The following is a 248,130-nucleotide window of genomic DNA, read 5'->3' as shown; positions in this document are numbered from 1 at the left end:
CATGCAAAATCACCTTGCTGTCGGTGGGGCTGTGGCTGTGGCCACATCTGACTGATGGTCTTTCAGCTGAACCAGGAGAGTGGTGTCAGTGATGGGTCCCTGAAGCCATGGAGGAACAATCTGCAGTTCAAACTCTGTGAGGAGCAGCGGTGAGTTTTCCCAGTGATGATTAAAATTAGAGATGTGAGCAGGGGGATCTCCCTGTGTAATAAATCCAAGCAGATCAAATATATGAATAGACACCAGAAAGAGCAGGGAAGTGAGAGATGGTAACAAGGTGGGGGTGGTCTCTTCTCCCAGGTTACAAGAAATAGGACAAGAAGAAATGTCCTTAAGTTGTGTCAGAGGAGGCTTACATTGGATATGAGGGAATAATTCTTCACTGAAAAGGTGGTCAGGCATTGAAACAGGCTTCCCAGGGAAGTGGTGGAATCACCATCCCTGAAAGTGTTCAAAAAAATGTGTGGATGTGGCACTTGGGGATATGATTTAGTGGTGAGCACAGCAGTGCTGGGTTAATGGTTGGACTCATTAATCTTAGAGGTCTTTTCCAACCTTACTGGTTCTATATATTCTGTGCAATGAGTGACAAGGTCTGGATCACTTACACTGCGCTTCGGAAGGAAAAACAACCACAGGTTTGAGAAAACAAACCATTGCCAAAAAAATCCCCATCTCTTTTGAGGAATATATTCAAAAGGGGAGCTATATAAAAACTGGGAACTGAGTGCTGCTGCTCCACTGGATGCCAGAGAGACTTTGCTCAGAGCTGTGGTCAGTGCCAGTGTGTCCTAAGGCAGAAATTAGAGATGAAGTGGGCTGGGAGTGCCACAGAGGGGAGAGTATGGAAAGCACAGTGGAAGAAAAGAAGAACACAGAGAGAGGCTCTTCTCTATTCTGATGTCCCTGCCCATGGCAGGGGGCTTGGAACTAGACAATCCTTAAGGTCCCTTCCAACCCAAACCGTTCTAAGATTCTAGAAGAGGGAGAAAGTTGTTACCAGGATAAATGTCTGGTTTTGAGCAGGAAGTCTGATTTGTGTCACATTGAAAAGAGGGATTAATTTTCAACCCAAAAAAAAAAAAAGATTTCAGCAATGTATTAGGACTATCATAGGTATGAGAGCACACGATGCAGTTGGATGATCATTGTAGATCCTTTCCAACTGAATTCTTCTCCTCTTCTCTTCTCTTCTCTTCTCTTCTCTTCTCTTCTCTTCTCTTCTCTTCTCTTCTCTTCTCTTCTCTTCTCTTCTCTTCTCTTCTCTTCTCTTCTCTTCTCTTCTCTTCTCTTCTCTTCTCTTCTCTTCTCTTCTCTTCTCTTCTCTTCTCTTCTCTTCTCTTCTCTTCTCTTCTCTTCTCTTCCCTTCTCTTCTCTTCTCTCTGAACTCCTTTTAGTGGAAATATCGAACAACAAATCCAGCAGCACATGGGTCTACAGACTCCAAATGTGGCTGAACATGAGCTGTGTGGAATATTCAGAATCCTTCACACTTTCTATGTCCCTTGGGCAAGTGGGGACACCCCCTGTGTAGGCAAACAGAGCACACTCCCTGTCACCATCACTGTGCTGCAGGCAAGGCTTCTTTCCCTTGGCCACCCCTGCATCCCTGGGACCACAGGGACATCTGCAGCTGGAATTTTCTGGCACGAATGCATCTAGACTCATCTTCAGAAGGAAATGTTGTGGAAACTCCCAGCGGCCAGGCAGGAGGCTGATCTGCTGCTGCTCTGCTCCCAGGGAGTGTGAGGTGCAAAGCACCCCAGTGAAGCAGCGTTGGAGGAGACTTTGGGAAGTGTGATCCAGCTGGGAGGGCTGGATTAGGAGAGAAGAAAGGGGATGTAAGGAAATAACTTCAGGCCTGCGTCACAGGAGATTTGAAGTTGTTTGGATTTGGCTGGAATGGCTGAGAACTGGGGCGTGGGGTTTTGTTGAATAATCGCCACTTTCTGTGTAAAGGGGAAAATGTTCCTGAGAAATCTGATTTTACAGTCATTCAGACCATGCACTTCCTGCGTGTGAAGCGTGGTCCTTTACAAAATGGCAGGTCCTTTTCTCCCCAAGCAGGTTATCCCAGCAGCAATCCCCGTGGTCCTCGCAGTTCCCACCGAGGGAGCAAAGGCTGCAGCTGCCAGGACCAGCAGAGATGTGCAAACACGCACATTGCTCAGTCCTAACTGCTCTCCTTGGGCTTCACTCAACTGCCTGAAACTTGGAAACCAGTCCAGCCTGTTCCAATCCCCTCCCTCAACTGGTTCCTGGCCTTCAGTTCATTAAAGATGGGCTCTTCCCTTGTGGGACTGGAAAATGATTCATCCACCAGCCCAGGAATGCAACCCTGGAGGCATCATTTGCAGTCCTCTCCCAAAATGCTCTTCTGGAGCTGGATTTCTGTGTGGAAGGAATGTGGTTTGGAAAAATCCTCCCCAGTCAATCTTTGAGCAAAGAGGAGTCGAGTCCCAGTCTCACTCTTATCCCCGGTCTCATCCGGATCGTTGACGAGGAGAGAAAACATCCTAAATCCAAAAGTGGGTGCAGCAGATCTGCCTGGAGGGCCAGGACTCACTTCCTGCTCAGGTGTGAGTGCCCTGCCCTTTGCTCCTCCCCAGGCTGGTGAGCCTCGGTCTCACCCTCCTCCTCCTCCCTGTTTGCAGAGGGGGTGATGCTCCTGTCTCCAGGGGAGGCAGAACCCGTGCAGGCACAGGGGAGAGCCCACGTGTGAGTGCACATTGATGCCACCACGTGCACAGTGATGTCACTGTCACCACTGTCCCCAGGCAGTTTTGGTGAGCAGTGAAATTGCCTGTTGTGTTGTGTGGATGCCTGTGGATCGAGCTGGTGCCCACTCACTCCGTTGGATAATGTGTTTAATCCAAATCAGCCAAGCCCTGGGCGTAAGGGAGGCAGTTCCGTGACTCCTGTTGCTTTCCCTTCATGCCAAAAACAGGTAAGATAACACTGCCCTTTGCAGGACAAGCTCTTTGTGTGAGTGCTGCTGTTCAGAAAAGCCAGGAAAAATAGGAAGGAGAAACAAGAAACTGGCCAATTCCTGCACAGGGGGAGTGGCACAGGGATGCCCCAAGCACAACCTCTCGCTTGTGTTAGAAGGAGTCCTGTCCCACACGGAAGTAACGTGGGTTTCTTGTTTGGTGGTCAAACAGTAACCAGAACTGCCTGGGAAAAGGCTCCTGGCTCACCTGAGCTCCTCCCTGGTGCCATTGCTCCAACCCATTAACAGCGAGTGGTGTCAGTGTTTGCAGGGACTACCCCCAAGAAGGAAGAATTTGGAGTATCAGCCTCATGGCAAGGCTTTACCTGGTAATTAAAAGGTTTCAGGCAGCACTGCTGTTCCTCACCAGCCTTTCATGCACAGATTGGTGGTGGCTGGGGGACACCATTCCTTGCTGGCACCCAGGGCTTGTAGCCAGATTTTTAGCTCCACGTGCAGCAGAGAAGGACATGTGGCTCAGCAGGTACCACAGGGGATAAAGGAGACAGGGATTTCAGCCCTGGCTTTAACTTTCTGGAGTCATCATTTTTGGTAAGGCAACTCTAAGAAACAGCTGCTTGAATTCTTCAGTCATTTAAGAGCTGTAATAACACAAATCAAGTTGTTTCCCTCAAATTGCCCTTCATCTTGGGGATATGGTTTGGTGGCGAACATGGCAGTGCTGGGTTAACAGTTGGACTTGTTGATCTTGGAAGTCTTTTCCAGCCTTAACTATTCTATGATTCTATCTTCCATTTTTGAGAAGGGGGTTCTAGTTAATCCAGCTCTCTTCAGCCCACCCAACACATGGTCTCCTGCTTGTGACCCTTGAGCTGGCCTACAAGAAGGAGGTGGAGAGGATGTGCAGGAGTCCTTAAGCCACACAGGGAGGTTTGTACAGCACCCAGTGAAGGGCCTGGTCCTCGTTCCTCAGCTGAGCCAAGCCTGTGATGAGTATCAGTGGTACTGGAGCTCCTTCCAGCAGTGTGATGTGACCAACATCTGATATGGGGGGGTAATGGACCAAGGAAGCACGTCAGGCACAGACAGTGCTCTGCTCCCTTTGGGGACTGTGGAAAGCAGGGAGGGGCCACATGCAGGAGGGTGACAGTTTCCCAGCCTTTAGGGTGGTTGATTTTTCCTGCTCTTTCCTGGTTGGCACAGGCAGGGCTGCATTCCTGCGGACAATAGGTCTTGCCTGGCCACCCCCAGCGAGGGCTGCCTGCTGTACCCCTGGTCATACAGGCATGATCTCAGCTCTGCCTGCTCAGATCTCAGCTCTTCCCAGGCTCAGTAGTATGCAGGATTTGTCCTCTCACCCCTACACCTCCTCAGAGTTGAAATTCATGAGCTCTGTTTAGCAGAGGTGAACAAGAGGAGGTGGTGAACTTAGCTCAACAACCAAACTACCTGTCCTGGGGAAATCTGTGCTCTATTTTGGGGGAAGACTTGGGGAACAAACTTAAAAATCCCTGAGAAAAATCCAGATCCCTTCCCAGGGCACAGTTCCCATCTGGCAAAGTACAAGGACGTCTCCTACGCTCTCCATGTCTGGGCACCACAGACTGGCAGCTACTCTGACTCTGATAATTTCATGGGGAAGGCTGGTGTGTGTTGGCAGGGGCAGGGCTTCAGGATTTCATCCCCCCTCCCATCCCTGAGCACAGGATGACTTTCCGTAGTCACACGTGCAGCCTGGTCACTGAAATGAGACAGGTTAAAAACAACCCCCAGTTGTGAAAAATATTGGTCTGCCTGAGTGCTAAAAACAGAAACAAACAGTGAGAGCTCCAGCCACCTTCACCAGTAAAGCCAGCATGTTCTGCAGCTACCTCAGTGATCCCGACCCACAGTAAAACCATGGGACCAGTTGGCTTCACTGAGTAATAAAGGACCACAGGAGAGAAACCCAGGCCCCATCTGCAAGTGGGGATGATCTGTGGGGGACCTGAGTCGACTTTCTGGTTCCTGCACAGACATCCCATGTAATCTTGTCCAAAAGGCATAAATAACCTCTGTTTGCCTCAGCTCCCACGTGAGAACAGGGTGTTAATCCCTCATCTCGCTTGTTCACAGTGTGATTCCCATGAAAGGACAGTCCCAGGGAACCTGGGCCTCAGGGGGTGTCACTGCCATGGCACAAGGGAGTTCCTGCTCTGCCACCCCCAGGATGCCACGGGATGACCTTTGCCAGGCTCACACACCCATTGACCAGCGCTGAGCCTCCCCTGCCTGTGAAATGGCTCCTTTCTGCCGGATTCAGATGATGCTGGAAAAGGCAGAGGCTCTGCTTGATGACCCTGACCAAAGTGTGCTGGAATTTGCTGGGTTTCATAAGGTTTTCATTAGGGCTGCGAGGGAGCCCCTGAGGTTTTGTGAAACTCTTAAACTATCTGTGCAGTGATTTGCAAAAACCATCCTCTTTGTGGGGATGTTTGTTTTCGCTGGTCCTCTCTGCTTTTTTAATTCCTCTCCTCATTGTCTTCCTCTTCAAGGTGTACATGTTGTTTTATCTAGGGGAAACACCTGCTCCATAAAATGGCTTAAAAGATTGTTAGGTATTGAAACAGGCTGCCCAGGGGAGTGGTGGAATTACCATTCTTGGAAGTGTTCAAAAACGACAAAGACATAGCCCCTGGGGACATGGTTTGGTGGTGGACTTGTCAGTACTGGGTTAATGGTTGGACTCAATGAACTGAGAGGTCTTTTCCAACCTTAATGATTCCACGGCTGAGGACTGAGGACAGGGTGGCAATAGGATGCTGAGGAGAGGGTTGGTTGCCAATAACAAGTTGCCAGGCTCTTGCTTGGGTGATCTGGGTTTGTTCCTCTCTTTCTTACCCAGTTCCTGCAGTGATCCTCAGCAGGAAACCTCCATGTGTATCCTGTGCTCCCTCCCTGGTATCATCCCTATAACAGCAAGCAATGATCCCTGCTATCATCTTAAAACAGACAGGTAAACACCTCAGTGCAAGGCTCCCACGATGCCTTACCTGGGGTTAAGTACTGAATCAGGATTTAAGATCTCTAGAAGATTGTAATCTAATAGCAGGAATCAGCAGCTGATAGGCCAGATCCTCAGCTCAGCTGTTTGTGGTTTATATAAAGATGAGGAAAACAGGGACTGGAAAATCATTGTTTTGTTTTCCTGCACATGGTTACTCTGTGAAGCCACCACGCTGCAGTGAAGCTCACCCCATCAGACTCCCCATCTCCTTGCCTAAAGGATCAGCTCCAGCTGAGTCTGCATGGCCACCAGGTGCTTTCCTAAAGCTTCTTGGTGCTCTGGAAATGCAGACTAATTTTCTGAAATAGTAGCAAATCTAAGCTTTTTATCCTCATCCATCCTAGTCGATCCAACCTGAAGAATATCAGGTGCCCAGACTCTGGCAGCAGCATTAAGAGAAGGGTTTGACAGTGACCTGGGGGTGATGGGTCTGGGGGACTCGGGTCCTTCTGGAGGTTTCCCCGGATGAAACAACAGTCTGGATACATCCAGATCTGCACAGGGGCCTCTGTGCCACATTCCTCCTCTGGCTGGAAGGCTGCCAGGGCGGCTGTTTGCCCAAGCCACGTCATGGTCTCACCTCGGCTGTCCTGTTTTCTCAGTGCACCTGCTAATTCCTGGCAGTGGCGGGCGAGATTAAACGGGGAGAGGTGCAGAGGAACCCACACCCACAGTGCACACAGGCAGGGCAGCCACCCCTGGGGATTGTCACCTCCCCGCTGACCTGTGCCCAGCCAGGTGCAGATTAACCTCCCGAGAGGGGACAGCAGCTCTTTTACTCCAAGACAGGAGTTTTTCACCTGCAGAAGTCTGGAATAACTGTCCTCCCTGAGATCTGGAAGGATGTAATTCTCCCAAACATAATTCTGGAAAACAGGTTGCTGTACATCCCTCTGCAAAACCATCAGGAGCAGCCAGAGCTGGCACAGACAGACCGAGGGAGGTCGGGCATGGTACAACTGTTTCCATCAGTGTTGTTATGTCCCATCATTGTATCAGTGCAGTTACATTTACTGAGGTATTTCTCCTGGCTAGCAGAGACTTAGACTTGTGCCTCCCACCATCAGAGATGGGTTATAGATACTTCAGGACACAGAAGAGGAGTTTGAGACTGACCAGAAGCCCTGGTATCTCCTGCTGTTGTGCTGCAAGGTGTCATCATTTCTGGACCTCCCTCCTGTTCTTTCACAAGAGGGTGCTTTTCCCCATAAGCCTGAGGAAACACGAGCCCCATATTCCCAAAGCACAACTCAGAATAGCTGGATAAAATGGGGTTTACACTAACGTTGAGAGGCAATAAATTGGAGCAACAGCTACAGGTTTGATCAGCCCCAATGTTGTAAACCCTGTGGACAGAGTGCTCCTGCCTTATCCTGCTGCGAGCTGTTGGCTCTGAGAAGGTACCAAGAGGTGGGAAGAGCTCTCTAGAGCTCTCACCAAAGCTCTTCCTGCCCAAAATCAGTGTTTACCCTCGTGTCCTTGGCTTGCCAAGGCCACTCCTTTCTGCAGAACTGGGGCCTGTCCTGCCCCTGCCTCCACAGGATCCACCATTCCCAGGGCTCCGTGTGCAGCAATGCCCCAGAGCTGTGCTGGGAGGGCTTGTTGGAAGGACCGAGGCCTCTCTGTGTGCTGAGAGCCATCGAGTGGCATGAGCTGAGCAGAGCAGGATGCAGAGATTCCTTATGGCTCAGGATGGCTGTGCCTGTGACAGAGCACGGCCGTGCACTGTGGCACTGTGACACAGCAGCGCTCCTCACCCGAATGCCCAGGCACCTTCTCCTGTCCCAAGACATTTCCATTTGCTGCTGTTAACCATTAACCAGCACTCTGCTACCTGTCAGGGGCAGCTCTGTGATGCCTGGTCAGCTGGTGCCCACAGAGCTCTGCCCTACAAAGCCATTCTCACACAAGGTCCCCACCTCCACCAGACTGAGCCCGCCAGGACAAAGAGCAAAGCTGTGTTCACTTTTCTGCATCAAACCACCCCTTTGCAGGCAGCTGGACCAACCCCTGAGGTTGGTTTTTGCTCAGTCCCTTGTGGCTGCTGTTCATCCCTGCCTTGCTCACGGGTTAGATGCTGTGGCTGCCTGAGATGTACTTCACGAGGGGTCCTTTGCTTCATCAAGTTGTAAGTTCAAACAAGTGAGGTCCTCACATTGTAGAATAGAATCATTTAGGTTGGAAAAAGACCTATAAGATCAAGTCCAGCCATCAATCCAGCGCTGCCAAGGCCACCACTAAACCATGTCCCTAAATGCCCCATCTACACGTCTTTTAAATCCCTCCAGGGATGGTGACTCCAGCACTTCCCTGGGCAGCCTGCTCCAATACCTGACAACCCTTTTGGTTAAGAAACTTTTCCTAATATCCAATCTAAACCTCCCCTGGCACAACTTGAGGCCATTTCCTCCCATTTCCACCTGGCTACAACTTCCTTTCAGGTAGTTGGAAAGAACAAGGTGGTTTTCCCTGAGAGATGATCTTACAGCTGACATACATACTTTTGTATTGCTTTCTCATCGTTTTCCCCACACCCAGGAGCACAGCAGGTGAGGGAGCACTAAGTTATAGCCCAGTCCTCCTCTCAGTAGGTAGACCTGTGAGAGGCACTATATAGATTTTCATCTGGACATAATGATTTTGTAGGGCAGAGAAGTGCCTGAGCAAGGCTACGTGAGGGATGGGCAGTAAAATGTCACATGCTTTGGTTGTGGGTCAAGGAAAGCTCTCCTGAAAACTTCTCAGAAATTCATGCAATGCTTTGGCCATTACAGGTCAGGACATTCAACATCATATAAGTAGCAAAGGATATTTTCACTAGCTGCTCAAGCACCTTGTGGGGGTTTTTTGCCTCCTTCCCTTGCTTTTCCAAAGCATGAGGCCCCTGCTGTGTTATCTCATCTGCAGGGTTTGGCCCTTCCCTCTTCCTCCCGGAGCTCCATACCCAAAAGCGGGGTGGAAATACCTTTGCAACGTGTCATTTTGCAAATACATCCTTGGCAGAGCCTGTTTCCCCATGCACAATGTTCACCTTGTCCACAGGCACGCAGGATGGTCAAGGCTGAGGCAGATGTGGGCCATCCCACTGCCAAACCTTGAGTTTGCACTTCTGGACTCTTCCTCCCAGCAGATTCTGGTTTTACCCCAGTGTGGACCTATGACAATGTCTTCAGTGTCTTGGGCTCACACTGGGACACTGAAAACAGCCTCATCTGACATCTGTATGCATGAAAAAAATATTAAACCATAAGGCCTTTGAGCTCTGGGAATACCAGGTCAAGGCTTAGGTCCAGGATACGAGAGCACCAAGTTGTGCACATGGGAAGAACAGCTGGACAGGAACATCTCAGATCATGTTTCAGTTATGAAAGTCAGGCTATTCTGTTTTCCACCAGTACTGAGTTAAACTGCTTGGAAATAATGTTTTCTGCTCTATAACCTCATGGCATGACCAGAATTAGCAGGAAGCAAAAGTGCCTACAGCTCAGCACCAAATGAGCCTGTGCTTTATGACAAACATCTTTTCCCTCAGCATTGCCTGTTCTAAACTGCTTTATATATATATAAAGCATATATATATATATATGCAGATATATATATATATATATATATATATATATATATATATATCTGCAGTTTTAGTCTCCTTAAAAACTCACCAGGATTTATTTACTACTTTTTCACTGTGCTGATGGAAAGGAGTGGGGACAGGCAGCTCAAGCATCACCTCTGCATGAGCCTGAAGTGCATCACCCAAGCTGTGGGTAAAGGAATAGCAGGCTTCACCCCTGAGCTCAAATTCGTGTAGCCACCACCATGGATTGGTGGGTTGCTCTACAACAGCATACATCAGCACCAAAAAGGACCCAGACACACAGCAGTTATTAACTAAACTATTGGTGCTGGGGATAATGAGTTTAGGTGGCTAAAAAAGAACCAGAGCACAGTGGAGCTTGGTGCTTGGAGATATCCTCACTCCATCTTCCAACGCCTCCCACCAGAGCTGTTGGTGTGTGACCCTCACCACTGGGCCAGCAGTGGGCTCGGGGTGGCCTCCAAAGATAAAAGCAAACCCTGTTGCAGGGCCCCATCTTCTGTGGACTGGAGGGAGACACTCAGGCAAAACGAAAAGAATGAAAAATGAAAGGTGAAGGCTGTTACGGGTTTTATGAGCTGTAGCCTGCAGACATTAAGGGAGAAATCACTTGCTAAGAGGCAGTTTTGCATCTTTAACCATGAATTAAGATCTCTGCAGTGTTCCTCTCAGATATGGGCACACCCAGGCTGAATAAGCAGGTCCAAGCCCCGCCCTGTGGTTGGTGGCAAACCGGTCTGTAGTTAATGTCACCGGTGTTTTGGGCATTCTTCCCACCACAGGTCCCACAGGTATAAGAGTGGTCAGTGCACAAGGTCTGTGGAAACTGCGGTTTAAACCTGTTCAGACACCTGGTTTGGCTGGTGAGGTGACTCATATTTATTTTCAGATTGTGTGGGTTAATCTAGAAAATTAGGGAAGTGACAAGAGAAGCTCAATGTGCAGTAAGGAAAGGACTTGGACGGTTCCCAGTCCTGAGAGGTCACGTAGTCTCCATTCTTGGAGACATTCAAAACACAGATGGACACAGTCCCGGGCCCCCCAAAGGCAGAGCTGATGGCTGGTGACAGGGTAGCAAGTGGTGCCTCCTCCCCTCTCCAGAGGGGGATGTTCCCTCCATCAGCAGTGAGCAGCACCATGGATATGCCAGGCAGGAACAGCAGGGAATGACAGGACATGGTTTATCTTCAGGTCACCCACAGCCAGTGGCATCAGGGCAGCTTCCAGTGGCTGCGTGTTACAGCCATCCTTCACAGGTAACTTTTTCTCAGCAATGAGCTACAAGTATCCACAGACACAGCTTCCTGCTGCCAAAGGTGGCTCTGGCAAACACTGCTGGGGCTGTCTGGTTTATCATTACTTTTCTCCTGGGAGGGCAGCCCGGTTAAACACTCCAATGCTCTGTTACATTCCCATTTCAGTCACTAATCTTGACGGCACTCAAGCCCCTGAATGCACCCAGGGCTCCAGCTGCAAGCACAGGGAGACCCAGCTCGGCCTTGCAGGGACCTGAGGAGCAGGAACCTTCCCTGAGCACTTTCCCCCTCGGAACAGCTTTGCCAAAATTCGGGACAGTTGGAGCCAGAGACTGGAGGCAGAACTCTTAGTCCCAAAAGTTACGGTGGCACTGAGCAGCACCGCACCTTGCTTTGTCCAGCAGAGACTGAGAAAAGGAGGGGGGGGGAATTCCTCCTGTGCCCTTTTAAATCTGGACTAAACAGGTTTTTAATGAAAGCAGCACTTAATCATTACTGCCCTGTGAATTCAGAGCTGGTGGATATTTGATGCAAACAGAGAGTTGGTTGAAACTCTCCCGTACCGGCTCCCTCTTTGTCCCCCCTTGAGCCTGGGAATGGGTGTGATCTCCGAGTAGGAGTGTCTCTGCGGTTAAGTAGAGGATTGAATTACCGAACACTGCTGTTCCCGAGCTGACAAGGTAGCAGAGCAGCGAACAAAAAGCGCCTTGAAACTAGGCAAAGAGGAGAGAAGGCGCTGGGTTTGGTGGAGAAGGGAGACCTGTGAGGACACTGTGCACTTTCCAGCAAGGTAAGCAGCCTCCCTGCACCCCTGTCAGTTTTAATAAGGCCAGGACTGTTTAATGACTTTTGTTCAGTGGAATAGTAGGAAAAAAAAGAAAAAAAAAAAAAAAGAAGTAATAAGTTTCATATTTTTAAAAAAATATCTCCCCTGGTGTAAGCCAGGATGTCTCTACTGAAATGAGCCCACGCTGATTTACATCGTTTGGGGTTGGAACGAGCAGCTTGCCAAGCTTGCCAAGAACCCATCCAGGCTCCATATCAGCTCTGAGGACACATGCTTTTCGTTTAGCTCTCTGCACAGACCAGCTTTGATTTCGTGCAACGACCAATTAACGGCGTTGTTTTGGGCCTGGATTGTTTTATGCTTTGCTGCCGTGGGGATTTGCTGGAAGCTCGTCTGCCTTTCGGCACAGTTTTGGGTCCAGGCGGACACAGAAAGTCTTTGCAAGTTCTCATCGATAGGTTTTATTGTCATCTAATCAATAGATTACTAATGGCTGAGCTGCTGGGCTGCTTTGCTCTGTAAATAGAGTGTTTTCTCGTCCTGCTGGTTTGAGATGCAAGTTGCACTGAGATAAAATTGAGTTGTAGTGGAGTTGAGCTGCAGGCTTTACTTGCCAGTATTTTTCTTAGGCGTGCCTATTAGAAACATAAATATTTAACACAAAGGAGAGCTGATATGAATTAGCATCTGTGGGAGGCTCACGCTCATTCGAGGCTGCCCTGGCACTGATGTAAACAAGTGTTACGGCAGCCGAAGCAAACTGGCCCCGCCAGAGCAGCACTTAGAGGGTGAATCATCCAGGTGCTCTTTACACACCGCAGCTAAAAGGGCCGATTAGAGCCTGCAGAGTAGAGATTAGACACTCACAGGGCATTGGCCTTCCTCTTCCGCGGGGTTTCACCGTTCCCCCGAGGTGCCAGGTGGGAGGCAATGCCAGGACAGACAGGAGCCGGAGTGGTGCAGATCAGAACAGCCCCAACTGCCCTCCCTCACCTTCCTCCTGGCACAGCCAGGTAAGCCTCCCCTCCTCCTCCTCCTCCCTGCACAAACAGGATGCCCTTGTCCTCCTCCAGCTCCCTTTCCACCAGCAAACACATGGGTCTCATGATGTTATTTCCAAGGCAGGACTTTGTGTCAGCAGTTGCCAAGTTCTCCCAGCTGGGAGCAAAGGTTTTGTGCCATGGCTGAAAGCGATGTCACCCTGATCTCCTGCCTCCTCCTGCGATCTTGGGACTCCTCATTGGGTTGAGTCAATAAATCCCTGCTCTTTCATAGCCAGGGATGCTGAAGATGTTCATGGTGCCTCTTGGCCTTTTCCACGGAGCTGTTTTTCTGGACTTTGAGCCTGGAGGTTGTTATCTTTTCTGCTATGGGCTCCCCTGGGGAGATGTGGGACATGTGACATGGAAGAGATGCACTGTGGGCTCTGTGACCTCAGGCTGGATCTGTCCTGCAGCCTGGTCCTCCAGAACCACCCATCCTGTGCTCATTCCATCCCCAGCTGAGGAGGAGATCAGCTCAGACACCTGCCCCAGCTCTGTGCTGGGAGCATCTCACTTGACCACAAGCCTTTCCTCAGTTTTAATAGAGCTAAATACAAGGTGGCCCACTTGGAAGCAGAGCCCTGAAATGCCCTGTGCAGTGAAGGGAGCTCAGGGCACAGCCAAAGCCTTGGTGCCACCCTGGTGTCTCCTGCCCCAGCTGCATTTTTGCCATCCTTGACCATCCTGTGCCACCACTGACCTTCCTCAAAGTCCCTCCTTTGTCGCAGGGAATGGGCTCTTCTGCAGCCTTCTGAAATTTGCTCTGGAACAACAAACCCACAGATTGGGCTTTCCATATATGAAAAGTCCACCTTCACAAGGAAGGACTCCAGTGTGGACACACCCAAAATATCTTGGCTCCAGCTCTCTGTTTATTCATGTATATTCTTTAGTTTCTGTTGACCCCTCAGAGAAAATAATCATTCAGTCACAAGGGGATACACTCTCCCACAACTCACTAAAACCTTGCTTTTCCTGAGCTCTGTCTCCATATAATACAGCCCTGGAAATGAGCCTAATTGTGGTTTATCTTGGATGATTATACATTTCTACTGTATTTCCACCTATTCTGGATGTAAGAGGAATGCAAAAAGGGGTGAATATTGTCACTAAGTCTCTGGTATCCTTCAGTCTGAAAAGTCCTGTGCAATGTAATGTTAATTTCCAGCATTGGATGATGTGCATCTTGATTTCCATCTGCCTTGATTTCCAGGGGCCTCTGCTTGAAACAGAAACCCTGCCATTTTTTATCCATCTTTATCTGAACCTATTCAGACTTATCTGAGGCAGTGCTGGGTAGAGTAACAGTGGAACTTGTTATTACCTTATATCCACGTCAAAGACGTGAGGCGTGGGGGATGCTAAATTGCATGGTTGAGCTCCATCCTGGGCAGTTCCTTGTGGAATGAGCTATTCAGAGCAGTCGACCTCTTCTACCTAAAAATGTCCTGTTGCCATGCCCTGGCATGAAAGAATAGGTTTGTGTCTGGCCCTTTATTTAAAACTGCTCTTACAGAAACGGCTGAACAGGATAAGACACAGGCAGTGCTAGAAAACATGTTCTTTTTTGGGTTATAGGGACTACCTAGATACCCACCTTCCCTTTGGGAGTGTGCTGGAGCCTGAATTACTGTACTTTGTTGCTATGGAATATCTGTCTGGATATGAGCTGATCCCACCCATCCCAGTGTTTCAGATGCCTGGTTCCCTTCCCAGTGCTCAGACACAACTTCCATTGGCAGCTCCGGGTGCAAGAGTCAGTCCTGGAGGAATGACTATTTCTGAGGCTGTTTGCAGTATTTCCAGGGGTGTTTTATTCGTTTGGCTTTGTGCAGGTGACATGCTGCTCTCTCTGCTTTCATTTCCTCACACTGGCTGTCATTTCTGCCCAGGGGGGGATTGCACACCCTTCCTATGCCCACATGCTGTGGTCCTGTGTGGACTTGGTTTCACTTTTTATGCCAAGCAAGTGGCAGATGCACATCTTGGGAGTGAGGCTCAATGATCCTCGTGGGTCTTTCAGACTCAGGATAATCTATGATTCTATGACTGTCAGATCTCCACGGGCTGGGACTTTGCTGCAGGAGCCCCAGAGCTGGGCAGTACAGGGTTTGGCTCACAAACTGGTGATGTACCAACACCACCCATCACACAGGGGCAAAGTTACACCTCCTTATTGCCCCATGTCCCTCTTCCCATCATTCCCAGTCATCCACCCCACCTCCATTTGCCCCATTGTTTCCCTGGATCCTTTTCCTACCACAACAGAGAAGAGCCACTGAAAACCATCTTGGGAAGGATGTGCTCCTCAAGGAGCAGTCACTTAGAGTGAGGAGAGGCAGGTGGAGGCTGAGTGGCACCCCCAAAATCACAGGACGACCAAGAGCGACCTCACAGCCCATCCTGATTGGAAGGGCTGGATGAAACAGTGATAAACACACCATGTGCATGGTGCTGAACACAGGCCTAGAGGATAACACCAGTATGGGTGACTGCTACCAAAAAGGCATGTGGTGCTGGTGTTGCATTGAGAGGAGATCCTGTGAAGGGCTATCTCTTTTTCCATGGCCTTAAAGCTCATTTAAAGCAACTCATATCTTGGCTCAGCACCCTGTCCCAGTGGAAGCTTGGGTTGAGTTGGTTGGTCCCCACTTGTCTTGACACCAGTCAGGTGTCTTTCATCAGAGATGTGTCAGCCAACATACACAACGAGTGAGTGGCCCTTTGCAGCTCAAGAAACAAACCTTCTCCCTAAAAAAATCCTTTAGATCTCACCGAGCCAGCAATGGAAATGCAGACTTGCCTGTGGAGCACCCTGCTTAGGTTCAGGTCATTTCGTTTGCAATCCAGAATGGAAACCTGCTTGCTTTTTTTTTTTTCCCAAAAGTCTTGGTTTTCTCTTCCCAAGTTTTATGTCACACTTGCAGGTCTGAACTGGAACAAAAGTGAAACAGTCCCTTCCTTTCTGTAGTTAATATTAATTTTGCTGCTTTCCACTGGAAAGCCAATGTTCTGGAGAGTAGTTCTCTGGCTGGTCTGAAGGGAGCCAGAGCAGCACCCCTGCTCCATCACCATCAAACAAAGGTCCTGAGAGAAAGGGTTTATTCAACTGCACTCATTAAACCATGCAACAGGAAAAGCTGTTCTTTATCTTGCACACATACACGTGTGCACATATATACATGTGTGAATTCTTACAATAAATAGGAAAGTGTTATGTGCAGCAGCAAAAATTGTAACTCTTGGACTTGTTTTTTGAGAAGGATAGGCCAGGTGGGCACCGGTACTTGGGTTTAATTGAGGTTTTATTTGAGGTATTTGTCTCAGTTCACAATGACAGATCTGTCCAGAAAAATCTTGGGGCACAGTGGGTGGGACTGAGCCCCCACACTCTGAGAGAGCTGGAGGGCAGCGTGGCCAACTGGGCTCTCCATCCAGAGTTTCCCTCAGGGACCAAGAGTCACTGGATCTGCCCTAGACCAACCATCAGGATGAGGGAAACCCCCCAGAGGCAGTCCTCCTCAGACTAAAGCACCTGAAACTGGGTTGGATGAATCCCAGCCTCTAATCCCCCTCTCCTGCCCCTCCTCCAGGCTCTTTTAAATCTGCAGAGGAAGCAGTGGCCTTTCCTCAGTTTCAGCTGAGAAAATGCCTTCATTTGAGAGTTTCACCTCAACTTCCAGCTGTCACGTACTTCCTGTGAGCTTTTGAAGTGCAGGTGCTCCCCAGGGCTCAGGAAGGCCTTGCACAGGTGAACAAACACACATTCTCTCCTCCCTGATGCCTCAGCTCTGGTTTTCCTTACCTGCAGCCATGAGGTTAAATAATGCTCTGTTAAAGTGCTGATGTGGGAGAGGATCATAACTTTTTTTCTTGGAAGTGGTGGGTAATTAGAACTTAGTTAGAGAGAACCTGAACCACTTCCCTGGAAGCCAGGAAGAGGAATTAAAATGGCTTCAGCTTTGTTTTCCTTCTGCGTGCGTCTCCTGCCCTCCCCGTGGCACGAAGCCCTGCCTTCGGATGCAGCGCTGGTCCTGAGCCAGGAATCTCTCCCTTTCACTAGGGGAGAAAGAACTGAAAGAGAGGAGAGATTTGTTCCTGATGAATTGGCAAGCTACCTGCTCACCTTTCCCTTGGGATGGCTCCGTGCTGTTGCTGACTCGAAGACCTCACGGAGAGGAGCTGGAGGCGCAGTGGATACCTCTGAAGTAGTTGTGCACCAAGCTGGAGTTTATTATTTGACAAAAGAGCACCTGGCAGCACACCAGGGCAATGCTGCTGCAAGGGGATTGTGTGCAGAGGGCTTTTAACAGCTTCCCGTGCCTCTATTTTTATCTCACGGGGCTTCAGAGAGAGGTGGGTTTGCACTGAGGGAGTTTGTTATTGGTCACAGGGACTGATCTGGGGGAGAAGTTACTGTAGCTCAGCCTCTGCTGCTGCTTCTGAGAGCTCTGAGTCTGTCGGGGCTGCCCTCACCCTGCAGAGATGCTGCCTGCCTGGGAGAGCCTGCTGCTTTCAAAGACATCCTGGGAAGGAGGACTTCAAGAAACCAGTCAGTCAAGAACTGTGTGGGTGCCCTGACCTTCTCTGTAGGACACCAAGGGCTGCTGTCCCCCACCTTCAGCCAATTTGCTCTGCCCTTTCCAGAGCCAGTCGCTGCTGAGCACTGGGCTCTGCATCCAGAGTGATGAATGTGGAAACTCAGACCACATGACTTGGGAGCTGTGGCTGGCTCCCTGATTTAATTGTCAGGACATTGTTCTTACATTGTGAGAAGTTTCCTGGGACAATGTGGCTCCACCGTTCCCAGGAAAAATAGTGGGTTGTTAGAACTTCAGAGGGAGGACTCAGAAATAGCAACAGTTTGGGAAAAAAAAAACAAACCTGCTCCTACAAATCAGTTTCCCAAGACCATCTGCTTGAAGATCAGGCTGCTGGAATGCTACCAGCAGTGAGATAAACAGAGAGGGACAAGGGGGATCATAAAGAGAGGTGTGGAGAGATGAGCAAGATTTCCTGAATGGAGCGAGGTGTTGAACTAGAATTTATGGCAGGTGGAAATGCAGCTGCAGGGACTAGTCAGACTGAGAGGAGATAAATCATGAGATGCCTTCCCTTCTAAATCAGATGTCCTCTGAGGAATCCAAAGAGGCAGATGAGATACAGGCTGAGGGCTGTTGCAACTGGGAAGGGGGGTATTTCCCAGTAACCTGGTATTTCCTTGTGTTCTTTGCTTTTATGTAAGGATCAATGGAAGGACTGGGGGATTAGTGTTAAGTCCACCTGCCTGTTGCTCACAATGAGCTGAAAGGTAAAGCTCACAGCCCCAGTGGCTTTCTGGGAATGACTTAGTATCAGCTACTAAGCCAGAGGTGCCAGAAATGGACAGGAGGTGAAGGCACAGGTTATAAGAAGACACACTAAGATGAAAGTGTGTTTCTTCATAATGCCTAGGATGGTAGTTGGAGATGGGGTAAGTTTCTATGATTCAAGAGACAGCAGCTGGGTCCAGGGAACACTGGTCAGCTTTTGTCAGACAGGGGAGAATGATTATTGGTCTTTCAGAACCCGAGAAATTACTTGGCTAGGTGAATCCAGGTTTCTGCATCCTTTGAATTTACTGAATAGGGAATTCAAACCTCTCTCGGGCTGTAGAGCACTTACAGTTTGAGAGCCCATCATTAACATAAAATCCTCTCAGTGGTTCTTTTCATCCCAGGCTCTTAATTCTTCACTCACATTAATCCTAAACCGACTTTATCATCTCAGTCCTCAGCCCTTGCCCCATGAGCAAAGAACAGAAAACACCAGTCACCTGTGATGCCAGGTAGCTGCTTGGATGACATGTGGTGTGGTGATCCCTGGCAGCCATTCATGGAAAAAGGGAAAACCTGCCCACCTGAAACCACTGAGGTTCCTTCTTGTCTCCAGAGCCATTGACCCTGAGAAGGTGAGCACAGTCTTAGTTCATCCCATCCAATACTGCATCTCAAGTTTTAATCCAGTGTTACTTAAGAGAAATCCAAGAAAGCCCTTCAACCCGTTTCATGATCCACCCAGATGATTTGGTAGCATGGATGGGGGAACTTTTCTGACCAGTGGAGGTGGCTGAAGCACGAGGGCCAATCCCTGTTACTGCCTTAATGCCAAACTGATGAGAGGGAGCATCTTGCTGGAAGTGCAGCATCTGAGCAGGGGCTCGTGGTCACAGACCCCGAGGAGCTGAGCCCAGAGAGCACATCCTGGCCGTTTAGCCATCTCATTTTAAAGACATTAAGTAAAGACAAGCCTTCCAGCTTCCCTAATAAGCTGTTCCAATGTTTAATTGCCCACCATGATCAGAAATAGCATCTTATTTCAAGGCCTGTTTTACGTAAGTTTAGCTGCCAGGCAACAGCTCTTTCCAACAAGGCTGAAGTGCTCTCTGTGGTCAGCCAGGCATGTCTGTGCAGAGCTTTCTCCTTGTCATGTCAGCCATACCGAGGTCCTGAACTTGGACCTCACTGGACTTGGAGGAGGAGGATGAGCTGACTGGGCTTTTTCCTTTTTTTGCCACCCCCCACAACACATATCCCATTCCCTGCCTCATCACCACATTCCAAAACATCCAGCATGGGTTGGAGGAGGGTATTACCGCTCTGACTGTGTGACAACATGAGACAGGAGACAAGCCCCACTGCTGGATCTCCCTGCCTGTCACTTCCATGTGAGGTACAAGCTGCTTTTTCTCCTCCCGCAACGGAAGAATAAAAGACAACTTGCACAGGTTGAATGCTGTACTCTGGACAGTCACTTGCTAGAGACAGTCACTGTTCCCAAGCTGTAGCTGGTGAGCCACACAAGATAATTCAACACTGAATTTCATTCCTCTGGGCAGGACAAGAGTTAACCACTCTCTGCTCTGCAAACAAAACATGGCACCTACTTGGGCCCAGATGCCCAACTATAATGGAGACAATGAAAGCAATTCAGCAGCCCTGGTTTACCTCATCTAATGCCAGTCCAAGTATTCCCAATAATTAGGCCTTTCAGCCTGGAAAGGCTGGAGCCACAGCTGCTTCCTATTTTCCCCAAAGCTGTACAGAGCATTAGTCATTTCACTGGGGTTTTTTATTACCGTGACTACAGCCCCGTAAGTGTGCCGCCAAAACCCAGACAAGCCAAACCAGCCTGGATTCAGAACGTACTTTGGGAGCTCGAAATGTTCTCCTGTCCCCCTTTCTGAGTCCTGGTTTTCCCTCCCCACCCAAACAGCCGGAGTCTGCCTGAAGAAATGTCCTGCTAGGTCTGGGCTCCGTACACAGGCCGGGCTGACCAGAATGAAGCACTGATTGCTGGCACTTCCATCCCAACTATTAATCATTAACCAGCCTTGGGAGTGACCTTGACACTTAATTAGTCATCTAGTCCTTCCTGAAGGCAAAGCTTTTCCCCACACTGTGCTGGTGGGAGAGGGGATAGGGACTGTGTTTAGCAAGCAGGAGTGTTGCTGTGATTTTGGCAGTGCATGGAGGGGAGTGGGTGTAACAGAGACACACCTGCCCTCATGCACCAGCTTTTTTTGCCTAAGTTGTCATATGGAAGGCTTTGCTTTTAGCTCTGGAGGCTCCAGGTTGCCCTGACAGTGGCATCCAGTCAAGAGGCCAGCCACTGATGTTTTGTTTTCAAGTCCTCTGCCCTCAGTCAACAGCAGCATTTGTTCTTTGCAGCTTAATTTGTAGCATCTTAACCAAGGGGTGATGACCCAGCAGATCAGCTGCAAGCCAGAAGTCACCTTTGCTACACAGTGGCCACCTATCAGCCGACCTCCATGGTGTGAACTTTTCTCCTCTTTCCATGGAGAGAGTCCCTGGAAATGGTGGCAGTAGGACAGCTGGTCCTGGAAGTGGAAATGGTATAGCTGAGTGTCACTAATGTGGAGGCAAAGAGGTGAACTACCCGTGCCTCTCCTCCCTTCACAGGTGAAGCTGTGTCTGTGTACAAGGAAGCAAATGTCCATCCCCATAACCAGTTATTTTCCCCTGTGAATTCCTGCCCCAGAGGTGGTTGACTCACACTTCTCGCCAAATTGCATTTCACCCAGTGCTGGGCAAAACTGGTTTGACCGAGGCAAGAACTGCCCCAGACAGTGAACCTTCCAAACCTCTTAACGGCCCCTTTTTTACTTTTCTCTTTTTAAATTAGAAAAGTGTCTGCCCTTCCTGGTTTCAGAACAGATGGGAAGTTTTCACTCCATTAATACTGGATTTTATGTCTGGACAGGAGTTGAATTATGGGATCATCTGATTAAAAACCCACATTAAATCATTAATGAAATGAGCTGCTCGATTATATAAGTCATATTCCTATTATTTCTGACTTGGCCACCGGCCGAAAGAAGCTGGAAAGTCCAAAGAAACAGCCAACCTTGACTGTGATTCACACTCCCCCAGCTAAATTGCTAAGGAGGAAGGGAGGGTCAGCATTTCCCAGAAAAGTGAGGACCAACACTAATGGGCAAGTCTGAGACGGAGGAAGGAGCCCCAGGAGCCAGGGAGATCCAAGGTCCCCGTTTTGAGTCAGAAGGGTTTGATTGGGAACCTGCTGGCTGCTTTTCAGAGAGTTTTGTCCAACACAGCTGCCTGTGGTCAGAGGAATCCCAGCATCCTCCGGGTTAACTTTTCCAGGAGAGGCTGGGGTGCTGGGGGAAGCAGGGATATCCAGCTGTGTCTCACAGCTGGCCAGCTGCCGCTTCCCTGCGCTGTTCCCAAGCAGGACGCCTGCTCCTTCCACAGGGAGCAGTGTCGGTGTGGCTGAAAAACTTCACTCCCTCAAGTGTAAACGTCTTCTTCACTGGCTTTGTTTTCAGGTTCTGCCTGTTTTGACGCTGGAAGGAAAAACCCTAAATAAATTAAAAAGATAGCTGAGGGGAGGAGGCTTCGCTTGGGTTTTTCTTTGATAGGGACCTTTTGAATGCAACATTAAAAGAAAGGAGAGGTCTTTTGGTTAAGGGTCTGAACTGAGGTCATGTTTCTGGCTTCTGTTCCTGATAGCCCTGGACTCCATAGTAGGTGAGTCAGGATGCCATCCAGAACACTGTATATCTCATCTCCTCTGTGGACACTGAAATATCTTCCTGGATCTGATATGTAATCTGTGTGGGTCTCAATTACCTTTCTGGGAACTGAGGCAAAAAATGTCTTTTTTTTGTCCTTGCTATTTGTTTTCTTGCCTGGAAGGTATCTGGAGGACCTGAGAGGGAGATGAAAGTTGCTGAATGTGCCCCTGCTAGGGACACAAGGCTACATAGATTCAGTCTTCAAAAGTCCTGCAGACCTATCTGTGTTCAGGAAGGAGTGAGCATGTCTGACTCTTGTTACCAGTGCTGCCAGACTGTGGCTCCCTGCTCAGTTAACAGAGAGGTGTTGGGGTTGTCCTCAAAACATCCCTGGAAATCCCTGCATCTTCCCACTGCCTGTGCAAGGAGCCAGGATGTGGCAACTCTGGGCTGTGGAAGATCTGGATGGACCAATATTCCTACGTAGAACAGCAATTTTTGTGCTCTTACTTAGTGTGCAAACTCTTCAGGGCAGCCAACACTGCTTATGGCTTATGGTGCCAAGTGCAGCACATCTCTCCCTTCCCTTGTAAAACAAACAATAAACACTCCTTCTGGCAGGGGACCATCTGTCTCTGTCCTTTCCCTCCTTTGGAAGAAGCTGCTTCCATGGCTTTGTGCAATAGCTTCCTTTATCTTCCATCTCACCGTGGCTCAGTGGCTGTGCCACGTTGGGCAGCCATGGATAGCTCTGTTCCTTCTTGTGGGTAGCTTCCTACAGCAGAGCAGAGGAGAGCAGGAGAGGCCATGCCCCACAGTCAGTGCAGCCTTTTCATCCCAGGACAGAGCAGAAAACGCAGTCAATCGAGTTGTTGTTTTTGTTTTTAACACAGCACAATCGTTCGGTCTGTCATGAGCAAATGCAAGTCGAGGGCACTGACAAATGAATGCAAGGCACAGGGATCAGTGAGCCGTGTGTTCTCTCGAGGCTGGGCCTTGATTTGTGAGCAGGATTGACTCACAAGGGAAAGGCTGGTATGGGTCTTGCCCTTATGCAAACACAGCCTGTCCCGTGGCTGCTGCAGCAGAGCTGAGCTGCTCGGGGGGCACCGGCCATGCCCTGTGGGACAGCCAGCTCTGTTAGGATACAACTCCATGTCTTCATGTACATTGGTTTGGGATTTGATTTGCTTCAGGAGGTTGTTGTGTAAACAAGCTGGGTTCAGAAGTTGTTTCTTGAGCAAAAGCTCAGCAGTAGGAACAGGGGGCATAGCTAAGGGTGGTCCTCTTTTCTTTTCTCTGCTGGAAGATATGAGGATGGATGGGAGACCTCCACGCACGAGAGAGGCACCAAAACCATCTCAAATGTTCCCAGACACCCTTGTGTGGGCAACCTGAAACCTACCTCTTCCCCATACAGGCAGCAGAGCTTAGGAATCTGCAGAGCTACCTGTAAAATAGACATCTTGGTCACGGACTGGGGCACTCCATGTGCTCTGCTGACTGTGCTGGCGGTGTCTCCACTGACCTTCATGGAGCTGAGGGCCTGGTGCCCTGCCCTGAGATACCTGAGATACCTGAGATACCTGTCTTAATGTAGACCTGAATCTCGTCCTGAAGAAGAAAGGTTACATTCCCCGGATTCCCAGTGCCCCAGGGCCAGGAACCTGCCCTGACCTCCAGCCACTGGTCCAGGAGGTCTCCTGGAGGGCCGCTGTTGTCTTCTCCTGTCACAGGAGAGGGGAAGGCTTAGACAAAGTTTTAAAAAGCAGAGCCTTGCCAGTGAGTCTCGAGGTGCAGAAAGGATTCCCTTGCTTTCTAAACTCCTTCTCAGGGAAGGGTTTAGGTCCGGCTGAATCCCATCTTAGCCCCGGACTGCTTTAACGGTTTAAATTTAAAGGAATTATAGAGGTGTGATTAAACCACTTTGTCCCACAGGTTTTAATGAAGGCAAAACAGAAATTGATTTATATAAATGAATTATTTATTATGACAAATTAACAAACAGGTGAACAGACAAAAGATCCTAATCAGAATTATTTACTACGCAGTGTGAAAGCAAAAAAAAAAACCACCTCAAAATCTACTAGTAAAGTGTTATGTAACAAAGTAATATAGTGCACTGTAAAACAATTATATTAAAGCAATTGTATTGAAGCTAGCAAAAGAAACAATCATTAAGTAGAGATTGATATAACTCACCATATGGGATAGCGGGCAGATCTCTCTCTCTTAACCCCTGGGGAGTAACCATGAAGAGGCAGGAGAGGCTCCACACTTCAAGGAAGTATGTGGAAGAATCTGCTATATGGAAGTTTTATAGTTGTGATGATGGACTGGTAGCTCTCAGACTCGCTTATCTGTCACATCTTGTTTCAAAAAAGGATGCATATTCTAAGTCTGGTGAATCAGGATGGTCTTAGCATAATTTAACACCAAGACAGTGACCTGAGCCTGGTGCCAGCAGCTGAACTTGTGTGGTAGCTTGCATGATGGCCTGCATGATGGCTTGCATAGTATGCACTATTGGATTTTAGGTCTGTCCAGGGTGGACTATCCTGCCACACCTCCATCCCTCATGCCATGGTGGGAACAAAGCAGTACTGAGGTCAAGTCCAGCACTCTGGTGAATCCTTTCTGCCTATTCACATTGGAGGAAAATAATCCCCCACCAAAACAGCAGCATCCTATCCAATCTTTCCTGGGCCCCCCATGAGCATGGATAGCCTGGGAATGGGGGTTCATCCCACTTAACTGTTGATAGTCATCAGAGAGAAAAAGACACATCGAGGTGTGAGTGATCTGTATTAAACCTCCAGTGAGTCAGAGGAGCCCAGCTGACCAGCACACCTACTGCTGTATCCAATTATATAGTTATTTTGGTTTTTCTTCTTCCTTTGCCTTCCAGCTCAGACCGCAGGATGACAGACAGTGACACAAATCTCCCAACCATCGAGAGGAAGCTGGGACTGCAGATATGGGGCATAGAGGTATGACAAGGGGCAGTGATGGCACATGTCCTCTGCATGTCTGGGGGGTGTTTTATGGAAGAGGTATTCTTGAAGTAATCTGTGTGGGAAAAGAGGGTCTTACAGATAAGATACAGTGGGAAATAGAAGACCCAATGTCTCCCTATGAAACTTTCCACATGTTATTGTTTTGGTTTCCTGCTCTGTAAAACGGGGATGATAACATTGACTAAGGAAACAGGAATGTGGTGGGACTGAAACTCTTCCTCCAGCACCAGAGGGCTTTTCTTGCTTCTTTTGGGAACCAATGCAAGACTGCTTTAGCACACCAGAAATTCCCTGTTTCACCAAGAAGATGGGTTATCCGTAGGTAGCCTTAGTCGATACCAGCAGCTGCCACGGGGAAGACACTTATTTTTGTGACAAAGGCATTCCATGGTACCTCTTTTTACATCATTCTTGTCTTCCTTACTCTGGGTCACTGCAAGGAGAAATCCTGCAACCTCTGAGTGCACCTTCTGGTTGTGGAGGTGTTTGATTTTGGATTGGAGCTGGGCTGTGCTCAATTCTGCCTCTCTCTGTCCTAATTCACCAAGAACATTGGAACCATTAACCTGCAATGAGAGTGGGTATAGACTGAGGTGCAAAGTCCACTCAGGGGAACAGTGGGAAGGGGATCCAACACATTTCAAAATGGGAGTTCCAACTGTGTTCCAAATGTCACAATCTTTGCCTTTCCATTTCTCTCCAAAGCGCTGCACTAAGCTGCTTTCCAGAGGATCTGTAATTAGAGCCATGTGGGTTCACAAGGGTCAAGCTGGTATGCTGGGAAACAAGTCAGGACACCAGAAGAATGCATATCTCTAATTTCAGGGAACCACAGGGCCAGTTCCAGCCCAGGAGCTGAGCGTGGACTAGTGGGTGGCACATCCAGGCACCTGCACTGGGCAGGCATGGCTGGATAATTATGCACTTGAGCCAGAGGAAGTGTGCAATTAGGGTCTGGAGGGGTGAGAGGCACATCAGTGTCCTCAATTCTGCCTTTCCTCAGCACTGCTGGTTCATCCTTCTCCAAACCCTGATTGTCACCTGAGTGTTTTGGGCACCTCAGCTATCCTGTTTCACACACATCAGCTTCTGGCTCTTAAGTTCCAGCAATGACCCAAACATTAATTTCCTTACAGAATATGAAGATGGTTCCTGTACCTGAAAAGGCTTATGGGACCTTTTTTGAAGGAGACTGTTACATCATTCTGCATGTAAGTAAGACTAGCAAACACTGGTCTGTGTTAGGCAGCTGGTCCAACCCTTTTTCTTTAGCTCTGACTTGGTTCCTAGGTACCCTCTCTGATGGCAAAAGCACTGTGGGTTAAAGTGGTTGTGCACCTGTGTTCACCATCTAATCATGGATATGAACTGAACGTGGCTGTTGCAACAACACTGTCTGTTTAGTAAACCAGAAGTCCAGGGGAACCATTAACTTAGCAGTTCATTAAAAGTGTTTATCTTCTAATCAACTCAGTCATGCCCAGGCATGGAAGAATGGCCAGTGCATTCCTGGCAAACTGAATCAAGGCCCACATTTGCATGATTTATGGGAGTCTTCTGGGGATGTGAGAGGTGGCCAGCTGGAGGGTCTCATTTTCAGCAGGTGATGTGAGATATGAAGGTGCTCCATGTCGTGTGTCATGTAAGTAGCAGAGAGGCTCTACAGCCCTTCTCACGTCCCCAGTAGGACATGTCATCAGTCCCACACAAATTTGGTCCAGACCTGCTTGCAACCAGCTGAACCCAGGTTAGGCAGAAGCATGAGGGACTTCTGAGAACCAACCCTGCTCTGTGGGCTGTGCAAACTGCCTTGTGTTCCCGAAGTTAGGTGGGAGGATGATGTATTACACCCACCTCCTAGGATTCCTTCCAAATCTCTTCATCTGCACAGAGCAATCCAGATCCCACTGTATCAAAAAAACATCCACATGGTGGAAACCAGAAGCATTTCCCACTTCCTGGGTCTGAGTGTTTCTCCTGCAAACATCCCCTGTCAGTGAAGAGACAGCAAGGCCTCCACTATCCCACAATAACCAAGTGCACATCCGCCGTATGTCAGGCTGGGATGGCACCACAGGATGATCTCCTGCTCAAATTCACCGTGCACATGCCTTTATGATACCTTTTGAGTGCTAAATCAATTTGGTTGCAGCCACCCAAAGACATGCTTAGAGCAGGATATGGGTGTCCTTGCAAGGAGCTGTTGATGCTCACAGGCTCAGCTTCTGTTGCAACAGCTTCCCCAGGTAGAAGAGCCCTTAATTAGCCCAATAGCCTCCTTTACCCCTGAAGACAGGAAGGTAAAAATACTCATCTGTGAATTCTGCTTCTTCACTGGAGTCTCTCCAAATAAGGATTGTCCTCAGGACAATGGGACTTTGATCGTCTTCAATAGCAATGTATTGAACGGAGCAATTTTTCCGCAAATTAATTATCTATGCCTGAGGAACTGAGCTGTATTTTATTTAAGTTCTTCTGCTGTGTTTCACTGTGTGCACAAAGCAAATAAACAGAACTCGGTGTCAAATCCAGCTTACAAAATGAGCTTTTATTGCCTTTCCCAGGCATCCACGATGGGGTTTAACACAGTAGGCGCTGAAAAATAACTGGCACAGCTCATGTAACACTAAGCACACCTGTTCCTCAGCCCCCTTGCCTCCTTTTTCTAGGCTGTTGGGTTTTTCTGTAATAAGATGAATCTCAGCATGCACACACCAGCTCAGCTTCGTTTGGAGTTGTGTCTGTTTTGCAAGTCAGCAGGAATTCCGATGCAGTTTGTCTTGCTACGTCGTGTGATACATGAGAAAGACAACAGGAAAGAAAGGGTAGTATCTCCAGGCAAATAAATAGGAGTGTGCATTACATTTCAAAAGGTGATCCATGAGAAGAATCTGCTCTAAGTTTTAGTATAAAACTCCACAAAAGTGGGACAGGTTGAACGCATTAATTTTTGTAGTTGCACAGGTCCTCGGTTTTCCTCGATAAAGAGCTATGAAAGAATATCAGACAGAAACATCCTTCGGTTCAATATGTACCCAAAATCCATAAATGCTCTCCTAATTAAGGAGAGCTCCAGGCCGAGCTCCCAAGGAATATCTGAGGCTCCATCCTCTCTCCCCTTGCCCAGGAGAAGGGCACAAGTAGGAAAGAGCTCTGTGGTCACTTGGTTCTGTCAGGTCTCCCTGGCCAGTGATATTTGAGACACACATATGTGGACTGTGAGTTCATCCTGACTTGTCTTTCCCACCTCTCCCAGACCAAAAGAACCTCTCGTGGCACTGCTGTGGATTTGCATTACTGGATTGGGAAGGATTCCTCCCAGGATGAGCAGGGGGCTGCAGCCGTGTACGTCACCCAGCTGGACAACGCGCTCGGGGGGAGCCCTGTGCAGCACCGGGAGGTCCAGGGACATGAGTCTGAGACCTTCCAGAGCTATTTCCGCAACGGCATCATGTGAGTAGCTCAAAATACCCTGCAGCGAGGTGGGTTGTGGCTTTTCTACATCTCAGAGACATCAGCATTTCAAAAAAACCTGAAAAAAAGGGTATCGGCACCGAAGCTGGTTAAAATTCAGAACAAAAGTTTCCCGTTTTCCAACAATTGTTCGTAACATTGAGTCTGGAATCATGTCTCTACTGGTCATTTTCCCAGATATTTGCAGTAATTGCATCTTAACCTCCCTCTTGTTCACCTTGGGGTCTTCCTTCCTCTCCTCTCACATTTTGGATTAAAGTGCCCATTCAGGGCACTTCAGACTAATATCCACCTTGAAGTGAAGTGCTGATTTGGCTCATACTGGGAGTAATACTCCTGCAGTGGAAGGAAAGTTTGACTCTGAACTTCTGTAATCTAAAAGAATCTAATCTTGTGGTCTTTGTTCATGCTGGGGTTGTTGGAAGAACTCCAATAGCTCTCCTCCAGAAGGGTCTTCTTTGGCAATAAACAGCCTAAGTACCTTGATTTTAAACAGCTGAAAAAAATTCAGATGAAAACCCATCCCGAGTCAATACCTCTATCCCAGTCTGGCTTTTGAGATACCTCTGCTTTGTGGATTTCTACAACCTCTCATGAGTTTCCTCAGAACTTTTCTGAGACAGAAAAGTGCTTTTAACCTCGTCTAGGGATGAGTAAGGAACAATGAAGGACTGAAATTCAGACCTTCATAAACAGTCTATTTTGAAACCTGTCTGCCTCTGAAACAATTATAATTTGGACTTCATCTTGGTCTAAACCACATCCCTATGGTCAACCAGGAAGTCTGAGGCAGAATGAGAAATTAAAGCAAGCTCTTCTCTTTCCACATCTTGGCAGGTGGACTAATAACCAGAGCATCCTTCTGTGGATATCTATCAAGTCTAAAGTGCTGTGAATCACTCACATGGCTGACCATATTTGCCAGTCTCTCCCAAGCTGTGATAAAATACATATATTACCCACATGGCAAAAACTATAAACAGCAATTGTCTCTTTTTCTCCCATAAATGGCAATGACATCATGTCAATGATTACTCTAGTATGAACAATGGATCTGTTTTCTAAAAGGGTCTAGCATATGTGGAAGTGGGTTAGACTTGCCCAAAATCCATTATAAAGGCTCTGGGACTTCCCTGGGGAGTTGTGTCCTCTCAGGGTGTGAAAGTTGCACAGAAGGGAGGGGATGGCATCATGCAGTGATGTGATACAGTGCTAACAGTGGCTGTTGCAAGGTGTGTGTTCAAAGATGGAAGAAAGAATTTGGGGGATAAAGTCTGAGAGAAAGACAGAACCCTGTACCTGTTTAATATTTTGTTCTGCTTATGGTAGCAGTTTCCTATCTAAGTTACTTTTAATAGAATAACTATTTTGGAGAAAACCAAATGTTAACAGAAAGTTTGTTTTCTGCAAAGTCTGCTTCATATTTTAATTGAAAGTTTATGGAATATTTTCAATTTTGAGTTGCCACTGCCATGGTTTTAATAGGATTTTCAGTTTGGTTGTGTTATGCTACCACTGCCAGCCCTCACCTACTTGTTGATCTTCTCCCAGGATGTTTACTGGTTGGAATCAATGATCTTAGAAGTCTTGTCCAACCCAAGCAATTCTATGATTCTATAATTCCACGCAGAGCAGCAACACAAGACCCATAAGAGGCAGATGGACACTGTGAGAAGTCGTGGTCTGACCACACAGCATTTCACAGTCCATTTTTTAGGACTTTGAGGTTATTTTTGCTCTAGATTTTTTAGTTGTCACCAAAAGCTTGGGATGTTCTGAGAGGACAGAGGGGAAGGTATTTTCTAACCAGCTCTAACTCTTTATTCTCTGCTACAAAACAGCTACAAGAAGGGAGGAGTGGCTTCAGGATTTAAGCATGTGGAGACCAACATGTACAACATCAAGCGCCTTCTCCATGTCAAGGGGAAGAAGCACGTGTCAGCCACAGAGGTAAGAAGAAAACCCTTCTCTTCTTATGGATCATTTCTCCTTGCCTCTCCTCCTACACCCATTTTCAGCCAGGTTTTCCTGCTGGATATCTCATCCCTGCCCCAGGACTTCTACTCCAGGATAGTTTTCAAGACCTCACCCAGGGGTTTGGTATTACATGAGAGAAGCCAGTGGGCTCAGCCAGTAGCTGAGCGGCAGAAGGATGAGCCTGTCATTGCAAACCTGTTCTTACATCCCAGGGACAGGTTTGCAATGGTTGTGATTTGTCACCTGCAGCTCTTGTCCTCCTCAGTTTGCCAAATGGTTTCATTTCCTCGTGACAGGTAGCGCTTTCCTGGGACAGTTTCAATAAGGGCGATGTTTTCTTGCTGGACCTTGGGAAAGTGCTGATTCAGTGGAATGGACCCAGCTGCAGCATTGCTGAGAAATCCAGGGTGAGTACAGGCCGAAGCCACTTAGTTTACTGGTGGTACTTTTCAATGCCAGGAGACAAAAAAAATAGGGAAAAAATGCTCAGTGTTTGCGCAGTGAAAATCTTACTAAGAGCAGCAGTGTTGAGATGATTGGGTATTGGGAAGAAAATTATTGGATATTAGGAAGAAATTTTTTACAGAGAGAGTAATCAGACATTGGATTGGGCTGCCCAGGGAGGTGGTGGATTCACCATCCCTGTAGGTTTTTAAGATGAGACTGGATGTGGCATCAGTGCCATGGTCTGGTAACCACGGTGGGGTTGGATCAAGGATTGAACCTAATGATCTCAGAGGTCTTTTCCAACTTGGTTGATTCTACGATTCTGTGAACAGAGAAAATAATGATAAAACTTCTACTTCCTCATCTACTCGTTTTAGAGGCCCATGGAAGTGCTTTCTTCTGGTTCAGACCTCAGCTTGGTTTCACAGGCAGTTGTGGGCCCATCATTAGCTCTCTCCCCGGAAAGTCATCCAGCTTCCTCTGGGGAGGTCTATTTCCATCCCTCTGTGCCCTATAGTTTGCATGCTGTAGGATTAGAAAGTCAGCAACACCAGCAGGTTTAGCTGCAGTGACTACCCCCAGGGCAGATTAGTTTTAATTTTTTGTTTACAGTGTCACAAGGAATTCTGGCTTGGTCAGTATGAGACAAGTAGGAATACATAACCCAGGTGCTCATAGGTCAGATCCATAGCTCTTGAGGCACTTTGCAAAGGGATCATTATCCTTATTTTACTGATAGAGGAACCAAGATACAGAGATGTAACACAGCAAGATATATCAGTGGGCCATCAGCAAGGCTGGTGGCCAAACTCATAGCTTGTCATTATAACATTTAAAGGCAGGTGGGTCTGCTCTGCACGTGGTGTCCCCTGATGAGCTAAGAGAGGGGGAAGCTTCACAGGGAATGTGGTTTTTCAGGGCTCCGTGGCTAAAGGAGAAGATCCTGTGGGTAATGTAGAAGAGATAAAGCAACGCTGAACAGAGGAGGGGGAGCAGGTAGAGGGATGGCCACTGGGTTCATCTCAGGCCGCGAGCAGGTGATTTCCTATGTCTAATAAACAGAGGTACCTTTCAAAGCTGTTGCAGTAAGAGTCGTGGGGAAAAAAAAATAATTTAATGGAAAATGGGGATTTCAGCCTAATTAGTTGCTTGACATTTCACGCTGCTTTTTTCACAGAAGACATCCGTGTTTTTTGAACACTTGAAGCATTTAAATGTAAAATGTCACTGCGGGGCACCCAGGGTCCCGCAGCTCTGCAGCATCCTGCCTCACTGTCCTCAGCATGTGTGTGCATCTCTCTCCCAGACCATCCCACAAGACCATTGGACCTGCTGATGTGCAGTCACACACACAGGCAACGCCTGCTGTGGCTCCCACACGCCTGTGCCCTGCGGGAGCAACATCCAGCGACTATAATAAGCAATATTTTCCTAAGAGTTAGTTAATAATCAGACACTACAGACACATCTGCTTTTTTAATAGCTAAATTTGGAGGGCACTAGAAGCTTCGGAGAGCTGTGGTGATGTGGCTTGGGCTCAGTCTTTGCTGCAGGTCTGGGGCAGTGAGTTTGTTGTCTGTGTCAGGACTTACCCCTCTGATCCGTGTGCAGGGTCTGGCGCTGGCTCGCAGCATCAGGGACAGCGAGAGGGGTGGCCGTGCTCAGATTGGCATCATTGACAACGAGAAGGACTCCCCAGACCTGATGCAGATCATGAGGATGGTGCTGGGAGAGAGGCGTGGGGAGCTCCGAGATGCCATCCCGGACACGAAGGCGGACGAGCTGCAGAAAGCGAACGTGCGGCTCTACCAGTAAGTCCAGGGATGTGCCCCAAACCCTTTCCTTCCTCACAGCGAGCACTGTGAGGGCTGACTCTGCTCGGTGACTGTGTCTTTCAGCGTCTATGAGAAGGACAACGACCTGGTGGTACAGGAGATCGCCACCCGGCCCCTGACACAGGATCTGCTCCAGCACGAGGTGAGAGCCAGAGGCTTTTACTGAGGGAAAAGGGTGCTGTGGCTCACTTTGTTTTCAGCTGAGCACCTGTTGCAGTGGGATACCCTGTTTCCTTCCATCATTAGAACAGCTCAGCCCCACTCAGGGACATCATTAGGACAGCTCAGCAGCCAGAGATAGGTGGTGCATTGGAGCTGTTCCAACCGGAGATGGCAAATTGATGCTCTCAGCCAAGGATTATACTGGCTTGGCAATCAGAGTGAAGGAGAGCTGCCTACCAGGAGTAAATTCCAGATGGAATTAAAGCTTCTTAATACCTGATGTTCAGGGATAGCCTTCCCTCTGCTGAATCCAGAGCAGATAAATACTCTGCTTAGAAAACCAGGGAGATATGTTTTCCTGCTGTAGCAAGTGGCTGGTGTCAGTCACCCACCCTGGAAGGAGATTCCTTACAGCCCCTCTGTGCAAACACTTTCAGAAGACAGAGACTTTCCTTCTGACTAAAATTTGGTAGAGAACTGCTCACCCTTAATTCTCTGCAGTGCAAACCAGCCTATTCCAAAACATGATTGTGCTGTGAGGTTCCCCCTCCCTCATTCCCCCTGGTGTCAACCTTGTTAAATCTCAGTCTCCCTTTGCAGACATACGGACCCTTCGTTTTTCTTTTCAAAGTTCAGTCTGAAAAATGAGAAGCCTTTGGTCACACAGCGTGTTTGGAGCACCAGCACTCTGCAGATGGGCTGCTCAGCAGACATCTCATCCCCTTTGGGTTTGGGATTCTGCTGCCTTCACATCAATGCAACAGTTTTAGCTCCAGATCAGGGACACAAAATAGTCAAGCAGAAGAGGTTTACTGGACTTTTCCTGCTCCTTTAGTAGCAGATTTGGCATAAACAAGCACCACCAGCAGCAGTGCTGAAGCACAGCAGGTTGAGGGTGATATTTCAGCATGCACCTCTCCTGCTGCTCCCTTTTAGGGTTGGTGTTTCTGTTGGTCTGAGAACATCACCTGTGAGACAGTTATAGCCAGCTTGGAGCAACGCCTAAAAAAAAATACATATATTAACTCATTACAATTAGAAGTCACCTGGGTCAGGTGTGCTTGCAAAGTCAGTGTACCTGTGAACCCCTGCCCTGTGGGGTTGGTGGTAGCTGTAGTCCATTTATGAACCACAACAAATCCATCCTCTGTTACCTCTGCTAATGGTTGCACCAGGGTTAGGGCTCTGCAAGGCAGGGAAATGAGCCAGATTTGCATCTAACCCAAATCTTCAAGAAGGATCCAGCCTGAGCAGGCTACAAATGATGGCCTTTGCCTGCGCAGAGCTTTTCACGTCTGTTTTTTTCTGTTTCCTGTTTTTCACGTTTCACCTCAGGACTGCTACATTTTAGACCAAGGTGGTTTCAAAATTTACGTCTGGAGAGGAAAAGCCTCCAGCCCAGAAGAGAAAAAAGCAGCCTTCACCCGAGCTGTGGTGAGTTGTAATACTGTGCAAACAATGTCGTGGGAGGTTAATATGTGCTGATCTGGATCTGGCCACTAATTACAATTAAGTGTAGGTCTTGGGGAGCTGGCCTGTGTAATAACAGAGGCAGAATTTATGTGTCTAAGGGAGGCATGATGACGCAAACACAAAATTGTTAGTCATCAATTGTGCTGGGACTAAAACCTGACACTAAAACTAGGAAGAAATCGGTTAAAGAAAAAAAGTATCGAAGAGAATACTTTGTTGTGTGGTAAATAGTGAACTTCTGGAATTTGTTGATTCAAGAGATGGTGGAGTCAGGGAATATCAGCAGAGTTGAGATGGGATTAGACAAATTCATGGTCAAAAGGTGCATGGAAAGATATTAAAGGGGTTCTTGTATCCTCTCTAAGATCCATGGCCCAATATTGTGGATGCTGGGGAGAGAGAAGGGGTCACGCTGGAGGACATGAGCCACTGAGCTCATGTTTGCTCACTGAACAGCATTTCCTAGTGCCACTGTCCCAGGCAGCACAGAACACTGCTCTGACCCCAAAAGGCATCTCCTGTGTTCCAACCAAGAGTAGTGCCTTGAGCAAGTCACTGGGGAACTCCCTTACTTGGAGTCTCTGGAAAAGCCAGACCTTTTATATATAGGCCTCATTTGCAATTCCATTACAGCTCACAACTGTTCCACAGCACCAGTGGGGCTGGGCCCAGGTTCTGTGTGTGAATTTGGAGGTGATGTGGGGCTCTTCCACTGGGGAGAGAGAGATCTGCTATTAGCAGCTGTTAATTCAGATTGGTCAACCTGAGGCTCAGGACCAGGGCTCATGACAGGGTAGAATACACCAGCCTAGTGCCCTGGTTCCTCCAGATGAGCTGCCATGTGGTTATTTTCTGGCAGATCATGCCTCAACTCCTCCTTTCAGAAAAAAAATAGCCTTGAGGGAGCCTGAGCAAGCAAGACATTTGGTATTTTTTTACAAGTTGGCATGTTGAAGTGAAGGCTACAAAGAAACTTAGCTTTTGATTATCTGTTTACTTATGGGAAGACCATAAATGGCTTCATCTTAAATGAGATCTAACCAGGAGATACTGAACCTCATGGTTCCACATTCAATAAGGCCCTACCTGGAGACACCCAGCTTCAATACAGATTGCACCTATTGTCTCAGAGAAGAAAAGCTTAAAAAAACTTTGCCTCAGGACTTGTTTCACTGTCCTCTGTGCTCCTTAACTCAAACCCTTTTTAGTAGGCAATGAGCTCTGCAAACTCTGGCCCTGAGCTACACACACAGAACAAAAGATATCTCTTTCTCTCTGTATGGCAGGTGGGAGGGTTGGGAGGACCATCTGCTCTGCTTTTCCCTGGGGGTAGTGTGTGGCTGCAGTATTTACAGCAGAAGATGAATGCTCAGAAAGCCACAGTCAGGCTCCTTCCCTGAACCACGGCTGTCAGCACTGCACGTTTGGTCATCCTAGAGCCTGCTGAGATAAACACAAGAGCAGTTCCCAAAACTGAACAAGGATTTTGGCATTGTGGCAGAACACAGACAATTTTCTTCCTTCTCTTGTGTCTTCTTGTATCAAGCACCTCTGTTGAAGCGGTCTTTTAACTCAGTAGTAGCACTATTGCAAAGAAATAATGTGGGTTTAGGGGGAAAAAAATTAAGAAAAAAGATTTTTGAGTGTTCAGCCCCTTCAGAACACACCTCTGGGGTGCTGAGCTGCTTCCATCCCTTCTCTCCCTTGGCATGCATGCTCTCTGTCATGTACCAATCTTCCTGGTTTGGAGAGGGACAAAAAGTTTGGAGAAAAGCAAAGAACTGAACTAGGCTCTTGGATCATGGGTACATGCCATCACTGCTCCTTCCCCTCCACTCCCAGATCCATCACCAGAAGCCATCTATGGAGCTGTCTGAGATAGAGGAGGAGGCTTTCCATTACACCCATTGAGTGAGATTTTCTTCAAGACTAAGGAGCCATGTAGAGATTAATTTTAGGATGTGATCCAAGTGGTCAGGCTGTAGGGGTAGGGTTCAGTGCTCTAAAGACAGAAACAAACATGGATACTACAGTGAGAGCTTGCAGTCACCTCTGTAACTCTGAATGCAAGTTTTGGGGTGAATCCTGCCCTTGGTCAAGCCACTGTGTTCAGTGAGGGACATTCCCTCTTCAGGCTGGTTTGGGTCCACATCCCTCTTCTCATGTCTGTAAGAAGCTTGCTGTGTGCCCACTGATGACCTTTCTCAACCCCACCAGGGTTTTATCCAAGCCAAAGGCTATCCTTCATCCACCAACGTGGAAGTGATCAATGACGGGGCGGAGTCAGCCATGTTCAAACAGCTCTTCCAGAGGTGGACGGAAAAGAACGAAACACAGGGGCTGGGAAAAGTCTACACTACTGGAAAAATTGGTGAGCATGTTGGTCCTGCATTTGTCTTTCCTACCTGTGCTAAGCAGCAGCCAAGGGAACATCATTCACACTGTCTCCTGCCTTCGGTATCTTGAAAATCTGGTGCACATTCTTCTCGTGCCTCGTGTCTTCCATCTTCTGCAGCAGATGCAGAGGATTCATCAGCTGACATTCAGAGCTGCTGAGGCTTCTTGTATGAGCCAACCTGCCACTTATTCTAAGTGTAAATGTTGGCAGACGGTCACTCCCTCTGAAAAATCGTGCACAAAATTTCACACTTGCAGGACATCCCCGTTTTCATTGTGAAGGGCTAATGCTGACCCTGGTAAGGAACTGCTGAACAACATTCTGATTTCGTTTGCACTGGCATCTATCCAAGACTCTCCTGACGTCAGGGGATTGATGCTGTATTTACACGGGGTGTAAACGATGTATTTATCACACTGCTGAAGTGAATATTACAATGCATTAACCCCAGAGAGCAAACAATACCAAAGAGAAGGAACTTATTGATGAGTGATGGGAAGATGACAGTGATGCTGAACGTCTCCATCAATAACAGCTTGAGAGCTGCAAATCTTTTTCCCTTCCAAGTTCTCTCTTTTCTCTCCACCTCTGTTTCTTTCTGTGCTGTCCATAAATACTCTGTCTCTTTTATCACAAGCCAGAGGAATGTAGGCATTTTATTTCTGAAACCAATGTTTTGAAAGGAGGAAAATATTTATAGTTTTGGAGAACAATTATCAGTTTTCAGTCAGGAGACAACTAATTTTTACCAGCCAGTCATCACTGGAACACACTATCTGGCCAATTCCAGCCTGTAACAGGTCAGCACTGGAGTATGTGAGCTCTTGCATATTCAAAAATCAACACTGGTTTATACTGGTGGCTTCTTGCAACCCTGGACCATTTTTTTCTTGCATGTATGATAGTTGTGTGTGAGGGTGATGTGGGGGGTTTGTCTGTTATTGTGCATTCACTGGGTTCTTGTTTTTGTTCTGCTGGTACACACAGCCAAGGTGGAGCAGGTGAAGTTTGACACCACTCAGCTCCATGCCAGGCCAGAGCTGGCTGCTGAGCAGAGGATGGTCGATGACGCCTCTGGGGAGATCGAGGTGAGAGAGCTCCTTTTTCTGACAGAGGGTGCAATGATCAGTGTGTTACCAAACATCACTTGGCCTAGATAAAGGGAAACTAAGGATAGACCTCATGGTAGTCTACAGCTTCCTCACAAGGGGAAGGGGAAGGGCAGGCACTGATCTCTTCTTTCTGGTGACCAGTGACAGGAGCTGAGGGAATAGCCTGAATCTTCAGGAGTCTGTTAGCAACAGGGCTGTGCTCTGTCTTCACCTTGACTCCGCTGCTGCTCACCAAGATGTTTCTTTTACCAGGTGTGGAGGATTGAGGACTTGCAAATGCAGCCAGTGAATCCCAAGACATACGGGCAGTTCTACGGGGGCGATTGCTACCTGGTCCTGTACACCTACCTGAGATCAGGCAGGCCCCACTATGTCCTCTACATGTGGCAGGTAGGTCAAACCAGAGCAGAAGGGACTGTCCTGTGTCTGCTATAGAAGCCTAAAGCTGAAGGAAGCAGTTGCACAGAAAAATCCCAACCCAAGCATCCGGAAGAATTCAGGTACCCTTTGCTTGTCAGTTGTCCATTTCAAATGTCTCAAGCTGAGCTTTGTAGGCAGCATGGACACTGATCCCAGGCTGGCATCAGGCTGAGAGCCAGCAAAGTCAGAGTGAAGGATTATGGGGCTTACAATGCTCAGGTCAAACTTTGGAGTCTACCTCTCCCTTAAAGCCTCAGTTCCTGGAGTTATGTGGGTATATGAACATCTCTGCTTTCCTTTTTTAAATATTATTTCGTGGAATGCAGAAAGAAACTTGAAAAATGGGATGCTAAAGTCTGCAAAACCAGAATGTGAGGGAAATTTAAATACCTGGAAGTTTTAACTCTGACATTCCACACTTGGAACTGGCAAGACGTTCCTTTGTGTCACCTCTAATCCCACGAGTCACCTCTCTGTTCCCCAGGGCCGCCACGCCTCTGTGGATGAAATCACTGCCTGTGCCCTCAATGCCATCGAGCTGGACAAGAAATACGGGGACGAGGCCGTGCAGGTGCGGGTGACGATGGGCAAGGAGCCCAGACACTTCCTGGCCATCTTCAAGGGCAAGCTGGTCATCTACGAGGTAACGTGGCTTTGTGAGTGTGGGCAAAGGGAAGCACCAGCGATGGCTTGGCAGCTGCAATGGAAATAATCCAGAAAAAAATGGGCTGATACTCAGGAAAGGAGCTTGCCAGGTCTGCACAGGCTGGCAGATGGAACGGTGGAACATTCCTAGTACTTCCCGAGTAGTGTGAACACTGTTTGTGTAAACACAGTCCTGGACTGACCCAGACTCCACTGTCCACCCCTGACCTCCAGCACTGATGTGTGTAGTTCTTTCTAACTCTACCCCAAAATACTCTGCAGAGTTAATGTAAGGCAATCATCCTGTGATTTACAGAGAGTGCCATCCAGAGAGGGTCCTCCAAAATATCCTACAGTCATGATTTGACAATTCAAATTGTCCCTCACTGAATTATATCACATTAACTACCAACCCACTTCCCTAGCTCCTGTGGCTGCTGGCAGCTGTGGTGGAGACACTGCAAGTGTCTTTGGAGGAGGGGGATTACCTCAGCTCTCAGTGCTGGTCCCACTGTACAGTTTCCATGGTGGGTGTTGAGCTAAGCTGAGCACAGCTGGAAATCAGAGTCCAGCTGCCTTGCCCACTCTGCATGGCAAATGCTTTACAGAAACTAAGATCTGCTCACATGGAGTTTCAGCATCTTGATGGGAGCTGATCAAGGCTCCGTAATCAGGGAGAAATGTGGAAGTTTTGCCATGTGGGTTTCATTCTGACCTGGGACCAGAATGTGTTTGGATTTCCTCACAGGAGCATGATCCATCATTGCAGCAGTGGGGAAGGGCTGTGAGCACAAAAGCCTTCATTGAATCAGTGGCACCCTGGATCTGTGTGTCCTCCTCACTTCCCAGCACCATCCTTCCCTCTGTTCCCCTGCAGGGTGGCACCAGCCGGGCTCAGAAAAGCGCTCCCGAGCCAGCGATCCGCCTCTTCCAGGTGAGGGGCACGGATGAGGTGAACACAAAGGCCACAGAGGTGCCAGCCAGAGCCTCCTCCCTCAACTCCAATGACGTCTTCCTGCTGACCACCAGCCAAGTCTGCTACCTGTGGTGTGGGAAGGTGAGGCTGCAGAGACACCAGGGGAGATGGCTGAAGGAAATCTGAAACTGCTGATGTGGGGCTTGAGTCTCCTCCCTCCACTGAGTTGTGGAGGTGAACCCTTGGACAGGTGGCCAAGGGCTGGAGAAATGGCCTCCTTGAGTTGCGTCAGGGAAGGTTTAGATTAGATATTATGAGAAACTTCTTCACAAAAGGGGTTGACAGGGAAGTGGGGGAGTTACCATTCCTGGAAGTATTCAAAAAAATATATGGATGTGGCATGCAAAGACATGGTTTAGTGGTGAACACGGTGGTTTTGGGCTCATGGTTGGACTTGATGATCTTTGAGGTCTTTTCCAACCTTAGTGACTCTGTGGTTCTATGAGAAAGGTGCACCCAGGAGGCTCCAGAGGCTCCATCTGTGGAGGATCAGGAGGAACACAACCTTCTCTACAAAGACAACTTAAGTTGCAGTTCACCTCACCTTAATTTAGATGTTCATACAGCTTTCAGATGAATAAATCACCCCAGATTTTCCAACTGTAAGAAATAAGCCAGGATGTTCATTTATCCTGTTTTAGTCACACATTTCAAGATGAGGTGGTGGATCAAACTGAAGCAGAAGGGTTGCTCGGAGTGGTTGTGGCTGCCCCATCCCTGGAGGTGTTCAAGGCCAGGTTGGATGGGGATATGAGCAACCTGGTCTAGTGAAAGGTGTCCCTGCCTATGACAGGGGGTGGGAACAAGATAATCTTTAAGGTACTTTACAACACAAACCATTTTGGCATTTTGTGACTTTTGCTCTAGGCTGTACTGAATGTCCCTTCAAGGACTAGAAATGGGTTCTGAGTGTCCAGCTCAAAAGCTTTCAAGCAGGTCTGAAACTCTCCAGAGGACCAAGCCAGCTTTTCCCCACAGATCAGTTTTGCCAGTCTGACCCTAATTCCACCTCAATCTTACGTTCTGCACACAGGGATGCAGCGGAGACGAGCGGGAGATGGCAAAGATGGTAGCTGACATCGTTTCCCGACGGGACAAGCACACCATTTTGGAAGGACAAGAGCCAGCAGAGTTCTGGGAAGCTCTGGGAGGCAAAGCACCTTATGCCAGTGAAAAGAGGTAAGAGTGACCTGTTTGTTCCTCTGGGCCTCGCCAGGGAACTTTAAGCCGGCGATCAAAACTTGGCAGGAAAGTGAGTACTTTGATACTGTGTCCTCACTAAAGGTCACACAAGGTCAGAATATCACCAAAAGCTTGGTCAGAAACCACACTGAGATGACTCTTCCCTAGATTTTGGTTCAGGCCTTCTGTGTAGTAGGAGCTGTAGATCCAAACCCTGCAGAGAAGGATGTGCTACATCCTCCTTTCCCCACAGCAAACCCACCCCATATCTCATCATAAGGGCTACAGGAACCACATGCTCCATTTCCAGCCATCATTGGGGAAGCCCCAGAAGATTCATGAGACTAAAGCCTGCCTCTGAAAAACCTGGATTTCTCCAGCCTTCAGGGCAGGTGATGGGTTCCTTTGCAACCAGGTGATCTGATGTGGGTTTCACCTGACATCAGGTTCATCTCCACAATGAGAGAAGGGCTCTGCTTTTGCCCTCTTTGGGTGGAGAAACAGTTACCTTTAAAAATCATTAAAATGGTCCAAGAATCCCCTTGAGACCTGACTTTCAGGACCTCAGATGGCTGTTGCAATGTTCCGCCCCTTCCTCCAAGGCCACGTCAAGTAGCATCAGGGCCCTGCAGGAGGCCACGAGGGAAAAATTTCCATCTCTCTCGGTTTTTCTTCCCCTGCCATGCATGAGGAAGGTTCCAAGAGCAGATCACACACTACCAGCCTCGCCTCTTCGAGTGCTCCAACCAGACGGGCCGGTTCATCATGACAGAGGTGGTGGGCTTCTGCCAGGAGGACCTGGATGAAGATGATGTCATGCTGCTGGACACATGGGAAGAGGTCAGCACGGGTCCCAGTCCCCTTCTCTCCAGAGGTATTTTCAAACAGGTTATGGCTTTAATTGGTTTGAGTCCATCACTCAGTGTGAAACCAAGGTCCTTCTCATCCAGGGACAGCACAGGTGAGGGAGGCAGCATTACCAGACCTCTTTCAGAAAAGTGAAAACTGAGACACTTGGTCCATGCCTTCCTCCAAGGTGAGAAGAGCTGGACCTGCTCTGGTCTTTTCCAGATTATACAAGGAGGTGGCACCCAAAAACGCTCCCCCTCACTTCCCAGCACCTGTGGTGATGACTTGCTTTAGGCTATGGAAAGCTGTCTCCAGGAGTTTTCTTTCTGAAGTGGATCTATGGAAGGACAGGGTTCAGCTACCTTGAAACACGCCAGAGCTGTTACCTGAAATATTTATGCTTTGTGCCCATCTCAGAAGCAAAATCTTTCTTGGCTGGAATTAAATCTGGAATCAAAGTCACAAGGGACTATTGGGAAAGCACGTTTCCAATCTTATCTCTGCTGCCATTGGCAGGGGAGAACAAACAACCCTATCTGCACAGGTCCCAAGGACTCACTGAGCTCCAGCACCTTCTCTCCTTGCAGATTTTCCTTTGGGTTGGCAAAGCCTCCAACGAATACGAGAGGAAGGAGGCCATTGCCTCAGCTAAGGAGTATCTCAAGACCCATCCGGCAGGGAGAGACTTGGCAACCCCGATAATCCTGGTGAAGCAGGGCTACGAACCCCTCAACTTCACAGGGTGGTTCAACGCTTGGGACCCCTACAAATGGAGCGTAAGTTGCTGGAAAAGCCCTGTGGTGCCCGTGCACACGGGCTCAGCAGTGCTTAAAGGGCATTCTTCTCAGTGTATGTATGATACAGGGAGTGAAACCTCACTAGGACATGTCCTGAGCTTCACAGAGTCACAGAATGGCTTGGGTTGGAAAGGACCTTAAAGCTCACCTAGTTCCAAGCCCCCCCACCATGGGCAGAGACACGAGTTCCTGGTGCCTGAGCAGCAGGTTCCTGGCTCCTGAGCGGCTTCTCCTGCCCCTTCATCGGCAAAAAGTACCTGTTTGGTGAAACTGAGGCTTTTTCAGATATGTGTGCTTGAATTCACAATATTCACATTTTTATTTTAAAAAAGATCATGTTCCAAATCGTGTTTGTGATTTCGGCCAAAAAGGGGTCAGGGCTGTGAGTGTTAAAATGAAGTTCAGAGTGAAGACAGAAGCTTCCCCCCCCCCCCATCATAAAGAAAATGGGGGAAAAAAATGTTCATTTCTCAAAATGCAGCCACAGAGTAAAATTTATGACCCAGCTTTAAGGGCGAATTGTGGTGAAATGAAAGATGTGAGCAGACAGGTCTCATGTTCAGGTTTGTGGAATGCCCATCACAGCCCAGGAGCTCCTGAGCAAGGTCACCCTTGGTCCCTACACGCGAGCCTTCCTCTCAAACCCTGATGTACAAATACCAGCTCTTTGCTACATAGAAATGGCAACCTGCCCCAGGAGATGCCTGGGAATTAAAAAAAAGAGTACTTTCTCTCCTCTTTCAAACACATGGGCTTCGAATAATTTTAGGAGCATAATGTGGAGCAGGGATTTGCTCATAGGGCCCATGCTTAAAGCCTCACCAGGACCCTGGTTGGTGAGAGGAAGGAGCAATGCACTGGGACAGTGTGGAGGCCCCCAGGACTTCATACTGCAGGAAAACTCTTACAGGGATATTTTATTTCCTGCATCTGGGTTTGCATCTTCTTTCTTAGTGGTAGTAGAGAGCCTGTCTTGACAGCTGGATCTGCACAGATAAGACAGCAACTCCCAGAGCAATGACCCTTAAAACAATGCTGATGCTTAGAACAAAGGTCAAAACTTGTGGGTTTGGTTTGTTGGTGTTCTTTTTTTTCTGAGGAACTGCTGAAAAACAAGGATGCAGCTCATAAAATATGTGCCTCTAAAAATATCCCCTGTAGGCAGATTCAGCAACTACAGACAAGTCATCCAAACTGTTGACATCCCAGAAACATCTGGCGTATGTTCATTGCTCAGTTTTGGGTCTAAATCTGTTTTCTCTGCAGTCCATGTGTTCATGTTGTTTGTTCTTGTTGGGAAACTTTGTTGGATGATTCTGTTAAGAACTGACATCTCCTGGCTGCTTAGGAAAACACAGTCATGAGCTTTGCCAATATATCCAGTATATTCCTTTCTTTTTTTTTTCCAGTAAATACCAGGTAGCTCATAATACACGGCACCGAATTATAAAAAGTCAGGGACTGAGGCTTTGAAAAATCCGTCAATTTAGATAAATGATTCAAGGAAGGGGGAAAAAAGGAATAACATTTGATCCCTAGTTTTCACGCATTGCAAGATTCATTTAAAATGTAAGAGATTTAAACCCAGCTGTAAATATGATTTCTCTTCATTTGCCCTCTGCTGTCTAAACCCTTTTAAATTTCCTGTTTTCACCTGTTATTGTAAAGCTGCAAAGGCTAAAGTCTGTTTGTTTCTTTGTTTTCAAGGGAAAGCTCAGGCCCTGACATAGTCTCCTGAGTCCAGGGGCTGAGGTTTGCAGAGCTGCCACCTCAGTGAGCACCTCTGGACTTCAAAATTCATCATCTCCTGACCTTGTTAGAGACCAGGAGGGTGAGATAAATGCAGCCCACGCTTCTTACAACTCTCTTTCCCTTTAGGATGGCAAGTCCTATGAGGAGATGAAGAACAGCTTGGGAGACGTGTCGGCTATATCTGAGATCAAAGTGGTGAGTTGTGTTGGGAACACCTGGAGCACCACCACGTCCCCCAGCCTGCTCTCATGAAGGAGAGGACATCAGGGTCAGAGCAGGGATGGGGACCTCAGGCCTCCAGGGTCAGAGCTGTGCACCTCTGTGGTAAAGCAGATGGAGATGTGATAAATAACACATAAATACACCCAGACCTCCTGGGCCTTTTCCAGACCTGTCTGGAGGCATCTGTGAGCAGAACATTGCCCAGCTGCTTTAATGCAGAACAAATACAGGTGTGTGCAGCTGTAAGAGTGGGCAGTGAAATGTTGTGTGAGTAGTTGGCAGTGGTGGAGCCCCTGAGACTTCAGGTAAGGGCCCCCTGGTCAAGAAGGGCATAGCCCAGTGGAGTATCCTCCAAAGCACAGAGGAAATGAGGTCCCAGCAGTCCCAAATGCAAATGTCACACGGGTCAGTTCTTCCCTGGGCACGGTCAGGATGAAGGCTGGAAGGAAGTGGCAGGTTTGGATGAGGAGAGATGGCCCATCAAGGACGGGTATGCAGGTAGTTTCGAGGTTTTAGACATGGTAGACATCTAATCTCACCTTCTGTCCTCCCACATGTACCTTCCCCTGATGTTATCTTGAGAAGAATGAGACTGCTGTAAGTATCCTCAGCTATTTCTAAGAGCTCTCATTAGTGTGTGCTTTTAGCAGTCCTAACATCAAGGTGTAGCATTTGTGGAGGTGCTGGACTAATGCTTTAGTTGGGCCTTTCTCCTCGCTGCTTTGGAGCTACAGATAGTCTGTGCCAGAAATAGTCCCCCACAACCCCAATGGAGAGAAATATCCTGGGATAATCCCCAACTTGCTCTGCCAGAGCATCTTGTCTTGACATGTTTTCCTCCGTTTGGCAGGACCTTAACAACATCAGCCTGAACAAGAGGACCCTCAGCGTGACCAACTTGGCCAGTTCAAGCAATCCAAATGCTTCCTCGGAGTATAAATCCCACTTCAACCACAGTGACAGCAACAGCTACAGCAACAGCAGCAACTACAACAGCAACAGCAGCCCTTCCCTGATGCCCAATGGTGAAGGAGTTTACTCCCGAGAGGTGCTGATGAACAGGACGGTGGATGAACTTCCAGAGGGCGTGGATCCCACTAGAAAAGAGGTGACAGCATTGCTGGTTTGATGCCTTTGTAGCTTAACCTGGAGTTTACTCGTTGGATAAGTGTAGCAGTGCTTTAGAATAAAAAGTCCTGCTTCAGACTCAAGGAGATACTGGCTGGACACACAGGCCTCATCAAGAGGAGGAGCTTCACATGAGAGGAAATTCACAGACTCACAGAACGGCCTGGGTTGGAAGGGACCTTAAAGATCCCCCAGTTCCAACCTCCCTGCCGTGGACAGGGACACCTTGTGGTGGTTTTACCCTAAAATGAAGTAATTCTATTTTTTTATGGTCCAAAAATGAATTTTAAATAGCAATTTTTTAAAAAGAAAATATAAAATGCTTTCTTCTGGTAGGGTTGTTTTGCTCTGTCCTTGGAGGAATCTAAAGTAGGATTCCTGTGGGACAAGCTGACACAGCTGAGAACGAAGCCAGGATTTGCATTTTGCTTGGGCTGCAGGTGAATATTTTCATTTGAAACTCCTTCCAGAAGGGATATTTTTCCTCTTCTTTCTTTTTTTTTTAATTTTTTTTTCTTTTTTAATTTTGTCAGAAACCTTGCATCTCAGCAATTTGCAGTTTCAGGAGAAATGACACATCTCAGATTTCCCATCAGCCCAAGGATTTTGGCAATGTCTGTAGCTGGGTCCAAGCAAGCTGATGGGAGAGACACGGGGTTGATTTCCTCTACTCCCTGCAACCCATCTTTGACCCATATCTTGCCCAACAGATCTGGCAAAGGCCAACACCCACAGCTAGAGACACAAATCTACAACTGGGCTGTAGATGAGCTCTTTCTTCTGCCCAAAATGCCAGGAAAAAACTCAGCCTCCACTTCCCACAGGGTCTTTCTTGGTATTCCTGATGACCCTGCTATCTGCAACCCATCTGTCTTTCCAGAAATGGGAGTGAACATTTCCAATGGAATATTTGAGGGGAGGGAACTTAGTGAGAGGGAGATGCTTTCACTGTGAATCACTTGCTAAGAAACCACCTAAAACTTTGGCCAGCAGAACTTCTCTGATGGACTATAAATTGTCCTGGCCACAGAATGATTAGCAGGGACTGAATTCCAGCCACAAGCATGCTAAATCCTCAAAACCAGAGCATCCCTTTGGGCTGGTGGGCTTTTATTCCCCTGGTGCTTTGGGAAGTGGGATGAGGAAAGTTGCTGGGATGTTCCACTTCCCAGCACAAGAACAGGCAGCTGGACAGGAGCTGCTGGCCTGGAGTCAGAGATCAGCACTGGCATGGTGAGGAAGGGATGCAGCCTATGGAGGTGTCCCAGCCTCTACAAAAGCCAAAGCTGACCTCTCCTTGCTCTCTCCTCCCGCTGCAGTTCTATCTCTCCGATGCCGATTTCCACGACATCTTCGGGAAGTCCAAGGAGGAGTTCTACCAGATGCCCAAATGGAAGCAGCAGAACGAGAAGAAACAGTGTGGACTCTTCTGAGACCACAGGGGCCATCCAGCATCCAGTGACTCTGGGACCAACCCTCGCCCTCTTAGGAGCTGCAGGGAAGAAGTGCAGGCATTTGCTCAGCGAACCCAGGCCCAGCTCCAACGCAGTTATCCCAGCAGCCACTGCTCAGGGGATGGCTCCTTCCTGCAAACCCAGAATGCCAGGAGGCGAAACCTTTTGCTGGAACAGCTTGGCAGGATGTTTTTGCCTCTTCCCGACACTTTATTGCTGATAGCCACGAAGACAAGTGTGTGCCACACAACTGTATTGTAGCCTCTTCTTTCGTTTCCCTTTTGCAAATCGCCACGTGCACAAGGTCGTGATATCCCTTCCTTTGTAGAAGTTTAAAATTAGGCAAGACAAAGGCCATTTGCAGCTGCTGTGTAAATGCTGGGTGGGGAAAGGAGGGGGAAGCCCTAAGAGGATAGAGGGGGGAGCCTTGAGGCTGGGAAAAAGGTAATGGAGTAGCCAGATGTCCAATGGAGTAGTCCATGGAGTGACACCAGACAGTTCTTTCCCTTCTCACCTTGTAGAAAAACTACCCACCAAAGAACAGCAAGAATCAGTTGTAGACTAACAAGCATAGATACCCCAGGGTAGGTAAAACACATGGGAACCTGGTCTGGAAAAAAAAAGCACTTATTACAAATATATTTATTAGCTGATCTATTTCAAGGGCTAGGCACAAATGCTGATTTTGTCTGCCATGCAAGACTCTATCTACTTTTTCCTCATTCAGACAGCATCTGCAATCTCACCTGGCCTCCCTGAGCACAGCCAGGTGAATGTGAGAGTCCACCTGCCCAAAGACCAGAGGCTTGAGGAAGCCAGGAGGGTTTTGGGTACATCCTGAGGCAGAGCATGTCCTGCTGAAGGTTTTATCAGGGCTCCATCCCTGTGATGCCCATGGGGCTGAGGGGTGCCTGGTCCACACTGTGGGCTCTGACTAGGGAGGGCGGCAGGAAATGTGAGAGTGATCAGTGATTAAGGGATACAACTGTAACCTAAAGGAAGAAACATCTGTTTAAAAACTCAGTGTGGTTTTGCAGCTTTACTCCATTTCCAGCCTGACCAGTGATTCCAAATAAACATCCAGCAGCAGCACTTTTAAGTGTCCTTGATCAGCGTGTGGGGTAGGATGGCAGTAGATAAAAGCTCTGCAGTGCTACAGGTCCTTCAGACACCTGGTCATCAATGGAATTCTGGATTTTTTTGAAAAGAAAAGAACTGAGGAAATGGGGCCCCTTCTGTTCCCAGACACCACACCCAGGACAGTTTGTCTCCCCATGCCCGTGCCTTCTCCTGAAGCCTCCCATTGCCCATGAGCAGCAGTGCCTGACTGCCCACCCCTGCTGTGGGGGTGTGGGGATGGAGCTGAGGAGCTGCAGGCTCCTCATTGAGGAGGAGTAAAGAGCTCTTACTCAAAACCCCGGACCATTGCACTGAAGTGTCACCATCTGGCTGGGCTGGAGCTGGGGCCTCCAGGTGATGAGGTCTTCTGGACAGATCTCTGTGCTTAAGAATTGGCAGTTACTTCATATAAGCCCCAACCCCATCATTACCTCTGTGTTCCTGCCACCACTTTTGCCCATTTCTGCGTGAGGGTTCAGCCCAAAACCCATTGAAACTGCCTGTGCAGAGTAAGTTAAGCACCAAGCAGAGACACAAATCAGCCGAATTACCTGTGTGATTGCTCCTGTTGTGCTCACATGAGGTGCAATCAGGGCACATTATCCATGTTCCAGCCTCCATTGCCACTGCTGGAAGCAGCAATATTTGCCTCACCCCGCTGTGCCACACTCCTGCCAGGTCCTAAATTAAGGAATTGCATGTGCTCCTCAATAAGTTGCAGGAGTGCCACCCACCTACCAGCCCCGACTGTGGGCCTAACGAGCTTCACACAACCAAATGAAGAGCAGCCAAAATATAGTCAGATTAGGGAGATTAGGTTAGTGTGCTACAAATTGCTTTAATTCCTGCAGCCACAGTGCTCACCAACACGAGCGGAGCACTCCTGCCAGCAGTAGGAAACCTGCATGGGATTTTACAGACCATAGATCCATCTGACACTTGGGCCTGATGGAAACTACTGCTGTTCTCCTCTTCTCATGGCAGAGTGGTTTTTACTCTCTGCCTCTGATTTCTAAAGGAAAGATCCTCATCCACATCCTCCTTTTCACGCCGTTTGCTGCTTTTGCTGTGGCATCTGGTGGGCCATGACCTGTTTCTGCTGCTCTTTTCCTCAAAGCTCCCCTACAGTGGGGCTCCAACACTTTCTAATATGCTCAGAGATGAGGTTCCTTGATAATGACATGGACCACATCCCTTCCTTTTGGGAAGGAGACCTCATAGAATTGTCCATCGTACTCTGCTCCGTCCCATCTCCATCTCAGCTACGTTCCCATCTGGTTCCAGTATTTTCCCCCAACTGTTCCTACCTGATGAGGGGTGTTTTCTCTTCCCAGGGATCTTACCTGACTTTATTTAAGTGTGCAACAGGCAGAGGAAAACCCAGCCTCTCTGTGATCCACCTAAGCCCACCCAGGCCCTGGATGGTGTGGTCCTGCCCCCACACCTCTCCCAACACCCTCTCCCCCACTTTTCTATTGCTGGCCACAGCAGGCAAGTGAGGGCTTTAACTCAAATAATCCAACTGAAATCTAATCCTGCAACCCAAAAAATGCAAATAATGTGTTTGCAGCCAACCCAGTGGGTTGATATGACTTCACAGAATAACAATCACAGAATGGTTTGGGTTGGGAGGGACCTTAAAGATCATCCAGTTCCAACCCCCCTGCCATGGGCAGGGACACCTTCCACTAGACCAGTTTGCTCCAAGCCCCATCCACCCCGGCCTTGAACATTTCCAGGGATGGGGCATCCACAACTCCTCTGGGAAACCTGTACAAGTCCCTCGCCATCCTCACAGGGAAGAATTTCTTTCTAACCTGCCCCACAAGAGCTGGTGCTGACACAAGGGAGGGGGGCAGGAACATTTCTGACCACCCCTGCTCTCCCACTGCATGGTGCAAGCTCCCTGCGTGGCACAGGGCAGTCCTGGGTGTCCTTTGTCCATGCTTTTTATCCCACTGCTCCTTAAAACAAAATGCTGAGAGCACACTGAAAGCAGGGACTGTGAACACTGGCTGTCCCTGGGCGGGAGTCAAGGCCTGGCTCCAGCCCTGGCCTTCAAATGTGCCTCCAACAACATGCCCCCATCCCAGAGGTGAGTTAAGAGAGCCCATGTCACTGCAGAACATTCTGGTCTGCCTCTCTGGCCTCTCCACTCCTGGACTCTCCCACCCACTGGCTGTTAACGCAATACGAGCCTTTGAGGTGTGGATATAATTCACATTTAATTTGGCAACAGTTTACAACATCTCACAATATTGTAGTGAAGAGGAAAAATCAATGTGTCCAGCAATGATTACTGAAGCATAACAAACTCCACAGAGGAGTAAAAGAAACCCAGCTTCACAGCAGGCCCAAGGATCACTAAATCCAGGCTATTTTGGACTCAAAAAATAAGTTGACTGGAGCAGGTTTAAAAAGACATTAACATTTTTGGTATCAGCCCGTCCTCTCCACCACCAGGGACTGAAAACCCCAGAAAGCCTGATAACTTAAGAAATTAAGCAGATCTATCTCCAAATTCATGTGTGCTGCATTCAAGTAGGACAAAGAGGCAAATAGTGACAACTAACTGGACTCTTCCAGAATTTTTTTTAAATTTTTAATAGTCTAACGCATTGTTAGTAACATAGCTGGCATTTCAAAATATATATTATTTTATTTCAACAATATTCCCTTAACTCTGTAGTTCTACTGGAAGAAATAAAAAAAAATCACTCGCCATAAATACTGAGTTGCTGTTCAAAACACTCCTGTGTGTTTGTGCTGGGTTACCTCTACAGTGCAACTGGGACTGGCTAACATTTACAACATCCACTGCCACTTCCTCTGTGTTTAAAAAATGACATTTTTCTATAAAAACACACAGTTTTATTACATTAAAAAAAAAAAATCCCTACTGTCAGTCGAGTGTGTTTCTACGTGTCACCGGTAAAGGTGTTCTCTGAGGTCCCTTTTGAGTGGGGTTTCACTTTGGGTTAGAGGGAAATCTGCCACTCAGCAGCTCCTTTCTCCTTCACAGGGTGAGAGCCAGGCTTTGAATGCAAAGCAGCCTGGCTGGGAGCCAGGCACACAGGCAGGGTAGTGTTCATGTATTTTTCATTACAACACAAAAGGAAAGCCGAGTTACATAACACGGGCCTTTGTAGTGCAGCTTTCTTTTTTAATCTGTAACAGGGAAGGGGGGAATCGTGTCCCCATTTAAGACTTCATATGGTGAAAGATGGCTGACACCTGCAGCTGCAAGAAGTCACCTGGCACCTGGCCACTGATTGCAGTGCCAAGGATGGACTTTTCTTCTGGCACAGATGTTGGGTGTTTTGTCCAGATGTCTGTCTGAACCCAACCCAAGAGCTGTACTTCACTAAAAAGGAGTCTCTATCCTCTCGCTAAAAGCAACATTAAAAAAATCTAAATAAAGTGAACTAAAAACACGGCTGGGTTGGTCGAACAGGTACAAAAGGATTCATCTCAACAGCAGCAGTGGGATGTTTCCAGCACGCAGAAGGGAGAAGGTCGATGGTTGTTTCACATCGGGGTCCTACGGAGCACCGTGTGCTGCTCCAGGGAAGGTGCTGGGGATTGGCAGGACCCTGACATTGGCAGAGTTCACACAATTAATTCCTTCCAGGTCTGTAACGAGGTTCACTGTGCCCTGAAGGAGCCGAGCTGCTAATCACAGTCCTGGATATTGATGTACACAAAGAGGGTGGAGGAGGAGTACGGGTCTCCGTTCTTGGTTAGAAGATGGATGTGGCGATAACCTGGAAGCAGAGGCACAGATGGAAAGTGGCCTTTTGTCCAGCTGGAAAAACATTTGCTGACATTTGCCAAGACCCTGCAAAAACATCTCCCTTTCTCAGAGTGTTTTGCTCCCTGTATCCCACAGAACAGGCAGATCCAAGAGGCTTTGATATGCCCAAAGCCACTGGGGACAAGGGGGGCCCTTCCCTAGAGACAGTGTTATCAGCTGCCCAAACAATCTGTTCTGACCTGAGGTATGATGAATATGGAATACTCAGGACACTGGAACTTCCCAAAGGGTTCAGTGGTTGTGAGGAACAGGGAGCAGGGCCTTACCTTGCTTCAGGCTCGTGAAGGGAAGGGTGTACTGCCCGATGAAGTCGTTCTTGGTCGACATGTCAAAGTCTTCCACCACAAACCGGACCAGGGCGAGTGCAGGGATCTCTATGTCAAATGTAAACTCCTCGTCCCATTTCGGGTTAAAGCCTGGACAACACAGACAAGGATATCAGAGATGTTGGCAGGTAAGGATGGTGGTCAGAGGTGTTGCAAATCAGTGGAGACTCTGCCTGAAAGCCAACCTAATCTGACCCAGGCCAGGGGGCTTAGGAGGTGCCAAGAGCCTTGTTCCCAGCTCCAATACTCATTTGCTTCCTGGTATTAATAAATCCTTCAGCTCAGGCTGCTCGCTGCAGACCTCAGCACCATTGTCCCAGAAGGCAGTGAGGAGCAGGAGGGAGGGGAACTCAGCTCTGCTCCATATACCATCTGGTACATGGATGTCTTTGCTTGCCATTGGACCAGTTGCATATTTTTACAGCCCTAAACCAGGGGAGAGCAGAGAGGAGAGCTCTGTCTTTGTGTTATGACAGACTCCTGAGGCCTTAAGCCTCTCCAGCTTCTTGAGATACACCCATCTAACCACCATCTGTGCCTCATTTCCCCTGTCTGCAAGAAAGGTTAAAGAGGAGTGTCTGATTACAGAAACCATCATCAAGTTTGATAAGGATCATGTGGTCCAGACTCAAAGCAAACAAAACCAAGACCATCACATCAGATAAGAGGTGGAGAGCAAGCTCAGTGCTCTCTCTCCAGGTCACAGGAGGTGCAGTTCCAACAAACCACTCCCCAGAAGCAAACAGGAGGAGAGGACATTCTGTTGGAAAACCTGCTGCCATCGGCAGAGCCTGTGCAGAGCAGAGACCAAGGACAGCAAAACGTCCCTGCTGGTCATGAAGGGTTTGTGGGGGATTCAGTAGGAGACAGGGATCCTTCAGCTGGCCCTGGAGGGGTGCTGAGAGGGGCCTGGGGACTGTGCCATAGCACAATACCTGTGCTGCATTGGTGTACTTTATTTGGACCCTTCTATGATTAAATCAACTGGACTGTTCACACAAAACACATCTGCTCCAGACTCTTCATCCTTGGGGAAAAAAAACTGTTGCTGAACAAAGTGTTGCTCATTCCATGGGAGCAGAAATCATGAAAGCTGAGGGAGAGTCACTGGCCCTGAGACAGTAGGCTTCACTCTTGTGGAATCTGTGGGGGATTCTCAACCCATCTCAGAGCCACAGTAAGATAGAGATGCTGAGCCAGCAGGTTCCTACAGCCTCTTGAGCTCCATGATCTGCGTCCTGATCATGCTGTGTCCCGATCTGTCCCACAGCCCCTGCTTCAGTCCCAACAACACAGAATAATAGAATCATTCAGGTTGGAAAAGACCTTTAAGACCATCGAGTCCAGCTGTAAACATCAAACCAGGTGAGCCGTTGAAGTGTGATCACACATCTGAAACCTCAGCCCATGAAATGCAAACCCCTCTCTGCAGCTGCCTCTTTCCAACATGGATGTTTTCATTGTTTGACTCACTTTCCACTGGGCAACACTCCCTCCAGTATCACTCCACCATCATTCCAGTATTGCTCCAGCCAGCCAAGGGCTGGCCACAGGACTGGGAATGCTGAGCAGCCTTGAGGAAAAGGCCTGGCAGTTCTGAAATGTTCCCTACACAACTTTCACTTGACAGGCTATAAGAATTATTGTAGGTGACGGAAATGGCCGTGAGCTTTAGGAGCCAGGCCAGATTTACTCAAACAGGAAAGAGGAAAAGGGAAACATTGTTAGCAGGGAGGAAAATCTGCATCAGCTTTCTAGCATTTGGCTCTTACTCCAGGCAGAAAATCAGAATGTGTGTGTGTATGTGTTTGTGCAGGAGGCCATAATGTTCAGACCCTCCCTGCACAGAGGGAAGTCACAGCCACACTTGAAATGGTCCTCCATCTTTTGAGATATTCAAAATTCATCCAGGCAATATCCTGAGAAACTTGAGTAAACTTTGAGTATGGTCCTGCTTTAGGCAGGGGCTGGAACAGACACACCCAAAGTCCCATGCAACCTCGATCTTTCATGACGTTGTGACACTTTCAGGATAAAATCAGCCCCACAAGATATTCCCCACAGGGAATATCGTGGTGGGACCCCCCACAGCCCAGGTCAAACCCAACTCTGTGGAGGTAAAGAGCACTTCCAAAGCTCTAGCTCTGCAAACCTGGCAGCCAGCCTCAAACAACTCAATATGGCTGATGTCGTTTTACAGGGAATTTCTGTCTCCAAACGTCTTAGAGAGAGAAGAGAGGGAAGAACCTCTCAAAGTCCAACAGCACCTCATGTATCTGCTTAGTGTGGGCTGGCTTGCATGCAACCTGGGCAGGGCTGGTCACAGGGCAGCAGCCTTGGCAAGGAACACTCTGCTACATGACATGGAAGAGTTACTATCCCATGGGAGCACAGCTCGGAAGAAAACCCCTTACCATTGTTTTCAATGACTTTGGTCTGTTTCTTGTTGTTATCCTGTTGGACACCATGGATCTCTATCGTCACCTTGGGATCAACAATGGAGTTTTTGCTTTTGTTCACCTTGGGCAGCTGCTGACCAGAGATGATCTGAGGAGGAAACAGAGAAAGAGGTTAGGAACTCATCAGGAGAGGGGGCTCCCTGGAAAATTCCCTCTCCTTCTCCGGGAGCACAGGATCTGCTGTGACAAGCTGGTGCTGCTCTTTCAGAGCCAGTGCTGCTTTTTCAGAGCCGGTGCTGTGACATCCTTCAGAGGAAGCTGTCATGAGCCAAAGCACCTAAGGAACACTGCTCCAGCCCAGCCAGCTGGCTGGGGGACAGGCAACTTTTCTAACTGTCCCCACAGTGACCAGGTGACACTTGGGAACAGCAGAGGTGACTGTTGATTGCACGTCTGCCTGTACGTCTCTGTAACGACAGTGAATATTGTCATTAACCTCTTCTACTGCCCAGCACTAAACACGTGAGTGGGCCCCTGGAGGATCAAAGTCCATGAGAGACCCCAGAGGTGGGAAATCAGTAGGGTTACGACAACATTGCCCAGGTGGGACCAGAAGAAGGAGAAGGTACAACCTACACGCCCCCCCCGAAGGTGGATGCTACTGAGACGATTCCCGACTTCTATTCTTACTTTAAGCAGGAGCTTCTTCTTTGTCCCCCATGTTCCTTCTGTGATGGATTTTGGATTGAATTTGGTTTGCTCATCCCGGAGGAATTCCGGCTTTAAGACATACCCAGAAAACCCATTGTCCTGGAACCGACCCTGGTAGACATCCATTTCTGTGCCTGCTGTCTGGAAATTCAGGGCAACTGCAACATAAATAAATAAATTCAGCGACTCTCAGACAAATCAATGGGAAACTTTTTATACCAATTCTGTTCACATGAAGTTGCACTTCATGGACATAAACATTGGATTTTCCACGCTTCAAAGAGCAGGGATAAACTTTCACCCTCACAGCCTGCTGCCCCTGAGGATTTCTTGCATTCAGAGATGACAGAGAGGAGAGGAGCCATTACAGCCATTCTGCTTTCTGCAGGATCAAAAAGTGTCCTGCATGGAATTTATGCCATCTAGTTGAGCAACTGCATCTTTTAGATTAACCTCCTCATTTCTATGCTGAAGGAGTTCTCTCCTGCAGTGAAGCCAGAAAATCCTTCTCAGATCATTTCTCTGGCTACTCAGCCTCATTATAAAACCTCCTTTCCAGCCCAGATCTGCCTATTTTCATTTGCCATCCCGAGGGGCATTGATGCCTCTGTTGGTTAGACCAGAGAGCTCCTCACACTCTGAACTCCTCAGGTAGGAGTACAGCAGCCACAATTAAATCACCTCTTTATTGTCTCCTACCCAAAATAGATCAAGCCTCACTGGTGTCCTAACACCAGGCAGATTTCTTGTATTCTTCCCAATTTGTCGATATCTTTTTTAAAAGCACTGATGTCAAATTTGGAACAGTCTCTGTGAACAGTCTCGCTAACACCACACAGACCCCAGCAGCTCCTCAGTGCTCTGTTGATTTCTCAAGGATGATTTTAACTTCTTTAGCAACATCTAAGACATCTCTTAAGACACAGCAATTTATCCTGGTGCTGGGTCCTTCATACCCTGTCATACATGAAGGCCAAAAGCATTTTAAGGCACTCCCTTATTTTTCCACCTGCAGCAAGACTTTGGTAACTGCAGTGTATTGGTTTCACTGGGAGTGCAAGTACTCAGGTCTTCTGAAAAATCTAATTTAGAGTGCCCAAATACTGCATTCAGGTCAGATAAGGCATGCAGGTCTCGCCTTACTGTACCCCAAGGGAACTGATGCTGCCTCCCAAAGACTCTCCTGAAGGTCAGACAGGCCAATGGGTGACACTGTGCCTCCATGGGGCCTGCAGGACCCATCAAGTTCAAATGCTGCCAGGCACATCCAGCCCATGTGGGTCTACACAGCTGGAGGCCAGGGTGCCCTACACCTGCAGCTTCTCTTGTCTGGATGGGCCGCAACTGGGACACCTCCAACATCCAAGAGAGCCAAGCATGCCATCACCAGCCTGCCCATTTACCACTGCACCGGGTTTCCTGGGTGAGAGCTACAACAGAATTCACTTGACAGGCACGGGGTCTTTTATTTTCATCTAAGTTACAAACACACTGTCAGAGGCCTCAACCCCCTGGGAGTATTTATGATGAGCTGCTCTGCCTACAGGGAACAGCTCAGGACATGGCTTGGCCCTTATGGTTACAGCCTTGCTGAAGGGCTCAAGAGAGCTGAGCTCTGCCAGAGATTTTCAGCACATCTTCCAGCAAGAGACTCTTCACTCCTGGCTCCCTCTTCCTTTGTGAAATGGCAGCAACTCCACTAACAGTGAAATTGCAGGAACATGCACACTAATGTGCAGGAAAGACTCTCCTAATGGACTTGTGGTGAGCCAGAAAATGTCTGTGGAAAGTCACTGAGCATTGGCTGCAAAAGGCTTGAGATTGCACATCCACCTCAACTGAAGCCCCTCCACAGACAGTTCATCTGTGACTTAGCCAGCCTGACCCTCTCCAACCTCCCAGCTGCACCCACCAATCTGGCAGCCAACATTCCACAAGTCCACGGGGTTGTAGTTGGAAGAGTCTGTCCTCCAGCCTGCAGGGTAGATCCGGCTCAGGTGCCTGATGTTGTGATGAATAAAACTGGTTCCTATAGAAAAAAAAAAAAAAAAAAGAAGAAAACGGACCTTTCAGTGATAGGGGCTACTTTTATCTCTTCTTGATGCTGCTGTGTATCCTCCTCCTCTGCCTAGCAAGTCTGGCTGAATGGGAACTACCTGTATAAATGCCTTTCTTGGTAACAGCCTCCATGATAGTAAGTTTTTCCCTCTGTTTCTCAGTGACATGCATTACCAAAGAGATCATAACCCATGTCTTGCAGAACACCATTTCCTCATGCTTAACCACCACTAGCTGTCCCTTTCTGGGGGACTGGGACAGAGGATGGCCTTTTGTCAGGGCAGAACACACATACCAGACTCCTGGGCCAGTTTCAGAGCTTTGCTCTCTGAGAATGACGACATCTCGTAGAAAGCCCGAGGATGGCTGGGGTCATCAAAGCCTTCAAAATGGACACTCTTGCAGTAGACAACTGTGTCTGACAGCTCCTTGGCCAGCTTCAAAGTATCACTCTGAAAAACAGGAGAGCAAGAGGTTTGCAGGGAGTTTCTGCAGCCAAAAGTAATAGTTGTGTTTTCTCTAGGACCCCTGGGGCTTCCCTTCTCCACCGTCTTCACAGGGAAAGGATGCACACTTCCAACACTCAGTGGTGTCCCTATGGAGAGAGGGGGTGGAAAAGGATTCTCCCTTTGTTGGTGTGATACCCTCCCTGCTGCTCTCTGCATGATCACTTGTATTTCAGCACCAATGCCTGTCTCCAGGTGCTAAACTTTGTAACAGAGCCCTAGCAATGACTTTTCTGCACTGTCCTGGTCCCAGGACAGCAAACCCAGGAATGCAAACCCAGGAATAAAGGGAAGAGAAGGATGTTTTGGCCTCCACAGAGCTTGGGCTTTTTTTTTTCCCCCTCAAACTAGAAAGTTCTCACAGTGCTTTGATGCCTCCTACTCCACAGCCACCTTCATTAGTGTAAGGATGAAGTGAGAGCCACCAGCTCCCATCAGAGGCAAGAAAAGAAAGGGACAGACTTCAAAATCATGCACATTACTTTACACAGTTCAGAGAAAGAAGTAAGACCCTTGAAGAGTGAGCAAATCAGCCAGGGGAAGCACAGACCAGACCAGACCCAGAGGCAGCTTTGTCATCAGTGGAGACTGAACATATCTGTGTCACCTCTGAGCCTGCTCCCCAAGGGATATGGCCTTCACAAGGACCTGCAGTCTGGAAACTGAATATCCTCACACGAGGGAGCAAAACACTGGTGTAAAGGTCAGCATTTTCTCCCCAGAAATAGCCGTGCAAATTGCTGTAGGAACTGGCCACCCCTTCCCCACAAATCCATAGCTCTTCTCTCCCTCCCTCCCCCAGGTCAGAAACACACAGACCATGAGGGTGCAGGTACATCCCAAAATGTGACTAGAAAGGCACCAAACGAAGTCACGACGGTCCCATAACAAACAGATTTCTGGAAATCAGGCAGACAGATTGAACATGTGCCCTTCCACTGCCTCCATAAATGCTACATGGTCTGTACCAGCTGCAGGGTCCTCCGGCCTCATTTTAGAGGAAGAAGCCAACCTTCCTGCTTGGCTGGCTCTGCAATCTCTGTTTGTGCCTGGGACAGAGATCATTAAGCTGAGCAAGCACCAGGATCCTCAGCTCCAGCAATTTCAACAATTCACACGTACAAATCCCCAGCTGAGCAGCTGAAACCACACTGAGAACTGTCTTAGCTGGGAACATATTAGAAGTATATTTCAATGGCTTTTCCTTTTTTATTTCTTTAGGCACGGTACAAAATCCATCTAAAAAGTGGCTTCCCAGCATGAGTCATGGGACAGGCTAACAAGATGGGATTTCCTGATAAAGGACTTCAGAGCCCTCTGCAATAGGCAAAGGTTTAAAGCTTTTCTGTCTCTCCAGATCTGACCCTTTCCAGCACTGTTACTTCTCTTACTTACCTTCCCCTTCTGCTGTACTTCAGTCTTCACAGATTCATCTTCAATTTCAGCTGCTTCATCTTCATCAGAGACATCCTCAGCCTCCAGGTTGTTGTTCCCATTTGTGGGGTCCTCCTGCCTGCTCAGCTTCTTGCCTTTCACAAGGATCTTCCCTTTCAATTGCTGCACAAGGAAAAGGGGAAAAAATAGCTGGTGAGTAGAAAAGGTTCTAGTCCACCCTGAAGAAGCTCCTCAGCTGCAACCAGGGCCTTTTAGAGCTGCATCAGTCAGTGGTTATTATCCATAGATACAGGTAAAAATAAGTCTGTTTCTTCACTCAGGCTCTGCCCAGCCTCTGAGACCTCAAGCCATGAGTCTGAATATCCCAGAATGCCCACTCTGAAATAGAGCTGACCATCCCCTCAACTAGACAACTAAAACAGTTGTGCAGTTAAAGGCAATCAAAATATACTTTTTTTTCCAAGACTAAATGTGGCTCAGCAAACAGGGTCAAGCTTGGAGGTCAGGGCTCATGGGAGCTCTTTGTGACACTGTTTCTGCCCCTCTGTTTGGTCTGCTATTTAATCTACCCCACAGTCAGCAATGTATGGTTATAAACACAATGTATGTTTACAAGCACAGTCTAGGAAACTTTATGAGATCCGAGGAGGGACTGAAGCAGTTCAGCCCTCTGTTCCAGCAGATATTTTGATGGGGAGAGAAGTCCATTAAGTTCTGGACAGGTGTTTCATGCACAGCAGACATGGAATTTTAATAGGTAAGGATTTTGCAGGTGAAGCCTTAGGATGCTGACAGCCTAAGGAAGAGTTCCCAGACCCTTTCCAATGACACCTCCTCTTCTGCAAACAGCTTCTCCTGTGACTGCTGCCACGGTACAACACTGATCACAACCAGTAGCATGTGCCAGTGTAACACAGCTGGCTGCTGAGTGAATCCAAGGAGCACATCCCTTGTGCTGATCGATTCTCTCCAGCCTCTTTCAAGGTTCACATAAAACCCTCAGGTGAATGAACACACCAGCAGGTCATAGTCACTCACAGACCACCACACCACTGAAGTATCTCTTGTGGGAAGAAGGCTGGAGCCTGGAGAGGGATGAATTTGAGCCCAAATGAGGCAGCAGCAATGCTGGCAGCAGGGAGAAGTACTGAGAAGGGTGTCTGAGGGCAATCTCTAAGTGAGCAGGTTATGCCTTAAAATCAGGAGCACCACGAGATCCTGCAGCTTCCAGAGAAGTCAGCAGGAGATTTGCTGCCACCTGGATGTGTTTGGTACTCCTGGCTTTGGAGTGTGCTAGTTATTCCAGAAAAATTCAATCTTGGAATTAGCCAATACGGTCCCTCAGTCTGTGTAGCACATTCCCCTTTCCTCAACAACACCCTGTATTTGCCTTTTCCGCAACAGCAAAAGCAACAAACATCACCACACTCAAATGACAGGACTTTGGAAAACCAAGGACCTTTTATAAAGCAACACAGGCATTCTCAAAGGACACAATTTCCCCCCCTTTGCGCCCTTTGTGGGTGCAAGAAAATCGCATCACATCTTTACAGAGACCAGCCCAATTCCTCACCACCCAGTGAAGCCGTGGATGAGGCTTGGTTGGAGCAGAAATTTGACACTGGCATCTGAGGCAGCAGCCAAGAGCGTTTTTATTCAGCTACCACAAATGTTCTGTTTACACTGGGGCACTTTCCCTGTCACTCAAAAGCTACACTCAAAAGCAGATGGAAGGAATGTACCAGTTATTTGGAATAAAAGGTCCAAAGGAGCAGTCAGAGCATGGCAGTATTGTCCTTCCCATCCCCAGACAATCCTCCCAGCTCTCATCCCTCTTCCAGGCAGAGCTGTGACCTGCTTCTTTGCATCCATGGCTGGGAGATGAGTCGGCTCATCTTCAGACTCTCACTTCAGTCTGCTGCTCCCATGACTCTTCTCACCCTCCTACCTCAACATCCAGCTCTACACTCTTCTTCCACAACAAAATCCAGTTCTGTGTCAGTTTTTAGGCTCTAGTCAACACTTGGAATGGACAATTCTGGAAGGATTGCACTGGGGACAGTAAGCAGGGTCTGAGGGCAGTCCCTCTTGTCCTTTGCAGGCTGCAGATACTAACCTGATACTTCATATATATTATTTGCCTCTGCTTTCTATTGACCCATAAGAAACATTACCACCTTATCTCACAACTAGTAGAGAACAAGGATAAGGAATTCAGGGCAGATATCTTGATTCTTAATTATCAGTAGGTAATTAAGCTTTTTAAGCTTATGCCATTCAGGACAGCAAATGGGAGGTGTGATTTCTGGTACAGACTCATCCTACAAGGCTGAATAACATCAACAGCAAAGGCACAGGAACACAGCCTCCACCATCCTCAACACACCCTGTGCCAGGGCTGCTGTTATCCTGTCTAGCCTGTGGTTATTCTGGGAAACCCTGGATATGCTGCAGATGCTCCCCATGGGCACAGGGACACTGGTTCCTCCCCATTGTATCCCCCCAGGCAGGTAATTTCCACTGTGCCTACAGGGGAGAGCAGCCCATGTGCCACCTAACTCAGAGGAGATGCATTTGCTTGTTGGTCCACAACAGGAGGTGAGATTCACCCCAAAACAGAGCATTTTCATTCCCATTCCATGAAAAAGGTGCTATTTTACAGTAGCACTGCACTGAATCCATCCTGCAGAAGCTGCCAGTCTTCCTTCAATTAATATGGGTGCTATGAAGCAAAGTCCCAAATCTGAGTTTATCTTCTTTAATAAGGTTTTAAATAAGCTGATACACACAGACACAAACACACAATGCCTTTGCTTCATTTCTCTTGGTTCCCCTCCATGTAGTATTAAGTATTTCTAGCCTGAGGCAAAAGACACTCAGCTCATCAGTTCAACTCTGTTGAGCAGATCCCTTGTCTTAGGAGGAAGCATTAGCTGAAATACTCAATAAATATTCTCCAAGTAGACCATAAAGCTATTCCAACTGTGTCTGGCAAGCCCAAGGTTGAGTACAACCTAAGGAAAGGGTACAAGGACACTGGATTCCACTGAGAACGTGCAGTGGAGTGGTTGCTGGAATAAATGCAACTCTTGCCCTTTTTCACAGTCCCTATAAATGGCACTGTCTTATTTCTCCACAGGTGGAGCTCCCCTGCTCTCCCACCTTTTCACTGCATGCTGAACAAGCTCAGCTCTGCAAGTGAAATGATTCTGACATGTGGTATTGCTTCCTTTTGGGAGTCTGTGGATTGGCACATGGTAGCCAAGGAAGCACTGCTGATTTTATCAGCAGCAGCAGAGCTGTAATGAGCATAGAATTCTAAAAGATATGCATACACATGTTTATCCCACCTGAAAGTTCCCTACCCCCCAATAGCAACCTGAAAGCCAGAGCAAGGTCTGAGTTCAGTTTTCATCTCAGTGGGAATGGAGGATTTGTAAGGTGATCCACCTCATCAAACTCTCTGGGCTTTCAACACCTCCTTCAGAGTCAACAGAGAGAACCAAACACTCCCAGGGTGTGATTCTTCTCATCTATTTGGACAAACACTTGCGAGGAGGTGGACCACACCTCCAGCTCCCTCTGACTGTATTAACTGTTTCTCAAAGGAGCCCTAAGTAAAGTGCTCACACACACATGAATATGCAGGGTCTGAGCATTGCTACCTTACATCCCATTCTCAGGGTGAGGATACCCATCTCTCCAGACTTCTGAGAAGCTATGAGGAATAACACATTCACATTCATGAGGAGACACACCTTATACACTGAGGAGCTGCCTGCAGCACTGGGAGCTGTTTTAGTCTCGTTCCAGGACTGGGGCTTTGCAGCATTTCTAGCTGGGATGCAGGGATAAGGGGAAGGGGCCGGGCAGAGCCCTGTGCAGATCAGGGACGGGGCAGAAGGGCAACAAGGAACACAGACTGGATCAGCTCCTCCCTACAACCCTGGCACTGCCTGGAGCTTTTATGTGGCTTTTGGCCTTTCATCCTATAGCCTTTAATTTACTATTGGGACCTAAAGACAGCAGCTTGAGGGAGATATTTAGACAGGCTGTGTAGCCCAACGCTGTTCCTGAATGGAGCCTAATAAATCAGGTTCCTGCCTCGGGCTGTGGAATGAATCGTTAGCACAAATCCAAACCGCGTCAATCTCCCTTTAATTACTGACATTGCCCTGCTAACACAACCGGCAGCAATCCTTCCACTGTTTGTATTTACAGCCTTTCAGCCCTCTTCCCAGTGACAGATCCCCCCCTTTTTCTGATATAAAAAGTACCATGTTGTCCCAGGCTTCCTCACATCAACTTTCATGAGGGAGTGGAAAAGCCAAGAGGCTTCTGGTTTATTGGTTTAGGTTTTTGTCCTTAATGTTTCAGTTTCAACGTATTTTTCACCAAAAAAAATCAGCATTTCAGCCCTTTGCACTCTCCTAGTTCACACAGCAAGAAGGCAGAGGAAAAGTATCAGAGAGAAAAGGACAGGTCTTGATACATTGGCAATTTTTCTCCAATTAAAACTAAACGGATCAATCCCTCCAATGGAGCATATTGGCCCAAATCCATTCACTAAGGTAGATCTGGGCCATTGTGTTCCAGCTGGGGCCACGTGTCTGTTTGGGCAATCAAAGCAGAAGGTTGGATGAACATAGGAATGGGAAAAACATCTTTGGGAAGCTGGGGTCGTCCCCTTACACACACAAATCACACTTTTCTTTCCCAGGTGTTTCTCCTTTCTTTTATCATATCATTGCCCTGGTCATAAGGCAAGAGTTGTGAAAAGCCATCAGCAGCTCTCCTGATGGCTGCACCAGGATAAACAGCAAGTCAGGAGGAGACAATGAAGATACTTATTTTTCCAAGTCAGTAACAGCTTGCAGAGACCTGTCTCCATGCTGGGTGTACCTCACCTGGCAGTCACTTCTCTCAATGGAGTCACCTTGTCTGTGCCAGAGTTGAGGTCCTGCTGAAGCAGCAGCATTAAAAATCATGATTCATCCTAATTTATTGCCCTGGTGCTTAGGGACCAGCCCAGATCAGCTTCCCTCTGTGCTGGGCATTGTATCAAATGAGGCATGACACTCCCAAACAAAAGGGGAAAGTTGGAAAAGGAAAACAGATAAAGGAAGACGGAGAACAAATAGAAGATATTTTGGGTGTATGGTTTTCCTCTCCTTTCTCCCCTGATGACTGCCAGCCTTATCCCACTCACAAACTCCTTCCAGCTCTGGGTAGGCAAGCTCATCCAACTTTTGTCAAATGATTTCTTTAGCAAAGAAATGCAATTTAAAGGGAACTGCAGCTACCCACACAAACTTTGCCTGTTTCTGCAAGGTGCTTGAGAGAAAAGGAGGAAAAGAGGAAGGAAAGAAGGAAACAAAGAAACAAAGTAACAAGGAAAGAAAACACAAACCAAAGGGCAGATGAATATTTCATTTGGCTTCTGTTTTGGAAACTTTTTTTTCCATATTAAGATTTCATTTTCATTTCTCCCTAATTATCAGCTAATGATTTTAAAGTGGTGGCCCACTGTTGAGGGCTGTGTATCTCCTTCCCCTTGCAAGGTCAGGGCTCAGCTCCCAGCTTGACAGCTGCCCTGATTCATGGGAATGAATCATGGGAATGAAAGCAGGCAGCCTCCTGCTTTCCCTTGTCCTTCATGGACATCTCCATCCCCACCACCCCAGGCCACTCTCAGTGCTTGATACAGTTTTAGGCTACTTTTACTGGTTTTCCCCTTGAGTTTTGAGCTTTGCACTCAGCAAGAACACAAATTTCCCTTCTTGTCCCACCTTCGGAAGGCAGTGCTAGAGTGACTTTGCTTACCTCTGGGGAGGGGAACTGGGATTTGTTTCCATCCACTGGGGCAACCAAGAGCATGTCCTGGAAGATTGTTGTCATGTGCTGAGCCATGACCTTCTGCTGGTCGACACTGCAGTGGTTCTCCAGGGAGATGATGACAGGGTATGGTGAGGTCTAGGACAAGACAGCAACACACACCATCAGTGAACTCTGCAATACCACCAGTCTGTAGCAATTGGTGTAAACCTCAGCGCTGTTTTCTCAGGAAATGAGTGTCAACTGTAGGGTCTAAATTCTGCTAAAATGAAGATTTGTTAAAAATGGACAAATTTAACAACGCAGTAGCTACTCAGATCTCTGCTGATGCCTTCCAGAGATGATGATCCAATGGACAGGGCACCAGGGCAGGTCAGGATGCCTCCCACAGACTTTCTGGGGCACTTTGGTGAAGCTCCCTTTGCCTCCATTCTCCACTTGCACTGTGGGTCCGAGCACCTTCCTACCTCAGAGGAAAGACTGGGGAAGGGGGCTTTGAAATCACGGGGTTTGCTCAAATCCTGAGGTGACATGAATCCTTCCTCCATCCCTGCATAGGCCTGATCTGGTTCCCTGTGCTCCCCAAGGCATTCTGTGTGCTGAAGGCATTGGCATTATTGTCACTGTCACTCCTTTACAGCCCCAAAGGAAACTTGCTGCCAGCTCCCAAGTGCACTGAAGGAAAATAGCAGAAAGCCCAGTGAGTCTGTACAGACCCAAGGTTTTTCTGAAGGCTGCTGACCCAGCACTGCCATACAAGACTCCAGACCTGCTCATTCCTTTTAAAGCAGAGTAGAAGCAGTCCTTCACATCTAAAGTGTGGGTTCCCCTAAACTAGAAACAGACTCTAAGACATCAAAGCCACATAAATTATGGGCTTGTTTGCCTTTCCCACCAGGTAGGGTCAAGATATTGGGTATCACTTTCATTGCAGTGGGGTCCAGGATGCAGCTGTGCTGGTACACATTCAGATTCATCCTTGGATATGCTCTGCCTGACCAGCAACTCCCAGGAATGGATCTCTGCAGGAAGCACAGCACGGATGCCTGGACAGGACACATCTTGTCCCCATGAGAAATAAGGTGAAGCCTTCATTGTTTCTGCTCTCTGCTGGGAGGGCAGAGATCTACTGTCAGTCCTGGACTGTGCAGCATGAGAAATCTTAGAGGGTGCCTCGTCCTTACTTTGAAAGCATAGTTCTTGATGGCCTTAATGACATCACTGAAGAGGATCTTGGAGGTGAGGGTGTAGCCGTGATAAATGACGGGCTCTGAGTTGGGGCCATCCCAGCAATCCAGCTCCACACAGCGGCAGCCTTTGGTGAGGGCTCTGGAAACAAAGAAGGGACCTGGTTGGGTTCTAAACCTTCTGCTCCGTCTCAAAATGAGGGTACATCAGGCACAGGTACTGCCTGGGAAGACTGACAGGAAGTTTGGGGAGCAAGGGAGGAAAAAAGGAGCTTGGAAAAACAGGAAAGCAGAGAGAGAAAGGATGGGATCAGAAGAGCTCAGTGTCACCAAAGATAGCTCAAGGTTGAGTAAGGAAAGCACAGTAGGATCTGAGAAAGGAGGCAGTGGAAGTCCAAGCTAGAAATATCCAAAAGGCAAGACAAAGCGAGTGCCAGATGAGAAAGGACACTCATGACTGTGCCCCAAGTCTTTCCCTAAAGACGGTGAAGAGAAGAGAAAACCAAGAGTGGTTGCATTGGAAGAATGACAGTAAGACAGTCAGCCTTAGAAGCCAGGTCACAAAGCCTGGATGATGTGAGTTCTTCATCTAGATCTGATACAACATGAGAGATGAATCCTCAGAGCTGTGAGGGAGGGAGCTGTGGGAACTCCACCATAGCTGGGAAGACTGCTGAGGACCAGTTTCCCAAGCTGAGTCTATAGACTGAATTTCCACTGGAAATTCCCACCTCTACATATCCATACTTTCATTTTAATTCACTTTCAAATGCAGGTTCCCCCCTTACCTGTCTAGGAGGTAATGTCATCTCTTTTACAGTAACTCCCTAAGCATTTCAGATTACACAACTCATTTCACTCTTCGCAATAGAATCATACAATACAAGAGTGGTTTGGGTTAGGAGGGATCTCATCCCGTTCCAACTCTCTGTCACAAACAGGGACACCTTCCACTAAATCAGGTTGCTCAGAGCCCCATCCAACCTGGGCTTGAACACTTCCAGGGATGGGGCATTCACAGCTTCTCTGGGAAACCAGTTCCAGAATAATGGGATTTTTATTTATTTTTTTTTTTTTACAACCAAAACGTACATCTATAATTTTAAGATACTATAAGAGGAATTCAAACAGCTATTGGAAAGCAACTTTTTCCAGATTTCACTCCATACAGTTTTGGCCTCTTGAGTCTAGACAGTCATTGCTCCTGAGAATCAGGTAAGTCATAAACAAAGACAGAATTGCAGTAATTGAGTTGCTTGTAAGGAAACACTGTCTCACCTGATAAAAGCAGGTCACAGCAGATGTAAGGTGGTTGTGCAGGTTAGTAAAGGTCACTGCACTCATCAAGCCATGAGACATCTGATAACAGATGTTGTTAAAGGCAGAAGGAGACAACACCTAATGTTCTGTCCAAGGATGCTGTGGGAACATCTGAGATGCTAGAGAGGGACCAGGCATAAGTTTTCTGGCTCCTTCCAGTCCCTACACTGCAGTTCTATGCCAGAAATGTTTGCATCCTGTAAGTTCCTTGCAATCTCATGTGCCATATTCTGGGGAATGCAACATACCCCCTCAGCACCATGCTTTGAAAACACTGTGCCAGAGGGCTGCAATCCAGCCCCCACATGGCTGCAGATATTTTAAACTCCCCTCAAAATGTAGTAATTATACATCTCACAGTCAGGAGGACACCACATGGGGCCCAGCAGAGACCCAGGTCAAAGTGTTATGAAAAGGGGGGGGCCCAGCTCACCCTGGTGTGAACATGGGTCAGTCCACATTACCTGGTCTCAAGGTGTGAAGTTGCTTCTTGATCCTCTTGCATCTAGCAGTATAAATGCACCATATGTCTTCTATAAGAACGAGGACAACCTCCCCCACACACATAAACACACACACGCACACACATACTGTACCTGATATAGGCTTCTGTGCTGCTCGGACCTGTGATCTGGTCTTCCATGAGATAGGTATTGTGTGAGGACGACACCAAGTAGTGACTGAGAGGTTGGGTCATGTCCTGGTACACTTTACGGTGGGAGGAGTTGAATATATCCCCCTCATCAGACAGCAGGTACATCAGGAAGCCGTCTTTGGTCATGGCGTTACCCCTCTTGGCTGCCAGACAAACAGACAGAAACCCCTCACTGAAAATCTGACACCGCCAGGTTGTGCCGTCATCTCCACCGCGATTCCTGCTGCTCTCCAGGGGATGTCAAAGGCAAAAATGTGCTCCCTGGGCATCCAGCTAATAGCAGAGGTACTGATGCTGCTCACAGGACAACGACAGCTTCATCTGCCTGAAAATGCTTTTAAAACCCATTCACAAGCATGGCTTTTTATGACACTGTCCTTGATAATGTCTCAGAAGTGTCAAAGACAGTCCTTACCTCATCTGTCTCTAGGGACTTACAGTATAAAAATCTCCATTTGAGCATTTCAAGGTTTCTCTGAACCCAGAGAACTTGTCAGATGTCTAAACACAGCCAGATAAATCTTGTCTAGATTATCCAATGAATACATGACTTGCAAACACAAAATTATCCCCAACTTTAGTGTGGAATTGATTTCTCCCCATCTTGAGGGACTGAGAGAGATCTCAGCCTAATCCTAAAGTCTGACAGTTCCAAAGCCTTGTCCCTCTCCTGAAGGAACACCAGGGTAGTGCAAAAACAGCCCATGATCCTGAGTTGGCTCCCTGAACATGTCCTCAAAGGTGCCCCAGACTGATGATTCACCTACATTCTGAGCAGACAGACAGTTCTGTGATTGCCTCCCCTAAACAGCTGCCATATCCTTGGCCCTCAAGTCACAGATCTCATCACTTATTGGCTTTTCAGGTGCCCATGTTTAAGACCATCTGCCTCCATTCCAGCTTCTGGAGAACAGAAATGTTGCTACATCCTCAACCTTGAAAAGCCACATGAGGTCTTGACATTTGAATAACCCATCCAAGTCTTTCCCTTGGGATCTTTATCACCCTCTGGCCAACTCTGTACCAATCCCTCTCCAGCTGCACAGTGTACCCAAACTAAAACTGAAGAGAGCTATTTCCCAGGCATTGCTCTGCCTTCCTCTCCTAGAACTGCTAATGTTGTTCCCCTAAGAGACTGGTGTTATAGAAGCAGCTGTGAGGAGAAAATAATGCACGCAATCGCAGAAGAAAGGGGTAGTAACACCACTCATAGTTCATCAAAAAAGCCAGATTTTGAACCAAACCAGCCAAGGTTATCAACCTACCTCTTTCATTGGGCTCATATCTCTGAATTAAGGCAGGGGCAGCAACAACAGCATCTTCTTCCTGCTGCGTCTCATAGAGGAACCTCACCAGGTTCTGGCAGGACATGAACCCGTCTGCATCTGAGTACATTTGGAAGATGTTGTCTATCTCCCTCCTCTCAGTCAGTATCTTGTAAAATTCCTCTATCTCATCATCCTCCAGAGCCTCTGTTTTGGACTTGTCACAGTGCTGTAAACGTAGAGGGGAGAAGGAGTGAAAACCTTCTTTCCTTCTGGCATACGCCAGCCGTAATCTGCACCAGGGCTACACAACGCAGAACACAAAATAATTGGAGACAGTTACTGCCCAGTGAACGAGAAGCACTTGGTCAATGACAAATGGCTCTCACTGACAAGGCCAACAGTCATACAACAGTTACAATTGTTAGTATTTACTCATATTATCAGTGTGACCAAAAGCCCCAGGCGTGGCCCTGAGTTCCATCGCACAGGGTGCTGCGCAAACCTTAAGTCAGAAGGACAGCTCAAGATAATTAAAGCACAGATCAAGGTTCAAGAGAAATGTAACTCTTGATCTCAGCTCTCCTAAACTATGGATAGAGATTGTGGCCTAAAATCCAGTAAGTGAAGTGAAAAGGACCTTGACCTTAGTGGGTCTGAGCTCAGGGCTCAGGAGGTGGCCAAGTAGTAGGGCTGGTTGTAAAGATGGCATCAAAACCAACTTAAAAAAAAAACAAAACCAAAACAAAACAAAAAAACCAAACTACTAAATATGCATATTTAGGTATGAAAAAAAATCCATCTTTCCATGGGCATTTTCCATTCTCATCGAAAACCCACCAAGTAACAAACTCTCCAGAAAATTTCAAATCAGATACCATCCTGGCAAGGAGCTGTAATTCAAATTCTCCATGCCCCCATGTTCCTCTGAGGTTTGAAACTTTCCTCTAGATAAAAGCTCTGACAGAGCACCATAGCCAAGGACTTGATTGGCCATGAATGACTAGGAGCTTGGGATATGCATTTTAGTGTCTCTGTGAAGGACAACAGCTTTTCCAATAACAAGTATTTCCAGCTTGTGTAAAATACTCCCAGGTTCAATTTTTCATTAGAAAATGACAATTCTTTTTCTGTGGCAAATCCTGATATTAATTTTGTTGTTTGTTCCTAGCAGAATTCTTCAACTTGTCAAACCAGAGGAATTAAACTGCTTTCCATCTTTGATCCCTTGTGACAGACTGAGTTGTTTTCCTGGCTTTTATGGCCAAAATGCTTGTCTCAGTTTAACCAGTCATGATACTAATCTCATCCTAGCTCTGCCAATGATCTCAGTGGTGGCCACGGTGGCTTTGGCAGCACCCCCAGCAAGATGATGAGGGACTTTCATCCTCTGCAAATCCTCCACTGCAGTCCTTCACTATCTGTTTAGGTAGCATATATAAACCCAAAGAAAATTATCATGATGCCCAGCATTTCACAAACTGAAGTGACAGAAAAAAAAAAAAAAAAGAGTTCAACTTGTCCTGACTTCAGAATCTGCTGAATAGAAGCTACGGGCTCATTTCAGGGATGGGACAACCTGTGACATGCTCAGTACTACCTTCAAATTATGTTTGAGAGTCCAGGAACTGCCTTTTCCTTGCTGCCTTCCATGTCTGTGCTCCTGTGCTGTGGCCTTGGCTGATCTCTCGAGCTAAGCTGAGCATGATGCTCAGCAATTGCAACAGGAATATAAAGAGGGAGAGCACCTGGTAGAGACTGTGGGGATGTGAATTACAGATGTTCTTTGTGTTAAGACATGAAAGGGAAAATGACAGGATATTACTTCTACAAAACTGGCATTTTAAGTGATCTGCCTTGGGAATTTTGTTCATGAGTGGCTATTAAAGGTTGTGATGAAAAGAGGACAATAGGGTTGGCATCATAATCAAATGCCAGGATAGATCAGATGAAAACAAGATCAAATTCTAGGACAGATCAGATGCATGGTATAAAAGTGGGTTCCTTCTGCTTTGGCTGCAAGCTCTCCTAATTAGAAAGAGACCCTCAACCCAAAATCCTGTGTTTTGCCTCACATGTCTGTATCATGAACTGTAAGTACTGAATGATCCTCAGCCTGCCACAAAAAGCACCTTCCTGATGCACCAGAGTGAATATTCAGGTTGAAATGGAGTGAGCAATGAGAGGAGCTTTCCACAGTTTCTGGTTGCATTGCATATGTCTTACTCAGGTGTGTTTCAAACCCAGATGTGGACACATTATGTGATGGAGGGCAAGAATAATGTGCAAACTTGCCCTGTAGCCCTCTCTTGAAGTTCTGATCACCCTTCCTTCCTGTGACTAAATGAAGAAAAACTCGCCAAGGCAGAAAAGACCACCCTGTTAATAGGCTCTAATGTCTCAGCCCATCTAAGCTGAGGCAGGATGTAAACTGAAAATGTAATTGCTTTAGGAGCAAGGCAGACTCTTCCTGGAGGCAAATCAGCCCTCAGGAGATCTGAATTAACCTCCAAAGAGCCTCTCTTTCCAGTGGCTATACAGGAAACTTAACAATTACGTGCCTAATGGTGGAACCTCAATGAGCTGTCTGCATTTTGAGGGGTTGAATCAAGGTTTAGCAATTACCTGGAGTCCTTAAGCAAAAAGAATTGAACTTCATCAAGTTTCTTCTCCTAAAGCTCCCTTATAACTATTGTTACAGCAAAAGAGGTTCATTAAATGAGAGGCAACTGTGCCTCTAAAATAAAGGTTTGGTGGGGTTTTCTTTATGTTTAAAGATGTAGGGATTGATTCATCTCACATAAGTGAGATGTATCCTTTAGGATGAGGTGAATCACACCCTGGTCTCTGCTGGCTTCACCTACACAGACTCTAAGGCAGTGTTAGGTGTTGGTGCTAACATCTCCACTGGAGACATACAACTCAATCAGAGGGTTCTTAGCCTTACTGCTATCCTTCCAGGGTCTTCCTGAGCAGGGAATAAAGGATGGGATACACCAACCAGAGCAGGCAGTACAATTGGAAGATTTTGCAAGCAGAAATCCTTTAAGATCTGCTGATGACCTTCCCCCCAGTTCCTGCAGAGCTACCAGAGAGAGACACCTCCATAAAGGAAGGATTATGAAACTTGAACCTCCTTTGGTGGAAGGTTATTTGTTCACAGGAAGGAGGAGCAGAACTACTGCCTGGTGCCCAAAACCACCCACGTGTTTACCAGTGATCAGAAGAAAGCATTTCTGAAACTGCACACCCACTAATTCAAATCCTGCTTCAGACAGGATGGAAGTTTTGGAAATAATCCAGATGTTTTATCTCACCTCAGCAGGATGGATTCTTTAGAGAGAAACCAAAGGCTTAACAAGTGAGAATTTTTCATCCCTTTCTTATCTTCTGATAGGCTCAGCCTGCAAGCCAAATCTTGAGAATTTAGAAGTGCACCTCCCTGACCAGATTAAATATCCCTTGGGAGTATTAAATCAATCAGACTGGTCCAGGCTTGGGTGCAATGTTACGTATCTATCACAAATCTGGCAAGGTTTTTTTTCTTAATTTGCACTTTCTTTTTGCTTATACGTGTCACTTGGCACCCTCCCCCTCTGAGAGGGTGAGGATCTGGGTTCACAATTGCAACCAAATAGCCAGACTTAGGCACTGACGTGGTCATGGCACACAGAACTCCTGAATCACTTGGGACTCAAAGTGTATTTGAACTTTGCTTTTCCTTTTTTCTCACATTATCCATGTTTGCATCTCATCTTCTGCACTGTGGCAAAATTGGGCATCAATCATGAAGGTCTTAACACACCTTCATCAAAAACATTGTTCTGGCCTAACTTAGTGGGAATCTGCTGAGCACCAAAAACTGAAAGTCCCTCCTTGGTACAAGAAAAGAAGCCCAGAGTTCACTTTAGGGTAGGTCTCCAACCCAAGGTGAAAGCTGTGGGAGATCTTGACCTCAACCAACAGCAAACACTTTATCTGCTTGCTCCCATTACCTGGAAAATCTTCTTGGCATGATAGTCATCGACCTCAATGTTCACTTCTTTCAGGAAATCTTTGAGCTCTTTCAAGCTCATCTTGTTGTCTTTGTTTTTATCAGCTTTCCGCAGGCAGGTGTGAATCCAGCTGCAGGATGATGTAAGGAAATCTTTCCAGGTCAGTGCCTAGCCTAAATATCACCCTTCTGCTGCACATGCCAGGGGGGAAATCCTCTTCTGAAGGCTCTGAACCACCCCTCCAGCTGCTGCAAATCAGCACAGTCCCCCTGAACAGCTGAAATCATCTCACCTTCTGCTCCAACAGAGCAGAACGGTGCTTTGGCAGAAGGAAAATGTGCTGTGATACAAGGAATCATGACCTGGGAGAAGCTTTTCACCATCTGGCCAAGGCTGGATCAGCTCTCTTTACCCTGTAGGAGTTTCTGGCCACGGCCAGAAACAGCCTGATTTCTCTTTTATGACAGAAAGTACATTCTGCTCCAGACAGTTAAAAGGGGAGAAAGGAAAGAATGAAAAGAGCTCCCAAGAGGAGCTTGGTAAACTCATTGTTACAGATTTGGTCAATATTCAGTATATCACAGGGAACACTGAACTCCAAAAACAGCAGTAATATTAATTTTTGAACTCACCTTCAGCTTCTCTACGTTTTTAGGGATTTCTACCTATCTGTCCTAAGAACTTTGTTGTGGGGCAGAATTAAGCCAAACTTTGTGGGTCTTGGCTTCTCCTGATGAAAGCACAGTGTCTATTTCTGTGTTGTACTGTGATAATAGCTCATAAGAGCTTGGGTTTCAATCACTTTAGTATATCTACGGATCTGAAGTAATTGCTAGAAAAATGAGCTTTTTAATGTGATGTTGTAATTTAAACTGGGTCTCCCATTTTCTCTCAGTCTCTTGGGAAAATAGTGTTAGAGAGCCGAGATACACCGCAGTTTTAAACAACAAAAAACATGCTTTTTGCATCATGGAACTGACTGTCTACTTTGCTTTACTATCAAATAAGAAAGGTCATCCCAAAAAATATCTACTTTTCAGTAGGAAAAATGATCAAAGTAAAAATTTGATCTCCATGAATGTAACCTCCCACATTTTGCATTGCTTCAAACCCATTCTAGAAAAACTTCAAAAAAATGCCCAACCTGAATGTCAATCAGAGTAAAGCTGAGGATTAGCAAATATCAGCAGAGGGATATAGTCCCATAACATTTTAACTGGGCCTTTCAAAATGACCCCAAAAAAGGGCACCAACAGCCTTAGGGGCTGTAGACAGAACCTGAAACAAAGTTCACCACAGCTTCCACTGCATTCAAATATTTCCTAGCAATGGAGATATGTGTAAACTGTTTGTAAGTATTGTTTGTCTCATGGAAAGTTGAACTTTCTGACTTTAAAAATCTTGGCAGGTGCTAAGCAATGACCTCACCCCGCATCCGTCTTAGCCTGGTAATATTAATACTCCCCTTCTTTAGGCATGGAAACCAAAATAAAGACAGGCTACGTTTTCCCAGCTCCCAGGGACACTCCAGGGCCCTGAACCAGGCTCTGGCTTGGACTGATTCTTCCCAGAAAACCAAGTTTGAGTCATGAAGCTCCCAAGAGCAGAGGATGCTCTGCTGGGAGCACACCACATCCACCCTGGGGTGCAGGACACCCCCTCCACCAGCTGTGCTCCAAAGAGGGTCTGCTCAGACTGGGAACATGGTGCTCTCAGTGGTGCCACCCATTCACATCCAACCCTGCACCTCAGCTCCCCTTCACAGCCTTCCCTAAAAACAACAGGCAGGAGCATGGCCCAACTCCAGCCAGCCAAGAGGAAACCCAGTCTGCCATGGCCAGAGGGGAGCAGCAGGGTGGGATAACACTGACTGTGCATAGAAACTATGCTTTTTGTGCCAACCACTGCAAAAATCCACCTTATTTTAAAAGCCTGCATCACTTCCACTGGTCATGAGCACCCAAGACCATGCACATACCCAAAGTCCTCTCTGGAAGGCAATATGTGGGCAGTAAATGCATCTGCAGTAGTGTATGCCCAGGTCCCACCTGGGAATGGAGGATGCTTTCCTGTGAGATCCCTTCCCAGGAGGCTGAGAAATGCAGGAAGGAAATCAGAGAGCCCAGGAAGAGCCCAGACACACAGTGGGCCCTCACACTGCAAGGGCAAGCAGCAAAGAGAGAAAAAGGAGAGTACAGACAACTGGGGCTTCAGCCTGTTGTGTCAGCAAGTATTTTTGCAGCATTCTAACCCAAAAACACCCAAACTCCCCATCTGTCTGTATCCCCTCAACTTTGGGAGAGCTTAGAGGAGCCGGATCGACTAATCGCTTCAAGTCAAATTCTTCCCATCTGATACAAACAACATTTTTCAGCCCTGGCTGTGGGTCTTTCTTTCACCTTATGTGGGCCTGTGTGGACTAGGAAAAAGCTGCTCCCATTCCTGTATACATCCAGAGTGAGCCTGCTTCCCACCTCTTGTTTTGAAAGGATATGCCAGCTCCAGGGCTACCATTTTTCTTTTAGAAACCAAAGGGGGGGTGACTGAAACTATCTGGCAGATATCCCGTGAATGTGCTCAGAACAGAAAATGCTGCAGAACTTCTGGTAAGTGCTTTCAAACCAGAAGAAAAGCTCATACATAAACCCCAGAACTGGAGCAGACAGTGCCACCCTGCTCAAATGAAAAGTCCTCTGTGTTTTCTGGCCTAAAGCCTTCCCTGCACACATACCTGCAATATTTGCTAAATAACCCATGCCAGCTTGCTGCAGGGTTGAATCTGAGGCTTAACAGAGCATAACTGTCTGTATAAGAACATCAGAAATGCTCACCAAGCATGTGGGAGTGTTATCTGGGCAGGAATGTAGGACTGGAAAGACACATAAGACACTCAATCAAGTCCCTTTCTACCACAGGCAACTCCACTGTATTATAAGCAGAACAATCCCCACCTGAAACTAGCAGGGTTTTTGCTTTCAATACGTGTTTTCAAAAACTTGCACATTCCTTACTTGATTTGCAAGGCTTTGTGAGGCTGGAAAAGACACAGTGCAAGTCAGCTCTCCAGTCATGGGGGACAGGCAGGGGACACAACACTTCCTCTCATCTCCTGACCCTTCCCCTTCTGTGCTCACAGATGCAAAGAACACTCCTGAGGTTTAAGGAAGATCTGAGTAAGCCCACACTGCCAAGCAAACCCGGTGAAGGCAGACTAAATTTAAAATCCCAGGCTTTAATTAAACATCATCAAATTTCAAATGAGAAATCATGCTGTTCTGTAATTCCAGGTTACGTTAAATGGCCTGAGACAATCCCAGATTGGAAGCCAGCACTGCACGGTAATTACTCTTCCAGAAATATGGTTTGCCTACCCACCCTATTTAGCTTCAATTCTGCTTTCCAAAGACAGAGAGGCACTTTTCCATGCTGGAAATTTACAGCCTTCTTCCCTTGCAAATATCATTGTTATTTTTCCCCCCTTAGCAATCTTGTCTCTTCCTATGGGGAAGTTTTTCAGCAATATATTCAACTTGAAGTGCTCCAGGGACAGCTTCGTGTTACCCAGACTTTCCCCTACACACTGTGGGGTGGTTGAGGAGTGACCTTACAGCCCAGAGCTTAAAAAAACATCCAAAAAGATGCTCATAGTGCAGGAGATAAACACAGCATCCCATCCCAGGCACATCAGAACTAATGGAGTCTGATTCCTCTAAACAAACAGCACTGTGGTTGTGCAAGTGCTTATTAGACTTTAGAGAATCCACAGAAGGGTAAAGCTTGATCAAAGCTCAGCATTTATGCACCATCTCCTTCACCATCAGTACATTATTACCCAGCAGAGAACCCACATGGGGTGAAGCCTTTACTGAGGGCAAGACTCCCTATTGCCTGCTTATGCTCATACTCCAGCTCTGGGATTTTCCCCAGCTGAGGATTTTGGGTCTCCCCTCCCCTCTGCAGATGCTTTGATGCTGAACAAGCCATGAAGCTCACGCAGCCTTCTCACACCAAGAGAGAGATCTGCTTTCCTCTCTGATAGCTGGATTCCTATCTTTGGGAAGCTTAAAGGAATTTAATATTTTATGACTGTCTCTGTCAAATCAGGCTGAAACCAGCCAACAGGTTCATATGTCACGGTCAGGGTCTCAGACACACAGGGACTGCAGAAAATCCACCCACAGATATTCTCTCTTTTTACATGTGAGACCTGTGGTCATAAAGCAACTTACTGAGTGAAATGCAGCCCCAGGGAGGATTCCCTGTGAATTCAGCAGAGCCAAGATCTCACCCAATAACTAACTCTCTCCCCATTTCATAAGGAATTCACTCTCCTTTCCTGCTCTGCTCCTTTTCCTTTCCGATCTCTGCACTGTCAACAGAGCAACTGCAAATTTTCTCAGGGTAAAACCTCCTCCCATGCTGAGGCAAATAAGGAGTAATTTCACTGAAGTCAGCAGAGCTACCCCAGAGTAAATTTGGCAGTGAGAAAAATCAGTTCCCTTGCCTTGTATTACCAAGAAACATGATAAACAGTATGGGCTTTTCATGCCTTGCCAAGAAGTGCCTGTCCTGGAGTTCACTGCAATGCAAGTGAAACAGACCCCTGAAGAACACAAAAAGTAATGATTGTTTTATCTGGAGCTCCATGAAAGAGGCAATTCTTTGCTTAAGGAGCTACATTAAGCCTGAATCCACTCTTGCTGGTATCACCGTAAAACAGGAGGAAAAAGCACTGGAAACCAGGGAGTTTGCCTGGGTGCAAAAGTCAGTGTGAGAGAAAACTCAGTGCCCAGGGCCAGCAGGGAAAAAAAGGAGGTTAGTCTACTATCTCCACCCACGGGGAAAGACAAGTGCATCTTTGTCTGTGATTAATCATTTTATAAGGCAAAGGATACTGTTGGAGTTTCTGTTTCTGGTTCATGGAGTTGCTGTGGGCTATGATTTTCCCAAGGCCGGAGATCCAGTGGTTGGCATCATCCTCTGAACTCGCAATGAGGTCCAGGTTTTTCCGCTGGTCTTTGAAGATGATGGAAAAGCAGCGATACTCTGGGACATCCTTGGCGTATTTTTCCATACCTTCTGTTTTATGGCCTGACCTCACATCCCGAATATCTTCAATGGAGACTGTGGAAAGAAAGCAGAGCCTGCTGTCAGCAGGGGTTCAGTCAGCCTTATCTCTACTTGGTGAGGGATATTAAGGAATTACTCTTTCTCCTTTTCCTGAAGCCTCTGGAGGGTTCTCTTCCCATTCCTCCCTTCCCCAAACTTTGGTACTAAAGAAAGCTCAAATCAAAAGGACCAGAAAGAGCAAGAGATTTTAAAAAGGAAAACTCTTTCCCCATGTTCTTTACTTAACAAAGAAGCAGAATATGCACAATACTGTGATATCCTGCTTGTGAGATACAAATCACTGCCAAGAGTTTGGTTCCAAGTCTTTGGAGCATCCCTGACTTGAGCACCCCTTGACTCATCACCCATAAGAATGGGGAGAGTGGGGATGTGCCTTCCTGTGAACATCACCCACAGGAAAATTCTGTAATCACAGAATGGTTGGTGTTGGAAGGGACCTTAAAAATCATCTTGTTCCAAGCCCCCTGCCACAGGCAGGGACACCTTCCACTAAACCAGGTTACTCAGAGCCCTGTCCAACCTGGCCTTGGATACTTCCAGGGATGGAGAGTCCAAAACCTCTCTGGGCAAAATGAGAGGTGACTTCAGTAAGATGACAGCAGGGACCAAAACAGTCTTTCTTTAGGTTGCAAAAAAAAAATGAGAAGGTAAAATTTAAAATCCCATCTATTCTTCTCAGACATCCTAGTGCAAATTAGGGAGACAAAGACCAAAGCTTCTGAGCAGTCTGGTGTCACTCATACTCCATCCTTGGTCCTGTCAAGGGCAGACTTAGTCCTCCTTGCTGTAAGAAAGGAAAACACTGTTTTCCACATCATCTTTCCCCCCATTCCCATCTGGGCCACTCAGCTGGTGGAAATGAGCCCTGAAGTTGCACCAGGTTTGCAAAATGCACACACAAGGCAATCCAGAAGGAGCAGTTTACTAAGAGACTATTTTATTCAACAAACGTAAGTAATGCAGACACCCCCACATTGCCCCGAGAGCATTCAGGTGCCCTCAAACTGGGTTATAATCAGGCAAGCTCCTGACAGCAACCACAGCCTCTTTTTGTTCTTCATGGTCCACTTAATACACACACAAAGCCCTGGCACAGGTTGCCCAGAGAAGCTGTGGCTGCCCCATCCCTGGAAGTGTTCAAGGCCAGGTTGGACAGGGCTTGGAGCAACCTGGGATAGTGGAAGGTGTCCCTGCCCACGGCAGGGGGGTGGAACTGGATGGTCTTTAAGGTCCCTTCCCACCCAAACCATTTTAGGATTCTCTGATTCCATGAAAGGGCTGAGAGGAAAGGACAGAAACTTCTTAACCACACAGAAACTTAACGTTGAAGTAGGGATGGCACCTACACACAAAAAATGGCAAAAATGTTTGCAAAGTGCTGGATTTCACAACCAAAAAAATCTCATGGCATTTTCTTTGGTAGGAGACAGACTAGGTACATTTTCCAAACATCTACCAATACCTGGGCACACCTAGAAAAAACAACACACCTGAGAGATATTCAGCCTATAACAAGCTTGCAAAAAAACCAGACACAATCACGGGAAATGGGAAAAAAAGTGCTTAGCTTCTACTCTGCCTCAAATTGTAAAGTAGAGTTAAAAATTATTTCCTCTGTCAGAGTTGTGTGAGAACAATTTTATTTGAGCTTATCTTGAAGGAGCTTTGTTGAAAAGCAGTGTGTGAGTGTAAAATATCTCCACGGTTTAGCTGAATAGGAAAAACTTGCCTTTAAACAGCCATTTCACCATTAAAATACCCAGTTCATTCAAATTCAACACTGCAGAAAAACCCAGCTCAGTATCAACACTGCACGTTTTTAGCATGGCTGCCCTGGGATCATCCACAATTCATCAGATGCTCACTAGAGTTTGAAAACTCTTTTTTTTCCCCAGAGCAGTCATGATAATGCTCAGCTGCTGGGGAAAAAGAAAAAAAAAAAGAAAAACCCCAAAATTTCAGTCTTCAAAAATCACTGACTTTCCAAAACCAACACTTCACATTCGCTTCAAATCCTCACCAGATGTTGGGGTGGTCAAACATCTGCCACAGCACTTTGCTGGTTTGGTTCCTATGGAAGAACACACCATGAGGAGCTTCCTAGAGCTGGCAAAGCTCCTCCCTGACAATTATGAGCCATTATCTTTGTGTGGTCTTTGATTATCACTTGGTAAAGGGCAACAGTTGAGCAGCTGAGGGGAGGGGAGGGGAGGAAAAGGTTGGGTTGGGATGGGCTACTGTGGAATTGTGTTATCTGGCCAATTTACCTTTGAGCAAAAGTTTGAGTACTAAAGCCTGGTGATTTTGCCCTTTAACTGGGACATTGACCAAACGATAGTGGCTGTGCCTCGGGTGGAACTTCACCCTTAACACAAAGCATGCTATCACATTTGGACAGATTCTGTTCAGGCAAAAAGTCTAAAGTTTAGTTGGATCCTTTTATAGCCAATAGGGGGAAAAAAGGAGATTTTGGAACGTAAATGTTCTGTCCTATTTAAACAAAAACTTCAGAGTAAGATAAATTACACCCTTAATCAATGGCTACAGAGGACCCTTGATCAGAAAGGAAGTCCAGGCTGAGCATCCCAGATGCAGAAGTGTCCATAAACAAGTGATTCTCCTCCACTCTGGGTCTTTTCTGCTTATGGCAGTGCAAGTGGAAGGATCATCCTGTTATTCCTCATCACCTGCCAACTGCTCACCACTGCTTGGCTCATAAGAGTTATTGTCCTTCAGAATGGCTAGTTAGTCTGCTTGTGCAATCAATCCCTAAACTTTGGGTTGGCAACAACCTCATGTTTCCAAAACTAGAAAATCTGATGTTAAATATTGGAAATTTAGGAGGGATTCTTTGGAAACCATTACATGGCTTTGTGACTCCACTGGAAAAGAGAGCTGTGTGGGAGGAAAAAAAGATTGAAAACCTGTGTCTGGAAGGGCTGCCTTGATCTCTATGAGGTGTGTTGAGAAGAGGATGATGGAGATAACAGAGTTCCTCAATGCAGAAAAGGTACAAGGAAGGCTGAAGAGCAGTATTGGTGTCTACTGTAGTCACACGAGACAAGGGGAGAAACTACCAACACAGGAACTGTTAAAAAAGCAGGGTAGGGGAGGACACTTTTTAAAGCTTTCCATAGCTTGGTTGTGTGTTTTCATCTATCAATAAAAAAGCTGAAGCCAAAGGAGTCGGCCCAAGCCATCTGCAAAAGTTATCTCTTTTCTGGAAAATCTTAACCCAGCATGAGTATTTTATCAGCTGCTCCCAGACAGCCAGTGCACTGCATTAGCAGTCCCAAACTAACTGAGCTATCTGCAAGGAGAAATCAAAAATAACTGGGGGACAGACACGTTTCACAGCAGAGGAACACTCACAGCAAATGCCCATCAATCACGTATCCCTGCAACCTCCCTGCTCCTTCCCCACCACGCCACAGCGGGGAGATAACCACAAGCAGAAGAGAATCTGGAAAGTTTGCATCCACTTCTCCCGAGTGTTTACGTCTGCTGAAGAGGTGGTTTGTATGAAGCCCAAAACATGACGCACCGCCCAAGGAAGCTCGTGTTCTTCCTGGCCTCCAGACACAGAGTCACACAGGTTATGTCCTGGTCAGCCTTCCTGGCTGCTGTGGGTGCAGCCCGGACAGTGCCACAGCTGAAGGCTCCCCACTGACATGGGCACACAGCAGTGTTCTCTGGAGCCAGTGAAATTCCTCCTGTCTGAACTACTCTCAGGGAGATTTTGGGAACTTTCTTTTTAACCCTCCTTTCAATTTTCATCACCCTTGTGCTTCCCCCTTGCTTATTCTCAGCCCAGTGCCCTTCTCCTGTTTCACCCATGGCATCAGCAGGCAGGGATGGGTCAGGCCTGCAGGATCCATGAGGCCAGTTTTGACAGCAAGGATGTTTTCAGGCAACCAAAATGTATCTTTTGGGCATCTCTTTTGGTACGGATTTCTCTCTTCATGGCTTTCGGGGAGCTTGCTGTTACACTTGCAACCTAATCTCCTCATGCAGAAGGAACACCTCCCAGAGGAAATCAACTGGTTGATCTTTAAGGTTCCTCTCAACCCAAGCCATTCTATGAGTCCAGTGTACAAGTGTTGAAGGTCCAGAAGAACAACCCTGACAAGGTTCCTAATGATGAGAGAAATTGTCTGAGAGATGAGCCCTGGCCTCTCAATCTCTTCTCCCATCATTGTTCCACAAGTGAAATGTCCAGACTGTGCTGGGAGCATGGACAGTAAACTCTTTGGTAATCCTAAAGAATACAGGGAAAGGAGAAACAGAGGCAGAGAGCAATCGCTTTTTTTTCCTCCTTTTTGACAGGCAGCCCTTTGAGAGGAGATATTTTGTCAGGAATCTTTCAAGAGAGAGAATAAGAAAGTGAACTCACATCTGCAAGCATGTGAAGGACAAGGACCAACAGGTGCTTCTCTTTTCTTGTGCCTTTGCTGATAAAGAGGGAGAGGAGGGTCACTGTGCAGACACTTGGGAGGCACTGCCAAAACAGCTGTTTCACTGGGGGAGGGGGGCAGCTTTTCACTCTGGGGGAAATACTCCTCAAATCCTTTCCTTATCCTGCCCCCCCCCCCGTCATTAGTAAGTGATCCCTGCAATGTGGCGTTCAGTCACATCGAATTACTCCATCCCACTCTAATTGTCCCCGTAAGTCACTCCTGTTTACTGTCAGGAAACGCAGATGAGAAACGTGCCCAGCCGCTAACAGCTTGCACAGCATCCTGCGTGTCTGCGGAGAGCTCGGGCCCTCACCAGCTGCACCGCGGCCAGGAGGGCTCAGCATCTTGTCAGGAACAGATGAGAGCTGCTGCCTGCCCCCGGCACTGCCCCACAGAGACACGGCATGGATTTCACAGCACGCTGAGCACACGGGGCGAGCCGGCACCTCGTGCTGCTCCTCGCTTTGGTTTCACCCCAGCAAGAGCCGCTCGGTTGATCTCGGTTTCCCCCCCAGGGGACTGATGCTAATGGCCAAACGCAGTTGGGATCAGGACCTTTGTAATCAGCGGGAGCTGGAGCACCGTCAGCTCTCCGGACTGGGAATACCACAGGCTATCCGTCACCCTCAGCCCTGAGGGACCATTCATTGTAATGACTCACGGGTGGGTTTAGCATGAGCCCCACTGTGCTGTGCCTTCTTAGCCCTGACCACATTGCTCTTTCATTTCCCTGTGTGTGAATTACCGCAGGTGCCAGCTGCTGATTCCTCATCCATTCTCTTCTCTGCCCCCCCTGCACTGACATGCTCAGCAGGTTGTTTTAACTGGAGATCAGCTGCACAGCAGTCTGCCTTCATTGCTGGCACGTGTCACCCCCTGACAACCAGTGATATAAAGCACATGCAAGTTTACAGGTTGTCTGGAAATTCCTTCTAATATAAGGTCTTTACCCAGCCTTTCTGCCTACCCATCACAGCTTGGGGTGCTGATGTAAATAGAGAGGTCTCTATTTACATTCCTTCCACACATCCCAACCAGGGCCCTGCAAACTATTTCGGCGACTAGTTCCTGCTTCTCCTGCCACCACAGCGCCGCTAAATTTGGATCTGAGGCTCTCAACACTTCTGTCTTTGCATTCAACATATGCTGTGGAGAATAAGGTCGATATTTGTCAGCGAGCTGCCTGTGATGAAAACTGTCCCGGCGACGCAGGCGGTGGCCTGATTCAAAACTCAATCGAAGAAACAGGCAGCCCTGCATCTGAAATGACGTGTTTTATGGGTCGAGTGATTTTGATAAAAACTGATGAGACCCACAGACAGACGGTTTTGTTTTCGCAGCTGACAGCCGCCTTGCATAACACATTCACATCAGCAAATATTTTTCCAGGGATAAATACATGTCTGACCACGGAGCAATGATTCCTAAAGAAAACTGCAGAAGGAAGCTGTAGGTGCAGCCAACTACCTGCTGTGTGCATACAGGTTGCTGGGAGTTTCTGTTGACTTTAGACACTTATCAGGAACAATTTAAAGCTTTCACTTCTTGACTCGAGCAAGCACAGAGAAATATCACATTCTTCCTGTTTTTCTGCAAGCAGGTTCAGGGCATTAATTCAATGGAGACAAGCATTTATTCTTAAAAAAAAGTGGTATGTTATGTTCATTGCATGGCATTTTAAGGGTACTCCTAAATTTCACAGCAAGCCATAAATGAAGGAAAAAGTTTTCTGCTGAAAAATATCCTATAGTTGGGCCAGAAGTCAGAGGAACTGGAACAAATTTTGTACATTTTTAATAGTGAGATAACTAATTACTACATCAAAATATCAATTTCATGACTTTAAATAATAATACGATCACCACTTGCAACACTCAGTAGTGCAATGAATATAGTCCACCTCTATTGCTCCCAAAGCAGATTATTTTAACCAAAATACAGGAAAAAAAAATTCCAACAATAGCAGTTTTTACGTAAATCTTTTGGCCAGGAATGGAAATATTTCAGCTAAAACTCCTGAAGTTCTTTCTTGACTTCACTGCTCTGACTCAAGGACACACCCCCAGTGAGTCATCCCTGGTTCAGTGTGCAAAGCTCCTTCAGGGCTGCCATGGGAAACGTCACCTCCCTGAGCCTCCAGCAGAGACAGAGTGCAGGAGGTACCAAAGCACCATCTCTGGGGCCCCACTGTAGCACCCCTAAACCCAAATGACTCATTCAGTCTTCTCCTTCTGGCTTTGAATATTCTGTTCCTCCACCAAACGCTCAAAAGGATGTTTCACTGGAAAGTTTTCAGCCATCCCTGCAAATCCCCGAGTTCAGAGAGTTTTTAAAGGGATTGAGTCTGGCTTAAGTGAGCTCACACAAGGGATTACAGCTGGTTTAAGAAAATACTTTCAAAAATCAATTTCACTGAAAGCAGCAAATGCCTTTTTGCTCTTTTTATTTCACATAGATGAGATCTGATATTTGACAACAGCTAAACTAGACAGTGCTACTGACAGGCTGCTGCTCCTGCCATCCAGTCCCTCTGCCCCCTTTGACTCTCCTCCCTTGCACCACAGTGATGCTCAGGAGTGAACTGGCTCAGAATGAACCATTTTCCAGCTCCCTTGCACAAATCTTTGCCCCAAAACTGTTAATCATGCAACCTGAACTCTGTTTTCTCAGCCCAGGGAGAAAGCTGTGTAAAAGCCTCGTGGGCCAAAGAAGCATCCACCCTGTCCATGGCCCTACACAACATTTAAGGCAACACAGCAGGGTGTTTATGGATCTAATATGTAGCTCAGACACAGGATGGAGCAAGCTATGCTGAAAAATGGTGCTTTTGTGCTGCCCTTCATACCCAGCATTCCTATGCCTCTGCTGGAGGCAACCAGAGAGTACACACAGGGCAGAAGACACTTGTTGGAAAACTGACTTAAGATGCTTCAAGGGCTTTTGGAAAAAAACCCTGTTCCCTTGGACTTAAATGGAACATACTGAAAAATTATGGACAATAAGGAAAAAATGGATCATGTTCTACCTGCATAGAAACCATTTTGGAAACACAGCCTATCCCCCCTAAAAAGCCCTGTGTGTATTACAGCTATGAAGACAGCATCCAATCTAAATTCCCAGTTGTTTAAAATAAAGACAACAGAGGAAGGTACTGGTTGTACCCTGTGTATCTGAGCCAAGCAACATTCGTGCCTGTGACAACCCTGATATGTTGGGCTTTTTGAACTTCAAGCATCTGAGATTCTCCTGCCTGACCTTGGCAGTCCCCAGTGTTATCTACCAGGCTCCACCACACAATGGTTTACAAATAACTTTTCCACATGGTCATAAGAGCAGCAATAGGAATAACAGGAAATTATCCAAACAAAAACATGACCCTCACCCTGCCCAGACTGCTCCTCTGAGGTGCATCCATCTGCTCACTGCCAGCAGTGCTGCAGATAAGATTAGACCCGCTGCTCAAACCTCCCGGTTTCCATTCTGCTCACTCTTTTTCCATCCTAAAAAGGGAGATAATCTGCAGGTTGAGGAAGGCTTTGTACTGGAGAGTGAAGTAGCTGTCTGTCAACAAGGAAGGGTGACCCTCTGGAAAGACTCGCACTGAAGTCCCTGATTTTGGGCCTCAAATCATGACCCTGCACTCCTCCTCTGATGTGACCACCTTCACACACCAGATCAAATGAGAAGGCAGCCGTGGTGGTAGAGCCTGCCAAAGGACACAACAAAAGCCAGGATAATCCTCCCTATACCTGGACCCAGAGCAGCCTGGTGAAGTTAAAAGCTCAAGAAGGAAACTCAAACTCAATGATCATTCTGAAAGCTGAGAGTGGAAGGTTTCAGAGGATCAATAAATGAGAAAAGCAAGAAAAAGTGTGACCAGCAGGTTGAGGGAAGTGGTTGTGCCCCTCTACTCTGCTCTCGTGATACCCCACCTGGAGTACTGCACCTCTGGGGCCTCCAACATCAGAAGGATGTGGACCTGTTGGAGTGAGTCCAGAGGAAGCCATGAAGATGTTCATAGGGCTGGAGCACCTCTGCTGCAGAGACAGGCTGAGAGAGACAGGGTTGTTCAGCCTGGAGAAGAGAAGCCTCCAGGGAGACCTTAGAGCCCCTTCCAACACCTGCAGGGGCTACAGGAGAGCTGGAGAGGGACTTTGGACAAGGGCAAGTAGTGATAGAACAAAAGGGAATGGCTTTGAACTGAAAAAGGGCAGGTTTGGATTAACTATAAGGAAGAAATTCTTTCCTGTGCGGGTGGTGAGGGATTGGAACAGGTTGCCCAGAGAAACTCTGGCTGCCCCATCCCTGGAGCTGTTCAAGGCCAGGTTGGACGGGGCTTTGAGCAACCTGGTGTAGTGGAGGAGTATTTCTCTGGAAAGGTGTGGAAGCATGGGGTGTCAAGGAGCAGGAACTTGCCTGTGAGCCATCAGGTAGTATCACTCCCCCTTCACGTTGCACTGAGGACACTCCCAGGGCACAGCAGGTTCTCCTTCCCACAGTGGCACTGCCTCTGTCTCCAGCAGTGTGGCAACACTGGTTGTGCTCAGTTACCAAAGTGTATCTTGAGTGCTGTAAATCCACACCCACGCAGACACACTCCCAAAGCCTGGGCCCAACGCCCAGCTCAAAGGATTTGAGCTCACTCTTATTGCAGCTCAGTAAATAAAAAAAGTCACAGTTGTGCCTGCTCTCCATGTCACTGCCTCAGCCATGGAGGCAATGGGTTCAACCAGGCAGGCGCCAAGGTCTTTGGAGCCACAGCACAGGGATCCCCTCCCATTTACATCTGAGGACCAGGTAGGGTCAGGACTGTTGCTGTAGGTGCTCTCTGACCCCATAATTTTGAGTTATGGGCTGGCTCATAGCAGAGGAAAGCAAGCTCTGAAAGTGATTCTTCTCAAATCATGTCCTTATTTGTTTTATAGCAAGATATTATCTGGTAAAGGACTTTGGTTTTATATGGGACAGAGCTCAGCAGAGCAGGTGCTCCCAGAGGACAAACATTCACTGAGGTCTTTGTGTTTGTAGTTGTTAAATGGATTATTGCACTGAGACCTAAAGAGCCCAGCTGAGCTCAGGATCCCACCATGCTGGGCATCCAAACCCAGTAAAGGACAGGCCACAGTCCTAAGGTTCTGGGGAGACCTCACTTCAGCCTTCAGTACCTAAAGGGGGCTTATGAAAAAAGAGGGAGAAGGACTTCTTACATGGGCAGACAGTGATAGGACAAGGGGGAATGGTTTAAACTAAAAAAGGAGAGACTTAGATTAGATGTTAGGAAGAAATTCTTCACTCAGAGGGCAGCAAGACAATGGATGGAACAGGTTACCCAGGGAAGCTGTGGATGCCCCATCCCTGGAAGTGTTCAAGGCCAGGTTGGATGGGGCTTGGAGCAACCTGGGATAGTGGAAGGTGTCCCTGCCCACAACAGGGAGTTGGAACGAGATGATCTTCAAGGTCACGTCCAACCCAAACCATTTTAGGATTCTGTGATTCAAAGTCTTTTACATTTAGATAGAGAAGAAAAAGAAAATGTGTGGGGAAGGATGCACAAAGAGATTAAATGTGTGGCCATGAGGTTTACAAACCAAATGTATTTTACCCTGCTACTTTACTCCTCCCACTGAAAATCTTATCACTGCTTGTGGGAGGGGGGGGGGTAATTTGGAAGGCCCACCCTTCATTTAGTTAATTGTGATCATTACCAAAAAAACTGTGTAAATAGCACATTTCAACATACCATAAAATATAGTCCATGTTACTAATTTACCTCCTAGATTTACAAGACTGTGATGATTAGTGAAACATGAGAGAAGAATGTCAGAAAATATGGAGAAATATATCATAAAAATACCAAATGAGAAGAAAACCCAGATATAAACAGACACACACCCTGCCTGATCCCATTTTGACTGCACAGTTGGGCTCCTGGTCCCAGTTACGGCGCCAAGCTGGGTGATGCTGGCACAGAATTGTTCTTCCTGTGCCATATAAGCCATTGTCATATCTGGACTTTTTACAACAGGGCAGATTCTGGGTTTCCAAGATAAGAATGAGAATAGGCTTTCCTTCCCAGAGACATCTCCTGCCAGCCCTTGGGTTTCCACTTCTCTGCAGTTCCCTTGTGAGGCTTAAATGACAGTTTTCCCAGGGATTGAAGGCGGGAAAGAAGTGTGCTGGCAGAGCCCAGACCAACAGCCCAAGCGCACAGACCACACCACAGATGCTCACACCATGTCTCACACTGAGCATTAGGGCTTGGGCACCTGAGTAACCTGAACAATTTGGGGAGGAAACGAGCCAGGCAGGGCTGCTGAGAGCACAGCCCACCCCACAACCATTTCAAGCAGTAGCTCAGGAGCTTGGGAAATGTGGCCATTCCTGACACGGCGGATTCCTCGCGGCTGTCTCCGGAGCTGACAGCATGTGTGCTACAGGAGGTATGAAGGATCTGGTCTCACTGCTCCAAGCCCTGCCTCCACACCACACATAAAGGTCCTGGTTCACCCCAAGCACCTCTCACGAAGTGCCCCACTGCCCGTGACAAAGCAGACTTTACTTACAGATCTGTGACTCTGGAGATCTCAGCACCTTCTTCGACTCCTGCCAGATGGTTTTGCAGTCCTCCTGGAGCTTATAAAACCGCTCCTTTCGCCAGGAGCTGGACTTCACTTTTAGCAGCTGGCTGCCCTTCAGGAGGAACTTCAGATCCTTGTCATCTTTGAGGCCTGTGGTGAAACAGGAGTGGTAATGTAAGAGACAGCTCAAGAAATGATGCTCAAGGAGTCTTCCCTTCCACAGGACAATAGAGACAGACAGACAACTGGAGGGCAGACAGGTCTGGGGAGGATAGCTGAGCAGAGACACACAGAAATCAATCCTCCACATCACACTTCATGTTCACAAAAGAGGCTGAAGCTTTGTACATTTCTTAGATTGAGCCTAAAGACTTTTGTATGGCAATTCTCATGTGGTTTACAAACATAAAATACTTTCTTCCCAGCAAATACAGTTACTGTTAGGATGCAAAAACTACAGTAAAACAAACAACAAAACAGTAGCAGCAGAATGAGGAAAGTTGCATAACTTGTAATTGGAATGCTGTCAGGAACTTTCAAGTGGTTTCAAATCTATTCTGCATTTCCTTTGTTGGAACACACAAAGGTGTCACTCGTCCTTCTCTGGCAAGCAGCACCTTGCTATCCACATGGGAATTCTGCAGATCAGTGACATGAAGCTTAGGACAGGGAAGTTTGGTGAAAGGTAACAATATACCTATGAGGTAATATTAAGGTAGTAACCATGTTCTCCTTACTTCTCAACCACTCAAGAGGATCTTTATCTTTCTTACACTACTAGGCCACTGCAATGTCAAGTAATAACAATCAGACCTTCTAATTCCAGAAACTTCACATTTCACAACTTAGCCTAGATTCAGGAAGGCACTTAAGACATCTAGAGAGGCAAAAGGCACCTACAGAGGCTTTGAAAACACAGATTTGGCATTTTACATGGTTTTGAATGTCTCAGCAGTATATGACTTCCACATACCTAAATACCTTGGAGAATCTGTCCCTCAAACAAACCATTAATTACAGATCTGGAGCGTGTGGGCTGAGGAAGGTGAGAGCATGACACATGAGAAACACTTCTTGGGCTTTCTGTAATAGGCACCTTGCATCTCTCTGACATGGCATGAAAGGCTGGTTCAGAGCTGGTGAAACAGCATTTAACTCTAGTGCTGATCACGTACATCCCAAGTCAGCTGGATTTTTTCTAACCCTATCTTAACACTGTAGGTAACCACTTGGCCACTTGCAGCCACCCAACACATCATGCAAAAATTCCCAATGCTACCTAAACATAATGTGGCGTGTCACAAAGCAGAACTCCAGCTTAACTGATTTATGCAATAACTTTTCTACTGCAGTGTCCCCTGTGACACAGGGTTGGTTCTTCTCTGGAAGACACACCTGCCTTGAATTTTCCTTTTTTAAACAGAGCAAGGCAATAAACTACCAAATTTTGGGCCTGCTTGAAAAATAAAACTCAGTATGAGATCCAAGTGGCCAAATTCCTAGAATCCTGACCATTCATATAGGAAACTGAAGTACCAGGTGCTGCAGAGCACCAAGGTGCACTGTCAGTTTGTAACCAGGATACAGTGGCCTGAAGAGAGCATTTTATGTTGCCAAAGCCTGAGATCTCCAGGGGTGAGGGGTGTCCAGGGTTTACTTCATGAGCCACTCATATGCCTTTACTGGTATTTGAGGTGCCAAGGATCATGCCCAGAGCTGAGCCTGGCCAAAGCATTCAGAGTTGAAAGTGTCACAGTGGGAACTGGAGATCCTGAAGAAGTGATTGTGGCATCTCTCTTTCTTCTACATTAAATTAGCTATCTCATTAATTAAGTGTCTTCCCATGCTACAGCAACCCCTGGGCCTCTCAGCTCCTGTCTGATCCAGTGATTCCCTAGAGGAGAATTTGAATGCTTCCTCCTCTGGAAACTTCAGAAAAAAACTCATGGAGAGAAGAAAAAAAGCTGTCTCCTGCACAGTGCAGAAGGATGAAAAGTTGATCCTGTCTACAAGATCTGGGACAGCATTCCCAGGGACTGATAAGAGGCCAGATCATCCAGAGGACAGACAGATACCACAACAGCTTCATGAGTCCTCAGCCTCCTGAGCTGTGCTTCTGCTCTGAGGCAAAGGTCTTCCAAGTGCAGAGAAGATACCACAGCCTCCAGCCTCACTAACATCCCTGTGGCATTCCTCAAGGTTGCTGGAGAGGAAACTAACTTCTTCCTTCTCCCTGTTCACCCACATTTCTGTTCTAGCTCCCAGACTCATTCCTTCTTTTTCTTCAGATCCCAACCACACAAGGCATCATTATGGGAATAGGAGAACATGTCATCCTAGGGTGACATGAGGAGGAAAGCAGGAAAACCTCAGTTCCTTTGGATGCCTATGTCCATAAATGGGTAATGAGAAATCCCTTTAACTGGGGCATGTTTGGTTCCTCAGACACTGTGTGCAGCATCTGTAATGTGTCCTGCTACCAGGACATCCCAGAGCTGCACCAGTGTCATACAGACAAATCTGGATAGGCACAGGTGGTGACCATGGGCAGATTCCTCTCCTCCAGGCTTAGACCACACAGTTCAGACACAAGCTGGAGCTCAGAGCCCTTCATCCTGCTCACCTGCACAGCCCAGTCACTGTATCAGCGTGGGTCAAAACTCCCCTTCATCTTGCAAGGTTTTAACTATGGAGTGGGAGCAGCCCTACCAATCATTCTTGGTTGCTGTGCCTGAGGACCAGGAAAGGTTAAAGGATCAGCAAAGGGGGGCACTGCACTTTGCAAGAGCTGGAGGGAAGGATGAAGAGGGACAGTGCATGGTGAAGGCATGGCAAGGACAAAAGCTGGCAGGGAGCCTGAGTCAGGGGCAGTGAGAGAAGGCAGGGAGGGGATGGAGACAAGCTTCCCCCTAAGAGGCAGCAGGTTTGGTCAGGAAAGGGCAAGAGGGCTAATCATGAATGTCTAACAGCTCTGACATCCCTTTGATGTGGGGTCCCTTCAGATAGAGGGCAGTTACCCAGAGCTGACCTCTCCTGGCTGAACCACCCAGAGGAAGAAGGGACATCCCCTTGGCCAGGTGGGCCCAGCCTGTGTCAGGCCTGCTCTGGGTCTGTGTAGCAGCAGTTCAAGCTGACACAGCTGAACTGGAGAGGAAAGAGGGCCAAAGTTTCAGGCCCTGCCTCCTATGCCCAACCAAGCACTGCCACAGACTCTTTACATGTCCTTGGATGAGTCACTTAGCTTCTCTGGTCCTACCTACAACAGCGTTTTGTTAGGTCAGAGATGGAGCTGAAGACGCTCTGATCTGCTGATACAGGAACCACAAACTCACCCCTGATGTGTCAGTGGGACATTACTCTCAGCTGGTCATCTGAACTGCTTTCCAGAAAAAAAACACCTTTTCCCAGCAGAAGCCTCATTTCAGGTTTTATGCCTGAACCAGCTCCTGAGGATTTCGGCCTAAAAGCTCCATGGAGAATCATGGAATGGTTTGTACTGGAAGGGACTTTATAGGTCATGTAGTTCCAACCCCGCTGCCATGGGCAGAGACACCTTCCACTACACCAGGTTGCTCAAAGCCTGAAGCTGAGGAGTTTTGTGGTCCAGAGCTCCATCTCACAGCAATGGAAACTTGTATGAAAGAAACCAGAGTTCTCATAAACATACATAATTTAAAAGTTAAAAAACACTGTGCAGCAGGACAAGGATATTGATTTCCAACTATATAACATTAGGTATGAGAAGCACAATCACTACACTGAAATACATGTCCAAATCCTGCCTGACACACGTGGCAGGACTGTGTCTTGTTTAGCATCCTCTGTAAAATACCAAATACACATTTGGCATGCAAAATTCCAGCATGCCTTTCAAGAGTCAGGACCCTCCTCCTCACAAAACATCAATCACACACTTTCTAAACAGAATATATTCAGCATTCAGTGATGGTCAGAGGAAAAATCATGTTTGGCCAAGGCAGAAGCACCTCAAGCACACACAGCACTGCAATAACCACGATGTTAATATACTAAACTAGCAAGCTTTAGACACTGAGACATCAAAAATGTTAACCTTTGGCTTATCTAGCTCAGGTTTACAGCAAGCAGGAAGCACAATAAAACAATAGCTGTCACGGCAGAAGCCAGGGTTTCAGTTCACTAAGCAGATAGTTAGAAGGACAGTGATAATCTATATTGTTGCATTGTTCACTCCTTAATCTGCTGGTCTGATAGAACTTAATTATAGCTTCTATAAAACAAGCCTCCTCCTGCCTGCCCTCCCCCTCCCACCTGCTTACAGACCAGGCATAACTCAGGTTTGCTGGTTTAAAAGGGCAGAAAGACTTTTTGATAAAATCTAAAGAGCTTGGGTGGGTAAACGGCTGTTTCCCATTTCCACCTGCCCTCTCTATCCACGGAAATCAAGGGACTGGCATCCACTTGGGCTGTGTCTCCAGAGAGCAGGAACCAGCAATGAGTTTGTAGCCAGGCACAAAAGTTTTGAAACTGTTTCCTCTTTCGTCTGGTGAATGCGAACTGTGAGTGGTTCCCTGGGCTCTTACAGCAACAGGCAACACACCCCTGAACAGTGCTAAAATCTGGCAGGAAAAGGGCACTGCCCTCCCCAAACCCCTTCAACCAGTGGCAATTCAGAGAGCCCAGCCACAGATTTGGGAACCGACCCTTTGCCAAAGATCTCCCACATCCTTTGATGCCTCCAACGAAGCGCTTTACACATCTGGCGTGTGGTTACAGGCAAATGAAAGGAAAAGAAACCTCGGGAACTTAAAAATAACGCTGGAGTTGTCTTTAGGGTGGAGCACTGCCTCTGCACGGGGAAAAGACGCAGAAATGAAGCAGCTGTCAGCCCAGTGCCGAGGCTGTGGCCAACCTGTCCCTTACCCAGCCTGATGCCATTCAACGCGGCCACTCGACGGCTCTGCTCCAGTAGCATGTTTTCCTGGGATACGGTGCGCTTGGGCTGCCTTCGGATGCACTGCATGATCCAGCGTGGGGCTCAGGGAGAGGCGTCGGGTGCCGGGAAGGATGGGGGGCCACGCCACCCCTGCAGGGATCCCTGCTCATCCAGGAGCCTCCGGCGTGCGCGGTGTCAAACGGGGCTCCAAGGAGGGAGCGCAGGCAGTTGGGGCAGCGAGAGCAGAGGAAGGCAGGGGAGGGCAGAGTCCGGCTGGGGGTGGGACTGTGGGAAGTCTCTCCTCCCGCTTTGCTCACCAGCACACGCTGGATGCAAAATTAAACCGAGGAGACTGCCGGCAGCTGCCCAGGTAGAAGGAACAAGTTTTCCAGCAGTCGTACGCCAGTGGGTTTTTACGCATCATTTCCAGAGGCTGGAGAAGTCCCAGATATTGTTTGTGGCTCCTAATCAGTGCCTTGGGCTTGTCAGCTTATCCTGCCCACGAACGCCTGGATCAGGGCGAGCTTGGCTCCACCCTTTCTCTTCTGTGCCTGGCTGCTCCGTGCTGTTCCCACTGACAGGGACTGAAGACGAAGCTAAAACCTCTCAGCCAGGGCAGATGTGGCCAAAAATCTGCTCGGAAACTGTGTTTTAATGCTGTTCTTTTTCCACCTACAGAAGAGTATTTTCCTAAGAGTCCGAAGAGTGTCTTTTCTGCCACCAATTTCCTGTGTGACTTGGGTGAGTCACTTACCCTGCATTTCTGCATAGCTTTGGGTTTATTCTTGTAATTCAGATTTACCCTGCACTCTGATACAGGAATAAGCCCCTTCAGGCATTTAACAGGTCACTGATTACACAAATCAGAGAATAATTCAAGGTGGAATGGACCTCTGAGGCTCTCCAGAGTCAATCACCCAACTCAAATTGGGGTCACCTTCAAAGGTAGACTTGGTTGCTCACAGTCTTGTTCAGGTGAGTTTGGATATCTCTAAGGACAGAGATTCCACAGCCAATTAAGTTCCCTGTCCAAGAGCTCAGATGTTCTCAGTGAAGAATTTGTTCTTTATGACCGGTATAAATTTCCTTTGCTGAAACTCACAACCCTTCCCCATTGTCCTGGCAATGGCTGGGACTAAAATCCATCTCTTCCCTAGCCATGACCATTTCTGCAGTGATGTACAGCAGTTATATACACACCTTGTCACAGGCTATCTTTTTTTGTCATTGCCTTTGTCAGCTGCTGCCCTGCCAGGCAAGCAAGGGTGAAGTACTGCAGGGAAAGGTGTCAAACTGGAGTGAATGTCCCTTACTGCAGAACCAGCATATGCCCAAGAAGCTTGACATCAAACCACATGTCACTGTTCCTGCTGCAAACCTAATCAAAGGCTCTCCCATCACCAGCCCCTCATCATATTCAATTCAGGTTTCAAAAGCATTATCTCTGTTTCTGGTATCTGTCTATCCAGTCATTTTCCCCTTCTTTCTCTGCAGTCTGAAGGAAGCCCTACCAACCCCCACAGAGAAGCACAGAGGACTGGGTTATTTGACCAGCATAAGGACAGGGTCAGAATCATTAATCGCTGCCATACATTACATGTAAGAAACACTCCGAGGACAAGGCAGGGCATTGCATGGCCTTGAGCAGCAATACATCTAATAAAGCTTTATTTACACACAGCCACTGCAAACCACAGACAGTGAATGGAAATAAAGGCCATTTCTGGAGGGGACATTGCTGAACTTGTTAGCCAGGCAGGCAGTGGGTGTTTGAGGAAACACCTCCAGCCTTTCTGGGCCCCCTGCACATGCAGGGTTTAGGTGTCAGAGCCATAACCTTCACAGCACTCCCAGCTTTGGTTTCGCCCTGGTGAGGAGGTGGGCACCATTATACAGTGACTAGATGATATTTATTAGCTATCAGTCCCTGAGCAACTCCCATATTTCACATTTTACTGGAGAGGGCTGATCTAATTAACGGAGTAGAGAAGACCCTCCTGTAATTGCCTTAGCAAAACAATTTGCTTCTACACACCAACTGTTCTGTCCAGCAGCAGAGTCCCAGAGGGATTGATCTGGGAGCACACAGAGCCCTTATGCTTCATTTTCTCATTAATTTTTAATAGCAGTGCCAGTGACAGCCCTGCTCAAAGCTTTCCAGGCCCTCAGAGAACATCTTACTGCACTTATCCCTGAAGTTTGCTCACACACAAAGCACAGGGTCAGCGTTCAATGAGTTTAGATACCTCTCCAGAACAGCAACGCGCGAGTTTCGCTGTCGTGAAGGCTTCGGAGGTATAAGATGGTTTGAATCAGTTTGTTTTTAAAATGAAGACGAGATCATTGGGCCAGAAATTCCCTGCTTTGGGAAACAACAGAGCTGGACGTATTGTGGTCTTGAGGTCATTTAAAGACAATGTCACATCTCACAGCAGAGGCCTGAAGGGTGACCCTGGGTTACATGGCTTTGTGTGCTGATGTTACATGATGCTGCCGTCACACTCTGGTGCTGGAGGAAGTGATTCCTGCAAATGGCTCATAGAAAAATTCTCCAAGCCTTATTCACTGCAGGTAACACCTGAGTGGGTCATGCAATTTTACCCATATGACCAATCCCACCTAAATAAGTGGCACTGGTCACATGAGTGAAGTTATTCATGTGCCTGTGCCCAGGATGGGGGCTGTGCTGATCACACTGTCAATTCCAGCTGGATTACACCCAGAACAAACAGAAATCCGTGTGAATGAGGATGTCAGAACATGATCCCAAAGTTAACAAAGTGCTTGAATATCCAGGAAACAGGCACTTGAGATAGAGTGGCTGTAGAGTCTGGTAGGAAATGGGCTATGTGAAAACACTGTAATGTGCAGGCTGGTCTTCAGATGATTTTCCAAAATGAATTAATCTCCATCACATCCTTATACAAAGGAGCTCAGGAAGCACTATCAGCACTTCACAGAGAAAGGAGCAGGATGTTTTTTCATCTCTTTGGGGATGGACCTGTTCTCCCATCACCATCATGTTTGGGCAACACCAAAAGTGGTGCAACACAGAATAATTCTGATCATAGTCTCTTTACTGACACAAACGACGTGACAAAACTCAGCTGCTGATTTGCCCAGACTTGAGATAATTTAGGACTGGAATGAAAATACCTGTGCTGGTGATGACCTCACCACTTCCCCATCACGTCATGCATATGATGCAAATTATTATGACTCGTAATACCTATGGCAGCTACATAACAAACAACAAATGTCATGCTAAGGGGAGATTTTGCCACTAAAGAGGCCAAAGGTTGTGCCTTGCTCTGTAGTTGTTACCCAGAAGAAAAATTTGGGTCTGTTTAACATAACGCTGTTCTTCCTGCAGAAGAACATGACAGCAAGGTTTCTTCCATGGCTTCAAGGTCCCATCTGCCCTGCCTTTCCTTCTGGAGTTCTTTCTTCACTTCATCCATGCCCTCCCACATCCCACCCATAGAAGCCTTCCTTTTCCTTCCTTCCTTGTTACCCCCAGAACACCACTCACTGCTCTCAGCTCTATTCTCCTTGTCACACCTCACCATCTCCAAGGACCAGGCCTTGCTGCTGGCCCAGCTTCTCACCTCCAAAAAAAAATGCCAGTGGTTCCTCTACACCACCACTCCCTCTACTGCTCCCTGTGGGGAAGTGGGGATCGTGGAGCAGGTGCTGGGACCAGACTCATCGGTGCATCCCTGGCCAAAGGCGATGCTGTGCTTGTTGTCAGTGGGTGCATCTCCGGTGCATGTGGTATGTACCAAGTTCCACCTTGTGGTGACACTGAGAATGGGCTTCTCCATCCCCAAACCTCCTCTCCCTTTCACTGGCTTTTCTTGCCCACTCCCCTCCCAGGGTGCTTGAGAGGTCCTGCTGAGCTGGGGCAGAAACCGTGTATATGAAACCTTAAAATTTCATATAGGAGGAGTTCTCCCGAGTCTCATGTGGTTGTCCTCCAAGTCACAGCCTGAAGACTCCCTCCACTGGCACACTGGAGCTGTGTGATGGGCAGGTTTCTGGTGCACTGAGATCAGTGCTTTCACCCTACCCAATATTTCTCAGCCCCACTCTCTCTCTGTATCCTTTGTCTCACCTTGTCTGCAAGGTCTCTGGGAGGAGAGCAGCCCCTTCTCCAGCCCTGATGAGTCCATGCAGCCCATCTTCCCCCAGAACAGGCTGACTATATCCAGACTGCCCTCTGGGAAGGACTGCAGGCCCATCACCCAGATCATGCCATGTTGGATCAAAACCATGCTGGGGAATGTGCTGGAAGTTAAACAGTGCAGAGCCCTGGTTTGTATAAGCAAAGCCAGGCTGCCTGCCCAGACATTTCACAGAAAGCTCAAATCATGACCTTTATCTGTGAATATCTTCATATATCTTCCTGCCGGTCAGGTCACTCACAGGGAGCTTGGATCAGTGCATGGAACAGGCTGTGACCCATCAAAAGCTACTGCCCTGCACTCTTGATGAAATCCAGGTAAAACACCCAATTAAAGTTCATCGTACTCAGGAACCCAAAACCTGACCGAAGGTTTGGTTTGGTCCTTCCACTGGTCCCTCCCTCCATCAGGGTACACACAGAGATTTTGGCTGCAGAGTGAGACACACTAAAACAAACACTGGCTTGCAGTAAATTACAGCTTTTCCAGTAGCTGGTAAAGAAAAGTAATTGAAAAGAAGGACATCAACTTGATGGATAGGACCAGGACCAACAGGGAGGAGCACTAGTGCAGTTTAGTTGCCTGACTCCCAAGTCATGTTTCTGAGCACTTGCTGATGAAGATGTTCTCTTCATAAACCCAAAGTCAGTTGTAGGTGGGTCCCAGCTTCACTTTTTTTTAAGGTCATTTAACAGTTTTTCACAATATTTTCTTCAGGAGATGAAATTTCTTCCATAGGTGAAATGCAAGTCATTCTCAACATTCTGTAGCAGGGCAAAATTCATGCAATAATTAAATTGCACAACTGAATTATGCAAAACTAGGGGAAAAAATATTTTTTCCTAAGTGATTTATCTGGAATTTCTCTAACTCTAGCCAAAAACACCCCATGAGATTTGTTGTGTGGTACCTCAATACAGGGCTTTAAAAGGTACCATGTGAGGGGCAGACCTAGATGTGAGAATTTCCCTCCACACAATGTCCAGACTGGCCTATTTAAGGTGTGGAGGTATCTCAGGTTAGAAGAAACTGTGGCAAAATCTTCTCTACCTGCATAAAGAAAAAGAGAAACCTCTTCGTTTGACCAAGGTCTGCAGCCTTCTGTTCTGGTGGACTTGGCTGATAAGGACTGAGACCCTCCACCCATGGGAAGGACCTCAGAGACAAGACTGGGGGTCAGTCTCACAGTATTCAGACACCTACAGTGCACTGAACAAGGGGCCAGGAGAAGACAGGGCACAATTCACCTGTCTAGATCCCTATAAGCCTAAAATTTCTACCACACCTCTATGTCTAGCCAGCTGAATCCCACGCTGGGTGATCAAATCACCAAATATTCATCTGCAGCTTTCCTTCAAAAATACCTGTTCAAATATTTTGATCTTCCTCTAAAGGAAACTGTACTTTGGTCCCAAATCATCAACAGCTTTGGCTCCCAGAGCTGCTTATCCAGGCAGCTGAGTTTCCAGATCTTGCACGAACCATCTCTTTCCCACATACCTCTCCCTCTTGCTTTTCCCTGTGGTTGGTTCTATCCTTTCATCTCTGCTACCTGCAGCAGTTTTCCAAGTGCCTGCATTTCCTTCTCCCTCCTCTTTCACTTCCTCATTAAAATCCATTTTTCCCCAAGCATCTTCTTTCCTCGACTCAGCTGCTTTTGGGCCTGACAGGGCTTTACACGCTGACAACAACCTCAGGAACTGTGGGTTTTGTTTTACTAAAAGACATTGCTCAGACTGAAAATTTAGCAGGTTTTGTGTCAAAATAAAAAAGACAAAATTAATTTTACTTGTCTTGTCTGAAAAAGAGACAAGTTGCCCGGGTAATGTACTGAAAAGTGTCAGCATCCCAAATCCTCCTGCAGTGCTAGGAACACTATGGCTCATAAAACTCCCACATAGAGCATCAGGCATAACCTGGATCAAAGGGGTGTGCTGGGAGCATTTTGTTGGTAGGAAAGGAGATCAAAGTCACCAGCTGCTCCAGAGCAGATCCCAGCTGATCCCAAGTCACATTATCTCCACCCATGGTGGTTGAAGCCCAGAAGGAGCCTCCTCAGAGCTCCCAGCTCAGAAGGGCAGGTGGAGATGATTCATTTGGAAATTTCAATATAGACATTAATCCTGAGGACTTGCTGACAGAATAACACAAGGAAACAGCCTGTTTTGTAGGATTTTACTAACCCTTCCCTGCTGATTCTCACCCTGGGCTGTGGCTGAGGGCATTCCCATCCTTGGACTGTGGCATTCCCTACACAATATACACAGTGTCTTGTGTGAAACAGTCAGTGTATAAGAATAAGGCATAGTACAAATTAGCTATTCTATAATCTGTGCAAGCACAAGGGCTCCCAGTTCAGAAACAGACCAACTTCATGAGGTAAGAGAAAAGTTATTAATAGCCCACATTAATTCTGACATGGTAAATACAGCTGTTGTTATTTCTATGTTGGGGGGGGAAAAAGAGAGAAACTGAAAGAAAGAATCTGAGTTTCAACATGCATCCAGGGACAAAACATGTCTGCAACCCACAGCATCAGAAATTTCTTACAAACTACATAGCACAAGCCTGATCCTGCTAACAAATCCACATGTGAGCAACTTCTCTTGTCTAAGTGGTCTGGCATTTGGAGTGACTTTGGCACTTGTGTGTCTGTGTTACGTGTCAAGGAATTTCAGTAAATACTTTTTGAAATTCTTGGCTCTTTCAACATTTGTGTATCTTTCTGCTTGAGACAAGAAAATAGATTAAGAGCCACTGAATTCTCCTCAGTCCCTAACCCCAGAAGACTAAATAATATTCTCTGAAAAATAACCCACAGGCCAGAATGGGAAATGTTTTAATAGTTCCAGATGTGTTTCTTAGCTTTCTTTCCCCAGTGGCTGTATAATGAATGAGATACCTACAAAAAGTATAACATTAACCTCTGGTTCACCTTCCTGTTGGATTTTTAGCATCTGGGAGAATCAGAGGGAAGATTTCTTGAGCCTGCGGGAATCTTTTCACAATTCTCCTGGTAACACTAAATTGATTATGTTTATGTGCAATCACTTATAGCTCTGTTAGTTTATTTTTGTTTATAGCTCAACTGCAGTAAGAAAGCAACTATCTCATGAAATAAAAATAAGTACTCCAAGCTTTTCCCATTTCTGTGGGATCACAATAGCCCATTTCAATCTGTAGCTATCAGCTATCACAGCCCTGAGTTTTTTCTGCTCATTAGAGTAAGTAAAACACAATGAAGGGGTAACAAAGCAATACATAAAGTCAGATGAGGGAATTAGGGGGGGATACTGCATTACCCTGTGCATCAGACAAGCCTCCCAGACCTGGTATGATTGAATCTTCTTAAATCTCATTTGCTGAAAGGGCAGAGAGGATTTCTTCTTTTTTTAGAAACATTACTTATTTTGTACTTAATATTTACAGAGTCTTGGGGACAGACCCTGAGCCGAGGTGTTTATCCAGGCTCTGTTTTCTTCACCAGAGCCCACAAAGTTTACTGAGCAGAGCACCCATCCCGTTCTGTTTCACCAGAAAGGGGAGGAGATTTGGATCCACTTTTCTGAACTTGCAGACACTTACCCTGCCAAGACACCCTTCCTACCAACAGAGCTCACCCTATTAACAGAGAAAAATCTGTCATCTCTCTCTAACAGCGGGTAAATGCTGCATTACTTCCAAATGAGAGAATGGGGAGGCGAAGGACGGGGGAGAAGAGAGGAGGAAAAATAAAGCTCTTGGACATGATAAGAGAGCTGAAACTCAAGAACGTTTCCCCAGACTTACTGTTGCAAGCGAGGAATGTGCCATTCGATTCCATGGCTGCAGAACAAGCCGACGAGCAGCAGCAGGAAGGGCTCCGGCGAACAGCTGTGCCCAGAAGTCAGCGCTGGTGGAAGCCAGAGCTGCGAGGCTCCAGTGATCCCCACCGTCAGCTCCCTTCGGAGAGGCCTGCTCCTTCCCCTTGGCTGCAATTGCGTCTTCGCTATGACTCCTCATTTATTTCTCTCCCGCATCCGCACGCCGCTGCCTTGCCCGGCGCACCGACTGCGGCCAAGCGCCCGAGCCCCAGCGCTGGCCCTGGCTCCTCCCTGCTCCATCTGGCGTCTTCACCGCTGGCCCAGCCTCCTGCTGCTGCTGCTACTGCTGCTGAACCCTCACAACGATGCTTCTTTGCTTCTTTTCCTGCCGCTGCCACATTTTCCTTCTCCGCTCCTTCCTGGCGCGGCTTCCAGAAGACACCGAGTGCTGCGAGTCCATCCTTGGTGGTCCCCAAGTCAAGGAAAGGGGCTTAAGCAGATGCCACAGACCAGAGTTTAGGGCTAAAGAGCTTTTAGGTGCTGGTGGGGGTATAATTCTTTTCACAAGGGAAAAAAAACAGGTCAGAACTTGCCAGTGTGGAAATAGAAGCTGTGACCACAAACGCTCACAGAGGAATGAGCTCAGGGTAGAAGAAAAGTTATGAGCTTTGCATTTGAGACAGTGAGACAGAAAAACTAGAGTTTTACTGGAGTTTTCACTGTCCTGAGGCTTTTACTGAGTGGAACTGATTTCTTCCACTCTGTCCCCTCCTTCTGAGTTAGATATTTCCAAAGAGTAGAAAGATACTGCTTGCAAACAGGGAAAGAAAAGGAATCCAGTGTGGGAAAATAAAGTTTCTCTCTACTTGAATGTTTTTAGTTATTGTTTTGTTGTTGTTTATTTACATTTCTGGCTATTTAGGTCTTCCTGATGCAAACAGTTGATGGAGTTATTGGTAGATTCAGATCCCTCACTCCTCAGCAGCTGTAAAACCGGCAGCTCTGTTGATAGAAGGGAAAAGTCCCTCTCTGATGGTGACAGGTCTGGGAAGCATGTGATGAAAAATACTTTGGGACTAGGACAGTTTGTCCCTCCCTGCCAGGAATTGGACTGCTCCTCTGAGAGCCCAGACCTTGCTCTCGGAGAGTTTTACAGTCCACAAATATAAGGCTGCTGCCACCACCCAAGGAAAACTGCCCTAATATAGCAAAACTCCTTGTGTTAGTACAAAACTAACAAAACCAAGCAAGTGAAGGAAAAAAGGAACAGAGATTTCGCCCCATGACTCTTCTGAAGTCCACTCTTTTATCCCATGGCCACTAGCACGGGGCAGGGGTTCATCTCCCACTAGACACTTCCCAAAGGACCCAGAAAGGAGCATTCCTTTTTCAAACCCACAGACATTGACTGGAATGGGGCAAACTGTTTGGCAGCAAGGTCGGCTGCTGGCAGGCAGGACAGCAGCTGGAAGCACCCAAGAGATTCCTGGTACAGCCTTAAAAGCCTCGAGGCAGGGGGATTTTGGGAGCACACCTCCACAGCTTGTCACCCTTTCAGCTGATGGGGAAGAGTACTGGAGGGAGTGTACAGGAAGGCTGGTGGATGAGCCAGCCAGACTGGAAACTCCAGTAAAGCTGAGGTGATGAGGACATGATGGCTTTCACAAAGGAGAAAAAGTAGGGAAGGGCAGTTTGAAAGTGGTGATGGAAAACAGCATTATAGTAACTCCTTCACTCTTCCCCTGTATCACACCAGTCCTATGAGGAGAGGCTGAGGGAGCTGGGGTTGTTCAGCCTGGAGAAGAGGAGGCTCAGGGGAGACCTCCTCACTCTCTACAACTCCCTGACAGGAGGGTGTAGCCAGGTGGGGGTCGGTCTCTTCTCCCAGGCAGCGATCAGTAAGATGAGAGGGCACAATCTTAAGCTCTGTCAGGGGAGGTTTAGGTTGGATATTAGGAAGAAATTTTTTACAGAGAGGGTGATCAGACATTGGAATGGGCTGCCCAGGGAGGTGGTGGATTCACCATCCCTGGAGGTTTTTAAGATGAGACTGGATGTGGCATCAGTGCCATGGTCTGGTAGCCACAGTGGGGTTGGATCAAGGATTGGACTTGATGATCTCAGAGGTCTTTTCCAACCCATTTGATTCTATGATTATATGATTCTATGATCCTATGATCTCATCCTCAGATTGCCTGACACAAGCCCCTCCATTGGAGATGGACTGACCAGTGTCCCCATGCCCTCTGTGGCAAAGAGGGGAGCCTAAGAGAGCTACATTAGTCCCCAAAATTATTCAGACCATACTGTGGATAGAACCCCTTCACAGCAGTGCAGGGCATGACAGTGCCAGGACGTGACCATCACTCTGCTGTGAACACCACTGTGATTGCACCCAATGCCTCAGGCTGGACAGAGCATCCACAGAGTGAGCAGGACTGAGTTTCTCTGCCATCATTCTTTGAGATTTGAAGATGATCCTCTGCATTTCCCCCTTCATGACCACTGTAGCTTCTTGTGTTTCCTTCTTTCCATGCTGCCTTCTCCGTGATCATAGCAGCAGTGGTAGTAGAAATGGTGCCTATCAGGAGGTTTCACAGAACCTTGCTCAACTTTTCACTTTTCCCCATTACATTTATTCTCCCTGTTCCTGTGCACATCCAGAAGCATCATCACCATTTAGGCTGCTTGGAGCACTTGGGGACCTTTCTGCCACCCTAAGCTAAGTCATCACCATTTCTAAACCCTTGAAGGGCTTGAGGTGTGTGTGCTCAGAGGAAGTCTGGCACTCACAGACAGTCTTGCATTTCTTGCATTCATCAGAAAGTGCAGCAGTCACCATTGGAGCACTGATATGCTGCAGCAAACACCCAGAATCTGAGATTTCACAGCATAGGTCTCATCAGAGCCTTGTTGCAGAAGGCAACAGTCCTTTGAGTTGTATTCCTGCATGTGCTTGAATTCCCTTTCCTTTGCATTGCTGAAACCAATATATACACAGAATAACAATGAAACCAAAGTGACGTGAGCAGCTACTGGGCTCCTGCGAGCTGCAGAAACCCTACTAATAAACAATTCTCTGTGAACAACATAGCAGTGTAAGAGTGTCATATGAATATGCCTTTTTTCTTGTCCACACCATAATTTCTGAGCTCATCAAGAAGCAGAGTCAGGGCATTTCTAGGCCTAGAGACAGGCTGGGGCATTGGTACTGCCTTCCCAAAGCCAAGCTGCACCTGAAGAGTACAAGGTCAGTGCCATGATATTTTACTGAGGGACAAGGCCTAAGGCCAGGACACATCTTGATTAACCCACTTGCTCTCCAGCCATAGAGATGAGGTTGGAAGGAGTTAAATGTCAGGCAGGCTGGGTGAGGAGCCTCTGTAACACACCCTCCAACACAGATGTCCGTATGCAAAGGCGCCAAGATCATCTGGAGCTGTGCAAAGTCAAGGAGATCTCCCATTTCTCGCACCCCTACACGCCTTTGCATTCTCCTCCTTTGTTTTGCACACACAGCCCAGCCCAGGCAGCAAAGGGCATTTGCAGAGCTCAAAGCCAGAAGTGTTTGCAGGGCTCAATTCCACAGTGAACCGTAAATCTCAGCAAACCAAAAGCAAAGCAGTTCACCTGTCTCCACTCCGAGGGCATGACTCAAGTGTTGATTTAATTGCACACAGTGGAAGGAGCAGATTTTCATCTCAGAGGAATGCTACACCACCCCAACACCGAGTCTTTCCAATGGAGAAGATGCCTTCTGGCTCCCTGTGCCCTTCAGACTCTCACACACACCCTCTTCACCCCACCGAAATGTTCCCAGACGCCTCTCCAGAGCGTAACAGCCAAGGGCTTTGTTTGCTTTGCTAAAAGGACTCAGGGTTTCTGCCACAGTGTCACAATGTAAGAATCATTTCGGGGTTACATGGCCAGCAGGGAGCTTTGGCAACCACGTGGGGCTCTTTTGGCAGCAGGAGAATTACGGAAACCAGCACAAAAGAAAATGTCATATTAAATAGAGTTCATGTCAATGCAGAAGCAGGTCCGGAATTCTCAAACACTTTAGTAATGATCTGGCTGTTCACTGAAATGTTTTGGGGGTTTTTTTATGTCTTTTCCCAGTCTGTTTACTGGTTTAGATGGGGTGTGTTACAATCCTCAGAACATCAGGTGTCTCTACATCCAACTCTCATATAAACAGATTCATAGAATCCTGGAATGGTTTGGGTTGGAAGGGACCTTGGAGATCATCTAGTTCCAACCCCCCTGCCATGGGCAGGGACACCTTCCACGGGGCTAAATAAGTCAATAATAGGTGGACAGCAAAATGTAAAATTGTCAGCTGCCTTTTACGCTTTGAGAACTGCTCAGGGTTCTCCCAAAGCAGCCCAGATATCCATGTGAGAGGCCAGCTCCAGCTGCCCTGGTGACTCACTTCCTGGAAAGGCATCATTACTCCTTGGTTATCAGGGCCGTCTTTCATTAGGTGGACACAGTTCTTGCTGCTAATACTCCCTGCCCATGCAAGACCTGGGATTCCTAGGGCTGACCCTACCACTGAGGCTGCTCCACCCAATATTTACTTATTGGCAAATTTTCCCAGCACTCACAGGTTTCCAGCAGCTGCTGGTCCTTCACCTGCAAGAAACACACTGCAGTGTGGGGAAGAACAGCCTCGTGGCTCAGCAGGAGCTGGTGGAGCTCAGCACCTTTGGAAATCAGGTTCCCTTAGGAGATACCTTGGAAATAGCTCAGGAATGGGATTTATGACTGCCAAGAACAGTGAGATTATTGGGTTTGTGGGCCACTCACTGGACAGAGTAATTCACCAAAGTTTATAAACTAGGCTGGAATGGAATTAACACCAGTATCACACAGCTCAGGGAACGGGAAGGAACAGCCAGGTGCCTTGTTTATCACCACAGAGAGCTGTGCCAAAATATCTTCAGACTAAATGATATTGATGTCTACATCTACATTTAAACCATTTATTTCAAGAGTTACTCCCACTTAGGAGAGCAGTGCATGGCCACAGGAAAAGGAAGCAACAGATGCTGGGATGTGTAAACCTGCTGCTGGCATAATCCTGTACCAGTCCCATTAAAATTAATGAGGTATTTCTGCTTGAGCAGAAGATAAAATCAACTTGCTAAGCCAGAAATACGCCTACCTGACTCAGTATATCTTAAGTATTTGGAAGGGTTTTCCCTCCACTTAGTAATCAAGAGCAGTTCTAACCACCAAATAAAGCAATAAAGCAGTCAAAGGAGTCATCTATTACTGTCCAGTCACAATAAAGACTTAAAAAGTTACCAGTTTAACAAATCTCATGTTGATTTTAGGCTGAAAAATTACATAAAAATTGAATAAAATGCAAGATTGTGCTTCAGATTTGGAAATAAAAGTCCTAGGTTCCCCTACTTATTCTGAAAAGTTCATTATAACTCTTGGAATTTCAGTATAAAGGAAACAGTTAAATAATTTGACCTCAGTCCATTAGTCCTTGGTATTATTTAGACATTGCATTCATTTTGTCTTCAGACTAATTTTGTGCTGAATGTTTCATTTTATAATTGTTTGCCTCATTTCTCTCACTACAGTATAGATTTATGAGTGTCTGAGAGTCATTTTTGTGCATTCCTATGCTTTAACAAATGTAGGTTTAAGTGAGCCCTCTAATGTTAAATTCCCTGACTTTAAATATTTTGATTTTGGGAGAGTGAAAATATCTTTACTATAGAGTTGTACAGAAAAGTACATTTAGTCTAAAACACTTATAGCGAGAGTTTCTGGGGAGAGAGGACCCCAGAGACTTTCTTTTAAAGCTATGAAAATCTCATCTATTAACAATGAATGAGAAGCTTTAAGAAAACATCATGCCTACATTTCATCAGCTTCTCAGTTCAGCACATCAGTAAACAGCACAGATCAGCCACACAATGCTGTGATTTATAACTGAGTCAATGATTTAGAGGGTCTGACCATTAATATGAAGTTACTGTCACATGAATGAGAAACAATCACCTAATTGGGGAAACTAGTGATGTACTAGACTTGCTGGTTTGAATACATTAGGTGGAGTGATTATCTGTTAGGAGAGAAGAACAGCAGGAGACTGGTCCCAGGGTCCTGCCACTTCTATCCATTAATGGCTCCTTCTGATATGTGACAGAATGAGAGGAAATGGCCCCAAGTTGCACCAGGGGAGGTTTAGATTAGATACCAGGAAAATTTGTTTTCTGAAAGACCGGTCAGACATTGGAGCAGACTCCCCAGGGAAGTGCTGGAGTCAGCATCCCTGGAAGTGTTCAAAAGGAGTGTGGATGTGGCATCTGGGGACCTGGTTTAGTGGTGAACTCAGAGGTGTTGGGTTAATGGTTGGACTCCATGAGCTTGGAGGTTTCCCAGCCTTAGTGATTTCTTTGATTCTATGATCCCAGATCCCAACGGAGCACAGACACTGAGCTTCACAACCACTAACATCCAGGTTAGCACATTTCCAACCTTTAAAGGCCACAGTCACCAGGCCAAATCACCTGCTGTCAGGAATGCTTGACACGTGTCTCTTCTTTCTTGCACCGTTGCCTCTTTCCAGCCCACAGCACTGGGTTAAGTATGGAGGAGGGTTGATGATTAATGGTCATAATGGTTCCTTTTAATATACTTCATCTGTCAGCTTAATTCTCTGCAACTGGGATAATCACAATAATTAGATACAATTGTTCAGATCATTACCTAATTGTGGCTTTTTTTCATTGTAGCCAATTCATATGACTTTTAAATGGGCAGAAAAGATGGAAAGTCTGAATTAAACCTATATTTTAGAAAATCCTAGTAGATGTAAGAATGCCCAACAATTTTAGACTGCACATGAGGATCTTGTGGTTCTAGAATGTGCAACACAGGTAATCAGGGATGTTCCAAGTAAGGCATTTTTATTTCTGTTCCCAAAGAGTTAAAACTACACTTCACACAAGATCAGTGACATCAGACTTCCCTCCAGCCCCATCTGAACATGAAATGTTCAGTATGAAAATGTTTTTAATTGCTAAAATCTACAGAGCAGATGCTTGTGCAGAAAGTATGTGAGGAATTCCTATGTCTCCCAGGGTCCTAATGGACAGCCAGCATTTTTGGTGATAATTTATAATTAGCCATGATCTTTGAGCAGCTAGACATGAGATGAAGAGAATGACACATACAAAATCTAGGACCAAAAAAGATCAGACAAGGTGGCAATTTATTACTAGATTAATTTTTTAATTAACATATTTCCTAAATGAATAAAAGGACAAACATGTAAAATCTCATCAAATGTCTTCAAAAAGAGTATTCATCACCTCTGATTTGGCTTCTTTTAGGATCTAGTTTCATTTCATAAGATGAAAGTTAGGAGCACAGTTCAATAAACTGTCAGTGAAGAGAGAGGAGCCTTTGAAAACAACGAAGAGGACCGAATTGAGATGCTGAAGTATCTCAAAATAGAGTAAATACCCTTCAGGGAGGTGGTGTTTTAAGTCTGAGATCACACACTACATCTTTATTACAAAGGGAATACTGAACCTCTGCTTGAAGTGCATGGTAGAATTCAAGTTTATATAAAAAGTTGCAACTGCCACTTCCAAAATCATCCATCTATACTTCTGATGCAATCAAATGCAGCCACATTTCTCTGGCTGGTGGTGTTATTTGGACTTTGGGAAAGAAAACACCAAGGGGATATCAGGGTGCGGAAAGAGCCATAGAAGTTGCCCATTAAGGAAGTATTTTATTGGGTTTTGGTGCCTCCTCATCAGTTTTGCAAGCCTGGTGCAGCCAAAGCAGAAAGGTTGAATGACTCATTTCCTTCCTGCTCCTGCTGTCGGGCACTTCAACCAGCAGAGCCTTCAGACAGACACGAACCCCCCTCGGGCTGCAGGAGACCTGGTTTGTGCAACGGCGCACGGACGTGCCTGTGGGAACAATTCCCGGAAACTAAAATGCGGAGCTGCACGATTTCTATTAATATTGCTGGTGGGATCCCAGCTCTGTGCTTGTGGGCTGCACAAGAACCAGAGAATACAGCTCTGAAACTGCTCTGCCTTTGGGTTTGTGGCATCTCAGGCTCCTCCCTAAGCTCCTCGGGCCTTCCCTCATCCGCCTAGTCCAAATGATGCCGTCAGCTACCCTTGTGCCCACCATGTGATCCTTGAGTCCTGAAAACTTCACTCTCTTCACTCTTGGTGGAGCAGAAGGTGAGAAATCCCCCTGGACATCTATTTTTCTGCAGAAATAGCTGACACGCTCCTGCTTTTACTGGTGGTGGATCTTCTTTAGATGGAAGGTAAAAACGGCTGCTCTGCCAAAACAGAAGGCAACCCAACAAACCAGCTTTGGCTGCTTAAAGAACAGTTTCACTCGAAAGTGTTGCAACCATGTGGAATCTCAGCACACAAACACACCAGCAGGACGTGATGGGACATGCTCTCACTGGTTTATGCCTTGTATTCTTTAACTCCAATGAGGATGAAGACCTGATGCTTTTAATTCCAAGGTGCCAGCTGCAGCTCAGGGTAAAATGAGCTTTTGAAGGGTTTTTCACACTTTCTAATGCATGAGGGATAATTCTGTGCTGCAGGAGTGCATTTTTTTAAGGCCAAGTGCAATTAAAAGAAGAATTCACCTGTTCTGGTGAATATGGAAAAAACGGGGAAGCCCTCAAATGCAGGCACTTCTTGTGTGAGGTAACTGAAAGTTTCCAGGTCAGAATTAATACTTTAATGGATTTCATGCTACAGTGTAGCACTTTAGGTCATACTTTGATTGCTATTTTGTCACAGATTGTCTGGGTGCTCCAGTGGGGGGAAAAGTGCTGCTCCTTGAATTTAACAATTGTAAAAACAGTACTTGGCTGCCTAAACCCAGAAGTCTCCATGTCATTTCAAGTGCTACAGGGCGTCCCAGCTGGCCACCTGCTTCTGCTTCAGAAGGCTGTCAGTCCCTACAGATCCTACACCAAAATCCTCCAGACCCTGGCAAACATATTCTGTATCCTTGGGCATCTTACATGACACGGAGGCAACTGCAGGCAACACTGTCCCAAGAGTAAAACCTTCCCTTGGGAGACCTTTCCTTGCTCAGATCCCCAAGGAAACTCCTGTGTTAGGAATGTTAAAAGATCATCAAAGCAGCTCCTGGAGTAGCCTGCCTAGAGATATGTTACGATGCAAACACAAGTAATCAGCTCAACAGAAGGGTTATTATGTGTGGGTCACAGCAGGGCCCAATGGGGAGAAAACCAGTCATTCTGGGACCTCCACACCAGGGCCATTCCTTGTCTCAGTGCCTTTGGTAAAGGCCATTTAGATGGCAATAACTGAAGTTAAATGGAAACAACCTATCCCTTGTGTCATCACAAGGGTCCCACTGCATGTGTCCTGCCAGCATGGGCAGGAAAGGAGATCCTGATTTTGTAGGCATGTACATGCCTGGTGAATGGAGCTGTCTTTGATCCACTTTGATCCTCCTTGCTGTCTTTGATCCACTGCAGGGCTCACATGGAAAAGCACATGCAAGCCTGATGGTTTGGCTGAGCCAGCCTTATCTTTTCCTACCAGCAAAAATGAAATAATACGCTGGAAAAGGGAGGTGATAACACAGCTGTACCTTTTGCTGATGACAGCCTCGGCATGCCCTCAGGACATCACCACCTCTTGCACTTTCCCATCCCAGTAGGATGGATTTTCTCTCATACTGAGTTATCTTGACTCTTACAGACAGTATTTCCAGGGAGATTCATCCTAGTCTGCAGTGAGAATCAAAAATGAGACCAGGCCATCTTTAGGAAACCCAAATCATTTCCTTTTCATTCCTATCACCAGGGCCAGGTTGCACCAGCCACGTGCCCTTTCCTTGTCCTCTCCTTGCACTCCAGTTCTTTGCAGCAGAGGACACTGTGTTGCCTGTGATTAATTCACTTATGCCCCATCCTACCCTTGCAAGGGCTTTTGGAGGTAACTCTAGCACTCCATATTCATGTTGTCCCAAGGTGAACAGTCTCTTTGAGATGATCTTTTGGGATAGGCCAGGTTGGATGGGGCTTGGAGCAACCTGATCTAGTCAGTGGCATCCCTGCCTATGGCAGGGGGATTGGAACTAGAATATCTCTAAGTTCCCTTCCAACCCAAACCATTGTATGATCCCATGATTCTATGACTAAAGCAAGATGTTCTGGTTCAGCTCTGCAATTCTAACTCAGCTGGCCTTCTGGGTCATTTGTCTGTGCCCAAGTTCCTGAGGATAAGGGGATAAAAATCCATTTAAACCTGCTCCATTCATCACCCTGAAACGACATAGCCAGGAAAGATATTGTTTGGAGCTTGGCCTAAATTGGCAGTTTTCAGGGAGGTGAAAATAAATCAAGGTAAAATTTAATAAGCACTTCTCCTGAGGTTCGTATTGGGGGTGTTTGGATTCCTTTTTCTTCTGAATTAGGTGGCAATTCCTCATTGCTCTGCACCACATTGGAGGCGTATGGTGGGTCTTTTCCGTCTTCTACTCCTAATATTCAGACTTTGCCCCATTTTTTAACAGTCAAGGGCCTTGGCTCAGCACATTCTCACATTACAGACCTGTGGAGCACAGACAGACATGGAATAATGATTTGCATTTTTCCCTTTAACTATTTCACCCAGCACACAAAACAGGAGAGCAGAGGAGCATCTGCAAACGTGTTGTGTCTGGAAGTTTGATGACAACAGGCTGAGAAAAAAACTTACCAGATAAAGGTAAGAAAAAAAGGAGTTTAATTTCTTTTGCACAAGATTACAGGACAAGGAGGGAAAATCTGGTAAAGGCACTGGAACAGCACAAAACAAGCCCATGCCATGTTTTTCTGGTAGACATGGCTTGGCTGAATGAGCCCAAACAGGTAAATCACAAGGGGTAAAAACTAAACAGTAGGGTGATCTCAGACAGGAGCTGCCAAGGGTGGGGAGACAAGTAGAAGGAACAAAGCAAAAGTTTCTCCTCTTCCAAGATGATTTTTTTTTTTGCATTTATAGAAATCCTGGCTGCTGAGCTTCCAAAAGAACTGAAAACCAGAAGGAAAGAGAGAAACATATTTCCTACTAAAAAGTGTCAATCAGTGGGTTATTCCCAGCAGCATAAATTAGCTGTAGTGGAGTTCTGCCATGCCATGCCAGATTGCTTCCAGGACAGAAGAAGCTCACACAAACCTAGTCCATGCATATATCTATATCTGTATCTATATCTATATATATATCTGCCAACCTGGAATCTGCAGTGTAGGTCTCGGATACAGACATCCCCTCAGTGATGCCCCTGAAGGGCAGGTGAACAGTATTCAGCATCAATTAAATAATTTTATTACTGCAAAGTCCTTAAGATCTGGAGAAATGAAGCCTGTGGTCCATGGAGACTCTCTGGATCTCTGTGTGGAGAGGTAGTGTGCAGGATCTCTGAGTAGAGGGGTATCATTGAGGATTTCTGGATCTCTGCATGGAGGCACAGCCCATTTCCAGTTTAATTAGAGAGTGATGTATCTGCTGTTGCAAAGGAATGACTGGCCCCTTTGTGAATGCATTTTCCACATGCTTCTCTTGCTTGCTGGGTGTGTCTGGTTTGTGAATCCCACATGGCCTGAGTGAAATTCCAGTGTGAGTATTTCAGCAGAAGTACAGCAATACCCACTGACATGTTTTGGTGAGGGACAGACTTGTAGGTACAGGAAAGAAGTGTAGGAAACAAAGAAATGCTTGAAGTCAGGAAGTGTAAACTGGAAGCAAGTGAAATGGTTGACTCACGTCAGGAGAGAGTCACGAAATAACCCCACACATGTTAAGAGAGAAAATAATGAGGAATATCCAGGTGGAAAAGTGCCAGACACAGCTTATTTCAAACTGTCTTCAAGAGGATTGGAGATGATCACAGTACAGCCAGCAAGGTGAGAGCTGTAAGAGATGGATAGTTTCTGAACTAACAAGGACATTTGAAGAAAAAAACAACTTTGGCAGGTCAGGGAAGCAGTGCAGTGGGAGAAGCCAGATTTCAGAAACTCAGCTGCTTGGCGTTTTTCACCTGAAACTGAAAGGTTGTTTCTCCATTTTCCAAATTTTACTTGGGTTTTAAAGTCATTCTGTGGATGCCGTTTTTAGCTCTTCTTCAAGGGACATCTGGTAACTTGCAAAGGAGACTCGCATTCCAGTCATACCTGTTTGGCTGCATCTGCAATAATTACAGGATAATAAATAGTTTTGCCAGTGTAGTGAATGAAAACACTTTACCTAATGCACTGGCAAGAGAATATGTTCGATTGCATAGATGTAAATATTTATACCTGCTCAGTTACCTGATCAAAACAAAGATTCAATACAATGTTTGTTTTTAAAGGCTTTCCTGAAAACATGGAAGCCTTAACAGGACCACTGGAGGGCAGCAGTGTCAAAGCGAATCATCCATCAGTCTACTTCTGGGAATTGCTTCGTGAAAACCAAAAAAAAAACCTTAGAAAAAAATAGAAATAACTAGAAATAATTTTCTGCTGCCCAGATGCAAGTATGTAAAACACCGCAATTCTACAGTAAAAGGCAGCGCTGCAGTATCAGTTCCCTTGCTTTCCTGCATCTCAAGGATGCCACCTGAATTCTGCATGACATGTCCTGTTGTCAGGAAATACTAAAAATATCAAAAAATATTCAGAGTCTTAATGCATTCTGAACCCTATGGATTTATGTTTTACACAAAATCAACATATAATCCAAGAATATTTTGTGTATCTTTTATATAAATAGCTAGATACAAAATTTGAATTATATTTACATTTGAGATATGTATAGGTACATATTTCCAAATTAATCCACGCTGTTGTATTAATACAGTGGGGGCAGCATGCTCAGCAGAACTTTTACCTTTTATTTATATTTTTAAGTGTCCTAAATTTCATCATTTCAAAGAAACCTTTCAAATATCAAGTGAGTGGAATCCCTTTAGTGAGTGCTCTCTCTCTAAGGAAGTCCACTGACATTAGTGAAGATTTTGGGGTCACCGTGAAAATAAATATATGAACTTTTCAGCAAGCTATTCTGATTTAGTGAAAAAATATTATTATTAGTCCAGTATTTATAAATGTAAGGAATACATGTTGACAATAATTTCAGATTATAGTTAGACAAACACAATTATCCATTGGTTATAAATATATATATAAAGCAATATACTGGCTGACTTACAGACCTAGGACATAACATCTGTCTGTACTTTTGATAAAAAAGGAGCAAGGTAAATAAAACTGGTATGGAGCTTGATATTTTTGTACAAAATATAAGATACAGTCCCACTCTGCAATGTAGTTATGTACACATCATCTCTTACTAAGTAATTGAGCTCCTTGTTTGTATTCAAATCATATCTGGCTAATTTATATACAAAAATGTTCTGTTAAGTATCAGTAATATATGTAGGATAAAGTTTCTGTTTGGATTGGGTTTTTTTTCCATTTCCTATACTCATGAGTCTCTCTTCAGCCTTTGGAACTTAAATATCTTATACTGGTGCTAAAGAAGATGATATATATGCAAATTGTTCTTCATATTTATATGGAAATGTGTGTGTGTATATATATATGAATTAAACAGCTTTACACAAGGAACAGTGGCGTTTAATTTTCAAGTCTATCTGAGTAAATGATAATGGCACAAAAATGGAAATGTAAGGAAAATTACACCAGTGTCATATGGGAAATAATTGTGTATTGCTCTGGCCCAATGTTTAAGCCCTCCCTTCTGATCCTGCAGTTGGCTGCTGGGCAGATGGATCTCACCTGCACTTCCAGATTTCATGGACTGTAGTTTGAAAAAGAAAATCGAGCTTCTAAACTGAGATGATGTGCTTGGCAAGTTACTGAAAGACAGTAAAGATGAAAGTACAGAAAGTTTTTTCCACTGTCAGTTTTCATGTGCATCTGTATATTATTTTAAACAAAAACATCTGCTTTACTGTCACCATTTTAAAGGCTGGAAAAGAATTCTTTTTTAAAATGCTGGAGTTTATCAATATTCTAGTTAACAAACATATGTTATAATTGACTGTAATGCCACATGATGAGGAAAGTTGTAATTCTGATATGGAAATGTGTTAAAATGTGGATGCTCCAGCCTAATTTTAAAGGCAAGGACACATCTATGAGCCTGCACAGAAAAAAAGCTGTTTAAGAGCACAAGTTTGATGAGGGGCAGCTGAGGGAGTTGTTTAGCCTGGAGAAAAGGAGGTGCAGGGCAGACCTTCTTGCTCTCTACAACTGCCTTAAAGGAGAGTGTAACCAGGTGGGGTTTGATCTCTTCTCCCAGAAAGAAGTGACGGGGACCAGAGGAAATGGCCTTGAGTTGTGCCAGGAGAGATTTAGGTTGAATATTAGGAAAAATTTCTTAGCTGAAAGGGTTGTCAAGCATAGGAATAGGCTGCCCAGGGAAGTGGTGGAGTCACCATCCCTGGAAGTGTTCAAAAGATGTGTAGATGTGACCCTTGGGGACATAGTTTAGTGGTGAACATGGCAGTGCTGGGTTAATGGTTGGACTGAACGATCTTAGAGGTCTTTTCCAAGTGAATCAGCGATTCTATGATTCTATGAAACCTTTTCTATTGGAAAACACAGGTACCTGGTCCTACCCATGTCAGAGGTCTGCGATTTCTCTGCCTTAGCCTTTGGAGTGAGATATTGCAGATTTGCCAAGCTTTCCCTTTGTCAAGCTTCTCTTTTTTTTTTTTTTTTTTTTTTTTTTTTTTTTTTTTTAACAGGGAAACTAAAAACACACAGTGCCTCTGGGTCTAATCTGGAGTCTTATTCCAAACGTAGACTCTGGGGAGCTCCAAAGCTGGTGACACCCTGTAGTCTCAAGCCCTCGTGCCTACAAACACCAGTGGAATTTCAAACACCCCCACGGCTGCTGTGGGGTTTGCAGCCCCAGCCTTTGGCTTATCTGATGGTGCAACAACACCTGTTGGTTAATTATAATTAATTTTGTGATTTTTTTCTTTTTCCATGGGGGCTGTTACATTGCCAACCTCCACTTTCCAATCCCTGCAAACCCCGATGGAGCCCGATGATGGAGAAGCACCGGGGGCCACAGTTTGGTTCCTTCAATCTGAGCAAAAAGAGTGGAAGAGGCGAGGGAGGAAAAAGAAAGAAAGAAAGAAAGAAAAAAAAAAAAAAAGCAGCAGGACAAGGAGAAAATCTACACCAGGATGGTTTCTATGGCAAATATCACCTGTTTCAGCGGAGCCGGCGGCTGTTGTTAGCAACCAGCATACACAGCCAGGGCGCCGCAGGCAGAGCGGGGAGATGGATGGGTTTGGGGCCGATGATGAATATTCCCATCTCCCGGCCCGGCTCCAGCGGCAGGGATGAGCCCATGCTCCTCGTGCTGCGTGAGGGGAAACAGAAGAGGATTTGGCTTCTTCCCTCAGCTCCAACCCACCATCTGCACAGCGGCGGAGGGGCGAGCCAGACCTCCCCCCCATATGCCCCCAAAAGCACAAATCCCCTCCCCAGCTTTCAAGCCAACGTTTTATTTCGTTTCTTATCAAGGCTCCTCGTCCTTACAAGTTCACTAAAATGTACACGGCAGGGGGAGACGGGGTAGAGGAGCCTGGGGGTGCCGCCTTCAGCCCCCAGAGCGCCGACGAGGGTGTGAGGGGCGATGGCGCCCGGGGAGGGGAAGGGGGGCGGCCGCCATTACCCCACCCGGCCCTGCCCTGCCCGCCCGCACCGTCACTCGGCAACGGCGGCGGCGGCGGGACCTGAGGAGAGGCCGGACTGGCCATGGCTGAGGGGAGCTCCTGCCCCGGCTCAGAGGACATGGCTGAGGGGAGCCCCAGCCCCGACCCGCAGGACATGGCTGAGGGGAGCCCCTGCCCCGACCCGCAGGACATGGCTGAGGGGAGCCCCAGCCCCGGCTCAGAGGACATGGCTGAGGGGAGCCCCAGCCCCGACCCGCAGGACATGGCTGAGGGGAGCCCCTGCCCCGACCCGCAGGACATGGCTGAGGGGAGCCCCAGCCCCGGCTCAGAGGACATGGCTGAGGGGAGCCCCTGCCCCGGCTCAGAGGACGTGGCTGAGGGGAGCCCCAGCCCCGGCTCAGAGGACATGGCTGAGGGGAGCCCCAGCCCCGGCTCAGAGGATTCCAGCGCCGAGCTGGCCATGGCTGAGGGGAGCCCCAGCCCCGGCTCGCAGGATTCCGGTGCTGGGTTGGCCATGGCTATGGGAAGCCCCAAGCCCAGCTCGCAGGTAACACAGCACGGGCACACACGCCCCCCCCGACAGCATCACACCCGTGCACACAGACCCTGCAAACAACCTCACACACACATGTGCGCACACACACACACACACAGACCTCCCTGTGCACACACACACACACTGCAAACAGCCTCACACACACAGACACATCTGCACACACAAACCTGCCTGCACAGACCCCACTGCAAACAGCCTCACACACACACAGACGCACAAACCTTCACTGCACACACAGCCCCTGCAAACAGCCTCACTCCCCACCACACACACACACATGTGCTCCCACAAACACACACAGGCCTCCCTGAGCACACACACACTGCTGCTCACACAGACCCCACTGCAGCCTCACATGCACAGACACACACACAGACCTCTCTGCTCTACACACAGACCCTGCAAACAGCGTCACACACACAGACACATCTGCACACACAAGCACACGCAGACCCCCCTGTGCACACACACAGCCCCCCCTGCACACAGCCTCACAGACACACACACCTGCACACACACACCTGCACACACAGACGCCCCTGCAATCAGCCACACACACACAGACCTCCCTACAAACAGCCTCACATGCACACCACCTTGCGCACACACAAGCGTACACGCCCATTCACCCAATCTCACACAGACCCCTCTGCAAACAGCCTCACACAAACACACACACCCCTTCACACAGACCCTTCTGCAGCTGCACAGACACACACAGAGACCCCTCTGCAAACATCCTCACACACACACACACCCCCCCACATCCCTGCACACACCCTGGGACACACAGGCACACACCCAGCACAAGGCCTGACCCACAGACACACACGTATATCCCCGTACCATGCTCTGTCTCTCTCACACACACTCCACCCACACAGCCCCATCCCTGCACAAACCATGACACACGTGTGCTCTGTGCTCGCAGAGCCCCGTGTCCATCACCATCACCTCCAGGTACAGCCAGGACACACCGTGTCTGTGTCTGCACTGCCTTGTGTGCACAGCCCCCCTGCTCACCTCGGTGTTCACATGCACACACATTTCCACGAACCTTTCCCAGCCCTTTCCCCCCACTTTTCCTCCTCCATTTGCTGATTCCAGACATTAACACATGCCCAGGGATCTCTTCCCATCCTGTCTAAGGCTTTAAGCTCTAAACATCCTCATTTTCTCTCCCCAGGACATCTCCCACGTGCTGGCTAGAGCCTTTGGGGACCTGTACACCAGAGATGTTTTTGGGGCGGACATGGACACAACTGGGATTGAGTCACAAGAAGGAGACAGTGTTGATCATGAGGGCTTCACAGATGAACTGGAGCAGGTACAAGTCCAAACCAAGTCAGAGTTTGGAATTCTTTAATCGCTACTTTGTAATTTCTATATCCTCTGTAAAATAAAATAAAAAGGCAGATGCTGATGTTAAAAATGACATTTTAATGGAAATTCACTTGAGAACAGTTTCCCACAGAACCTTTCCTATAAATTAATATTCATGTGATCCTTCATGATATTCTTGTCTCTGGGCAGCTTTTCAGACACAGTACAAACAGTAAAACCAGTAGCCCTTTAAATGCCTATTGAACCAGTTGACAACTTCTCCCTGTACCTGCTGGTCAGTGTCCCAGACTTCCCATCTTGTCATCCCTCCAATAGCTGTTGTCAGAGTATGAAATTAGAGGCTGTTGCTGGATGATTTGAGCAAGAGGTATTTTTTTCCATTTTCTGTCATCAACCCTCATGAAGGTTATCAGAGATGAAAAATCTGAAGTTTTGTATTTCTTCTGACTAATTTAATAGTATATCAGTGGACACAGTATGTTTTGAGTAATATGTATGAGTACTTCTGCAATGGACTGCTTGGATAGGATTAATTTCAACTTGACAGTACACGACTATTATGTATGTTACTGCTGGACTGGTCACTCAATGCTCTTGCCATCATCAGAAAATAAAATTTGAAAAAACCAAGCAGGCACTTTTAGGGCACAGTCCACCTGATCCATTTTAGGTATCAATTTTGGCATGGAGTGGAACTGTCTACTGGATTCCATTGACAACGGAGGGATCCCAGAATGAGCAGGAAAGGAGGAAGCATCTTATTTGAGCTGAGATATGTCCTGTCTTTTCTATTAAAAAAACTCCTACCAAATAGGATTATGTAATGGAAATAATCACTGGAAATCATTTAATTCTGAAAGTGTTCAAGGTCTGGCTGGATGGGACTCGGAGCAGCCTGGTCTAGTGGAAGGTGTCCCTACCCATGGCAGGGGTTTGGAATGAGATGATCTTTAAGGTCCCATCCAACCCAAACCAGTCTGTGAGTCTGTGAGTCTGTGATGTAATTCTGTTAAATGAGCCAAAAGGTTAAACCTTGTTACATCAAAGTTGTAAAGCCTTGTTACATCTCAGTTAGGCTGCAGGTGCTCTTGAGATGAATGTCTATCTGTTTGTCTTGCTGGTGGTCTTGTGAGTCTCTGCACCTTTGCTGAATTCTCTCTTTAACTTACATCAATACCTATTTGAGGCAGGAGTTTTCTTTTTAAATTATGCTTGTTAAAGCAGTTGCCACGCTGGGCAGAGTGATCCAAAATACATCAGGAGGAGTGTAGTATCATTGTTGGGATATTCTTGAGTTTTAGAAACCTTCCTAGTAACTAGAAAAGAATCACAGAATCATAAAATCACAGACTGGTTTGGGATCTTAAAGATCATTTTGTTCCAACCCCTCTGCCATGGGTAGGGACACCTTCCACTAGACCAGGCCGCTCCAAGCCCCATCCAACCTGGCCTTTACATTCACTAGGACTGTCCATTTTAATTTAATTCCTACACAAAATACAAATTTTGTGTAGGCAAAATACAGTATAGCAGCTACTGTCTCATAGAAAGTAAAATATATTTCTCTTGTCCTGGGAGCATGTCCTCAACTTCCACACATTTTTCTTGGGCAATGCTTCTGACCCAGATAGGAATGACAGTGTTTTAGCTGGCCAGTTTATGCTTGTAAAGTGATGATGTTTTACCAAACTATCCCTGTTTACCTCTCAAAAGGCAGATAGAAAACATTTAACTGTAACAGCTCAAACTTCTCTGTGTTCACCCATGCCCGTGGCAGCTCCTTGCTGAGTATAAGAGCCGACTGTCAGAAGCTGACAAAGCAGAAAAGAAGATCCTTCAGGCCCAGATCCAAGCAAAAGCTGAAGATGAAAGGATCCTAAACCAGATGAAGGCAGAGGCAGGGGAAGATTTCCACAAAATGGGACTTCCACCAGGTGAGGATTCTGGAATGTCTCTCCCCAGTACATGCTTAGGGTACCTGGAAACCAGCTTGGGGTTGGCTTTACATTAACAGAGCAACTCTGAAGGATTTTGTGCAGAGATTCAAGTGGAGTAACATTTGTCTGACACTGAGAAACTAAACAACCAGGTCATTTTCCAGGTATTAAATTTGGGATTGATGGGTTACCACCTAAACAGTACAAGCATACACACCTTGGTGTATTGCAGCAGCAAACAGAGATTAAATGCTTCTCCAATGGGTGCTTAGCTGGGTTTGAACTGAAGTTAGAATCATGGAGATGCATTTCCAAGTCTTGGGATTAAAATACCAGTCTATTTGTCTATCCAAAAATATTACCTGACAGGGATGAATTATAAAAACAACATTACTTTGGACAGATCAAGGTAGTGCATCTTAAGAGGCTAATATTTTGCTTTTTTTGATTGACTTTTGATTGTTTGCTTTACTGTTGCAGTGGCATCCTCTTTTAGGCGGATTTTGGATAATGAATTTCTCAGAAAAAATAATTTAATCTGCCCTGATGATTACATCACTGAGAAATTGCCTCTTACTAAAGCACCAAAAGGTAACTTTTAAAGCAGGAAGAAATTTAGACTTTTTAGAACACTCTGTAATTGAAGCATTGGAGGATGTAGCAGACCTGAGTGTATTTTTATATATATATATATATATATATTTTTTGTTTCTGCCAAAGCAGAAGGGACTCCAGTAATTTAAGCATAAAATTCCACTGAAGGCACATTCTCAAAATATAATTGATAAATTCAAAATTATTGAGTATAAATGTGCTTAAATATGATATTTAATGGTGTTTGCAGATTTGTTTACAGTTCTTTCCATCTGACACAAAAACTATATTAATGAGTGTCCTGCCTCTGTCCAATTTCATTAGCACAAAGCTGCAACTACATCTTGTATACAGAGAAGGAAAGTGGTTACATTAAAGTAAAAACTATTTTCAGTGAAATAAAATTGTATTCTTTATTTTGGGTTTAAAATTTTCCAGTTCTGGAAATAGATCAGTTTTGTTTGCTAATCAAGATCAGTAAGATCAGTAAGAAAAATCTTTTGGACAATGTCAGGATTTCTTTACCTCTTTTATTCATGCGAGCGAAAGGTTTTAGTTTCCTCTGATCAAAACAAACATTTCTGAGTTATGAGCTGAATCAGAAATTCCAAGATTTGGTGTCCTTTTTATTTCCACTGTAATTGCAAACAAAGCTAAAAATCTCACATCCCAGAGTTTCCTCTGAGGTGTCAGTTTTGTTGTCCAGCTATAGGAACATGGGACTAGATGGTACATCCTATTTTTGTCAGTTTTCTGACTGTCATAAGTCCATCATATAGATCTTTTTGTAAACTGAACAGGGCATTCTAAGTCCCAGTCACTTGTAAGGTTAGCATAACTTTCTGGGAGTAATTTAACTTTCTTCATATACAGCTTGTTTAATTAGTATTTCTAAAAGCTGTCTTATTAAAGCCCTAAGCTTTTCATGTGCAAAATAAATTATAAACGTAAATTAAATTCTAGAAGATTTAAAGTGCATTTTTACCATCAACAAGACTTAAAATAAATTCATACACCTATGCTTAGACCAAGTTCTTATCATTCATGTTTTTCTCTTGTAGAATTAATTTTTTTTCTTTGAACTACAGGAAAATCAGAACCTGGATACTTGAAAGAGACATTTATTTGTAAGCAGCGTGTCCCTTTTCCACTGGATCACGTTGTGTACTTATCTCCTAGCGTGACAAGTACGTCTTCAACTCTGCCCTCAACTCCAGATTCCACCCACTACACTAAAAAAATAAGTAAGGTACATTTTACAGGTGTATTTGTTGTAGTCTGTCAGAACTGTAAGGCTTGTTGCTGTTCCTGTAACAAAGGGTGAATATCAATCCATTGTTTGTTTGGCTCCAATACTTAATGTATTTGATCTGATAAAAAAAAAATGAGAACTACCTTATTTATATATTAATTTTTATTGCTAATAGCTTTAATTAGACATGTACAAATCACCTTTTTCATCATCCTCAAAATTGCCGTGTTTAATTTCGCACCATGATCTCTTTGTTTTTCGAAGAAAACTAAAACCTCACGGAAACCAACCTGGAAAGAGAGTAAATTCCAAGCAGAGGGAGTAAGTGAGGATCTGACCAGACTTGAGAAAGGGCAGAATTACTTGAAGAACCCACGCTTTTTCCCACTAAATACTCTTCATGGAGGCAAATCTCTGGTCATTTCTCAAGAAAAAGTGGACCAAATCATAGCCACAAGAAGAGCAGAAGATGCCAAAGGGTATGCATGACCTACAGTCTGGATCCTGAGCTCGAGCACACACAGCTCCACTATAGAATTACTGTGGATTTACACATAGATATTTTGAGCTAAATGTTTTATATAGTCTCTTAGGAAACAAAGTATGTCTGTATGACATTTTGTTTTTGCCAAAGGATACATTTTGCAATTTCTCATTTTATCAGTATTTAGAGAATGAGGCAGTAAGAGAACGTCTCCTCCTTTTATCTTTCAGTGATACATCATTTGTTCCCGTGTTTCTTGCCAATCCACCTACTGTTCTGTTTTCCTATGATGAAGTTGGGCTGGTCTATGAGGTGAGAACTTCTTTGTAGAGACTTAATTCTACCACTGAGAAGTATTATGTCCTATCTGGACCTACATATTTCACCTAATCTTTTGGCTTTCTGAATTTTAACAAAAGTCAGAGTTTCTTCCTGATATTGAATTTATGACCCTTTAACATCCATGCCACTGACACAAACCAGTGAAAACTAAATGGACCCTTTTCAGTCTCTGCTTTGTTTTGTTAGTATCTGATTCAGCCTTTATTGAATAAACTGAGATTTTTTGAGTTGGTTGTGATGATGAAGTAGTTACTCCTGCCTAATGAGTGAGGATAAATACAGTGGAGCATTTTTATTTTCTTTTTAAATGAAGGTGACCATAGAGCTACAGAACATCACTTCAACAAGTCAATATATGAGACTTATCCCCCCCTCTACTTCAGCATTTTTCATTTTGCCAGGTAAGGGTTCTTTTTCTGCTTATAAGATGTTAACACATAAAAAAATCTAATTTATCTGCTTGAACAAAGATTTTTCACAGATGCTCTGTTTGGTTCTGTTTTCCATAGTGCTCAGTTCTTTAGGAACTGAAGGCTGACTTATGACATTCACATGCAAGTCACAAGCAGATTCAAATGGTCTATTGAGGAATTCAAGAACACTAAAAGTGTTTGATGTTAGATTGAAATGTATCCATGGAATACCTACATGGAGCCTTATCCAAAGTCCATCTAGGAACAGACTTAGTTTCCACTGAAAAAAAATTAGCAGGAGAAGGCAAGAAACAGCACAATTCAGTTGTAGCAGGGAAGGATAGGTTAGAGGAAAGTTAAGAAAAATATCTTTCCTATGATAGGATAGCCAGGCACTGGGATAGATTGCCTAAAGAGGTATTAGATGGTGGTATCCCAGGAACTGGAGGAATATTTAGAAGAAGTTAGATGCCTCCATGTAAGGCATTTTTGTCTTGTGGCAAAGGAAAACTGTGTAATGTCTCCATGTTTCTCCTCGTTATGAGAAGCATATTTCAGGCAAAAAACATCTTGAGTTCTGTGGAGGATTGTGCACGTCCACAGATTGCACTGCCAGGCCTCTTGTGCTCATTCTTTTTTATCAGCTGGACTTAGGCAATAGATGGGGGAAGTTTACAGGCACCTTTCCAGAGGGAGATGTGATTGTAAATACAAGTGCCAACTTTGGGAGGTTTTAACTTTTTTTAATTCCTTGCTTTTTTCCCCTCCCCACAAGGAAAATTCCCAGGAAAGGGAGGAATGATTGCTCCTGGGATGGCATGCCAGTATACAGTCCAATTTATTCCTGAATATCTGGGAGATTATGAAGATCATATATTAGTGGAAACTCAATCATCAGAACCTCTTCTGATCCCAATCCAAGCTAAAGTATCACTTCCAGTATTAACATGTCAGTATTGTCCAAATCTTAAATTTTTCTAAAGGTGGGGTTTTTTTTATTTGACTGTCTTCAATTTTGTGTCACAAAACAAATGTGGAAAAAATTGGCAGTGCAGTTTCTGCATTTTGATATCTATCTCATTTTTGCTCATCATAGATTTATTAGTTATTAAAATGCAATCCTGTCAATTTTTTCCTCAATTATTCATTAAGCTCTTTTCTTTTCATGCTATTAGAGAAGTGAGTAGGAGCCTCTCTTCTGGGTCTGTGTAATTACCACTACAACTGTAATTACTAGTCCTAAATATTATGGAATTATGACTTAATGATAACTATTTGATGTTATTAATTAATATTCATGGAATGTGATGTTAATTATAGATGGATATGACATACCTGCACGTCTCAGATATCTGACCTCAACTGTACCAACCAGGATTACTTTTGCAAAAATTTGCTTTGATTTTTTTGTAAATTCACCTTACCTGTTATACTGAGCTTTTTAAAAAATCATCTTACTTTTTATCATTCAATAATCTTTAAGTAGGAAGCACCATTAAAATGTAAAGTGAATGTAGAAATGTACACTTCACACTGTTCAACTTTCAAATGGAAAGAATTTGGGGGGGTATAGGATTGCAAAACCTGGCATATTCACATGCAGTAATGTCTGTAAACAGTTATTTAATCAGCAGCCTTCACTGCCTCTGGAGCCTGATTTTCTGTGTTATTTGTTGCAGTGCCTCACGTTATAGACTGTGGTCCCTGCCTTGTTGGAGGAATAAAAGCAACACCAATTTTGTGCAGAAATGAGGGTGTTAGGACTGGGAAGTTCTCTATAATGCCAAAGAAAGCCTGGCCACCTCCTAATCCTGAGGTGAGTGATTAGGAGGGAAACAGTGGACACGGTGTGGTATAAGTGCCCTGGTGTGAAGGCATTTTGAGCTAGTCATGGTATATTAGCACAGAAGTCATAAGGCCTTGCTGGAGACATTTGTATTGTGCCATTTCTTCAGGCATTCACATTTATCCTCAAGACCAATCTCCCTGGATGTCTGTACCCTCTACTCTGGCTTGCCTCTGGGAGAAGTTTTCTTGCTCAGGGATGAGGTAAACTGAGGCATAGATTAGAGAAAGGAAAAGTGGCTTGAACTTTAACCTTACCCTTGAAGCAAACAGAATTGCAATCAGTTCTAGCATTGCTTGAGCTCATTTCTTCCCCCTCCCCACCAAAGATATCCCTTAGTGACCTTGCTGCACCTGTAGTTCACTCCAGTCCTGCTCTGTCTTTAGCTTCTCATCACAAACCAGGGTGTGGGTGAAAGGGACAAAGAAGATAAGATGTGACAGGCAGATTGGCATTTTTGGTGCTGGAGAAAGGGCTGATGGGCCAGGTTGTCCCTCCTGCAATTTTACAGCTCCAACTCAAAGTGACATAAGCATGGAGGAACAGAGAGAGCCCCTGTGCTCAGGCAGAGCTGTTCTGCTGTGAACATGAATATTAGGGCTCCTGACACTGCCATTTGTGTTTGGAGGCAGAACCTTCCCCCCAACTTTCACCAAGGTCATTATAAAGCATAAAGCATTTTTTTTTTCTAATTAAACCATGTACAAAAGCCACTTTCTTTTGAGGTGCATGAAAAAAAATATGGTAAGAGTTTAAACACTGCCTCTTTTAGGTAACCTTGTATTTTAAAAGCAACAACCTGATCAATTTAATTTATTAATTTTTTTAAACACCTTAGGCTATTGCCACTGTTGATTTTGTGACACAAGATCCTTTTGGGATCCAGCCTGCTGTTTTTGAGCTGATTCCAGGGCAGAGTGAAACAGTAGAGGTTAGTACTAAGTGCTATAGAAAGCTTTTATACTTTACCAAACACATTAGCAAGCAAGATCATTTTAGATGATCTTGGCTGGACCTTGCAAATTTGGGTTTGTGTGAGCAAAAAATGACACTGACTATTTTTTGCAAATGTAAGATTTAATTACTAATCAATAAAACTGTCCTTTAGTGAACACTTATTGCATTGCTTCCACAAGACAATCAGTTACAGACGTTGCTATTTCCCTTTCTTTCAGGTCCTGTTTTTCCCTTCTTTGCCAGAGGCCTCACAGCAAACATTCACCCTTTTGTGTGACAATTGTCCAGTCAATGATGTTACAGTTACAGGTTTGTTTCTGGCACCTTTCAGAGCTCACATTCATAACTCTGTAGATACTCAGATAATGTGAGTGGTGGTTGATGGCTTGAAGTGATGGTAACATTTTATGTCAGTGGATTAATACTGTATCCCCTGATGATGTTAAATGCTAAGCATTTTTTTATTATTGTTAATACTATTCCTTTCTTAGTGCAGGAAATACATGGGTTTCAGAAAGCACTGAGCTTTTAACCCAATGTAGCCAAAAATCCAATGTAAAATGTCACCAAGTAGCAGAAAAAAAAACATTTGCCAGGTGCAATTAATTTCTTTTACTTTTCTATCTGTTAAGATAACGTGGCAAACTATAAAACATCAGCTGCAACAGGGCAGAAATGAAGAAAATTTGGGGCACATCTTGTATGAGGGTATTCAGGAGAGATAGGCAGTCTTTGGATTAGCTAATGAAACCAGTTGAAGTTCTTGTAAACATTAGTGTTTGTTCTGTAATGTAACTGTGAGTGCTATAACAGGAAGCTTGACTTGTAGTCTACTGAATCACTTTATCACAGGTATTTCCTTTGGATATACCTGTGGTAAAGTCTTGGATATAGACTTTTTAATAGTTCATTTGCTGCTTATTTTAATTTTAATATACTGCTCAAATCATCTGAGAGCCACATTGTCAGCCATGTAAACACCCTGCTCACTTCAGTGAAACAATGCTGGTGTAAGTGAGCTGAGGCTGTGGCCCTAAAATCCAAGTCTGTTAAACTCATGAAGAAAAAGCCTGTGTTGATACATGTTGATAAACAAAGAACATCAGGAAAACATTGTACAATTTACACGTTGGAGTTCTGAAACTTGAGGGAACACCAAATATAATCAGTAATGGCCATGACTGGCATTTGCTGTCAGTGAGTAATGTGAACTGTGTTAATGGGCAGATAGTAAACAGTAGCACCAAAATATTTCTTCAAGGGGTTGGAGAGCTGATTGCTCTGGACCTTTTGTTCGTCACGGGTGGAGAAAGCAAACCTGAGCTGGGTGAAGTTACTGATGTGACAGCACAACATCTCATCCAGTTCGACCACCAAAACCCACACACCAGCGAGGAGAAGAGCTTGGTTATAAGGAATTCCACGTATGTAGCAACTATCACAGTCATGCTCTGCAGTCTGGACATTCTGGTAGGGATTTCATTTGTGAGACTGTATTGGAGAAACTTTCATGCACTTGATAAACTTGGGGCAGCAGCTTTGCTTCCTTTTGCTCCAGTTCTTTGGTAATTAAGGTTTAAAGATACTCTTGTGAGAGTGGGAACATTGTGCATAGATCAGACATCGTGGCAGCCATTAGCCAAGGTCAATGTATTTGCTTCAGTAGAAATAAATCTACAATTCCAAAAGATTCATAAATATGGATGGTTGCAGGAAATATTTACAGGGTGATCCAGGTGAGATTTATCTAATGCTACATGTCTACTATATATTCTTATGCTACTGAGCTAAGGACTCTTTTCCTTTCATCGTGCAGGAAAATAGATACTTCCAAGGGTGCAATTCTGACTGTAGATGTCTCCCATAGAACAAGTCATAATACATGCTGGACTCCACTTGATCTCCACTAATTAATATGGGAGCCCAATGTAATCAATTTGTATTAAAACTCTCAGATGATTCCTCCTATTGAGTCCTAACAGATTGAAATATAAACTCAATTTGAAGTCAAGGAATATGTCCCTGTGGATAATTACATAGTACTGAACATAGTGGCATCCTGATTTTGCTCAAAATTAACAGAAGTGCACTCTTGCATGATGGCAGCAGTTAGAGGTTGCAGACATCAAAGCAGTGAGTAGGTCAGTGCTGGGTTTAGGTACATTAATGTAAATTGCTACTTGCTACAGTGAATATCTCACAGTTTGTTTTGTGGCCTGGAAATCACAGGTGCATAATGCCAGAACAGGCTGATGTTTGGGTAAAGAAAGTGTGATTTGGTGAACTGGGCACTGTAAAGTGACAAAGGATGTGACTGTGCCAATTTCCACATCTTCTCTGTGCTATAATCCCCACAGCAGTCCCTGCACATCTGGTGTCAGCATTTGTGTCAGGCTGAGAGTAAACTCCACAGAAGCAGGGAAGAGAAACCTTTCTTCTGCTACAGAAAGTGATACAAGAAATTGTAAATGTCCAGATTTGTCAGTGATACTTTCAAATTCCAGTGTCCTTCCCCTTCTTAGTAAGGCAAAGTTTTTGAGGTCAGCATGTCAAGGTTTTCAAACCCATGAAGACATTCCATGGAATACACTTCTGCTGAAGCAACCCAGTTAAGCAACCTTTTCTGGATTGCAAACAGTATGGCAGAGCCATGGCTATAATTTTATCTGAAGCCATTGTGTTTTTTGACATGTTAAAGACCACATCTTGCACTTGGATTAAATTCAGAATCTGATGTAGATCATCAGCAGTGATCCAAGGCAAACATACTGGTATCAGCAGGAATAGCCCTGTTCATCTCAGATCCTTGTAGGGTTTCCTAAAAGCTGGATTATATGACGAGTCAAGTAAGGCAAGAAAGTGTTAGCATATCTTAAACATTTATATAATTTACTTTCATATATTAGCATGTTCTTTGTACAATTTATATGTTCTGACTCTATGCTGTCTCATCAGCTTTGTAGCTCACAAAGACTGGTAAGTGAAACCCCTGTAATTTGTAAAGAGGTGAATTTCCTACGTGGAAAAAATCTCTGGAAATTTTCTCCCAACATTTTGCTCAAAAATAACTGATTTGTTGACCATAGCTTTTTTGTTGTTTATTGACCTCTTTGCAGCCCTGTAGAACTTCCCTTCTTCTGGCAGATAAGAAAACCTAATCTGAAACCATTAATACCAGAAGGAACTGCAGACTTTACGAAGGTCGAAGACAATCAAGACACAGAGTCAGCCTTCTCCCTAAATCCTGAGCAGGGAGTTTTGCTTCCCTGTGCAGATCATGAGTTTATCCTCACTTACACTCCACAGGAGGTATGGCTCATGATTCCTTCCTATCTACAAACTCCAGCTGTGCATTTTTATGCAAGTCATAAAATCCTTGCTGTGCAACTTTTCTAAATTAAATTTAATTAGCTGGTACTATGCTCTGATAAACAGTGTTCAAAATGTAGAAAAAGTTACTAAAGGAAAACATGTTTTGACTGCAAAATGTGAGACAGTTTCTGATCTCATGTCATTTTTGGGACTGACTGGACACAATTAGTTTTACACTGAAACTATGGGCACATCCTTGTAGCTGCAGCTGTGCTGGCTGGTGAAGTTACTCCCCTCCCCACTCTGTGAGCTCCTCCACCAGCTCCTGACCCTTCCCCTTCTGCTTTGGGGATGTGCCCCATACCTACTGCAGCCTAAATAAGTTGATTTGCCAACAGGGATTATTTAAACTGTTTCCAGCTGTAGCTTTTTTGACCAGAAGTGGGCCCTGTGAACAGCTGAGTGGTAAATTAGGGGGATAGTAGGAGCCTTTGGCAGAGAAGTGCTGGTGTGCAGCTGTGGGTAAAGAGGGCTGCAAGGATGTTGGAATGCAGCTGTGCCAGTGACTGTTCTCTTAGTTTCTGCTTCTCTGTCCCTGTAAATAAGGAGCATGAGCTCACTGTGTTTAAAGAAACTTGTTCCAAAGTAAGCCCAAGAGTGGGAATATCCCATGCTGTGATGATTGACAGACATAAGAAATACCTTAAATATGTATGGACAAGAAACTAGCTGGCTTTTTAAAAATACTTTAATTAGTTAATTGAATATATATTTAATTAAAGTATACACTGAAATTAATATCTGTCTACAAACAAGTGAAGCTTTTGCAAAGCCCTACAGATTTAAGGCCTGCTTCTGTGTTTCCTTTTTTTTCCCCTCCATTAGAATACAGAAGGCATTCTCTTCCCATGATGGAAAAGTCTTGTTTCTTACTCAAGATCAGATTGATGGTCAATTAAGCAAAATACCCTGGAGCAGTTAGAAGAAACTTTTAAATTAGTACAGCAGGACTGAGCTTAAGTTGGGGAGCCTTTGCAGATGCTTGTGCATAGTATGCAATATACTAGGGAAATAATAACAAGCATGTCAAAAATGAGTATTTTTCTTGGAACCATACACTATGAGATCAGAATCTGGCTTAATACTTTGCAGTCAAACGTGTTTTCTTTTAGTAACTCTAGAGTTTGAATATCGTTTATCAGAGTTTAGTACTCCGATGATGATCATTCATCCTTTACACGTGGACTGCTTTTCCATCTTTTTTTTAATCCTCAGCATAACTGATTACTTGACATTAAAGTCGTTTTCTCCTTCATCTGTGTAGCTGCAGAGTTACCACAGTGTCATTCAGATGGTACTGAGGGACATCCCAGAATCACCTCGGTAAGCTGAGAAACGTCTCCCAGTAAGATGTGTAGCCAGAATTTATCTGTGCTACTGCCTTAAATTACTGGGATTTTTCTTCTTTCTAGTGGTGACAGACTGACAAGTATAAAGAATTTTATCTGCACAACTAGTTGTGGTACAAAGAGCATCACTAATACCTTCCCTCATGCCCAAACACATGCCTACCCCTGGCTTTTCCTCTCTTGGAAAAAGATAATACTGTCATTTTATCTGCTTGTTTTCCAGATTTTCCTGTTATTACTATTTGTCACAGCAGTCTGTGACATAAATACTTGTTCATGGACAGACTGGGACAACCTTAAAGAATGATGAAGTTTTTAGTTGTCCCCAGGCTGAGCTAATTGCACACTGACAGTCTGTACTTGAGAAACTTTTGATGATTTTCAGTTTTCATCTGGCAACTAAAAGGCAGGATCCAATTTAATACCAGTTTAAGATGTTTAATGATTCTACCATATTTCTCCCAAAGTTTAGAAAAAGAGGGAATGCTTCAAAACATCCCAGAATGCAAAGTAGAGGATGTAATAGCACTGGAAATAGAAGTGAAAGGATCAACAGAACCATTTCATTTTCTTCTGGAACCATATACCATTATTATCCCTGGAGAAAACTTCATTGGTGTAAATTTCAGAAAAACATTTAAGGTTTGTTTGCTTTTGACTTCATTGTTATGGTGTGTTTTGTGTCACTAGATGTCATAGGTTTTATTAGTAGATATCAGATGGTCTGTGTTATTTTAGTTTTCCTGAAATGTTTTTAAAGGAGGCCATGACTCCAGGAGGGTCTGCACCAAAATCCCCTACCCAGCCCCCTCAGCCCTACACTCCAGGCAGCAGCCTTTGTTCATTTTTCATCTCTCCAGTTTGATAGCACAGAGTTTTACTATTCTAAGTGCTTTTCTGGGTCACTAACTAAGTATTGCTTGTCACTTCTGTAGTGTAAAGGTTTTCCTGCTGGGAGGAATAGCCAATGGATGATTCAATTAGTTCATAATGGAGGCACTGTTCATTCAAAGAACTACAGCAAGCAGAAAAGAGCTACAAAAGTCACATATGCTGATAATTTCTGTCTGACCATTTTGGGACAAAATGCTGCTGCAATTGTCCACTCACACAGCATCCTCTTCAGTGTAGATCAGGATCCTTTTGATCTTGGGAAAAATAGGCTTGCTAGCAGGAGCCAGGCAGGAAGACATTTCCCAGTTAATGGTTTTCCCATTTTTTCTTAGAGATCCTGGTAATCAGCATTTGGTTTTATGCTTTCTCTTCCTAGAACTTATTTTTTCAATTTAAGGCAGCTATTTCATACTTTCCAATAATCCAGTGTAGCTACACATGTGATATAGGTAACTAAGCCACTTACTGATGATATAATTATATTCCTTGCAGTTTCCAATTGTTTTTTTAGTCTTAAAAAGATAAGAATTTTAACTATGCTTAGAGGTAATTGTGCTTCAGAGAACAAAGTTGTTTGCTGCAATTAAGAAATTAATGTCTGACTAGATCTGAAGAGCAGGCCAAAAATTTCAAGAGCTTCCCTCTCCCTCACAAGCAGATGCTTTGGCAAAAAATAGGCTGCATTCAAAAGAAAGATTTTCAGTTTAAATTTAGAAAGCCTGTTGTATTTTTGAAAAATGGGGAAAAGGTTATAAAAACTTCAAATATTATAGTGTTCTTGGAAAGAATTGTTAATGGATTTTCTTCAGGAAACACCTTCACCTGTGTGAAGAGAGCCACTGTGACAAATAAATGATGACTCACAATACCTAGTTTTCAGTGTATCAGTGCTCTCAGCAAATTGGCTCGTTGCTATGAAAGCTTAAGGTGCATTAATTGTCTCATTGATTTTATTTGTTTCAGCTGTGGAACAACAGCAAATCACTGGTCAGGTACACGTGGAACAAAATCACAACCTCTGAGATCATGGAAGTTTTTCCTCCTACTGGTGTCATAGGTAAAGATTCTGTGACTTACAAGCATCAGTTAATGACAGAAATGACAGTAATTGACAGTATAAATCTATGACAGTCATAGAGCACTATAATGCAAACTGTAAAAATAGCTGATCCCCAGCCCACTGGAGCCAGCAGGAGACTTAATTTGCTTCCAGGAGCTTCAATAACAGATTTAGAGCAGGTGGTTTCTGAAAAAAAAAGGTGAGACAGCACCCTGATTTTTTTTCTTTTCTAGACATAAATAGTTGCTGTGAATTTGAACTGGCAATTACTGGAAGCAAACCTGGTGTCATCAGCCATAACCTGCACTGTAACATTGAGCCATGCCCAGAGCCAGTTGTGCTGCATGTTGAGGCTGCTTTTAAGGTAAAGAACAGTTCAGCATTGTGGGATGGTGAGCTGTAGGGCCTGATCATTGTCCATGTAAAGCTGTTTTGCCTCTCAAAGGCTTGAGAAATCTAAAGAAGTTAAGAATAGGAGGTAGTTTTGCTGTCTAGTAACTACTGAGGCAGTGTTGATACTCCCATGACACTCAGAATTTTTCTGCATCACATACAGTGCATTTGCTTTCTGATATTCTCTGTGAAATCAAATGTTAATCTTAGCTAATGTATGCTTCTTAATGACACTGTTTTAGCAGAGGTGTCCATTCTGATGTCTGTTTCCTGGTGTCCCAGGGTCCACTTCTTCGTATTGATGTTCCATCACTCCGGTTTGGTTTGACTAAGCAGGGTGAGAGTGTGTTAAGAACCTTCAAGATTAAAAATATGTGTCAAGTGCCAGCACAGTGGAGGATGCAAGAAAGCCAGGTTTGTCTAGCAGAAAGGAATGAAGAGGTAAGTCACTGCTACAGCTGGCTGTATTCCCTCTTTAGCTGTTCTTTTCCTTCTGCTTAGGAATTGTAATATTCATTCCAGCCATCAGAAATTCTAATTTTTGTGACTTCTTCTGAAACTAGTCATGCACAGTTTCATGAGTACATGAGTTCTTTTGAGGTTAAATGCTTCTTTATGATTTTTCACTATTTCCATTTATTACAAATCCCCTGCCAGCCTGATCCAAAGAGACACAGAGTATTTCCTGTATGACAGTAATTGCTGAGGTTAAGGTTTTAGAGGAACTGAGGCTGCTAAACACTCCTCCCACACACCCACATCAGCATCTGAGACAAGAATCACAGCCCCAACCCCACACTGGTGCTCTTCCTGTTTTAGCTCTTCCAACCCTCCTTCCTCACCCTTCTGTCCAAGAATCTTTCCAACCTGTGGCACCTTGCTGCTGTTTGGGAGCAGATTCTGCAGCTGAGGCTGACTGCTTCTCCTCCACATTCCCTCTCTGTCCATGCACAGCCAACCCTGTTATGCCCATGGCTGTGAGTGCCCTTCTCTCAGAAGCAAAGTCCTGTCTCCTTGTGTAGCCAGGTTTTCACAAAGCTGGCACTGTGCTTCCTGACACCAACCCAGGTGGGACTTGAGGGGCAGAGAGAAAAGACATGTCTGAGGGAAAACTAGACACGTGCAAGCCCTAATTAGATTGTGTTGCTTCACCATTTTACCCTTGCTTTGTAGGTGTCAAAATTCTCCTGTTTCCTCTCTCCTCTCCCAGATATCTCCCTTTACCATCCAACCATCAGCTGGAGAAATACCTCCTTTGGGTGTATGCAGAGTGTCAGTTCAGTTCACATCACTGCAGTGCCAACGTCTCCAGACAGTATTGGAACTAGAGGTAGAAAATGGAGAAGGAAGGTGAGGGGGAAAAGCAGCATTCTGTTTTGTTTTTCCCGGGATTCACATGTGAGTTTTCCCTTTACATAGTTTTTCTCATCTAAAAAGAAAAACTGTGAACTCAAAGTGGGGTTGTTTAACCTATCAATGAACTACCAAATTGCTAATATTGCTAAATAAACATTATCATCATTCTTCCCAGCATGCTGTTGTATGTCTAGCACATTTCATTAACGATAACAATAGACCATCTGTGTGTTTATTTCCAGTTATCTTCCTGTTTTTGTTGAAGTTCAGACCCTCCAAGTGTGCCTGATATCTAGTCATCTAGTATTCCCTGAAATTTATACTGGAGTTCCTGCCAAAGCAACCAGTAAACTTTTTAACCAGACACTGCTGCCAGCAAAATACTTATGGGGAAAGGTAAATGCTCTTCTGATGGATGAAGCATACAGCAGGGATAGAAATGGCAATGTTATAGAAATACAAATAACAACTATTCTTAAAAGCTTTTCTGATATATCTTTTGAGCACTGATTGCTGTTTGCAGAACTTCAACTTGACACCAGCCTTTATGAAAAGATTAACTACCAGTTGATGGCAATATGTTCTTACTGTCTGTGGACCATCCCTGGGAGAATGGGTGGGCAGATGTGAGGGATCACAGGATATAAGCTACCAGAGTATTAAGCTAAGTCCCATGGCAGTGTAGGGTTTGCATTTAATTAAGTAGAACAAAGAAACTATGGTGCTTTTGAATTGTGTCTGAATTTAATTTCACATTCTGGATGGGATTCAGATTACAGATTGAGAGCCCTACATTTAGTGTCAGTGTGTAAGCTGTGGTCTGAACTCTCTTTTCCATCAGTGGAAATTTGTCAGTGCCTTGGTCACTCAGATCTACTCTGACATGTGGGATTCAGCTCAGTTGCCTACATAAAAGCACTCAGAGCCATCCAAGATGACCTCCAGTGCCCAAGGATCCTAACAGAGCATGTGGATCCTATAGGACCTATAGGAAAACACTTTGGAACATCTGGAGCCTAGGAGGAATACCTACAGCATTTTTCCTCATATCTGATGTCCACGTGTGAGCAACTGAGTTGAAGCCCTGGATTCATGCCATTTGCAGTTGGGCACTTAGGGAAGGTGCCAACACCAGGATTGTCTCTCTTTCACCTCTAGAGTGGAGAAAGATGGGGCACCTCTTGGATCCTGCTCCAGTATCAGATAGGTTGGCTTCACCCTGGAAAGGCTTGTGACTGTGAGAGGGAGGACAGTGACCCTGCTCCCAGCCCAGAAGCCTCAGCTTGGCACCTGAAAGTCATTTGGAAATGAATGTAGGCATGAGGATCTTATCACCCATGGGGAATTGTAAAGCAAGTCTTGATAAACTGTAGGTGTTGCTACCTGAAAGTGTCCTAAACCTGAGAATAACTTGGTCTTGATGTGAAGAGACAATCTGAGAGAATCAGCATTAGTCTGAAAGTCTGTCCTTTCTGTTTGGCAGCTCATTGGAAGCCAGGCAGTTTCCTGCTCTGTCACTGTCTCCCCAGCCAGTGGCACCTTGGGCCCAAATGAGGAAAAAGAATTCTGCATAGAGCTGTCAGCCAGCATCGTGGTAAGGTTAAAAACTGGGGCACAGTTTTATCAGAACAGCAGCACCAGCTTTTTCATCTCACCTCCATCTGGCTGAAGGGAACAATTTCTGTACAAAACCACATACTCTTTTTTCCTGCACAGTATCTCCGAAATTGCTTTGCTTTAGAGGTACCATGGTTTGAAAGCAAGAATTAAAGTAGTGCACATGGTGTGTAATTTCTACACTGCCTCTTTGTTTATTGGCTGTCCCTGTTTTCTTTCTTCCTGGAGTGCCTATTCAATTGCTCTTAGTGCTTATCTGTTTTCCTGGAGCACACAGATCCTCGCTTTGCATTATCCCAAATGAAATGGAGCAGGCTGGCATATAGAGCTTATATATATGGTTTTCTGAATGCAACTGGGCCTGTGACATTTTGATATTTGAAAACTTAGAAGAGGCTGATGGGACTTAGAGTCTGAAAAATAGGGAGTAGACTGCAGAGCTTACAAACTTCAGGAATTCAGCCACAGACTTTATAGGGGCATTCAAACAACTGAGTTAATGCAACTACATAAAGAAGCTTCCTATAGGTATGGTGTCTTAGTTCCCATTACAGCCACTGGAGACCTAAGTTTCATCTATTTGCTTAAAAGTAGGTATTCAGTACTATCAGAGATAGTATTTAAAAGATATGTAGATGTGACATTTGGGGACTTGGTTTAGTGGTGACCTTGGCAGTGCTGGGTTGATGGCTGGACTCAGTGATCTTAGAGGTCTTTTCCAACCAAAGTGATTCTATGATTCAACACTTGCAGTGTAGGAATTGTGTCAAAAATCACTAATGGAGGGGTTTTAGGCTTGCAGACTGATGCAGGTACAAAGCCAAGAAACAGCCATAAATTTTTACCTCAGTACTGCTTTCTAAGCAACTCCAATACTGGCAAAAAAATGCACCAAAAACAATTCAGTAAAACTTCTCACAATTCTATTGTTCTACTTTTAATCCAGGGAAGTTTATACATGTTTTTAAAATAAATTTCCTAATGAGGCTGCCTTTCCTCTGTGATATTTGCTTCATTCACAAGGAAACTTGATTCATTGCTTTTCAGGGTGAGCTGAAAGACCTCGCCCTTTCCTGTAGCATAGAAGACATAGTTGAACCCCTTTTTCTGAGCATTTCTGGAGAAGTGAAGGGACTACAGGTCTTCTACTCAGTACCTTGTGACAGTGGAGTTGCCAGGTATTTCTGACTGATTTTTATTTTATTTTTCTGACATGTGGCATGATTACTGTGGTTTGGAACATGCTCATCTTTATATCTTTTTATGTAAGTAAAGGTGGCTTTAATTTGGTAGGTTGGCATGCTATATATAATAAAAATTTTACCCAAAATAAATCCTTATATGGATAGAATTGAAAAAACGAAAAGCAGAAAATGCTGATGACAAAAATCATAGGCTGCATGGTCCTTTCACACTGGGCATCACAACCACATTGTGCATATTGCACGTTTTAAAATCTGCTGAAATTGTCTGTGGCATAAGAAAATAAGACCCATCTTTAAATACCAATGTTATTTTTTCTGGCAGTGATGAAAGACAAATGTCACAAAGCCCCTGTGACCTTCTTTTGGACTTTGGGTCTGAAGTTGCATTCAGAGATGTAGTAAAGCGTCAGCTGATTCTTACCAATCCCACTGGAATCAGTGCTCCATTCACACTGGAAGTTGAGTATTTTACTGCCTCTTTACCAACTTCAGAACAAGAAACCTGCCTGTAAGTCTTGCTTTTCTGCATAATGACCAGATGCTAATTTAGGTCTGGATTAAACCTGAAATCAGATTTATTTTTTTCAAGCTCCTCAAGATACCTGGTGAAAAGAAGAGGGCCTGTCACAAAACATGCAGCCAGAAAAGCACAGTCAGGTATGAGAATAACTGTTAATTCATTCTGTGGAGAGAAGGTAAAAGCCAACTGACTACCATATTCAGCACTAACAGTGCCAGTAAGGCACCTCATTCCATTGTTGGAGTATCTGCTAAAGTCTAAACTTAGTTCTTCAGTTCATTTTTGAGTTTGAAAGCCCACATTTTATAACCATTAGGTCAATCTCTGTCTTCCTTCCCTCTCTGCTTCTTTTTCTCTCTCCCCCTCCCTTTCTTTGTCATTCATCTTTTTCTTGAAAACAACAGTCTGAAACAAAGATGGTGATTCTGGTGATAGTTCACTCCCAGCACATGGTATGGATGACATGCAGAATGTTTGGCTGTTTCTCTCCTGCACAGTTTTCCAGTACCACTCTAGCAGGCTTTCCTCCCCCAAACCCTTTAACATACCCTCTCCACTGTGGAAAGCTGCAGCACAGCCCATCTGTCATTTCTGATGTGTTGTACTGAAAAATGATAATATTTGGAGCCACAAGAGACTCAGGGAGGGGGGAAATGGGAGTGAAATGCTATGAAGTGTGGATGCATCTTCTGTATCCAAAATAAAACTGGACATATTGGTACCTTGCCATAGTGTTTGGTATCTGTTACACAGACAGAGCTTTTCAGCTGTTGAATTAGTGCTTAAGATTAGGAAAATGCTGTTCTGACAGATTCCATGCAAGGCTTTAGGTGACTCAGAATGTGGAAAGGCTTTGCTCTTTGTAATTCACTCTTTGTGTGGAAGAGCACACAAAGGTAAACAGGCAGCTGCTGATAGGACATTAACCAGTCAATACAAATCCCAGCCTATTTTTCTCAAACTGAAGGTGTGTTTTCATGTAACCAATTAGTGCCTTGCATATCCTAGAGAGTCTTGGATCAGGTTGTTGGAAGGGAGTCCTGCTATAAAATACTCTGGGCAAGAACAAACCCTCAAAAAAATAGAATAAGGCCCACTGCAGAAGGGAAAAGTGGTATAAACGTGAGTTGTGTAAATGACCTCAGGGTTTTTTTGAAGCCAGTGAGGTTAAGCTGATTAACACCAGCTAAAACCATGGTCCTGTATATTCTTTGAAACAGTGGCTTTGTTCCATTTCCTCAAAATTCATCCAATGCTTCTTTGCTGTGCTTCTTCAGAGTTTGAAGCAGCAGTGCTGTCTGAGGGGAAGGGAGTAGCTTTCCATATACAACCTTCCACGGGAACTCTGAGAGCCTTCCAGCAGCTCGGCATAGAAATAGCAGCTTACAACAACATGTGGGGAGAGTACCAGGACAACCTTGTCTGTAAGGTAGGTGGGGTTTTGGTTTCAAGTGAAGTATTGCTATGGCAGATTTTACACCAATTATATTTCCCAGATTCCTTTCTGTTAGAATTACTTTTCCAGATTTTCAGGACTGCTGTAAAAATTCAGGGTCGATATTGTTATACCACTACCTGCAATGATGGGTAAGGAACAGTTGTTTGCTCTTACAGTTTAGTTTTGGGGTAACATATTTATCCCTTGGGGTGTTTTCATGTGCCTTTAAGATGACTGGAGCAGTTTTGATTTATAACATCTGTTTGGTAGCTGGCCAGTGCACTGCTCTGCTCTACCAGTACAATACATTGTGTTGTATGGAAAAGCAGCAGGAAAGCTGATAAATGCATGAGGTATTGCATTCTCCTGCTGAGAAGAGCTGTTGTTAGCATATGAATTAGATGCTGTCAAAAGAAATTAACCAAAATTTTTGAAAATCCAATCAGTTTTCAAAACATAATTTTGTAACACATAGAACCAAGGTTTTAGCTTGATTCTAATACAAAAAATTATTCTTTAACAGGTGGGAGACTTACAACCTAAATTAATTCCTATGCAAATGACTGTGAAAGACTGTCCTATCTTCCTGCAGATGACAGGACCGCAAACAGAGTCACCCATTATCAGGTACAGTGCAAAATACTGTCAGAGGAATCAGAGAATTAAATACCATTGGACTACAGCCAACATACACACCTGTTCCATCTCGTTGTGATATAATGAGAAGGTCAGCAAAATGCTGTCAGAGTAGAGTATCTGCTTCTAGGACACCAATACATTTGTCTCTACCAGCATAATTAGAAAATACTCTCCATACAAGGCTGCTCAGGTTTGCCAGCAACCACTATCCTGGGCTTGCAGATGTAGAATTTCACCCAGTCCAGCCTCATCTGACTCTGTTGAGGTGGGAACTCATCATTTCTCATCATTTCTCATGATCAGTTCTCATCATCTGCAGCTCATTTCTCCCTGGCTCTTCACCTGGACCAGGAGAAATGCAGCCCCAAGGTAAAGAGGGGCAGGGGAAGGTTTAAGCCTTGTCATTGCAGTTGCAATGGCACCTCTGGGTGAGGGGTGAGGGTTGGTTTATGGGGACCATGGCACTGCACATGGTTAACCTGAAACATTTGAGACAACTTAAAAAAAAAAAAGAAAAAAGGAAAGAAAAGAGTCTGGTGAAATAAAACAATATTGTACTTCACAGTGTAGGCCATGCTTTATCTGACAGTGACTCTTAACAGGCTGCCAGTGCAGCCAGGTTTGTTTCCACTTTTAAACAACTCTTTAATGATTTCAGACACTTTTGTTCTCTGCATGTACTGATAACAAGGTTCCCTCCCAGGTTTGGCACTCATGTCTCGGGAGGGTCTCCTGTCCTTCGGAGGGTCCGCCTCAACAACCCCACTCCCTTCGGTAGGAATGACTTTTGTACAGCAAACATTGACACTTTCATTGCATTCCTTATGAGAAGAAATATAGAAGAACCCATTAACATGTTAATTAACAGGCCTACTTGTTGCCTAATCAAGATGTTTTTTGTAAAAATAGTAATAGTGTATAAGAAAGTGACTCAGTGTGTTGTTATTATGGAACTGCATCCTATCCTGAGGTGGCTGGGTTTTCCCTCATTGAAATGGTGGGAACTCAGGGTTTGTCATCCTGTTTTTATAAATCTCTCACAACACTAACCCTGGTCAATCAGATGTGCTACCAGCTTCTTAGTGGCATCATCTGGCCCTTCTGTATTTAGTGTTAGCTTTGAGTGAAATTCTAAGCTTTTCAGAGCAAAGTCAATCACCATTTTTATTTTTTTTCTGAATGCCATCAAACACATTTGCTTAAACAAAATAACTCATGATTTATTTTAATGTTATTGCAAGTGTAGTTTAGGACCTAGAAAGTGGCCAAGCTGTAGGAAGAGCTTCAGTGATTTTAGTTTACAGGAAACATGGTAAGCTTCAGATATGCTTTAATACAAATCTAGTTGCCAGATACAAATTTGTTACTTGATACTCTGGTTCTCTGGTACCAACAAAGCTGTGACTCCTCTCGCTGACCAGCAGTAGTTGTCCTTTCTCCTTTCCAATTCAGACATCCGCCTGGACTTGGAAGTTTACAACCAAGAGGAAGACGACGAAAAGCTGGTGGACCTGTTGATGCTCTTTGAAGACCCTTTTCCACCTCAGGACATGGATGGAAATGAGGCTGCATCAAGTGGTAGCACCTCGGAGTCAGAGATCGTGCTAAAGTTGGATCAAACTGCCATTCCCTGTGGAAGCATTTGTCCAGCTTCCCAAACCACGGATGAGGTCAGCTGTTAGGCTGTTTTTACGCTGCTGCTGAGATACATGATGGGTTTTTTGGCATGAAGGGTTGAAAACAATAACAGGAGATATAACTTGTAACTAAGAGCTGGATTGTTAAAAGAAACGTCAGCTCCTCTCACAGTTGAAAACGCAATATGTGGGTAGGTGGCTGTGGAGATCAGCAATCTGTTTCCAGAATGATCTGTAAGCAGTTAGCTCTCCATGAAATTGTTAGAGAAGCTGGAGAGATACTTTTTAAAATACTGTCCTTGACAAACTAATGCCATTATTACGTAAAAGAATTACCGTAACAAAAGCTCCATAATTTGGGTCTGTTTTTCTCATGGGTGCTTTATGGTGTCAACATGTGCTGTAGTCAGGGAGCAGAATCCAACCTCTACATTTCAAATTGCAGCTAATGATATGGAGGTATTTGTCCCAGTGCTAAAATTCGATTGGTTCTGTTACTCTGTTAGAATATGGTTACATCTATTACACGTGAAATTTTATTATAATGTGGCAATTTACTGTCTTGAAGGGCTGGGAGTGACAGGGAAATGGTATCCCCAGAACATACATTTCTCTGGTGACAGCTTTACAGAAAAAATACTAAAATCACATTTGCTCCATTTCAGCTCAGAAGGCATAATTGTTTTGAACACATCTCTAACCTTTCTTGTGCGCTAAGGGAACATTATTGCCCTGGAGTGCTGGTTTGTATAATGGCCAGAGGTGTCATGGTTGGGTGCTCCTCTGCAGGACCCAAGCATGCACATTTTTGCAAGGAATCCAAGAGCAGTTTCAGGAGAGCTACTCCGTGCAAGAGAAAATTAATGTACAGGACACATGTCCAGCCTTTGTGCCAGAAACAAAGAAGCTGGAACTGGCCATACTCACTGACCAGTGCAGCAGTTCCCCGGGCACATCACTCGCATTCCTCCGCTGCAGTGTAACAGTTTTAACCATTCCCCACCCATGTGTCCCTGCAGCCTCCAGGCTCTGACAGCAAAGAGAAGGAAATCAGCAGTCAGGAGCCTACAACAGAGAAAATTGTCTCTGTACTTCTGCGACCTCATGAAGGGGTTCCTGCAGACAGCCCCTACTCCATTACTCCAGGACAGATAGTAAGCTTTTACATTTTCTTTGTGCTTAGATTTAGCATATTTTCTGCAGAACTGTGGAGACAGAGAATGAGGAGGTAGCTTTAAGTTTGGTTTGAGGTAGACTCTACTGAACAGTAAATCAGGAGGCTGGAAGGCTTTGGGGTCTTCAAGATGATTATGAGAACAGTTTTCAAAGTCAACAGGAAGTGTCCTACCTACATTGGAGCAGTGAACTGATGACTGGAGTTAAGTGTTCAGTTGTGCTGGTCTTCTCACTTGGATTGCCTTGGTGAAATGTGAGAGCCATCCAGCCTGAAGCTTTGGAAACATGTTATTTAACCAGGGTAGACTTGCTAAGGAGGTGTGGCAGAGCTGGAGATCAGGCTGCTGGGAAAGGGGTGCTCCATTTACAACTCTTTTGGATAAACTGTTGTAACCCACATTGCTTCAGAAATAATTGGAATAATTGGTGCAAATACAGGCCACAGTGTCACAATCCCTTAGGAATATCATAGAGCAAAAACAGCACTGGAAAGACCTTACTGTGAGTGACAGGGTTGCCCAAAACATCAGTGTGTCAATTTTAATTTTAAATATTAGTAATTTTCTTTGCCAAAGGGTTTCAGTTACAAGCTAGAATGAGCTAAAGATTACATGAAAGAAATAATGACAGAAATGGCATCTCAGAGAAATGAATCTGCAATCAGCTCTAGGGTGATAAAGGCTGAGACAGGTCAGACAAACAAGTGCCTCCCTGTGGAAGCACCTCCTGGATGTAGCCAGCAGCAGTATCAGGATTTAACCAAAACCTGTGCAATGCATCTAAAGAAAGCAGAATCTAGTCAACCTGTAAGTCTCAGAAAATCCACTGCAGCTGGCTAGTGCATTTGATTACATTCCCTGCTGTCCTGTAAAATTAAAAAAAGTCAAGACTAAACTGAACTGTAAAATACTCTTAGTTCACACTTGTAACTCTACCAAAAGTGTTTCTCGTATTGTAAGTTGTGAGAGACTCACCTGAGGTAGCCATGGAGTAAAAGTGGGCAGAAATGGGTATTTTTAAAAACAGTTATGTACATATGTTTGTGTACTTAGAGAGTTGGTGTGTGACTATGCTTAAACTGTTGATGCTAAAGAGTGCTTTCACTGACATTTGCAGCTGAAATAATTGCCAGTTTTGCTGTCACATGTTGGCATCCCCCATGCCTGGGGGATTTCATGGCTGCTTGTGCAACTCAGTTTTGGCAGCTGAGTGCTGAGGGTGCTTGTGCAATCCCAGGCAGTTCCCTGCACTAAACGCTTCTCTCCCGGCCGCAGGTGGTTCCAGGAGGTGGCAGCAGCGACGTTCACATCTCCTTCACCCCGCTTGTCCTCCCAGAGACGGCGACTGAGGTGCGGTGTGAGGGGCTGCTGCTGGGCTTCATGAGCCTGGACGACAAGGTAAACCGACTGTCACAGCAAGGCTAAAGGTGACTGGGAAATAATTGTTTCCCTTCCTGTAATTTATGTACAGGCTGCTGTGTACCTGGCCAGTCTGTATAAACAGTCCTGTTCCTGCTACCCTGTACATCCTTCCTTAGCCAGGGTTGTTCTTCTGTTGCATTTGTCTTTTAGCTTGGAAGCATTCTGGGGTGGGAATGTCACCATCTTCTTGTGTTGTCTGGGGCAGCAGACCCCAGACAAAAGCTCAGGATTTGAAATGCTATCACAACATCAGGTTTTATTGATAACAATAGTTAACAATGGGAATGAGGCTCAGGACTGCTGAGTCCTGTTCCTGGCTCTGCATCCACCTTCCTGTGTGAATTTGGACAGCATATCTCTCCTCTGGGAAACTTCCTCTTCAACAACTGCAAGTGCAGCTCACAGGCTGATGTGAGGTTTGAGCAGTGTTTTATGAATGGCTCAGCAATTCTCTGATAGGAATTGTTGCAAAGGTACAAGGTGAAATGAATGAATAATAATACAATATTTAATAAAAACAACCCTAATGCTTCTGATTCCTGAGGGAAGAAATGTAGAGTCACAGAATTCTAGAATGCTTTGGAAGGGACCTTAAAGGCCATTTAGTTCTAAAACCCCCTGCCATGGGCAGGGACACCTTCCATTAGACGAGGTTGGTCCATGCCCCATCCAGCCTGGCCTTGAACACTTCCAGGGATATGAGACATTGACAGCTTCTCTGGGCAACCTGTGCCTGTGCCTCACTGCCCTCGGAGTGAAGAACATCCTAACATCTGATCTAAACCTACCCTGCATCTGTACTACCCACAGCCCTTCAGAGTTCACCTAATGCTTGGCTCTTGCTGTTCCATCATGTCTTACAAACAAGCCAAAATAGGATTCTGCTTGGCAAACAGCCTCTTGGGCTAAAAGTAGCATTTCAAGTTTTAGTGCTATCATTTTATGCACAACTTCTGGTTTCATTTTGTTGCCAGCTTGCAAGGAGGGTGCCTAACAAGGTGCATCGTGGACAGGGTTATGAAGCTCCAACGTTACGAGTGAACTTGGAAGGTTTCCTGAGGCATCCTCTGTGAGTACCATCATGCTGATGCCTGGTACCCACAGGGGATGGGTCAGCCTGGAGACAGGGCTCTGACCAGCTCTGGTTCTTTACCCTCAGGTTAAAAGTAGAGATGGGTCACGACAGAGGAATGGTGTTTTATTCAGTGGCAAGTGATCTCCTTCCTGCTAAGCCTCTGTTAGGAGTAAGTATTTCCCACTCTGATGCATTCGGCTGGTTTGTACTGCTGTGAGAATTCAGAGCTGTGTGCACATGGCTTTGAAAATGCATCTTTATCACCAGCAGCCTCATTTTCTATATTGCACATAACAAGATAGGGAAGAAAAAAAAGTACTACCAGTACTTATTAGCCAGGAATAAGCAAAGCTGAGTTCAGACAATGCCTATTTTATACAACTTTCTCTTTTTTTCATAGAGGAGTTTGTAAGTAGAAGAGTAAGTTCTGATTTTCAGGACATGAAGGTCCAATAGCAGAATGAGTCACTCCAGTTTCTTTGACTCTTGACATTCAAAGGCTTTTAGACTTTATTACAATATTTTTATTTTGTTTTTTCACTCAAGAAATGTTGAAAAACACAAGTAAAAAAATACTGGGTTGCTTTTGGGGTGAAGTCCTTCAGATCCCCGCTGGTGCTCAGTGCCCAGACCAGCACAAACCTCTCCAGGGAGTTAAAACTGACCAGTTCTGAATCATTTCTCCCCCAGGTTTTGACAGATTCGGTGATGACTCAGAGTTTGAAACTCATCAATTGCACCAAGGTTCCTCTGTACTTCAGGCTCCTTCTGTCTATGCCCTTCAGCGTGTCCAGCGCAGATCCCAAAAAGGGCACCAAAACATCCCACAGCAAGAAGGAGGAAGGAGAACACCAACCGCAACATGTGCTTTATCCACAGCAAAACATGCTGGTAGGCTCAAAAATAATAATCCTCTGCCAGAATAGAGAGTTTAGTAATTGGTGTGTTAGTGTGGCCCAGATGAACCACAGAAAAACACAACCAGAATAGAAATCTCTCAACTTCAGGGGAAATAGTTGTAATATTAGCAAATGCTAATTACTGCCATTTTGCCTGCTGTATTGCAAGTAAAGATTATTTTTCTGAAGTGGTGCTGATGTGCTTTACCCATAAACTCTGACCTGTTGCAAACTCCTGCAGAAACCCCTTTCCCTCATTTCCTTAATTTAGATGCAGGCAGCGTAAGGAGAGGAAAATTTGATTAGTTTTGGGTGTAAAAATTACCTTAAAGGAAACAAAGTCCTGGAGTAGAGAGTTAGGTAAGGTGCAAATAATGAATAACAGTTGCATTTTTGAAGTGTGCTTCTCATATTGCTGTTTTCATTCTGACACACATCACAGTTCTCCGTGTGTGGGAAGAAAGAGAACTTATATGCCTAAGACACCTTTGGGAATATGGTATTTGTAATCTCAGGAATTCAGAACCTTTAGCTTCCTAGAGACTGTTTCTCCCCTGTGGTTCAGAGATCAGCTGTTCACCTTTACACTCTGTCTCCGTGTACTGGATTCATAGGAAATAGCTGTGTTTTTTTGCTAATTATAATGCTTTGTTCCAGTGGGAATTTGGCTGCTGGCATGACACCTTTGGGTTCCAGTGGGAAAATGTTTGCCTGGGCCTTTGTGTAATATTTACTTTGGATTTCCTGCACACAGTGTCTTCTTATGTGGTAATCATCTGGATTTCTCTTACCATAGGTGAAAGTGTCATTCCACATAACTCTGGAGTTACTTAGGTATCAACACTTGCCAGATACCCAGCTGCTTCCTGGATCCCAAGTGCTCCAGCTGGAGAACGGAGAGAGAAAGCTGCAGTTTAATCAAAATCTGGTCATTGAGCACAGTAACCACACTGCCCAGGTGAGATCAGAACCTGGGCCCTGGGGAAGGGCTGTTCCAGCAGCATCTCTGACTTGGATTAGGATTTATTCAGCCTTGAAGTAGAGGCACCTCTGAAGTAAATGGTGTAATCCGGGTAAACTGAATGGCCATGGGGTTGCTGTGACTCTCAGGTGGACAGAGAGTTTGGGGTCCCACCCTGGTGCTGGTGCCCCAGTCCCCTGCACAGGGTGACGGCCTGGATGACACTGCTCAAAGGGCCACAAGCCCAGTCACAGTGTGACTCTGAGACAGGGTCAGGGCTGTCCCAGGGAACAAGCCAGTGCCTGAGTCACCAGGCACTGCCTCCTGCAGCACCCAAGAGCTTCTGGAAAGGCTCCTGAGTCCATCAAACCCCCGCAGTGTGGTCACAGCCCACATGCGCTTAAAGACTGATCATCTGTAACCCCCACCAAGCCTTCAGCAGGCCCAGGGCACTGCAGGCACTTCTATTTTCTTTTCATACTAGGGATTTCTGAGGACTGACCTGTGCAAGAACAAGCACCATATCTAAGATACAGTCGATTGAATAATAATCTTGAGCAATCTGCACAAACTGAGTGACTCACAGCGGGCCACATACAGTCCTGAGGGACAGCGAGATGCTGTAATGTCTGCAGCTCCACAGAAAATCCTAAAAACAAATGAGAATGTTCACTCCGTGTTACTTCATTAAGACTACAGTGTCTGGTTTGAAAACCTGTCCCAAAACAGTAACACAAGGAACAACTTAACTCACTCAAGGCTGCAGGATGGGAATTAACCATTATGAACGAACATAGAACAATGACTCTTGATTCAGTGCTTGGGGTTAAGAATGATCCAGCTGGAGCAGGTATTTTTAAAGCTCTACAAAAATGCGGTGGATTTTATTCTCCTTTCCCTTCCTTCTGTTTTGCAGCTGGTCCCAGTGACTGCTTATCTCAGTGTTCCAGTCCTGGAGCTCTCTTGCAACACAGTTGATTTCCTGACCTGCTTTGTTGCACAGACCAAGACAGAACATGTCTTCTTGTACAACAGGAGCAGCTGTAGAAGCTACTGGACTGCCTTGCTGGGTATTCTGGTTTTGCAATTGATTTCCTTGTTATATAGTTTCCTATTCAGTGTTTTTATTAAGGCTGCATGCACTCAGTATAGAGGCAATATGTGATGATGTTGGGTGCAAACATATGTGGTCTGCTTCTTATGAGGGCTTTTCCTCTCCTGTCTGTCCTCTACCTTTTCTGACATCAGTGTGTCACTACTGATTTCCACAGTTGCTCCTCATTTAACCAAAAGATTGACTCTTAGCCCTCACAACTCGTGGATATGCTCTGCTCATTTATAAATCAATCCTGAGGGGCAACAAGGAGCAGCAGCTCCTCATGAGCTCAGTTTGAGCATGTGTCTGCTGCTGTTAACAACAGATGGGCTCCAGAGGAAAGAAGATCAGGGCTTTATTATTTTAACATGGAGGCCACTGATCACAGCCCTGGATTAGAGGATGAAAACAGAGGCTGAGCACATGCACAGAAACCCTCTGACAGTGTGAGACGTGATTTATTAGTTGCCCAGCAAAGAGATGCATTGCTATGAGTGTTACATGCTGTATATACTTACATAAAGGGTCTTGTATGGCTTTGTTTGATATTTGGCCCTTTCACTGCAGAAGAACAGGAAAGGCCCAACACCCTGGAAGTATTTTCAGTCTTCCCGACTAATGGCATTTTGGAGGCACGTGAAGGGGACGCACCTACCAGAGAGATCTTGCAGATCAGCTTTACTGCAAGGTACAGTTAACAGAACTGAAGTCTTGCTGTTGACAGAGAGTTGGTGTTGTTCAGACTGGGGGGGCTACATGAGAGCTGGAAAGGTACTTTGGACAAAGGCATGGAGTGATGGGACAAGGGGGAATGGATTCAAACTGACAGAGGGCAGGTTTAGATTAGGTATTAGGAAGAAATTCTTCCCTGTGAGGGTGGTGAGGCCCTGGCACAGGTTGCCAGAGAATTTGTAGATGCCCCAGCTCTGGAAGTGTTCAAGGCCAAGTTGGATGGGGATTGGTGTAACCTGGGATAGTGGAAGGTGTCCCTGCCCATGGCAGCAGGGTTGGACCGAGATGAACTTTGAGGTCCCTCCCAAACCAAACCATTCTATAAATCTTGGCTGACTTTAATTTCTTTGCTTTAATTAGGGAGATTTAACTCCTGTAAGAAAATTCAGCTTTCATTACAAATTATCTTCTTGGAAGTTATCACATGGTGGCAGGAAGTTTAAGACAAGTCTATCCTAGTGATTTCAATGAGGTCTGAAAACTACTGACAGGGAAGTTTCAGAAAGCAAACTGTAGGTGACTTGAGTTATTGCCATAACTTCCATCTCTCTGGAACATGATCCAGTGATTTCCATCTCTGGAGCTACTGCTCTGTCAAAGGAATGAAGCCTTGAGCAGCTGCTCTAAGCTGTCCCTGCTCAGAGCAGCATGGTGGACCAGAGGACTCCCTAGGCTCCTGACTGCCTAGATTTTTCTGGAATGCTTCTGAATATGCCTGAAGCACTTCATTTTGTCTGACAAATACACTAATCAGCATGTCTGGAAATGCCTGGAAGTACCAGAAAGCAAAGATGTCACTGTGTAGCAGCCAGCTCACCTGGGCAGCTCCAGATGAAGAATTCCCAACACAGCAGAGCACAGGACCAACATGGCATTAGGAAATAATTATATGCAAGGTGTGAGGTGATTTTAATAATTCACCTCCCCAAATCAGTGGTTTTCCTGCAGGGGAATTGTTTTATGAGAAGGAAGAAACAACAGCTGTCTGGCAGAACAGGCGTTTGCCTCAGGCCTTTACAGAACCGTCACTTGGACGCAGAGAAGTCCTTCAGAGGAACAGTGTCAGGAATGTTGAGTGGCATTAGCCTTTGGCAAATTATGCTGTGAGACTTAGCACAAAACTACACTTGCTGTAACCTTTTTGATGTTCATTTACAATTTAGACTCTACCGATTGCCCCGTGTCTTAGGGGAGTGACAGAAACTTTTCTGCTTCAAACTTTGCCTGTCACAGGGAGGAGTTTTCACATCAAGGCAGTGCAGGTGTTTGCTCTCAGCAGAGCTTTGTTTCATTTATTTAAATACAATTTTACAAGTAGGAAGATACTCTTCTTACAGACATGAGGTTAATAATCAACTGTCTTCAGGCACAGACTCAACCATTCTTTTCCAACACCATGTATGTACCTGTGGGGCACGGCCCTGGGAAGTAAGACTGTCACCTGGACTTGACACTAATGTTAAGGACCTGTGATTGTGACTTGGAGCACTCTTAGGACACCATTCTCCCCTTTTTCCTCCACACAGAACTGCACGTTGCTGTAGCTGAACTGTCTTTTTGCTGTGTGCTTTAGGAGCAACACTGACTATGAAGCTCTTGTGACCATTGCTGGAGTGCTGGGAGAGAAGCCTTGCAAGCTGCACATCAGAGGACGAGGAATGCACAAGAGGAATGATGACGACCTTTAAACAAGACAGTGTGGAACAAATGTCAAGGTAACAGGCTGAATGCAGCTGAGCCTGTATTTTCGTCTACTTTTGTTCTTTTAATAGGGACTGGAATTTTAGCAGAATGAAAATTTAAGTTAGGAAGAAAAAAATTCTCATGGTACCAGTCATAAATTCATCCTGTGCTGTTGCTTTTATTGCTGTGATAAGCTTAGCATTAGCCACAGAACAAGGTTTTAAGTTGCAAAGCAGCTGTGTAAGTCTGGTCAAAGCCCTTTGCATGGCCCAGCACACCTCAAATTACAGCTAAAGTCTGTTCCTAGCTTAAAGTAGCTTTTGCTTTGCCTCGTTTATTTGTTTGACATTAAAATGGACATTGACACATAATAAAAGCAAGAACTGGTGAATAGGCCAGCATTCCCCAGGTTCTTTTCTCGATGCCTTACATGAAAAGGAGAAGAGCCAGCTTTCCCTGGACTCCTTGGAAAATTACCAACCTGCCTGTTTCATCATGCTTGGGTCTTGAGAACATCCCCTACAGCAACAGAGGGAGGAACCCTTATTCCTCTTCATTCTTTCCCCCCACATGGTTCCCATTTACTCACTTCTTTTTAAGTGTTTTTAGTATTATTTTAGCTAAAGGTCACTGAAATTCCCACTTCTGAGCCTGTTAAAGTTTTCCACTCCCCTCACATAAAAGGTTTTTGTCAAAGGCAGTGTGTGTGGGAAGGGGCAGGGATCCACACAGGAGAAGAACAGAAAATGCATGACAGCTCATACAGAGCAACTCAGCATCCTCAAGAGTCTTTTCACACTGAGGTTCCTGTGTATAACCTAACGCCTCTTTAACCCCTCTAAATAATTCCATCTTTTGGCTCTAAAATACAGCCTGATTGCTGAGTGAGAGAGGCTACAGCATGGGAATGTGAGATATCAAACAGCTCTAACTCATCATGACCTTCAACTAACAACCATCATAAAAAGGAAACAAATGTATTGCAAGAACCCAATTGTATTATTAAGTGCAAAAACAAGAGTCAGGACAAAGAACTTCTGTTTGTTACAAACTTAAACATTTCTAACGCATCAAAGTCAATGAGTACATTTCTTTTTCAAGCCATTAACTCTGAGCTTCAGTGATCTTCCTGTTCAGATCAGAGAGAACAGATAAGGGATGACAGAAGACACAAGATCTAACACACATTTGTGTTAGTGCTGAAGGACTGAGCTGTCACTGATGTTCATGTGGTGCTTGCAGTAAGTGTAATGCTGAACTTTGCTTTATGTTAGGTAAGTAAATAAGATTGGGCACAAGCTTATCCATAGAGTCACGCAAACAGATAATTAGACATGTGCTGTAAAAGATGGAATGGCCACTTCCAAATTTCTGGCTTCTAGCAATCCAACAGAACCTTTCTATTCAGGCACTTCCTTGGAGATTACATTCCAGTCCTTCCACTTTCCCCCACTGGAGGCTTCAGAGCAACTCCAACAGCAGCAAAGTACAGCACATCCTCCACTGTAGGGACAATGTCAGACACACACAACTTATGACTTGCATACGACAGACACAGTTGTAAAGGAAATCTGAAGTCTTTGCTTCAAAACAAGCTGTTTTAAACTTCTTGAAAAATGGTTAAATCTTAAAAAAAAAAAAAACAAACCACCCACCTGGAAAAGCCTTTTCATGTGCACTGATGTTTTCATTTTGAGTGACCCTTTTAGACAATTTGCCATACAAAAATACTGTCCTGTGAACTACTTCTCTTTGATAATATTCACAGAATAAAGAGATCGATTAATTTAAAAATATTAATTCATAATCAGCAGACCAGGGCCTGTAGTTGAACTTCAGCTGAGCTAATTTCTCACATCTGGAAGCCACGGGCTAGTTTTGCATGTCCCCACCTGCTTAGCAGAGCTGTTCCCTTAATTCTACTTCACAATTTCTGCCTAAAATTTGTAAATCTAGTAATGAATCTCACTTGATTTCACAGTGCAAATCATTTGCTATCACTAGGGAAGGCAGAGAATGAGCTGTTGTGTTGTTCTGTCAGTACTGGAGTTACTTCCCCGGGTACTCGAACACAGCTGCAGCACCCATGCCAGTTCCAATGCACATGGACACAACTCCATAGGCTCTGAAACAACAGATGGAATTAGGAAAAAGACAAGCTCAGGTTTACATCATCTGGGAGAAAAATACAAATAAAAAATACAATAAATATGAGCTGCCCACTGCTCTCCTTTGCCAACAAGAGGAACATGGGGAATTCACATTCCAAGCCATCCAAGCGATGGAAAAGGGTGACCCCAAAACTGTGGTGACTCCTGAGCCTGTGTTAGTTACACACACATGGGTGTTCAGGTCAGCACTGATCCTCAGCACTGATCCTCAGCACTGATCCTCAGCACTGATCCTCAGCACTGATCCTCAGCACTGATCCTCAGCACTGATCCTCAGCACTGATCCTCAGCACTCACCTCTTCCCTCTACGCTTCAGCTCGTTGAGCAAAGTGACGACCTGGCGAGCACCAGTACAGCCCAGGGGGTGCCCCAGTGCTATTGCTCCTCCCAGGGGGTTCACCTTCTCCATGGGAATGCCCAGCTTTTCAACACAGTACACAGCCTGCAAAGACACAGGGAACGGTTTCATGCTGATGCTCTCGTCCCCGTTAGTTCTCAGCTCTTCTCCTCCAACTCGGAGGCCTGACTCCAGCTAGACCACCTTTCCCAGGGGAAAGGAGTGGAACTGGTTACAAGAGAAGTGAGCTAAAACTATCCACTTCATCTCAAACTGAGCCCATGCACATGCTGACAGACATGTCACAGATTTGTAGAGAATCACAGAATCAGACGGGTTGGAAAAGACCTTCGAGATCAAGTCCAACTCTTGATCCAACACTGCCATGGTTATGAGACCATGGCACTGAGTGCCACATCCAGTCTCATCTTAAAAACCTCCAGGGATGGTGAATCCACCCTCCCTGGGCAGCCCATTCCAATGTCTGATCACTCTCCCTGTAAAAAACTTTCTTCCTAATATCCAACCTAAACCTCCCTTGGCAGAGCTTATGATCGTGTCCTCTTGTCCTACTGCTGGTTCCTGGGAGAAGAGACCAACCCCCACCTGGCTACAACCTCCTGTCAGGTGGTTGTAGAGAGTGATGAGGTCTCCTCTGGGCCTCTCCTCTTCTCCAGGCTGAACAACTCCAGCTCCCTCAGCCTCTCCTCACAGCACTTGTGCTCCAGTCTCTTCCCCAGCCTTGTTGCTCTTCTCTGGACCTGCCCCAGCCCCTCAATGTCCTTTCTGAACTGAGGGGCCCAGAGCTGGATACAGCACTTGTGGTGTACCCTCACTAGTGCTGAGTACAGGGGGAGAATCACTTCCCTGGTCCTGCTGCCACACTGTTCCTGATAGACACAGTAGTGAAGTTTCCTGCCTCCAAACACCACCTGACAACAAATTACAGCCCTGGTGAAACAGATTTTGCAAGGGTGCAATAGCAAAGATCACATTCTTATTCAGTGGACTTTTTTTCCTAATATTAAGCTGCTTAAGCTTATTTTTATCTGAAGGAAAAGGAAAATAGTTTGCACATGTTAATAACATTCAGCTAAAGATGTAATATGTGGAACAAGTTCAAATCTTAACCTGAAAATACTCTCACTTGCCAAGCAATGCAGCAACTCAAACAGGATGATCACTCACCTGGCTTGCAAAGGCTTCATTAATTTCATATATATCAATGTCATTCAGAGTCAGACCTATGGGCCAGAAAAGTAAGGAGTTAAAAAGAGATGGTTTTGCCTCATATCAAAGAGAATAATTAACTCACAGCACCTGTTCATGAATTCCAGTTCTTATCCACTAATGACAAAAGAAGGACCTTGGCTCCACGTGGGGTATCTACACTTGTACATGTGTTTACATGCAGCAGTGCCTAAAGACTGCAAAACATCACAGTTCATAGCATTGTGCCAATGAGTCTGCCAAATTTCCTTAGATTAATTGTAATTTCTCTGCAGGGGGATTAAGGATTGAAGGGTGTTTTGAAAGTGAAAGATAAAGCTACAGGTGGGCATGTGACCATAGCCATGGCAGGCAGGCACAACAGTAATCATCAGCTATAGAAGCTGATTAACCTAATGAGTTTCCTAAGGACACTGGAATGATGCCAAAGCCATAAAGTAAAAAACCCTCAAAACCCAAACACAAACCCCACGCCCCCCAATGCTGGTCATGTTAAGAAGTGAACACACTGCCAGTGATTTAGTGTTAACTGTTGTGGAAACTGAACAGTGTTGCAACAGTCAGAGGCAAGACCTCTTTTAAGGTGTGGAATTTAATTTCACTGCTCCTGTGGTCAACAGCTGCTCATGCTTGAATAATGTAATCTTAAATCTCCGCCCAGGGAGTCTGACTTCCCCTTTGCCAAACACTGTGTGAATGACAGGGGGTTCTTACCTGCCTTTTCCACAGCAACAGGGATGGCATAAGCCGGCCCAATGCCCATCACATCAGGTGGGACCCCCACCACAGCGAAGGACCGGAGCACCCCCAGGACTGGGAGTCCCAGCTGAGCTGCCTTCGAGCGTTTTGCCAGGAGAACAGCAGCTGCTCCATCGCTGACCTGGCTGGCATTACCTGTTGGAAAAGACCTGTTAACACCTTTTTTGCCTAAGCATGTTCTAGAACAAGGCAGGTAAACCACAGAAACACCACAGATTTAACAGCTGAGCTGACCTGCTGTAGTGCTTCCGTCCTCTTTGAAGGCAGGTTTCAGCTTGGCCAAGCCTTCCAGGGTCGTGGAGGGCCTAATCCCTTCATCTTGGTTCACTGTGATTGTTTTTTGGTTGCCCTGATTATCCGTAACAGTGGTCTTCACTGGAACAATCTCAGTTTTAAACAGTCCCATCTGCTGAGCTTTTGCTGCTCTGATCAAGAAGAGGGTGAAATGTTAAAATATTTTGGAGGAGAACTGCAATGAAGGAAAACAGTTAGAGAGTGAACTAAGGTGAGACTTGGTACATCCTTGCTGAGTGGCCGTCAAAACAACAGGCAAATTCTTCTTTCCATTCATGGGAAGACAAACTCTTCACCTATACAGCAACATTATGGGCACTGTCCCCAGACCTGGGTCACAGGATCACAGATTTCTGAGCAAGATCCCTGTTCTGTTCCCATCAACACCTGTGACTGACTGACCACCACCAGCTCCCAACATGAAGCTGTACTTGTCCAGAGGTACAGTCACATCACAGGTGTATGAAAAGAAATGAATCCTGATGTTCAAACATCAATTCTTACTTTTTAGAGTTTAAACAGAGCACGTGGGCTAAGCCTCCACATAATGCCAATGACTTCTGACAAGTTAAGGAATGGCTGAAGTTACGCTTGTTCCTGGTTTTGTCCTACTAAAGACAAGTTAAGCTTTAGACCACAGACTTTAATCTTCCATCATTTAACTGTAGCCTTTTAACTCCAAACAAGGCAATGTGCATTGCACAGTTCAGCGGGACTTTGTAGAATGGAATCACTTATTCCAGTCCATTGGCAGAGACATCTTCCACTATCCCAGGTTGCTCCAAGCCCCCTCCACCCTGGCCTTGAACACTTCCAGGGATGGGGCATCCACAGCTGCTCTGGGCAAGACCTTTAGCAGTAAGGGTGCATTGAGGACAGAACCTGGTCCCTGAGACATCAGAATCAGCAGTAGGGAACAGCTGCCATGACCAGATGGATATAAGTAGGCAGAATACAATTAACTAAACTAGAATTAGCTCAGGCCACACAGATTTTATCTTTCCTATCAAACAAGGTATTTTAAAAGCCTCCAAAGTGGAGTTGATTTACAGGATTTACCTTTCAGAGGTAAATCCTTTAAAGGGAATACAAATTGGAGACCAAAAGCTTGTTTTACCCCCTCATCACTTTACACTTTTACTAATAAAGTATTTAGTGCTCCCAGGTAAGTGAGTTAGAGCAAAGTGCTGAAGGACAGTTCAGTAACACCACAAACATCCTGAGACCAAGGCCAGAAAGTCGCCCCCTGCCTCACGTGAGCGTGAGGATCACATTCACATACCCTTTTGGTTATCAGTCCCACGTCAGTGAGAAAGGCTGGCATGCCAAGTTCCCTGAGCAGCAGGGCCAGAATTTAAAGGTTAACTGCCCTGTGCAGTGGCTTCCTGTGTTAGATAAATAATTGGACCGGGGCAATGCTTAAACAGAGCTCTGAGAGCGAGTTTAACTCTTTGATGGCAGCAGCTTTACCACATCACCTGCCACTGCTCTGCCAGTACAGCCCCACAGATCCCAGGGTCAGTTGACTTTGGCAGTGATTTAATCCAAGAGGAAGGTTATCAGAGGTAGGATTGGACTCAGAGCCAAACACCTGCAGCAAGGACAAGCCACTCTTCTCACAAGCTCAGCAGTTCCCTACAAACAGCTGCGCTCAACTATTCCCTCTTGGGAAAGGTTCCTTCTGCTGCTGCTCCCACATTCAGGTTCCAGTGATCCTGAGCCAAAGCCACTGTGAAAATACCGCACCACTGACTCGTTCCAGAAACCTCACCGAGGTTGTATCATAGAAACATGGAATGGTTTGGATGGGAAGGAACCTTAGAAATTATCCAGTTCCAACCCCTCAGCCATAGGCATGTGCTGAAAAACACAGGGGCACTCACTGCCCAGGGTTCATGTGCCTGGTGATACTTGTGCAGGGTCAGTCACACCATCCCCAGGACAGCTCTGGGTTCAGTTTTCCTCATCACACACAACCCTGGACACGCACTGATCTTGGGTCAGACCATCTCAAGCTTCCTTACTCACTATTAAGGATTGGAAGGCAACAAGAAGGCTGCACTTGATCTCTCTTGGGAAATAGCAGTTTGTTTTCTAGCTGTATTTATCCCTTAACTAAAAGGTTAAAAAAACCCCACAAAAACGGCATTTACTTCTGCTGGGAAGCCAAGGCAAAGGCATCTTGCTTCTTCCGGGAAACCCCGAACTTCTCCGCCACATTTTCTGAGGTTATTCTGGGGAAAACAACATTGCAGAGTTAATACAAGGACACATCTAATGGAGGTGCAGTTGGCTTCTACTGAGACAACACAAGGTACAAGGACTGGCTTTAGTGTCAAAGCCAACTGCTGCCTTCTCAACCAAGAACTGCTGGCAGAAACAAATCCTGAATCAAATCTAGGACCAAAACAAGGTTCAAATCCATTCTTCTTGCTCCTCAAGCCATTGAGCTTAAGACAAGGAAATCTTTCCTCAGAGTTGCAGATCTTCATAGAATGGCCTGGGTTGGAAGGGACATTAAAGATCATTTAGTTCCAACCCCCTTGCCATGGGCAGGGACACCTTCCACGAGACTAGGTTGCTCAGAGCCCCGCCCAACCTGGCCTTGAACACTTCCAGGGATGGGGCAGCCACAGCTTCTCTGGGCAACCTGTTCCAGTGCCTCAGAATAAAAAATTTTTTTCTAGTATGTAATCTCAACTTGCTCTCTTTTCAGGTAGAAGCTAATACCCTTTATTCTATCACTCTATTCTCCTGTAAACAGTCCCTCTCCATCTTTCTTGGATGCTCCCTTCAGGCACTGGAAGGCCACAATTAGGTCACCCTGAGCCTTCTCTTCCCCAGGCTGAACAATCCCAATTCTCTCAGCCTTTCTTCCCCCATTTCACATCATTAATTTTCCACCACTGCCAAGGAGGATGCTGATAAACACAGCTCCAAGCTCCCTGAATTCAGATGGATTTGAAACTACAGCCACTGAGGAGACAGAGCATCTAGGAAACCCTTAAACTGTGGGAAGGGGAAACACTTACCCCATAGGAATAAGGCAGTCTCGAGCTTTGCTATTGTCCATCATGCTGGAACTGATATCACCAGGATTATTTGCACTTCTGAGGGACATTGTTTCCACACTAAACACAGGAAAAATTTGAATTGCTTCATTAAGACTGATCAAAACTCAGTATCCTGACAACAGGCTTTCCTATTATCCCACAGAAACACAGACTGCTAATTAAGAACTGGCTGAGGCAGAAGCTCTTTAATCATCAATATACGAATTATCATGAAATGAAAACAGATTGCAAGGTTCAATTGGTCCTTGTTTCACTAGAACAGGATACCAATGTCAGCAGTTAATTTCTCGTGTTTCCACAGCTAGGAAGGAATTGCTAATGATTCTGGCACTTTTATCCTCAAACATAATGAGAAACCCAAGGTTCAAGGGCTGGATTTTCCAGTGAGATTGTCAACAGCCATAAACATGCCACTTAAGAGCTTAAGAACAGGTTGGCAGTGGAATAAGAGAAGTATTAAGCAAACCATGACAAAGAGCTTTCAGTGAGTTGCATCATTTATATTTTGCAATACAAAGAATTTAAGACACGGATCCCAGAGGCTGCAATCTTTGACCTACAAATGAATTAACACACTGAACTACTCAAATTTACTGCAGAAATACACTGCCATCACTTAAGACTGGTGAGCTTTTGCAAAGTCAGTCCAGATTATGAAGCCTACGATGGGAAAAGGGTTTGAATTATACTCTGCACCACACAAATACACTCATCAAGAATAAATAACACATACACTCTTCCTGGAAAATGAAAAACAAGCAGAAAATAAGGTCTTCCCCCCAAGCAGCTTACAGTAAGTGCTATGAGCAATTTAAACCAGCTCTAAGGACACTGCATTACTTGACTTCAGCTGCAATTTCTTGAAACAATTGTTTCAAAGTGAAGCTGTGAAAAGCATCCTGTGTTCAAGCACAGGCACTGCCCATGAACACCGGGTACTCTGCCCACAGCAGAGGAGAACACGTGTCCTGCTGAGCTCTTTATTTTGCAGCAACCTAAGAAGGGAAGAGTGTTCTCAACCTCTGATCTTGCTCAATGTGTATGTGCAGGTGCAGGTGCTGAGAAGTTGTAAATATAAACCTTTTCCTAAGGATTGATGGATAACTGTGTGCAGTAATAATTCAAAAAAGACTTAAAATCACCAAGGTAAAGAGAAACTCAGTATTTTACCCTCAGGATTACTGAACACTTTTTCACTTGTTCTTCTAAAGTGAATGTGTATGTGGTCACTAGTATTTCTCCAAAACCAACCTAACATTTACATAATCCTCTAAAAAATAAACACTTCTTATGATTTTAGGACTGAAGCAGAGAACAGCCTTTTTATCCACCACAGAACAGCTCCTGTAAATCTGCAGAGCACTTATTAGCACGGGTAGGACATTAATTTCTTTTCCAAGACAGCTGCTGGTCTTCCAAGACGATAGTTAGTTGGAGATTAGTTAAAAAGCTAATTTCGGGCAGGCTATTGCAGAGGGACAGAGTGTTATCTTCAGGAAGCCTAAGCAAGTACCGTGAAAAGACTTCCTTACCCACAGGCCAAGCCAATGTCATACGATCCATTTCGGATGCCACCTGTAACAGCAGTGCACAAACATTCTTACTGTCATCAGGAGCAAAAGCATTTCCATCCCAGCTCTGGTTTCCAAACCCCTGAGGCATCTGGCAAAGCCAAATGGGCATTCCCTCATCCTCCTGCCTGCCAGAGCAAGAGCCAGGCCAAGGAGCTGATGGGGCTGAGGACTGACCATGACCTGACATGGGGCCAGAGAGGACTGGAGGGACCCTTCTGGAAGCTGCCTGATATGGAGGTGATGGTAGAACTTATACCCAGAAAACCAAGTTACTTCTCTAGGGATAAACTCAGCCAGTCAAGGTTATAAAAGTATTCAACTAACACCACACTGAAAATTCCCAGCTGCGCAAGACATTGTCACTGTTCTCGCTGCTCAGAGAGACTGGAGGACAGGAGGAATGAGCACTTGGGGTGGGGCAGGCATGGACTCCGATCCCAGTGCCCACAACACCTACCAGCTATATTGATAATGGCCTGTAGACCTGAGGAGCACTGCCGGTTCACACTGGAGCACGGAACTGTCTCTGGAATACCACTGGAAAACAAGACAGCATTGGCAAAGACTCAGTGATGAAAACCACCAACAACCCAAAGCTCTAAAGGGAGCATTAAACCACCTGATTAAACTTTAACCCTCAAGTTTCCAAACCGACCCCTTTATACATTTGTTGACCTATTTGGTCCTGCACCAAGGGAAAGCAAAGTTCAAAGATAACTTCCACACTTGATTGGCAAGTGGCTCTGAGTGCTGTTTCCCCATGAGTCTGTCTTCAGAAGGTCCTCTTTGAGCAGAACTCTCTCCTGGGCCTAGATCTCAAGCTCTGATCTGGGCCAGAAACCCTGAAAAGTTTTGCAATATTCCTAATTATTGGTGGGCTGTTCCAGCACCTGTCCAAAGTGGTGGTAATGCACTGACTGACAGAAGCAAACAACAGCAACAGACAGTGACTGAAATATTTGGAATCTGGGATCCAGCTCAGTATTAGCCATTGAGCACCAACACTGGACAATGACAGAAAGATCTGAGCCCACTCCATGGTTTTGGGATCAGGCACAGCAGAGAGAAGCACAGCCTCCCAGTCTGGAGAAGCACCAGGTGCAGCTGGGAGCCCACAAAACAAGATCTCCCATTCAGAGGCAGCACAAACAGATTAAACAGCCTCACCTCTGCCTCCCCATCCCTTTGCCATCAGTGTTCTCCAAACACTCGACCAAAGTCTAGTTTCTAGGCAAAAGGTGGACTGGTGTATTCCTGGGAGTGCATGAGCCCCACCACAACCTCCAATCCCTGCTCTGCAGCCAAGGCCTGGGGAGCAGAGGGAGAACCTCAGCCTGGTTGGGAGTTTACCTCAGAAACTGTGCAACTCTTGCAATCAAGGCACCAGCTCCAGGCTGCAGCACGTTCCCTGAGTGCAAAGATACAATTCCAGTCAATGGGTTACATTCCCCTCGCGGGCATCAAAGGGATGTTCCCATCACCCCAGCTCAGCACCACTCAGCACCCAGATCCCCCTACCACGGACAGGACAGGCGTGAAATAGGAACACTGCCTTCCTAAACCCAACGCTGCACACTAACCCCTCCCAACCCCATGAGTATCCCACGGGACACCAGGAGCAGCGTGTCCCACAGAGCCACCCAGATCAGGAGGTTCTCACTCACCCACACAGATGTCTCCCAGGACCTCAGGACGGAGGTTGACATCCTGGAGGACAGCTGTCATCACAGCAGCCAGCAGCTCGTCGGGTGTCGTGTCCTGAGAGCACAGGGGATCAGTGCCACCAGCAAACACCAGTCACAGCCCTGCCACCAGTTCACCCCCAGACCACTCCAGAGGGCTAAGGCAGCTTTACTCTTCTTCTCAGCTTACACTGGTTGTTGTTTTCCTGCTGCAACAGAGTTACTCTGTCTTCACCCCAAGTGTCTTTCAAGCAATTGAACACACACACTGCTTTCTCACCTGACCTCCGTTTTTATAGGAACACACTGTATTGGGCCTTCAAAATCAAACAACTACAGTGAGTTATGTGACAAGATTCAGCAAACTGAGCCCTTTGACTAATTTTGTGAAAGAATTTATTTTGTGGCCCCTCAGCTGGTGGGAAGCACCGCCGGCATGACGAGACCCGTTCTGAAGGATGACAACGCGCATCCTTCAGGGCCATCCTGGCACTACGTTCTCGCTGAGGGCTCTGTGGCCGCGGGTTCCAGAAGGGTGGCAGGTCCGAGGAGGTGAAGGCCACGCTGCTTTTCCAAGGGGATGCTCCGCGTGCCAGGGCAGGTGACAGCGGAGACTGTGGCTGGTCCCAGGAGACCCCTCGGGACACTGCCCCGCTCTTCTGGGGACGCCACCGGCCCTGCCACACCTGGACCACCCACCCCGAGCATTAAAACCATCGCAAAACGTTCTTTTTTTTACACTTTTTCAGAGTAGAGCAGCTCCTGGGCGGCAGCTGGGCGTCCAGCACCCAGGTACGCGAGGAAGGGGATCCCAGCACCTGTGAGGGGCAGGCGGGGGGGTGGCAGGCGGGCAGGACCCTCCCATCCGTACCTTGAAGCCGCCGCGCTTGGCGCGGCCGATGGCGGTCCTGCGGCCGTGCACCACCACCACGTCGTCGGGGCTGGCGGCCCGCGGGGGGCCCCCGGCACAGGGCACAGCCCTCGGGGCGGCCGCGGGGCCCGGGGCGGCCCCCGAGAGGTGCCCCAGCACCAGCTGCGCCCGCCGCGCCGCCGCCGCCGCCGCCATCTTGTCACTGACGGCGGGCATTTGCATGGCACCGCCCCCTCATTTACGTGCAGGCTCCCGGGATGGTCACAGCCCTCTTCATTTGCATGACTCCACCCCCTTATTTACATACAGTCATCTCTATTGTTATTGCCCTCCTCATTTGCATACTGGGGCGGTGATAGTCACAGTCCCTCCTCATTTGCATGGCCACGCCCCCCGGGGTAACCCGCGCTCCGCCCCCGAACGGCCAAGCCGAGCCCAGCGAACCCACAAGGCTGAGCTTAAATTTAAATAGGTGTTGGGGTAAATAGGGAAATTTGAAGTAAAGGAATCGAGTTGATAAAGAAAAAAATAAACAAAATAATAAAAATTAAAAGGCGGGAAAAAGGGGAGAAAAAAAAGGGAAAAATATAAAGGGAAGAAAAGGAAAGAAAGGAGTAAAGATAAGAAAAAAGAAAATAAGGAGAAAAAAGGAAAAAGAAAAAAAGGAGTAAAGATAAGAAAAAAGGAGAAAAAAGAAAATAGGAAAAAGCGGGGGAAAAGAAGAAAAAAAAGGGGGGGAAGAAGAAATAAAGGAGAAAAAAGGAGAAAAAAGAAAAAAGGGAAAAAGGAAAAAAATGAAAAAGGGAAAAAAGGAGAAAGGATAAAAAAGAAAAAAAGATGGGAAAAAATATAGGAAAAAGCAGGAAAAAAGGATGAAAAGGAAAAAAGAAAAATGCAGGAGAGAAGGAAAAAAAGGAAAAAAGGAGAAAAAAGGAAAAGAGAAAAAAGGGAAAAAGAAAAAAGAGGAAAAGAGGGGGGAAGAGGGGGAATGAAGAAGAAATAGAAATAAAGAAAAAATAAAATTTTGAAATAAAAATAAACAAAAATTATATTAAATTTAAAATTATAAAAGCCTATGTGTTTGGAATACAAGGTGGGATGTCAGGACAAAGGGACACGCAGAGCCATCGGGTCAGAGAACTGCACAGATCCATTAGTTCCAGAGAACCCTGGGAATCATCATCTCCTTGTCACCCTCCAGCCCCGCTGCTGCCCTGGGATGGTCAAACCAGGTGTCCTTTGTGCCCCTGCCCTGCTGGGAAGAGGCTGTACTGGTGAGCAGGGGACAGGCAATGGAAATGTAGGATTGTGGAATCATTAAGGTTGGAAAAGACCTTCAAGATCATCGAGTCCAACCATGTTCAACATTAAACCACATCCCCAAGTGTCACACCCACACGCTTTTTGAACACTTCCAGTAATGTTGATTCCACCACTTTCCTGGGCAGCCTGTTCCAATATCCCACTCCAGCCTCCTTCCCAAGGGGAATTAATTTCTCCATGGATACCCGGGGATGCAGCTCACAGGGGAAGCCGCAGGGCCTGCTACAGGCAAAGTAAAATAAAATCAAACCAAACCAAACCAACAGAAAATTACTTTACATGGCAGGATATTCCATTCGCTTTTCCTGGTTCCATTCTGTACATCAGAACACTGCAAGGGTTTTACAAACCAGAGAGGCAAAGGCACCTGAGGAGTGTCTCAAACACACACACACGCACACACACACACACACATCCCCACGAGCCACATCCATCCACGGGATGTTTGGGTGGTTTGAGGGCCCTGGGAGTGTTTTGGGCTTGAGAGCCTTTTGCTCTCAAGGCTTTGAGACACCCACCCACCACTGAAGGACTGAGAAAACCCAAACCAGATTCAGTGAAAGAGAAGAAAACAGCTTAAAAATGGTTTTGATTTTTTTTTTTTAAACTTTGGTGAACAGGTACTTTGTTGCTCTCTTCTGCCAAGCCCCTTCCCAGCCAACGTTGATTTTTTTTTTTTTTCCTTGTATTTGTTTCCAGCCATCCCATATTACTGATCAGACTGATGGGTTTGGTCCCGTTCACAGAATAAAGTCTTTCATTCCCCCTTGGCAAGGAGTGACTTTACCCCCTCAAGGAAAGCTGTCCATCACTGCCATGGTCGACTGGCACAAACCCCCAGTGCTGCTCCATCACTGCCCCCCAGCTTCCCCGGATCCCAGCCTAGGCAATAACCAGCCTCTGCAGCTTTCAGGCAAAGTAATAGGGAATTATTTTAGCTATGTCTTTTAATTTGCCCTAACACTCACAGAGCTTCATTATTTTAAAACTGAAATAACCCTTAGAATCATGAAATCATCGAATGTTTGGGGCTGGAAGGGATCTTAAAGGTCATCTCGTTCCAAGCGCCCTGCCACGGGCAGGAACACCTTCCACTACACCAGGTTGCTCCAAGCTCCGTCCAAACTGGCCTTTAATATTTCCAGAGAAGGGTCACCCACAGCTTCTTTGGGCAACCTCTTAAATTTTGCTTCTCTTTTCAGAGCTAAGGATGCAGAAACATTCCCACCGCCACACCAGCACTGCAAAGCCTTGATCTCCATGCGGAAGAATCCAAGGATGTATTCACACAAGCAACCAATTTCTCACTTTCCTCTTAAGTCTAAGCAACACTTTTCATTTTCAATGAACGCCAGTGTTAAAATAAACCTGTGTCTGGTGCTGGCCTGAGGATGGAACCTCCCAATACCTTCTTATTTAACCCTTTGCTGAGCCAGGTGGAACTAGCGAACTCCGCAGGGAAGGGGGAGGTGGGTTGGAGCAACTAATTTATCCAAAACAACCAAGATCTGATTAATTATTTAATTACCTTCCAGGGATTCTGTGCGTGCTCCCTGCCAAGGTTTTCCAGCAGGGACAGAGGCCACTGCTGGAAAACTCTGACCAGTTTTCCAGCTGGTCAGAGGCCACAGCCCAGCTCTGCTTTCAACTGGCCCATTTTCTCCTACAACTTTAAATCTACTGTGGGAAGAAATCTCCTTCCAGCTCCCCTCGACCACCACAGATCCACTACCCTGGTCTGAGGCTCCATGATCCTGCAGCTGCTCCCTTGGGCATCACTAGAGAGATGACATCCCCCTTCCCTGTACCTGGGGATGGTCCCACAAGGCATGGAGGAGAAGGCACCCAGATCTACAGGCACTGGTCCTCTCTGCCTAATTTTAGGCACTTGCTTGGGTTTTACAAAGACCCCCTGGGCTCTTCCTACAGCTTCACTTCCAAAACACATTGGCATCCTCCCAGCCCCAGCATAGCAGCACGGGCATGGATTAGCAGAGCTGTGGCTGAGCAGAGCCATCCTCGCTGAGATTCCCTTCAGCTCCCACCGGAATCCTGATGGTTCCCAACGTGATCTGGCTGGTGCTGAGCCCTGCCAGCATCAACAGCATTTAAACACCATTGTCATTTAAACAGCCCTCAGCCCGTGGCAGGGGTCCCGGGCATCCGTCCGTCCGTGGGTGTACCCAGCAGAGACCTCCTGCACCCCGAGAAGACCCCTTTCTTCCCAGACTCACACACACACACACACACACACACACACAGACACACACACACACACACAGACGCAAAGTCAACACGGCTGCTGCATCATCACACCCGACTCCGAGTCGAGCATCACTCCTTGATTGTAACCGCGTAAGGCACAGGACAGATTGAAACGCCGCCCCCCCGGAGCCGCCGGCTGGTCCCACGAGCTCCAGCGGGGTCGGTCCCCTTGGGAACGGGGACACCCGGGTCCCCCCGACTCTGCGGTCTGAGGATCATCTCCTCCGGCTCGGCTGAAGGCCCTGTCTCTGTTCCTCTGCGAAAGGCAGTGATGGCCACTGAGCATCCGATTCCTCCCCCGGTCCTGAGGGTGCTGCCAGCACCGCCGTCATGCTGGGGGGACAGACCCCATTTGCTGCACTTCCCCCAAGAGATCAGTTACACGATGAGGGGGGACAACCCCGGTACCGCTGGCGGCGAGGAGGTTACGTGGTCCCAGGCCAGCACCCGCACAGTCCGGGAAATCCCTCGCTCCGAATTCCCGGCGCCAACAGTCCCGAACGCAGCTTGAAAATCCAACAGCGCGGCGGGTGCCGAGGCAGCGACGAGTGAGAAGGGACCTGCGGAGGCCACTGCCAGGACAGCCCCGGGCAGGGGTCTGACCGCGGGTCCAGCGGCCACCCCCGTCCCGCCGGCGCTTCCCAACCCCGCTGCCGGGGGCTCAGAGCCCGCAGTTGACGAAGGGGTGTCTCAGCAGGTCCTCGGCCGTCGGCCTCCGCTTCTCCTCCACGAAGATCTGCTTGAGGAAGTTTCGGCAGCAGCTGGAGACGCTGTCGGGGAGCTGGGGGTTGGTCGGCTGGGTGGCGATCTTGAAAATAGCCGCCATGGCCTCGAACTCTGCCCACGGCGGCTTCTCCGTTAACATCTCCACCACGGTGCAGGCCACGCTCCTGCAACAGTGCCAAGCACAGGGGTGAGGGGGGGGAAAGGGTCAGGGGTGGTGGACCTGCAGGTGATGTCTGATCACCTGCCTGAATGGACTGTGTGGGAAGCAAACGCCCACGAGGTGAGCACATGTCCCCCAAAGCTCCCTGGTCGCACTTGGCACTGGGATTTCCACTCCCACAGCAGGAGTGAATCAGGAGCTTTGCCCTAAAGCTGGTGGATTTTCTGCCTACCTTAACCATCAGATACTAAGTTTCATAAAACTGCTTGAGAGATCTTATCAGGGCATCCCCTGAAGGGAAGCCCAGGCACAGGTTCAGACACCATAGTTTCAGCAATAAAACGTAGCTCCCCAGGAAGCTGAGCCAGAATGAAACATGTTTGCTCATTCCCAACCTTATCTCTGAGGTGTATCTGAGAAAGAACACATCTGATGGGCAGCAAAGAGCCTGTGAGGTTTCTCTCTGAACTGCTGAGTCGTCCTTGTCTCAGCAGGGACACTCTGCCACCTCCATTCATAGTTGATTCTAAAAAAATTAAACCACATTTCCCTTCTATCAGCCAGGGCAGGTGGGGCAGGGTACATGGCTGCCTGCTAAGGACTCCCTAGCTTTCCCCCACCAAATAGGGTTCTCTTGGAAGGACTAGTTTTTGTTGAAGCTACTTGCTTGGTCACGCAATGGAAAGCACACTGAAGGCAGTACTTCCTCCTCATTTATTGGGAGGATTAATACTGTTATCCCAACTCTTTCAGGCTCCATCTGACATCCTTCACAAATTAAATCATTCACAAGCAGCCAATAGTTTTTGTTGTCTTCGTGCCTGAGCCACATGCAAACATCCAGGAGCAGATTTTGAAAGGCCTCTTAGATCTTCTGAGCCTCTGAGCTCGGCTTAGCAAACCTAAAATCAGGGCCACCAAAACTCAACAGCTCTTTTAGTGAACTTCGTTATCAACTTGCTTTCCAGAATTGAGAGCAGTTATGGGACTAAGCTGAACATGATACTCACACACGACAAGAGCTTCCAAAAGCAAGCTCTGATTCTGACTGCTCCTGTTTTGGGATCTTCAGCTACAACATGCTCCCTCTGGATATCCACACAGCGGATCCTAACACATGTCTCCTATTTCCATCCTTTGCACTGCTTCCAACTACTAGCTACACCTGTTGCTCCCTTTACAACTTCCCCAAAGGATTGCTTGATTTAAGCAGCAGTGGTGGGGTTTGTACTGTATCTCTTACCACACATCAGCTTTCCTTCCGTAGCCCTCTCCACTGATAACCTCTGGGCTCATCCAGTACGGTGTTCCCGTGACAGATTTAATCCCAGTCCCAGACATGCAGATGGTCTGGATGCGTTTGCTGGCCCCAAAATCTCCAAGTTTCACATTTCCAGCAGAATCTCTCAGGATATTGGCACCTGGGGTGAAAAGCAAAGACAAAACCCCAAGAGATGAAAGCAACAACCTGAACTGAAGTGGCTCCAGTGAGGAGAGCAGGAAGGGCACGGGCACAGAGCCGTGCATGAGGGGGTCCAAAGGGCCGTGGTGGGGCTGGACTCAGCATTATGTAAAATCCTTTTCTCCTAAAGCAGCTGCTCTCCAAGAGGGTTGACTCCCACCAGCATCCCCTCACTCAGCACGTTTCCCAGAAGTGAGCAGTGGATGGGAGCCGACAGATCATCCTCCCCACCCCAGACAGCAGAATGGAGCCCCAGACCTTTCCAAATGCCAGAGCCTCTCAGTTCCTGGGTATGTTACACCAGGTTTTCACATGTGCAAGAGCAGCTAACAATAATTCCTCTTGAGAGAAGACAGCACAAGATTTTGGCTTCAGCTGCACGTTCAAGATTTTCATGGTTCAAGCTGGTGAAGGGCAGGGGCAAAAATACTTTAAATGTGAGATCCCAGCACTATGCTGTGCACAAGAATTTATACTGGGGCCGGGGGAGGCTGGGTTGAACAAATCCAAGCAAGCAAGAAGCCTCTCTGTATTATCCACTCACCTTTAATGTCCCTGTGGACAATCATATTGCTGTGTAGGTAGAAGACTCCCTGCAGGATCTGCCTGGTGTACTTCCGTGTGACGTTCTCAGTCAGAGCACCGTAAGCTTTTAGCTGGTCCTTTATTGAGCCCTGTTGCAAAGAAACAACATGAACCCGCCATAAGGACCAGCAGAACTATTGTGTCACAGGAACTTTTTAAGCTTTCCTGACCGTTTTATCATCCAGCTCAAAAAAAACCCCAAAACCATTCTGTGTAGAAACAGCAAAAGTCCACTTAGTGCTGAGTGGAGGAAAGATTTGTCCTCATGTCCCAGATCCCAGGGGAGAAAAAGGTAGTTTCTGGTGCATGTCGGTGCTTCCTCCTGGCAGCACTACAGACCTTTTTCCCCCTCTAGTGGCTGGATGGGTGTCACCACCTCATGGAGATGGACCAAACTGATGAGGAATTACAACTCAAAGCGAGAAGATCAACTCGACCAATTAAATTCATAGAATCATTATGGTTGGAAAAGACCTCTGAGATCATCGAGTCCAACCATTAACCCAGCACTGCCATTCAACACCAAGCCATGTGTTTTCTGAACACTTCCAGGGTTTTCTGCCCACTTCCCTGGGCAGCCTGTTCCAATGCTTCATCACCCTTCCAGTGAAGGAATTTTTCTAATATTCAATCTAAATCTCCCCTTTCCCTATTGTTTCCCCTTGTCCTATCATTTGTTACGTAAGAGAAAAGAATGACCCCACCTGCCCACAACCTCCTTTCAGGTAGCTGTAGAGAGCCAGTTCTTGGGGCCAAGAGAACTCAAGTCTTCTATGAAGCCTCCTCCCAAAACTTCACACAGCAAGGAGCACCCACGGCCATGAGGGACAACCACCCACTCACAGGACTGCTCCAACAAGAAGACCCAGGGTAGGGAATTTGCTACTAATTGAATCTCTCAAACTGGTTTGATTTTATAGATCAAAGAGGAAAGGACGCAGAGGTGCAGATATTATCATCTGCAAGAGGCTGACACCCTTGGCTTTAGCTGCACTTTCTGTCCACTTGAAAGTCGGATGTGTCTCACTGCGCCAGAGCTGGGTTTTAGCAGGATGAACCAGAGGCAGATTTGGGGTTCACACTCAGCTCTACCTCCAGTAGTCAGGTTAGCTGGGAAGCAGGAGGGGAAACTCATGCTGCTTCTGCCTGTCCTGCAGCTCTGGGGTTGATCCAAGATTGCCAGTCCTTCTGTTCTGGGAACAGTGGCTGCTCTGCTCCAAGTCAGTCTGTCAAACTTTATCAGCTTTTCCACATCCACCCAACTCTGCTGTTGCTCTGCCCAGCTACTGTTTTGGCTTCTTTTGAGGCTGGTGGTGATCCTGTGGATGGGCCTCTCCTTTCCCTTTCACAGCACTGCTGGAGCCACCCGAAATGCTCTAAATGACCCCCTCACACAACCTGTGTGCAGGGTATGTTCACTCACCCACAAACCAAACAAGCTTTCTTATCCTGTCCTCCCTCCCCCTGAGGGGGGACATCAAACAAGAAGGGGACACAGGTTCTTTGAGGCCTGTGGTCATTCTGTTTTCCAAGCACAAATTAAATAAAATAGCTTATGGGCAGGACAGAAACTACAAAGTCAGCTATTAACTGGGTTCATAAGAACAACAAGCTAATGATGCACCCAAGCTTGGCCCCATGAAGATTTTGCCAAGCTATCTGTCTTAAATTGGAAGTTTGGCCAGACCCAGCATTGCAGAGCTGCTGCCCTGCAAGGTCTGGGAACTCACTCACTTCCACTGGCCTTGGAAACCAGAGCCCTGGGCTGCTTTTGTGAAATGAACTGTTGTTTCAGCAGCAAAGTCAATCTGTATTTGGTCAGAGCTCGGGTTTATCATTAAAAAAAACAAACACTGAACTTCCAGCCCTGCTGGACGCTGCCCCAGCATCAAATGCTGGTTTCCTGGCTGCTAGCAAACATCGGCACGCTGCGGAATAAGCAGCAAGGGGACTGCTGGAATTCCTGGGATTTACTCCTCTGGGTCCACGCCTCATGGTGAGACCTTAAAATGAGATGTCTGCCCACAGGGAGAGAGGGAGGACATGGCTTGGAAGGGACTCAGATGCATGGAAGTCCACCTGACCACTCACATGCAAGATGTGCTAGGAGAGCTTCTAGCACGTTTACTGAAGACCAAAATTATTTGCAGCCAGATGACTTAATTGTCCCTTCTGACCTTACAAATATCTGTATAAACAAGGGTTTATTCTCCCACACTCTGGGGAACAAATCCAGCTGGACAGGAGGGACTTGGGAGAACAGATCCTCCAGCAATGTAAATAGCGTTATGCTGATTTACACCAACTGATGACTTTGTCTAATGGCTGATGTAATTCACAAGCTCCCAAACAGAAAGAGATGTTCAGCTCATCCATGTACATTTTCCAGCCCTGCTTAGACTCCCTCAAAGCTTTCTGACCTTCTTTTTCCCAGGGGCTATTTCATTCTGTATCAGCAAAGTCACAAATTGAAGCCGCTCGTGCACAAGACCATAATGCTCCCCACGAAAAGCTCTGTCCTCAACAGAAGGCTCCAAGTGAGTAACACTGTTTTTAATACACACGTGCTGAAAAGCCACAAATAATTGGTGACAGCTGTGGGAGGACAGTTGTACTATTAGCTTTTCCTGCAGGGATTTGCAATAAATACTTAAGGGTGGGCTCAGGCCACAGTGTTTGGAGCCAGATCCTGGATCACGTCCCACATTCACCAAGTGCAGATTCCAGACTGTGAACACACCCTGCTCCAGGATTCAAACCTAAAACCTGCCTGTAAGGCTTTTCATTTCACCCAGTGCACGTTGAGGGGCTTCACTATGACATCTGACTCACATCCTAAGCTTTCCCAGGTCCTTAGGGATGCAGCCAGTGCTCTAGTTTAGCTCATCAGCTATGCAGCAGCTCAGCTGGATAGTTTGGCTCCAGATCCAAATTTCACCAAACTCCAGGACAGTTTCAATCTGTTTTCTGCCATTCAGGACAGGAGCCACACTTACCCCTGGCATGTATTCAACAAAGATAGACAGTTTCTTCTCCTCAGGGTCCCTCAGGCACCCGTAGTACTGCACTATCCTGTCGTGACGGAGAGTCTTCAGCAGCTGGATCTCACATTCTAAAGCATTCACTTCCTGTAACAAAACAGACTTCCTTGTGAAAGGGAATGATAACTTTGGGAATATTATCCAAATACTGCTCGATGCTGAGCACACTTTTTGCAGCCCCTGTGAAGCTGCCTGCAAAGAAACTGGCCACAGGAGGCTCAGAAATGAGGAGTACTGCCTTAAGAGAAAGGTAAGGAGAGAGACACATGGGATACACAAGGGCTTGGCTTTGAGACAAGTTTACTTATTATTACTTATGTTCCAGGAGTTTTTCTGAAAAGGTGTCAATGAAGTCCCTAGCAAAGCTAATGCAGTGCCCAGAGAGGAGAGAAGGTGAAGGGGAGCAAGAAGGACAAAACTAAGGAAAAGTAGTCACATCTGCAAGAGATGATACCTGAGACAGAGCAGGCCAATGTGACCAAGGGACTAAGAGGCAGAGAAGGCACCAGAGCACCCTGACTGGTGCCAGAAGCCATTCAGGACCACTCTAGAGAGGGAAAACAACACCCTGCCTCCACACACTGCCTTCCATCAGGGACACAGACACCTCCACCCTCAGCCTCCAGCCCACAACTCCCCAAGGTGGTGCAGAACAGAGTCCTGCCCTCATACTCACTTTACTTGTCTCTTGGCTGTCAGGATCAAAAGGCACCTGCTTCACCGACAGCTCCCGCCCAGTGTCAGCATCGTAGCAGAGATAAACCTCCCCAAAAGCTCCTCTTCCCAGCAGCTTCCCCAGCCTCCAGTTCACAGGTGCCTGCAGGGCTGTACAAGAGAGGAGAGGGCTCAAAGAGTGCATCAGGGAGGCTTCAGCATCCTCCTGACCAGACAGTGTGCAGGGCAGTCAGTGAGCCACCCTCTCCCAGGGGCACCAGGACAAACCAGTTTTAGCACTGGTGCTACTGGCATGGGGGGATGTCTCCCAGTCTGCACTAGCATTAAGCAGTGTCAAGTCCTAAAAAAGTCCTATTTCATTAAGAGTCCCTCCTCCAAAACCTGTTTTCTTAGCCAGTGTTGGACTTGCCCCTCTGCTCTGAGACTGGTTAGCGAGATACAGCATGGTTGAGCAGCAACCCAGGTAGGGACCAGTAAGGACTTTTTTTATCTCACTGCTCATTCCTAGGTTGTTATTTATCACTGAACGGGCCCCAAATGCACCAAGTTCTACAGTATGGGCAGTTTTGCAATGGCAGAGGAGCCTGGGTGCTGGGGTGACAGCAATGTAATCCAAGGAGTGGAGCCTCTGGACACATTTGCTCCCACAACCCAAGCCTCTCTGAAGCTTCTGCTGCATGAGCACACTGACAGTTCAACACACAAGCAATTTTCTGCAACCCAGGAAGTGCTGAACACCAGCTGACACCATCAAGGCCAAGGTAAGATACAGTGTGTTGTATTAAATCATTCTCATTGAGACACAAGCTCATGTGTCTTGTGCTGGGGGTGCATTCACCCATGGTTGACTCAGCTGCTCATGGTAACTCAGCAGGTCTTGGTAACTCAGTTTTGTGTTGAGGCTCAGCTCTGCTGAGACCTCAGGCACTCAGGGCTTTGTTTCACTCACAGTTCCTCGCTTTTGTAGGGGAGGTGCTGAAGACCTGCAGACCCTTCTCACAATTGTTCCAACATTTGGGCCTGTACTCGTCGTACTGCAGCGTGCTGAGCTTGCTGTCCCCGTTAAAGCTCTTGGTTCTGCTGGAGGGGACGAGCTGGAACAGGTTCTCCTGCGGGAAGTAACTCCTGGGGAAAGTCCTCCGACCTGCAGGAGAAAAGGGGGAAAGTTACAGCAAGAACACACACACCAGGTTGGACCTACCTGCCACCACCTTCTCACGTCACTGCCCAGATCCTCGTCTCTTCAAATTAAACAAAACAACTGTAATTAAACTGAAGCAAAGCCCTGCAAACATTTTAAATTCAATTTAAGAGTTGATAACAGCAGGAATTACATCTAATGCAGATGCTTCCAGAGGGGTTTGCAAGAGTTTAATTACATTAGGGGGTTTGTTGGCTGTTAATCACAATTAAACATTGAACAGGCAGGGATTTACATTGCAAATTATCCCTGCCATCCCCTAAGTCCATAATGCAAATGACCACACAGCAGTGCCAGACTTGCTTTCACAGGGGTGTCAGTGAGAGATGAAGTTCATTCTGGAAGGCTCAATATGCTCTCTGCATGTACTCACTACTTTTTTCCCAAGGGAATTTGATTCTAATTCAGTTTGGCCTCCCATCACTTGCAGTCTCACACAGTGAAGGAAAGAGCAGGAAAAAGGTGATGGAGTGGTCCCCAAAGCTCAGAACTCAACAGCTGAAAACAGAGAACAGAACAGAAACTGCTACCCTGAAATTGCTCAGGGATTTCCTACAGCTCTGTGAGAAACCTGCTGTAAAGGTCACAAAACAGCATCCTCAAAAAACAAGCAATTTAGAGAAACTGAAAGGTTGATTTTGCCAGGGATGAGAAATGCCAATCATCCACAAGGCTAAGTTAAAACTGCAGGTGTGAGCAGCAGAGGAGCTGAGCACTGACTTTCCTACAGGCCGTAGATGCTCAGCACTTCCCAAGAGCAGAGCCTCAAGGTTGCAGGGAGGATGCTCCTCAGAACACACAAGTGAATCCCAAATTCCTTGGCGGTTCTCCCTTTATTAGAAACCTCTCCTTCCCAGGTCTTTCCAGTCCCAAGCACTGTCACAAGCCATCAAGACCCTGGCCCGATCACCCACCCTTTTCTTACCGTCACTGTAGTCCTTGCGGCTTTGGGAGAGGTGGTACTGCCTCGGGAACGTCCCGCCCTTCCCAAACCTCTCGCAGAACGGGATGTCGAAATCTGACAGGAGGGAAGAAGACACACATGTTTCCGAGATCAGCTCCGTATCAAATGCCCAGAGTGTTTCTTACGGGAAACACTGAACTACGGGGAAGAACGAGGTGACAAGCTGTTCATTTACACAAGCCTACGTTCCCCAAGGCTCCCTCTGAAATCGCTCCACAGTCACACACTCCTCAGTGGAAAATCAGGGTTAGACACACTGCTCTTGGTGCCCCTAAAGCAGAGGTTTAACTGCTGACTTTATGGACCACACTGTTCAAGTGAAAGGCAGAGGACTGACGTGAACCATGCCTAGTTTCCAAGGCAGAGCACTAAACGTCTTATTTGCACATGGAAAACACAAAAATCAGTGTGGATACAGAACTGCCAGGCAGGGTCAGGCCTAGATCCATATATCCAAAACCTTTGCTCTGAAGTCAGTTATTTCCAGGGAAATGCAGAAATCCAGCACTTGTGCCAATACCAGACAATCTCTCCCCTCTTTCTTCTCAGATGCGACTCCTCACCTCTGAAAGCCAGGGACCAATTTATACCTCCAGAGCTCCAAACTTTTATATTTACTTTGATTAAATGCTAGAAAGATAGAATATACAGAAGGGATTAAAGACCATCAGAGTTCAAAAATGGGATGATGAGAGAGATGGATGGACATAAGAGATAAGGACATATTTTTTTAATAAAAGCCATTGCTGGTAGCACCAAATAACTTGAGATTAAAACATCCCTCCCCATCTTTCACCTGCTGTTTTTCCTCCCTCCAGTTCTAATGACACAGCCCGTTCTGATTGTTTGTTTGTCTTAGCCTGGGGCCAGCAGCCGCTCCTTGGAGGCCGTTCCTGGCCTCTGCTGCTCTTCAGCATGATTGCCAAAAGGAGCACATAATGGCTGAAATATGGTCAGCAGGAGAAGCAACAAGGACAGGGCAAGAGGTTCTCGGGGAGCCACGTGTAAGCGATGGTGCCCAGTGGTGTCTCAAAGCAAAATGCCACAGGGGGAGCATTAAAAACCTTCTGCAACGTGGCCTGACTGCAGCTTCATCTCTGCAGTTCAATCTAGAAATCCTGCCTCAGGCCAGGAATGAGTTCTCCTGCCACAGGCTGGCTGCCATTTGCTCATTTTTAATAGTGCAAGTCATTACAATATTGCAGAGTTTCCATGATTTAACCAGCTGGATGTTTATAAGTGATTAAGCAGTAACTTATGATCCCTGCAAGTTACCAGTAGGTTTCTCTAACAGCATTTGCACTATTGCAGATTATTGTTAATGCAAGCAGAAGAGGTGTAACTCCCTAGAGAGAGCTGAGTTATGCTCTGTAGGAAGTGGAGATCCTGAAGGGACAGCTCCCAGGTACTATCAGAGACAAAAGGTGATCCCACAAGGCTGTTTGCAGCTTGCCAGCACCTCACAGTTTTCTCCAAACAGAAGAGCACAGCCCTCTCAGCAACATCTTCCAACACAGATCTCTCAAAAGCTTTACTTGCTTATATTCATCTACTTCATGGCCTTTGCTGCCCAGTTTGGACTGTTGTTGCTGTAAATTGACACCCAAATCAGACCCAAAGGTTCTTCAGTGCTACCAGCGCTGCTGCAGAGTCAAGAAGGGTAAATGAAGACAAGAGCAGCCCTGCCTGTGTTTGGTGCTCTGGGTCTTTTAATTTTAGAGAACATTCAGGTTTGATCATTGCAGGGTCAATTCTGAAGTGTAACCTAAGCAGTGAGGTTGGTTTGCTTGATTGCTTTTAATTACTTTCCATGCAGTGCCATCTCTCTAATAGCCTTTATCCAGCCTCTTCACTACATACTTTTTATACTTTTAAGCAAATATAAACCACCAAGAGTGCTTACCCATGCAATCAAGGCTGTCTTTGGGATGGCTCTTCCTTCCAGGAACAGGGGTTTGCGTAAAAGGAGGGCTACAAAGAGATGAAAAAAAAAAAAAGCAGGATACATTTATTATATCAGAAAGGCTATGGAATTAATAGACTTTAGAAAGGACAGGCTAAACCACAAGCTGCACTGATCACTGAGCTCCCATCCTCATCCTGCACAAAAATAAAATTGGTTTTCTCTGCTGGATCACAGTGTGTTCCTGTGGCAAACAAAAGAGATGCTGCAAAAACCACAGTCACCAGGCTGAAAAGAAGCAGCCAAAGATCAGAACACCTGTGCACAAGGCTGCACAAGAGGGCTGCAGATTTCTCTGCCCTCAGCATCAAGTATTCAACTGTGCAACTCTGCTTTCTATGAGCATTGTTCAGTTGCTGCAGATGTACACACTAAAGTCCTTCAGTCATGCCCAATTCATGCAGGTTTCCCCTTTTCTGCAACATCATCCCCCACCCTCCTCTCACAGGAGGGTCTGTACCACCACTGGGAACATGCACACTCCCAGGAGACCAGGAGGGAGAATGTGGGATTGGTGCCTCAAGGCTCAAGGTCTTTGAAGTACACTGAGAGATGATAAAGCACTGCAAGGGGACCTCAGCAATCCCAGTTTCACCCCAGGCTCTGTAAGGGCCAACAGGGTGATCTGGACACATTGCTTTGCCACTTTCCCTTTCAACAATATGGGCACAGAGCAGAAATCAGCTTTGTGAAGTTCTCTGAAACCTGCTCATGTCAAAGCTGATCACTGTTATGGCAGAGAGGAATTTGTTGTGCTGTTCCTGAGCCTCAGCCTGGCCACCATGCCTGGTAACTCACTCTGCTCCCTGGAGCTGATGCCATCCCAAGCAATTGGCTGCAAGGGCTCAGCTATATCTTTGCAGGAATAGTCTTACTCCTCTTCCTGCCTTGGAATAACACAGCCCTTCTTGGGCCTTTTCCAGCTCCTAGACCCCATGACTGGACACACCTGCCTGCTTTGCATGTGAAATCAAGCCATACCACCCTCTCACAAAGACGCCCAAAACTCTTCTCTCAGTTCCCAACGCAAGTGTTACAACGAGCCCACACTCCTTCTGCTGCTCTTCCCGGCAAAGTCTGTGCAAAAGCAAAGCTGGGGCAGAGAGGCCGGGAGCACAAGGAATCCAGCTTCGATACAACCGTAACAATGAGCAAATACATCACAGGAAATTATTAAAAGCCACAAAAAGGAAATGGACCACGATGCTGAGACAGATCCAAAGCTGCACAGAGCAGCAAACCCGAAGCACGCTACACAATCAACCCGACGCAGACCTGCTGGAACACAGCCCTGGTGCTGTATGGCAAAAGCAACAGCGGAAAAAAATAGAAAATCTTTGATGCAGACGGAAAAAAATAATATACCGCTTCCCAAAAGGACACTGTGTCTTATGCACAGCAGCAAACATACAGTTTCTGTGCACGTGTGAGTCGGGACCGAGCAGCCGCATCAGCCATTGAGTCCCAGCCTGGGTTAGTACAACGTGTCCCAGTTGCTTCCTGCTGAGAAGCTAAACTTAGTTATTGCTTGTCTGGTGTCCTCAGCACCTTGACTGACACGTCTGTGGCTGCTGGCAGTGCACAGGGGCTGCTGAGTTTACCAGTGGTCAATGGAGAGCAGACAGCATGCTCGGGGAGGAGGGGACATGGAAAGGCTAATGGAGTATTGACCTGGTGACTGCAGAGAGCCAGAGGAGTTACTGTGAGGGTGGGAAGGCCCTGACAAGGTTGCCCAGAGAAGCTGTGGCTGCCCCATCCTTGAATTGTTCAAGGCCAGGCTGGACAGGGCTCGGAGCAACCTGGTCTAGTGGAAAGTGTCCCTGCCCATGGCAGGGGGGTGGAATGAGATGACCCTTAAGGTCCCTTCCAACCCAAACCATTGCATAATTCTATGAGAGGGGTCTGACAAAAAAAAAAGAAAACCTGGGCACACAAAGCCAGGCTGTCTTTGTCCAGCTCAGGTTACTGCAACTCAAATCATACCATCCCACAGACATCTGTGCTAGGATCTGGTTTTCAGCGTTAAAGATAAATTTGTTTCGCTCAGGTGCATCCTCACCCCAGCAGAAATCTCAGGGGATGCCGCTGACTCCACTTCTCTCCCGCTGTGGAGCAGAGGCTGCATTTCAGCTGGTGAACATGATGGGAAGTACAACTCACCTGTCCACAGATCTGTCCAGCGACTGGCAGCTCCCAGACAGCGAGTCGTCAGGGCTGATGAAAGCTTCAAGCATCTGACAGTGAAAGAAAAGGGGAAACAATGAAACCATGCACTGCAGCTCCTCAAGCTCCAGAACCTCTGCAGAATCAACAAAGCTGCTCCAAAGACAGCTGATTTACACCAGCTGATGCCAGTCCCATAGGGATGAGATTCAGTCTAACAAAAATTTTCTTCCCAGTGGAAATCCATTTATGATGCCCTCTCTGCATTTTTTGTTCTTTCTAACTGCTGTTTGCCAGAAGGAAAGCTGAGGCAAAGATAATTAGCACCCTGATGCTCAAATCATGAGGAGAAGTCAATGAGATTCAAAGTATAATGATAATACTGAAAGAAAATATGTATCAGGACACAAAAGATGTGCCCAAGGCCAAGTGGATATTGTGTACCACAGCCAGGACTGCAGCCCTGGACTCCTGACTTCCCGAGCTGCCCTGGCACACGAGCCCAGCCTTCGTCTCCACTGATAAGCGCAGCATCATCAGGGTTTTTGGCCGGAGGAACCGGCTTGGCTCTCACCAGCCCAGTGAGTCAAAAGCTGCATTTGTGTTGCTTCCTGGATGAGACATTGTACTGGCCGGGGTTATTTATAGCTGGTTAGTAACAATAGAGGGTTTGTGTGGAGTGGTAAACCCAGGGGCTGTGTGCACTTCCACATGGAGCAGAGCCTGCTCCGGGCCACGCTGTGCTGCCGGCAGCACCACGCTCCCTCCTGGCTGCACACACTGCTCAGCCCTGCTCCACAGCCAGCCCAGCTCACTCCTGGGAAAGCTGAGCAACGAGGGTTAAACACCACGTGGAGTCACATTTTGCTGGTTCCCACATCGCTCCTCCTTCCCCAACAGCCTCCCTTTCCATGTGCTGTTCCTGTAAGACCTCCTCGACTGGTTGTCACAACAGCTCCTATTGTTTTGGCTGGACAGGCCCAACTGCAAAGTGCAATTTTTCTCTGCTTTCCAGTTTTTAAACCAAAACCCTCACCCTTCAAAATGCACTAGCCAAAGAGGATGAAGACCTCTCCTAAAACCCACTCCCCGCCTCTGCCAGCCATGACAGATCTCTCCCAGCAGCTAATGCTGAAACACACTAATTTCTCAAAAGCATAAAATTGGGAATTGGAGCATGCTCCATACTCAGCCTCTGTTCATCTGCCAGGCTGGTCTCAAGACCACAGTTACATCACAGGCTTGCACAGGGGCATTCCCCAATGGGCAGCAAACTCCAACTTGTAAGTGGTTTTCTGCGAGGCACGTATAGAAGCAGCAGTACAAGGACATTCTGAGGGCAAAGCCCATATAGGGAAAAGCATGGCTGCTCAATGAGAAAAGGAAGAAAAACCCAAACCACCCTCAAACTCCCTTTTTCCTGCATTTAATTCACCAGAGAAGGGCTGCAAGCCACCCACAGTGTGATGCTGGGGAAAAGCAAGGAGAGCATCTGGGAACCTTCATCAGGAACAGGCTCAGGCCTCTGAACTGATGGAGCTCCGTGAACAGCTGGAGGAGCTGTGCTGATTTACACCCAAAGGGGGTCATGGGGACCCTCCTCCTGCATGCACACACTTTGTCTTAATCCTCCCTAACGTGTTTGGAAGGCATGTGAAAACAACAGAAAGCCAACTTCTGGCTGCGGGGAGCACACGATACATCTGCGCTCTGACGCTGCCAAGACTCAGCCAGAGTGACTGCTCCTTATTTTATTAGTGGCTGTATAATAAATTGTTGCAAACACAAACTTTGCCATGGAAACACCGGCACAGCCTGCACACAAAAGTGGAGTCAGTGGGTGCTACTGGAGTGTAGGGAGTGCACATCTCCCCAGGCCAGCACCCCAACAGAGTGAACTTAGTGCCTTCCCAAAGTCCCTCCACGTCCCTACTGCAAATTGTGGATCTTCATCCTGCACTCCCAAGAGCTTAACAAGAATGATTTATGTTCCCAGCTGACTTCACAGGATCCACAGCTCTTCAGAGCTATAGCTATGGTTGAGCAGGGATGGAGAGAGAGGGAGGTGTAAGCTGCTCCCCTCCAGTCCTTTAGCACTGCAGAGTTTTCCCCACCATGGGCACCAGTTTGGCTGGAGGAAGGGGTACTGCTCATCACTGAAGAGCTTGCTGCTCTTTTAATACTGAGAGTCTGGAATACACAAACTCCTTATTCAAAGAGGAAAAAAAATGTAAATATATGGGAGAGGAACAGAGACACAAAACCACAGAGAGAGGCTGTGGGTAGAGCCAAGAACTGTAACTGGAGCTCAGGCAGAAACTGCACATGGGAAGCAGCAGGAGCTGCTGATATCCCCAGGCTGTTGCAATCACAGGCAATCAGTTGCTTGGCACATTCCCTCATGGTCCACGGGATCTGGGAACGCTGCAGCCACGATGGCCTGGCAGCTGGTGCACACGTGTGTCCCAGATCTGTGCTCCTCCAGAGCTACCTGAGGTGTCCAAGCACATTTGCCATCCCCACTGCAGCTGGCTCCCAGGGTTCCTGGGAATCGGGCCTGCCATTTCTCAGGTACGCCAAGCCTGGGGGCACCCATTCCTGGAAAAAGCTGGCCTGAGCCCCATGCACAGGCCCCGCTGGGGATGTAACGGTGGGAACAGCTCCCACGGCTCAGCCTCCCTCACTCCCAACGCCGTCCCAGTTTAACCCACACAGCCCAGCCCCACTCACGTTCTGGTCCATGGTCTCGGGGATGAACTCGCCCTCGCTGTTGATGCTGGTGTAGGATCCTTGGCGGGCGATCTGCTGCTGCTCCTCAGGAACACTGCCCGGGGGCGGAGAGCTCCGGCCAGTGTGCAGAGAGCCTGGGACACGGGAAAGGCACAGGTCAAAGGGGGGACCTGCCAACCCAAGCCCTTCCAGCGATCACAGACCTCCTGGAGATGCTGCTGGGTTTGAGCTTGTGTGGGTGGGAATGGAGGATCTAGAGGTGTGATACTGTTTATGGGCATCCTGCAAAGCGTTTGCAACACGGAGAGTTTGTTGCTACGGGGCCACACAACATGTAGCAGACTTGACTTCAACCCACCCTGGATGCTAAGAGCTGTGCACTGTATCCAGGCGTGCTGCTGATGCCAGAAAGGAAAGGGCTCCAGAGTTTTGTTGTGATACAATCACTCAATCTCAAAGTAAACCACAAACTCCAAACCCACCTCCCCTCTTTGACCTCTGGGCCATTTCCTCCCTGGAGCACGTCACTGCCTTGTTCAGCAATCTGGGAAACAGCCCAGGTGAACTGAGTGCAACATCCCTTCAACACTTCTTATACAGAAAACGATTTGTGCTCAAACACCCTTCTCTACCCTTTCCCAACATGAAATTAAAGATGAAGGAAAACCAGCTTCCATTTTGCACCTGGGAGAGAACTCTGCAGCTTGCTTACGTAGATGACCCATTCCCCCCCTTATTCCCCAGATCCACTCTAACTGATTCCTTGTGCCTTTTTAGGTTTTAGGCCTTGTTGCCCTTGCTTGGCCCAGATGCACAGGCCTGGCTCCACTTTCTCTCTGTGGTTACTCCCCTCCATCCCTGCTGTCATCACCTCATGGCAAGGAATTGCTGACGGAGATCCGTGCTGCTCCGTGCTGGAGCCTTAGCTGGTCGGCATTGTGCAACATGAGCTTTCAAACAACACAACAACTTGTTCTTAAGCAGACTTCTAAAAAGCACACATCCTTGAGGAGCTAGGAGTCACATGGAGATGTGTTTCCTTACACTTCATATCCATTTTTGCGGTGCTCTTGCCAAATCTTTGGTTCGTTGCTACCATTTGGTAACAACATGTCCAGGCTAAGCACAAGAGAAAGGTGCTGGGAAGGGGCCTATCCCATCACGAAAAGTCAACACTGATAATCAACACAACTTCTCCCTCTTCAGCTGCTATTCTGCATCACAGTTACTGTGCCATGTGGATCTCTGGCATGAATACATCAGCGTGATCAACACCACAAATCCGAGTCCCCACCTTTCACTTACGAAGATACACATCAGGAGCTGCTAATGTTAACATTGTCACACAAGCACTAAAGATCACTAAATCAGGCTTGCTGGATTTATACCAAACACACAGATATTTCTGTCCCATGATACATCTTCCTTCAGACTCCTTCTCAGATTGTAAAAATGAAAATCATATGGCTTTGAGTTACTTTTTTTTCTTCTTCCTATTTTCTCCTTCAGAGATTTCCTGCAGGATAAGAACACAGCGAAAAAACTCCAACTGAAGTAACGCCAAGATCAAGGGGAGAGAATCTCTCAAGTGCTGCAGTACTCACAAGGAACTGGCTTTCCACCAGCCCTAAAAACAAAACCAGTTGGGAAGTACGGCATCCTCTCTTGGAAGATAAATAAACAAACGTTTAACCATTGAGCAGTTCGGGCACCCTGGATAAATTACTGCATCAGCATCCCCTCCTTTGCTTGGCAGATGCCAATCTGGAATGCAGCATGAGGACTTTTTTGGGTGGCTCTTGCTCCAAAAAGCTGCCAGAGGATTTGGCACGGTGTAACAGCTTCATCTTAGCTCTGCTGAGCATTTCTGTTACTGCTGTGATATGTGGGGGTCTGCTGTTGGGTTCTCTTGCTCCAATAACTCATTTACTGCCCAGAAAGTCTTCGGTATTACAAAGAGCTGTACAAGCCCTGTTTGATTTTGAACCCAGGCAGTTAAATGAGATTTATCACAAACACAAGGGCTTTGCATGATCTCACATTAAGCCTTAGCCTGGAACAACTACTCCCAGCCATAGGTTAGTTGTGTTCAACCTTCCAGAGTCACATTTCCTGCCAAAAAACTTTAAAAGGGGATAAGACACCAGCTATTTCCCAGCAGGTGAGGAAGCTAAACAAAATGCTTAGGCTTTTGCATGCCTGGAAACTGCTGGATTGAACCAGAGCCCTTTCAGCCAGGCTGTTTGGGCAGAAGTGCTGCCCAAAGTAATTTATGCAGCTTCACACCTCCAGGAGCACTGGCTGCTGCTGCTTTGCATCCAGGCATGCCCATCCACTTTGGAGGAACACAGGAGGTGGTGGGAGCAGAGCCCCAGAGCTTAAGGTTGATTCCCTGTTCCAGCCCTATCCTGCCCTGTTAAAAAAACCTCGGGCAATGCCAGTGCTGCTGGTAGAGTGAGGAAATGGAAAATAGGGGTCAGGCAGAGAGAGAGAGAGAGAGTGCAACAGTGGTACTCAGTGGGAGATTTAATTCATAGTGGGGGCAACACTAGGCTGATTGGATATACTGGATAATGCTGCTTTACCCACCCTGAGGCAGAGGAAGAAACAGACACAAGCCCAGACGTGCCTGTTTGACACATCATGGATGCTCTTCACACTTGACCTAACACTCAAGAAACAGCAGCAGCACCAGGCAGAGAGAGGAGGCCCCCAGGGGATTGTCCTGGGATGTACAGGATCACACAGCAGCTCCACTGGGGATGGGGCAGGCTGTGAGGCACTTCTTTAAAGGCCCATTGCTGGTCACATCTCAGCAGCTCTGTTTAGGATTCCTGAACTCAGGGAAACTCTGCAGATTGGCACTGCTTGAGTATCTGACCTCAGTTACCCTTTGGAGCAAGGTGCTCTGGGCAGGGATTCCTGCTCCACATGTTACACACACTAATGTAAAGCCATATATTTGAGACTAGAGCACAGCATGTCCCGAGGAGGGAGAACCAGGACAGCACGGAGACTCACAGTCACTGCTGGCACCCACTGGGGTCTTTCATGTTCCCTTCTGTTATTTTTATTTAATAAGTGCCTTTCATGCAGTGTGTGCAGAGCTCGTGGTGCTGCACGTACAGCCAGTTCCCCCGTGCCAGGCTTGGCTTACCTCCGCCTCCGCATTCCCTGGCTTCCTCCTTCCCCTGCTCTTCCCAAAACTTCATCCATTACTGATCAGCATCAAGAAGGGAAGAGAAGCCCCTTAAAAGTCAGGGCTGGGGAGGGTTTGCTGGCAGCTGCCTGAGCTCACAGCTGCAGCCAGGGAGAGCCCAGCCCTGGATGACGTTGTCGTGGAGCCAGACGAGGGACATGACGTCAAGATGTGCCGGTGTTCCTCTGAGCCCTGGCAGAAACTCAGGGATCAAGAGGAAGAGAGAAACCTGCAAGACACTTCTCACTCTCAGACTGTCAAGGGGAGATGTGAGCAGGTGGACCAAATCTCCTTCATTTCTTCTTTTTCAGTGGGACCCCTACAAGTCCCATCCTCTCTACGCTGATCCTCTGGGGATGAATTACTGTACCCTGATTTAAGGCAAATTTAGGGCACTTCTATACTAATAAGCAGGACAGAGCCTATTTTCTAGCCCTAAAGCAGCTGGTATGATGCACACAGCTAAATTTTCCACCCCTTCTCAAAATGAGGTCTCATCCATCCCAGCTCCTGCAACGCTCCTGGTCTGGAGAGGGCTGGCAGGCACACAATGCCACAGCTCAGCAGCCTGGTTTGCCACCATGGAAAACCACAGGAAAAAAAAAAGAAAAAAAAATAAAGCTTCTGGCAAAGGTTTCCACTGGAATGGCGGTTCTGGAATGGGGTTCCTAAATAATTTGTGAATAATGTTCTGAAACACGTAGTTCCTCGAAGTAAATAAAAACAACCCTCAGTTACCTCAAAATAGAGAACTCAGAAGGATTTTAGTCCAAGTTTCCCGGCACTTGGACGAACATTTGCAGATGCTGGTCACCAAAAGACTGGAAGGGGATTTCCACTGAAAAGGTTTATGTGGAAAAAAAATAAAAAGAAAATACTGACTTTGCATAAGGTTTTTCAGGGACATGGAGTGAAGACATTTTCTGCCCAGCAGAAGCAAAAATAGCCAAATCTCCCCCAGAACATCTACATCCCTTCCAACACGCTTGTGCCAATAACATAGAGTTTTATTACTTTTTGCTGCTGTTTACATGGCAGAGTCAGCAGAAAAACATGAGACATCTCAGAAACACGAAGAACATGACCCTGAACTACCTTTTATTATAAAGTCAGTTTGAATCTCCCTTTAAATGTTGTTTCAAGAGAAAAGCTGAACTTGATAGCAACCACTTTGATGACAGCAGAAGGAAAACACTGTGAATACCTTGCAACTGCAAGTGAAGAATAGTTTCTCCTAAAGGATTCCCAGTCTCTTAGGCTGTCTTTTGACAATCCACCAAGTTCAGTGAAATCCCTGCTTCAGGAAAGCAAAACACAGGATCATATTTGTCTGTCTATTCCCTGACATTCAGTTTAATGCTCCATTTGAAACACTGCTCTCCCTTTCAGCTCACTGGAGTTCCTACCCAGCTGCTGGATTACCCAGGTCTGACTCAGGAGGTCAAAAATTGCATCTGCTGGATTGTGAACACCTCCTAAACAGAGCTGCAGCAGCTTCATACAGACCCCAGACAACTCCAAAGAGAAGAGTAACCCTCTGTTATCATGCAGAGGGTTTGCTGCAACCTCTTTGCAAACTAACAGCAAGACTGATGGTTTATGTGGAAAAAAAACAGAGGGATGACTGTAACATGGGCTGGTTACCTTTGCTTCCTGACTATGTAACAGTGCTGAGGACACTGGTTTTGGTGCATTAGCAACTGGCCAGGAGAGCCTCGTGAAGATCCCAACATTAACACACACTGTGTCCTACATTTAGTGCTGCCCAGTCCTCTGTTAGATTAAACCAGCATGTTATGCCCATTCCTCCACTCTGCTATTCAGGTATTCCCTCAAAACCCATCTGTACCTCAGGCTCTCACCCTTGAAGAACTGACATCTCATCCTTTGTCTGCCTTGTCTGAGCTCAGGATGTTCTCAAAGGCAGTGACATCTCACAGTCAGTGGTGCAGAGCTGGTTGGTGACTCTTCTGGTACCACAGCAGCTCCAAAACAGTAAGCAAAGGCCAAAACATGGCACAAAAGTTAGCAGAAAAGTCTTAACTTTGCAAGAACTCATCTTCTCCCTAGCACAGCTACACGTGGAATCAATTCTGCCCATCACGCTTGGCTCACACATCAGTGACAGCTCCCAGTGCCACAGCTCTCCACTGGCTTACATTAACAGTTTAACAAGTGCCAAAAAAAAAAAAAAAAAGAGCAGCAGAGATGTTTTGCTCAAGCACAGTTTCTGCTGAGGCTCTGTGCTTTACCATGTATTTGTGTGTGCATTTCACTCAGGGTCATCTAAGTGACTCTGCCAGACTCTGGGCAAACTCTCAAGAGCCATGTGAGCTAGGAAAAAAAAAACCAATAGAAAAAGACAACCCTGGTACATCCAAACACCAGGCCCAAAGAGAGCTCTTGTACATGTACCACCCACCCCTGGCTTCAGTAAGAGCTGGGCATGGCTGCACAAGGGGTATGCTGGACCTACCCTGGAAGAACATTTCCTATATATCATTGTCTGAGATGCAGCAAACCACAGGATATGTTATCAAGGCAGCACAGGCTATGAAACAGAGAAAGGGCAAATCCTTGGAGAAAAACACTCTTTTGTTGCACAGAGAAAAGAGTTTGGAAGCATTTACTGCCATATAAATACAGAGGATCTTTGGAGGGTGAAGTATTTCTTCATGTACATTTTTATAGGAGGCCCCACTTTATCCAAGGCTATAATTTCTATAGTTGGTGAATAACTGCATGAAAACAATAAGGATCTGTAGAAATTTCCCTGCAACCTGCATCCACAGATATGGCAGAGAACATTCACTGTGTGAAAAAATCATTAATCCTGCCTATAGGTTGTAATATGAATAAATATATCCCTGCTACACAGTTCTGTGTGCTGCTTTACCAGTTCTGCACAAGGCACCCTGCTCTCCACAAAATCCTCCAAGGTTCTTCACACAAAGCTCCCACAGCCAACTGATCAACAGGACTTGTCATTTAAACAAGCTCAGAGTATTTCAGAAAGCAAGAAGAGCATAAACTCAAGCACAGAAAACCAAAGAAAGCACCACACGAGACCACGAACAAAATCTACTCCCTGCAGGGCTGCAAGAAGAGACCAGGCATTTGTTGCCAGCCTGGTTTCAGGGGCTGCAGGTACCTACTCCCAGCACCTCTGAAGGAAAGGGATGCTCCCTTTCCTCTGGAATGTGACCACCACAACACACTGCACACATCCGTTCTCCTGAGAAACAACAAAACCAGCTACCACAGACGTCATTTCACCAACAAGAGAAGAGTGGTGGCATGGGGGACACACATTTGGTCCTCTTGGACATGCTGAAGCTGGTCCCAGTCCAGGAGCCAAGGAGCCCAAGCCCATTAAGACATATGACTCTGCCAGCTGGGAAAGGGGGAGATACACCAAGAGAACGACAGCCCATGGTTAAAGGAATAACTATGTCAAGGTCCCAAACATCCTTGGCTTTCTGTAGACTCTCTCTCTTCGTTTTGATAAAGCTCAGTGGCATCAAATTCATTGGAAATTTTTATCCCTGCCAAATCACACCCTAGGTCCCCTGTTCTCCTCACTTTTGTGCCCACCATGACTCTGCTCAGCACAACCTGTGCAGCTTGTAGTGTCCTACTCAGGTTGAGGATGAGCAGCAACTGCACTGAGTCACTGGTGGGGGACATCAGGGTGGCCATCCAGACTGTGACACCCACAGGGTTGTGACAAAAAGGAGAAAGGCGGTGGTGGCCAGTAACAGCACAACACACCCTGCATAGTGCTGCGTTTCACCCACCTGTTGAGTATTTGCGTGTCCTCTCAGAGTCCTTGTACAGGGATCCCATGATATCACCCATGGACCTGGAGATCCTCATTTCATGCTGTTTGCTGTTGTTTGGCTGGAGGAGCTGGTAATCAGACAAAGAGAATGATCAGACTTGGCCAGAGCCCTGTGGACACACCATGTGAAACCCTCTGTTTGGTTCCCCGTGACCCTATTACCCAAGAACTGTCAAAAAAAAAAAAAAGAAAGAAGACACACACGTAATCTGGAGTGATCCAAAAACCATTCATGAACAATTCACATCTGTTTGTAAAAGTCTAGTAAGATTAAGCTCCAATAGATAATGGTAAATGCAGATATTTGACATAAAAGACTGTTCCTGCACTGCGTTATCTCCAGAAAGATACAGAGACTGACCCCTGGTCTGAAAACACTTGGGACCCCAAAATCAGAACCTCTCCTCCATGCTCCCTAGACTCCAGTGGCAGCCTCAGCACTGCAGGAGGTTCCTCTGTAACAGGGCAGAGGAACAGAGAGTGGAGGGTCAGGCTCTACCAGGGAAGACAGACAAGGGAAGAGCAAAGAAATGCATATCCAGATGGTAACTTAAATGGTAGAGGCCAAGTCTTACTGACATAACATGCTACAGGATGCTGTGATTTTGTGGTAATTTCATGTATGACCTTGGAACGTATGTTCCTACACGCAGGAGCTTAAGGAAGAGATGGACCTACTCTCAAAGGTATGCAGGAGTCTGCCTGGCTTCTCTGCTGTTAGAAGCTGCCTTGTAATACTGCTGTGTTCCCACAATTGCCAGGGCAGATTGCCCCATTTCCACCCAGGATTTAGGAAACCCCAACTGATGGCTCAGTTTTCCCCAGGGGAGCTGGTCCCTGCACTTTCCAAGCCTCTCAAAAGGAGTGGAGAAGTTCCAGGGGCTGTGAGCACCAGTGGTAGCATGAGGACAAGCACTGTGAGTTTCAAGACTCCCAGTCTCTCCAGCACTTCTAGGAAATATAAGAAGAAACAGAGTTGCAACATCTAAAAATCCCTTGCTTTACAGTCTGTGCTTGGGGCAGCACGACATGTGCTTTGGCAAGACACTCTGTGCAGGCGAGGTCAAGCTAACGGGATTAACTGCAAAACCACTGAGCTCAGGAAAAACTAATAAATAAATAAAGATGAAGGAAAAAAACAAAGACAGCTTTGCATGAGACTGAAGCATTCTCCAGTTTGCTCTTCCCAGCACATGGAGGGAACAGTCCCCACACTGCCACTCAGCAGAGCAAGGGCCAGGGCACCACCTTGAACACAGAGAAGTGACAAAGGAATGGTGGCAGCATCCCCAGATGGAAAGCAGAAGGGGGTCTGCCACAGTTTAACCTTATTTGAGGATCAGCCTGATATTTAACCCTTCATGGGACACCAGAGCAGCCAAAGGGAGCTGAGCTCAGCCTCTGGGCTACTATGACAGGAGTATTTCCGAGCTGCGGAGCCAGAGCAGGGCTGACCCCTCTCATGACCAGCTTGCCCTCTGCTCTTCACCGCCAAGAGACTCTTTTCCACTCCCCAACACAATAACAAGGCATCTCACTCCGGACACAAAAGAGCAGAGAAGGTGAAGGGCTCACATTCGCTTTCTTTGGAGCGCTCACAAGGATCCGCAGGCTCTTCAGGGAAGGGCTCAGCTCCAACTGTTCCAGCGCTTTGTCCAAATCTTCTTGGGATTTCAGCGGGATCAGGAGCTGGAAGGGATTAAACAAACACCGGGGAACGGCAATGTCACACTTTTGGGTAAACAGAGGAAGCCAGATTCTTACAGTGAGCAGCCTGGGAATAGGGGGATGAGGGAGGAACCCAAGAAGGCGATGGAAAACGGAGCCCCCATGCCCTGCAGCTTGCCGAGCTCTTAACATTTTCTTCCAAGTTCTCATCTACCCAGGAACAGACACAAAAAATCACAACAAACAACATCTGCAGGGAGAAAGCTTAAAGGTCACATCAGCAATCCAGCCAGTGAGAAGAGGAGAGGGCTGGGATGAAACCTCAGGCTCGCTGCCTGCTACTCTGGGGCTGCTCTGATCTTGGAGTCTGTAGGAAAGACCTGCTGCTACCCAGCCCCAAAACAACCCCACACATTCTTCCGGTGTTTCTTCCTGGGAAGATGGTCATGCAATGGTGCTTCGAGAAATCAGTGAGCTGCACCCAAGGATTTACTTGGTAGATGCTCAATGCCCTTCCCTGCTGCTGCAATCTGTGCTCCTGCACACTGACAGAGCCTCCCTAATGTCTGCCCACCAAGTAAAATCAGGGAACACCCCACAAATAAGAGCCTCTTCCCTTTTGATGTGAAAAGTGTGCATTGCACTCTATCCAAGAACCACTTCTTCCACTCCCAGCAGGACAAATTCGGCTTCTGCTCCTCATAAGGTAAATAGACCAGAGAACTACACAGTGCCGTGTCTATCAGGCAGCTGAAGGTCCTGATGTTTTCCTGGTAAAGGGCCGACTATTGCCCTCATATCTCCACAGGGAATTTGACCCTCCCGACATTGCTGTGTGGTGTACCATGTCCTGCAGACAGTCTGCAAAGCTTCCAATGCCCAACAGCTGCACTTCAGAGGAGCTCTGTGGCCTTCTGCTGCCCTGGGCTAAGATTAAAAGCACAACTTCTTACCCCTCATTCAGGGATATTCTGCCTAATCTCATAACAAACAGGACTCAGCCCCTGCAGGTTGCCTCAGGCACTGGCACTGGATCCAGGCAACACAGCACATGTTACACTCATGGCTGTGCCAAAGTACACAGCAATTCCACTGACCTAAGGGACCGAGCAGCCACAGCTCCCAGTAGGCCCTCACTGGTCTCACTGGGAGCCACAGCTTCCCAGAACTCCTGAAAGGCAGCTCAGCCCTCTGTGTGATGAGGGTTCATGCCACCAGCCACAGCAAACACACCTCAGGGCAGCTGCCACAGGAGACGACTCTCAAAAGCCAACTGTGACGACCTTTTTGATCCCAGGGTGTTGCCAAGGGTTTGGCTGTTGGCCACAGGCAAAGACACCTCAGACTGTGTGCTCTGAGGTGAGGACTTCAGGGATGACCAGGTCAAGGGAAAGTTGTGGCCCCTGGCCAGCAGAGATGAGGTTTCACCTCAGGAAACTGCTACAGTCACTTCTTCCACCCAAGGACTGCAGCCAGAGCCTGCCAAGCTCCACCTTAGGTGTCCATGTGGCAGCTGTTTCTACCCTGTGAGCACCTTAATGTTTGGATTGGGTTTCTCCTCTCCTGTCTTATAGGAAGATTATCTTCCATCATTGTTTTGTAGGTAGAGAACTGAGCCATATGAGGGCCACCTACTTCATGATGAACAACAGGCTTAACATCATCGTCATGGAATCATTTAGGTTGCAAAAGACCTCTAAGATCAACGAGTCCAACTGTCAACCCAACATTGCCAAATCCATCAAAAAACCATGTCCCTACATGGCACATTTACATGCCTTTTGAATACCTCCAGAGACAGTGACTCCACCATTTCTCTGGGCAGCCTGTTCCATTGCTTGACAACTCTTTTGGTGAAGAAATTTTCCCTAATATCCAATCTAAAGCTCCTCTGGTGCAACTTGATGCCATTGCTCTGTGAATAAGGACCTGGGGGTCCTGGTGGACAACAAGCTATCCCTGAGACAGCCATGTGTCCTGGGGGCAAGGAGGACAATGGTATCCTGGGATGTATCAGGAAAAGCATTGCCAGCAGGCTGAGGGAGGTGATCCTGCCCCTCTACTCAGACCTGGTGAGGCCACATCTGGAGTGTTGTGCCTAGTTCTGGGCTCCTCAGCACAAGAGAGACATGGAGCTCCTGGAGCAGGTTCAGCACAGGCAACAAGGTTGATCAATGCTCAGTGGAGCATCTCTCTTATGAGGAAAGGATGAGAGAACTGGGCCTGTTCAGCCTCAAGATGAAGTGACTGAGAGGGGACCTCATCACTGTCTGTCAGTGTCTGCAGGGAGGGGTCAGAGGATGGACCAGGCTCTTGTCGGTGGTGCCCAGCAGTAGGACAAGTGGAAATGGGCAGAAACTGATGCACCTGAATATAAGGAAGAACTTTTTCACTGTGAAGTGACCACACACTGGAACAGATTGTCCAGAGAGGGTGTGGAGTCTCCCTCACTGGAAATATTCCAGAACCATCTGGACACAATCCTGTGCCATGTGCTCTGGGATGACCCTACTTGAGCAGGAAGGCTGGACCAGATGACCCACTGTGGTCCCTTCCAATCTGACCCATTCTGGGATTCTGTGATTTCTTCTCATCCTGTCACCTGTTACCTGGGAGAAAATACCATGGTTCATGGTTACATTTTGGGATCTGAATGAACAGCCTGTGTTCGCAGCAGATACCAGACAAAGATGGTATTGAATATTTCTCCCAAATGCAGTGCTCACTCTGCTCCCTTAGGCAGCAGAGGTGAAGAGATATTCTCCTGGGGCACTGCCTGACCCTCTTGAAGTTCACAAAGGCTCCACAGCAAGGCTCTGCATCAGGCAGACAAGGCTTCTCCCCTACACTCACCCAAACAGAAACGAGGATGGTGGAGAGCTGCCCTCCCTCGTTTCACCACCAGGCAGAATTTGACTCTGAACTGTAAGTACAGTCCCACTGCTTACACACCCCTTTACTGAGCTGCTCACAAGTGCTCAGAGCAACCCCTCACTGCTGCTCTGAACAGAATGTTCTGCAGGTCACTCCATCTCACTCAACTATCACAACATGAACATGTTTGTGTGCCTGCTTCAGAGGAGCCAAAAACAACAGGCAGAAATTGCCCTCTTGTAAAAGGGACTGGAGCCAGTATTTAGCTTAGATTTACCTATTACCCATAGCCTGGCAAGCAGATTTCACTCCATTTGGCTTCCAGACTGTGGCACGTATGGATATCGGGAACAGGTATCTGCTAGGCATGAAACTCAATACAGACTCATGCAGAACCATGGCAGTAATTGCCAGGGTGTATTTCCAGTAATTGGGTTCATTTGATCTAAAGAGAGAGCAGCTGTGACGAACAGCAAAGTTTACCTACACAGAAGTTTCACTAAATAGAGCTTATTATGCTTTTGTCTTGCTTTTAAATAGCACCTTCCCCTGGAGCCTGATGTTTAGTGTGTTTAGGGACTTGGTAGTCACTGTAGGTTAAGAAAGTGAGTGCAAAGGGTGAGTTTTCACCGACTGCAACAGCATTGCCAGACCTCACTCTGTAAGACACCGCAGAAAGCCAAAGAATAGTAGGAAACGGGGTTGGGGAAAAATCTGGGAGGTCAATTAGTTCATCTTCCTGCCCAATGCAGCACCAACTGGCATCAACAATTCTCGACAAATGTTTGTTAAATATGCTTTTATCTCCTCCCCCACCGTAATGGAGCCTCTACCACTTCCCCAGGCTTTAACTCTCCCTAAACTAACTGGTGCTGAGGGACAGCCTCAGAGGAGACAAGCATGGGGAGGTCAGAAGGGAACTGGTGGACGAAGTCACATCGCAAGTTGGTCATGGAGACAGACAAGGTAACACCTAGTCACACCTGGAGCAGCTATTTAGCAGTGCACAGAGATCAAATTCAGACAGAGAATTTGCCACAGAACCCAGCACTGCCAACTTCACCACTAAACCGTGTCCCCATGTGCCCCATCTACATGCCTTTTAAATCCCTCCAGGGGTGGTGACTCCACCACTGCCCTGGGCAGCCTGTTCTGGTCCTTGACCACCTTTTCAGTGAAGAAATTTTTCCTAATATCCAATTCAAACCTCCCATGGTGCAACTTGAGACTGTTTCATCCTGTCCCTTGTTACCCGAGAGAAAAGACTGACCCACACCTGGCTCCACCCTCCTTTCAGGGAGTTGTAGAGAGTGATAAGGTTCCCCCTGAGCCTCCTTTTCTCCAGGCTAAATACCCTCAGCTCCCTCAGCTGCTCCTCATCAGACTTGTGCTCCAGACCCTTCCTCAGCTCCATTGCCTTTCTCTGGACACGCTCCAGCATCCCAATGTCCTTCCTGTACTGGGGGGCCCAAAATGTCCCACCAAGAAAGCCAAGTTCATGAAGCTGTGGGATGCAGGTGGAAAGCAGGTGGTCCTGAGATTATGGCCTACCTTAGACACCCAACTTCAAGACACTAAAAGGCAGGCCTGTAAAGGGGCACCACAATAGCTAAGTTTAGTGCATCCTGCTATCCTGTAGATTTTACAGTCCCAAATTAGATACCCAGGATCTTTATAGCTTGAATGAGAGCGTTAGAGCCTTTCAATCCATAACACAGCCAGCTGTCCAACAAACACCACGCCGTGCTGTCCATGGCCAGGACAGGTTTTGCCCTCCTGCACCTCAGAAAGATGAGCCCAGCCTAGAACTACCAGGCAGACATGCCCATGTGGTACACCCATGGCCAGGCCCTGCTCTTATCTACACCAGCCTGAGCCTGCTGATTCCATGGTCCCACCAGGATGTGATTCATGTGTGCCCCTGCTCCACCCAGCTGGCATGCTCATCCCACTGATCTTGGCTTCAGGACTCCTCCTCCACCAGGATAGGGACTGCCAGTCAGTGAGATTTTGCAGGGGCCTGTTCACCTTAAGTGTAATTTTGGTCTACAAGGTGCTACTGCAAGAGAGATGTCTGATGGCAACAAAGAATTACTGCACAAGTGCCTTTGAGCATAAAGAAAGGCTGAAACATTTAACTGTAATGAGTCTGTGGTCAAGCTACCCCTGAGACTTGCAGTCATGACAGAACCAGAAAACCTGACCCAGAAGATGTTAAAAGCCAGATGCTGGGGTGTCAGCATGTGGACATGAGCTATTTCCCCACAGATCACTCTTGTCTGTTTATAGTGTTTCCATGACAACAACCCTGAATTACTACTTCTTAGACATCTTCCCAAAGCTGTGGGTTCTCACAAGGAGGAATTTTTATATACAGGAAAACAAAGCACTGAAAATCATCCATAACCCTCAGAAGTCAGGAGTACCCAAAGGTCTGCTCGTGGTCCTGCTATGTGCCTGTGCACATGCCCAGAAGGATGGTCTCCAACATGGGATAAAATGCATTATTTAAGCTTCTGTTTGCTGTTGTTGGAAAGAAATCCTCTTCCAGTGGAAAGAAACCTGGAATGAAATGAGTCATTCCTGGAGAATTCAATGGCAGGCTTTTCCCGGGAGGGCTGTCAAAGAATGCCCAAGATTAGAAACCTGACTGCCTTCAAAGTGAAAACCCAGTGGACATTCTGGTATCATGAGGTAGCTATTATAAAGGGAAAGGAACTTTTTTTTGTGGATCAAATCTCTATTGAAACAGAAGTGAGAAAAAAAGAAAGGGAAAAAAAAAAAGAAGAAAGCTCTCTTCATAACCTCTCTCTCTATTCATACTTCCATGAAAGGCTGTAGGTCATTTACAATTAATACTTGAACAAGCAAGCTTTCGGGACAGATCCAAAAGGATTTCTGTTTAAAAGCCCACCTCTTTGTCATCTGGCCTTCTCCTCCTCCCCAAAGCCAAACCCACCTTGAGAGTCCAGCAGCTCCAGATGCCTGCCAAGATGCCTCTTATGGCAAGATGCCTCAAGAAAACAATGAGCACACCAAAACAGATACCAAGGATTTCCTCCTTCTAGGTAACAGCCCTCAGCAATACCCTCTTTTCACACACTGCTGGGCTCAAAGAAAAACTGGAAAAACACAGTGGCCTCTGTTATTGAAGAAGGATGGAGGAGAAAGGTCTTCAAGCCTTAAAATGCAAGGATTGCAGGGGGAGGGTTTCTTGCTTTTATCTGGCCACAGGACCTGCTAGAGGAATGTTCAGTGATGCACATTTCACTGTAGCCCCAACCACAAGAACATCCACTTCGTTCTGGGGCTTTGGGTGAAACAAAGTCAGTGCTAGATAAAAGTACACTGTGTGAGCAGCACTGTCCCTCTGCTCTGGACTGCACACGCCTGCAGCTGCCCCCAAGATGGGAAGGCTTCACATCCCTCTTTGAGTGAGGGGAATCTTCTGTTCTGGGGAAAAGACAGTGTTCCAGTGTGATAATTTAATAGGCCTTACTTGAAATAGGCCTCACTTTGAGAGGGGAAAAGCCTGGCTTGGAGTCTAGGAATCCATCTGAGCCGTGGCCACACAACAGCTCTTGTACGCTCACTAGCTGGGAACCAGAAAATAAGGTTATTTTTGTTCACATGCAAGTACAACACAACATTAGGGCCTTCAGAACAAACCACTGCTCACTTCTGAAGTTGGCACCAGGCACCCTAAACCTGCCCCATAGGAGAAGGGAGAAGATTACCTCATTGTTCACACAGACTAAGTCCATTGTCTGTCCAAAAGCATCCGTGACCTTCTGCACCACTTCTTTGAATTTGACTGGTCTTGGAAACTGGATAATCCTGTATATGCAAACAAATACAACAAGAGTCATAATTTAGTAGAAGCATACTGAAATTTGGGATTCGACTGACAATTCAGAAGAAAGGACCTGTGTTCTATCATGAAGCATAAACCCTGGTCCTTGCTTCTACACTCACAGAAATGATGCTCATCTGCAGTGCCCAAGAGGGGACTGGACCCACCCTGCAAGAACATGTCCCAGAAATCCTAGTGCAGCTCCTCTCCTCCCTCTAATGTGAGGCATAGGTGGAAAAGAAGTCCAGCAGCCCTTCACTGGCAAAATCCCAGACCAGGCACTGGTCAGTGATATTTATCATCTCCATTTTCAGCAAGGGGCTCTGAACAGGAAGGAGGGATGGAAGTGGGAATGATGCAGTTTTGGCATCCTGTGACTGTCCTGTACCATCACATGCAGCAGTTCTAAAGGTATGTACAGCAGGTACAGTCCATCCCTACAGCAATTTCAATTTTCTTTGGCTCTAACATGCAGTTTGGACCATCAGCCTGTGTCCTGCCCTGTCACAGTCACCAAGCACCAAGCAGAGGTGATTCCACGAAAATGTCAAGCAGGGAAGGGCGGACAAGCTTTAACTCCCAGCCCTATTTTTATGGGACCCATGCCCAAAATCTGGTTATCTTAAGTAAGTGTCATAGACTGCTAATCAAAGAACACATTTCTGCAGAGTTCCAGCCCCGCTGTGCTTCAGCAGGGCTCAAGAATTAAAAAGAGAAAAGGATCCAAGTGTGCACCCTATGTCCCTTGTAAAAGACGCATTTAATGACTTCCAGCTTGGAAGCAACTTCTCCTGCATGCAAATCCCAGGAGCTACTTGTGGGAAATGGGATAACGAGGCAAGGCTCTTGCACATAAAACTGTAGCCGATTTTAGGGGAGTGAATCCTGCTGTGAGCTCATCTGCAGCTGGCTGAAGTCAGCAAGATGCTGTTGGGTAAAAAAGGTAATTTCTCCCCGTACATGTGGGGCACTGGGTTGGGTACCTACCTTTTCTCTCCTTCATATTCAAACTTGATCCTGACATTTCGCTGCTGAAACAAAAAGCAGAAAATGGTGAGGTCTCAAACTGCAGCCCAGACTGACACACAGATCCAAAGCTCTCAATGAGACTCCCCTAACTCCAATAGGCATCTGGTTTATTTAGGGCTAAGCTGCCTGTTGGACTCACGGACTTTGGGGACACTCCACGTTGCTGATAAATGTGCTTGTCAAAACAGAAGGTCTTCTGTAAACAAGAAGACACTCACCTGTATAACTGTTAGTTTTAATAAAATGCTTTCATAAAGTGGAAAATTGTGAGTGCTCTGAACTCATTTGGGAACAAGGCACTACTATCAAAGAGGCCAACATGTCAAGTGTTTGATGCCTGTCCATCTTCAGCATTTCCCATGGTTTCACCCCAGTATTTTTCCATTGGAAATCCAAAAAGCAGAGCTTTTGGAATATTTGAGGCAAAGACTTAAGAAGTAAAAGCAAGCATCCCATAATGGAAGTGGAGAGACAGCCTTGGATTTTAAAAGCCAGCAGTGCCAGGATGGTTGTAGGGGTGGCTGTTATTTTGTTAGGACCTACAAAATGCAAAGTGTATCAGGCCCACTACACTGTACACAGTAAATGCTCACCCTGAACTGACCCATTGCTCATCCCAAGAGAAAACACTAAATTTGCCCAAAGAAAAGCCAGTGAAGTCACAGGCAGACTGGACACACAGTTGTGCAGGGACCAGTAAAAGCTACTTCTCCCATCCTCTATTTGTGCATATTTAGCAGCAGTTGAGATCACAACAAGCCTTTTCATTCATTCAGCTTCTCAGACCAGGCCTAAGCCAAGCATCCTTCTAGCATCCCTTGGATCATTCCGGGACTTTCTGACGGCCTCCAAGGCAGATCAAAACCCTCTTTACTTTCCAGACCAGGTTTAGTCACCCCAGTTAACCAGCATTCTGCTCTTACTAGTGCACACAAGCCTCCCCAATCAGTAGTTTTCTTCTCATCAAGTAAAAAAGTGCTGTGGCCCCTCCCTCCGAGGTGTAACACCCGGCAGGGCTCGGTTCCACCGCCGGCATCTCGCTGGGATAATCCCAGAATGGGTGGGTGACAGCCCTTCCTGAGCAAAGGACTTATCTCTGGGCCTGGATTGCCAGAGTGTGAAGGCACACTTTCCATCCCCACAGAGGCAAAGCAGAGCCACAGTGAAACAGCTTTGTTTCTAACGAGGAGAATGAGCTGGATGGGCGCCCTTTGGTTTATTTTTAAACTGACAGCTCCTCCAGTTCTGCAAACACCCACTGAAGTTCGGGAAGTCAAGGCTGGAGGCAATTCTGTTAAAAAGCTTAAAAAAAAAAAAACAAACCAAAACAAAACAAAAAAACCCAGCAGATTCAGGGTAAACATGTTGGATCACTCGAAACGCATCCTTTCTATCTCTGTTCATGGCATTTTCTGTGCTTCCGGAAGGGCTGGGAAGAAGCAGTACTGGAACAGTCACCAAATGGGGCACTCCAGCAGTGTTACAGGCCTGTGCTAAACAGGCAGTTACATCACCTCGGTGTCTAGAGCCAGTTCTCCAGACCCACAATGTTTGGACAAACTCCAGGTTCATTTCCAGAACCAGGCCCAACATGTAAAAGTACCAAATTAATTCTAAACCAGTCTAAAATTCAAAAGGAGAAGAAGAGATGAACATAACCATCCTAGTGTTGAAGGTCCGAATCATTCTGGAGAGATGAGCAAATACAGGTGGGATTGCCACCTTGGATTATCTCTGTTGGAAAAAAAAGAGGCTCTTTTATGCCAATTTTTATTTCCTTGTGTCTTTCTGAACATGCCTGGCTGGCTCATTCCTCTTGGATGCTGGTAGTAAATTGGCCAGTGTGGGTTCATTGGCTGTAACACCAGAAAACTCTTTACTAAAGCAAGAGAAAAAAATCAGGGCAAGGAACTTTCGAGGTTTCTCCTGACAAAGGAGCAGGACGAGGAAGGGGAAAAGCTCTCACAGCTCTGGCCTCGCTGCAGGAAACCTTTCAAAACACAGGTTTCACTTTCAGCACAGCCCCGAACGCTGCACCGAGCTGGGACACGGCACACGCTGCCTGGTTGTGCTGAGCAACACAAATTTCACAGACAAATAAGTTTTGAAAAACAGCTTGTGGCTGGAAAATGTCAGAACACTCGTCTAAAGCTCCAGAGAGAGAGAAGAAAATGAAAAAAAATGAGCCACGACCCTGCTGCATCCTTTTCTTCTACATCAACAACAAGGCTGATGTGCCATGGCCCAAAGCCAGCAGGAGGACGCCAGCTGCCCCACACTGCTCTGCTCTGCTTCTGAGCAGAGCTACAAACACCCCGGCTGCAACAGGGGAATGAAAACCCACTTCAATTCTTAATTGCATAATTTTTTTTCCATATAAAACAAACTAACCTCTTGCATCCCTCAAAGAAAGCAAGACCTTAAGCTCTCAGGCATTTGCAAGAGGGATAAATACATATTTATTACTCTGAGAAGTCGGTTACTGCTTTATTTTTCATTCTTCCCCTGGCTTGCTCACATTTTTGACCCACAGCTCAAGCTGAATTCGTCACTGCTATCAGCAACAAATACTTTTTTCCTTTTTAAAAAAAAAAAAAAAAAAGAGTGGGCAGTGCCCAAAGTACTAGGAAGTCTCAGGGGATGCAAAGCACTTCCTAAATGCTGGAGCAGGCTGTGATTTTTTACACCCATGGAAATCTGGTTTGGAGCAACTGGTTTAAGATTACACAGGGAGTCTGGGGCACCGCCAAGTACTGGAGTAAAATCTCCTGCAACTCTGTACCCAGTGCCTCAAACGCACCATCAAGGGGAAGGCAGGGCCAGCATCTTCTCTGTAAGGACCTCAACACTGCATGCAAATGTTGAGGTGGAAGAGGTGTGGGGGGTGGAGGCTGGTGGGTTGTGCTCACTTCTGCAATTTTGTGAGGAATGAAAACAATGAATCCTCCTTGCACAATCCAAGTTGTACTATTTACCCTCCCTGCCATCAGATGTTAAATGAGGATAAGGGCAGCCCTGTTCCCCCTCAGTCAAGAGGGCATTTGTTGGTGTTGGAGAACAAGCCAAGACATCCAAGAAGGGCTTGTATTAAATACAGTGGAGGAGAGGGGTAAGGCCAGTCACAGGCACCAGCCCTAAATCCTGAGCTCTGGCAGAGCATTTCAGCAAATCGTTTCATGGAGCACTGGGAGAGCTGAGGCAGGTAATGGAGCAAACAAGGGAAACTGAGGCACAAAGGGCTTTGGCTAAGGGTATGAAGAGAAAGCCCAGCCTGGAGAGGAGAAGGCTCCATGAAGACTTTATTGCAGCATTTCAATATAAAAGGGGGGATTTATAAGATGGAGAGAAGCTTTTCACCAGGTCCTGTAGCGACTGGACAAAGGCAGCAGTTTTTAACTGCAAGAGGCTAAATTTAGGTTGGATATAAGGAAGAAATTTTCCGTGCTGAGGTTGATGGGACAGTGGCACAGGTTGCCCAGAGAAGCTGTGGATGCCCCATCCCTGGAAGCATTCAAGGCCATGTTGGGTGAGATCCTGAGCAACCCGATCTAGTGAAAGATGTCCCTGCCCACAGCAGACGGATTGGACTTGACAGGCCTTTCCAACCCAAACCATCCTGTGATTCATTCTGTGAAGCTGAAGAGTGGTAGAGAGAAGCACAAAATTTAGGTGCTTGGTCTCCTGGGCTGTGTGTAGTGAGCAACCTTCCCTCTCTACGTGCATTTCCGTACCACACGGGGCACACAGGAGCCCACGTCCCGGCTGGCGCCTGCAGACCCTGCTGCGACACAAACAAAATAAGCGACAACCCTGACAGGAAATACCACAGTCATTCCCTTCGTTTCTAGAATAATTTCTTCTCCAAAATGCCTGGACCGGCATTTCCTCCAGCCCTGCTAACGAATGGTATTTTACTCTTTCTTGCCATACGCCTCCGAAAGGAAAAAGCAAAGCCACCGCAGCGGCCACAAACCCAGCACCATCTTTCCAGGCTTTCCTTGAGGTATTTTTAGCTCCTTCCTCAAAACTTCTAATTTCACAAAGAGAAAAGGCCACAGCTGCCAAGCTTCAGAGGAATCCCTGATGGCAACTGAGGGGGGAAAAGGGGCAAGTGCTTCTACCCACTCGGCTGGGGACCATGTACCCCGGCAGGCTCGGCCAAGCTCGGCCCCCGGAGCTGGGAGTAAGCAGCACTGAGCACTGGTTTAGATTAAGGAAAATGCTGGAAAAAAACGGAAAAAGTGTTTCCAAGCGAGGTGAATCATGATCTTATACAGAGATCCCTGAAGAGCTGACTGCTGTTTGTAATAAAAGCACACACGGAGAGCAGGAAAACAAGCCGTTAGGCCTAAAATGGAAGCGGTTTCAGAGAAACAGAAGGTGCTGAACACTCTTTGCTGTTGCACAATCAGAGGGTTGATCAGATTGGGGTCCAAGCTGAGCAATGCCTGTGGAGAAGGCTGTCTAATGGCAGAGGGACACCTTCACTGCATCAGTGCCACTGATGGCAAGCAGGGAGCCAGCCCCAAACCTCCACACCTGCCCGTGTGGCACAGAGAGCTGAAACACCACACTGCAAAACCCTAGACCAGCACCAAACTCAAAGACTCCCCTCAAACTCAGCTGCCCTCAGAAACAGTGTTCTGGTCAGAACCCATCTCTGTGGCTTGCTTTAAAGCTGCTCTCATCAAATCTAACCAGAGGACAGCTTTGCCCACGCTAAGACACCACAGGGATGGGGCCTTTGGATCACTTCTTCCACCCAAATCCACAGCTGCCTCACAATCCATCTGGGACAAAGCCTCAGACTTCAGCATTAACCCTTCTGTGGTCAAGAAAGGCAGGAAAAATCATCACAAGGGGCCTCCTATTCCCTTTGGTGCTGGTCCGAGAGGGGCTCATTCCAGGCTTGCTCATACCCACCCACCAGACTTTGGGCACTTATTTTGCCTCAGTTTCCCCCTGAGGTAAAAGAGGGACAATGAAGGACACCCACTTCTGCATGCCAGAGGGTAATCAGAGGGATTATTTTCACTTCTCTCATTTTCTTACTCGTTGGATTAGGAAACAATGAGGAAACCCCGCGGAGCCACGTTAGTGCTCGGGTTACTCCTTTGTACAAAGCCACAAAGCAGTGGGATTTCTCCCCAGATTCTGGCTTTGGCTAAGAGGAGTCAGCACCACAGGGTCAGGCTGGGGGGGGGGGTACTCCTGCACCTCCTCGAGGTGCACATTGTTCGCATTAGTGCTGTGCTCGCCCCTGCTTTCAGCAACGGGACGTTCGTTAGGAGCCAGACAGCTGGACCGCGGCCCCAAACCGCAGTAGGAGATGACTAATGCGCGTCATTAGGAATTATCTGCACAGAACCCCCACGCACTCCGGGTTATTCAGCAATCAGACAGAAAGCAGTTTGTCTGGGATTGCCCCCTTTCTCCTTTCGGGGGTGGAAGGTACGATATACCCCGGTCCCCCCCGGGTCCTTGAGGCTCTTTTCCTCTGAAAAGGCAGGTACAGCATGTGAGCAGCGCAGAGGACAGCAGAAAAACCGTGCCTAGAAGGTTCACTGCTCCCTGTGGTAGATACTTCTGGTTTATACAGCAGCAGAAATCACGGGCTTCAAAATGTTTATCTAAAGCCACCCACCTGGCAGGGAATAGCTTTATTTCTCATTGGTATTACCCTCTTCACACCCAAGTCAGCTCCACACACAGACAAGGGAAAGCCTCTAAAATCCTTGGGACTCCACTGCCTTTGCCACCTCTAGCCAAGGCTTTCCCAGTCAGTGCTGCTCCCTCTTGGTCCCTTGTTTTTGCCCCCCAGGTGGGGAAGTCCCTGCAGATCTCCTCATAGAGACTCCCATCTTCAAGGGGATATTTATGGACCCCCATCCTATTCCCCAGATGTAAACTAGAGGAGATAAGGCCAAACGCCTCTTAGGCTGCTCTAAGACCCAGAGAGAGCCCTACAACATGAGCTATATTTCATTGGATTATGAGCAAGCCTTGTCCTGCATCCAACTTGCCAAACAAAAGAGAGTCCAGAGGTAATTTACTAAAAGAACAACTTCTAGGTCAGTCTGACATTTGATGTAAATGGAAAAATGTTTCTTATGAATATTGGATTTAATTGCCATGGGAGAACTTGCCATCAAGATTCAGGTGGCAGAGGAGCTGCTGGTTGTCACCAGTTGTGACAGAGGCCACGCCAGCACTGACAACCAGCTTCACACTGCGAATTGCCAAGTGCTATTCATATAAATGAGGGGAAGTGCACAGAAATAGATGCAAAATTAATGTTAATGCAGTTGCTCCTTTCTCCCTCCATGCTTTGGTTCAGGATTTCTTAATTCTTTGGGGTTTCCCTTCTTATCCCACTCATCTTTTTTCTTAGTGATCACAATGCAGATGTTCATTCTACTGTTTCCTCCTTCTCCCCTTCAGAGCCATTTCTATAAAAAATCTCCTTTGCTCAGTCCAGGAGACGACTTGAAAGGACTCTTTCCAGCCATGCCAGAGGATGCACGAGGAGCAACAAGATGATAAAAGGAATAACAGAGCAATATGAGGGCAAAGGTTGCAGGAGGAATAATCTCAGAATGATCCCTCTGCTCCCAAAGAACGGCTCCACTTTAACTCACATGCAGAAGGAAAAGGGTGTCCCTGTCTATCCCTCTGCCATTTTCCCACAAAACAGAGAGGCAGGACAACGTAGTGCCTGACACACCTGACCAGGACTCAGGAGATTCCAGCCATCACATCTGCTGCCAGCTGCCCAGGCAATCCAGGAGAGGAAAATCAGCCACATCGTGCTGTTCTCATTTTCAGATTGCCCTACCACAAGGCACTACACATCCAGAGGCTTAGCCTCAGTCCTAGACTCATTTGTAAGGAAAGCAAACTAAGAAAAGAATGATTTGCAATTTGCCAAGGGATGTTCATTTCCTAAGACGATCTGACGCAAAACCATCGATATTTTGGGGAAGAAATATTTTGGAGCACAAAGTACCACAGACTGCTTTCTTGTGTGGCCCAGGCCTACCAGGAATACTGTCTGGCAGGCTTTGAATTTCAACTTCTGTCAAGAGAGCACTAAGAAACCCCTCCAGGAGACAGGAATGAGATAGCATTTTGGTTGTGTTTCTCCGTGGACCAAAAAGCTGCTGCAAGCCACAAAGAACTGGCTAGTTAGCCAAGACATTCTTGTTCAAAAGTGTTTTTCACTGGAAATTTGGAACACTGACTAAAGGATTCCCATGCCTCAGAAAAGCATTTTTCCACAGAAAAGGAAAGATTATTATTATTATTAATTGAACAACTGAACTTCCAGACCCAAGTAGTTCTATGTGAGCGTGTTCCTGCAGGGCCTCAATAGAGGCGCCAGCAATGAGATGATCAAGAGGACATTTTAAGACCTAAATGCCCCGTGCCTCACTCCCTCTCCAAAAAGGGAGACTGTGCAGGACATCCTTCAGCCCAACCAGCCAACCTGATCAGAAGAAAAAAATAAAAGAGAAAGAAAAGGGAACACCAAGTACCAAAGGAACAACAAATCACTGGCAGGAGGACAGCATTGCCAAAGCAATCTCTCCCCCACATCAATTTCTGTCCTAAAAAACAAGGAAAAAAATCCCCAAACGACTCGATTAAAAGTTTCTGAGCTGCAAACACGAACCAAGTCCCGGACTAATTCCACCTACTTTGGCCACTCCCCACCTCCCAGACTAGACTCCCGTCGTCCCACGAGCCAGACTTGTTCCAGCTAGTCCAATTTAGTGAAGCAACAATTCAACATCCTCCAACGCCCTTCATCTCGTGGGGCCTGTTGGTCTGAATCCTCAGCTCCGGATGCGCGAGGAGAGCGGGATGCTGACTATCTGCATCTCCTCCATCAGAGAGCTCTGAGTAACATCGAGCACGCAGCTACAGCTGCTCCACTTGTGGATGAAAGGAAAAATCAGAAAGGAGGCAATTGTTTTTCCAAGCATCAGCGCTGTAATAAGAAGGAAAGTTTGATTCCCAATATAATAAAATTACACTCAAGCGGCAGCCAACTATTCGAAAGCTGATATCAGAGCACCAACTCTGCTGGTGATTTATAAATGAAGATACAGAGTGGGTGGGCTGTGGATATGAACTTCATTGCAAGATGTCAACTTTATGAAACTTCTGCAGATATTCAGTCAGTGAAAACCATTATTCTCCTTATTTTCCACAAGTTATCTGGCTAACTGTGCATCTGCAGCATTTACAGCACAGTTCTCAGATGTGACAGCAGGGATTTTCCCCTCATTGTGCAAAAACAAGTATGTCATTTACGAGAGGTCTAAAAAGCTTTGCTGCCCTGAAAGCAACCCGAGATGGCTCAGTATGGTCCCCACCCATCAACGTGCAGAAAACGCTGCCCTTGGAGCCATCCAAGGCTGCGCTGGGTTTTCTGCTTCGCCTGCAGCTGCAGAGGAGCCAGCTCCGAATTTCTCTGGTCAGTCCTGCAAACATCTTGGACTTATTTCAGCATGAGATGAACACAAGTCCAGTGATTCAACTTGGACAGCTGCTACCGCCAGGACAACACACTTTGAGACAAGACATGCTACGTGCGCACGTGTTTTCGTCTGCATGTGTCTAGGAAGTCTAGAGGGACTCGGGATAGGATTTTTCCTCTCTGCATGCAGAGCTCTTTGTTTGTAGCACAAGTGCCATTAAAAAAATGCATGACGACAGTAAATGACAATTTGTTTTCCTCCTTGCTGGGCATCCAGCAGTTGCAAAGTCGGCTGCAGGCTTATTCTAAGCCACAGCACTAGAAGTGGAATTCCTAGTGGATCTGCTCCCATGCTTCTCCAGCAGCTTCCCAGTCCTCTTAATTTTTGTCTCCCTTTTTTTCTCGCTATTTTGACAACTCAATTGATTTCTTCACAACTTTCATGTTCGCGTAATATTTGTTCCATACACAAACAGGCTGTTAAATCCAACTCAGCTATTATATCAATGTCAGCAAATAGTTTCCGACATTTCTCAAGGGACAACGTTTTTGTTCACCAAAACAACTCTGAATGTGCAACAGGGCCAAAATGTTTGGGTTTAGGAGTGTAAAGATAAACACCAGTAATTAATAATTAAACACTTTATATAAGAATGACATTATTCCTCCCCAAAGAGCCTGGGTGTCTACAGCTCAAAGTTGGCAGTCTGTCTTTCAAATATCTGAAGTCAAATGTGCACATAATAAATACTGTATTTCATCAATGCTGTCAGTACAAAACATTTAACTTATCCAAGTCTTAAAGCTGCACAGACTGTAACAAGTTCTACTACTTTCAGTGTTAACCAATGGTTAAAAGTGCCTTGAGGTGGGAATTGAGATTAAAACCCAGTTTCAGGCTCTGTTGTTATATTTTTTAATTATTTGGGGCATTGCCCTTCTCTGCTCCTCTGTGATATGGGGATGCCTGTAACTTCCTTTCAGCTCTTCAAAAAGAGAACCTAAAGCTTATGCCTTGGTGAAATTACGGTATTTCTGATGTACTAAGGTCCTGCAGCACTTGTTAACTTCAGTTCTAACATTTAAACTCTGCACTACCAGCATGGCAAGTACCATGCCCACCTCTTTGGTCTGCTGGAATTTGAGGTAGAATCAAGCAATGCCTTACCTGTTTACTGCAGTGGACACTGGTTTTATTCCTGTTGTTGTCCAGCAGCCCCCCACATTTGCCCAACGCTGCCAAATCCTTCATAATAGAGTTCAGAGCTTCTTCTTCATCTGCAAAAGAAGATGAGACAGCTGAAGTGTGGAAGGCAACCTCACCCCCAGAACTACAGAGTAAAAAGCACAGCATTGCAAAGACAAGCTTTCAATCCAAATGGATCAAGAGCCACAATGTCAAGCCTGCCTTTTAAGAGAGACGTTCCAAGGCATTCCAGCTCATGGTACCTTGGAAATACAGGTTCTTCACCACTGGTGAGCCAAATCCTCAGATCTTATTGCAGCCTTTCAGTACCAGAAGGGGGCTTACAAGAAAACTGGAGAGGAAATCTTGACAAGGGCAAGTAGTGAGTGACAGGACATGAGACAATGTCTTTAAACTGACAGAGGGTCAGTTTAGATTAGATGTTAGGAAGAAATTTTCCACTGTGAGAGTGGTGAGGCCCTGGCACAGGTCACCCAGAGAAGCTGTGAATGCCCCATCCCTGGAAGTGTTCAAAGCCAGGTTGGATGGAGCAGCCTGGTCAAGTGGAAGGTGTCCCTGCTCATGGCAGGGGGATTGGAACTGGATTATCTTTAAAGTCCCTTCCAGATCCAGTTTTTGTGGCGTATGGCAGTACTCTGCAGGACAGAAACCTTTCAGGACCCAGAAAGCTCATGGCAGGAGATGATGGGGCACAACACAGTTCTTCATCTCTTCCTTTCCTCCCTCTTCATTAGGGGTGCTCAAGAACCACAGAATGATTTTCAAAACCAGAGGCAGGAAGAAACCACGGGAGAGGGCAAGGAATTCATAAGAAGAGACAAAGTCAGCAATGCTGGATAGAAGAAATCAGAGAACTTTGAAGGACCCATTAGATCTGAAACCCATCTCCTCCTTTTCAACACTTTTCCATCTGTGCTTGTGGCCTCTTAAACCAGCTCTGAACTGTGACACTGCAAAATACCAACCACAAGCTCTAAGAGCCCTGTCAAGACCTAGGGCAGGGCACACTCCTTAGGAGGGTGTGAGAACCCACTGCACGCTCCATGTTTGTGATATACCCAAGACAAATATTAGGCACGTGCAGCTATTACTGTAAAAATACAAATACAGCTACAAATTTTGTCTAAAAGCAAGTGTCTCCAGGGACAGAACCACCCCCTACACCAAGCCAGCCTGCAGATTTAACTCAAAGTCCACAAATATGTGAAAAATTACAAAAATTGTATGAAATCAGACAGGACCAGACCCAAATACTGAGGATCTTTCCCCAGGGAGGTGTATGTCCTGGATCCTCGTACTCAGATACAATATCATATCCTCTTTTTCTGCTCCTCCTGCTGGGTTCTGTCAGGACTGAAAGCGTGGAAAAAAAAAAAGATGTGAGAAAAAGACTCATCATGCATGCTGTGCACCCAGAGCCATCTCATTAAAGAAATAAGGGGGAAAACTGGGGGAAAATGTTTAAAATCCAGTGTCACTTTCATTTTATTGCTCAGAAATGAGCTCCAATGCCTACATCAGACTATTAGGAAAGTGCCTACATTTTCCTGTACACAATGTGTGTGTGTGTATATTTAGTATATAAACAGATATCTATGTATCAATATTAAATGTACAATTGATAAAATAATAAAATTCATACCAAAGTACATTAAAATACAATTCCTTTTCCTTTCCACATTTCCCTATTTACTAAAAACACAGGTATGTTTTTCCAAAGGGGTGGTAGGGAGAGCAGCCTGAAATGCCACAAGAAAACACTCAAGAAAAAGATAATTTTCAGTTCTAGTTCAGAAAAAAAAAGCCAAAACAAACAAACAAACGAAACCCAAACCCACAACAAGAGTATCCCCATAGTTTGGGTTTGGGGTATTTTTCTTTTGTTGTTGTTGGTTTGGTTTGCCTTTTTTTTTTTTTTTTTAAAGGACCTCTGGGACAAACACAGTTTTCCATACAGATTTTGTGGAAAATACCCGACACAAAAAAAAAAAAAAAAAAAAAGAAGAAGAAAAAAAGCCTCTTTTTTTTTTTTGGTGGGGGGGGAAAGAGGGGAGGGACAAGCTAAAACAAACCCACAAAACAAAACCCCTTACGCTGCCCTCCAGGAATTTTCCACCAAAGCCCTAATCTCTGCAATGCCCCTCGCCCCCTTTCTTTTTTTCCAGCCCGAGTGACAACAAAAGTTTCCTGAACTTTTTTTCCTGACACAAAACACAATCCATAAAGTCACGGGCAAACAGGGCTTCACCAGGCAGAGGCAGAACCAGGCTTTTGCTACCAAACCCACCCTATTCACCACCACTCTCCCAATTCCAAACCTCCCTGGCCAGGCCCAGCAGCATCTTCAAAGAGATTCATCTCTGGTTAATCCACCAAGGATAGTCCAGAACTTGCCCCAGGAGGGACAGCAGGATTTGCTGGAGGGCAATAGTAATAATAATAACAAATAATAATAAACCAACAAACAGAGACAGAGTAATTTCAAAGTTTACTGGAGTGGCTGTAAAGCCACTTCTCTCCATCCCAAGAGAAAGACCTGCAGCCCCCAAGAGCTGGCCCAAGCTCCCCACAGACCACTTGTGACAAGTTGTTTACCAGAGGGCAAAGCAAGGAAGGCAAATTTCCCTTGGACTTCTGTGTTCTTCTTAAACACCAAGAAGTTTCCAACGCCTAGGAAAGGTTTGGTTTATGTGACACTGCCCTCAAAGCAATAAGTGAGTCTTTCTCCTTTACCTACCAATCACTTTTGCCAATACTTTTTGCAACACAGTCTTTCGAGTCCATCAAACACAGGTTTAAAAATTCCTACTGCTGCAAGTCCAGCTGCATCACTATGGAAGTCACATTTCTGAGGAAGTCAGGCTACACATCTCTGCCAGAAGCGACCTTTTGCATCTCTCCCAGCATAGCAAAGCAAGGAGAATCCACTCCCTTTCAGTAACTGCCTAAATTCAGCCAATTTTCAGAAATACCCAACCATCAACTGAAGCAGCCAAGAACCAGTGGTGTAAAACTGGGCTCCAGCTGCCCTAAATCAGTTACTGAAAGAAAAAAGAAAAAGAAAGAGAAGTCATTTCTTGTATTTGACTGTCAACTCAGCATCTTTGTTCTTCTATCTACTAAAAAGCCAATGCAAAAGAGCATTCTGAAGAGCATTTGAGGATTTTTAATTATAAAACATGGGTGTTACTTGTCCAAAAAAACCCAAAATACACATCTGCGCCATCACTGCTACAAAATAAGGTAAGAAAATTTCTCTCTATATGAGCAGGAGAGGTTGCTTGCTTTCTACTGCTGGAGTGTGAAAGAACATGACTTACACACAAGAAGAAATACAGTATTTCCTTGAACGAACGTATTTATATGTGCTTAAGTATTTTTAACCACTTCTGACAGTGTGTTTTTAGTCCGAGAGAGCTGCAATTTCAGAGACACGATGACCAAAGCCTCAACTGTCCAAAACAAAAACCCCCACACCACGGTCTGAAGCAACTTCTGAGTAGGAGAATGATTTGCATCATCGGTTGCAAAACCGACACTTCCCAGTCCTCTCCATGACAGCTTTGCACAGGGACTGATGCCTTCCAGACTAAACCTCTTGCCCATTCTAATTACTGCTCCTGGGGTCTCCAAGCTGACTCGCAAGAAGGGTGGAGAACTTTGTTCCATGGAAATAAGCGGCCAGCTCAGCCAGTTCAGTCAAAATTCAAACAAGCACTGGAGCTAACTGGATAATTAAATCCAAATGACACTCCCAAGCCCTTCCAGAGAAGGGGGTGTCACAGGCTGCTTGTTCTCCATTTGACTCAGTTTGAGTGAGGAGTGGGTGCAGGATGGACGGCTCTCCCAGGGGCAAAATGCCAATCATCAGGAATCCCAGGCCCAAGGGACAGGCAGGATCAAGGTTCTCCTTTTCTAGCCCTGGCAGGGCTCAAGTTTTCTTCAGCCTTGTGAGAAGGTAGCATTGAGACTGCACAGCAAACACCTTCCCAGGCTTTGCCATGGCTCCAGAACAAAACAGCTGCGAATTGCACACCACCAGTGAAGTATCCTCAGCACTTGGATGGACTTGGAGACTCGTGGAAACCCTTTTACAATGTGAGCACGTTCTTGCTCCTGAACAACCTTGTGGCCCAGCTTCACTCTTGCACCATTTTGTACAAATTCACTTAAGGTACTGTAGGTTGACAGGATGAATTGTTCAATGATGTCTGCTCTCTACCCAGAACACATATAAACAGGATTATTTTTACCATGGAAGATCAGGACAAAAAAAAGCTGATTACAGAGACAACAGAAATGAAACATAAAAATAAATTGTGTTTAGTACTGTCCCTCTGTCCCCAGTGTCTCTTCTTCCATCCTCAGTTCTGTCTTTATTTTCAGCTATTTCTTTCAGTAGGAAACTCATTTCTTTCATCCCTACTTCCCACCAACACCCCGATTTTGTGCTTTTTAAATCATCTCCCTGAGACAAAACTCATTTGATCATGCTGCCAGCCCATCCAACCAAGGACCACTTCCAACCAAGAATAATAGATGTCTCAAAGATATTAATTTCCCAGAGGTTTGGGGGCGGGGGGATATATCCATAGCCACATTGAAGAGAGGAACACACAGAAGTAGTAAGCCAAGAGCACTCCCAGGAAGCAATGGTCAGTGGAGCTACAGTGGATATGGGAAGGTTGGGTTTATATTTTTATTAAAGCACAACTCATCCGTTTTGGCAGGATCTTATATCAAAACCAGAACACCTCCTCCTCTCATCAAGTTTTCAGTTCTGCGAGATGTTGAGACTCACAAGTCCCAGATTCACTAGCAATGTGAATCTGGAGCATTTGGCACTTGGCAAAACCAAAGAGCCAGAAGATGACACATCCCTCTGCCCTTCAGATACACGTTTCCGGTGCTGCTCCATGGCTCTGGTTCCAGAGTGCGTGAGGGAGAGAGGAACCTGGAGTTTCAGTCTTAGTACAGCCAGTTCACTGCTCTTGGAGAAGGAAAAAATAAAACCCACAGGGGAGAAATAGAAAGCCTGAAGGTCAACACGGACCACCCAAAACAATTCAAGAGTCCGGAGAGAAAGCAAATGAAGAAGGGACAAAGGAATAATTTAGCTGTGCTCAGATGGTCTAGACAGTGCTGTTATTGTTGGCTTCACTAATAGGTCATTACTAAGAGGCAGCTTACGGTAGTTCCATGAAGCTGCTTCCATCAACACTGCAAAAAAAAAAAAAAAAGGCACCAGCTGGATAGAGCCCACAGAAAGCCTGGAGAAGTAAAGCAGAGTCCTGTAGAACACGGTGAGTCCTGATCTCGGCCTCTCACACACACAGCAGGCAGAGTTAGGGATGGGAAGAGTCGAGGAAAAGTCCTGGGTGTTGCAGAAGGGAAGAATATTGTCCTGTGAGTCGTTCCCGAGCACGGCTGGAGCGTGTGGCCCCGGGGCCATACCTTGTCACACACACACTTCCTCCTGGATCCAGGGAAAAACCACAGACGTGGCCACTCGTGGCCGCTGAAGATCCCACTGTGCTTTTCACAGCCGTGGTGCTGATAGTCCAGTTGAGCCTTTCTGCCTGTGTAAACTCCAGCAGCTCCCTCCAAGGCCAGCATCCACCTCTCCAGAAGGAGATGCAACCACTGGGGATATCCCCAGGCAGAGGGAAGAGTTTGTGAGGGTTGAAAGGGGATGGAGGGAGGATGGGGAGCCCCCCAGAAATGCTGTCAGCTTCAGTAAAAGCCCTTTCAATTGGTGAGACTTTGAACATATAGTGACAAAAATACTGAAATGTAACATAGTGAAAAGAAATATGGAACCATGTGATGATGACACTGACAATCCTGACTTCGGTTTGCAGAGGCATCAGCCTTCCATTTTCTCTGGTTTTTGAAAATACATGGTTTTTTGATTACTGGCATACAATATTTATCATTTATCAAAGAGAACCTGAACTGAAAGACAAGATTCACTCCCTCAGCATCACTCATTACCTGCAAAGGGCAGTCTCTGTCCTGATGGACTTTCAGCCACACTGTCAGATGGAGAGAGATAGATGAGCTGTTTTCTATATCTCATTTAAAGAACAGGAATCCATGACAGACAAAAAAAAAAAAGCCTTGCTCGAGACCACATGAGTCTGCAGAGCTAAATACATTAATTCAGAAAGGACTTAACCTGATCTGGCCTTCCTGGTTGTACACAAGGACCACAGAAATTCATTTAGCAGCCTCTACAACCCTATCTTGACCCAGAATCACCAAACAGCCTCTTTTAGAGAGTCTAAGTCTAAACAGCTCATGCACTTACTCCAATAACCCCTTTGCAACTAATACCTCAATACCAGTTTGACCAGAGGTCACCTTGTATTCCACTCGTTAGATCTTGATATCCCTGTATCTTAGAGACCCCTCTATTAATAAACACTCCCCATCTTCTGCAGGTATTCACAGACTGCAACCTCATCCCCTTTTAACCCTTCTTCATGTAACTAAATGGAAATACATAGCTTCTGACACTAGAGTAATCATTAATTAACTTCTTCAGCTCTTTCCAGGCATATTTTTTTTTTTTTTTTTTCATGAAGACAAGAGGGAACATCAGAGAGGCACATTATGCCCAGTGGACAAAGCACCTTTCCATTTCTGTTTGCTATGTGAGCAAGAGGTAACAGGAAACTTGACCAACATGTACCAGTGAAAGTGCACATCTGCCAGACCAACAGCCACCTGGGTTGCCCACTGCCTTCATCAGAGGGTCAATGTCAGACCAGTCCTGGGTTTGCTCTCCTAATCTAGAGAACAGGAACAACACTCACCCCTGTGAAAGCAGGTGTCAAAGAACTTGCTTGTGAACATAAATGCTGCTCTTTTTCCAAAACCCAGAGGGGAAAAAAAGCTTGGAGATGAAGAGAAACCCAGGAGTTGGAGTTTCTTCAGTAGCTGCAAACACTGTCAACAGGCACCCACTGCCACCAGGATTCAGCCAATGCACAAGACACCAGGGGTAGAGGTATCAACACAGCACGGACTTGATGATCTTAAGGGTCTTTTCCTGGCTAAATGATTCTGATTCTAAACAGAGGGATCAATTATTAAATAAACACTGTCACAGTGACTGTTTCAGTCAATACTAGGAAGGAGACCCGTGAGCTAGAAGCTCAAGAGCCTGATTTCGACCACGACAGAAGCCCCTAAGCAAGCAAAGAAGGGACCCAGAGACTCTGACAGGCAGGCAGAAATACTGCTTTGGAACTTAGCACCCTTAGAAGGGCTGTCTGTGAATGACCTGTGGCAAAACAGAACTGCTGCCTGCCTCCATCTAGTGAGAGATGCAGACAAACGTCCACGTAAATTCAACCCACATGCACAAAGCATTTTGCCACTGTCTGGAGCCGTGTCCAGAATCTGATAAAGAGAAAAATTATCCAATTACCCTCCCCCAGTCCAGATTGCAGTGCAGCAGACACACCAGTGGAGCACGTTCCCTTTGCAAGTCAGCAAAGACTCACCAGCAGCTGGATCCTGCTGCCGTTCTCCCTCCTGCAACCCCACCCAAGGGATGCCAAGGTCACCCCTGTGTAGGGCTCAAGGGCAGGGCACAGCCCAGCAGGTCAAACAGAGCAATTATACAGGAGGAAGTGAGGAAAGACCCTCTTGATAGGCAGGATGTCTTGGCAGGAGTCTGCTCACTGATGTCTTAAGCTTGGGATTCATAAACTCACACAGAAAACTCAGGGTGTGAGGTGCTGGGGGTTCTTGAAAGCACATTTCTCCTTATCCAAGAACTATAATGCTAAAGGGTGCACCATGGGAGATTACTAATGCTTCACCTGACAAATCGTTGGTGAATCTTGCTCTCCATAAATTACATCAATTTGGACTTTTAATTGCACTTTTACAGCACAGTCAGTAACTGCTTTGTGAAAAGAAACAAAACCAAACCCATCAGAGGCTTTTGACAGCTACAGAAGTCCATCATGCCAAATGCCCAGTAGAACATCTGTGGGTTATACTGTCTCACAGATCCTTTTCTCAGGGGCAAAGCTGAGCTCCTGCCTCCTATTCCCCTTCTACCCCGTGCTATCCCTCAGGCTATCCATACAAATATTGGAAAAATTGCACAGCCAGATTGGAGATCATATTTAGATCAAAAACAACCCTTCCTTTCGGACTGACTGGCATACAGCATTTATCATTTACCCCTTGCAAGAGGGGACAGAAATTAGTGCTCAGGAATGGGTTTAAAAAAAAAAGTTAAACCAGTTATTTTTAAAATGATAATTAGTAAAACTGCATATCACATATATAACTAAATCCAATCACCAGTGACATGACCCAGCCAGTCCCCAAAATACTCACGAACACAAACCAGCAAACACCTCCAGTGTAATCTAAACTTGCTAAGAGTCCAGTCACTTGATAAGAGCATCAAAAAAACAGCGAAAGAGATTAAACTGGAACATAAATCCATATGTTAAGGCACAGCCTATTTGATAGCCAGGGTGTGAGATCATGAAGAACTTCCACTGCTCTCTGAATTTCCCCAGGAAAAACCAAAAGCAGAGGCAGTGCTACCGGGACTGCACCTCAGCTGGGGAGAGGTGAGAACAATGCCCTTAAAACCCCGAAGTGATCAGTACCTTGCAAACACCAAAACCAAAACATTTGGATTGGCAAGTTTTATCACATGTGAAGGTTTCAGTGGTCAAGCCACAGATCATACAAGAAGTTTCTCCTGACGAACGCGAAGAGCTCGCGGCACAGTGCCCAGAGACCTGCCAGGGACTTCTGCAGTGGAAAAGGCCTCGGGATTGAAAAGGTGTTTGGCTTAGCTCAGCGGGGAGGGAAAGCAAGGTTACGTCTGTGGTTCACCACAACCCTCCACTCCCAAAATAGCCGTTCCTCTGACAGCGCCGCGCGCAGTAAAATTCCACGGGATCAGAGCCACTGGCAGAGCTTTCCCGTGGCTCTGCAACACTCTGCCCTCCTCTGCGTCCTCATCCCCCTGCACACTTGTTACCACAAGTCCCCTGTACCTCCCTGCACACGCAGAGGCTGGTGAAGCCTGGATAAGAAGCCATTTTCCCCCGAGACACAGCCCATGCAACATCCTGACAGTCATTCTTTTCCTTCCCTCTCTCAGCTCTCCTCCTCCAGCAGCACAGGAGCTCAACCTGTGGAGGTCCAGCCGTGGCACCTCACACCCTTTAACCCTCCTTGGCTAATGGGGCAAATGTCTGGGTTAAAATCAGGTGGCATTTGATGCAGGGAAGATTTGCTGAAGAGGGCAGAGTTGGGGAAAACAGCTGCTGCCCCCCACATCCAGCCAGCAACTTGGATCCTGGAGCAGGAGACGTTGATGTTTTGGTAATAAACACACCAGTTTTTAGTGATAGAAAGGGTTTCAGTGCTCCCTCAGCTGCTCCTCATCAGACTTGTGCTCCAGACCATTTCCCAGCTCCTCTGCCCTTCTCTGGACTCACTCCAGCACCTCAGTGTCTTTCTTGTACTGAGGGGCCCAAAACTGAACACAGGATTGAAGGTGCCTCAGCGGTGCTGAGTACAGGGGGACAGTCATTGCCCTGGTCCTGCTGACCACACTGCAGGAATAGGGCAGTGGGAATCAGGGCTTTCCTATAAAAGCACAGACTGCTGGCAAGGTAAGCCATGCTAAATCTCTGCCTCTTAGAATCACTTTGGATGGAAAAGATCCTTCAGATCTCGGACAAATGCACTGTTTCTCATTTGCTTTTGCAGATTAAAGTTAGTCCAGGAGAGCTGCAAGCAGAGCCTAGACCCCTAAAAAGCAAAATTAACCACATTTAAGAAAATTCTGCATGCCTGTAGCCCTGCTACTCCTCACCACTTCAAAGGTACTGGTTTCTCTCCCATTCCACAACAAACTTTCACAGTTTTGTTGCTAACCCTGCCCTTTGCTCCACAGACACTAATTCTCCTTCAATGGATTAACATAATTAAATTAAATTTGGGCCAATTTTTCCAGCAGTTGTCCTGCTAAGCTTAATTTTTTTTTCCTTCTAAAGAAGGGCTTGTGTGCCTAAAAGGCAGCCTGGTTTTTTTCCACCTCTATCATTTTGGTCTAATAAAAGATATTACCTCTCCCCACAACCTGTACCTCTCTCTTGAGCACACTTGAAAGGAGAAAAATGTTTACCCAGAAAGAAATGTAGCTGGTAAGTTATTTCCCCTGGCTGCCTCGATACCTCTGAAGGTTATTTGCAGGCTCATAAAGAACCCTTTCTCCCTCCCAGCCCAGCTACTTCCAGTGCTCAAAGCCACAGCCCAGAGCCCATGAACTCCTAACCTGTTGCTGCAGCAACGGCTGAAATGTCTCAGATATGATGCAGGTCCAGTCCCACATTTCCCAGGTTCCCAAAGCACCTGGCATGACCCTAAAATGGAGTCCTGGTGCAATGGGTACGATGCCAGGAAAGAGAGAAGGAGACACAGGCACCTTTTAACTCAGTCACCCCTTGACAATAGCAAAACCTGAGCTAGAAAGCCTGATGTGTCTTATTATAAAATAAAGTACTGCAATTCAACCTGAATTAATTTCTCATTAATAGCTCTCAGCATATAAAGAGCAAGTTAAGAGCAGTAAGGAAGTGAAGAGCAAAACCATTATTGCCTTAGATGGAGGAATGAGGAAAGCACAGCATGGGAGAGCTGAGATATCAGTGCCTGGGTGCACGGGGATGGGTCTGTTCTCCCCCAACAACTTGGGCAGTTCTCTCTGTTTCAACAGCTCCCCCAAAAAACCAATGAGTTGGAGTTAAGTGGCCAGACCATGGCTGTGTAAACAGGCCCCTTCCTCCTCCTGCAAACTGCTGTGCCTTCTGCCAGCCCAGCCTGCAGTTGTCTTCTCCAAACACACGCACTCTGTCAAGGCAATGCTATAAACAAGCATCATTCTCCCATATCCCACACCTCAGATGACCTTTCTGCTGAAGCACAGAAAGTCACACTCACTCCAGCAAAGCACTAAAGACCTAAATCTTTGAGTTACTTGTATATATACAGAGCAGAATAGATCAGCCTTCCTGGAGTTTTTATCATCAGGAACACAAGTGAATGCACACGGCATTCCATAACCACAACTAAAAACACTTAAATTGTTTTAAAACAAAAAGAATAAAATTTAAGCAACCAGCAAGCTGGTGCTTTTTCTACCAACTCGTGTGGGTTTTTTTAATGTTACTTTTACTGTGATGTCATGTTTAAACACAGCAATTTTTAACACCTATTGGCTGTGATCTTTGCACTGTGTTGTATTGGAGACATGGACACATCTTTAAATTACAAAGAGGTCTTGGAGAGGTGGCAGATGGGAACATGCTGTCAGCTGAAGGAATAAAAAGACCCAGTGCCAAGGACTTAGGGTGGCCCAAAGCTGGCACATGTAGAGAGACTGTCTTGGACCTGCAACAGCACTGGGATCCCACAACTGCACAGGGCTGGTCCACGCACTGCATGACACAGAGAAACTGCTCTGTCAGAGGTGCAGCCCATGGAGACGCCAGAAGTCCCCACTTCCCGTCTTGTGGTCTCCAGACAAGGTCATGCAACTTCCCTAGAACGTGTCTCAGAGTGAACAGGCCTATGCTGAACTTTGAGGCACTGAGCAGACAATAAATAGGATCCTAGGAAGAAAGGTAGACCTGGAACGTCAGAGATCACATCATCCAACACATCTCTGTGGTCCGTCAGAGGGGAATCAGTGACATAACTGCATATTCCCTGCACTTCCCTTGAAAATGCTCCCTCATGCCAATGAGGGGTAAGGAAAGGGGGGAGAAGTGAAACTAATTAACCCTCAAAATTTTATCCCAAATTTCTGTGCATCAGCAAAGCTCTTGCAACGATTCTTTAACTAATAAGCTCCACTTGGAGACACACATCACTTCACTCATCTCATCCCGACAGTCAAACCATAGAGCAGACTCAGGGCCACAAGATGATCCTTTCTGGATGCAGCCTGGCAGATCTAACCAGTCCCTACACAGGGGTTGATGCTGTCAGTGATGAGCTGTAGCAATGACATCCACGGAAGGGGGACACGCACAGCACCTTCCATCCACACACAAGCCCAAGTGTATCTGCAAACCTGCACAAGACTCCTGTTGATTCAGCTCCTATTCACAAAGAAAAAAAAAAACAAACAACCAAGTGCCTTGCAAAAGGGTGTTCTCTTCACTGCAGAGTTCCCAGAATTAATGCTGCCCCAGCGTATCCATATTCTGTTCACAGCTGGCAGGCTGTAGGCACCTTGAGCAGGTTCTATCAATCACTTTCTGCACAAGGAGTCATCAAATTGACAATCTCCTGAGAACTGGACTGGAGCCAGCAACTCCTTCCCTACTGGTGCTCAGAGTGAGTATGAACTTTCCTTCTCAAAAAAAACCACATCACATTGACAAACGAGTGGCTTTTGCCTTCAAAGTGAAAATGTTTCTAAAAAATTCTGGGGTTTTTCAACAGGGATTTTAAACTGAAATTTGTCATTCTTTACACTGGAGAAGCAGGTCTGGACTTTCTCTTTCCTTCCCTTTTTTTTTTTTAACTTAGCTTTAAATTAGTTGTCTCCCCACAGAATCTCTCTTCTGGGTAACAGAGAAAGAGCAAGAAGAACAGAGACATAAAGCCAGGATAGGGTAAGTACCACTCTTGTCCTTTCTCTTATGAGGGAGGACAAACAAGGTGTGGCAATGGCTTCACACTTCTCATTTTTTAAATTCAAACCAGTATCTAATTCTGAATCATGTTTCTACAAGGCTTTTCGTAAGGACAGGACAAGAAGGAACGGCTTCAAAGTGACAGAGGGAAGGTTTGGATTAGACATTAGGAAGAAATTCTTCCCTGTGAGGGTGGTGAGGCCCTGGCACAGGTTGCCAAGAGAAGCTGGGGCTGCCCCATCCCTGGAAGTGCTCAAGGCCAGGTTGGATGGGGCTTGGAGCAACCTGGGATAGTGGAAGGTGTCCCTGCCCATGGCAGGGGGTGGAACTGGATGATCTCTAGTGTCTCTTCCAACCCAAATTCTGTGATTCTAGCATGTTTGCAAGGACAATCTCTAAATTCACAAATATTCCCCCCCATCTCCTTTTATTTTATTCTTTTTAAAGCACCATTTCAACCATCCCTGAAAAGTTTCGGGTCAACTTGCGTAAATGCTGCAAATGTGCAAGTAAAATGCTCAGCTTCAACCAGGACTTTTCCAAGATCTCTTCTCATTTCTTGGGTCACCAGGTCAAGAAGCCATTTCAGGAGATAAATTTAGGCTCCTCTGTAATCTGCCTCTTCAGGTGAACGGAAGAAGACAATTCAAGCTCAATTAGCTCCACGTGTTAATTGACACTGACAGTCCTGTGAGGCAGAACCTGGCCTTGTTCTCCAGTCTGCTGAGCTTTCTCTTCAGCACAATTAAAGCAAAGGAGCAGAAACCCCTGCAGTTGCTGGAACTGCTACTGCCCGACAAAATGGCTTGCAGACCACTTTGAAATTGGTTCTGTGGTCAGTGTTCATTCTTGGGGCTCCCACACTTATCACCTGCTCATGTGAGACAACAGCACTGATGTGATTATTCAATAAAACAGAGAGAGTCCAGCCAAGTGATCCTAATTTCTAAAATGATGAGTTCTCTTTAGGAGAAAGTTCTTATCTATAGAGGTAATCACAATCATTATGTACCCCTAGAACTACAAATAATTCCCACCTTAAAAAAGTTTCCCTCAGCACTACAGAGCATCTGATACACAACTATTCCAGCAGGAGAGGGAGAAGGTGCAAGTAATCCAGGTCACTGATTAGAAAAGCAATATACTCGGGCTCTGTCTGAAACAGAAAATTCCTTGGGAGAACAGCTACAGGGAATGAAGATAGTCTGCATAGAAATACAAGGCAGCTGTGGAAAGAGGCTCCATCCAGAACACGACCCACCAGCTCACAATGACACTAAGAAGAGAATTTGTCCAACTTTGGCACTATTAAAATAAAATAAAAAAAAATATTTAGAAAGCAATCCAGCCAGACCATCTCAGAGATGTCTCCCACTCTTGCCATTCCTGGTAGTCCCAAACAAAATTAACAGGCTGTAGAAAATTACTTGCTTCAGGGGAATCCAGTTCTTACCCATCTTTCCATCTACATCAGGCCTCCATTCCACCGGTCCCAGACACTTGTACCTTATCCTCCACTCTCAAGCATCCACCCTGTAACAAACACAGAGGTTACAGATTAATTTTGACATGTCAGTGGAGTCACTGTACAGGACTAATTTTCACAAAGCCTTTCTGACCCTCACCTGGTCTGGAGGAAAGAGGAGAGCCATTTATTTAGGAACTGAGACCAGGAGTCTGCCCTCCCCTACACACCCCAAAGGTAACACACTACAAACCTGGAACCTTAATGGTTTTAAAATCTTGGAGTAAACAACTTATACTTGTGCCATAGGCCTCCTTTCCATAAGCGCAGAACATTTTTAATATATTATATTTTAAATGTATTTTTACATTATTAATGTAACCTTAAAGTAATACCATCTTTATCACACCACATTCCACAGAATCCCTATGGAATAAGACTCACTTGGGGAACAGACTGACAGCAGGACATGGAAAGACAACCCAAGAAGTAGCCTGAATCAAAGCAGAAACCTAAATTTAGGCCTTCCAAACACCAGCCAAGGTTCCTCAAGGTTGGACCCCCTTTCCTCTGATCACATGGGAAAAAAGCTGAATCTAGGCAGCTCTCAGCAGCACTGTATGCCCCATACATCCCTCATGGCAGGCATGTCCCTAGGAGCCCTTCCAGAGTTTCTGCCTTTTATCTGTCCAATGCAGGAATGGGTTCAGTTACCTGCCACACTGCACTTAGCCAAACCTCTGCACCCAATAAGGCTTGGGGTTTTTTTTGGTCACCGAGAAAGTAAAGGAGACCTGAGCATGCAGGAGCCAGTCCTGCTCCCTAGTGAAAAAAACCCTTATTTTAGACTGAATGAAAGCAAAACCCACCTAAAGGTGGGCACCTTTTAAGACAGAAAACATCATCAAAGTCCACTTCAGCTGCCTGGTAGATCCTCAGATTTCCTGGTCACAAACCTGTGTGGCAGCAGAAGAAAAATGGAGAGACATCTCAAGTACCTCAGCAGACTTGCAGAGGGAGTAAGACATTCCTGTCCCACAGTTACTGCAGGCTGCCCCAAAGCCAATGAGAGCCACGTGCTCCAGGACACCCACACGGATTGTGGAGTGTCACGCGTGACACACTGGTCAGAAACGGCAGGAAAAGGCACTTTGAGGATCTCCCAGCTCGGCCAAATCAATCCAAACACAGCAACAAATCCGAGGTGAACTGGGAATGATCGCAAGTGCAGATTAAAACGATTCTCTGCAGCCCTGGCGCCTCGGCGCTGGCAAGCAGGGGGATATTTATCCAGCCTATTTTGAGAGAGACGAGCAGGAAGGGAAAGCGATAAGGGAGCAGCAGAGGCGGAGATGTTGTGTGCTGTTGTTCCTTCTGCTGCTGCAGTTTCCTCTCAGGACAGCACCATTCAGCCTAAGAACCCACAGCCACTCTGCTCTGTCCATTTGCCAAACAACAGAGGAGGCAAGGAAGTAACCAAAAGGCTTGAAAGGCTAAAAATCCTGTCTTGAGGAGGAACTGGTCAATCTATGCAGCGCTGAATCAAGAGAGAGCAGAAAACCAGCAAGAAAGCAGGGTTAAAAACTCCATATGATTATAACAAGAGCAGGAAACGGCCCAAATCTTCACTCTTGCTTTCAAAATTGATGCGACACTTCCAGCAATTAAGCTTTGTGCAGAGTTTGCACTGAGGGCCGTAGGCAGACAGCAGATTAGCTGTAAATTCCTGGGATAGCCCAGGTTAACTCTCCTATCAATGCAGTAGATTTTTCTAATGGCTTTCTGGAGACCTTCCAGACCTTTCCAATCCATATCTAGTCACAAAAACATGCCCCTGCAGGAACTGTGCAAACGAACCCTGGAAAAAACAGGTGACCTTTCCATCCAGCAGAGCCCTACCCTGTGCTGTTCTCCATCACCTCTGCCACAGCAAACCCCTGAGACCCCACTGCCCAGCTCTCGTGAGCAAACCAGCCCCTGCACACAGGGCAGGAAATCTCCATGGATACACGAGAGAAAAAAAGGTTTTCTGTTTTAGCAGATCTCTTCAATCCTGAGCACGGCCAGCCTTCAAATTGGACTGCAAACACTGGTGATTTCCATGGCTTCCCAAAAATACATACCAGCAGCTTCCTGTTACAGAAGGACAAATTCCTGTTTCTAGTACAAATTCTGTCCTTTTATTATCTCTCTTAAAATAACAGAGGGGGAGGAAAAAAATAAGTGGGGGGGAAAAAAGGAAAAATCTTTTTCCTACTCCAATGCAGTTCCAAGAAACTCCCCCCTTCTCCTCCCACTAAGCTCTCTGATCAGAGCCTTCAAGTGTTGGCAATTTGCAACACAAACCAGTGAGCATCTGGGCTCCCACCTGCCACTGCACTGCTCCCACAGCTCACAGAACCGCTGTACATCTACTCCAAATCTCCACTGCCAATCTCCCTGGCAGGCACATCCTGCCTGGGTAAGCAGGTCCTACACAAATGCCTCCTACCAAGCAATGAGAGAGCTCAGCAACCTGTTGGTTCCCAGGGATGTTGAGGTGATGTTCTTGTCGTGTTCCAGGTTTGTGCCGTGCACTCGAGAGACTTTGCCTGCTCCTGTCTGCTCAGGAAACTGCTGGAAGTTACTGAACCTGCAGGAATCTCAGCACAGGTGCTGCCATCTAAAAGCAGCTTTGGTTTGAATGAGCTGAGCTCAATTCTGCAGGCAAAGTGGCTCAACTTTATTACAGCCACATGAGTGCAGGTTGTGAGTTATCTACGTGAGAGCTGCGTGCAAGGTTATTAATCCACTTTGAAAAGTAATCCCAGTTCTTCCCTTTTCTTCCCGTACTCCTGGCTGGGAATGGATTAAGCAAGACTGAGCTCAAGGGAGACAACGGTTCAGCTAGGACGTGTCTGTATGACGTGCAGTCACACATGACTCCTGCCTCTGTGCATCTAAGTTGCAGAAAGCAAAGGAGAGGAAGAGAGGATGGAGAAGTGATTTCCCCCCCCCCCCCCGGATGTAAGGGAGGACAAAAAAGGGACTAGAAGATTTACTGGGAGGAATAATGTAGGATGCGGGGTTAGGAAAGCACTGGAGTCACCTGCAGTGTGCTATTGATTTGAAGTGGGATTTACAGTATCACCTGCCCCCAAAAGGGCTCATCTTACCCCACAGAGGCCCAGCATCCAACATAAAACGTGGATTCTAAGTCATGATGTCTTGCCACTACTGCAGCACAAGCAAGTGGCATCTACCTATGTCATTTATCACCCCCAGGCTTCCAGGGAAAGCAGCACCTACTTATTCCTGCCTCAGCACCACTTAACACTTCGGTTTGAAGGTGTAGGGACACACCACTGTAAAAAAAAAATAATAATAAGCCACAGTTGCCCCTGAAATAGGGCTCAGCTGGAAAGCTACTGAAACTAGCATTGCTAAAATTGGGACTTTCCTTGTTTTTTCAAGCAGCAGGGAACATGTTGGGCTCAGAGAGTTTAACAAGCAAGAGTCAAGCGGAAAAAATCTCTCCTTTTTAAGAGTTGACCACATTAACTTTCAGCAAGTTTCCGGGAGTCCTGCCAGAGCGCTGGAGTTTTGTATACTACGGAACTGTTAAAAATATTATTGTAAATGTTATTTTCAAAAAAAGCTTCAGAGGCCAGGGCTGGGGTAGTGTTAAAAACAACAGCAAAGCAAATGAGATTGTTCTAATGGCGAGAATACAAATGTTATGTGTGTGCTGATAGCTCAGTCGGCCTGCAGGCTTGGCAAAGAGGGATTCAAATGCAAAGGGAGAGCAGTTGGAATATTACAGGTTTTCACTAATCACCCCAACCTCATCCTTATGGTTTTCTACAGACAATATAGAACATTTGACCTTCTGTTCATAGAACTGCCCTGGATCCACATTTTGGGGATACACAATAGAATAGCTACATTTTGGTGCCACTTCAGACACATAAGACCCTGCTCTCACGGAATTTTCTGGTCGGGTTTTCCAAAGGATGCACCATATGGGAACAGTCAAAAAGCAGACTTTTAAGACTATACACCTATGTAGATGTGGCACTTAAGGACTTGTTTTGGTGGTGGACTTGGTAGTGCTGAGTTAATGATCTTGGTGATCTTACAGGTCTTTTCCAGATTCTGTGATTCCATTGTTAATGGGCATGCAACAGGTGTGTCTCCATGCCAGGTTTGCAGGTGCATCTCCCAAGAGGGCTCAAGGGACAAACTTCATGAGCCAAGAAGAGGAGAAAAAAGCCTTTCCTGAGCCTGCACTGATCAGGCTGCTAAGCAAGAAGTGACACACATAGACCAGCACAGCTCGCTGAAGGAGCCAGCCAGTGCCCTGGGAATTACATCCCATGAAACCCAATGAACAATTCTATAAGAATACCCATCAGTCGAGGTTTCTTCTCTCCATTTTTGTGTGCTACACCCCAAAACTGCTTAAGAAACTTTTCCACAACATACGTTGCTGTTAGAAGAGGTATGTGTTTAAGAGCCATGGTGCAGGATTCAGGATACCTTCAGTCAGTGACCCAGCCAGTGCAGCTGCACTCAACAGCTGCCTCTGGAGAAATATCTCCTGAGCCATACTCTTGACTTCAGCACAATGTGTACACAGAATAAGAGCTTTAAAACCTGCCTGACTCCTGCTGTTAACTTCCACTGCAGCCCTCTAAAACAGTCATTGAGATCTTAAATCCTCTCCTTTCCCAAATGACTTTGTAAATTAAATGTTCCAGACAGCATACTCTAGTAAGATATTATGGAATGGTTTGGGTTGGAAAGGACCTTAAAGCACATTACTTTTCAACCCCCTGCCAAGGGCAGGGACACCTTCCACTAGCCCAGGTTGCTCCAAGCTCTGTCCAACCTGGCCTTGGACACTTCCAGGGATGGGGCAACCACAGCTTCTCTGGGCAACCTGTGCCAGGAGTCTCACCACCCTCACAGGGAAGAATTTCTTCCTAACATCTAATCTAAATCTCTCCTCCTTCAGTTAAGGGCCATTCCTCCCTGGCCTATCACTCCATGCCCTTGTAACAAGTCAGTCTCCAGCTCTCTTGTAGCCTCTTTAGGTACTGGTATTTTTCTCAGTTAGTTCATTTACTTGCTTTACAGGAATATTCCTTTTACCAAAGCCAGTGAAGTAATCAGTAATTTATACTGACATATAAGATAGCTTTGATTTTTCCATACAGATCTCAAAATTGTGGAAACACATACAAACAAAAAAGCAAATCACTGATTAGAAAGTACTGTTCTATCAGCAAAGGTCAGATAACACAGTCAGATTTATTTTACATATATCTATACATATAAAAATATAAATATACACGATACAAGTCAAATCAGGCTCTGAAGTGACAAACTCTGAAGGATCCTCATCTCCTGCAACCCTTTACGTTCATCTCCCCAGATGAAGCTGAACCAGGATTATTTAAGCACACAGCCCTGCCTGTGAGGATGAAGGTCTGTAGCTAGAGGAGCGCACTGCTCTGCATAATTTTCCCTTTTACAGGGCAAAGTCCTGTCCTCAGATAGTTCTCTGTGAACTTATAAATCACAGGGAAACCTTGATGTCAGTTACACCAACAGAAACCCTCTGATTCCAATGAACATTCCCCTCTAAGTGAGCACAGCAAAGGGGAAGGTGCATTTCTACATATAATATAAAAGCCAATGCAGAAGAATGTTGTAATTTCTTCCTCCTGTGGTATTTCATGGCCTTATTTTTGTCTTTCTCCTAAAATGACCGAGGACTTTGTGGGAGGGAAATTGAAACAAAACAGTGTATTTGGAAAAGTGATGCTTCAGGCCATTTTCTTTTATGTTCCTGGGGGGGGGAAAGAAAAAAAGAAAAAAAAAACAGGAAGAAGAAGAAGCAAAAACCAAAAAGGAGGAATAGACAGTAAAACCTTCAGATTAAATAAGCCCTCAGAAAAGTATTTGTCTCAGAGTAAAATCTTCACTGGGAAAAGCAATTGGGAGAAAAGCATCTATGCAGCACAGATCTGGCATCAGAAATGAAGAGTCTCCATGAACGAAGCTTTACACCAAAGAGCTGCAAAGCACACGTTGTGCAACAGAGAACCTGGCCTGAGAGCCAGAATCTGCAACAGGGACTGGGATGCCCAGTTCTCCATGAGGATAATGGCAGGGGAAAACCATCCCTGTCTCTGTAGTTTTAACCTCTAAGTATCAAATGCATTGCAAACTCTATGGCCAGTCTAACACGCTCTAAACAGGAATTTTAACACAAAGTGACCAAGCTTTGGAGTGGGAAGGAGGGAGGTCCATCCCATGCCCTAGGTGGGCAGCATGGCATCGGGGCAGAATCAGGGCTTTGAAGCCGCTGTGCCATCTTCCACTCTCGCTCACCTTCTCGCTGACCCACTTTTCTCTCACTTGCAACATCCCGCTGGCAACACACAGGGTACCACTTGCTCCTCCTGTGAGTACCCACCAGCCCCTGTGCAGCAGCGCTCCCTCTCAGCTGGCTGGGATCGATAGTCCCTCTCACAGCCCTCCCCCTGCACAGCTTCCTCTCTAACGAGCCGCAGCCTCACCCCCGCGGCCTGTCTGGATTTGATTGATCACAACGAGACTTTCGGATCGACTGTGAAGCCAAGGACTGAGGGCTAATTGACCACTTTCTGCTCTCTCAGCAGCTACCTGCTTATTTTGCTCCTTCCTCGTGGGCGAGAAGCTCAACCTCCACAGCACACGGGGAGAGCAGGACAGGAGGATTGGCCCCCAAGAGCCACTGCAGAATTTGGCAGGTCCTCTCCTTGCTCGTGCCACTTCTGCCATGCAATTCTGGACTGAGCCGAGACCAGAGGGAGAAAGCAGAGCTCAGCGAGTGCTTAGTGGCAAGAGGAGATTAAAAGACATGCTGTGATTTTGGGCAGAAGGACCACGTTTCTGCACAGCTCCAGGACTCTGCTCTCAGTCTCCGTGCTGTCAGTGGGCTGGTGATGGGGTTACAAAACAAACATGTGGGGCAGCTTTCACAGAGGCTTTGTTCTCCCTGTCCTCTTGACTTGTAGTATCACATGAACCCAAGTACACCTGCCCTCATGATAAAAAAAATGAGCCATCAACAGTGCAGGAACTGGACTGGGCAGCACAGGGCCACACACTCACCCAGGTCTGCAGAGCACACGTACTGCCCTGAGCTCAAAGTGCTCAGGACCTGACAGGTCTGCCCTGCCCCCCCTGCCAGCCCTTCCCCATCCAATCCTCACACAGCTGTGGTTCTGCACTGCTTGCTCCAGTGCACACAAGGCAGCTTCTTCTGGAGAAGAAATGTGGAGTTGCCCAAGCTGTGCCCCCCACAGCCATCACCTAAGAGTGACCTGCTCCCCTGGTACAAGGCAGAAGGTCATGGCTGCTTGTAGTGGTTTGGATCTTGTAGTGGTTAGGTTGAGATGGGGAAGGGGACTAGGACTAGGGGTTTGGATTTTGGGGCTATCTCAAACCATGACACTGCTGTATGGACTCCACTTCATCCTCCAAGCCTGGTGGAGGGAAGAAAAGATGATGACACGGAGGAAAAGGCAGATCTTGCCCCTAAACCCAAAGCTGAGGGCCTTGCAGAACTCGAGACTGAGAGCATGACAGCTCACCAAGGCAAAGAGCAGTCTGCAAGGGAGGCAGTGTGGTGAGTAATTTCCTCTCCTATGGTGTCCAGCCTGGTGTGGTGCAACGGAAAGCCACAGGCAGCAGAAAGCTGTGGGCCTTTTGTCCATGTTGGAGAAAGTCTGACCTGAAGACTTTCAGAAGAGAGAAGCCCATCACCCTTGAGGCTGTGGACTGACCCTGCACCATGAAGGCAGCAGCACAACACCTCTGAACTGGCAGAGCAGCTGCTCAGCTGCTCCGAAATCAGGTCACTTATTAGGCACAGTGGGGAAACAGTCAACTAGGTTTAGAAGAAAGCTCTGGAGAAATACAGTTCAACTCAATATTGATTCCCACGGCTCCGTTACAGACAGACAGAATTAATTTCCAGGATGGAAAGGAACATATGCCTGCATATCAAAACAAAATACAGAAGCCTTTCCAGTTCCCCGGCTGCATTTCAATGGAAACCAGAAGGCTGTCACGATGGAAAGATTTCAGTTTTCTAATTAATCCTCCCTGCTGAGAGTTTAATGCCGCTAATTGATGAGGAGAGGCGGTGTCCAGACAGCACTTGCAATTCCTTTTTACATCTTTAGACCAAATTTTCTCTAAATTAAATAATAATAAGGCAGATTTGCTCCCTGCATGCACTGTGCTCTGCTCCAACTCCCTCCTCCCTAGAAGATGTCTGGTTGAGGGAAGGGAGGCAAAGCCCATGTCAGAGCTCTTTACAAGTGTTGGAAGTTTTCCTGGAAAACATCATCTCTGATACTGTCACTTCCACAGAAGATGCCAAGAGAAAGACCATTGGTGCCAGGGACACTGCCTGTACCGTGAAACACCCAGCCTCTACCCTCCTTGGATATGGGAAAGAGCTTCTCCCAGTTCAACAGAGCCATCACTCAGCCAAGAGATGTCCCATAACACCTCCAGAAAACCACACAAAATGTACTGCAGTGTCAGGAAATGGATCATCAGGCCCCACAGCAGAGCCCCAGGGGCCCAACAAGGTGCCAGCACCAGCAAGAAGATTTTGCTGGTGCAGAGCAGGCTTGGCTGCTCACCTGCACCACAGAATGGTTCTGGTCTTTAATCCTAAATACTGATCTCACACGACCAGGAGACACCTTTGGAGACAGCAAAGTGATCCTAAGTGCAAAAGCCAACACAGTCTCAATATGAGAAGGCAGTTCAGCACATTCCAGCATAGGAAATGTGCTGTGTTGAGCACATGCTCTAGTTCTTCCCTGAATTAGTTAAGGACAGAATTTGTCCCTTTACCCTCAACATTCAGTGATTTCAATCCAGGAGGTGATAAGTGCTCTGAGCTGCAAATCAAGTTGGGAAATGCGAAATAAAAAACAATCCATGTGCACGAGAGGCTGTGCTATGGTTACCAAGCAGCAATAAACGAAGCAATGTTGATGGTCCCCAAGCTCTGGCCTGAAACTCCAGCCCTGCTCTGTTTGTCATGGCAATAGCATTTCCACCTGCACCTTTCTGACACGTCCTCTGGGAGTCTTCACACACCACTGTCATAGATCATGGCCAAGGGAGCCCGGGCCAGCTGTGCAGATGTGCAGCTGGCTGACCTCTCCTTACCAAAAAGGCTTCTATTATTTTTTTTCCCCCCTATTATTAGTTTTCAAGCCACCTACTCCATCATAAATATAAAGTAAAATTAGCCTATTCCTAGAACGCTAAAAAAAGACGAGCTGATGCCTGCACAAACTGAATCCCAGCAAGTCAACGGGAAGGCTCCAAGCACGCCAGGAATGTCGAGTCCAGAGCTTTTGGCCCCTTTCCTACAAAATCCCACTGCTGCAAGCAACCTGTGCACTTGCAGGTCGAGTCACGGGCGTGCAGAGTCCCTCACCTGCACAACCTGCCTGCTGCTCCTCCACGGAACCCCGAGCAAACTACTCCTGTCTGCCCAACAGCCTATTAATAAATATGCACCAGGGAGAAAAGCTGCATGCCAGCAGGGAGGTGGACCAGATGATCTAATAGGACCTTTTCCATCTCTTAACTTTTATGCTTAGTCACAGGACAAATATCTCCCACGTTGTGAAGGAAGACGCTGGCTTTGCTTGCCCCTGCTTGTGATGGGAGAGTGTTGCCCTCTGAAGACATTTCGTTTTCCAGCTGTTCACAGAATGGTTGGCGTTGAAAGGGACCTCAGGAGATCTTCTAGTCCAATCCCCCTGCTAAAGGAGGTTCATCTAGAGCAGGTTGCACAGGATCATGTCCATGCAAGTTTTGAATAACTCCAGAGAGAGCTAACAGGACTTACCCAGCAGAGTTAAACAAGAGGACTTGCATTTGCTTGGTTTTCGGCCTCAGTGAGCTCCAAGGCACCCAAGCAAGTCCCCGAATTCCTGTCCCAGCAGCCACAAGCAGTACAGGAACCCCATTTCTGTATTATGAGAGTATTTGTGCTTCTCTGAGCGCTCAAGCCTGACCCTGTCCAAGGTGGAAAGGCACTTCATTTACTTTTGCAGGAAGCAGGTTGGCAAGAGAACAGACAGCAAACACCTCCTCCATCAACCTTCTAAGTCAAGCCTCCTGTGACAGACTGTCAGAAAACAGCTCAAAAAAACCCCAACCACCCCAGAAAGGGAAATAAAAGGAACCAAAGGATCTGGGGAGAATAGACTCCCGTGCAGCTTAGGTATTTATGTTTACATGGAAATCTGCATTGGCACTGATTCATACCATAGCAGCAGCCAGGCCCTCTTCTGGTTTTAAAAATGCCTGAGAACTGCAAGGCTTCCACAAGAGACCATCCCCACATATAACCTAAAGAGAAACTGAAAGCCCCAAGATTAGGAGTCTGCAAACTTCACCAAGTAAGGAAAAAATATTTCACCACACAAATCATAAAAATAGACCCCACACTATGAAAAAGAAAACCCAAAACCCAAACAAAAAGCCACACAATCTAAATATCTCTTGCATCAAAGGATAGGAAAAGCAATGCTGAAAAGGGAGTTGGGGGTAGAAGATTTTACTTCATTTTCTAGTTCAGCTGCTGGACACAGGATGACAGCACTGCCAAGTCTCACAAGTTTCAGTGTTTTTCATAAGAACCTGGTTCATGGAGTCACATGATTACATCAGAATCCACACTTCCCTTATTTTTTTCTTAAAAAGAAGTACTTGTAGATGTCAAAAGTTGAAGAAACGTAAGTATGAAGCCTGAAATGCTCAAACCAGAAGAAATGGAAACATCTATTTTAAGAGAAATAAATCACTATTTTTGGAAGAAAGAATGTGATCTAGGATTCTTTTTCCCTGATACTATACACTGGAAACCTTAGACTTGACAGGGAATTACTTGATTTTGGGAGCTGGAGGGTTGTTTCAACACCTCCATCTGTAAGTTACCAATGAGAAAATACAGCTTTCATAGCAACACCTGCCTAAAAATCAGGCAGCCCCTTTGATGGCCTGATGCTGGCCTCCCTAGTCAAAGAGCATTATGCATTGGGGGACAATATCAAGGCATAGCAGTTAAAAAAATAATAATAATAGAGTAGAACAGCTTTTCAAATTTTGCCTGCACTTTTTTCACCCAGCATGAAGCAGGGTAAAGCCATGGAAGTCAGCTGTGCCAGCTCATCTGCTGGCACCCCCTGCTCACCAAAACTACCAGATCTGCAGTTGCTGGTGGATCTTGCCCAGCAGAAATAGCTTATGGTAAAAATTTGTCTATGAATAAGGACTTGAGCTTCTGAAGAGGTCTGTGTTGGCTCTCACACAGCTCATCCCGTGCTGTTGCTGAGCTCTGGGGCACCATGTAGTGACACCACTACAGGCACCTGAGCTGCAGTTACCTACCATTTAAAGGAATAATAAACTTTGGCCCCACGTTCAAATATTCACAAGCGCCACAAAGAGGAGGAGACTTCAGGTCACATTTATTTCCCATGTTTACATGGAACAAAACTATTAAGATCTACAAGACTTGGATCTGGGGTGTGCTATGCTCTGCATTGAACACACTATATCCATGGAAAAAGAGGGTAAACACTACACTTGTGATTAAACCAGAGGTCTTAGCCCATTCTGCCCGAAGATAACTAACAAAGATGCAGAGGAATTCAGAGGAGGAGAAGAACACGAAGGGCCCGAGAAGCTGTGGCGCACACAGCAGCTTCTGGCTCAGGGTACTTGCACAGGCAGCAGCCCCAGAGCCAAGCCCAGAGGGTAGCATCCATCACCCTTGACTGGAGCTCAACTGAGCCATTCCTCGAGCTCCAAGGATTTGCCTTTCATCAGTTTTCCATCAGAGGCAGCAGCAAGTCCCTGCTCCCGCTCGCAGGGCGCGCACGGGGGCAGAGAAAGGAAACCTCACTGCTCCCGCTGGCAAACGTCTGTGGGTTTCTGCATTATCTCATCTCCGAGATTACAAGGAAGTGAGCACAAACCTGTTCAGTCACATTGTTCCCGCTCACTCCTGGCCAAGGGCCGGGCCATTACGCTGCTGTGTTCCTGCTGTTCCCAGGACGGGTCTGCTGCTCCTCTGCAGCCCTCGGGTAGTTCCAACCCCTTCCCGCAGCACACAGGACACAGCTCCTGCCTGCCCTGGTTGCAGAAACCACAGCCAAGCACCAGCAGAGATCATGCACAGCATTAGAGGTCAGTCCACAGCTATCAAGTTGCTGACCTCAGCTACCACTGCTGCGCACAGTGTGTAACACACCTACCCCTCGCTCCTCCTGCCACCTGCAAGGGATGGGCACATCAAACCCACCGCTCCACAAACCTCCCTACCCAAACAACTCCCTTCTGCCTACCCAGGATTTGCCCTCCCTTCTCTCTGTCCGCTCTCAGGTGCCTGCAAAGTGTGGCTGGACTTGGGGAAAATACCACGGGGGCTGCTGCAACCTGGCTGCAGAGGTGGCAAAACACCTGGGGACCCCCTGCCCTCTCGAGCTGTCACAGGTGCCCTGATTGTCCTCTGGTTAATGCTAATCTTGCTGCATTTGGTTCTCAGGGATGTGAGTGCTGCTGCCTTTGGACTGCACAGAAAAAAAAACCAGAAAGTGAATCAAGGGTCTACAAATAAATAAATATTTTTTAAAAATAAATAAATCAGATTAACCAAACACTAAAACACCCCTTGTTAAGACTCTGCCTTGATACATCACTGCAGAATCACAGTCCCCTTTTTGAGCAAATGTGATCAACAACAACAACAAAAAAAGATGCAATAATGGGTTTGTTTGCACAATTTTATCTGCACCTTTATTCCCCCAAAAGGATTTGCTTTAAAAGAAAAATACCACCCATAATGTTTCTATCCTTGTTTATTTCAGAGGAGAAACACAGCTCTGTAATGCTATTGTACCTTTCCCCTTCTTGCAGCAAACCCCAAGGAAATGAGACATGCTAAGAAAACTAAACAGACATGGAAGTTACAGGTCCTTTTTTTTTCACCCCCTTTTTTAAATGAAGTAAGTATATTCTTAGCAGAGTTCTAAAAACCAGATCACACATACAAAGAAACGAGTTTGGAAATCCCCCTCCCTCCACCCCCACTGCTATTTGCTAAGGAAACCAGATGCCCAAACCCAGCCAAAAAATGATCTCAGCCATTCTTAAGAGAGCCTACAGTGCATTTTCATGAGTCATGGAAAGCAACAACTCGTTGCTTTGGTAATGCAAGGTAAGCAACTGGTCGCCCATCCCCAACCAGACTTGCAGCAGTAAGTCAAAGAGCAGGCCGTGTCTTGACAGATTACGTCAGACACAGCCCCAAAATAGAGCCCCACGGCAGGAGGTTTTGTAGGAAATGCCACAAAGCATGTCCTATGAAAGCATTCAGTGGCCAGGATCCCCCATGGCCTTGATCCAGGGGTGTTTATCAGTGTTCCACTTCCCAGCCCGTGCTCTCGGAGCAGGCAGAGATGCTACAGGCAGCAAATGGAGAGGGAAGTGACAGACAGGGGCAGGGACTAGCAAGAAAGCAAGTGCCTTTATCCATGCTTTTCCCACAGACCAGGGCAGATAGGAAACCTTCTGCCCACCAGCCCCAAAAACAACATTGGGGCAAGAATTGCAGGATGCTTCATCTACCAGGCCCTTTCCAACCATTCCAGCAAACACATGGGACTTGATGCTTACATGGACACAGGTGAATGACACATGTACCTAAGCTTTCAAAAGGCCCTGACCAAACTGCTTGCTTTGTAAAAATATGTATTATATAGATCATTTCCCCACCATCTTCTTTGGGTGAAGGAGACTCCTGCAATGGCACCACTCAAAGCCCTTGGTGATGCTCCTCAACATGGCCATGAAGATGGTTGTGTTCCGTGATGCTGCCTAGAGCCCTTCAATCACAGCCGTCCAAGGGTTTGGAAATCCAGCCCAAGACAGGTAAGAGAGGTGAGAGATCCTTTCTGACACATCCCATGTTCTTCCACAAATACCTCCCACCATCATCACCTCTGGTGACTCCCACAGCAAGACACACAGTCGTTGCTGCATGAGAAGCTCCCACGAGGTGAGGCACCAAAACTGCACCTCTCTGGCAATGCAGAGAGGTACAAAAGACAAATCAGTTTCCCAAGTAATTATGAACCAGGTAATGGAAGTCTTGTTCCATCTCAACCAAGTCCCCAACAGCTCTGGGTCTCCGTGACAGTCCAGGATGAAAGTGCAGTGTGCCAGACCACCTCCCTGGGACACCCCAGCTGTCCTCCTGAAAGGGAAGTTCTCCAGCACAGGATTTCCCAGACAAAGACCAAGACTGGAACCAGCTCATCCCCAGCTTCATCTGTCTTCATCCAGAGATGAAAGCAGTTACAATCTTCAGCACAGTTACAATCTTCTTTTTGTGCTGGGTCCAAAAGCCAGTTGTGAAAACACACATCCTCACCCCTTAGAGCCCCATCTCAACACTGACCAGGCACACACCAGATGTTAGTCACTCCTGTAATGCTGTAGGTGAATTTGAGAAGTATTGCAATGATTAAACAAACATTTTCTCTCTTTTTCTTGAGTCATCAGCCAGGTAACACAGTGACACACATCGTGCACATCTTTAACATCACAATACCTTGGGAAGAGCACCAGAAAGCACTCCCAACCCAAACAAAAATAGGTAAGACCAGTCATGGTTCCCCAAATCCTCCATTTGAGCCAAGCAAGATGATGCCAAGCCAGTCTTCAGACACAGACAAACAGCAAGAGCAGCAAAACTACACCTTTCCCTAACCTTTTCTCTCTGGCACAGCACAGCTCAGGAACAGCTCAACAACATTCAGAGCTGGACCTTGACCCTTTCAATAAAACCAGTAATGCAATAAGCTCAGCACAGCTCAATAGTTTCTGTTTATCTCTTTTACTTTCTACCAGCACCATCCAAAGAGAAATAACTGAAATATCTTGCATATTTCTCTAATGACTCTTACTACTCAGCACCAGCACTGGGGGGACTAAGACCAAGGACCAGCAAATGCATTCCACTGGTTTATTAACCCTGGTTTCCCAAAAACTACTGTCCAAGAAGGAAGCCAGCAGAAGGATTGCAGCACAGGGATCAGTGCCTGTAGTTCTGTGCTGAAAGGCAAACAGAAGGCATCAAGGCTGCAGTGTGAGCATCTTACATAAGCAAGGAAAGTTTTCCAGAAGCTTGGCCCAGCCTGAGATCTTTACTGAAGGATGCTTCATCCAGCAAAACAAGCCCTGCTCCACAGCTCCACACTACATCAGTGCACTGATCAATCTCAACAGAAGGAAGCCCAAAATCTCTGATATCTGATTTTCATCATTTACACACTCAAACCGCTCTGCCCCACAGTCCAGTCCACAGACCTCCCTCCAGCCACTCACTCCCACAGAGTTAGCACCCTGCTAGAGATAAGACTATTATCAGCCCCTATCAGCATCACCCAGCTACAGATAACACTGTTATCAGATGCCCTTTGCAACGACCCAGCATACAAAAAAGGGACAGTTCCCTCCAGGTAGTGATTGATCAATGAAAAGGTGAGAGGCTGAAAGGAAGAGGGTATTTAAAAGAGGGTTTCTTTTCATGCACACTCATCTCTCCTTCAGTTCACCTTCACCACCAGTGATAACAGGCCTCACTTTATTACACTTTTCCCCCAAGCCATTTCACCTGAACAAACCTTCTTTATCAAAGCACTGCCTCATGTAGGGGATGTCCCGACCCTTAAATCTGTATCAGAGGCAAGATATCCCTGTTATCAAGAGCTGGTGAGAGCCAGACGTGCCCATTAATTACCCTGTATCCACCATCCTTCTGCAGGGTCCTCATGCCTCGAGATAGAGCATCCCTGTTGCACCTTGCAGAGCAAAAGGTGCAGACAGTCCACTGGGAACAGATTAAGCATCTGCTTAACTCTTTGAGGTTCTTATTTATGGAGAGCACTTCACTATTTCCAGTTCACAACTGGACTATGACAATCTGACTTCTGCTCAAGGACAATAAACCCAAAGAGGTTGCAGCTCATAAGCACTGAGCAAATCCAAGTAACCCACCATCCTCATCATGATGGGCTTCCATGTACATTCATAGAGCAGTTCAATTGAAAGGGATCTACGACAATCATCTAGTCCAGCTGCCTGACCAGACCACAGGACTGAAGGGCAAGGACAACCTCAAAAAAGACAGACTTCAACAGATACACCAAAGCAGCAGCATCTTCCTCAGAACCTCTGCACCAAGAGCAGCAGCAGCAGAACCTGTAGCACAAGACAGGGTTCACTTTTACACACAGTGTTTGGCCTAACCACAGTCACGTGCAAAGTTTTCAATATTCCCTTGGGGATTTAGGGGCACTTGGAAGCCGCTGTGCAAGAAACACTTGCACGTGGACAAGACAAACACAACCACTCCAGGACAGTCCTGGTAGTACAGGAGCACTCAAAAGCATTGCAGGGGCCACACGCACCTTTCAGTACCAATGGATTTAAGACATTCCTACATCCCTTGCAAAGGCTGTTTATCTCACTAATTATTCTTCCCAAAGCAATTGTACAAAGTCTTTTCTCCCTCTGAATCACCCAGCTATCAAATCAGATGAGTTTTTGTTACTTCAGCACACAAGCTGCTGCTCACAGTAGGTTTGCAGAGCGCCTCTGATCCACCCACCGAGGGCTATTTTTTCAAGCAATTTGGTGTTTAATCACTACCTGAGCACTTGAGCCATCCTCCCACCCCCCACCAAGGACCTGCCCCTCACACATGTTGTTTACACAGTGGCCCAGGCAGTAGTTGGCCAGCTCCTTCCAGGATCTGTCCCGGGCTGCTGGGCACGGCACACACTGCCAACAGGACTTTGTCCCATGGAGCTTCCACCATGAGCCAGGGTTTGGCTCAGCTCCACCCTGGTTCATTGCTGTTACAGCTTGTTCTCCCTGGGCTGCCCCAAATCATCTTGGGAGAGTGGGGAGTATAAAATCAGGGAAGATTTCACAGAAATGACAATTAGTTCTGCATAACATGGTGGTCAGCCTGGGTTTTAACTCAGGAGAGCAGGACAGGCTCCAGCCTACCACAGATTCTCATTAAATTCTGAGCCCCTTGGTCTCCACTAATATTTGTATTAGGATCCTCCAAGACACAAGAAAAGTGTTTGGGGAATGCACTTGGGAGCAGAATCCTCTTTTTTCAACAGTGCCCCCACCCCAGTCCCTGAGATGGGGACGTAGGGCAAAGAGCTGCAAGGGTCCCCACCAAGGACCATGCTAATGCTGCATCTTCCACCATCGTGGCCTTCCTGGCCCAAACCCTGTGGCTCCAGGGATAGCTCCTGGAGCAACAGCCCAAGCACTGAAACAAAGCAGGGAGCCACATACTCCCAGTGTGCAGCCCCAGAACTCTTCTCTAGCCCCACTACAGCATTCTTCTCTTGCTCTTAGAGCCCATGCAACAGGTCTTCTGCCAGGAGTAGCTCCCAAGGGGCTTTGAAGAGGAAGACATCAATTTTTAAGGGAGATCTTTGCTTTTAATTTCTTGTGTCCATTAACTGGGACAGACTAATTGAATCTTGGAATCATTAAGGTTGGAAAAGATCATCATATCCAACCATTAACTCAGCACTGCCAAGTCCACCACTAAACCATGTCCCCCATCTGCATGCTTCCTGAACACCTCCGGGGATGGTGATTCCACCACTTCCCTGGGCAGCCTGTTCCAATGCAGGACCACCCTTTGAGTTGGATACCAGCAGCATTTCAGTGACTAACGGGAAGATTACTCGGCCAGACCAGATCAGGACTGCAGGGATAGACAGAAAACAAACAAAAATGCCCACATGTCCATGCTCACATACACCTTCACAGACAGAAAACCACTTGTCTTGTCCATTTGATGCTCACCACAGCACTGACCACATCAGATGAAGGTTCATGCCATGCGGGATATGGGGGTAAGCCCACGGAGACAGCGTGTTTCAGGCACAACTGAGATGACATTCACCACCTCTGCACCTCACACTTCACTCAGCAAAGGCAGAAAAGGTGCTGGAAAGAAATGCTGAACTGACCTGGCCTGCAGGGATGGGGAACTGCTCCCCGAAGGGACTCACCAAAACCACTTGGTCACCCATTTCCCCTTCTGGAGTTTAAACAGGAAAATAAATAAAGTCTGGGGACTGGGGGTGAACCTGCCCAGCTCAGGATCAGTGGGCCATTTATAGCCCCCTTTTTCTATAAAGTGTCTGATGACAAAAAAAAAAAAAGTTGAATTCCATATTCCACCACTTATGGCTCCACACTGCATTTTCCATCTCCCTGGTGCACAGCTGACATTCTGCACATTTCTGTGCACACTGTGCTTGGCCTGTGCCCTGAGTAGAGAAGGGAGTGGAAGTGACTGAGCCCAGCAGCCTCCTGCTACCATCAGGCATCAGGGAGCACCAGTCCCACCACCTGCAGCTCCTCGCTGGGGGAGCCGGGCTGCAAAGGGCTTGGCCACCTCCCATGAAAGGCTGGCACATGGGATATGTGTCCCTTTCCTGTGCTGAGTCTCAGGATCTAAAGAGTCCAGAGATTTGTAGAGAGAGAAATTGCCTTTCCTTAAGCCAGACAAACTGCACAGGCTGAACTGTAGTTGAATATCTCTTTTTTTCCCCTGTTCTTCCAGATGATGCCCTCCATCAGGAGGGCCAAGGTGCACTCAGGGCAATCACTCCCTGCTTTCTTCTATGTGTGGACAGGTTTGTACACTCCAAAGACAGCCTGTGCTACCTGAGCAGTCTAATAAAAGATATCCCTTCTAACAGCAAACCCTGACTCACTTCCCTCCAGCCTCGACCAGCAGGTCTACAACAGCAGGGCCAGATCCACCAGAACAGAAGATCCTGCCAGCTCTCACGCTCGTTCCCACGTCCATCTGGGGAGAGCAGGGCTGGAAGCACATCCCTTTCCATGCTGCAGCAACACACTCCATCCCACGGCTCTGCCAGGGAGCCAGACACACCGTGTGATCCTCGCCGGCATCTTCCCAGTGGGAACATTCAGAAAGCATCAAGTCCAAGCTGCAGGCTGAAATCCCGAAGCATCATAAAGCAACAGGAACGTTTCAGGAGGGATGGAGCCGCTCCTCTGGCTGCTGCAGTCGCTGGCTCTTCACGCCGGAGTCGCTTCGTCTGGATGAAAATCCAGACCACGTCTCTCTGCATGAGCACACTTCCCTCATAGGCTCTAACAGCCTCCAAAAAAAGAAATGCATCACCCATCAGCACACATTGACAGGGCAGAGCTGTGGGTTCCTGATGGAGATTAAGAACCCATGGAAAAAACTGCAGCACCAAAACCCGTTCACAGAAGGGAGGTATAAAAGATCCTTTAAATCCACATCCCACCAGGCTGGCAGCCCATCCAGCCTCACGTCCTGCCTCCAACAGAGGAGCTTTTACAAGCTGCAAAACCTTCCCAGGGCAAAGGCTGTGCCCAGGCCTGGAGGTCTGCTCTGATCTGCAGGAGCCCTGAGAAACCTTGAACCTCCATTCATAACTGATGTCAAATTAGGGGTTCTGCAAACTGGACCATCTGACACAGGTATCACAAGACACAGGTAGCCACAGGCAAGCCCCCAAATGCAACTGATCTCATGCACACCTGAGGAACTGCTTCCAAGAGCTGCACTCTGTGCACAAATCCTGCACGGAGCTACATCAAACTGCACGTACCAGACTGGAAATAAATTCATAAGGTGGCATAGAAAGAAATTCCCCCCAGCCACTCACTCTCACCAAAGAAGTGAAAGAGCTCGACCCTGGAAATCCCTGGGATCACTTAAATCCTGCACAAATCCCAAGTCTCCAAATCCCAAGTGAGCCCTGTGTTTTTGGTCCACGCACCAGCAACACATGCAGACTCTGCATCGAACCGGGATCAGGTCTGCTTCCAAAAACCACTGGATTACAAGACAGGAATTAAAGAGGACGATAAAAACAGCAGCCGAGGGGGAAGCCGATCTCCAAACTGAGCAAATCCTCCCAGAGCATCCTCCTGACTCGTGGTACCGCTCCCCACGACAGCCGCTGGCTGAGTCCAGGTGGAAATCCAGCTTTCTAGCTCCGCCGGCCACTCGCCCCAAGCGGGGTTTCCCTCGCCTACAGGGGTCCGTGCCCGCCGCAGAGCCTTCCTCCCCACGCTCATCCCATCCTCACCGCTCCGGGCAGACGGTGCGGGGAGAGCTCTGCTGGACAGTGAGGGCTCTCCGGGAACCCCCGCGCCTCCCTGGTGTGGTCGAGACGCTTCCCAAGGAAGCGAGACCCAAGTGATCGCCGCCAGAAACTGCTGGCTCCAGAGGTTAACGCATCCCGGGAACGGATATCGGGGTCTAATCCCGGCGTTCGCTGTCAGCAGCTGCAGCTGGGACAGGCTTCCAGGAAACAACCTGGGAAAACCAGTGACCCGAGCGCACCAGCACAAGGCGGGGGGTTGCGGGGAGCTCCGGGGAAGGTCAATCCCTTAATCCTTCCATCCGCACCCACGGACACGGCTCCCGGCGCCCTCCTCTTGGAGAGCCGCTCCATCCCCTGCGAGCCCCAAACCCAGCCGGAGGGACAACCCTCCACTTGCGAGACTAGAAAGGAAGGAAGAAAAAGCCACGGAAGCCAGTCCCGGCTGCAAAAACTCTCGGCCACCGCTGCAGACAGCGTAAAATAATTAAAAACCGAAACTCTCCGGGCAGGCGGGCGCGGGGACCCGGCGGGAAGGGGGGGCTGCGGGCGGACTCACCGGTGCGGCGGCGGGGTCACTGTGCCATGCCCGCACACCGGGGGCTTGTCACCGCCGTGGGTCCCGGCGCCTGGCTCGGCTGGGAACAGCTCAGCTGGGCTCGGCTCCGCTCGGCTGGAGCCGGGCTGGGGCGGCGCACAAAAGCGGGAGGAAGCGGTGACGCGCGGGGCGGCCGCGGCCAATGGGACGGGGATGGGCACGGGGGGCGGACCGAGCGGGGCCACCGGGGGGGTCGGGCCGGGCCCCGGCACTGGGGGGCGACAGCGGGGCGGCTCCGACCCCCGGGGCAGTTCCGAACCCCGGGGCAGTTCCGAACCCCCGGGGCAGTTCCGAACCCCCGGGGCAGTTCCGAGCCCCCGGGACAGCTGCAACCCCCGTGCGGGATGATGCTCTGCCCCGCAGGGCATCGCTTGGGCTTCTTTTGGCCCCGCAGGTCGCAGTCGGCCGCGATGAGACTCGTGGGGCAGCTCCGACCCCCGGGGCAGTTCCGATCCCCCGGGCAGCACCAGCCCCCGGGCGGACTCGCCTCCTGGATGATGCCCTGTCCCGCAGCCCTGCTCGGTCCCCTGGGGCTTCCCTGGGCCCCCACAGGTCATATCAGCCACGGTGAGACTCGTGGGGCAGTTTCGACCCCCGGGGCAGTTACGACCCCCCGGGTGACACCCCCTCCTGCAGCCCTGATGGTCCCGGTGGGGCTTCCCCTTTGGCCCCGCAGGTCGGATCAGCCCCCACTCCCACCCTGTGAGACACCGTGGGATCCCCCCCCAGGGTTTGCTTTCAAGAAGGATGGAATGTGGCCTCTGCACTCCAGCTGGGGGTCTCTGGGACCTCCTGAAAGCTCCTGAAAAGAGCGAGCTGTCCCACGTAGGGCTAACTTGAAAAAGCAGGAGATGATGAGAAACAGCGCTGAAAGCCCCAGATTCTGGAATGGGGCTTCATCAGCTGGAGTGCTGGTGAACCTGGTGAAGCCACTTGCTGCAGCAGTGTGGCTTTCTGCAGGGCCCAGCTTTCTCCATGTGGCCAGGATGTGAAGGAATTGCTCTCTGATAACTTGGTTTGGTTTTGTCTCTTCTGGGGGAATTGAAGCAAAATCGAGCCACAGTGAAGACCAAAGGGCAGAGGCTTTTGACTGTTCCCATGTCACAGCTTGCTCTTCAGAACAGCTCAGGGATCCTTGGGCAGCTCCCTGGGGAAGTAGAGAAGCCTCTGGGCTGCTCCAATTTACACCCACCTGTCCCAAGCCTCTGTTGTGTGTCCAAGTCCCTTTGGGCTCAACTTCCCATACGGAGAGAGCCAACAGTGGCATAAAAGCAAAATTCACCCCTAAATAAGGGCCAAAAAAGCCTGAAAAACAGATGGAAGTGGGAGCTGAGTTATGTACCAGATATCCCTCAGACTGGTGGGAAAGAGGGAAAATTCATGCAGACAATGGAAAAAGTAAGTAAGAATATTTCTCTGATTATTTCCTTGTTTCCCCATTTAGTAAATGAGGAAGAGGAACAAAGTCAATTCAAGATTTTGGTGGGGGAGAGAAAAAAATGGGCTGGATCCTAAAACCAGCCCCATTCCACTCAAGTTTTTAAGGGGTTGCTGCTGCAAGAAAGTTTGAGCCATTGCCTATAAAGGCAATAGAAACCCCAACCAGGGACCCCTCCTGAGAGATTCAGATCTCACATCCTCGTATACAATCGCGTGACCTATTAATAAAATCCATAGAAACGGATTCTGTATATACCAAATAACTGCAGATGGCTCCAGCCCAAACCGCTCCGGGTTCCCTCACTCCATAAATGATTTTACTAGGGCCAGTTGTGATCTTGATGTAATTGAATAGGTTTCACTCTTTTCTCTCTCCCTCCCCCTCCCCAGAATATTTGTGCAGCTTACGGAGAGACGTCCAGGGGGACTGAGCTGGTTGCTGGAAGGAACCTCTGACTCCAGCTTGCCTCATCCATTTGGGAAGCGGCGTAAGTCTAGCCTAAGCCACCTGGCTTTGGGAAGGAGGTTGCTTTTCTCTGCACCTTCCCCCTAACTCTTAACAGCTTTTAATAAAATTCTGGTAACTTGGCACATTTGAAATGTTGGCTGCTGCCCATCGGGTATGTATGTAATGAATTCCTGTGCTGCAGATGCCTTTCTGAAATAAATTACATGTGTTTACCTTGGGAACCAGGCACAGGACCCCAGGACTTCAGGTTCAAGTATTATAAGGCACTAAGTGACAAGCAGCTCCTTTAAAACCACTTGGTTTTAATGGGAATTGGTCAGTCACACACCAATTACTCTGAAAGCTGTAATTCTTCCAAGCAGCTCCTCTTTTCTGAGCGTGTTTGGTGCCCCAGGTATCCCACTACGGGGATTTCAGTTCTAGGGTGTTCCTGAACAATATGAGGATCATCACGCTGTGTAAAGGCTCTTTCCACTGATGTCAACAGCTCCCTGCCGATGGGCGTGCTGAGGATCTGCCCCCGGATTCTGCCTACTCGAGTTGCTCTTAAAAACATTCACGAAGCCTGGAAGAAGGATGGACAGAGGTGTGTGGCTCTGCACGTAGTTTCAGGTGTTCTCCTACCAATGCTGGCTGACAGCCTTTGGCACGTGTCTGGAGAGAAGTGAACACCTGCTCGGGGGTGCACAGTGCAGAGCAGTGGTAACCCAGCGTGTTGCAGGCAGTGCTTGTAGTGGCTCTGCGCGGTGAAATAAAATAGATGTGGGCTGTCCTCTGTCCCTGAGGACAACAGGTGGGGCACACCTTGTACCCACAGAGCCAAACTCTCCCTTCTTTTCCAAAACAGTGTCCAAACTGCCAGTAGGAGCCATTCTTTGCTGCATGCTGTCCTGTGCTGTGCTGGTGCACGTGCCAGGCGGCGAGACGAAAACCGGGTCACGCAGAAAACCCACAGATGTGGGCTCTGATTCTTCTTAGTTGATGTTGGGTGGATATGAAGGCCTATATCATCCTGATAGTATCTTCAGTGAAAAGTCTGATGGCACAATAGTGAGCTATAAGAAAAGCTGATGGTTCATCCACAGACCAAGAACTTTGCAAA

General features: G+C 46.6%; 6 protein-coding genes across 12 annotated transcripts; 3 read left to right on the top strand and 3 right to left on the bottom strand.

The window, feature by feature from the left end:
* Positions 1-11,009: 11,009 nt before the first annotated feature.
* On the top strand, positions 11,010-47,287 carry VILL (villin like). Its single transcript, XM_051768347.1, has 20 exons — positions 11,010-11,637; positions 24,623-24,704; positions 25,868-25,942; positions 27,988-28,184; positions 30,047-30,155; positions 30,479-30,589; positions 32,241-32,440; positions 32,528-32,606; positions 33,962-34,060; positions 36,317-36,470; positions 37,485-37,585; positions 37,862-37,999; positions 38,514-38,672; positions 39,552-39,731; positions 40,684-40,829; positions 41,528-41,672; positions 42,269-42,457; positions 44,357-44,425; positions 45,303-45,560; positions 46,900-47,287. Exons 2-20 carry the CDS (start codon positions 24,636-24,638, stop codon positions 47,011-47,013), a joined length of 2,592 nt encoding a protein of 863 aa, XP_051624307.1. The 5' UTR covers positions 11,010-11,637; positions 24,623-24,635; the 3' UTR covers positions 47,014-47,287.
* Positions 47,288-50,848: 3,561 nt separating this feature from the next.
* PLCD1 (phospholipase C delta 1) lies at positions 50,849-102,795 on the bottom strand. Of its 2 annotated transcripts, none has more exons than XM_051768350.1 (15): positions 102,673-102,795; positions 89,770-89,934; positions 78,515-78,743; positions 73,620-73,749; positions 69,625-69,853; positions 68,301-68,502; positions 66,382-66,526; positions 65,186-65,335; positions 59,363-59,524; positions 57,757-57,913; positions 57,316-57,432; positions 55,383-55,561; positions 54,708-54,840; positions 52,234-52,383; positions 50,849-51,917 (listed from the first exon to the last, which is right to left on the bottom strand). In XM_051768350.1, the coding sequence occupies exons 1-15, from the start codon at positions 102,704-102,706 to the stop codon at positions 51,826-51,828; spliced, it is 2,274 nt and encodes a 757-aa protein (XP_051624310.1). In that variant the 5' UTR covers positions 102,707-102,795; the 3' UTR covers positions 50,849-51,825. The 2 variants fall into 2 exon arrangements, with proteins under 2 accessions (XP_051624310.1, XP_051624309.1); XM_051768349.1 differs by lacking the exon at positions 102,673-102,795 and adding an exon at positions 94,687-95,213.
* Positions 95,008-103,181, top strand: LOC127461098 (uncharacterized). Of its 2 annotated transcripts, XR_007899965.1 has the most exons (3): positions 95,008-95,069; positions 95,378-95,440; positions 102,543-102,795. XR_007899965.1 is itself a non-coding variant. In XM_051768423.1 (2 exons), exons 1-2 carry the CDS (start codon positions 99,144-99,146, stop codon positions 103,179-103,181), a joined length of 696 nt encoding a protein of 231 aa, XP_051624383.1. In that variant the 5' UTR covers positions 98,949-99,143. The 2 variants fall into 2 exon arrangements, 1 of the variants encoding a protein (XP_051624383.1); XM_051768423.1 differs by lacking the exons at positions 95,008-95,069; positions 95,378-95,440 and adding an exon at positions 98,949-99,200 and having other exon boundaries at positions 102,543-103,181.
* Positions 103,182-117,977: 14,796 nt separating this feature from the next.
* Positions 117,978-162,057, top strand: DLEC1 (DLEC1 cilia and flagella associated protein). Of its 3 annotated transcripts, none has more exons than XM_051768327.1 (39): positions 117,978-118,965; positions 120,161-120,301; positions 122,096-122,252; positions 122,736-122,846; positions 123,938-124,098; positions 124,366-124,580; positions 124,816-124,897; positions 125,241-125,328; positions 126,116-126,289; positions 127,020-127,156; positions 128,025-128,117; positions 128,362-128,452; positions 129,405-129,567; positions 131,260-131,452; positions 132,780-132,838; positions 133,332-133,506; positions 134,722-134,815; positions 135,052-135,182; positions 135,494-135,652; positions 136,422-136,561; positions 136,810-136,963; positions 138,051-138,161; positions 139,232-139,362; positions 139,712-139,897; positions 139,979-140,046; positions 141,187-141,338; positions 141,871-141,974; positions 142,690-142,760; positions 143,439-143,656; positions 144,643-144,777; positions 146,074-146,196; positions 147,195-147,289; positions 147,380-147,464; positions 147,986-148,186; positions 148,991-149,152; positions 150,072-150,225; positions 150,819-150,939; positions 152,557-152,698; positions 161,833-162,057. In XM_051768327.1, the coding sequence occupies exons 1-38, from the start codon at positions 118,501-118,503 to the stop codon at positions 152,669-152,671; spliced, it is 5,415 nt and encodes a 1,804-aa protein (XP_051624287.1). In that variant the 5' UTR covers positions 117,978-118,500; the 3' UTR covers positions 152,672-152,698; positions 161,833-162,057. The 3 variants fall into 3 exon arrangements, with proteins under 3 accessions (XP_051624287.1, XP_051624286.1, XP_051624285.1); XM_051768326.1 differs by lacking the exon at positions 161,833-162,057 and adding an exon at positions 153,539-153,656; XM_051768325.1 differs by lacking the exon at positions 161,833-162,057 and having other exon boundaries at positions 117,980-118,965; positions 152,557-152,765.
* Positions 153,645-164,878, bottom strand: ACAA1 (acetyl-CoA acyltransferase 1). The gene is made up of 12 exons (XM_051768394.1): positions 164,660-164,878; positions 163,771-163,864; positions 163,457-163,514; positions 162,564-162,643; positions 162,065-162,107; positions 160,491-160,589; positions 159,612-159,692; positions 157,399-157,589; positions 157,120-157,299; positions 156,364-156,419; positions 155,135-155,280; positions 153,645-154,791 (listed from the first exon to the last, which is right to left on the bottom strand). Exons 1-12 carry the CDS (start codon positions 164,873-164,875, stop codon positions 154,716-154,718), a joined length of 1,320 nt encoding a protein of 439 aa, XP_051624354.1. The 5' UTR covers positions 164,876-164,878; the 3' UTR covers positions 153,645-154,715.
* A 1,361-nt stretch (positions 164,879-166,239) lies between these two features.
* On the bottom strand, positions 166,240-245,196 carry LOC127461074 (mitogen-activated protein kinase kinase kinase 3-like). Of its 3 annotated transcripts, none has more exons than XM_051768361.1 (17): positions 245,081-245,196; positions 224,219-224,298; positions 210,032-210,141; positions 200,340-200,383; positions 199,237-199,336; positions 192,533-192,646; positions 190,914-191,025; positions 183,918-184,051; positions 181,185-181,258; positions 178,965-179,032; positions 177,023-177,115; positions 175,846-176,040; positions 174,898-175,046; positions 174,177-174,308; positions 171,140-171,269; positions 170,377-170,554; positions 166,240-169,137 (listed from the first exon to the last, which is right to left on the bottom strand). In XM_051768361.1, exons 2-17 carry the CDS (start codon positions 224,220-224,222, stop codon positions 168,909-168,911), a joined length of 1,866 nt encoding a protein of 621 aa, XP_051624321.1. In that variant the 5' UTR covers positions 224,223-224,298; positions 245,081-245,196; the 3' UTR covers positions 166,240-168,908. The 3 variants fall into 3 exon arrangements, with proteins under 3 accessions (XP_051624321.1, XP_051624323.1, XP_051624322.1); XM_051768363.1 differs by having other exon boundaries at positions 200,340-200,380; XM_051768362.1 differs by lacking the exon at positions 245,081-245,196 and adding an exon at positions 225,100-225,146.
* Positions 245,197-248,130: the final 2,934 nt, after the last annotated feature.

The sequence above is a fragment of the Manacus candei genome, unplaced genomic scaffold (genome assembly GCF_025592945.1).
Source record: "Manacus candei isolate 608988 ecotype Guabito, Panama unplaced genomic scaffold, ASM2559294v1 h1tg000094l, whole genome shotgun sequence".
NCBI lineage: Eukaryota > Metazoa > Chordata > Aves > Passeriformes > Pipridae > Manacus > Manacus candei.
This window is presented reverse-complemented; position numbering and strand designations above follow the sequence as displayed.

Bases quoted from the DNA above. Each gene is read 5' to 3' on its own strand.
- VILL (XM_051768347.1), top strand. From the start codon at position 24,636: ATGACAGACAGTGACACAAATCTCCCAACCATCGAGAGGAAGCTGGGA. The intron at 34,061-36,316 runs GTGAGTTGTAAT...CAACCCCACCAG, and splicing joins CAGCCTTCACCCGAGCTGTG to GGTTTTATCCAAGCCAAAGG. The intron at 36,471-37,484 runs GTGAGCATGTTG...TGGTACACACAG, and splicing joins CTACACTACTGGAAAAATTG to CCAAGGTGGAGCAGGTGAAG.
- PLCD1 (XM_051768349.1), bottom strand. From the start codon at position 94,786: ATGCAGTGCATCCGAAGGCAGCCCAAGCGCACCGTATCCCAGGAAAAC. The intron at 59,525-65,185 runs GTAAGCAAAGTC...TTCCTTGTGCAG, and splicing joins CCCAGTTCCCCTCCCCAGAG to CAATTGAAAGGGAAGATCCT. The intron at 52,384-54,707 runs GTAAGGGGTTTT...TGTGTTGTCCAG, and splicing joins CAAAGTCATTGAAAACAATG to GCTTTAACCCGAAATGGGAC.
- LOC127461098 (XM_051768423.1), top strand. From the start codon at position 99,144: ATGGAACAGGCTGTGACCCATCAAAAGCTACTGCCCTGCACTCTTGAT. The intron at 99,201-102,542 runs GTAAAACACCCA...TCTCTCTAACAG, and splicing joins GCACTCTTGATGAAATCCAG to CGGGTAAATGCTGCATTACT.
- DLEC1 (XM_051768327.1), top strand. From the start codon at position 118,501: ATGGCTGAGGGGAGCTCCTGCCCCGGCTCAGAGGACATGGCTGAGGGG. The intron at 118,966-120,160 runs GTAACACAGCAC...TTCTCTCCCCAG, and splicing joins GCCCCAAGCCCAGCTCGCAG to GACATCTCCCACGTGCTGGC. The intron at 147,290-147,379 runs GTGAGTACCATC...CTTTACCCTCAG, and splicing joins GGTTTCCTGAGGCATCCTCT to GTTAAAAGTAGAGATGGGTC.
- ACAA1 (XM_051768394.1), bottom strand. From the start codon at position 164,875: ATGCCCGCCGTCAGTGACAAGATGGCGGCGGCGGCGGCGGCGCGGCGG. The intron at 163,515-163,770 runs GTGAGTGAGAAC...CTTTGCACTCAG, and splicing joins CCTGGGAGACATCTGTGTGG to GGAACGTGCTGCAGCCTGGA. The intron at 162,108-162,563 runs GTAGGTGTTGTG...CTGCTGTTACAG, and splicing joins GGCCATTATCAATATAGCTG to GTGGCATCCGAAATGGATCG.
- LOC127461074 (XM_051768361.1), bottom strand. The intron at 192,647-199,236 runs GTAATCTTCTCC...AATCCCTTCCAG, and splicing joins TAGTCTGTGTGAACAATGAG to CTCCTGATCCCGCTGAAATC. The intron at 191,026-192,532 runs GTGAGCCCTTCA...TCTGATTACCAG, and splicing joins GCGCTCCAAAGAAAGCGAAT to CTCCTCCAGCCAAACAACAG.